The sequence below is a fragment of the Tachypleus tridentatus genome, chromosome 6 (genome assembly GCF_004210375.1).
Source record: "Tachypleus tridentatus isolate NWPU-2018 chromosome 6, ASM421037v1, whole genome shotgun sequence".
Lineage (NCBI taxonomy): Eukaryota > Metazoa > Arthropoda > Merostomata > Xiphosura > Limulidae > Tachypleus > Tachypleus tridentatus.
This window is the reverse complement of record NC_134830.1, coordinates 102244410-102454094: the sequence shown is the minus strand read 5'-3', so window position 1 is coordinate 102454094 and position 209685 is coordinate 102244410. Positions and strand designations below refer to the sequence as shown.

The following is a 209685-nucleotide window of genomic DNA, read 5'->3' as shown; positions in this document are numbered from 1 at the left end:
GCTGCATGTTTCACACCTAAGGTGTTTGTGATTGGATACAATATGCAAAACTATATAAAAATGGCAAATACACAAAATAAAAAAAACAAAGAAACAGTTTAACTTTCCTAACAACTTGTTGTTAAGAAGCTCATCAAAATATATTAATTTTCATGATTAAACTTCATGAAAGAATGTTACTAATAAAAAGAAAACGTAAACTTTACTTATCAAAGTTGGAGCTTGAGAAAAAGAAACCTAACTGAGAGAACGTAGCATTGTATATAAAAATTATATAATGCCATCCGTCTCAGGATTTATGCACTAATTACATCACTGTTGGTCATTCTCATTGAAAAATGATGGAGGTTATGTCCTTAAGGGGTCACCCAATAGAAAAAACTTGTCTACCTTCATATACTATTTAAAATTTTACAGAAATCTTTTACAAGAGAAAACGCAAGAAACATCTTGAACAAATAATCCACAACAAAACATAAATAGACAGAATAAATTTATTTACTTCCTTGAATGATACGAGGGCTGTTCAAAAAATACGCGGACTGACGTCATAAAACAAAATGTACTTTATTTAGAAGTTACGGGTCTGGGACCCATTCAAAGTACTCTCTTCCCCAACGCACACACTTATCCCAACAGTGTTTTCACTTGTTGAAACAGTCCTGGTACGCTTCTTTTGTAATGTCCTCCAGATCCTTCGTCGCATTTGCCTTAATCTCGGGAATCGTCTCAAATCTTCTTCCTTTCAAGGGTCTTTTGAGTTTGGGGAACAAGAAAATATCTCAAGGAGCAAGGTTAGGTGAGTAGGGGGGTGGGGAAGAACAGTGATCGAGTGTTTGGCTAAAAACTCACGAGTTCTGAGGCACAAATTTCGCAGCAACGCGGTGCATCTTCAACTTTTCGGTCAAAATCTCGTAACAAGATCCAACTGATATCCCACACTCTTCATCAAGCTCCCTGACAGTCAGACGTCGATTTGCCCGCACCAGGGTGTTGATTTTGTCGACGTGTGGGTCGTCAGTTGACGTGGAAGAACGTCCAGGACGCTCATCATCTTCAATGGACTGTCGACCATCCTTAAAACGTTCATGCCACTTAAAACATGCCTTACGCTTCATAGCAACATCACCGTAAGCCGTGTTAAGCATAGCAAAAGTTTCAGTCGCAGAGTTTCCAAGTTTAACACAAAATTTCACAGTGAGTCGTTGTTCCTTCAGGTCATTTATTCTGAAATCCGCCAAACGAAAAAATCGCACTTCACTTAAAACCGCGTAGCTAATACACAAATGAAGATATCTGCAATCGGGAAATGGCGTCGTAATCAGCTGATCTGTGCGAACCTAGCGACACCAAGCGGATTCCCTGGAACCAACTGGAGCCGCGCAATTCAAACAGTCCGCGTATTTTTTGAACAGCCCTCGTATTCTATATTAATTTCAGGATGTGCTAAAAACACGTAGGTCCAGAAAGTCTTGATAAAACTAAAATAGAAACCCTCATAACCCTAGCGCTTTCGAAAGGTGGACCTTTCTTTTTCAGGGGCAATCTGGAAATGCCCAGTATAATTGAATAAGTGATATATAATGACTTAGTTTAGTAACGTCATAGAGGTCATCGGACTTTCCGGGAAGTGTTCTATGTTGTGTTGTAAGTGTCTCATTTCCGGTGCTATATAACCGATGGCGATAATGTATATGAAAAGGTGTTGGTGGTATTTTAACTTTCGAGTGGATAAAATATGCGTGTGGTTTTAAGAACTATGCTTAGGTGTTCAAGTAAAAAGTAAAGATAGCACCTGGAGATTGATTGAGAAAGATGTGTTATATAAATGAGTTAAAAAACAAGAAAACAAGAATTATTTCATGAAAAAGGAAGTGAAGAATAAAGTTATTTTTCTGACAGAGATGAAACTAATAGCCGGAGATCACTGATTCCTGGATCTAGATTAATTCAGAAAGGCAGAACAGTATTTAACTTGGCAATCCAATATGTCTCTTTTATTTCTCTGTCTGCTTTAGTTTTGAATTCTGTTTCAATACCAGTGAGAGTAACATCGTTAATGGAATGATCGTATTGGTCATTGGTGTTGAGCGACAGGGAGATCTTTTTCTGTGTTCATAGAGGATTTTTGATTGTTAAAATATTATCTGAGAGTTGTTTATGTATGTCCTATATACTGGTGATTGCATGTTTTACACTGTATAAAATGAATGGTGTTTTTCATTTCACAAGTGATTTCTTTAGATATTTTAAATTTTCGCGTTTTATATTAAATTATATTCATCTAGATACAGATGAGAAGTTTGAAGGTTGGACGAATGTGTATAAAACATACGCAAACCACAGTTTCCCCCATTTACTTTCAGACTGTTTCTAGGTTTAGAATTAAAAAAAAACAATTAAATGAATCTATGTAATGGTAAAAATCATGGTAATTTACTTTCTCTACTGTAAAAGAATTGCACAGTGGCACATGCAAGTAAAATTATTAATACAACTTTAAGATATAATGAAACATGGAAACTCGAAAGCAAGTTGGAACACAAAATCAATTACAGTTAGCAACTTAATAAGTTCATAACATATAAGAAAATGCACCTTTTAACGTCATTTTAAAATGCAAAATGAAATAAACTCTGTCAGACTTTCAAGGTTATATAAATAAAGTAATAAATACGCAAAACAAGAAGACATAGTAAAACTAAATACAAGGAAATAAACCGCTCTGATCTGAACAAAATATTAAACCTTCATTAACATGAATTTAAAGTGTAAAATGAAACATGATGTCCTCACATAATAAAAAATATGAACAAAATAAACCTTTTAACAAATATAATGGTTAAATGCAAAATAAAATGAAGAAAACGAGTCGTATTGAAATACAAAACGAACCTTTTACATACAATTGAAGATACAAGCTAATCCTTTTAAGGGATTAAGTTTCAGAACAAAATTTAATCTAAAATACAAAACGCCATAGCAACACATAAAAAAGAAAGGGAAACCTTCCTTTATAAGCACTGGCAAAAGTCTTTCCATGTACAATTATTGCATCCAAGTAGATACGTACTACATTCCTGGGTAGTTCAGACAAACCCAGACTTTGTTAATCGTTGAAAAGTAGAGAAAGCATTACATAATCGAAATGGTAACACGACTAGTTACCTTGAATCATTTTCTGCAGGAAAATGTATCTTCTGTCTACCTGCTTTGTAAACTTCAACTTTTCAATCTCCGTTCTTAAAATTCAATATTGAAAAACCATTGTGATCTTGATATAGCATTCAAAGTAGATTTAATCGTGGACAATGGGTAAGCATTCTTCTTTATAATTTCATTCACCTTCTGATAGTCAATGCATAACCTTATGAATCCATCTGTCTTCTTCACAACTACAATAAGTGATGCTCTAGAATTAGTACTTGGCTATATAGCTCCATGTTCCTCCATGGCTTCTATCTCTTTGAAAGTCTCAGCCTGTTTTGTAACTGAAAGTCTCTTAGCTGGCTAATGTACTGGGATTACGTTCTCAGTATCAATCTTGTGATATGTTCTACTCATTTGGGCTAAGCCATGAATTATTTATTGGAAAAGGTGACTTGATATTCAATGAGTGAGTTATGTCACAATTGACACAAATCAACTGTCAAACTTCCATAGCTCTAGTCATGCAACTCTTAGTGAAGTTCTAAGTTAACTTTTCGTAAGGATTTGACATCAGATATCTCACACACTACCTCAAAGATAATTAATTTTGACATTGTTTGATGTCGAAATATATGCTATACAGCATCGCATCTTGCAATTTCTCATCCAGAATTGACTCAAATCTTATGGTTTCTTCTATTTATGGCCCTTATGATGACATCATTATTCTTTAGGTCTACGAGAAATCTGGTAACCGTTAATTCATCTGGTGCTGCTGAAGCGTTTTGTTCAATTGAAACCTAGTCATTAGTTGTGAATTTATTTTTAACATGATATAGCATCAATATTTCATGTCTCAGTGGTTCAATGAATGTTGTCCTAGTTGTCATAGGAAGTCAAATATCAGATATAGTAATTACTATACAGTGCACAATATTTCCTAGTCATAGACTGTGAAGCTATTAGAAGCAATCCTTACTTCACATTGAAGTGAGTTACCAATTAGCAAAATTCCTTGATTTTCTTTTTGCTGGAACAGTAAGTCCAATTTCTTTCCTTTCTTCACATCTGAAGCCAGTTTACCACCTTGTTGCCAAATCAGGCTGAACTACTGTAGCTAGAAAACATACTGTAAGGCTTCAATAAATGTGTAGATTTGTGGACTGTTTTTTCAAGCAATAAAGTTCTTATTTCCTTTGGGATATGTGGGGGTATTCTTAGATTAACTTCTCCCCTTAAATTCTAACCAATTCCAATTTCCAAATGTCTGGTTGGCTTTTTATTGTTTCTTTAACTTCTTTGAGTTTGAAGACTCATTCTTAGGGCATTGTGTTCTTAGTGTGTTAGTAGCATCTGCTTCCTCAATGCCTTGGCTGTAACTGTCATGTTTATCACGTCTATAAAATTTTCTCCCTTTGACAGAAATTCACATTCCCTACAAACTTTTCTTTGTAGCTCTTGGCAATGTGTTCTTTCAAGTTGCATTTGAAACACTTATTATCTTGTGATTTATTCCTTCCATTCTGCTAAATATTTGTTTTAATTCTCCTCTAAATGGTAGGTTTCTTTCTTTCAGCTATTTCCTTAAAATCCTGCCATGTAAGTTTAATTTTCAACATCGATTTTTCATGGTCTTCTTTGAATTTTCTTCCTTGCTCTTTTCTTTTAGTTTGTGATTATGAACTTTTTGATCATCGTTAAAATTTCTGTCTTATTACTTAAGAGTTCTTATTTTGTTTAATAAGTTAACCACTTCAAATAATGCTTGAATCTTACCTCTTGACCCTGTGTTTATAATATTCAACAGTGAAATTTTTGTTTTAAGTATATCCAAAGTTATGTTTTATTTTTCCAAGGTAACACATTATATAGTTCTTTTAAAACTATGTATTAAAAATAATTCAAAGTCCAATCCATACAGTAATAATAAATTACTTTATTTCATTCTTTAAAGTTTCTACATCCCTGAACAATTCTATAGTGTCATCAGTTTTGGTATAGGTTTACAAATGATCTTAACTGACATAAAACATGTCATATTATTTCTGCAAAATAATCAAGGTAGATAATACACTGATTGTTCCACTTTTTATTTTAAACTCACTCTACACTATATATGCACTACTTTTGAATATGCTCGAAAACTTTACATCATATCCTTAAAACTTTCTAATAGGTGTTCTAAGCCTATCATACGTAATTAAAATCCATATCTTGCTCTAGATGATATTTAATATATAAATATAGCTTTAAACAAATCTGATTTACTATATTTTTTCCTTTTTTGGTATCTGTTTCTTTCACAACACAGTTAATACGTTCAACAACTCTTTTCTAACGTTGGCAACACACAATCAAGTAGATTGTACCTTCTCTAAAGTATCTTTTATACACACCTGCGGAGTGGATGGGAGATTAAGGAAGAAACAAAGTGTTAACCTTTAAAGAGGTCTTGGTGGTACCAACTGTAGCAATTTGTAATGAATACATCTTAGTCCATGGATTTTACCGAACTGATACGTACCTATCAAGAAGGTCTTCCTTTTTAACGTTTATTTAATTTAATAATGGACCAAATATTAGTTTACTTTAGTCGTTCTTTTGACTTCTTAATCACATAATTTCGCAAAAACTATGTCCATAAATTTGAAAATAAAATGACCATGCTCATCATCAGGCCAGTCTTGACGTTTATAGTTCCTAAACCACCTTCAGTGTAAGACCTTCTTAAACCAGTTGCCCCCCGCTAGTACAGCGGTATGTCTTCGGATTTACAACCCTAAAATCAGGGGTTCGAGTCCTCTCGGTGGGCTGAGCAGATAGCCCTTTGTGGCTTTACTATACGAAAAACACACACACTTAAACCAGTTATAAAGAGGAATAATATTAATTATTCGGTTTTTCTTTCGTAGCACGTGGAACAGGTTTATTTAAAACAGTAGTTGTTTGTTTTGGTTTGTTTTGAATTTCGCGCAAAGCTACACGAGGGCTATCTGCGCTAGCCATTCCTAATTTAGCAGTGTAAGACTAGAGGGAAGACAGCTAGTCATCACCACACACCGCCACCTCTTGGGCAACTCTTTTACCAACGAATAGTAGATTGACCGTAACATTATAACGCCTCTGCGGCTGAAAAAGCGAGTATGGTGTGACGAGGATTCGAGCCCGCGACCCTCGGATTTACGAACAATATTTGTATTCTGGTCGAGTGCACATGTCTTTATAATGAATAATATTGAAGTAAACTATACAAAATGATTCTGAAGCTAAAAAAAATTATCTATTCTATCGCATGTGATCTTTATAGAACCAATGTTCAAGAACAGGGTAGTTCAAATAATTATTGTACCCATCATTTACATTTAAATCAAAAGGAAGTGTCAGATTTTTTATCACGTATGTATCCTTTCTCACGATTTCTTGTTCTTTTCCAGCACCACCATTTCATTTTTAGAATTGGAATCTTTCAGACGTATCATCATTTTAAACAAAAACAAAAAATTAAAGTTATAAATCTAAAAATGCTGCTTAATGTTTATGTCTCTGCGGAAAAACATGCTGTTTTTTTTATTCCAAATATTTTTCAGTCGATTACCATTCTTTTATTTTTAAGACAGACTAGAAACGTCGTAAGGTTATATTGTGATCCAATACCCTCTGAAAGCCTTCATATTTACCAACGTTAAGATGAAACTTTGCATAAATTTAAATTTTAACGCTCCCAATACATTGACATGCAAAAAAGTTGGGGCCCGGCATGACCAGGTGGGTTAAGGCGTTCGACTCGTAATCTGAGGGTCGTGGGTTCGAATTCCCGTCGCACCAAACATGCTCGTCCGTTCAACCATATAGGCGTTATAAAGTTACGGTCAATCCTACTATTCGTTGGTAAAAGAGTAGCCCAAGAGTCGGTAGTGGGTGGCGATGACTAGTTACCTTCCCTCTAGTCTTACACTGCCAAATTAGGGACGGCTAGCGTTGATAGCACTTTTGTAGCTTTGCGCGAAATTCAAAAAACATACAGTATGTTGACCATAAGTATTATCAATAGCATCTCTTATTTTAAAACTACTGCACTAGCGACACAGAGTAAAGTTTTGAAATTGAAATACTTTTAGACTAATTTATCGTGAATATAGAACATATTTAGTATGCTATTAAATTTCACAGCAGCCACTGGCATCGCATAAAAACGCAGTATAAATCCATGATAGCAATATCAATAACTTCCTAACATTCCAGGTATTAATTTCCAAATTTCTGCCACGGTATAAAGAGTATAACAGCAACTGATCAGCTGGGCTCAGCGTATGAATACTGTTGAACCGATGCACGAAGGTGAAGAAAACAAACCTTACGACATATGTAAATTACCTTATCATTCACATAAGAAGATCTACTCCGGAAAAGGTTCGGGTGACTTCGGTATGTAATTATAGCGAGGCAGAAATAAATTGTCTAATAGAAAATGCCTTTTTGGTCATGTGATAATTTGAAACCAATGACATTTATGTTTGTAGAACCAGCCCTTTTCGTTCGGGTTTCTTCGTAAGCGTAGCTGGAAAGCGTAGTAAAAGTTTTTATCAACAGACGCCATATTGGATGTTTTAAAGTTAGAAATTTTAAGGCATGTACTTGAGTTTTTTACACATGTTCAGCATTCTCACGTGTAGTTATTCCAATATATTTAGAAGATGGTAATCTGTAAAACCGATTTAGGTCAATAGCGGTCACTTTATACCATGTGGTTTTCATCAAAAAGGATCTAATGTTGTTACAACTGAACTAAGGATTGTTGTCCGGTGTGTTACCGCGAAGTTTTGATGGAGGGGTCGTATTAAGATTAAGATGCCGTAGAGCGAGAACAAGATGACATATTGTGTGAATTCTCAGCGCGAAGATGAAAGTAATTGTGTGTTACTTTGCGGTTTTGTTTATCGAAATTGGGTAAGACAGGACACTTTGAAAAACTTTAAAGTAAAGTCTTGATATCTAATAGATATTTATGCTTCTTAGGGCATAGGGCTGCGTCAAACAACATGGCTGACCATCTTGTAGACGGACCTCCGAGTAAACGGCAGAAACTTACCGAGTCGACGCTGTCAACTCCAGATTCTGCAGGCAAGTCTTACACGTTAGGCTTAAAGATTTGTAATCTAAACTCATTGATTGAGATTCAATTTAACTTAAACTACATCTAATGGTAACTTGTGGTATTTAGGGTCATAGAACTGATCCATGTGGTACTGAAATGTAAATCTAAAGATGAAGTTACTCGAAATTCACAGATTGAATCTTTAACTAATTACATTAATTGTTATATAATTTATAAGTGTTGATGCACTCTACTTTCTGACACTAGTACGTTAGGCCTGTCTAAACTTTACTATGGCCTTTTATTTGTAAGCTTCAGTGATGTGATAACTTGTTATAACCTTCAATAAGAATGCTAACTGTTTAGATATGAGCATCGCTGCTTTAAAATAAAATACTTTAACTGTAAACAGCATGGTTGGTACAAAAATATTTTTCTTGATAATATTAACACGAGATCGCAAGTTACCACATAGGAAGAATATGTGCTTCATTAAAAAAAACAAAAAACTAAAGGATATTGATACATTTTATCGACAAGTAATTAGTTTCCTGGCACTAACAGTTATTTGCTAGGCTGAATGTCATGCAAATTGTCAGCAAATAATAAGGTAGTGTACGAATCCTCAAAATAAAATTAAGTAGGGAAAAAATTACTACTTTTTTACAACATTCACTTCTAAGTATATTAGCATTTGTTATCAAACTCATGCTTTTATATGTAAAAACAATGCCACACTTTTTGTATTACTGAGCTTAATGTTTAAATATACATATATATAATATCATACATTTGTGGCAACATTTTTTAAATGTATAACTGTGACGGAGGGGGCAATGACTACTGTAAATTCATTTTTAAATGTATAGAGTAATGCACATTTCAGTTTTCTATATCTTTGAAGTTAACTTGTGTTTAAAATATTTATATTTCTCTGGTCTTTTAGCAAAAGTTGATAAGCATGTACATATGATGCAAAAGGTAAGAATGTTTGCAAGGTCTAACATATTATAAATAGTGGTAATTATGGAACTAATAAATAGTGACATAAAGGAGAAAAATGGAAATATGAAGAGATGCACACATATGAAGAAATTGCATGTAAGAGTCAGTTGCATTTAGTTTGAGGATAAGGAATAGAGTTATGACTTAGGTTTTTTAGTGATAGATGGGACTATGATAACTGAGATACTATTATAAATGTGGTAATTTATCCAAAAAAATCTAAAAATGTGTAATAAAATTAGAATACAAAGAAACTTAAAATACCCATTACAGTTGAAAATTTAATCAGTGGTGAAGGTAAAATATAGCATAAATAACAATATGCAGTGATGTTGGCCAATCATTAAGATCTTACATTTTGATCAAGGTATTGACATACTTGTGAATAATTATTAGAAAGAGGGCACAGATTACAGTTAACAAACTGTAGTATTATTGACTGCTTCACTGACTTTAGCATTTAGTATTGTCTAAACTAAATCAAGGCACATGATTGTATGTCGTACAGCCAAAACAACCTGCTGTAAGACACTGTCATTAACAGAAGTGATGGTTTATTGATTTTTTTCATCTCTATCTACCACTATATACTTTTATTAGCTGTGCTTTATTGGACCCTTACTTCACATACAAATTTTAAAGCAATCCATTAAGAAATACCTGAGATATCTCCAATTTTAATTTTCTTTTTTTTTCCACATTAAAAGTGTAGAAACTTTATCAAAAACGTATTTGTGTATTTTTTAAAACTTTGTTGCACTGATAGATCTGCTTAATTTATGGTTATGAGTCTCATTTGATCTAAACAACAAGCCACTTGTGCAAAGTTATTTAAAAAAAAGTGCTTAAATTTGACAATTTTTGCACGACTATACAAAAAGTCACATCAGCTGTTGGTCTAACATTTTGTAATGCAGCTTAAACCTAAGATTAAAAGTGGATCATTTTTAGGGATATAAATTAAGGAGGGTGGATATAGAGCAGCAAACTATATATAGTGCAGATACACAAGTATTCAATAGGCCTAACAACCTAGATTAGCAGTTTCTAGCTAAAGTTTTTAAAATAATTATACAAATGGATGGTTATTAACAATTATTGATTGCCAACTTTTGAGCACAAATTAAAAAAATTTTATGAAATTGTCCTGGTTAAAAAGTGTTTAGCATCATGTAAAGCTTAGGCATTTAACATAAACAGTGATACTTAATACAGCTATGCTTATTGCATGGAGGGGATCAAAAGAAACTGTTAATCCATATTCGAAGGCATTACTGTACTGAAAGTAACCTACACTATTTTAGAGAAGAAAAGCCAACATAATATACTTTGAAGAATGGTTAGTTCTGTAAAGCAGATTTTTTTTCAAATAATAAGGTTTTATCTTAAAGTTAATTTGGGTTACTTTTGTACTACTGTGGTTTGTTGGTGTGTATCAGTAAGAAGTCTTTATCTAATAAGAAAAAAAAAACATTATATGTAAAAAAAAAATAGAGGGGGAATCATTTGTTAGTTAGCTAGGCTGTGTATGTTGTGTTACCCACCACTATGCTAGAAGTTGAACAAAAAATGTGGTTTGGTAACTGATGAAGGAATATTTGATGTAAAATTCTTATTAATACTAAAAATGTATCTACTAATGTGACCACCAATTTTTATTTCATTCCTTTAATTCTTTTTATGGTTGCACATTTTTTCCCATAACTAAGGTGTTTTTGACAAGATATGTTATAGTTAATTACAGTTTAAATTGTTCTTAGGTTTTGCTGTTATGTTTCAGTTAGTTAGGTAGTAACATCTTTGCAAATGGGCTCAGTATAATATACTCAAGTTCATCTACACATTTGCATGTTAAGTATTTGATATATCTTCACAAAATTTAGCAGACTTTTGGTAAAGATTACCATTTTTTTGTACGCAAAAAATCAGATTTTTTTTAATTAAATATTTTTGTCATAGAATTGTGAATATATCAAGACTGTTTCATTATTAGTCTTAGTGTAGGACGATTCTATGTTATGATACAAAAAAGTATTCCTTGTTTAAAAATCTCAATTGTGTAATCTCAAAAACCTTCTAAATCACTTTCAAATGTTTGTTGTTAGTAAGACTATATTGTATTTTATAAACCCTAACTATGTGTGTGGTCTATCACTTGACCAACCTCATAACCTTCATAAAAGAATTTATGCTTTTCTTCTCTTTTTCTTTTTTGTTGCTGGACATACGTTGCTAAGCCTTTAAATATTTCACACATGTAGGACATCAAAAAAATCTTTTAGGTTTTTTATATACAGTTGAATAATCATAACTGTATAGATGTCATAGAATTCCATTATAATTTATTAAAGTTAGTAACCAGGATATATTTAGGTTTAAAAACCTCCTAAATAGATTTCAGATGTTTGTTTTCAGTAAGATTTTATATATTATGTTATATTCTAGATCCTAACTATATGGGCTTTGTCACTTGACCAACCTCATAACCATCATAAAAAAAAAAAAAAAAGTAAATAAACATAAATTATGCTTTTTCCATGCTAGAATGACTACATATTATAACACAAAAATACAAATGTTTAGTCTTGAGTAATTTACATGGCATAATGCTGTATGTTTATTATAACATTGACCTTCCAGCCGTGCTTAGATAAAATTAAATAACTTGCATTGAACATGGTGCATGTGCAATCATGTTACATATCCAGTAAGATAAAACTGACCTTTATTTTTTCCTCCCTATCTTGGCTGTGTTCAGGTGGACTAGTATTGTGTAATATAGTCAAATTTCAGTTATTAAAAATGTATATAGATTATTGCTATATAGAAATAAATTATTAACTTATTTTTTTCAAATATAGAACAATAAATAAAAAAGCAAACAATTATCTCTTCTAGCTATGACCTATGAAATTGGTTGTGAAGACTTTTAAAATTTTGCACATGGAGGGTATGAAAAAAAATTGTTTTTTAGGTTTTACACACACACATAACAAATGAATAACCAAAAATCATAAATAACCACACAATCATAAAATTTTACTATAATTTATTAAGCTTGGTAACTAAGATGTATTTATATTTAAAAAAATATGAAACTTGGAACAGACTAAAGAAAATCTACCCTCTTGAAATCTTGGTTTGAAAGAACATGGTACCCTTTACACAGATTAAAATGGCTGAAAAAAACATTCTTAGGATATTCTAAGTTGTTGATTGGTTATTCACATCATATGGAACTGTGATTCAGTACGTAAACCATATTTCAGTAAAATAAAAAGGTATGAGGATCTTGTTTTATATTTTAGATTGTAAATATTAGTAATATGAGTTCTTAATTTGCATGAAACTATAGACTTAGTATTTTCAAATTGCAAAAATTTAATGTTAAACAGTGCTGCATTCAACATACCATGTAACTCTCTAAAATCTGGGTTTAAGTGTGATCTTTTAATATTTACTTTTAAATTAAGAATTTAACTCATATTAAAGTTTGAATTGTATACTCCAAATATATTGACATAAATTTCTCATATAATAGTTCCATAAAATTTTAAATGCAAATCAATAAACATGATGAACATGGTTTCTGATCCATGACCCATTGTGAAAAGGTTAAAATGCAAAAATATTTTTCAATAAGCATTGTACTTTGCATTCATTTTCAAGGATTATGATATTACAAGGTGAACGAAAATTTTGTTTGAGGAATGCATGCCCTCCAAATACACTGTAAAATGTATCATGATGAGTAATAAGTGGTAAAGGACAAGAAAAAAATCAGAACTTAACTATATGTTAAAAGCAAATGACTTTAAATTATGAATTAAAAAAAAGGAAAACATGTTTCCTAATTTCATTTATTTCATTGTAATATATGTTGATAGTTGCTTGAGTTAGTGAAATGGTAGAGAAAATGAGTAACATATCAATATTTACCTTTAAAACTTTGACATTTAGTTATGAGGTTCTAGAAATTGTGTAAGTGAAATATGAAAACTACAAGGTAAGAAAAGTATTTTTATACTTAAGTTTGCCTTGTAATTGAACTATTCACAATTTTAATGCAGATAAATGCTGTACATGAATAACCTTTTCATTAGAAAGATATAATTAAAACAGTTTTATTCTTTATGTACAAGATGCTTATAGGCTGTAACAAAATTTTACCAGTTTTTAGAGTAACACCCAGAATTAGTGTATTTTTGTTGCATAAATGTTAGTCTAGTTAAGTGGATGGTAATCACCTCTGCTCCTGCTGAAAGGGCTAACCTTCTTCATGATTTGATTTGAGGTAGTTTTAACAAACCCTTTTTTTTGCCATATTTTAAATTATTTGCCAAAATTTATTCTCATGTTAATATGAATTACAATGAACATTCACTAAATGATTTTGCAAATGCTGTTTGTGTTGATCTCTGTTGTATTTAATCTGAAGAATGTGTTGTAAACACTGGAGAAAATCATTCTTAATTTTTACTGTATTTTCAATGAAATAATATATTGCATTTAAATCCAGATACACAACATTTATTTGTTGAGGTTTATTTGGTGCAAAAAAAAAAACAACAATCATAAAAAAACACATACACAAGAGAGAGAGAGAGGTTACCAAAAAGTGTAATAATAAAAAAGTTGGCTCTTTTGAGCTCATTCCTAAAAAGCCTGACATAGAAGGGTTAATTATACTGATAGTTATTTGTAGTAAAGAGCCTAGAAATAGTAGGATTTTTTAAGATTTCTTTTTACAAATAAAAGCCACTTCATTCTCAACTTTATACTATGGGAGGAGGGGGTGATCATTGCTAAAACTTAGGAGCTTCACTCTGCTTGGGGTATTGCTTTTGACTCAGATGAGTAGAGTAGGTAGCCCTCTTGATCTCTGTTTTGATACGTTGAAATTACAAATATATGAAGTTTTCTATTCTTATTTACAACCACCCCTCGGTGTGGATTCCTGTACGTGGTGAGGGGACTTCCCAGGGAAGGTTCTGTTCTATCTGGTGACCTTCTCTGGGATGTAAACATCCACCCACGTGTTTGCCGTGCGTGCCGACCCGTGAAGGGGAGGAGAGGATCCTGGTGGTTGAGGGGTCCAACCCTAACACACCACTTTGGCCTCGAATTCCTGTAGACAGGCGGCCTTTGGGTGGCCCTCCTTGGGTCAATCGGCTGGTCCACTTGGGCTAGAGTCAACCAAGTACCAGTGTTGGAAGTTCTCAACAGGTGTTGTGGACATTGTGCCTGATGCTGGTGTTTGGGTATAGTGCTCACGAAACCCTGGCGTTGCTGCATTGCCCTTGCATGACATTGTAGTGCGTCCCCTCGTAGGGCTCCATGGTGGGTGGGGTCAGTGGGTACCGAAATTTTTCCTTTTTCCTATGGATCCTCTAAAAAATTTAAATAAAATTGTAAAAAAACAGTCAATGGGTAAGCGACCATGTCTTGAATACTCAGAACAGCAATCTTCAACATCGGCAACACACGTACCTCGTTTTCTTATATTACATTCTCTTTCGGAAAAACCTTTAGGGCAAATGCCCCATTTTTTTATTCAAAAGGGACTAGAGGTACTTGCTGGCTCTCCAAAGTCAGTAAAGAAACTTCGATCTGGTGACATATTGGTTGAAACATCCACATCCCAACACAGTTAACTCCTCTTGAATTCAAAGGCAATTGGGGATATACCTATTGAGGTTACACGATGCTACCTTGAATTATTGTTGAAAGGGATTTGAAGAACATTCCCGAGTCAGAGATTCTCGCTGGTCTCTCCACTCAAGGAGTTTTTGCAGTGAGGCGATCTCCACTCAAAGATGGAGTTACACTGCCAACAAATACCCTCGTTTTAACATTTACTTCACCACGTGCACCTGCCACCATCAAGGCAGGTTATCTCATTTGCAGGGTTCGGCCATACATACCAAACCCTCTTCGATGTTTCCAATGTCAGAGATTCGGCCACTCAAAGACATCTCGTCGTGGTTCCCTGACATGGGCTCGTTGTGGAGGCAAGGACCACGATGCCTATGACTGTGACATGAACCCACATTGCGTAAACTGCAATGGTTCTCACCCCTCTTACTTTCATTCTTGCCCAAAATGGTTGGAGGAAAAAGAGGTGCAGCGTTTGAAAACGACACATAACATTAGTTATCTTGAGGCTCGGACATATGCTGCTGCACTTCATTCCACAACTACAGTGGGAGTGCAAACAGATCTCTCTGTGCCTCCAAGAGAATTGTTTTCAAAACAAATGAAAAGCCTTTTGACCTCCGTGGTTAAAAAGGTTGATGAATTGACTCTACACCCATCTCTGTTCCTCCCATACCTTCCAACAAACCTCAAGATCCACGTCCTTCAGTTTCAAATACAGGCATTTCTTCTGATACATCTTTTTCTCCCACCACAAGAGACAAAACAATTATTTGTTCGCGTCCTCAGTCACTGGATTCCCCTTCCAATAACAAAAACCTGCCCACCCGACCCAGAGCAGGATCCATGGAGGTTGATAGACCTCCTCCGACTAAAGACAGTAAAGAAAAAAGGACGTGGTCGTAAACCGAAGGGTTCTCCAGCCACTTCACCTACCCGTTCTTAAAAATGGCCACCTTGATACAATGGAACTGTCGAGGTTTACGTTCTAATCTGAATGATATCAAAATGCTGATTGCTTCCTACCATCCTGTTTGTCCTTCTTTACAAGAAACATTTCTCAAAACTGCTGATACTGTCTCCATTCGGCAGTTTTCTCTGTACAGAAATGACAGGTTGTGTGATGGTCGAGTACATGGAGGGGTGGCACTGTTGGTTGATCAACACGTGCCCACCCTGTCCTTGTCACTCAACACACCCTTGGAGGATGTAGCCATCCGTGTTTCCTCGGGTCATACTATCACTGTTTGTTCTCTGTACCTGTCCCCTGGAGAGACATATGATCAATCAGATCTTGATGCTCTCGTTGAACAATTGCCATCTCCATTTCTAATCCTAGGGGATTTTAATGGACATAATCCCCTCTGGGAAAGTGTTATTATTGATGGGAGGGGCGGATGCTCTCTGATAACAATCTTTCTCTTTTCAATACTGGTTCTTCCACTTACTTTTATGCACCTAGTCAGTCTTTTATCACTATTGATCTCTTAGTTTGCTCCCCTTCATTATTCTTCCATTTTTCATGGAGGGTTGACAATAATCTAGGCAGTGATCATTTTCCGATCCTTTTGAGAGAGACTGGCCGTGGTCGATGCCACCCTACCCGCGTGCCCTGGTGGAAGCTGGATCAGGCAGACCGGTCCACTTTCACTGCTCTCGCAGAACTTGATCCTGCCATCGTAAATCAGCCATCAATAGACGACTGTGTAGCAGCGATAACTGACTGTATTACACATGCAGCTGCTCAGTGTATTCCTAAAACCTCAACACGTTTTCCACGATATCCTCGTCCGTGGTGGAATCCTGCTTGCCACTTAGCACGGAAGGCTCAAAAGCGGGCCTGGGATACTTTTCGTAGATATCCCACACTTTCAAACTGGGTTGCTTTCCAACGGGCCCGTGCACAGGCTAGGTGGGTAAGACGTCAAAGCCAGAAGGAATCTTGGATTAAGTTCACAACCAGCATATCTTCTACCACCAGTTCCAAGATCATATGGGACAGGATTCAAAAGGTTAATGGGCACTACAATTCTGTTTCCCTCTCGATCCCACTCTCTGATGGTCAGGAGGTGACTGATGTTCGGAACATCGCTAACACTCTAGGTGAAAGCTTTTGCCGGGTATCTAGCACTTCTGCTTGTTCCTCCACCTTCCTGGCCATCAAGACTCGGGCAGAGAGATCACCTCTTTCCTTTCGAACTGACTGTTTCTTTGACTATAATTGTCCCTTTACCCTGGTGGAACTAAAAATGGCCCTTCATTGGTCTGCCAGTACGTCTGTTGGACCTGATGATATTCATTATGACATGCTGCACCATCTATCTCCTGCTTCTCTTGATGTCCTTCTGATTGTTTTAAACCGGATCTGGCAGGAGAATGTTTTTCCTGAAGCCTGGCGCCAGGCTATTATTTTACCTTTCTCTAAGCCAGGGAAAGATCCCAAGATTCCTTCAAACTACCGTCCAATTGCTTTGATGAGCTGACTCTGTAAGACATTAGAAAGGATGGTTAATGCTCATCTTGTTTGGTTCCTTGAATCAAACAACCTTCTCTCGCCCACCCAGTGTGGGTTCCGTCGACAGCATTCCACCACAGACCACCTAATTCATCTTGAAACATCTATCAGAGAAGCCTTTCTCAACTGCCAACATCTTGTATCAATATTCTTTGACATAGAGAAGGCTTACGACACAACATGGAGGTATGGCGTTTTGCGAGACCTCCATACATATGGGTTACGTGGCCATTTACCCATGTTTATTAAAATTTTTTTAATGGACAGGAGATTCCAAGTTTGTGTGGGTTCGACACTTTCCCGTTCTTTTGTACAGGAACTTGGAGTCCCTCAAGGCTGTGTATTGAGTGTTACACTCTTCAGTATAAAGATAAATGCCATCACTGAACAACTCCCTCTCACTGTTGCGAATGGGGTGTATGTCGACGACTTTCACATCTCATGTCAGTCGTCAAACATGAGATATATTGAGTGGCAACTACACACCGCCCTCAATTGTGTACGGAAGTGGACTCTGGCGAACAGCTTTAATTTCTCTCTCTCCAAAACTGTATGCATGCACTTTTGCCGTCGACGGGGTATTCACCCTGATCCTGAACTTCATATCGGTGAAGTTTTGCTGCCAGTGGTCCCGGAGACCAAGTTCTTGGGGCTTATCTTTGATCGTAAACTGGCCTTTATACCACACTTAAAGCAGCTTCGGGTCAAATGCACAAGAGCACTGAACATCCTCCGTGTTCTCTCTTCTACCAGTTGGGGGGCAGATCGCTGTTCAATGTTAAAGGTATATTGTGCTCTTATTAGATCGAAACTCGATTATGGATCAATGGTCTATAGCTCTGCCAGACCCTCGGCCTTAAAGATGCTGGACCCCATTCATCACCAAGGACTTCGACTCTGCACTGGGACTTTCCGTACCTCTCCAGTTCAAAGTATATACATTGAATCTCATGAACCTTCTCTACATCTTCGCCGTTTGCAACTATCTTTACAATATACTTCGAAACTTCATTCCTTACCAAAGCATCCCACCTGGAAATGTGTTTTCCTTCCTCGGTGGGCAGTACTTTTTCAGAACAGATGATCTGTCATTGCTCCGTTTGGCCTTTGCATTCGGGCACAATTAGATGAATTGGGTCTATCCTTGGATAACATCGCAGATTCCACAGGGTGGCCCATCCCACCATGGCTTATTACAGCTCCCAAATGTGACCTTTCTTTCAGTCACCTAAAAAAGGCAGATACTCCAGATTGGAAGTACCGTCTTTTATTCAATGAATATCTTTCAAACAATCATTCAGTTCCCATTTATACAGATGGTTCCAAATCAGGTAATTCAGTGGGCTCTGCTATGGTTTGCTATGGGTCAGTAGTTGCGTCCAGAATCCCTTCTACAGCTTCTGTGTTCACTGCTGAACTGTATGCCATATTTCTTGGCCTGGATCATATTGCAGCTGAGCAGTACTCCAACTGCACTATTTATACTGATTCGCTTAGTTCTATACTTGCCTTGGAATCGCTACACGTTAGCTCACGTCCTATTCTCGCTGATCTTTGAAACCGACTGGCCCATTTCTCAATAGCAGCTACTTCAATCCAGTTTTTCTGGATACCAGGCCATGTTGGTATTCGTGGGAACAAGCTTGCAGACATGGCAGCTAAATATGTCTGCTTCAGCACCATCACTCCTATGCCTATTCCATACATGGACTATGGTGTTGTCTTCAAGGCTTGGCTCCATGCCAGCTGTAGGAAGTTGTTCTCACTAGGCTACGCATTGGTCACAGTTTTTTTAACTCATCATTTTCTTTTATCTGGAACTGATGCACCAATGTGTAGTTTGTGTAACACTCAAATCACTATCAGCCACGTTTTACTTTCTTGCCATCGTTACAATTCTCGACGACGGCAATATTTTAAACATATTTTTTCCCAGGGTCAGTCTGTAACATTAGACAGAGTTATTGGTGATGGTGACTCTGTCCACCTTGATAATGTTTTTAATTTTTTAATGGCCATTAATCTTTTTAATCTCATTTAAGTGTTGCATATTTGTTCATTACACCTTTTTTAATTGTGGTTCCTTTTTTACAGTTTTAATCTCTCTCCTTCAATTTGACATTGGACAATGGCCATAACATTAAATAACTTGACACCAGGACTGGAAAGGCCAACTTCAGGTGACTAACGCTACTGTTTGAACTACTCGTTAGTCATCCTGGCGAGTTGTTGTTATACTTTTGCTGCATATCATTTCACACTTTTACTACTTAACTTTTTAGTACTGGCCATATTGACTCATAACCAGGACTGGAAAGACCAACTTCAGGTGACTGACGGTGGTTTTTATACTTACCTGTTAGTCTTCCTGGCAGGTTATGATCATTACCATTCTGCTACAGGTAGTCCTTTACAACTTTGTTGACTGGATGTCAACATTGGTTTTTATGCCATTTTCTGTTTTAATTGCCGTTTTGCTTTTATCTTCAATTACTTTTACAAATTTTACTCCATTTACTTGACTTTATCTTTTTACTGGACATTTGGCTACTCATTGTTACAATTTTGCTATGTATCTTTTAAAACTTCTATTCTTTTACATTTTGATACTGGTTGCTATGACACAGAACCCGGAACCAGGACTGGAAAGACCAACTTCAGGTGACTGACGGTGGTTCTTGAACTTACCTGTTAGTCTTCCTGGCGGGTTATGACCATTACCTTTTTGCTAGAGTAAATACCTTACAACTTCTTATACTCTGCCTTCTATCTTAACATTGTAGACAAGGTGTCAACATTGGTTTTATACTTTTTTGTTTTACCTTCATTTCCATTTATGTCTATTACTACATTTATTTATTTATTTTTTACATTTTTACCGAATGTCTGGCGCAGATTGCCTTGCTGCTTTGTGCCATAAAACACTAAATCAATCAATCAATAAACTTAAAACCATATTAATGGAGAGAAGCTTTGGAAACTGGAAGTAAACAAATTGAGGGTAGTTAGGATAATAAATGAGATTGTGTAAAGAAAATCTAAGCTATTAGTAATACTATAAAATTATGAGTATTAGGAAGAAAATGGATGGATTTGGGACTTTGATTGAAATGAAAGACTGATATAATATGAATTACTGAAATGTGGTTAAATGTGGAATTAAAAACAAACTTGAAATTCAAGGTTATGTGTTATTCAACAGAGATGTTGTGATCCACTTTTTAAAAAATAAATGAGTCAGGGATCTTTATGTGATTAATGAACTTGCACTGGTTTAAATTGAAAAGAAAAGAATTGTAGTCTTATAAGAACCTAATGCTTTATGGGGAGCAATAGGAGTTTTGATGACTGAATGTTCTGTTTGGTAGACAGTATAGGGTACCTAAATAGTCTTGTGAGAACAATGAGGTTAGGGTTGTTATAAGAATAGAAATTCTTGTTCAGTAATTATGGAATACTTTAATTTTAGATACTAATTTGGATTGTATGTAGTCAAGTAGTGAGGGATAGAAATGTTTGAAAAGATTTTGGATGCTTCACCAAATAAAGCCAACCAGAGGACATACTACTGAAAATGTATTATTATTAATCACCTGATGTATGAGGAACTGGCTGCAAGAGTTGAAGTGGGATTACATTAAGTGAAGATTGTTGATCATTGCATAATACAACGGCTGTGAACATGGGATGGAGCAGTGAACAAACATAGGTTACTTTACACTTAAGCTTTGAGAGGGCATAAGGTAGTGCTGACTCTTAAAACTAGGCAAATTTACGTGCTTGGGAAACAGTAAACCCTTTCTTGGATAGCAGACAATATATAGTTTTTGTTAAGAATTCTCATAGTTACCAAAAATTAAATTTACCCTAATGTGACACATTTTTTCTGAGCATGTCATCATCCCTATTTTATCCACCACCCTTTGAGAAAGTATGAAATTAAACATAAATTACTTTTTGTAAAATAGTCAACTTTGTTTGGTTACAGAGCTATTTAATAAGAAATCGTATTCCTTCTGCCACATCTTCTCTTTCATAATTCATTAATAATTCACTCTTACATTTAATTATATGTTGCCTGTAACCAGTAGAAACTGAAGGTTTTAATTTATCAAATGACATATTGTTTAAAGTTATGTTCCGAATGACTAAATGTCAATTTTACTATTGAGTATCAACAACATTCCCATGAGAAAGTTAATGGTTAGCTTGGATGCATTTGTAATGACTGTTGTTACAGAGTTAAGAAGTCAGAAAATCTTTGAGAGGTAAAGGAATTTGTCTACTTTTGTTACATGTTATTAGTCTATATTGTTTAGAGCATTATTTAACTAAATAAAATTTATTAATTGCAATACTATGCATAGTATAAAAAAATTAGGATTACCTCTCTTCACAACAAGGAGCAAGAAAAACATTTGATAAGTATTTTATTTCTTGTTTTTCATATTTATTCTTTATGTATAGTTATAAAAGCAATTAAAATGTAAAAATAAGGGTGTATTTAAGTTAATTAAGATTATATTAAGTAAAATGAATAATAAAAATGCTTCACGAGCCACATGCAAGCTGCATGTGCTAGCTCATATGTAATGTGAATTGTAATTCAGTAGCATAATGTGAAGTGCATGTTTCCCAAATGATTTACAACTTATGAGGGCAATAAAACAGTAAAATTTAATTATAAATAGAAGTATACTGTTATGAATTTAGATAATTAGGATAAATAAATGTGGTTTTATATTGCAATATGAAGTCATTATAGAAAGAAAAAAATGTAATTTATATTTATTTTGATTTTTTCTTGTGGTTACAAGGCCAGTCAGATTTATCATTCTTATGTTATGTTAAAGAAAATGACATGAACTATCAAGGTTTACTGAAAAAAAATTGTTTTAAGTGCATTTAGATCTTGGGGCTATACAAAGGAAGTTTGAAATTTTTGAGAGAAGGAAAAGTATTTTTAATTTTAATATGAAAATTACTTTGCATACAAACTATTCAAAACAAATACTCTATATATATGGACATATTTCATTTCATTAGAAATACTTAAAGAATTGTAATATTGAATGATATACTGCCAAATATTTTGAATATATACATAATATATTGAGAGTTAGAAGTATTAAATCTACAAAGACTTTAAACGAGTACAAAGAGGTCATGTAATTGGTCATTTAGACCAACCTCATATTGAAAGAATTAACATTTTTCTTATATTGGAGATATATTTCTGGTAGATATTTACCTATTTCTTTATAAAGTGCCCTCTTGATCTTCTTTTTGTCTCTGAGCATAAGTAAAAAAAACATTTTTGTGGCCAGTGCACCAGTCTGTATATCTTATCAATTGAGCATAATTTTTAAATATGTACATATGGGACTAATTGTTACCAGTAGTATTGTGACACATGTATTGGCATAGCTAGCTTCCTCTGGTAGGGCTCTAAACTGGAGTACTTCTAACTATAAAAACTATTAAAGATGTTGATACTTTGGGAGTTAACACCATGTTGTAGAGGTTAGTCCAAATGGTATGGCACTGAACTAGAGCTCTTGACATATAGTTGTTGTTTATGTTGATACTTTGGGGATTAATGACAAATTGTAAAGTATGAGGAGGAAAATTGGATTCTAATATCAAAAGTGTAGAAAATGTATCTGAAAGTCCAGCCCTATAAAGAGGAAAGAAACAAATGCATCAGCAATGTAACAATGCAAAAAATATTAAGTGCTATACTAATGAAAATTAGGATTATAAGGCACATATTTAATAGTGATGATAAAACATTTATTCAGATAAAACAGTAAATTAGATTTTACTGGTAAGAATGATACGTAAAGTACAAACTAAATGTACCTGGATTACAAAGTACTTATTAATATTGAACTGATAAAGTATACAAATTTACTTAGTCTATAAAGTATATAATAATAATGATCATGTAAACAAACTAAAATTACATATTAAACAAAGTAATGATCAACATCTAACTTAAATTTAAATTAACATAAGAATGCATAAATCTTTAACTTACCAAAGTCTGACATTAAAAACAAAAAACACTAAGGATAAAACCACACAAAGGGCATCTGAGACCCATCTACCACAGGTATTGCAACCAAGTGCCAAGTGTAGAAGTTGAAAACTTACCACTGATCTGTTGGGATATCTGGAAACAATAAGGAGAATGGAGTTTCCTCCACCATAAACCTCCACAAAAGCCAACGACATGGAAGCAGGAAAAAGAAAAACCAACAAAATTAATTTCATGTTGAATATCCAGAAAAATTGAACACGCATTGACCTGAGTAACCAACTGTAAAAAAGGGGTGTGGAAGGTGAAATCTTTTAGAGTTGTAGAGTGAGACAGACCAAGATATGAAAGTGCCTAAAAAAAAGTCCAAATTGTCTTCACTTTGGTAGTATTCTTCCTCAACAACATTGTCACATTGAAAAGGAGAATAAAGCTCTGGTCAGACATAGGTATCTATGCCTCTGCAAATTAAGGTCTGTATCTCCTTTACAGATAAAATCAAACCCGATTCCTGCAAAGTTGTACCAGTAGAATTCTCGATTGTAATTGAATCTACTGTAGTTGATACATTGAATCATGAATTTATGTAAAGTTTTCGTAGACTATGGTAATAAGACTATGGTGTTGAAAAACAGTAAAAGAAAACTGATGAGAACAGAATTGAAATGGTAAATAAGCACAATCATAAATGTTAGCTAGATGTGCTGAAACATAAACAAAACTGTGACAAGATAATAAGGGTTGAGTGGGAATAGTAGAGGGAGCTAGCTGTGCTAGTACATGTGGCACAATACTTTTGGTGGATGGTAGTCACATGATATGTATACATTTAGAAATGGCAAGAAATTAATGGATATATAGACTGGTGCAATTCCTACAAGGCAGAAAGAAGATCAAGGTAGCTTTGTGTGAAACAATGTAAGACCTTATTGGAACTAAGCCTTCAATGATTGAATGGCACTACCAGTTAAAACCACAGAAGAAGGAATGTTTAACAAATTACTTAAATTTGCTGTCGATATTAAGATCTCGAGTGTTTGTGGCTTTAAAGGAGAATCCTGCTGGATTACAAAAGTTCTTTGATAATTTTGTGAGTTGGATAAATAAATAACAGGTGGATTTTAATTATAATAAATGCATATGGACTATTACAATTTGAATTATAAGTATAATTTTGATGGGAATAATCATAACAGTGTTAAGAAAGAAAGGGTTCTTTGTGTAGTGGATGATCAATCACTTAATTCATCCAAGGTGTATGTTGTTACTAGTGTTATGGTAGATATTATTTTTGGTTGCCACTACAGAAGTGTCAAATTCAAGTCTGAAAAGGTTTAATTTCATTTCATAGGTTACTGGTTAGGCTACATTTGAAGGATTGTGTTCAGTCTTGAGCTCCTTGACTTAGGGTATGAAATTGTTGGAAAATGTTCAGAGGAGGGCTACTAGAATGATGCCTGAGAAAGAGGGGTTAAGCCTCTGAAATCGATTTTCCTTGAAAAAAGAAGAGTTAGAGGGTATTTGAATGAGATGTTTAATGAAGTTGATAGTGTTGATGCATCATTTGTTTTTCATATTTAATGATGAGAGTAGTAGAACTAGGAGACACAAATATTGGTATTATAGGAGTCATCTTTAGCTGAGATGGTTTTATGTTAGAACAGGGTGATTGTTGTTTGAAATGGATTGCATTTGATTGTTGTGACCTGCACTTTAACCCACCCAAAACGAAAGGGCTAATAAACTTCAGTTATAACAATGTCTTGTAGCTAACATTCAAATTTAAGTGATGAAAATACAACTTACAACAACATGCTTTCAACATACCAGTTAAAATTTGTTACTTTGATATACAAGTCAAAACTGAATTTGATTTTAAGGCAGACTGAAGCAGTCATTGTTGAGTTGTAAGTATTATTATTTTGCTATGTAAGTAATGAAAGTTTAATCTCAACATTAGAGTACTTAAAACTGAATTTTAATACATGATTTCAAAGAAATAAATTCTTTCTAACAATTTTTAGAGGAAAAGTTGTGTGAGATTATAATATCAGAATTATAGAAAAATACTTTGAGTTTCAACTGTGTATTTTCAAATATTACAGATTACAATATCGTTAAACTTTGGGATATTGAAAATGAACTTCCAGAAGAGTTGAAGTCTGAAATAAGCTCTCAGCATTTGCAGACTATTTCTTTATCTGGTCAGAGTATGCAGAATGGTGCAGTGGACTCGTCACGTAGTCAAGTTGAAAGTGGTGAAGGAAACAGTATTGTTGCTCAACAGCATCGACAGCTTTCACAACTCTTGCAGATTAAAGCCAACCAATCTCAGAATACCATAACTAATCTTCAGAGTCATGGTGGCATACCTGCCAACCAGACCATTCCAAATCCTGGTGTGTCTTTACGTAATGTTAATATGAACAGTTTGAAAAGTACTCGTACAGGTAATCTTTCTTTAATTTCTAATGTAACTGCCAGTAAAATGGGAACAAATGTTTCTAGTACCCCTCACAGTATAATTGAAAGTAGTGACAGTATGACAAGCAAAGCTACTAGTTTGGTAAATAGTAGTCTAAACAGTGCATCAAATGCTGTTGGAACTGTTAATTTGGTTGGAAGTGTATCCTTAGGTGAAACAACATCATTAGTTTCACAGGGCAAGTTACTTACCACTGTAACTTCTACCAGCTCTACTGTCAATTTGCCTCTGGAAGCACAACAGACATCTCAGTCAGGATTTCCACAGCCTCAACAGTTGGCTATGGGTACTACCAGCATCATTAATGGCCCACATGTCTCGTTAAATAGCCCAGGTACTGCAAGAATTTCAAGAAATGTTGCTTCTCCTAATGTAGTACAAACAGCAAGTCATTGTAACATTTTGACAAATATTGGTCATCAGCACTCAGCTCAGCAGAATCCTTTATGCCATACTCGTGGAAATGCATCTCATATAACTACAGTGATGAAGGTAATAAGCATAGTATCTGCTTTGTAATGGTCAAAAGTTCTACTTTGAATAATGAACTGTAATTTAATTCAAAAGAGCTTCATTTTTATTAGATTTGAAGATGCTCAGAAGTTTTGTAAAGTCTTGATTCTAATGTTTATAAGCATTTGTTACAAATTTTAGTATGTAAGGTAGTACTTCTGTGTTGTTTGGAAGTATCAAATTAAGTTTTTTTTTTCTGGGTTTTGCCTCATTGTTTTGGGAATAATCTCGTATGAATTGCTTGTAAAGTATTTAAATAAAAACTAAATTATGGTAATGGTAAAATAAGTTTTTCCAATTAGTACCACAGGTCTACAGCCCTGTATCCAAAATTCAAAACACTCTGAAAAACTCCGATTTTTTTTTTGTTGTTGTTGTTGTGGAGCATGGAGTGTCAGTATAACAGCTGATCCAACTCCACACCCACTTGACTCACGTCATTCAGGTGTGAAGTGGTCACGTGGTCCAGCTGCCGAGCAGTCTGACAGGCACATCAGTTGTGTCTCAGTGCTCCTACTGGTGACATGTGTCTACTGTTTGCTGATATTGTTTCTTGCTTTTTGTTTTGTGACTTTGTGTTTAATTTCACTGTAAAAAAGATTATGGAGTGCTGCCCTGGACCCTACTGGGATGATGCATTTGTTTAAAAGCCAAAAAAATTCAGAATTCCAAAACACAATTGGCCTCAGTGGTTTTGGAAAAGGGATTGTGGACCTGTATATTCAGATTAAATTTAAAGGAAAGTTTTATTTCAATTTTATTAAATGGAAATGTAAAGTGATGTGGAGTCTTATGCTTATTATATTAGTAATTATTTCAAGTGCAAATGCATTATTAAGTATATGTATCTGTGCACGTGTGTGTGTATATATATTCAATGGTCTCCCATTTTTTGGATTTAATTATGGGTCTAAATATTCTGTCAGATTTTGCCTTGCTCAGAAATTCACTGATTATTACAAATTTGTAATATGTAAATTAAATTATATGAATCTTGCCAAATATTACAAATAGAAGCAAAATAATGATAATGGCAGCAGCTTTGTTTCAGAAATTTAACATACTAGCAAATGCTACAGAAAATAACTGTGTTGAACTTGTGAAACTTTACACAGTACTTATTAACTGTCCTAAGTATGGTGTTTGAATTTCACCTGTAAAGGATCAATACAAAAAGAATTACACCATAATTTTGTAAATCTCTGATTTAGGATTTACACACAACTTTAACTTTAGCACAAACATTTTGCCTTGCAGCCAGCATGCAATTAAAGCAAAAACTAATTTGTCAGTCTTAAACAAAGCACATAAGAGAAAGGAATTTTAAATGTTGAAAATGCTTTTAAGCATTTATAATAGTAGTATTTTCATTTTTTAAAAATAAAGTGGTGCTTTTGCCATAATAGAAACTACATTCTAGTTTATGGTATGTAAATGTAAAATGGAATCACATATTAAAATAATTTGGATTGCAAAGTTGGATGTGACGTTGAACAGCTTTGTCCTTCTAATGGTAAAATCTAGACTGTTATTACTATTGTATACTGCAGACTAGCATAATTTTGATACAAATCTTGGTTTAGTACAAAATGTTATTTCAGACTATTGTACTTAACCCTGAGCAGAATAATTAGCTGGTACTTAGGAACTACTGCTGAAAAGTTTTATACATACACAGACCTGTGAGAAGTGCTTTTGCTATCCTCGTCTATTGTAGTCATCATTAAGTTATAATCTTCAACCAGACATAATCTCTATGTAATACTGCTTTTAAGCACTTTGTATGAATCAAAAATATTTAGACATGTTTTTTTCTGTACCTTTATCAAAGGTTCTCTTGCATTGCAATAATATTTTAAATCGAATATTAATTCAAAGTTTCTGATAATTATTGTTATCTTATATTAACTTTTATATTTACATAACCAAACTGCAAGATGTAATATAAGTATTCAAGAGAACTGTTGTCTTGTTTCATTGACATGATAGGCATACTGTCCCTTATTGTTTCTCTTGGGATAGGATTCAGACAAAATCTGATAATCTTGGTTTTATCAGTGATCAAAGCAACTAAATGAGCAAACATTTTAGAAGTGTGATATAGTTTCATTAAAAGAAAACTTGGACGTTGTCAGTTCCTTAACCATAGCTATGACTGAGCAGAATCTGATGATGTTTCTCTGTTTTGTAATAAAAAAAACACACAAAAGAAATAGTAATAATTTTAATAATTGAGTTTCATAGGTTTTATTGAATATTAGTTATTGTATCCATGTTTGTGAAGCTTCCCAATATCATACATTGTTGTAAAGGGCATAATAAAAGTAGGTGGGCCTAATATTTCTTTTGACCTAAGTAAAATGAAGGAATTTGTGCCATATACATTTCTGTTGTGGACTGAATTCAGGTCTTCCTTAAGGCCCAAAAAGCCCTTGGGTTCTGAATTAAATTTTATGCATTCTTCTGCTTTTTGTTCAAGTAATTTTATAATTTTGATACATTTTTATTGTGAAAGATTGAAAATTTTGTGGTGGTCCTATCTTCTCTCCCTACTTCTTATGGCACTGTTGTAACATTCATGAAAGGAATTGTGTATTTTGCTTCTGTGAAGATAGATTTAATGGGTACATCTAAAATCTATGATTTTTTTTTTGTTCTCTTGTCTGATTTTCTTTGTGGGCTCAATTGAATCATCTGAGTTTGTGACTCCAAACAGACTGTTATAGTTTCCATACTGTAATATCTAGTATGTTTGTGCATGTTCAAGCTTTTGGTAATCTTTAAGAGTCATTTGTAGAAGAAAAGTAGAATATTTAATGAAATATTTTCACTAAAACCTGCTTCGTGAATATATTGGAGTCAAAGCATTGACTATTCTTATTGCAAAGTGATTTATATGTTAAGAATAAAATGAAAGAAAAAATAATTTGTGTAGTCTCTAAAATTTTCTGAATAAATTGAAACTTTTTTCAGTAAAACTTTTTATTCTATCTGTTATTCTCTCTATCCTAACTGTCCAAGGTTGATCAATTTTACCATTACCACCTAAAAAATCTAAATTACCCTTTTTTTTTTAGAATGACTACATATTGTAACATGAAACTGAATTTTTTATCCTAAATAGCTTTAAACTTATTCTTGAATCTTATTGATAAATTTTAACTGATTTACATAAAATTTGTAAATCAAATCATGTCAAGCATGGAGCACTTACTGCTTTGTTGAATGATATAACATGCAGGTTGCTCATAATGTGTACCTTGTGAAAATGTTTTATTGTTATTTTACCTCGCGTAACCTTATGTAACCTTATCTAGCCTAAAAACTTCTAATTTTTATATTTTAATTGCATTTATAACAATAAATGAAGAGTGCATTTAAAAAACAGTAGTGATCTGGGCTTTTTCTTGTATTTGCTGTTGACTGTTAATGGCACTTGAACCCTGTTGTTTTTGTCTTGTTTTTTTATATTAACAGTACTAATGCATTAAATAAGTTTTATTAAATTTATTAATTATGCATGAAAAATCACAGTATAATCACATGCAAAATGCAGACAACATCCCATTACCATTGCAGTTTTTCTGGCTTTCTAAGTGTGCAACAGGAGCTATTTAAAATTTAACTAATCTTGTGCATGCATCTCCAGTTGGATTAAAGTTTGAACTACAAGTGAAACTGATGATTCTCTGTACAAAAAACAGTGTTATATAATGTCATTTGATATATCAAAGCATTGGTTATAAATACATAATATTGGAGAGAACTATTGGCAATTTCTTAAAGAAAGGAAGTGATGAGTGGGCATGGCAAGAGGGTTCTGATATTTTAGTTTATGACTCTTTAATCAAATAGCAAATTCTTTGTCTACGAGATGACAACATTATGATGAATAATTTAAGTTAAATTTCATACTTATTGAGGAGTTGATAAATAGATGAGGAGAGGGGGATGCCTAAAGAGAAAATGTCATTCTCATGCTAGCAGGAATTCAGGATTTGTTTTTAAATATTGCCTTATAAAATTAAACCTTAAAGCTTGTGTACTATTAAAATTTCAATTATTAGGAATGGTTTTATGCCAAACTGTAATATATTATCATAAGAAAATAGTTTAAATTTTAAAACCTCCTGAGATGCTCATAATAATGAGAAACCCACTTGAAGTGAAAATGTATCTTGATGGCTGGTATGGATATAAACACTTTTACTAATAAAATAGAGAATAATGTTCTGGCCATCTTAGGTCATCTACAGGTCAAAACATTGTTCTCTGCTTTATTAGTAAAAATGTTAATACCCATACCAGCCATTCTGAGATACAAGTATTAATTGCAACATTCTAGCCATCTTTCACTCTTCTGTAACCTGTGGTTGGATCCTCTTTTTGTCATAGAACTCCAGTCATTAGAACTTAATCTTCAGAATAGGGATATTCTTTTTAATTTGTCTCTGTTGCTTCAGTCTTCTTATCTTAATCTTTTCTCGCTTATTGTTTTAGCAACTAATCCTTCATACCAATTTTTTACGAGGCTACTTTCACAACCTTGAAAGCTTTACTGCAGAATGTCACATCTATCTGTTCTCATGTTTGCTGGATTTCTTCAGCAGGTGCCAAGTTAATTTGGTTTATTTGTTTTTGGGAATGATTTGGTTGCAATGTTCTTTTTGAAGTTAGACTTCCTCAGACTTATCTTGAGGAGCCAACATTGGCACCACTCCTTTTGAGCAGAAGTTTTGTGGGGAATTCCTTATCTTCTAGAAACTTGTTCTGAAGCATCTTGTCAGTATTTGTCTCTGTTCATGCTGGTGTTCATTTTATCCAAGTCCAAGGGAACACAGTTATTCCTATCCAACTCCTCATCTAGTGGTACCTTTCTGGCATTCTTTTCTAACATGCCAACTATTAATGGGCTCAGAGATGAATCATTTCTTGGCTCAACCATTTGCCCAGGTTCTGTAGGAGCTCAGCTTTTCTTTACTCTGTATACTTTTGGACTTTCTTTAAAGAAAACCTTGGATCGTACAGGAACTTTCTTTCTTTTGTATGGTTCAAACTCTGTCTACTTTCATTGTGGTCCTAAGAGCTGTTGTATGAAACTTGTACTTGTCGTGTTTGCAATTTCATTATTATATGGATTAATTTTTTTCATCTTGCCCTATACTGTCCTCTCTTTTCTTTTCAGTAACTGCTTGTTTGACTGAACAAGCTCTCCAACTCACTATTGACCCATACTCACAATATAATACATTTAGTGCTCATTATCAACTCATTTGCTGAGTTGGGTAATCATTGTCCTTATTATCAGTAATACATAGAACCTTTGGTTTCCCAGTCTGTCCTATCTCTTTTTACCTCTTACATGAGAAGTTCTAATCTCATTAAAACCCCTTTTTCCTTCAGACCAGTTATTTGAGTTTCTTTCAGTGAACTTGGATAGATCATTGGAACACCTCCAAAAATCCATTTACTTTGTATTCCTCTTCCTCAGTTGCTTTACCTTTCACCAGTGTAATGGCTCACTCAACTTTGGATGACCTTAGTCGTCTATGCTCCTCCACTTCATCAGATTTACATATGATCTTGAACACCTGTTTGCATGATGTGTGATTCTTGACACCTTTACCATCTCTAAAATGTGGTGTTAAGATGAACATTCTCTGCACTTCGTCTTTAAGGTGTTGCAAGTTTGCAGGCCTTCTACCATATTTTTTTATATGTCTCTGGACATCTTGTATGATTCTTTCAGGAAACTCCATACCATTTCCTTCATCAATTGACAGAAAGTGGCCTTGTTGGCCTGATGTATCCCAAAGCTTTAAATGTAGTTGTAGAATAATTTTATCCCTCAAACTGAATCCATTCCACATAGAGGTTATTATAACCTTTTAGTCATTAGTCTCAGATTGTGCTGCTGTAATAATGAATGGTATGATATGAGTTGGGATTAATTCTTGCTCTTTCTGTTTACCTGTCTTTGTTAAATTTTCTCCTAGGTATACTGTCCAACTTACAGTTTATAGTCTTTGATTGTGAGGTAGCTTATAATATTTCTATGATTACTTGGCAATGAGGAAGTGATATGTAATGTACATTTACAAATTTATGAGTTTTTTTGAAGAAAAGAAGTAAAATAATTGGTAAGTATAAAATATAATGATACTGACAATAGAAATGGATTTCTTATCACAGCACTGGGTACAAATAATGTATTTTTACACAGAGAAGCTACACTTCAGATTTTGTATCTTGCATTTTCACCTTTACAGTTGACAGTGGCAAATACAGTTAATACATGGTTGATTGCCTAGACAAATTTTGATCATTCTTAGAGACTTGTAGATCATGAATTTAAGTGCTACCTTTGCATTGGTGTAATTCCATTGCTATGAGACTGAGAGGATGTACCATTCAGTTGGAAGTGGGGCTGGAAGAGTATTATAGACTTCTCCAAACTGATAAGTGAACCATTTTTGATAGTTTTTGACCAGCTGAATTAATTTTGAGTTGTTTTTATGACTCATCTTGGAATGTTTCTTCCCAGAACCTACATATTTATTTTATTTTGTAAGGCTTGATATTTGATATTGAACTATCCACACTTGTATTGTCTGCTGATTTCTGAGGCACACAATGCAGTTGAACAGTTTTTACATTCTGTTAACCTTTGCAACATTTAAGCAAAAAAAAAAAAAAAGGAAGTTTTTGTGGCAGAACCTTCCCAGAAACCCACTTGTATTGCACATTGCTTGAGATACTCAGTCTCTCGCAGTGTGAGGGACACACTCCTTGGTTTTCCTTTTCTGTTACTATAGTTGTTGTTTTTTTTATTCATTTTTTGTATCTGTCCCTCAACCTTCATTGTGATATGAGATTGTAGTTAATTTTTATGTGTGAGACAAATAGTGCAATCCTAAATTAACATCTGTCATACTTAAAAATTTATATCAAATAGATTCTCTTCTCAGAGTACAAAGTCATTTTCATGTTGAGATTAAAAATACTTTATCTTAGAAGTCTCAAATTTTATTTGCATGACTTCTAAAACCTCTTAAATACATTTCAAATATTTGTTTACAGTAAAACTTGATATTTTATGTTATTTTCTTTACCAAATGTTTGTACCTAACTAAGTAGAATGACTTCAAATTGTAACTTGAAAATACATTTATTTATCCTAAGTAGCTTTAAACTTGTAACATTATACATCTATTTATAATTGAATTTTATTGCTTGCTTGGTCTTTGATTGCATTTTGAATGATGTCTAACAACTGTTTGCACCATTGTCAGTTGTAAATCTCTTGGGTAACATGATGCTCACTTTATGCTGTCATATTACATTACCAAAGAGCTACATTATTTGGTAGATGAAAACCATGTTTTCTCTTGGTTTTAAGTAATATTTAATTAAACAAAAAAAGAGAACTATTTCTCTTTTTCAGAACAACAAATTCTGAAAGAGAGGATGTGACAGTATGGGTCTGATTTTCTATTAGATAGCTCTATAATCAAACAGAAGTAAAGGCTATAAATTTGTTGTTTTTTTTGTCTGACCAATGATGATTTTGTAGTGAATAATTTGTTTAATTTCATACTCTTTCAAGGGGTAGTGAATAAAAATGAGGAAAGAAGGTGCTTAGAGAAAGTGTGTCACACAAGAGGAAATTCAGGATTTTTAAAATATTGCTTCATAAAATTAAAAACTTAAAACCTGGATACTGTTAACACTCCTACGAAAAGTGGGGCCTAATAGGCCCCAGAGCAACTTGAAAGGTTATTAATATTAGGCTAATAATTTTGTATTTAAATGAAATTGCCATTTAAATCCATTAATGAATGGATTAACGAGATTCCCACTGTCCCTATCTACTATCTAGCGAAACCACAGCCAGGGGAACAGGCTTGGAGAAATCAGGACTAGAAATGTCTTTTCGTAGGAGTGTTAAAACATGAATGATCAGTTTTATGCTGTACTGATTGGTGTAACATAAAGAAACAATAGTTTAATTTTGAATGTAGGTCACTAAAAACCTTGAGACAGGCACAGTAAGGAATGTCCATGCAGAAAGAGCTAAATACGAACAAATTAGAAACTTATTATGTTAGATTAGGTAAAATAATCAAAAATAATAATTCTTCATGCATTACTTAATTCAGTATAGTAAGTGGAGCTGCTTATTTGCCTAGTGATTTACAATAAAGGTAGGTAAAAAGAACACAAGTATACTTTTATGAGCCTTTCACTATTTGGGATAAGCAGCTGTATAGGTTCCATTTACTGTCTGCAGTCATTCTAGGGGGGAAAAGTAATTTAGATTTATTTTGAATTTTTCTGCATTAGATACAAGGTTGGTAAAACTAACCAAGACAGTATAGAGCAATAGAATTTTGTAACTCCATGTATTTGTGTAAAAGTTTTTGTTTTTTTTTAAACTACTGAGTTACAAAATTGGGTACTTTTGTGTACCATAAGTCTTGTCAAGTTTACTAAAAGCTTGCCAGGGTTTGTGAAGATAAACATACTACATCAAAAGTTATTGTAACTGATTAGGGTTATATTTGGGTGTAATTTGTCAATCCTCTATGGAAAGTTAACATTCGTATTAAATAAAAGTGTGATACTTTGAACAGCTTTTCCATTTAAGAACTTTTCTTTTAAGTGTTCAGGCTTGTAGGAAATATGAAGATCAATTTCTCATTGTATTGTGTTTTGCTAGGTTGGCCAGCCACAGCTACAAGCAGTAGTGTCTGGAAATATAACTGGTTCTCAAGCTTCACCCCAGGAATCTACTACAAATACTCTTTCTAATACTACAACCACAACTGGAAATGTTGGTCCTCAGGGTGCAACAGGAACAAATACTACTGATCCAGAAAAGCGAAAACTGATACAGCAGCAGTTAGTTTTACTTCTTCATGCTCATAAGTGTCAGAGGCGTGAAAGTCAAGCTAATGGTGAAGTACATCAGTGTTCTCTTCCTCACTGTCGAACCATGAAGAATGTGTTGAATCACATGACTACTTGTCAAGCTGGGAAAACTTGCCCTGTTCCCCACTGTGCATCATCTCGACAGATTATTTCTCATTGGAAGAACTGTACTAGAAATGATTGTCCTGTGTGTTTACCATTGAAGCAAGCTTCAGACAGAAAGCAACAACAAGCTGGTGAGTGTGTTAACCTAAAAATAAATAGAAATAGATCCACTAGAACTAGTAATAAGTTCGGTGTTATAAAGCATAAAAACTGTTATTTGAGAACTTAAAATTATACAGATAAGTAATTTTTTTTCCATTACTAATGTGGTTTTTAGCTCAGTAGTACATGTATCACAGAAATTGAAGTCATTGAATTGAAATTTTCAACCTGAATGAGTTGTGAGTAATTAGTGTTTATTAAATAATCACTGATCTAGACTTATGCTAGTGATTAAAACTGTTAACACTAATGATTGTTAATTGTGCGAGACAACTATATTTTGTTAATTCATCTCCAAGGTGACAATTTATTGGGCTATCTTCCTTAAATATGCAAGACTTTTTAAAATCAAAGCATGGTTTACGTCAATTTTGCAACAAATGTCAGTCTCTGTGTAACATAGATAAAAACAAACAAACAGCTGTTTCTATGAAATTTTGCTTGGAATGGTTAGTAACATGAATGCCTCTGTCAATTTTAGTTAATTCTCTCAACACAAACTCATTAATTTAATGAACCACATGACCTCTTGGTACTTGCTTAAAGTCTTGATAGATTTGATGCTTCTAAATTTCAATATAGTATGTATATCCTCACAACATTTGGCAGTCTCTCATATGCAAAAGAACATATATTTTAATTATTTTTAATAAACTAAAGATTTTTTCCTCTGAATATATTGAGTATTTATTTTGAGTATTCCATGTGCAAAGTAACTTTCTTGTTAAGATTAAAAAGTCTTTCAAAAGTGGGTTTCAAATAATTCTTAAAACTCAGTTTTTGTATTGAAGTGTGTAAACTTAGTTTGACTTGAGTCATTGTGCTTTCTTTCACGTGAAACATGTCTATGTTGTGTTGTCTATTGAATGTGTATTAAACTTTGATTTTGTCTATAAATATACAAAACAAATGTGGAAATATATTTGTGTTATGTTTTTATTTATTAAGAAAAAAAGAAAGGTATCTATAAAAACTGTAATTACTCCACACTGTTTATTTTTTTATTTTTCTTCAAAAATATACTAATTTTTATTAGGTTTCTTTTCAGAAAGGCTTTCTTTTGCCTGTGTTAAACATGATCATGTTTAAGTAATGAATTCAAGGTACAGTGTCAGCTTGTAGCAAAGCACTCTACAAACAATAGCTAGTTTCCATGTAATTTTTAAGGATGTTAAATCACCACAAATCGTACAATGTAGATGTTTCAGGAAATGAAATAATGTTTTTACTTCTGTTGCAGTGCCTAAAAGAAACAGTTTTAGATAAATACACTGAGTACTATGTAAGTATAAAGTGTTGAGATGTTTTTATGTTCTTTATCTCTGGTTTTAATGAGCAAACTGAACTTTACAATATGGATATTCTCTAATTTCCCTTTAAGAAAAGTAAGAAACTCATTCAAATTTGATACTGTTATCAGGTTGATATGGTGATACTGTTTTATATATAAATTCATCGTAGATATATTAAATGAATTTCAGCTGGTACTACTGTTCAACCAAATCAACCAAACCTTGGTCCAGCACCTGCTGATATGCAACGTGCATATGCTGCTTTGGGATTACCTTACAATGACAGTGGACATACTAATTTTGGTCAAGGAGTACGGTTACCTCTTCGTAAGTTACATGCCATCGTTCAGTATAATAATAATTTTTTTAATTGTTGTGCTATTTGAAAAATTTACACTTGAAACAATCATAACAATCTAGAAACCTCATTACTAATAAAAATGAAAAAATAAAAAGAGACCATCAAGAATAATCATTTCCATTTTCTGCTGTAGTGCCAGCTGTAAGCTGCACAACATGTCATGTGAGGATGTAGGTTCAAGTGCTGTGCTTACAAACACTTAACAGCAAGTGTATGGTGATTTTCATGATAAGATTGAAGATACATTTTTTACTACAATTTTCAAATTTCATTTGTATAAAATCTTGAACCTCTAAAATGCATATAAGAATCTTTTTTTCCAGTAAAACTTCATATTTTATCCATTATTTTCTGTGTCATAACACTACACAGACTTTTACATTTGATGCCTGCAAAATTTTTCTCTTCAATTTATTAATGGCTAGTCTGCTTCTGTTACAAGCTATACAGGAGCATTCTAAACCAATTTCATTTGTTACAGAAGCATATTTCTCTATCAGAAACCGTTTTTCGTTATTTTATTATTCCTTCTAAAAGTACCTAGATGTCCTCAGTGCAAATTAAATCTGGTCTTATGTTGTCTAGCTTCTCCATTTCAACTTTTGAAAATTCATTCATTCTTTAGAAATTTTTACCACTAGTGTTTCTCACACTTTTTTTAGGAAAGTTCTGAACATATATCTTGTTATAGTCTTCCTACCAAAGACTTGGGCTGCGAGAGATGTTTGAAGCTGTTTTTCTCTGCTGTTGTGTTACCCAATCTGTCTGTCAACATTTGTAGTTTACACCTTACAATGATTTTACACTGCTTCTTCCACATTAATAATTTTGTTTATGTAGGTTGTCTGTCTTATTTATCAAGATGTTCGTAACTACCTTAAGGATACACCTTATTACCTTTGTAATTTTTTGATGTATTTGGCCTTTATAACCTTCAGTTGACATTTTACAGGCTATCATGGTGATAATCTATATATATATTCTATGTTTTAGTGCTATTTTACCTTCACTGCATTTCTGTATTTTCAGAATTCCAGTTTCTGCCAATGGTTATCTTCAGGCTTGGTGGAATCCATCTCTTGTAGTTTCTGTATTTTCTTTCAAACAGCCATTATTACCATTTCCAGAGTGTCTGGGACTGTAAATATTTTTGACTTCAAGACAAACAATTTAAAACCAGACAGATACAATAATTAAATAGAGACTTTTTATACTTGTATATCAGTTCATCCTGTCTAAACTCTTGCATGTTATTTAATCTGTCTACCTTAGGCAACTCAAGTTTTTCAGTAGTGTTTGTAAATATAAGTATCTGATGTTGAGAAATTATTTGGTTCTGTGTGTGTGTGTGTGTGTGTGTATATATATATATATATATATATATATATATATTTGACCTCACCAAGAAAACAACACAAAAATATAATAAAAACATGGTGTCTTTTTCTGTGTATTGCAGTTTCTGAATTTTCCAGCCACAAATTTCACATACCACTTATCCCTATTCATATGTCTTAAACAAAATCTTAATTTTGATATTTTTTATGCTGGAGTTCATGAAAAGGTGTCCTTTAGAGTATGCCATTTATCTGGCTGCTCATGTCATTGTTTATGCCACCACATGTCCCGGATTGGATTCCATAGGCTAAGTACACCAGTACTACGTACAAAACTCATCACTTTACCTGAATTAAAAAACACAATGGGTGAAGAGGTACCCTACTGAAAAGAATCTCTTCTTTCCGGTTGTTTTTTTAGACGCAATCTTTTTATGAGACTGGTCTGCTTCATCTGCTCCACTCATTCACTTGCAAATTCAGTTCTGCAAGTTTATATTGTGGTTATGGAATGTGGTTGTTCTCTGCTTGGCTACATATTTCTTGTTGTTTAATTATTATTTGTCTTTTATGTATACTTCATTTTTTCATTTGTACCTTCCTCCTTTACATTATGGATATTCTAGCTTTCATTGTTTCAAGAGGTAAGCTACTTGATTTGAATTTTATATTTTTAAATTAAAATAGGTATTTACCTCTGAAATATCCTCCCTTTTTTTTTCTGTACAACTGAAATTTGACCAGGACTGCAACTTTCAGTAAAATAAATTGAAAACAGTGTATGTAAAATCCTTTAACACCACTTCAATAAATCATGTTGGAAAATGGAGAATTAATAATGTTTTCTAAAGGACTTGTGTTGTCTATATTGTGAGTTCAAACTAAAAAAAAAAAAAGGCTTTCTGTATTTCAGAGTTATTACATATTTGTGATTACATTTTATAATAAAAGTGTAAAATTCTGTTTTGTTTTTTTGTTGAACAACTGCAAGTTTTAGGAGTCATAAGAAACTATGGGATATAAAATACTGTCTGTATAAATAAGGTTTTTTGGTTTATGATTGTGCTGAATAATAAATATAGGGTATCCCAAAATTATCTTTACTGTTTTGAATGTAAATGAAACAACAGTTACAAAATGCAGTTTGTAACATCTTGTAGCCCAGCTTAAAAGACTTGTATTGACATCTCAGTAGACTTTCAATTTTACACACGTTATGTTAAAACTTTTCTTGCACAGTCTTCATTTTATGTTTTTCAGTTCAACTTACTGGAGTGCCACCTCAAAGAAAGAAAATAGTGTATGTGAAACTTCTGTGCATTTAGCTACAAGATATACTAACTGAATTTTGTATGCATATTTTTTTCATTTAATCTAATTTCAAAATAGGAATAATAATTGTTAACAAAAAAAATTAATAAATTTAGAAGCTTGAACATTTTTATCAGTATCCTCTTTTGAGATAATTAGATATCATGTTAATTAATTCACACTTATTTCAATAGCCTATTATGATTTATTGTATACCAGTACTCATTTATTTCATAGATTTTTATCATATATGCTGAAATAATTTAGTTTATAATATATATAATAAGAATTTAGTGTTTTGATATTCACTGACATATTTGATGATTAATTTATTCTTCTTTCAGCAAGGAATGATTTGCAAAGTTTTGGAGCTTTAGCACCAAATCAACAACAACATGGACAGTCTCAGGAGAATCAGCTTAGGACTGCTACACCAGGTTCAGCCACCCAGGGACCTCAGACTTTCATGGCAACTGATGGTTCTCAACTAAATGTTGCAGGCAATAATGTCTTGTCAAGTGGGATAGTGTCCTCTACTAGTACACTTTCAGGAGATGTAGTCAGTCAAATATCAACTGTTGTACAAGCTGCTATGCCACATCCTTCTTCTGGACCAAAAAATTGGCACCAATCTGTAACTCCAAATTTAAGACATCATTTGGTCCAGAAAATGTAAGTGTGAAATAAAGCTACAGTAAGTTTTATGTGCAATTTGTTTTCAAGATCATAATATTTGTATTTCACACTTTATATATTTTCTTGATGGTTATGTGTGAAGTTACTTTAGGTATAAAACTAATAAACACTATCTTGATTTAAGCTAAGTTAGGGCTGTTTGCAGAGTGTTAAGCACAAGTTAAATAATTTATTTAAATTTCTTAAAAATATCTATTGTTTATTTATTTAACATGCATAATAGAACTTTTTCAGACTCGGCAATGTTTACTCTGTTTATAATTTAGTAATACCACAAGTAAGAAAGCTGCTTTTAGTGGAGGAAGATATTTTGTATTTTCAAGATTTCATCAAATTTGTTTTCTGACAACAAATACGTAAAACAATAATTATTAAAGTTTACATCAGTCCCCAATCACTAATTTTTGTTTCTGTAAAGTAATCAGTTTATAAGTATTGTTTATTGGACAAAAGAGATATTGGTAAAATAGGATATGTTGGTTGTGTGTAAACATTTAAAAATCAGTTTTAATTCACTGGGCAAGAACATTAATGGCAAAGAACAAACATTTTGTTGGGCCTAATCAATTTAACAGTAACACCATCAACATTTAATTTGGTTGGTAGAAGTAATAAGATTTATTGTTACCCTTGTGCACTTGTAATCAAGCATAATTATTATAATATAAGTCTTTTGTAACAATCTTGAATGTGCAGTTGTTTTACAGTGTTTATTAGTTAGTTATTTGAAGAAGAATGGGAATTTTATGTCTTTTCTAAATTTTATCTCAATCTCAATCATTAATGTTTAAAGCTAACATGTATTGTTTTTATAACAAATACTGTATAGTACTTTATTACAAGCTTTGACTTCTCCCAAACACAACTGAGTAGATCAAAATATTTTGAGCCCAGTTTATTTTCATATTTTTACAACACTGTGTAATAATTATCGTTTACCTAATTTTTGTTATTTAGGCAAAGTATGTTGGAATGTCTTTTTTTTTCTGTCAGTGAGAATGTTATAGTACCTTGAAGTGAAACACCAATCTTTTGTTCTGTTACTTTACCCAGCATCTTCTACACAGTTGCTTTTATTGAAAAAGTTGAAAAAACATGAATAATAATTTTACATTATATGTATGTTTTGTGGAGAACAGTATCCCACATTTTTAAGAGTGAAATTTTGTTTGTATAAGATAATTATATAAGCTATGAATGATATTTTATTTGTTAAAGTATTTTTTATACAATGTGATTTATTAATTGTTATAAATTAATTTTAAATGAGTAACTTTGCAAGTTCCAGAGAAAGCATTAAATAAATGTGAGGTTATCAGAAAAACTATCTATATATTCTCTCTTTTTGGGTACAAATCATGGATGATATATTTTTTTGTTTTAACTTTACTCTCAGTAAACAGAATGATAAAGTTAATTCCAATTAGTGAAGTAGAGGTATAGTTGAGTAAGCTGTTCAGTAGAATAAAAATGTTTTTAATACTAGTTATGAATAAAACAAAGACTGTGTAAACTAACTGTTGTTTTATTGGGAATGTGCACAGTATCAGTTAGGATCGGTAATCAGTACGACATCTCTTCAAAAAAGATATGCATTCTCTGATTTTATTCCATTTTTCAATGAGTATAATCTGCATTTAGAATAAACATAATGACAAAGGTTTATGATCAGTGGAATTGAGGTTTGGTGATTTTGTTGGTTAAGGAAAGTATCTGAATATTGTCATAATTTTTAAGCATATTTTTCTGTAATACAAGCACAGTAAATTATCTTGAAGGAACTATCTTCAAGATACAGATGCAGCATTATGGAGTTGACATAAGACAGCAGTATTTAAGTATACTTTGAAGAAATCAAAGGAACAAGTGCATTCCAAGAACATTAACCACTCCAGTATTTCACTTCTAACAGGCTTCATTCTCATGACAATACAATGTGTGTCTGATATATGTTTTGTTTTACACATTCAATGTCAGTACAGAAAAATCCAACTTATAAGATGACAAAGTATTTTTGTGTCATTCTTCTTCCATAACTTGTACTCTAACTACTACTGAAGGTATGGCATTTATAGATGAGCAGTATTTAGATAGTGTGCAGTTTTGTATTACTCTTTGCATGGAATTAATCGGTTGAAAAATAGTTTGTATGCTGCACTTCATAAACTTTTTACATTGTTGTTTCTTGCACTGTTATTGGCAGTCTCACCTAGGAGTAAATGTATTCTATCTTGCAAATGTTGATAGACCAATGATATATATTTCTTTTTTTCATCCAGTAAGAAAAATGGTCATTTTTGTTAAACTGGCATTTCATGTTTACAATAGTGTCATCACTCAAGTAAAGCATTTTTGTAGCCTTCTTTCTCATTTGATTACAGAACCATAAATCAGAAAAGCAAACTCCTGTTGAAACATCTACCTGTCACATCCCTTTTCAGAAATTCCCAGTAGTTCTTACTGAGGTTCAATACCACATTATTTATAAACAATAGAAAGATGATGTTTTGTTCTATCAAACACTGTATTGTTTTCTGTACAGAAAATTTGTGTCCAGTTCAATCTTTATTCCTACAGGAAACACATTAGCGAACTTAGATGAAATATTTAATGGTTCTTGTTGCATAGTTAGAAAGTGGAGAATATTGTGATGATTGTAGGACATTGATTGCTTTTTGAATGTTATTAATCTATATTCTTGGGTGAATTATTTAATCAAATAAATTATTTGGTGCATTAGTACAATTTGTATAAAAACAGAAAGATTAAGTTTCATAAACAGTCGAAAGAAAAAAAACAACAAGAACCAGGTAAATAATGTATTTCTTGTTTTTCATGTGTATTATTTATTATAAGAGTAACTAAAATGTAAAAGTTAAACATGTTTTAAATAAGATTAGGTAAAGTAATGAATAATAATGTTTTATGAAATATGGTTGGTAGTGCCTTGTGAGTAGCCTCTGTGTTACAGTGCTACTTCACAAGTTGGAAATCATTTGGCAAATATGTAACTCACATTACTCTGTCCGAATTATGTAAGTTATATACAGTTCATAGAGCAGTAAAAAAAAAGTAAAAACAGATATATAATCTTATTAGTTTGAATGTGTTCAGGATAAATAAATGTAGTTGCATATCATAAGATGAGGTCATCCTAGAAAGGAAAAAAGGTAATTAAGAATTATTTTTATGTTATGAGGTCGTCAACTTGACCAACATCATATAGAGTTGTGGTAGAGAAAATAACAGAAACATTTTTATTGAATAAATCTTTGAAATATATTTAGGAGGTTTTAAAAATTATATTAATGATATTCATACTTTTTGGTTGAAGAAAAGTAGATTTAATCTTAACATAACAATCACTTTGCACTTGGAGTAGTTAACACTTTGACCCCATTTATTCACAGGGAAATTTTTAGTAAAAATACTTAAGAAATTCTTATTTTATGTCTACAAATGACTCTTAATGCTTTCTTGCACAATTTTCTGGAGATACACAACATATAAGAAGGCATAGTGTGGAAACTTCAAATGTCATCTTGAGGTCAATTTTTAAGTCAAATCAATCAACCTTATTGTAAGAGAGTTAACTGAACATGGCTATATTTTTAGTCTTTTTTGCTCTTTTCCTATTTGTAAAAATATTAATAAATACACACTAGTGTCCTGTATAGATGCTACACTTCAGTCAGTGACCAGTGTAGCAAATGCCCTGACTTAACAATGCTGTGGACTGTAGTCAAAAAAAGTTGGAGCTATGTTGTGTAACTAATGGACTTGATTAATATTTTTTTGTATGTGTGTGACCCATACTCATTCAATGAATTGTTGGTTACTAAGACTGCTATGAACAGTTATTCAATTATTATTTGGTATTTTAATAGCAAGACATTAACTGATCCATGCTTGTCAGACATCAAAACTGTAAAGAAACCACAATGTTTAGAATCTAAAGTTACATAGAAAGATCTTTCATTTAATCAAGTCTGTTAAAGAGAAGTGCTTATTAACCATGTTTTATATTATTCCATATATATATATAAAACATTTTTTGTTAGTGACATGCATGTTAAACCTGACATTAAAAGTTCACAATCTGTAAGCTTGAATGGTCATGTTATTCTTCCTTACAACTAATGTCATATTGTAATAGCTATAACTGTAGGTGTTTAAACTCTGTACTGATAATGTAGCAATGATATTTTGTAATTAACTGTGGAATGGAGTTAACAAACTTCAGTATAAAGATAAACATTAAAAAATTATCAGGTCTGCAATCTGTGCAAACCTATAAACTAATGTATGGAAATGTAAAGTTGCATGTGTAATTAGAAAATCCTTTGTTTGCAGTTGGATAAATGATTTTATAACAAAATTATTTTGATATAGGAATAATATTAAAACAAAAGCTGCAATTTAAACTTTTTACACATTAAGCCCCTCTGTGTGGATTCCTGTGCATGGTGAGGGGACCTCCCAGGAAAGGTTCTGTTCTTTTAATTTACCTCCACTGGGATCTAAACATCTACCCACGTGTTTGTCATGCATGGTGATCCGTGAAGGGGAGGAGATGATCCTGGTGGTTGAGGAGTCCAATCCTAACACACCATTTTGGCCTTGAATTCCTGTAGATGTGGTCCATATGAGCTTAGAGTCAACCAAGTGCCAGTGTTGGATGTTCTCAGCAGGTGTTGTGGACATTGTGTCTGATGCTGGTGTTTGGATATAGTGCTCATGAAACCCTGGCGTTGCTGAAGTGTCCTTGTTTGACGTTGTAGTGTGTCCCTTCGTAGGGATCCTTGGTGGGTGGGGTCAGTGGGCACTGAAATATTCCTTTTTTATTATGGAGACTCCAAATAAAGACTTAAATAAAATAGCAAAAAACAGTTTATAGGTAAACGACCACATCTTGAAGAGTCTGAGCAGCAATCTTCAACATCTGTAACACCTTTACCTCATTTTCTTACATTACATTCTCTTTCAGACAAACCTTTAGGGCAAATGTCTCCCTTTTTTATTCAGAAGGGACTGGAGGGACTTGCTGGCTCTACAGAGTCAGTAAAGAAGCTTCAGTTTGGTGACATTGGTGGAAACATCCACATCTCAACACAGTGAACTCCTCTTGCATTCAAATGCAATTGGGGATATACCTATTGAGATTACACCTCATGCTACTTTGAAATCATCACTAGGAGTTATTGTTGAGAGGGATATGAACAACATTTTTAAGTCAGAGATTCTTGCTGGTTTCTCCACCCAAGGAGTTTCTGCAATGAGGCGTATCTCTACTCGCAAAGATAGAATTACGATGCTGACCAGTATCCTCCTTCTGACATTTTCATCATCACATCCACCTGCCACCATCAAGGCAGGTTATCTTAATTGCAGGGTACGACTGTACATTCCAAACCCTTTCCGATTTTTCCAGTATTAGAGGTTTGGTCACTCAAAGATGTCATGGTTCCCTGACATGTGTTCTTTGTGTTGGCAAGGACCTTGATGCCTATGAGTGTGAAAAGAAACCCTCATTGTACCAATTGCAATGGCTCTCACCTATCGTACTATCGTTCTTGCCCTAAATGTTTGGAATAAAAAGAGGTGCAGCATTTGAAAAGGATTCATAACATTACTTATCCTGAGGTTCAAAAGTTGTTGTCCACCACTTCATCTCAGACGTATGCTGCTGCACTTTGTTCCACAATTACACTGGTAGTGCAGACAGATCTTTCTGTGCCTCCACAAGAATCATTCACAAAACAAATGAAACTTTTATTTACCTCCATGGTTCAAAAAGTTGATGAATCAACTTCAACACCCATCTCTGTCCCTTACATAAATTCCAACAAACCCCAAGATCCACATTCTTTGGTTCTGGGTACAGGCATTTCCTCGGATACATCTTCTTCTCCCTCCCCAAGATGCAAAACAATCATTTGTCCATGTCCTCAGTCATTGGAATCCCCTTCTCACAGCAAAGACTTGCCCATTTGATCCAGGGCAGGATCTGTGGAGGTCAATAGACTTCCCTCGAATAAGGACAGTTAGGAAAGAAGAAACATGGTCGTAAACAGAAGGTTTCTCCACCTAATTCGCCTACATGTAAATAAAAATGGCCACCTTGATACAATGGAACTGTTAAAGTTTAAATTCTAATCTGGATGATGTTGAGGTTTACGTTCTAATCTGGATGACATCACAACACAGATTGCTGTGTGCCTTTCTTTACACAGGAAACATTTCTAAAACTTGCCAATACAGTCACCTTTCGGCAGTTTTCTTTGTACAGAAATGACTGTGTGATAGACGAGTGCATGGAGGGGTGGCACTGTTGGTTGATCAGCATGTGCCAACCTTGTCTTTGCCACTCAACACACCCTTGGAGGCCATAGCCATCCATATTTCCTTGGGTCATACCATCACTGTTTGTTCTCCCTACCTGTCACCTGGAGAGACATATGATCAATCAGACCTGGATGCTCTCGTTGAACAGTTGCCATCTCTCTTTCTAATCCTGGGGGACTTTAATGGACATCATCCCCTCTGGGGAAGTGCTGTTATTGATAGGAGGGGTCACTCTGTAGAGCGTATGCTCTCTGATCACAACCTTTCTCTTTTCAATACTGGTTCTTCCACTTATTTTCATGCACCTAGTCAGTCCTTTACTGCTATTGATCTCTCGGTTTGCTCCCCTTCATTATTCTCCCATTTTTCATGGAGAATTGACAGTAATCCATGAGGCAGTGACATTTTCCTATAATTTTGAGAGAGACTGGCCATAATCAATGTCACACGACCTGCATGTCCCAGTGGAAGTTGGATCAGGCAAGCTGGCCCTCTTTCACTGCTCTCGCAGAACTTGATCCTGCCATCGTCCGTAAGCCATCAATAGATGACTGTGTGGCAGCAATAACTGACTATTATACAAGCAGCTGCTCATTGTATTCCTAAAACCTTGACATGTTTTCCACTATATCCTGTCCATGGTGGAATCCTGCCTGCCACATGGCACATAAGGCTCAAAAACGGGCCTGGAATACTTTCCATAGGTATCTCGCACTCTTGAACCCCATCACTTTCCAGTGGACCTGCGCACGTGCTCGGTGGGAAAGACGTCAAAGCCAGAAGGACTCTTGGATTAAGTTCACAACCAGCATATCTTCTACCACCAGTTCCAAAGTCATGTGGGACAAGATTCAAAAGGTCACTTGATAATATAATTCTGTACCCCACTCGATATTGCTCTCTGATGGCCGGGACGTAGCTGATACCCAGAGCATTACAGATACTCTAGGTGAAAGCTTTTGCTGGGTATCTATCACTTCTGCTTCTTCTTCCACCTTCTTAGCCATCAAGACTCGGGGCAGAGCGATGACCTCTTTCCTTTAGAGCTGATTGTCTTTTACACTGGTAAAACTCGAAATGGCCCTTCATCAATCTGGCAGTACATTGGTTGGACTTGATGATGTTCACTATGACATGCTGCACCATCTATCTCCTGCTTCTCTTGGTATTCTTCTGATTGTTTTAAACTGAATCTGGCAGGAGAATGTTTTTCCTGATGTGTGGCTCCAGGCTATTGTCCTACCTTTATGCAAGCCAGAGAAGGATCCCAAGATTCCTTCAAACTACCATCCAACTGATTTGACAAGCTGTCTTTGTAAGACCTTAGAGAGGATGGTTAATGCTCATCTTGTTTGGTTCCTTGAATCAAACAACCTCCTCTTGCCCACCCAGCGTGGTTTCAGAAGACAGTGCTCCACCATGGACCACCTAATTCGACTTGAAACGTTAATCAGAGAAGGCTGATGATACAACATGGAGGTATGGCATTTTGCAAGACCTTCATATATATGGGTTATGTTGTCATATGCCCATTTTTATTAACAAATTTTTAATGGACAGGAGATTCCAAGTTCGTGTGGATTCGAAACTTTCCTGTAATTTTCTACAGGAACTTGGAGTCCTTCATGGCTGTGTTTTGAGTGTCACAATTTTCAGTATAAAAATTAATGTCATCCCTGAACAACTCTCTCTCACTCTTGCACTGAAGTGGACCATAGTAAACGGCTTTAATTTCTCTCCCTCTAAAACCGTTTGCATGTACTTTTGCTGCCAGCGGGGTATTCACCCTGATCTTGAACTTCGTATTGGTGATGTTGTTCTGCCTGTGGTCTCTGAGACTAAGTTCTTGGGGCTTATCTTTGACTGTAAACTAACTTTTATAACACACATCAAGCATCTACAGGTCAACTGTACAAGAGCACTAAACATCCTCCATGCCCTCTCTTCCACCACTTGGGAGCCGATGAATGTTCTATGCTAAAGATATATTGTGCCCTTATTTGATTGAAACTCCACTATGGATTACTGGTCTATGGCTCAGCCTTAAAGATGCTGGACCCCATTCATCATCGAGAACTTTGGGTTTGCAATGAGCCTTTCCCCACTTCCCCAGTTCAGAGCTTATACATAGTCTCATGAACCTTCTTTGCACCTCTGCCATTTGCAACTGTTTTTACTCTATACTTCAAAACTTTGTTCCTTAGTGGGCCATACATTTTCAAAACAGATGGTTTGCCATTGCTCCTTTTGGCCTTCACATCCAGACACAGTTGGATGAATTGGGTCTGTCCTTGGATAACATTGCTGTATCCCACCATAGCTTCTTACAGTCCCCAGTTGTAACTTATCTTTAAGTCATCTAAGAAAAGCAGACACTCCTGATTGGAAATACTGTCTGCTGTTTGCTGAACATCTTTCAAACCATCCTTCCATTCCTATTTATACAGATGGTTCAAAATCAGGTGACTCTGTGAGTTCTGCCATGGTTTGTTGTGGTTCGGTGGTTGTGCACAGAATCTCCTCTGCAGCTTCTGTGTTTACTGCTGTACTGTACACTATTTCTTTTGCCCTGCATCACGTAGAAGCTAAGCAATACTTAAACTGCACTATTTATACTGACTTGCTTAGGTCTCTACTGGCCCTGGAATCACTTCACCTGGTTCACATCCTGTTTTTGCCGATATTCAAAACCGACTGGCCATTTCTCTTTAACATCTACTTCTATCCAGTTTTTCTGGATGCTGGGCCACTTTGGTATTTGCAGGAATGAGCTTGCCAACACCAAAGCTAAATTTATCTGCTCTATCACTATCACCACTGTGCTTGTTTTGTACATGGACCATGGTTCTGTATTCAAGGCTCGCCTTTGTGCCAGCTGGCAGTTAACTTGGAGTGAGCAATGCAAAAATAAAGCTTTTCCAAATAAAACTTTATATTACACTTTGGCTGTCTTGCTTCCATAAGGATTGGGAAGAGGAAGTTCTTCTAACTAGACTATGCATTGGTCATAGTGTTTTACATCAACATTTTCTTTTAAATGGAACTGATGCACCAATGTGTAGTCTGTGTAATACTCAGATCATAATAAGCCACATTTTACTTTCTTGCTGTCGTTACGACTCTCAATGGCAGCATCATTTTAAGCATGTTCTGTTCCAAGGTTTGTCCATAACATTAGACAGTGTTATTGTTGATGATGATACTGTCCACCTTTGGCTATTCATTGGTGAAAGAGTAGCCCAAGAGTTGGTGGTGAGTGGTGATGACTAGCTGCCTTCCCTCTAGTCTTACACTGGGAAATTAGGGACGGCTAGCTCAAATAGCCCTCGAGTAGCTTTGCGCGAAATTCAAAAAACAAAACAAACAAACAATTTTTTTTTCTTCACATAATTTTGTTTTTCCAAAATATAGTTGTAAAAGAGGCAAAACTTTAAAATTACTTATCTTTATTAATATATATATATATATATATAAAATGATTTTTTGTTAACTTGTATTTTTAATCACTTGGTAAGAGTAATTAATTTTCATGAGGAATGAAAATTTTAAATGTATTGAAAATAAATTTGATAGCTTGTTTTGTTTTTTTGACAGAGTACAAGCAATATTTCCAACTCCTGATCCTTCAGCTCTACAAGATAAGAGGATGATTAATCTAGTCGCCTATGCTAGAACTGTAGAAGGTGTAATGTATGAAAAAGCAAATAGTCGAGTAAGTTTCTTTGCAGGTTTAGTCTAAGTTATTTTCAATGTGTTTATTGTATAAGGTATATATAGTAGGAAAAAGTAAACTGAAAAATGGTAAATTTGCTGCTGAAGTGAATTGCTTTTTTGTTAATTAATATTTTTACAAATTGGAAGCAGTTAGTGGTTTTTTTCTAGTCTAAATTTATTTTTCCACTTAGTGAGTAATATTTACTTAACATAGATCTGTTTGCCTGCAAGTTGTTTTGGAAAACAAGATTAAAGTTTTATACCAGTTTTATCAAAACTTGTGACCCTGCTTTGTTATTTTCCAAATAAAAAGGAATCTTACTGAATTCAAAGTGAATTGAAGTAATTTTAGTGTAGTAAGTATATATTATTTTTTCTAAGCAGTAATTTTAATTTTATCAGTCTAATTATATTCAGTCTTATTCACTGTAACGTTTAAAGGAACTGAATTACTATTTTAAGTTGTTTTTTGTTATTATTACACACCAGTTACTCTTCAGTAAACTGTTCAGGCCTTGTCAGTGATGTCGAGAAAATCCACTTGTAAAGAAATATATGTAAGAACTGACACACAATTTAAAACAGAAATCCACCAAAAAATCACCCATACTGGACAATACATTCCTTGGGACTCAGCACAATGAAACAAAACAAAAACTCAACATACTAAGAAACCAAATAAACACAACCATAAAACTATGCTCACCAAATAAAATTAACGATGAATTTGACAAAATAAAGCAATACTTTATCAACATCAATAAGTTTCCTCCACAAACCATAGAAAACATTATACGCACACACCTAGACATAAAGCAAAATCAACCAGCAAAAGTAAATGTATCTCACAAATCAAAAATCACAAAACCATATACTGCTGCATACAATATATTCCCAACAGCAGCAGAAAAATAACCAAAACTAGTAGCAAAACCTAGTAACAAAATATGACATTCCAGTTAATACCAAATTTATTCAAAAACCAGGCACAAAACTGAGGTCTGTACTATGTAAAAACTACACTGGCAAACATCACACCAACATTATTTATATAATACAGTGTGATAACTGCCACGACTTCTATATTGGAGAAACAAGTAGAAAAATGGAAACCAGATTTAAAGAACATAAAAAGTCACCTTCACATGTTTTCGAACACTGTAAGTCAAATAAACACAACATAACCATAGAAAACACTCAAATACTAAATAAAGAAACAAATGCAAAATTAAAGAAGTCTTACTTGTACAACAACTCAAGCCCAAAATAAACCAATACAAAGGAACACCTTTATATCTATATTAAAATATAATATAATAAATAATAATAAAAAAATAAATAAACAAATGATATAAAATTGTATATTCAACATCTAAGCCCACCCTTTACATTCCGACACTCATTATACAACCCCTTTCAAACATGTGGTCAGCTTCCGGTCAGTTACCTCTCTCTTTCTTTGTGAACCTGACGATGACCGAAGAAGGTCGAAACGTTGTTCACTCTATGTAAAAAAATTTTCTCAACCCAAACGAGCCATTTTTACATATATTGTTTAGGCCTTGGTATTTTAATTTGACATTCTCGTGAAAGTACTTTCATATAAAATCAGGTTTATCACTTATCATTTATTAATTTGGACTTCTTAAGAGAAATCCCTTTACAATGCTTACAAAGGTAAGAATATTAGCTTTTATGTATTTTGTTAAAGCAACCAGTTTTTGTTTGTCACATTTTCCCTGCTTCTAAGAATAGGCAGTCACTATATATATTAATGGCTATGGTTGACAGAAATCTTTATGCAAAGTGAAATATTAATGGAGAAGTGTCTTTCTAATCTTTAACACACACACAAACAAACAAAAAGGCTTAGATTGTTGGTTTTCATGTGGTATAGATCAGTAGTAATTAATTCAAGTTCTAAATTGATGATAGTGACAAATTGTGTCTTTCACTGTCTATTTGATTGCAAAATTAGTAGTATTAATTTCTGTTCTCAACATAGCTGTGCTGCTTTTTTAAAAAGTATGGTTTCAGTATGATACATTACTTCCTGTCACATATATAAATATTCTCTTTCAGTGCTACCCCCTATGTGCAAAGGTTTTTCATCTGTCACAAGCCTTGAACTCCTATGAATTCTACAGTCAGTGGTTCAACTGCATCTTACATGTAACTCATCAGACAATAACCCTCCACCAGTAGGAATGTGACTCCTATTGAATTCTGCCAAACTATTACTTATTAGATAGTCATCTAATGCAGGCTTTAGCTGAGGTTTCCTCAGCTGATGAATTTTTGGTTTTGATTTCTTGGTAGAATGACTGTTGTGTGAGTTGACCTTTTTCTTCCTGTATTCCTGAACTTCCTTATGAATATGTGGAACTTGTTCATGTTGAAGAGGATTTTGACAACCTTTTTCTTCCATCTAACTATGCTGTGCCTTTCCAGTACACTCATTTGGAATCTGTTAGGCTCTCTCAGATGTGTTTTATCAGTTTCCCCGATTTATTATTAACCTGTTCATTCCTTATTACATGACAACTTTCCCTCAGATTATTTTGATTCCCACCTTCTTCTGACATCAGGTTTCATGCTGAGCATTTTGTTTGTCAATTGAGAGTGGGTGCTGGGATGCCTCACCTTTTGTGGTCTCAGATGATTTTACCTTGGATAATCAAACTTTTCTTAATTTTCAGAAGTTGGAGTCATTTTAGCTTGTATGGCAGGGGATGATCCTGAAAATACTATCTATTTACTGCATGCAATTTTCCTTCCTTTGTCTCACCCTTACTGCTCTTCTCAGAACGAGTTTTCATCTGTTTCCTTTCCTTATCCTTTTTTTTTCTTCTTCTAGTATCCTTTGCATTACTTTGGAATCCTACTTCCAGTCAGCATCTTCCTGAGGCACTGCAGATTCTTTTGTCACAGAGAGCTGTTTAGTCTGTCAGCCAACCTTCTCCAGGGTTTTATTCCAGTCTTTTTTGTAGTCTCTAGAAAACTGTGGACTGGTATCCTGTGATTGATGTGTCCCACCTCAGTCACTTGTTGGTTATTCCTTGTTTTACCAGAGTCTCTTCTCGAGCTGCAGTGGACTTTTTCTCCAAGACTGTAGATGAGCCAGGTAGATATTTTGAATGCTCATCTTTGTATTGCTATTTCTCATCAGTCATGATAATGTCTTTGGTTTATGCACCGCAGGGTTATGTATCAATTTTGCAGCTTACCCATTAGGCTTGCTTCAGCTTCATATGTCTTTTGTTGGGGGTCAAAGGCTTTACCTAATCTCTGCATGACCAAAGGTTGTTTACATAACAATATAGAAGACTGGTTCCTGTTAGCTCGTTCTGAACTGGAATGTTTATGTCTCACTTATCTCCTTCTGACAGAAGCAGCTCTGGTGGGCTGGATTATCAACTTGGAAAAGTCTTTCGTGTTGCCTACCAAATATCTTATCCAGTTGGGTATATTTTTCAATACTCACCTCAACTGGACTCATCCTTATCCATTTCAACTCTGTTCAGTGGAGCTTTCAGATCTCTACCCCATTCATGCTCAGAAGGTTCTATTGTTTTGGGAGATGTAGGCTGCAGAAGCTTATCTCCTTATGTTTGGCACATGTGTAGTTCTCTTTCAGTCTCTGCATGGCTTATAGAAACTTGCTTGCTCCCACTACCCTTCCTCTTTCTTAAACTGTTTACATTGATGGTTGAACAAGACTCATGTTTATCAAACAGATGGTAACACTGTCTGTGCTGGTATGGCTCGGATTAGTAATTGCAAAGTTATTTTAAATATCCCCTCTGTAGGTCATCAAGGCTTTACAATAATATATATTGTTTCCTTTTATAACAATATCTATGTAGTGACTGATTCATAAGTTCTATGAATGTTTGTAAATATCACAGCAAAAAGTTGTCAGATATACTGCTTTTTCTACTGTGTTGGATTTGTATCTCTTCACAGATGCTTCTGTTCATGGTTGAGGAGCATGGGTTGATTAGCAGGAGGTGTCCAAGCAATGGTCTCCAGTCTTACCAAATTACAATCTTGGAACTTCTGACAGTACAGTGTACTTTGGATCACTTTCTTCCACTGTAGGGAATCAATTTGTCATGATTCATTCAGACACAATGGTGGTTTAGCTTATCAATCCACAAGGGGTACCTGATCCCTTTGTGGTTCATCTCATTCTCTAGACCCATAATCTGGGGATATGTCTCCTTGCATACCATTTTTGAGTTGTTTTCAACCTTCAAGCTAGTCCTGCACTGACTGTTCCTCTCATCCCATCTATTCTGTATCAACCTTGCTTACTGGTCTTACATTCTGCTCTTCCTACCCTTCGTCTTCACACCTGGCATTTGTCAGGTTCCTGGCAAGGAGATCATGTCACTTTCTTTCTAGCATGATCCATTTATCCTTTCTGCATAGAGGTTTATCAATGTAAATGAAATATTCTCCACTTGGGGTTTTTCCCATGCTTGGCCCACTGTTCCTCTTATTATTTATTTCCTCTTCTGGTTCTTAGGCTCTGGGACTTTATTTTTTACATAGTTGATTATCAGTCAGCCTTATCCTACACTTCCACTTTTCTCGCTACTTCCTCTACCCTCTCTTTTTTTGTTGTATTCTTTCTGGATTCATAAACCTCATTGGGCTATCTTTCCAGATTGAATGTCAGTGTTGTTCTTCACTGCCTTGCTCTACCTGTGTTTGAACCAGTATATTCATCTTTGTTGTTTCATTTATCCAGTAAGACTTATTGACTTATTGTCAGTTTAATGTATTTCCCATTGAGGTTTCATTTACTTTATACCATTTATCCAGATTGTTCTTTCCTTCTGTGACCCATAAGTGCTCTTTGTTGCTACATTGCTTGAATGCCTTTCTTCCATTGATCCCCTCTCTGACTTTTCATCCCCTGGCAACTTTTCTTTGTTTGTGATTTCAACCTCCAGTTGAGATCTGCTTTTGATTCAGTTGACATATTCATTCTTGTCTCTTTCTTCCGTTAATTCATTTCATTGCAACAGATCTGGCTCCTTGTCTTTTCCCTGGTGTCTCACCTGTGTTGTCCTTTGGAAGAAATATGTCAATTGGAAGTGTGGAGTTCATTTTATATTTTTCATCTCTCACTATCCTTATCAGGGGGAAGTTTCTTCCACCTGTAACTATCCTTCAAACTTCAGTGCAGCTGTGAGTGGATAAGTTATCCTTTTTAAATACACATATATTGTGTTTTCTTTTAGTGATATGTCCCTTTTTCATCATGAATCATGCTCTGTGGCTGTTGTTGCCTGTCTAGATATGCTTTATATGTCTCAACTCTTTGCTATATGACCAAGATGAAATAATACAAAAGAATCAAGTATACCCATGTACAATAATGCACACTGTTAAAATGATGTGTTTCACAAGATCATTTTGCATTATATTTGCCTTATTAGTATGCCTATTCCAGACCATACTAGCTAATAGACTTGCAAGAGTAAAAAAGGACAAGATATCTGCCCATCTATTTTATTTCTTCAGTAGAATGAATCAAAGGTGGTCTGCTTTTCAATATAGTTTTTATTGTCACCTGTTGCATTGTCTTTGATGTTTACATTCCCCCAGATTCTCCACTGCAATCTATTCCCCCTTGTCATTCTAGTGAAGTTTGGAATTTCTTGCCATTTTCCAGTTATGAGCTGCTGGGGTAGTGGATCATGGAGGTATCTTCCTAAATTTGATCACATCAGTTCACTAATAAATATCTAATGTTCTGTTTTTAATTTTTTTTAGAAAAACTTAATATTTTATCTATTATATCCTATAACTCTGTACACTGTACAAAAGTGTAATACAGTATAAAAAAATTTTCAGTTCAGGTTTTCCCACAATATACCTAGTGTATGAGGATGGTGGTTTTGCAGCATCTATTTCAATAGTCAGATTTCATATAAATCTGTTGGTGGCTTGGCCAGTATGTCTTTCTGTAGAACAGCATGAATACCCAATGTATTCTCCAGTTGTTTGAGGTATGCAGGGTATGTAAAAGTATGACTGGAAACTTCATTTTGGAGAATCCATAACCTGTAAGCCAGGTTTCCATACAAATCCAGTATTTCTTTGTGGTACAAAGAGTTCAGAACATTTGTCTGTTAGCAAGCAGAGTTTACTTTAACCTTTGTTTTCACTCTCCTGCTCCTTAACTGACCCTTGTTATAGTATCTAACAGTGAACATATCCCTGTTTTGAAAATTCTTATTCTGGACATCTCTTCATGACCCTAGTTTATCATTTTGTATTGGAAAGGGCTGTTATGTACCCTTCAAAGAAGAGGTGAAAATTTTTAGCAATATCATACTACTACATATGAAATACCAAATAGTATCAAAATGTAGTTTTGATGCATGTCATTCCATGACTAATTTTCATGGCTGTGGTTGTCACATGACTTGTTAATTTGGCTATTTAAAATCATTTTATTATAACATACTCAACCCTTTAGACATAAATAGAATTCTGTTTCCTATTCTCCATTACCTTCAGTATAAATCTTTTCTTCATTATATAATCAAATCACATGAGAGAGTTTTTTTACTTTGTTATCCTTATCATATTACTTTATTATTTCTGGTAGGATAATTGTTATCATAGTTTTGCAGAATAATTGAAAGTAAACAGAAAGAAAGATGTAGTGTTTTTATGTAAGGCAAACTCTTTGTAACTATTAAGGAAGCTGCAGGAGGATAGGGAAAGGAAAGTGCAACTGCTGTAAAACTATTTTTAATAAATTTGATTATTTACACTTCTCTGTGTGTGAGTGTGGAATGCCCCCACTGTTTTAAGTCTACTTTCAAATAATTTCCAGAAACCTAAATAATTACCCAAACATTTGACCATATTAACTAAATAAACTAAGATTGTGGCAAGAATAATATCCATGGACCATATTTCATGATGAGGAACCCACTTTAAGACATAAAGTTTCATGATAACTTGAAGAGGTAATGAAAAAAAAAATTTCTACAGACCTAACATAGGAAAAAATGTACAGTATATTTCAACAAATAATTTATCACTATGTAATGTTTCATTCCAATATATGCCATCTGACTAAAACTTTATTTTCTAAGAGATTGTCAACTTGACTAAGACTATATCCAAAATTTAAAATACAGACTAAATTAACAGTGGTAGCAAAAGGGATATTTGGGTTATTTACTGTCGTAACAAATATAGTTCTCATCCTTCTATCAGCAATACTTTCATTTTTTTTGGCTTGAAATTACTTGCATTTTCCTTCAACAAATAAATACAGTAAAGTAACAATAACTGAGATAACTTCTGAAACTGTTACCACATAAAATTAAAATAATGTTATTTGTGCTAGCAACTCCTAAGCAATCCCCCTTATGGTACTTTAAGTTACTTGTGAAAATTGATGATTGGATTTGTAGTAATGTTTTCTGACCAAAACATACTGGCTTTTCTATATATTTAGAAGATATTATATAAGGAACCATCTTTTGTATGGTTGTTTTTTGATTTGTTTTTTTCTAACTTGCCTCATTAAAAAGATACATGTGCACACATATGCATGAAAAAAAAAAAGTAATAATATCTTGGTGCACACCCTCTGGGTCCAGTTAGTATAGATTCAAAATTTCAGGTTTCTAGGTTCCTTCTTCTTGGAGCTATGGCAGTCACACACAGACAACCTTTTTATTATTATAGATATTTCCCATAATTTTTTATAGTTTTGTTTTTATCGAGCCATTTTAATTTTGTTCCCTGCAGGTAATCAGCATATGATGTTTGACCAAAACACCTCACAAGATCAGCTGTTTCCATATTCATTTGCGCATTTTGTTTTTCACGTGCATGCTTACATGTCAAATTTTAATTAGAAATTAACCATTTTAAACTCTGGTTAAACAATTTTCTCAGAATTATTTTGTTTTGTTTCTCAACATTTATTCACTTAAATTTGCAAAGAAAAATATCAAATGTTAAAACATTTCATTCCAACTTGAAGACTGTAAACAACACTTTTAAAATATTTCTGCTTATTCAAAGCATAGATTTTATCATTTTTCATGAATAATTTAATAAAGCCATGTTTCTCGTCTTTCCTTATCTTTCTGAATTTATTTTGTAACTGGTCTTTGTTCATCACATGTTAGGTTATAATAAGGACAGCAGAATTCAGTGTGAAGTTTTAACAAATGTGGAAACAAGTCACAGACCTGGAAATTTTTTGAACTTTCATTAGGTTTTATTTTTGTACCATAAAATGTTCTTTTGTGTTGAATTATAAATGTGTAACAATTAACATCAGTTTTCTTCTACAACTAAACAACAGATAAACCTTATTACATTTAGAGAGTATGGTACTGATAGCATAATATTGTAGTAGTTCATGAGCGACTCTAATACTTTAAAAAAAATTATTGTTTAGTTTATCATATTCAAATAATACCTATAAATAAATTTAGTTTATGGAGATATAAAATTATTTTGATCAAGATTATTATTGACAAAGATGTATGACTATTTTCAGATGATGTATTGAAGATTATCGACTTGTAGTTAGAAGTAGCGAATACTACATTTGTCAAAATAAAGTTTAAAAACAAATATTAATTAAAATCAATGAAATTGAAAATTGGTTAAATATATAAAATGGAATTTTCTCACCAACAGTAAAAAATTAATTGAAATTATAAGTTGAAGTTAAGTATTTCTAATGTTTTTTTTTCAATAAAATGTTCCACAATGAAGTCTTAAATTTCCTTAAATCAAATGTGATATAAAATTCAGTCATATTGTACACTGCTATATTTTTAAGCTGAAACTTTATACTATTCTGTATCTCGGAACATCTTGTATGGGTATTAACATTTTTACTGATAAGGAGAGAACAACATTTTGACCTTCCTAGGTCATTTTCAGGGTAAGAAAGAGAGAGTGTTTTAATGTGGCCATTAACAGGCACATGACTTGGGGATGAGAGTATAAACAGGTACCAGATTGTAGGGGGTGTTGCAGGTGGCTGTTAGGCTATTAATTAGTATATGTATGAAGGTGTTCCTTTATATTGGCTTAATTTTGGTTTTAGTTGCTGTATAAATAGGGCTTCTTTGATTTTGCGTTTGTTTATATTTGTTTCCCTTCCTAATATTTGGATGTTTTCTATGGTTATGTTGTGTTTATTTGATTTGCAGTGTTCAAAAATGTGTGAAGGTGTTTTTTTGTGTTCTTTGAATCTAGTTTCAGTTTTTCTGCTTGTTTTTCTAATATGGAAGTCATGAAAGTTGTTGAATTATATTTTATAAGTTATGCTGGTGTTGTGTTTGTCAGTGTAGTTTTTACATGGTATGGACTTTAGTTTTGTACCTGGTTTTTGAAAAAATTTAGTGTTTACTGGAATGTTGTGTTTTGTTAAGTGTTTTTTTTAAATGTTGGTTATTTTGTCACTGATATCGGGAACATAATGGTATACAGCAGTATAAGGTTTTGTAGTTTGTTGTATATTGGGATTTACTGTTGTTTGTTTGTTGTTGGTTTAGGTGTGTGCATATAATTTTTTTTTTCCATGGTTTTTTGAGGCGTTCCTAAGACGTGTCTGGCAACAGTCACATTTAAACTCTCTCTTTTTTCTTAACCTGAAGGTGACCTAGGAAGGTCAAATCATTGTTCTCTCTTTATCAGTAAAAGTGTTAATACTCACACCAGCTATTCTGAGATACATTTTTATTTCAAGTGGGTTTCTTGTCATCGAGAATTTATACTATTTTAATAAGTTTGTGCTAAGTTGCATGCAAAATGAGAGATGTCATTACTAGAGTAATTAGTTAATGATATTGTAATATATAAAAAGATTTCATGAAGTGTAAATAAATTTAGAGATACTGGATTATTGTCCTTTATATAATACTTTTCATATCTTTTAAGATCTGAAGTTATTCTCTTTTGGAGTCTCAAAACATTGTCATGGTATATTTTTAATAGATTTTGTTTTTTACCAAGATATTTTGATTGAATATTGTTGGCATTTTCTATTGTGGAGTCCTTCCTTCCAACAAAAGAGTTTAAATACATTGAGTGATGAATGACAGTCTTTTAAACATTCTATAACAGCTCTTTATCTTTTGAATGAGCTTGAAATTTTGTGTTTGAAAAAGCACTAAGATCATAACATTTTCATGAGACCCATTGTTGAATTTGACACCAGTACTAGAAAATTGATTTCATAGCCACCTAGCCACCAACACTTGACCAACTATTTGAAATAGGGTTTCAAAAGCAAAAAAGTACTCTTTATACTGGTTATTTATATATAAATTTTTTTGAAGGAAAAGCTATAAAACTTCAGATGTAATAATTTAGATTTATTGTTCAAGGGGGAATTATAATTAGTTATTCCTATAAGAACTTGAAATACTTATGCATGATTTTAAAAATTTTAAGCACTTAAGGCAATGGATCCTTTAGTTACAGTCAAAACAAGAATAAATTGCACAAGTTTTATTGTCACTGAGAGCTGAGGAGGGTTTGTTAGTGCTCATTATTTGTTTAATAGCAGTGGCATTTCAAAATTACCAAAAAGATGTTCATGTTGTAAAAAAAGAAATATATTTATTTTCATTCAAAGCATTTTATTCTACTATGCTACTGGATTAGTGTCAGGTAAGTGTTGCAATGTTAAGTGGCTTTGTGTCACCTAAGTAAGGTGGAAAAGTTTTAAGAAAACTTTTCACAGCTAATCATTGTTATTTTTTGGTAGGAAATCAGTTCTTATTTTTGACACTACCTGAAGCAGCTATTCTATTTTGAACTAAACCAAATCACAAAAAAATATAGCCTTCAAACTTAAAATAAGTATGTATATGTGGAGAATTGCTTTAGCAGAGCAAATTAAAGTTGCTGAACTGTTTAGAAAATACATTGGTTACAAGGGCGTTGACAGTAAAACAATGTTTGATGTTTATGTAAAGTGTATAAAAAACTATGTTAAATATCTTTTCAATTTTGGAAAAAACATTTTTGAATTTTATTACAGTATGTGTATTTCTGTTATACTATGAGTCTTTTGAGTGCTGTGTTTCAGTATTTGCACATCTTTAAAATTATATGAGATATTACTCCATAAGTGTTAATTTTGACAAATTTTAATGATTAAATATGTTTCCTTCATCTGGAAAAGTTTCAAGTTTACAGACATCTAAGAGATGTTAAAATCATCTTTATTATTGTTTGATGTCAAATACAGAAAGTTTCTTCAAGTAAAATATAACATAATATTACAGTGTTGATAACTGTTTCAAGCAGTCAAAATATCTTTGTAACTTAATTAAAGTTTGAGAGAGAAAAGTTGTATCTATTTTCATTGAGTTTATGTTCTTACATGAAAAGTGTTTATCAGTTAGACTGTACAGTGGTGGAATGTTTTATTAACCTTAATACATAGACACTTAGTTGTTTATGAATTAATAAAAAGAAGTTGCTTAGAAGTTAATAGTTTTTACTGCATGTACATCTATGATAGATAGAACAGCTAGATATCTGAGACATATACATTTGGTTCTTTAAAATGGAAATGTTTTAAAACTTTCATTAATTGGTCTAGTAAATTCATGAAGTGTGTAAGCAGTGGACATTATTTCATTATTGTTTTATAGTATTTATTTATCAAAGTGGTTACTGCCATGTTCAAAAAGATAGTTTGGGTTATTGGTCACTTATGGCAACATGAGTAACATACAATTTTTGTCAGAAATACATTGAAATATTTAATTTGAATCCTCATTTTGTTTGCTTTTTCAACATAGAGTAGTCAACTTTTGAAAACTAAACTTGTATTTTGAAAAGTGGGAGTATGTTTAATTAAATAAGATGGTAAACATCTAGTTATGTTTTGTGCAGTAATTATAGCTGAACCTGTAGAATAATCATACAGATGAAATATGAATACATTTGCCTTTTTTGACAATGAAATGAAGATTAGGGCAACATTTTAAACATTAGAGTAGATTTTATATATTATACCAGTCTTAGACTACTTGTTTGATGGAAAGTCTTTATACATGTGTGTGTATGTGTGATTGTGGTACAGACAGTCATTGTACTGGGTGCTTTTTTCTTGAAAAATTTACCATTAGTCAGAATTTGCTCTTATATTTAAATAAGTGTGTTATAATTATAACTTCAACTAGAATAGTTGCTAAAATTTTTATTAAAAACTAATAAATTAGTAATGTAATAACAAGTCTCAATTAAGAGTGACAGATATACAATAAAAATCTGTGACCAGCTTGCCTTCTGTCATCTGTTGAATATTCTTGTTATTTAGATGTGGTTTTAACTCGTATAATAAAATTTTATTGGATTCTGTTTTGTGGAATGAACAAAAGTTTTTATCTCTTGTTAATTTTGAGAAATCACATCTTGGTAGATATTTAATCACTTTCTTATTGACTACAGTTAGTGTCTTTCCTTTTATGTAATGATGCACAAACTATAAATTTGCTTTACAGTGTTTCATGACACTTAATTGAAAGATTTTATATATTTCATGTGTGTAAAGAGTACAGTGATCTGGAAAGCTATTGTGAACTAATGGGTATAATTTATCTTTTTACTCCACATCTAAAAATATTGTATCTGTAAAATAAGTGCTAGTTTTTCTTTTTATAGAAGGTAAATCAATTAGATTGTTACATAGCTCATAAGACTACATCAGAGATGCGATTAGCTTCAGTACAAGACAGTTTTGGGACATCTTTTTTGAGCAGAGTTAGGAAGTTGATTTTTTTTCTCGGTTATTAAATTTGGTGTGTTTATAAATGCACTTGTGTGAAATAGTTTGATTGATTTTTAAATCAAAAGACACAAAACACTTTTAATTTTATTAAAATAATGTTCTCTAACATAAATAAGGATGAAAAAACACCAAATGACACATCATGACTTTAACATAACTTGAGTAAAACTTCATTATTTTCGAGTTATTTGGTTTAACTTTTAAGCTGACCTATAAAGTCTGTGATATTCTGATACAGGATAAACACAGATGCAGTATACTCTCTACAGATACTTCCATATAGGTTACTAAACACTTCTGATTGTATTATTAAACATGTCAACATGTATGTATTTCTCCTCCCTAGGAAGAATATTATCATCTTTTAGCAGAAAAAATTTATAAAATTCAAAAAGAATTAGAAGAAAAAAGACAAAAAAGAAAAGAACAGCAACAACAAGACCCAATACGACAGACACAACAAATTTCGAGTAACATTGGAACTTTATCTGTTACTTCACTTAGGGCATCATCACCTGGTAAGTATGGAACAATTCAGTTTTTATGTCTGTTGACTTGCATTTTGTAGTTATACCTTTCAATTGTAGAAAACTTAAATGATGCTAACACTTTTTGTTTGTGTAACTTATTGTATTATCATTCTTTTGGATTAGAATTTGATTAGCCCTGTTAAATTAAGATATGATTGGTAAGACAATTTTGGGGTTAAAGATTCCAAATTAAAACTGAACTCCAGTGTACTGCTTATCTGTATGAAAATTCTTTTTTGCAACTTTGGCATTGTCAAAGGTGAGAATAAAATGTAGTTTATGAAGAATAAACCAGCCGTAGTGGCATAAAACTTTGTAAATGGTACAGTTACTTTTTCTGCCAAAACATGTAGGGTTTTTAATTGTATAATTTGCTTTTAACTTGTACAGTAAATTTTTCTGCATTTTTAAACATTGAATGTTCATACTTATTTTGTGAAATCTGTGCACAAGAATGGTCTTGGAATATATTTAAATGACATTTCTAGATTATCAAAACAATTACTTATTCAAACTACTTTTTTGTCAGTTGTATTGAAAGATTGATAGTAAGCCAGTAGCTCTTATTAGTCATTTAAACTTTGCAAGTACAAACTTAGATATTTATTGATCCTCCCCTCTTCAAAAACAAGCCATTTTAAGAAAATAAAGTATAAATGTCAGTGATGGTCTTCCAATTATAACATTTGTGATTCTTAAGTGTTTATGCTTGAATTTATTTTTGTGTAAGTATTAATGCTACAGTTAGTTCTAAAATTTACCACTGTGCTTCAATTATAACTTGTGGTATCAATAGAACAATATGCAATTAAACCACTTTCTTTTAATAGTATACTAATAATATAGCATAAAAACATGCATAATAATCTTTATTGTAGTCATATATAAATTTTAAGTTTTCACTTTTACGAGGCAATGTTTGAAAAATCTAGAATTTCTCCTTAGTTTGAGGATTGTGATATTTGCTCTCTTGGCATCCACTTTTCTCATTTATTTACCACCATATAAACTACTTATTATAATATTGTAACTGTGTAGGCAAAGTATAATTTTCATAATCTTTAATCTTATTAGGTTACTCGACTATGATATAAGCATCCAAACCCCTCTTTCTATGCCCACTTGTCACATCTTTTCTTTCAGAAATTGATGCACAATACTATGTTATTTGTAAGCAATAGAAAGCCAAGGTTTTCATTTGTCGGATGATGTGTTCTATTATGCTATTTTCTGCACATAGAGTTGTCAGTTTCACATTCAGTTCAAGTTTGATTTTCATGGTAAACATTTCAGTAAGTTTAAGTGAAGTTTTAATGGCTCTTGTTTCATAGTTAAAATGCCAGAAAAATTATAATAGTTATGGAGCATTGTCTATTTTTGCATGTTGTTTATTTCTGTTTTGTTGTGCATTATTTAATTAAATAAGCAAATATTTAGTGCATTGCATTGCTGCTATCAGTGTAAAAAAATTGGTGTTAAATGTTGACATTTGAGAGCAAAAAAAAAATAACATAAGTACTTTTTCTTGTTTTTCACGTATTTTATTTATTTATTATCAAAATAAAAGTAACCAAAATGTAAGAGTAGGAAATTTTTATGTCAGTTAAGGTTAGATTGGTTGAATCGAATAAAAGCAATATAATAACATTTTTCACAAAATATGCTTGTGAGCAGCTCATGTATAATGTATTGTAATTTGATAGTGTAATGTGAGCTGCCCATTTGTCAAATGATTTATAACTGATAATGGCAGGAAGAGTAGTTAGATGGGATTCAAAGGGCAGTAAAACAATAAAATTTCAGTATAATAAAGTGTTATGAGTTAATATTCATTTAGGATAAACGGATATAGTTTCATTTATGATTTGAAGCCATTTTAGAAAGAGAAAATAGAGTAGTTTAGATTTTTCTCAATTTTTAATTTGTTTTCTTTTTATGAGGTCAGTTAAACTAACAAACTTTGTATGAAGTTAGGGTAGAGAAAATAACTGGTGAAATACAATGTTTTGCCAAAAAAAATTGGAATTTATTTAGAAGGTCGTAGGGATTATAGAAATAAAACTCAAGATTTTTGAGAAAATCACTTAGCACACAGACTATTATATAGAAAAATGTATGATAATGCACACATTTGTTGTGAAATACTTAAGAATAAATCTTGTGTACAGAAGACTTGTAATGTTTATTTGATGCTTGTCATTTTGTGAAGGTATACAAAGTATAACAAATTTCTGTATCAACATTGTAATTAATGCAAAATATTTATGAAATTGATGCTAGTAGTTTCATAGTGACGAAATTAAATTTGTTGTTTTATAGCTTCACTTACACCATCTCAGGATACATTTATCACAGTGAAACAATATGCAAATGATGAAGTTACCAACATGCATGGCTGATTGTTATAATTATGCCTTGGGATTTTCATATGTTGTGACAAATATTTTTTTCTCTTAAGTTATCTTTTCTAATCCAATAAGTTCTGTATTTTTACACTTTAATTGCTCTCATAAGAATAAACAAAAATTTTCATAAAATAAGCAGTTTATTACTTGCCTTTTAGACACTTGTCTTTTTGCCAGCAAGAAGTTGAAGAACTTTAAATCTGCTCTTTTATTAAAATATTGATTATCTATAGAATCCAAATACACGACTTAGAATGCAAATTATTATAAAAGACACAAAACAGAATGTTTTAAAACTTTATTATTTAAGTGGGTTTCTAGGCTATAATTCAGTTTTAAAAAATTTTTTTAGCTGGTTATAATGAACACCATATTAGCAAACAATGAAACTGAAACCAAATATTTCCAGAGAATGGGTTTGATTTTCTTGTGTATATCTCAGTGAAGGAAAAGGCTTGGAGACTATTTTGTGACTTAGGAGCATGTATGGTATAAGTGTCATTTGTGCTAAACTCAAGATCCTTTAGACATTACATAGATGATAAAATTGTTCATTTAAATTTTGAATGGAATCATGTCAAAAGTTGTGACATGCACTTTGAGCCATTCGTGTGCATAGGTTAACTTTTGGTTAGAATTAATTTTTTTTTAAATGTCTTATATCAAGGTGAAATATCATTGAATGGTTTCATTATAATTTGGTACCTATGATGAGTAGGTTTCATGAAATCTTTTAGATTGTGTAGTTATCATTAATAGTGCTTTTGGTCATAATATTGGAAAAGAACTGCGGAATCTTTTTACTGTATAAGATATTTTAGCTTTAAACTCGTATAGGTTCTTATAAGAACACGTAAAATACTTATTCTTTAATAGTAAGTACACGGAGAAAACAGTATACCACTGAATGCAGGACTTCAATTGTAGGTCTCTAACTTATCCATCTACATTTGTTAGTATCTTATATACTTGTATATGTTTCTGTTCTTCTATGATTAAAGGTATATTTTTGTAGGGTCTTTTTCTTGTAACTTGTGTAGTATCCTTGTCATTAAAGGATACAGTGTGTTTGAATAATTAAATACACACAAAAATTATAATAAAACACATTTGAGAAAATTAAAAAGTGATTAATAATAGCAAGTACTTCATCTAACTTTCATGTTTGTCATGGACAATATTTGGTCCTATTATTATTATTCTAAAATTGACTCATTTTTTACATAATTCTTATTTGTATTTTAAAAAAAATATATAAACATTTTGAAAATCTGCTATCTTGAATGAAACATAGATTAAACTTACTATATTTTACAAGGAATTATGGTTGTTTTTGTATGCATGGAATAGTTTTAACACGAATTTTAAAATTAACAAGCAACTTAAAAAACAATGGAGTGATTACAGTATGGATTTTAATATTGTCCTCACTGAAACTGCAGGTTCCAGTACAATTATAGTATCACAACCTCACAGATCTGTCATGGGCCTGCAAAATTCACAGCAGAGAATGCCTCCTCCAAATGTTACTATTCCAGGACCTAGAAGTGAGTTTTTTCCAAGCTCTGCAGGGGTGCATATAAACCAGAATCAAGGAAACTTAAACATTTCTAGTTCAGGACTTTCTGCTATTACATCAGTAGGTGTTCATCTTTCTAAGCTTAACAGCAATGTAGCAAGCACGATAACAACAGTGAGTGCTTCTCCATTTGATCTTGTGATGACAACTTCCACTACTATTTCTACTGCCCCTGTAAGCTCTCAGTATGTGTTATCCAGTGTTGGACCTCATCAAGGGCACTCTCAGTTTGCAGAAAAGATTAAATCAAGACAAGTTACAGTAAGTAGATCATGATTTTATGTGATGTGCGACAGAACTTTATATTTTTATAGAAATAAAAGAAATAGGCTTTGTATTTTTGTTTATTAATGAAAATGTTGAAATTAATTCTAGGTATTCTTCTAGGAAGGTAACATTTCATTGTCTAAGACTAATGTGAATTTGTATCGGTGATAAAAATAAATTACCTGTTAATCCATATGGTGTTAACATAATTTATAGCTTTACTAGGATAATGTTAGTGTTAACACTCCATCTGTGTTCTGTGAATCAGGCTTATCTACTACCTCATTTGTCTTTGCCAGAACTTAGCATATAAAACTAATCATAGGCCTTCATCATCTAGATTTTACAGCTAATTGTTTAAACTTCATCAAGATCAATTCTGTCTTTCTTTTTTCATGAGAAAATAAGAGACATTTATCTATCCCCTTAAGAGAACCCTTCCATTTTGAAAAACCCCTCGGTGTTGATTCCTGTATGTGGTGAGGGGACCTCCCAGGGAAGGTTCTATTCTTTCTGGTTACCTCCTCTGGGATCTAAACATTTACCCACATGTTTGCCGTGTGTGGTGACCCGTGAAGGGGAGGAGAGGATCCTGGTGGTTGAGGGGTCCAACCCTAACACACCACTTTGGCCTTGCATTCCTGTAGACGGGCAGCCTTTGGGTGTTCCCCCTTGGGTCAGTCGGTTGGTCCACTTGGGTTAGTCAACCAAGTACCAGTGTTGGAAGTTCTCAATGGGTGTTGTGGACATTGTGTTTGATGCTGGTGTTTGGGTATAGTGCTCACAAAACCCTGGCATTGCTGCATTGTCCTTGCTTGACATTGTAGTGCGTCCCCTTGTAGGGCTCCATGGTGGTTGGGGGTCAGTGGGTACCGAAATTTTTCTTTTTTCCTATGGATCCTTCTTCAAAAAATTCAACTAAAATAGTGAAAAAACAGTCAATAGGTAAGTGACCACGTCTTGAAGACTCTGAGCAGCAATCTTCGACATCTGTAACACACATACCTCATTTTCTTATATTACATTCTCTTTCAGAAAAACCTTTAGGGCAATTATTCCCCTTTTTATTCAGAAGGGACTAGAGGGTCTTGCTGGCTCTCCAAAGTCAGTAAAGAAGCTTTGATCTGGAGACATATTAGTTGAAACATCCACAACCCACCACAGTGAACTCCTTGAATTCAACGGCAATTGGGGATATACCTATTGAGGTTACCCCTCATGCTACCTTGAATTCATCACGAGGAGTTATTGTTGAGAGGGGATTTGAAGAATGTCCCCGAGTCAGAGATTCTAGCTGGTCTCTCCACTCAAGGAGTTTCTGCAGTGAGGCGCATCTCCACTCGCAAAGATGGAGTTACACTGCCAACAGATACCCTTGTTTTGACATTTACATCATCACATGCACCTGCCACCATCAAGGCAGGTTATCTAATTTACAGGGTATAGCCATACATTCCAAACCCTCTCCGATGTTTCCAGTGTCAGAGGTTCGGCCACTCAAAGACATCATGTCGTGGTTCCCTAACATGTGCTCGTTGTGGTTGCAAGGACCACAATGACTATGAATGTGACATGGACCCACATTGCGTCAACTGCAACGGTTCTCACCCTTCCTACTATTGTTCTTGCCCAAAATGGTTGGAGGAAAAAGAGGTGCAGCATTTGAAAACAACTCATAACATGAGTTATCCTGAGGCTTGGAAATTGCTGCCCGCCACTCCATCTTGGACATATGCTGCTGCACTTTGTTCCACAACTACAGTGGGAGTGCAGACAGATCTCTCTGTGCCTCCAAGAGAATCATTTTCAAAACAAATGACAAGCCTTTTGACCTTCATGGTTAAAAAGGTTGATGAATCGACTTCCACACCCATCTCTGTTCCTCCCATACATTCCAACAAACCTCAAAATCCACATCCTTCAGTTTCAAATACAGGCATTTTTTTCTGATACATCTTTTTTTCCCACCTCAAGAGGCAAAACAATCATTCGTTTGTGTCCTCAGTCACTGGAATCACCCTTCCAATAACAAAGATCTGCCCAATCAACCCAGGGCAGGATCCATGGAGGTTGATAGACCTCCTCCGAATAAGGACAGTAAGGAAAAAAGACATGGTCGTACACAGAAGGGTTCTCCAGCCACATCGCCTACCCGTCATTAAAAATGGCCACCTTGATACAATGGAACTGTCAAGGTTTATGTTCTAATCTGGATGATATCAAAACACTGATTGCTTGCTACCATCCCGTGTGTCTTTCCTTACAAGAAACATTTCTAAAACCTGCTGATACTGTCACCATTCGGCAGTTTTCTCTACAGAAAGGACAGGCTGTGTGATGGACGAGTACATGGAGGGGTGGCACCATTGGTTGATCAGCATGTGCCCACCCTTTGTCACTCAACACACCCTTGGAGGTCGTAGCCATCCATGTTTCCTTGGGTCATACCATCACTGTTTGTTCTCTCTTCCTGTCCCCTGGAGAGACATATGATCAATCAGACCTTGATGCTCTCGTTGAACAGTTGCCGTCTCCCTTTCTAATCCTGGGGGACTTTAATGGACATCATCCCCTCTGGGGAAGTGCTGTTATTGATGGGAGGGGTTGCTCTGTAGAGCATATGCTCTCTGATCACAACCTTTCTCTTTTCAGTACTGGTTCTTCCCCTTATTTTCACGCACCTAGTCAGTCCTTTATCTCTATTGATCTCTCGGTTTGCTCCCCTTCATTATTCTCCCATTTTCATGGAGTATTGACAATAATCCACTAGGCAGTGATCATCTTCCTATACTTTTGAAGGAGACTGGCCGTGGTCGATGCCACCCTACCCGCATGCCCAGGTGGAAGCTGGATCAGGCAGACTGGTCTACTTTCACTGCTCTAACAGAACTTAATCCTGCCATCAATAGATGACTGCGGGGCAGCAGTAACTGAGTGTATTATACAAGCAGGTGCTCAGTGTATTCCTGAAACCTCAACACGTTTTCCATGATATCCTCATCCATGGTGGTATCCTGCCTTCCCCATGGCATGAAAGGCTCAAAAACGGGCCTGGGATACTTTCCGTAGATATCCCACACTTTCAAACTGCATCGCTTTCCAACAGGTTGATAAGACGTCAAAGCCAGAATGAATCTTGGATTAAGTTCACAACTAGCATATCTTCTACCACCAGTTCAAAGGTCATATGGAACAGGTTTCGACAGGTCAGTGGGCACTACAATTCTGTCCCCGACTCGATCTTACTCTCTGATGGCCAAGAGGTAGCTGATGTCCGGAGCATCACTGATACTCTAGGTGAAAGCTTTTGCCGGGTATCTAGCACTTCTGCTTGTTCCTCCACCTTCTTGGCCATCAAGACTCAGGCAGAGCTTTCACCCCTTTTTTTATTTCAAACTGATTATCCCTTTGACAATAATCATCCCTTTACACTGGTGGAACTGAAAATGGCCCTTTATCGGTCTGGCAGTACATCTGTTGAACCTGATGATATACACTATGACATGCTGCGCTATCTCTCTCCTGCTTCTGTTGTTATTCTTCTAATTGTTTTTAACCAGATGTGGCAGGAGAATGTTTTTCCTAATGCCTGGTGCCAGGCTATTATCTTACCTTTCTCTAAGTCTGGGAAAGATCCCAAGATTCCTTCAAACTACTGTCCAATTGCTTTGACTAACTGTCTCAGTAAGACCTTAGAGAGGATGGCTAATGCTCATCTTGTTTGGTTCCTCGAATCAAACAACCTCCTCCTGCCCACCCAGTGTGGGTTCCGAAGACAGCACTCCACCATGTACCACCTAATTCGACTTGAAACGTCAATCAAAAAGCCTTTCTCAAATGACAACATCTTGTATCAATATTGTTTGACATTGAGAAAGCTTATGACACAACATGGAGGTGTGGCATTTTGCGAGACCTCCATATATATGGGTTACGATGCCATCTACCAATGTTTATTGAAAATTTTTTAATGGACAGGAGATTCCAAGTTCATGTGGGTTCGTCACTTTCCCGTTCTTTTGTACAGGAACTTGGGGTCCCTCAGGGCTGTGTTATGAGTGTCACACTTTTCAGTATAAAGATTAATGCCATCACTGAACAACTCCCTCTCACTGTTGCAAGCAGGCTCTATGTCGATGACTTTCACATCTCGTGTCAGTCGTCGAACATGAGATATATATTGATTGGCAACTACAAACTGCCCTCAATCATGTACTGAAGTGGACCATGGTGAATGGCTTTAATTTCTCTCTCTCTAAAACTATTTGCATGCACTTTTGCCGCCAACGGGGTATTCACCCTGATCCTGAACTCCATATCGATGTAGTTTCGCTGCCAGTGGTCCCTGAGACCAAGTTCTTGGGGCTTATCTTTGACCGTAAGCTGATTTTTATACCTCACTTAAAGCAGCTACGGGTCAAATGCACAAGAGCACTGAACATCCTCCGTGTCATCTCTACCACCAGTTGGGGAGCAGATCAATGTTCTTTGTTGAAGATATATCATGCTCTTATTCGCTCGAAACTTGACTATGGATTGATGGTCTATGGTTCTGCCAGACCCTCAGCCTTAAAGATGCTGGACCCCATTCATCATCAAGGACTTCGACTCTGAACTGGGGCTTTCCGCATCTCTCCATTTCAGAGCTTATACGTAGAATTTCATGAATCTTCTCTGCATCTTCACCGTTTGCAACTATCTTTACTATATTCTTCGAAACTTCGTTCCTTATCAAAGCATCCCACCTGCGGATGTGTTTTCCTTCCTCAGTGGGCTATACTTATTCAGAACAAACAATCTGCCATTGCTCCTTTTTGCCTTCGTGTCCAGGTGCAATTGGATGAATTGGGTCTGTCCATGAATAACATTGCAGAATCCACTGGTCAGCCCATCCAGCCATGGCTAATTACAGTCTCCAAATGTGACCTTTCTTTAAGTCATTTGAGAAAGGCAGATACTCCCGATTGGAAGCACCGTCTTTTATTTACTGAACACCTTTCGATCAATCTTTCCATTCCAATTTATAAGGATGGTTCCAAATCAAGTAACTCTGTGGACTCTGCCATGATTTGTTGCGGTTCAGTGGTTGCGTGCAGAATCTTCTCCACAGCTTCTGTGTTCACTGCTGAACTGTACACCATTTATCTTGCCCTGGATCATATTGAAGCTAAGCAGTACTCCAACTGCACTATTTATACTGACTCACTTAGTTCTCTACTGGCCCTAGAATTGCTTCATGTTGGGTCACACTCTGTTTTTGCTGATATTCAAAACCAACTGGCCCATTTCTTATTAACATCTACTTCTATACAGTTTTTCTGGATACTAGACCACGTTGGTATTCACAGGAACGAGCTTGCAGACACAGCAGCTAAATCTATCTGCTCTGGCACTATCACCACTGTGCCTATTCCATACATGGACTATGGTCGTGTATTCAAGGCTCGGCTCCGTGCCAGCTGGCAGTCAACTTGGAGTGAGCAACGCAACAACAAGCTTTTCCAAATAAAATCCTATATTAGACTTTGGTCGTCTAGCTTCCGTAAGGTTCGGAAGAAGGAAGTTGTTCTAACTAGACTATGCATTGGTCACAGTTTTTTAACTCATCGTTTTCTTTTACCTGGAACTGATGCACCAGTGTGTAGTTTCTGTAACACTCAAATCACTGTAAGCCACATTTTACTTTCTTTCCATTGTTACAACTTTCAATGACGGCACTATTTTAAACATGTTCTGTCCCAAGGTTTGTCTATAACATTAGACATTGTTATTAGTGATGGTGACACTGTCCACCTTGATAAAGTTTTTAATTTTTTAATGGCCATTAATCTTTTTAATGTCATTTAAGTGTTTGATATTTATTCATTACACCTTTTTAATTGTAGTTCCCTTTTAAGAGTCTCAATCTCTCTAGTTCAATTTGAAATTGGAAAATGGCCATGACATTAAATAACTTGATACCAGGACTGGAAAGACCAACTTCAGGTGACTAACGCTGCTGTTTCAACTACCCGTTAGTTGTCCTGGCGAGCTATTATTACAATTTTGCTCCATGTCTTTTAACACTTTTATTACTTTACTTTTTGATACTGGCCATAATGACACATGACCTGGAACCAGGACTGGAAAGGCCAACTTCAGGTCACTGACGGTGGTTCTTGTACTTACCTGTTAGTCTTCCTGGGGGTTATGTTCATTACCATTATGCTACAGAAAGTCATTTACTCTGCTTTCTCTCTTAACATTGTAGTCTAGGTGTCAACATCAGTTTTATGCTTTTTCTGTTTTTTAGTGCTGTTTTGTTTTACCTTCATTTCCTTTTATGACTTTTACTACATTTACTTTATTTTTACCTTTTTACTGGACGTTTAGCGCAGATAGCCTAGCTGCTTTGTGCTATAAAACACTAAATCAACCAACCAACCATTTTGAAAAATCATCTTATTAGCCTTCCTCCGATACTTTTACAATCAGCTGTTACTTTTCTTAGATAAAATGACCACAATTTTACACAGTATTTCAAGTAAGGCATAACTAGTGCTTCATATAGAGATAAGTGCTTCTTTTTCCCTTATAATTAATGTTTGTGTGTATTTATATGTATGTATATATATGGTGTAAAGTTTTAGCAGCTTTGCTGTTAGCAATAGAACATTGTTTGATATTCTAACTCTGTTAAGTTCTGGCACATTGAAACTTTATGTTTTATAATTTCCAAAAATTACATCCAAAGCTCAAATAAACAGTTTACTAGTAATTGTGTCAATAAATTAATATCAGAATGTATCTTATAATTAATATTTCTATATTATATAAGTATTAATTAGTTTTCAAAGAAGATGAAACAAATTCTCAGTTTCTATAGTGAAATGTGAGTGCTTTCAGTTTTACCCTTTTAATTTGTATAATTTCAATAATACATCATATTTGCTGTCTGTCATGTAAACACAGTCTGCATATAATTTCTTGGTTCAGTGCATAATTTCATCATTCTAACTGTTCTCTGTTCAGTGAGATATCAATAAATTTACCCAACCCATAGTAGAAACCCTGCCCATTTATCTTTTTTTTTCAAGGTAGTTTTCAAAAACCACATCATTATTTGTTGTGCATGTTTATAACCAATAAACAGAGCTTATTCTGAAATCTACGCTTCCCATAGTCCTTATGAAATTGATAGTAATAGATGTTCAACTAGAAGTCTTGATTATGTAATGTGGTTGTAAGCAAAATTAAAGCTTGTTGCATTCAAGGATTTTTTCTAAACTTACTAATATTACTTACAAAGTTAAATTGTAGTTGTTTTATATTTTCTTTTTTAGTGAATTATTTATTACTTGATTTCAGATGCATACTTGAAAGGTAAATAATTATTTTTTGTGAGGAAAAGTTTAACAATTTTAAACTTGTTAGGTAGTGAATACAAGACTTCAGGCATACAGCAGGTGAGCATTTGTGAATCTGCCAAGTGTCTCCCCACCATGATATTCTGCTTTTCAGAGATGAATAAACTGTATGTAAAAATGTAAAAAGTTGAAATTGTGAATAACATCACCTTGAGGTGTGGAAACAAATTATTTACCAAAAGAAGAAAAAAGAAAAATTTATTTCATTTCACATTGATAATTCAGCAACAATTTGTACTAGGAAGGAAAAAGTAACAAATACATATTTACTTATAGAACCAAAACAAAGTAAAAATATAAGTAATCTTGTAGATAAAAAATTGCTCTTTCAAATAGCACTTCCAACTCATTCTTTGAGAGACAGGATGGCAAGAAGAGGTTGTCAAGTGGGCTTAAAATTCTTGTATATGTTTTAAGTAAGACAAGATTTGAGGTTCTAAATGTATACTGTGGTTATGTCAATATCTGTGGCATATGTTTCTAATTACATGAAATATCAGGGAATCATATGAATGTAGAAAGGAAATTAGAATGAGCAACTTGGTGAACAGTTACAGTTCAGTTATAATGCAACTATAAAAGATCAGAAAATGTAGACTTTGACCTTACAGTTCGCATAGGGTTGATAGCATTTGTCTTTTTCCCATCTGCATCATTGTGATTTTCTTGGTACCTTATGAAAAAACATTTGTAAACATTTTAAATACACCAAATCATACTCTTCCCATCATCCAGATAATATATGAAATTTTCAGAAAAGTTAGCAGATTAGCACTGCAAGATTTTCCTGTAGTGGGTACATGTTAGCTACCTTTTATGATAAACTTCACTGGATGATTTTGTAATTTTTTTTTTATCAGACTCTCAGAATTTTTCTCACTGTTGAAGTAAAATTGTCTGGCTTAAAATATTCAGGGTGGTTTTTATCACTTACTTTAAAAATTGGGTAACATTAGCAACTCTTCAGTTCTCAGGTACCTGGTAACTGTCTTTTATTATCTGCTGTGCAGTAGTCTGAAATACAGTGTAGTTTCAGTTTTTAATTACCCTTTAGAATGAGATTGATCAGTTAGAATTGTAAACAAAAGCTGAAATATTTGTGAGGTTGGAAAATGTGGAATTTTGTGTGAATAGTTCAGTTTTTTTTGGTTTTTTTCTTTCAGAAACAATATAGCTGTTCTTGTTTGCTTTTCAGTCACTGGCTGTTCATACTTGTTAATGCTTTCTTTAGCTAAGTGTATAATTATCAATGTAATGCAGAATTTTTTCATACATATATTTATTTTGAAGATTATGATAAGATTTTTTGTGCAAACATTGATACCTTGTTATTATGAAACATAGAAATAATTAAAAAAAAACAACTGTTTTGAAGTTATGGCCCTGGAAAAATTCAGATGTTTCAGTGAAATACCCTTTGTCTTTTTATCCATGGTGTCTGTCCAAGCATTTGTCTCTCTCTCATTTACATTAACCACTTCCTTCATTGATTGCTTTTGAAAAGCTGCATACATGGGCAGGTAAAAATCAACATTTACTTTTGAAATGATGGGTAAACAGACATAAATAGCGTTGATGACAAACATTATTTCACAAGCAGGATATTCTACACTAATTTTTTAAAAATTAACAACACTTGCTATTATTTTTGAAAATTTGACATAATGTAAAGAATAAAAATGTAAATTTACCATATGTTATTGTTGAGTAGCTCTTAGAATGACTAAAAGTTTTAACAATTACTTTTCACAGTGAACATTATAAGTTGTTTGGAGTTATGGTTTGAAGTGCAACTGAGAGTGCAACACAATTAGCCTTTTTTAAAGTCCATGAAATAATATAAATTTATAGATTACTTAAACTTCTTCTAGCACAGTATTTTATTTTATATACTGTCCTGGATTTTCTTTTTTTAAAATCTGTATGCACCCTGCTTATTGATTTGTTTGAAAAAATGTTAATTTCAAGTATAGCAAACCCAAGTTCCTGTGTCAACAACTCAAACTTGTGTAACTGCCTCTTCAATTAGTAGACTCAACTTTCCTGTACATATTTCAACTAATGCAAAAACAGCTCGTTTGAGTTGAGAAAATATTTTACATAGAAGAGCGAACAACGTTTCGACCTTCTATGTAAAATATTTTCTCAACCCAAACGAGCCGTTTTTGCATATAAATTTCTCAACAAGTGGGTTTCTCGACATCACTGAAAAATAAACATTCTTAGCTTGTATGTGAAATTTTTCCCTTTCCCTATTCTTTCACCCACATTTTAATTTTGCAACTAAATCTCATAAAAAAAAATTAATAATAATAAAACACAATGTAAAAAGTTGATTAGTATTGATTTGGATTTGCACATCCAGAAATGCAGAATTTTAAGGCAGGAACTGTTAAGTGGAATTTGGTGTAATAATGATGATTTAAAAAAAAAATTATTGCATATTTTGAAAACACACAGAAAATAAACTTTCAAAAGGCCAGAAAGAAAAATTAACAGAAAATTAAATGTTAATAACATTTCTTTCTGTAGTAGCTTATCATTATCCTATCATTACTGTGTATTTGTGTAGAAATTTTTTAAACAGGATCTGGTGTTTTACTTGTTTTTTCACTAGAATGCTTTTTTTTTTTTTTATTACGCTTAGGTTTGTGTTTTCCAGAATAGTTGTAACAAAAGTCTGTGGCTTAATCTACTGACGGTTACTATTCACAGTTAAGAAGGGTGGTTACAAAAAACACTTTCTACTGTTTGGTTAATAAAACAAAAAATGTAAAAGGAGATTGCAGTGTGAAACATGAGAAAATGTATTTTAGTAATTTTTACATTCTACAATAAATTATTTTTAAATGAAGAATACTTATTTTTGGAGCCTGAAGGTTAATAATTTGCATCTCTATAGCCTTTAATGTTCTTAATACTTGCTCAGTAATTTTGACCAATCCTTTAAATTGCCAGGTAAACATGAAAGTAGCCATATTATAGCTTTTAATGTGATGTGGTACATCTTTATGAAATTTCCTAAGCTTTTAGTAAATATAGTAAGTCTTTTGTGTACAAAAATACATTTTATTTTTTTATTTTTTTCCATAAAGTGAATATATGAAGTTAGTGTTAACTGGTCCAATCACAAAGTGTTATGATTAGTTTTTGGTTTTTTTTCATCTTGCATATTTCATATTTTCTAGTTATAGCCTCTTAAAACTTTTTAAAAATGTTTCTTCAGCAAAACTCTTTTGCATCTTTTATTTTCTCTATGATAAATACAGGTATTTCATCAGTTTAATTGACCTTGTAACTACAACAAAAAATACTACATAAATCTGTATAGATAGTACACTTGCTATTTTCTGTCCAGAACTTTTCTTGCAAAATTTTCAATTAAATGCTAAAACTCTCATATCATTATAAAGGTCATTGTCTGAGGAGTCTCAATTTAGGATCACCATACCTATTTTTTGCTTAGTCAAACATTTTCTGCAAAAAGTATGATATATGATAGCACAATGTTGTTGTTATCATGTGATGACTAATTTCAATTTCAGCTCTAGTTTTTTTTATTTGCAAAGTATTTCATATACATTAATTAACTATATATGTAATTTCCTAAAAAGAATGAATATTACACTAAATAGAGTTTCTGTGGGCATTCTTGACTTGTTTAGGGCAAAAATACATGTACAATTTATTCAAAATTATATTTTTATCAGTTTGTGAACATGCATTCAGACATTTCTACATATTCAGCTCAGTTTGTTTTCATTACAACTTAATATACACTTTATTTTGCAATAATTTAATTTCAGTTCATTTCATAGACTGCTATAACACCTTTTAGCTACTGTTTTTTTTCTATGGGCTTTGTTTCAGTTTTATGAGTTCCATTGTTTCATCTCATAACACCATGTCATACACTGAACGCTCATAACTCTTTCATACTTTGTACACTATTATAAATAGCATTATTGTTTACTTTGTCTAATTTTATTAATAAAATTGTGATTTATTGTTTTACTGCATTCAGTTTTTCTCAAATAAACCAGGATTTATCACTCTAACACAACGATTACAAGGACATGTAACTGAAAGAGTTTGTGAAAAATAATAGAATAAGAAAAATTCAAGCAAACGGCATGAAAATTACTGCAAATGTTTTGTGGGTTGTAGCTAGTTACAATTATTTATCCTACACAACTTAAGGTTTATAACAATTTACCTCAGTTTCTATATAATTGTTTTATAGTTATTTGAACCATTTTAACAATTAATCTTGTGGTACAAACTATAAATTACATGTTAAACACATAGCTTAAGTTACATGAGTTAGTTGTGGGGATATCTGTGCAGAAATATTTTGTATTATCTAACATCTAATGTAAGTATCTAATTTTTTACATTTAAGTTACTTTCATAACAAATTAAAAAATACCTAAAAAACAAAAAAATTATATATGTGCTTTTCTTCTGTTGTTTTTTTTAATTACTTTTAATTTTTGTAATGATGGCAGTAGTATGTTAAATAATTTTCATTGATTTAAAATATATGCTCAAGATGAAATAGAAACTTGTGCCAAGCAGGCAATGTTCTAAAACTATTGTAATTTAACTGACTTTCTAACCAAAGCACAAGTACCTTAAAATATTTCCACTGTGTATTTGATCTGAACTTGATGATGATAACTTTCAAGGTAGCATTATACATTATTTGGTAAATTGAAATGTCATGGGGAATTGTTGGCACTTTGTGGAAAAAAAAAAGTTTTTCATGGATGGGTTTGAAAAGTGGGTTTATTAACTCAGTTTATGCTTCCATAAACAAAGAATGTTGAAACCTGTAACAATTTGACTTTAGGACAGAAAGAAGACTGTCACTTTATCAGGCATGGGATAAATGACCACATAGCAGATGACAGAAAAGTGTCCATATCTATAGTATCAATAAGACTGAACAAGAATAGAATATTAGGTTCTTTAGAATTTACAAAACCTTTACTTTGATCTCCAAATATTGTCAATGGACTTAAATTTGATAAAAAGCACAAAAACTGGACTGTTGATGTTTGGTAAAAGGTATTATGTGTGGAATATTTGGGTCAAAATGTAGGTTGTATGTCTAGCAGGGTGAAAATACTTCCATGTATTGCACCTACCATGAAGCACTGTGGAGGTAAAGTGATGGTTTTGGAGTGTTTTTTTTCTGCTGAGGTAAGAGAAAATAGTTGCAAAATCCAGGGAATTATGGACCTGTACAAGTACAATTAGATAATAATCCTTCATGGTATACCCAGTGGTTTGCAAATTATTAGTGACCTCAAACAGTTATCAAACCTATGCAGAAATTACTCAGCTAAGAAAGAAGATGCTGAAGGCATTAATGTGATAGTGATCCTTGTAGAGCTACTATCATAACCACTTTGAGCAGATCCAAGATTTACTAGATCAAAAACTTTACAAATCAAAAGTAACCTCTAAAGGAAGTGCATTGGGGACATTCCATCTAATTGTACTGTAGCTAATCCCACTAATTACTGTTGGTGTTTTGTGTGTATTTTATGTAGAAAGTGATTTTTTTTTGTTCAGGTGTTTAGTATTGTAAAAGGCAAAAATATAAAATTATTGTATATTATAAAGTATTTGTGTGAACTCTACTAACAATGAAGAAAAATAGTGAGTTGGTGATTTTTGATTTTGTTATTCTAACATACAATATTATATTGAAGTTTGTTTTGTTCAAGTATTGAATTAAATCTTCTAATTTTATTTATTTGTTTATTATTTTTAGGTACCAGTTATGCATTTAACACAACTGCAACCTTCTGGAAGTCCAGTGGCTGGTAAGCCTCAAAATTTACCTTCACAGATATCACCTCATCCTATACCCCATTCTGTTCCTCTTCCTCATTCATCAACACCTCAACCTGAGTCGCAGCAAACAATAATACAGCAACCCCCTAGAGCAGCATCAGTACCAGGAACTACAGGAAATTCTCTTCAGACTCCTTGTACTTCTCATAATATGTTTGAAGATCAGTTACAGAGGATATCGTCAAACCATCACCAGAATCTTCAGATCTCAGAAAAGGCATTATCTAATTTGACCAAAATTGACTCTCAACCATCAAACTTAGACAGTACTTCTGAGGAAGTTCTGTTTTCATCTGGACAAAAAGATACATTGAAAAGTATTGGTGGTGTTACTGTGCAAGTTCCTACTTCTTCAGTTACTTTAACATCTACATTTGTTTCTACTGTTACTACCGTTACACCATCAGCTACTGTATCAGAAACACCTGCTTGGGATCTTAATAAAGTTATAGACAGTACAGGTATCGGTAAAATTGCAGATAATACAGTTATTAAAACGGAAATGGAATCTACAGATATAAAACCTGAAGAAAAAATTGAAATAAAAAAAGAAATACCAGATGAAAATATTACAAAAGGTTGTAATTCTTTCAGTACATGTGTGAAGGAAGAATTAACATCAGGAAAACATGATTCTTTAGTTTCCCAATCCAGTTCAACTTCAGAATCAACTTGTGATACTGATGTAAAAAGTGAATTAGTGGAAGCAGGTTCTCATCCACTACCAAAGCCAAAACCAAATAAAAAAAGTAAGTACATTAAAAAACAGTTTTCTTTTAATCACTTTATTTTTAACTAGGTTTTTCATTTGTCTTTGTAAACCTTGAGGAAAAATAGTACATAAAAAAGCAAAAATTCATTAAAAAAATTGAATGAGTGAGTATTATATTTTCAACTGTTGCCAGAATGAAATAATTGTAAAACTTCTTTTGATTTTTGTGTGTATTTAAGCATTTAATGCTTAAAAGAGAAAACAATTTAGAAGCGTATTGCAGTAATACTTTAAAGCAGGGGAATAAAAGAAAAATTTCAAAAGCCTTGGAGAAAGAAATGGGCATAAGAATTTAAATTGTACAGTTAGTACTATAAGTTAGCAGCAAAAATTCAGGAATTTAACATGTATCTCTAAGTATGACCAGTTCAATACTGTAGGTGTTTAACACATCTTGAATATGTAACTTAGAACTGCTTCATAAGTACACCCAATGAAGTGGAAAATCTTGTTCATTTACAAGTAGCATTGACACTACATAAATTTGAACTAGCAATTTTGTATTACTTAAAACATACCAGTAATTTTTTTTTTCCACTTGATACATTTTATACATTAGGTTACTTTTAATGTAGTGGTACATTTTTTGACATTTTCCAAGTAATTGTTTCTTAACCACCATTTGTAGAAATAATTCTTCCATGACCAGGTTTAATTTTTAGATACACAGTAAAACCAAAGGTCATCTAATATTTGCATATCTTTAATAAAAGTTCCCCTCTTTTAAAACATAAACAATGAGTGTAATATAAACATTACAAGAGATACATTTCATTGTTAATTTTGTTGTTAACTTACAAATGAAGTGTGGAAGTGTTGTTGTGTAATATAGGTATGTTGGTTCATTCATCTGTGCTTTTGTATTGGAAAACATGACAGAACAAGAAATATATTTAGTGCTTAACTTGGTGATTTATTTCTCTCTCTGTAAAACAGACATTTAACCTAAGGTTACTTCAAACTGCATATTAAGAGTAGAATGTGGTCCTAGCTGATGCAGTTTAGATGTGCCAATACCCTAGAAACATAAGAATAATCTTTGCTGTATTGATAGTCAATAAAAGTCTTCTGCCAGGTGTTTTATGTAATTTGGCCTTCAGAACTACCACTTATCTTTACATGTACCCATGGCAATGGTCTGTAGGGGGAATGCAGGTACCTCTGTGTCACTGAAAGTTAAAAGACTAAAATTTTATGTTCCCATTAATTTATTATTTGAACCATCATATATTTTTCTAGTGGTGAGTAAGAAAAATGACTTAATTTGTTTTACAATGCATTTACATGTATTTTTAGTTTTTAAACCTGATGAATTACGACAAGCATTAATGCCTACGTTGGAAAAGCTATACAGACAGGATCCAGAGTCACTTCCTTTCAGACAACCAGTAGATCCTCAGCTTCTACAAATACCTGTGAGTGTGGTATTTGATATTATATTTACACACGCACACACTCATATTTGTTGCATGTCTGAAAATAGATAACTTTTGTATCAAATATATATATTGTTGCATGTTATCACTACAAAAAAAAATTCAGGTTTCTTCAGTAGGATTTGTAGTCTTGATGATACTTCAGAACTTTTATTAATTTTTTCTAATGCAGAAACTAATAATTAGGATTATTTAGAAGAGGTGAATTAAGATATAACTTGTAATATCTTATATTTTGTATGTTTCTGGTTATCATTTTCAACTGCTTTCTGTCTTTTATTACCTCACCTCCATCAGAATGAGCACATGTTGATAGGTGCTAAAAATTTGTCTTTGATACAAGTGATTTTTACAAACTTATAATAATAATGATTGAATCCGTAAAACCAAAATAGATTTGTTGGCAAATTGAAGAATCTGTAAAACAGTGCACTTCAATATGTTACAACCAGTTCTATAACCCTCTTGCTAAAGGCAAACTTTTTTGAATATATCACAAGGCTTTTTTTGAATTACATTTAAAAAGTTAACTTTTATTTTAAGTCAACAAGCAAAAAAAAATAAGGCCCTGGTGAGTACTGTGTTTCATGTTTTTCATGTGTATTCTTTATTTATCATTATAATGATAACTAAAATGTAAAAGTTAGAAACTTTTAAGTTAAATTGGATAAAGAATATTAGTGTTAATTTTTCATGATGTGTGCTCGTGGGCAACTCTCAAGTTGCCTGTGCATTACCTAATTTGATGGGGTGACATGAGTTACACGTTTCACAAAATATTTATGATGTGTGAAATGGGAATATTAGTTATACAAGGTTCTGAGTGCAGTGAAACAGAATTTAAGTAGAAACAAATGTATGCTGTTCCAAGTTTAATTCTGTTTAGAATAAACAAATATAATTTCATGTTACAATGTTAGAAAGAAAAATAAAGGGTAATTTAGATATATTTGAAATATTACTTGGTGGTTACAACATTAGTTAAATTTCTCAACAGTGTATTGAACTAAGGTAGAGAAAATATAACATTTTAGTGAAAAAGTTTAGAATGTGTTTAGGAAATTCTAAAGGAGGGTTAAGCTTTAGGTTCAGTCAATGGAGTCTGTAATGAGAGAGTTAAATTGCATATAGTGTATTCAATTACAGTATAAACTTAAGTAACAGACATATGTACACACACTTATTTAGGATACTTATAATGTACATTGAATTATGTAATTTAGAAGATACTTGTATACTCAAAGAAAGTAAAGTATTTGTATTATAATGTGTTCATACAAAACAAGACATTAAAAAAATGAGTTATCATTCATGAAATATATAGCAGTTGAAAGGCAATTTAACCCAAATATTGTAGATAGAGCAGTTAATGAATTTCGTAATAGGGAAATAATAGATCAAGGTATCATTTTGAAACCAAGTAATGATAAAATTGAAAAGGAATGTTTAGAGTTTCTATTTATTCTATGTTTAACTACTGGTTAATTTAAAATTTTAAAAAACAACAAATGTTTTGCTCTATATTTAAACTTATAAATAATAAAATTTTATGCAGTAGGAAAGATGATGTACAGTTAATGGATAAATATGGAATTTATAAAATTGAATGCAAATGGGGAAGTATCTACATTGGGAAAACAAAATGTACTTCAAAATACTCTATAGTCAAGCATAAGCTGTATAAAAAATGAAAGAAAAAAATGGAAAACTTTGATACAGCAGAACATGCAAGTAAAACCTACAGTTAACGTATTGTTTGAAAAACAGTTGTATTGACTAAACCTTAAGGTGTTGCAGCAACTAATACTCGTGAATTACCGGAACTAATGAAATTTATAAATAATAGTAAATTACTAAATGGAAATGAAGGTCCAGCAGATATCTAAGAATGTGGTGAGTTGTTATGATATTTATGCACAAATATAAAATGTGTAATTCATCACTTGTGACTTCATTCCTGAAGATGAAGCATTTAGAATCATTGTTTGGAAATGATTTTGTGTACTGATTTTAACATTGTTTATATATTATTTTATAATTATTGCCTTTTTTGCCAAATTTCACTTGTTAAACTTATCTTATTTTACAAACAAATGATAGGATAATGTTCTTAACTTTTTTGGCTGAACTTGATTGGCCAAAAAGTGTTACTGTTATTACTTTTGCTAATTTTTTAGTTTTTTATATCTGTATATATTTTTAAAGCTGTAATAACTTGTTTAGTTTAATTTTATTGCCTCTAGAATTCAGTCAGTTAGTACTTGTATAATTTTGTACACCTTTTTCATAAGAATGTGATTTTTTTGAGAAATAAAAAATTATTTTTGTCAGAATATCTGTGACATGCAATACATTGATAAATAAAATGTATGTGATTTTTGGTATTCTAGTAATCATTGTCAACTGCGCAAAGCAACAGTGAAACCATTTGTAATTATTTTTGGAGTGACTTATATTCCAACTTACCTAGGCCATAGAGTCAGTGAATCAAATTCTGATAATGTTTGAAGCATTTCACAAGAATCTGAAAACGTTTTTTTTTCTTTTAAATTTCATTGCAGTATAAAATTACGTACATTCCTCTTAATTCTTTCATTCCCCCAAGGTTTTACATTTACAACTTTCAAGCTTAAATTTGTTTTTTGTTTTTTTTTCTAAGCAGAAGATGAAAAACTAAATTAAAATATAATTATAATCATTACCTGTTTCCTTATTTCCAATTTTAGGACTACTTTGATATAGTAAAAAAGCCCATGGATTTGTCTAGTATAAAAAGAAAACTTGACACTGGACAGTATCAAGATCCTTGGCAATATGTAGAAGATGTGTGGTTGATGTTTGATAATGCATGGCTGTACAATAGAAAAACTTCTCGAGTCTATCGATATTGTACTAAGGTAAGTGTTTGTTTTAGTTTTTATACCCAGGCTATGACTGAAAAAAGTATCAAAACATTTAATAAATTTTAGGATACCTAAATTCAAAGCATTAGTTATGTTATGTGTGTAGTGGACTGTGTTAAATTTTGTATATTATGCAAATGCATTTTTATATACACAAAGATAGGCATACACGTGCGTACACGCACGCCGCACACACACACACACACACACACACACTCCAGGAGTCAAATTTCATACTCGAAATCTTGTGACCTAATTGGCAGTATCCTAGGATATTGCAATTTTAATTTTTGTAAGTCTACCTACTTATATATTAATGTTCTTGTGCAAATGAATTTAATACTTTCAACATATCATGCTATAAAATATGAATATGCAATGATGAGAAGTTAAACTTTTTCCTCACAAAATTGATGGAATCCTCAGAGCCATTCTATAATCTGCTATGCTGCAGCTAAAAGATTTTTTCCTAAGACTTGAAAATATTTGAAAAAATCATGCTTCTGGTATGAAAGCCTTAATAATATTGCAATGTTTTACATTTTAAGTGTGATAAAAGTGTGAAATGCAAGATAAATTTGGAAGTAGAGCTCAAGACTGGGTCAGTTCAAATGACAACAGAAAGCATTGTTTGTAAACAAAAATTAATAATCATGCAGGAAAATTCTGTAAATGTCCAGAAATCTCTGAAGCAACAAATATTTTTAATTCTCAATATCATGTTCATAAATTCATGGTGCAGTGTTTTCTGTTATTCATATTTGAATATGAATCACATGTAAAATTAATAACTCAAGTGAAAAAAATCATTTGCATTTACAAAAAATAGGTAGTCATTATGTAAGAAAAGTATTCAAGTACACCTGCTCATTTATAAATGTTAATAGCCAAAAATGTTTGAAAAATTTCATTTGTGTAGTGATTAGTTTTAGATAATGTTTTTTATTTATAATCAACAGGTGTCTAGGTAATTGTGCTCTACTTGTCACTCTGTGGTAATTTCATAAGTCACTTTATCTTTATAAGGTAACTAAAATGTGTGTGCATGTGTTTACACCACATATTTTGCAACAGTGTATTAACAGTGCATTTAAAAGCAGCATCAGTTGAGAATTACAGCTCATAACAGTTGTTTATAACTAATATTGATCCCAAGTTTTACTCTAAAAATAGCTATATATTCAGAACCTTATAAATAAATTTATGTTGTTTAATTTAATTTGGTTCTTCTGTTATAATTTTCATATGTAGCTGTGTTGACAACCTACAATTAATCTCTGTCTTGTTATTTACTGTACTATGGTAGGTCTAGTAGTGTTGCCACGATTTCCCTTAATCAAATATTTCATGACCAAACTACAGAATAATGGCAAAGCATCCTGAAAGTTTCATTGTGAGTTGCTCTGAAACCATGTAGACTGAACTATGGTTAAAATGAAACTGTGTAGTGGTGTTCTCTGGACTCATTTTGCTGATGAAGTTTTCATTCTTTCATAGTACTGTGGAAAAATCTCAGAACAAGAGAATATTTTCTCATTCTTTCCATTTTATGAAGTTAATTTTTCTATGCCAAAAAAGAATATAAATTTCAACACTAAGGTAATGCTTCACTGACCCCTCTTGACAATTGAATGAACCATGTTGAAAATACTTCTTTAGAATTCCCATATACATTTACCAAGGGTATGCCATAAGGGTTTTGTCTGAATGAACATGCTTGTACAAATTAGTGTTTAAAATAACCGTCATGGTAGTCCATGCAGTGCTTTAAGTATATAGAAGAAAAAACAAACTAGCATATGATATTGGTGTATGTTAGAAAAAATCAGTTTAACAGAACTCCACAACTGTGGGTGTGTATGAGATATTTGGAGTAAAATCCCAAAGAACACTTTAATTAAACATGTTGCAACAATGCCTGAAAGACTGTCTGCAGTTATTAAATTAAAAGGGAGGGACACACAAATTATTAACTGTTTTCTGAACTCAGAGTTTCCACTGAGTTTCTGTTGTATTAAATATGAAAGATGATAAAATGTTGATGTTTCATGTTTGATTTACCTTCCATTGTTCTTTGGGAGTAGCCTGAAAGACTGTCTGCAGTTATTAAATCAAAAGGGAGGGACACACAAATTATTAACTGTTTTCTGAACTCAGGGTTTCCACTGAGTTTCTGTTGTATTAAATATGAAAGATGATAAAATGTTGATGTTTCATGTGTGATTTACCTTCCATTGTTCTTTGGGAGTAGCCTGAAATCTAATTTTTGTCTTTGTCCTAAAACTTTTGCACAGCACTGTATGTCAGTGTTAAAGATGAAAAAAAAAAAGTTAAAATAAGAAAAGCTGATGGTTGATAAAAACTACAAAATATATTCTGTAAAGGGTAAGTAATTTTCAATGTAAAAATTGGAAGAAACAGTAAAAGGTGTTACAAAATGCATACATATATATATCTATCATACACTTTTATTAGTATATATCTGGTATAGCTATTAAATATTCTCTTTATATTTTATCACTTAGTAACCTAGTATACAGCAAAATGGCTAATTCCAGGCATCAGCTCAATTTATTATATTTTTCTTCTGAAGAATAAACAGGAAGTCAAATGTCAATAATTAGTATACTTGAGACTGTTGTTGTTACATCTCACTTTCTATTGCCAGTGTTTTCATGAAATGGAACCATTGTTTCACTGACAAAACTATTTGTGAATACTGTAGCTTTGTCCATGACATTAGGGCTTTAATGATCTTTTGGAGGCTCTACAAATATTTTCTTTAAGTTATTCGCACAAAATCCATTATTTAACAAACAGAAACTGACCATTTTTAACACATTTAACCTTTTCAAACAGTTTTCTCTCCATATATTAAACTTTGTGGTATATATTAATTTTAAATACAATCTGACTTCAATTTAAGAACTTCCAGATTGTAAATATAAAGTGGAAGTTGTGTAGGATTCATTACATTATAGAGTTTTATTCAAGTGAAGTGTGTTTGCCTGTTAATTGTATAGAATTGAAATATCATTAAGTTATCAATTTTATTTTTGCATTATTATACTATGTAGAGAAATTTTAAATTATAAAATTTTATATACATTTTTCTTTGTATCTTTGAATGAAAACGGGATTCTGGTATCGTTAACTACAGTTTAATAAAATGTATTTTGAAACAGCTAGCAGAGGTGTTTGAACAAGAGATAGATCCGGTTATGCAGTCACTTGGATATTGTTGTGGTAGGAAATTTGTTTTTCAGCCACAAGTGCTTTGTTGCTATGGAAAACAACTTTGTACAATACCAAGAGATGCAAAGTATTGGAGCTTTCAGAACAGGTTAGAAATTTTGACATTATTTTAAAGTGTTTTTTTTTTAACTGTGCACAGTCATTACCATCAATTATTTATATATTTTTTATTGATAAATCACTTTAATTATGTATTTGTAAACAATATAAAAAAAGATTTCAAAAAAGTTCTGCCAAAAATGAAAGCTTGAAATGAAATCATTTTAAAAAATTTTATGCTTATGAAGAATAAATGTAAATTAATAGAAAAAGTACTAGACTATTCACTCATATAAAAATACTGGTTTTCAAGTAATGTTTGAGATAAATCTGATTTGTTCCTTTTATATTTAACAAAATGTGACATTAAGTAATGACAAAATACTATATTAGTAGCTTTATACTTATTGACAATCAGTGCAGTTTTATCCATAAAAGTTTATTTTGTACTCTTGAAAACTTAGATTGTTATGACAATGATATATACATGTGTATTTTTGTGCATGTAACAAAAATTCTCTGGTAATTTTAAGTGTTTAAGTCCAGACATTCTAAAAATAAAAAAAAGGAAAGGGGTGAAGATATTAAAAGTTTAGAAACTATTCATGTTAACAAAAACACTAATATTTATTTTGTTAGCATGTAATGTGTGTGTTTATTGTAATTAATTTTGGTTATAAAGAACAGGAATGTGTTTGATTTAAATTAGGAATTGTATGTGTAATAGTACTATAATTCAGTTTACTTGTAAATTGTAAAACAGGTTAATATGCTGTTTTATTAGTTTAAATATAGCTTATAGTTATAGGTTATAAATCAAACTAATACACTGTATTATTAACATTACATATACATCAAAGTAAAGAATAGTTATTGTCATTTCTAATAGTTATACTTTCTGTATGATTACTGTGAAGACAAAGTAGTGGTAAAAAAACTACTGTAATTTATTCTTACACATAAGGCTTTACACTAACAGTGTCAACAACAGGCTACTAATATTTGGTATTGGGTATTTACACTGTATTATTAACATTACATATACATCAAAGTAAAGAATAGTTATTGTCATTTCTAATAGTTATACTTTCTGTATGATTACTGTGAAGACAAAGTAGTGGTAAAAAAACTACTGTAATTTATTCTTACACATAAGGCTTTACACTAACAGTGTCAACAACAGGCTACTAATATTTGGTATTGGGTATTTATATCCAGGCTATAAGTATAAATGCAATGGTTAAGACTACTGTAGGAATTAAGGTTCATAGTTTGTTAGGTGTAATGAGTGGGTTTTATTTGGGAAATCAAAACTGGTATGTACTTTTAAGAAATGTAATACTTGTAGTGAAGATGTGCAATTTGTATGTCAAGTTTGTAGGCTGGAGGCTAATCTAATTAAAATAGAAACAGTAAATAATGAGAAATGTAGACATTGGGAAATGGCAACAGGATTTTAAGATGAGCTTAAGCTTTTATATGCAAGGAATAAAGAAACTAACAGTGACTTTCAGAAAATTGGAAAGATTACTATTAGGACTAAAAGTGGTGAATTTAGTTATATTGAGTCTATTCTTTTAAGCAACAAGTTTCAGCTGTTGGCTTCTACAGTCAAAGAACTATTGGAAGAAAGGATAGCAAAAGCAACAGAGAAGAATGTGCATGATAAAATTAAGGAAGGAGGTCATAGTTATGGGTGATTACTTGATAAGGCATGCATTGATGTGTGTCACTAATTAGATGACGAGGCATTTGGCTACCTTAAGAGAATCAAAGTTGTGGGACAAATAGGGAAAAAATAATTAGAATATGTTACCCAGGGGCAGGGGTTAAGGATATAACTAACAGAGCAAATTGTACAATTTGCTATCTAGCGAAACCACAGCCAAGGGAACGGGCTTACAGAAGTACATAAAGCTCTTTGATGTAGGAAGGGATAGCTCAGAAGATCTGTTGTTTTATGTTTACTTACTCTGCATTCTGTTTTGACATATTTACTTACTGTACATTCTCTCATCTTATGTAAGGAGTTTGTAAAGGCATTTAAAGAAAAAAGCCATAATTTAAGGTTGTCTGGAATACTGTTCAGAATTAGCTGTGGGGGGTGTAGTTATAAGTAGGTTCCTAGGGCTAAATTCTAAGCTTAAGTTGGTATTTAAGGATAAACTGATTGACTGGTTGGACCTGTGATATCAGTTAAGTTAAAGAAGGAAACGTTTTTGGAATGGATGGTTTACATTTAAATGGGATTGGGGCTGATTTGTTTATTAGGGCTATCAACTCTGTTGTAAGGGAAGTTTTAAACTAGGTCTGGACAGTGACAAGGACCTGTATAAACTAAATGTGAAAAGAATAAGAGGCAGAAAAAGTTTAGCATTGGAAATGAGTATAGAAGTATTCTTTGATAGATTGTTTAGGCAGAGTATTCATGATGAAACTTCATGGAATGGATGGCAACTGCTTGTTGTGGAGACACAAGTGTAGAGGACAACATTTCAAAAGTCTTCTGCCTTTCGTCTTCAAGTCAATGTGTTTGTAGGTGCTGACGGTCTTTTATAGTGTCCTGATGGATTGTGGAGAGCATGCTGTGATTGGTTGGATTATCACTGTTTCTGATTGGAGGAGAGATTTCCTGTATATTCAACCAATGGCAGCCACAGGTTACTCACCTCTAATCTGGAATCTTTGTTAAGTGAAGGTTTAACAGTGTTAATATAAAATGATTCTTCGATCTTTCTTGTCTTCCTTAAAAAGAGCCGTTCAAGTCAATCTCAAATTAATGTTTAGTAATTGTCATCCGTCAGATTATTCTGACCATGGGCTCTGGCCTGTCTTAGTTCTCTTAGGCCACTCTTGTCCAGGTCTCCCTTCTCTCACATCACTTTCGTATCCCCTACCTCACTTCTTCACCTTAAGGAAATTAAAACAAAATAAAGACAATTTTCCATGAAAAGTTCAGTAATCTTTCATGTGAGGGATGAAGAGGAACCACAATGTTCCTGACCACCCCAATTGGAGAGAGAGTTCTTCAGACTAAACTAAACCCCTGCCAAGTTCATTTGCATTTTCTTGTCTTCCAGAATTTGTCTGTGTCAATGATTCTAGTTTTCTCCCAGTTTATTTAGTGTCCAGTTGATGTGGCGTGCTCTGCAATGGCTGAATTTTGTGTTTTCATGAGTCTTGTACTATTTTTATTTTCTTTTATTCTTGTTGCAAGTTTTCTTCCCATTTATCTAATGTATGTATTGTTGCAGGAATACGGAATTTCATAGATGACATTTTTGAGATTCTTTTTGGTAGGTTGCTGTTGTTTTTTACCAGAATGGACCTTAAGGTATTGTAGGATTTCCTCCAGACTTTTATGTTGAATTTTTTTGGCTATGCATTTGAGTTTTTCTTCCTGTTTCTCCAATGTATGTATCATTGCAGGAACATGGAATTTCACAGATGACATTTTTGAAATTCTCTTTGGTCAGTCACTGTTTGTTTTTTAATTTGAGTTTTTCACTGGACACAGAATAAACTGGGAGAAAACTAGAATCATCGACACACAAATTCTGGAAGACAAGAAAAATCAAAGAATAATTTTATATTAACACTATTAAACTTTCACTTAACAGTGATTCCAGATTAGAGGTGAGTAACCTGTGGCTGCCATTGGTTGAATATACAAGAAATCTCTCCTCCAATCAAAGTATAGAAGTAGTTATAAGGGTAGGCTTAATAATTACTGTTATTATGCTAGAAGAATGAAAAATAAAATAGATGACTTTAGAGCATTGGTAGGAAAGGAGGATTTTGTTGTAGTGGGAATAACTGAAGCATGGTTAAATGTAAACAGTTTTGATGACAGAAATGTCTTTAAAATGCATGGTTATGGATTATTTAATAGGGACAGAGTGGTAAAGCGAGAGGGGAATGGCTTTGTATGTAAAATGTCTAACATCTTGTTGAAGTTGAGGATATCAAAAATATCAGCAAGGAGATTAAATCCAGTTGGGTTTCAGATAGTGGTTATCAAGGGGGAAAAGCTGTTTAACAGGAAATTCTTAAAGACCACAAGACAAAACTGATGAAATTAATAAGAAACTTCACACTAGGGTTAAGATTTCAGTTGTTAATGAAATCATGATTATGGGCAGCTTTAATTTCAGGCATATAAACTGAGAAATGCTAAAATCAAACCATAAGGGAGAAAAGATGTTTTGGAAACTGTTCAGTATGGCTTTCTCAATCAATCAGTCAAGAAATGTACAAGAAAGAATGCTATTTTTTGGCTTATTGTTAACTTCAAATACAGAAATGATTAAGAGGGTGGAAATTAGTAAACATCTGGGTACAAATAATCATTGCTGTATTAAGTTCACTGTTTTGCTGCATGTGGAGATAAGGAATAATGATATTTTGATTACAAATTCCAAAACAGTAAATTTTGAAAGGAAGTAACAAAAAAGTATGGGCAGATGAGTCATTTGGAAACACTGGTGAGATGTAGAAAACATTTTGTAGATAAATTTTTAAATATTTAAGGATAATGCATTTATTATAGAAAAAAAGGGTAGCTGCACGTAAAAAATCAGGGTATCTCACAAAGAGTATGAGATAAAATTAAAGAAATGCATCATAAATTTAAGAAATGTAAATTGACTGGTACAGTAGGAGACTTGGTTCATCAAAAGCTTTTGTGAAACAAGAAATTAGGACATAAAAAGGATGCATGAGAAAAGGTTAGCAGAAAATGTAAAAAATAACAGTGAGGCATTCATTAAATACATTAAGGATGAACAAAATGGGGATAGGACTCTTGAGGCATTAATAAACAAAGACTCGTATCTGATGATTATGAGATGACTGTGTTATTAAATTCCATTTCTCTTCAGTTTTTTACTAATGTAGATTTAAGCAGTATTCCACATTTGAACAGTTGATAGATGGAAACAAGATCAGACAGAATGACTGCATTAAGTCTGAGCTTGTTAAGAAAACAATAGGAAATCTTTAAGAGTGATAAGGCTCTTCAACCAAATAATATTTCCACACGGGTTTTGAAGGAGGTTAAAGGTTGGATATGTTATCCACTTGCTACTGTTTTTTGTAAGTTCTTGAATAGTAAGCAGGCACAGGGTTCCCACAAGTCCTGAAAAACCCAAAAAATTGTGGAATTTGAAAAGGGTATTTTTAAGTCATGGAAAGTTAATAAATTTTAGGTTTTAACAAAAAAGTTAATAAATAACTTTTATTAGGGCATGGTATTCCCCTATCACATCTGTCCAATCAGAATTCATCATATTTTAATTTAGTTAGTTTTGAATTAAAATGAGGCAATTATCTGCAAAGTGTGGGGTTTTCATAAGCTGACCAATGAGCACTAAGCTTATATAGGACAGTTTGGTTTCATAGTTGCATTTACCACTTTGTCAGATTTGTGTTGCCAAGCACTGTTCAAAATGTATGGAAATGGCTAAAATACACAGAAATAACTTTACACTTAAGGAACTCCTGGTATCATATGATGATTTTGATCCTGTTTTTGAATTATTTTTACATCATGCAAGGGAAGTGCAATATCAGGAGAACTGGAAAGAGAATAAACTCTATAGTATGTAGCTTGAGTCAATGCCTACAAATATACATATAGCACATTGTAGAGTATGTAAAAAAGACTTTCAACCTGGAGAACATGGGTGACCCTCTCTCTTTAAATTGCACATGGATGGGGAAAGCATTAAAACAACATGAAGCATATGAACAGCAATCTACACATTAGTTCATTCTTAAGTCAGGGCAAACCAAGTATCAGTACAAGTAATTGTGAACTTGCGTAACATAACTGAGAACATTTCATCTACAGATGTACATAGAGCCAAAATTATTTGGGCTGTAAAATGCGTGGCATTCCACTTTAGATATAATAGTTGTAATAACATTTCTGAAACATTCAAACGAATGTTTCCTGACAGCTCAAAAATTAATATGGTGAAGACAAATATGTTTACCTTGCAGGCTTTGGACTTAGTCTGTTTGGTTACACATTGAAACAAGTGAATAAAATTGTACTCATGTTGAGTGAATCGTACAAAAGCAGCTTGCATAGGAAGCGAGTGGATATTTATGTTAGATTCTAGGAACAGCGTATCAAGAAATTGATGAAACAATTTATTAAAGATGACATTTTACATACTGCCAGTTCAAGTGTTATAAAACTCCTGTAAATAGATGTGCAAGACTCTAGTAATCATGTAAACTATGAGAAGATTGATCTTGGATTTAAAACTCAGTCTATATTACAAAACATATAGGATGTTTCAGACTCATCAGTCATGCAGTTCCATATGAAATGTAAGGAATGTTTATACATTATTGTAAAGCATTTAATTGAGAAAACACCAATCATCTTTATATTTGCTCAATATTTAGCCTTTTTCAACTCTAACAAAATTGTTCATAAGCCAGATATTTGCAAACATCACTTCAAAATTCTGTTGGAGAAGCTGATTAAATTACAGCATCTAGGGACAAGCAAAATTCCCAAGGAAAAATACTGTGACTTTACAGACAGTGTAAAAATCTTACCTATTTCTGACCATTGTTATTTTAGAGATTATGATCCACTGAAGAATGGATTTGTTCTTACATAATTATGTCAGAGTTCAATAGTTTGAGAAGTTTTTAAACTTCTACGAAATTTATCTCATGGACAAGCCAATGTGGAGTGGGGTTTCACATAAATAAAGAAATTTTAGTTGAAAACATGTAAGAGGTTCCTCTAGTTGCTGAGAGGAGAGTGATAGAGCATATTGATTATATTAGTGATATGTAACACCAGCTCTTTTAGAAAATGCAGAAGCAGCCAGACAGAATATAGCTTCTAGAAGATAAGAAAGTTCAAGTACTACATTTGGCTCAAAAACAGAGTCATCGAGGATCAAATAAGTGAAACTAAAGTTAAAATGTAGAAACTACAATGCTGAACAAAAGTCTGTAATGGCTAAATCCAATCAGAAAATTAAATCATTAATTGTGGAATCTAATGCACCAAGACAGGCAACTATTGAAAAAGTAAGATGAATTATATAATCTGGGTATTGCAATCCAAATATTAGGAGAAGAACTGAAAAATGTATTTGGTATGTTAAATCCAGTCTATGACAATGAACTGAGAGTGTCTTTGGGTGTAACATAACTGTTATGTTACTGTTTTGACTCTCTGAAGTTAGTAAATACAATCATCTATTTGGAGGAACAGCTGAAAACTGAAAATTGAATAAAAAATATCAAATAATACTGAATCTAGTCATTTGAGGGGAACGTTTTGAATTTTATTGTTTCCATGTTTTGAATAGTTACTATGATAAAGTCAGAAAGATATAAGTTGATGTGCTTTAACTTAGTAGGTATTGACTTATGTTGAGGTTCTAATGCTTTAATATTGGTGTTAATTTGTCTTGAAGAGTATTGACTTGAATAAATGTATATGTCACCAAGTCTGTTTTGGGTATTTTTACTATATGTGTATATTTAAGGTATATAAAAATCTTGGAATGTCATTAATAAATGGATAGATAAATCATTAAATATGGTAAAATAAAATCACGGAACCTAGTCCACTTGTGTGCAGGAACCTTGAGGTATCAGAGAATTGGAAGTCAGCTAATGTCATTCTTGTTTTCAAGTAAGGTGATAAATATCATCCCAGTAATTACAGGCCTGTTACTTTGATGGCAGTTGAGGGAAAAGTTTTGGAAAATGTTAAACAACTCTGAAAAGCATTTTTTATCAGAAAGTTTAAAATTTTGTTGGATAGTCAACATAGTTTCATTAATAGAAAATCTTGCTTTATAAATCTTGTTGGATAGTCAACATAGTTTCATTAATAGAAAATCTTGCTTTATAAATCTTGAGACATACTTTAAAAATATTACTGCATATGTAAATGAGATAAGGGTGTAGATTTGGTGTATTTATGTTTTTCAGATGGCATTTGACAAAGTGCCACATAAAAGGCTTGTAATGAAACTTATCTCTCTAGGTGTGGGAGATAAGTTAACTAATTGGATAGAAGAGTGGTTTGATGGAAGAAAGCAGAGGGCTGTTAAAAATGGAGTTTGGTTAAATTGGATTAACTTTTTAAACATAGGGTTGGTCTGTATGACTGACCACTTGACCCCTTTCTATTCGTTTAAAGTCTTTGTGGATTTAATATTTCTAAATTTCAATATACTGTGTATATCTTTAGAAAATTTGGCAGTATTTTACTTAAAATATTTTTTTTATGTTAAAAACTAAAAAAAATTAGTGAAGTATTTCTTATAAAATAAAGATTTGTCCATAAATATATTGAGTATTTGTTTTGAATAGTCCACGTGCAAAGTGCTTTTCATATTAAAATTAAAAATACTTTTCCTTATCTCAAAAATCTTGCAGTTTCTCTGTGTAGTCCCCAAGATCTGTGAAATATATTTCAAACATTTTTTTTCAGTAAAGTTTGATTATTTATATGGTAATTTCTCTAACCTAACTCAAAACTTGTAACCACCAAAAGAAATTAAAATAGATCTAAATTACCTTTTTTTTTCTGTAATGACATATAATATAATATGATAGTTTACATCTATTTATAATTCAGTTTTGTTGTTTTATTACCCTTTGAACTGCAATTAACTACTGTACATTGGTTTGTAAGTTGTAAATCACTTGAAGAACAAACAGCTTACTTTATCGAATTACATTACTCATGAGCTACTACATCTAGTATGAGCAGCTTGCATGCATGCCTCGTGAAACATTTTTATTTTAATTTATTTTACTTAATCTAATCTTAACTAACCTAAAAATATCCTTATTTTAGTTGCTTTTATAATTATATATAAAGAATAAACGTAAAAAACAGTATTCTTGCTTTTGGTTGTCAAAGAGAGTTAACCCTAATTTTTTCATACTGCTCATAGAATTGCAGTTAATAATTTTATTTAATTAAATAATGCTCCAAACAATATAAACTAATAACATGTAAAAAGTACATAAATTTCTTTATCTCAAACATTTTATGTCTTTTTAATTCTGTGGCATCTGTCATTACAAATTTATCCTATCTGGTCATTAACGTTCTCACAGGGACAGTGTTGGGACTCTGGGTGAAATTGAAATTTAATTGTTTAGATCACAACATTATGCAATACATCATTTGGAATATTTAAATCTTGAGTTTCTATTGGTTATAGTTAATATATAATTAAACATAAGAGTAAACTATTAATGAATTATGAAAGAGGATGTAACAGGTGGGTGTGGCAGGAGGGGTTCTGGTTTTTTGTTTGATAGCTCTAACCAAACAAAGTTGAAGACTAATAAATTTCCACATTTTCATTTGCATAAGGTCTGAATAAAATAACATATGAATCAAGATTGACATGTATTTATTCCAAAGTTATACCAAAATGTTTAGAAGTGAGTAATTTTTCGAGATTTGTGACTGTAATGTAAATCACTTTCGTGTATCAGCCCTCAAATATGGTCTTGGCATTCAACTTTGTTAGTCTAAGATCTCTGATCAAGTCATTGAGGTCTCTTTGGTTGGGGTAGTATGGGTTTCTTTCACCATCTTCACCTCTGAAATTGTAATCTGGATCTTCAGTTTCTACCTCCTCTTCTGATCTGCTGCTCTCTTGTGAGGATGGCTGCTTTCTCTCTAATGGAGTGGGTATAGGGAGCTCAGGGCAGTGTGGCACTGAAGCAGTGGATGATGGAAGGTCTGGATACATGATAGCAGATGCATTTTTGCCAGCCCGATGTTTGGAAGGGTCCACCATGCAGAAGTTGCAATTGCTTGAGTGGTCAATGGGTTCATGCAAAATTCCTGGAATAGCAAACTTCATGGCTCTCTTTTCCACTTGGTACCATCCTGCAAAAGAGCAAAATAAAATTATTTTTAAGAATAAATTTATTTCATCTACAACAATTTCATGCAAAATAATTTGATATTTTTTCTACACCATTAGAAATAAAAAAAAAAGATATTTAAATTTTAAAAGTTGTAAAATTTGTATAATATAAAATCTTACTATTTGTGCAAGCAAAAATTGTCTGTCTTATCTTCTAGAGTTTTATTACAGTGTTCGCAGGTAAAATGAGGTGCTCAGGGTTTGTCTTGATCCCTGACAGGTATGCTGAAATGTTCCTTGTAGGCTTCATATATTTTAGCAGATACTGTCGCAAAATACTTTTCCACTCTTGTCTTGATAAAATTGGCCACATACAGAGCAGAATGCATCAGGAGAATGCTTGCAGCTTCTTGCTGCCATCTCTGATAAAATCAGATAGGTCTGTGTGTTCACATAGGTACCTGGAACTAAACTTAAGTGGTGAGCCCCTGTATTTATATGGAAAGTTCTAGAAAATTTTCGTAAGTTCTTCAACATCGTAGAAAGTTCTTGAAAATTCTTGTAAGTTCGAGAAAATTCTCTATCAGCTACTCAACACTGAATCTACCTGGAATGTTCTGGAAAATGGGTAAATTTGAAAATTTCGTTACCCAGGTCACAAAAGCAAAGTTTGAATAGAAAAATAGGTGTTTTCCATTTACTTTAGGAATAAGCAATTGGGAAATAACACTTTCTGCCCAGGAATAAGAAAAAGTAAAAATTTTGTTACATAGTGTAGTTGATCAGTCTTAAAGCCATCCAAGTAGGGTGCTGTTGCTAGTGGTAGGGCAGACAGGATTTGGGGTTATTTCAACAGTAATATTGAATACAAGTCTAAGTAGATTATAATTTTTTTTGTACAGGTCACTGATTAGGTTACATTTTGAATATTGTATTTAATCTTGGACATATTCTCTTAGGGAAGGACATTGAATTGAGTTCAGAGTATGGTTACTAGAATTGTGCCTAGGATGGAGGGATTGTCATAAGGAGAGGTTCAAGTCTCTCAAGTTGATTTCTGTTCAAAAAAGAAGAGTTAGAGGGGATATGTTTGAGGTGTTCAGGATTAGAATGGGAGTTGATTGTGTTGATGCATCATCTTTTTTATACCTAATATTAAAAATAGTGGAGCTAGAGGACACAAATTTTTGTAGGGTAGGAGTCATCTTTACCTTAGATAGTGATTGGCCTTTGGAATGAGTTATTTTGGATGTTGTGAACAGTATATTTTAGTGAGTTTATAAGAAAGCTTCATAAGTATATGAATAATAAAAACTGGCTTTAAGATGTTTTATTTTTAAAATTCATTTATTAAATATTTTAATTTAATTAGTTTAGGGGATGGGATAGCTGAGATAGACCAAATAGGTCCCACATTGCTCAAAACATTGCTGTGTTGGTGTCATTGAAGGTGACAGTTGAACAAAAATAGAGATGTGTTCAAACATATAGAAAAGAAAAGTATTTAACACGTTATTGTTATAACTTTTTATAAACATCACATTGTATGTCTGTCTTCAGATACACAATTGTGTGTTTGTATGTGTGGGTATACATACAGTTATGGCAAATACATGATGAATTTATTAAGTGCACATAACAAAAATACTTTGTACAGTGTACTAACCATTAGTGTGAGTGTTCCTAGAGGAAAGACGTGAAGAATTAGGATCTGTTTGTAATTAAAAGTTATCAAATATTATCATTTTTAGATAGATTCCTGTCCCCACTAGCTGAGATGCAACCCCAAATTTTTTAATTGATCCTTTACCATGTTTTACTGTTAATGTTTCATATTGTCAGTTGCTGTGAAACAAGCTGTTATTGATTGTTGCCAAACAGTGAATTTGGATTAATCTGTAAAGAGTATAAATATTTTCTTTTGCTTATTCCACTGTTTTTGGTTCATTGGCAAATTTAAACATTAGTTTGGTTAACTTTTCTCAGCATTGGTTTTTGAGCACCTACATGAGCATTAAGACTACTTCTTTCCAATTTGTATTTTACTGTTCTTTGAGGTAACATAGATACCTCTATTTACAACAAGGGCATTGACAAGATCTGTACTCAACCATTGTGTATCTCATAAAGAATGTCCTGAGATACATAACATCATGTTTGGAAAGTTTTGATTTTGTGCCTCACCATTTCTGCTTTTTATGCTGTCAGGTTCAAATTTGTATCAGTTTTTTACCCTTACCAATCAGAATTATCAACAAATGACTTATCTTGGTGCAGTTTATTTTCACAAGATAAAGGAGTGGAATTTCTCTAGTATTTGCCTTCTTTGTTGTATTACTTCTATAATTCTTTCCAGTGCTGTTTGTTATATATGTGCTTAAATGAAAGAATAACAAATGCGTGTACTTGTTTGGTACAATGTACCATCTTCACAAAAACAGTAAAAAGATGCAATTTAATATATTGTATATTGAAAGATTAATTTTGTTGTAAAATTCCATAGTGTATTCATAATAAATAATTAATAATCTGATAATTCTAAAAATGAAAAGGTGATGCAAACTATTGAGGAAACTTATTTTTTAGAATATTTAAACTAAAATTTGGGATCTTCAAGCTGGTCAAAGTTATATATTTGTAAAAATGTTGCACTACATGTAACAATAAAAAGAGATAACTTAGTCATTAATTTTTGGAAGGAAATAATACTCTGAAAGGAATGAATTACTTGAATGTTTGTTTCTTTAATTTTAAATTCTTTTTTCAAGATTAATTGTGATTTTAGTTTGCCCAGCATGTATTAAATATTTGTTTTCTTCTGAAAAAAAAATGAAACTTTCTATGCCTTGTTAATATGTTATCATTTTTGTCGCCATGTTTTTTAATAGTTTGTGTATGCTAGAAATTTTGCTTGTTTTTATGCTTTTACTTTGCTATATAGTTATTACTTAAAAACAAAAAACCCAGTAATTAATAAATTGCTTTTCCATATTCTTCCCTACTTGATATGCTCTGTGTTTGACATCCTTCCCTGCTTGTTTTGAACCATCTTCTCAAATTTGCTGGGCTGTGTGTGGGGTTTGCTTCTGAACAACCAATGAATTTCTTTTGGAGTAGCTCAAAGCAATTTGGCCTTCTTTCTGACAGATATACCTATTGCCAGCGATGTTTTTCAGAAATACAGGGTGACACTGTCACTCTTGGAGATGATCCCACAGCACCACAAACGTGAGTGTTTTAGTACATTTAATTCTGTTCACTCAAGTCATAGTACTTTAACATAGAATATTTGAAATGAGAACAATACCGGTTTTTGAAGAATAGGATATAATCATGAAAATAGAATGTTAGTTTCAAAATATATCATACTTAAAAAGGAATAACAATTACCTTTTAAACCTTTTTGAAGTAGTTTTCATGATTGTTTGCTAATTGCTTATCTCAAATTCTTGCATTATTTTAAAATAAAGTCATTATGATTTATTCTTCTTTGGTTTGAATACAATCTTGAGTAAAAGTAAAAAAAAAAAAGAAAGTAACAGTGTGTCAAAAACACTAAACTTGCTGTATCTAGTGCCAGTGATACAAGCTAGCTGTAATATGATAGACATATTAGTGTTTTAGGTGCTGTGTATGTGAACAGTTGCATGAACAATAACTGGTTTGGTGTGAAGTAGATTAACTTGGTGAATTGTAATTTTATGCAAGTCAGAATTAAGTTTAATTTTTAGAAGGATAAATCATTTATTTATTTGAAAACAAAATGTTATTATTGGTGTTGGTGTTCATATATTTATTTTACTTAATTAGTTTTTTACCTGTTATTCAAAGTAACTGGTGAACTATTAAGCTAGATTTTGTTTTATCCCAGAGTGAGTCAAGTGGCTACAGTGTCACCAAGAGAAAATTACATTGGTAATTATAAGAACTTCTGAATGAAAGGAAAAAAGAATCTAGCGATATGTCAGTAACAATATCTGTGATATATCCATTGCTAAAAAACTCAGCAGGCTGGCTAGGGCACAGCAGATGTAGTAGTGATTGAAATGCTATTCATACAATCATTATTATACACTAGTTGTAATGAAACTTTATCATTTCTTCTCTGTTAAGAACTTTATAGCTTTTTTTTTAACTACATTTATTACACTCTGATAGCTTGCAGTGTGGCACAGCTTTCTTAAAAACCTATTTGTCATTAATTAGTAAACAAAGTATAAACAAGTTTATATACTTATTTAGTGTTGAAATACTCATATACTCTCAAAATTTCACAAAAGCTGACCTGATTTTTTAAACTTGTTTTTTGTGATTTCTGAAGTTGTCAAAACTCTGGTATTTTTCACATTGAATAATGACTTTTAAGCTGTTTGTATATGTTTTGATCAAAGGAAATAACTTTGAGGAAACAGTAAAGAAGATATTTCTCTTTACATGTTTGATATTGACCAAAGTACTAAACTGTGACAGTTTACCTATTACACTGCACAACAATTTTTTTGAAAAGTTTTGCTTCCTGAAAAGTTTTTGCTGATTGTGGCAGGTACTTGGTGGGTATGCACAAATATAGTTTTGGTTTTGCTTCATCATGTAGGAACTCTGAGAAATAGACAGATAGCTGTTTACTGGCAATAACGTATTTAATTGCATTTATATTTCTAATACGCTATTAAGTTCAACATAATTAAAAGTGTTTTGCTCCTGATTTTCGTTTGTATTCAATGTCTGATGCATCACGTTGCAGTGTCTAACAGTAGTCAGCAAGCATTGACGGATTCCAGTTGCCCTGATATCATTTTTCCATTCTATCAATGTCCTGGTGAAACTGAAGATTTTGATGAAACGGTACATGATGGGCAAATTTGGATGTGATTTTCATGATCAGCAGCCAAAAATCTATAAGGAACACCCAACAGTGTTCAAGAAGTAAAAACTTTGTTGTGCAGTGTAGTTTTTATATTTATAAGTATATTTTAAAGTTGCTTGGGCAAAAGTAGTAAAATGAGTTATACTCATGCAGCATATTATCAGTGATATATGGATGGTATTTTAAGTTAAATTTATTTAACAGCTGTATGTTTTTACAATATTTCATCACAAAAGAACAGTATATAAATATTGAAACATTTACTGATGAATACAAAGAACTAGAAACATAGTACATTAACTTGTAAAACAATTTTTCAGAATGATACGAAAAGATCAATTTGTTGAAATGAAGAATGACCACCTGGAATTAGAACCGTGAGTTGTGGTCTCATTTAGATGGTGTTCTATAAATTTCTGGAAAAAAATGTTATTTTAAGTTAATTTTGGACATATTTTAATAATACTAATATATTAACAGGATCTATTCTGTGCATTTTGTTTTCTGTGCAACTACTGTACTTGGTATATTAAAAGGATGAGTTGAATTATGAGTTATATCTAATGATATTAATGAATAATGTAAATGATTAAAAGAGGTGTTTTCTATCAGTATAAATGTAAATGGTTATTAAAATGTCATTGAAAGTTTTAGGTTTTTTAAACTTATTAACATCTTTCATGTGTTGGAAGTACCACAAAAACAAGTTAATATTTTGCAAGCTCATTATTTTTTAGCAGTTCTTATGTGAGCTTATGCTAAAAACTTTCATGGTTTATGTTTGCTGAAATGATTTTGTTCAATAAAACATAAACACTTTTGTCTCATTTAATCTTTATAAGAAAAAATAAAGGTTAATCAACTGCTATCTAGGTAGTTTTTGAGATTTCAGATAAGACACTTGACATATCTAAGCTCTTAAAGTAAGAAATATATTTTTATTTTGATGTTAGGTTACTTGTCAAAGTGACCCAGACATTTTTCCAGTGTATTTTAAAATTATAATTAAGTAAAGCTATAGAGCTAAGATTATGCTATCAAAATAAACAGAAGGCTTAATATTTATATGTAAATTACATGCAGAAACTAACAGTATTAAAATATGAACACTTGATAAGTACATATCTCGGCAGATATGTTATATTTTAAAATATATCCTTGTGTATAAGATTTTTTTTTTAATAGATTTGTTGAATGTATTGAGTGTGGAAGAAAACTCCATCAGATTTGTGTATTGCATTTAGAAAGTATTTGGCCTGAGGGGTAAGTAAATGTTTATTATGCATTATATTCAGATAGGAGAAAAAGTTATTATCCAGTGATCCACTTGTATTTACTGAAAATACATGCCTTACATATATCTTTCAATGGATAAAAAGTACTTTAATCATACTGCTAATTTTCAAATACCTTTTCGAGGTTTTTGAATCAACAAATTTTTATTCCATAACATTTTTCATTTTGTTTTGTTTTTTCTCAGGGAAACCATTTATCATATTAACTTTTATTCTGCAACAATACCTTTCAATTTTTCATATTACTTGCCAGTTTCTGTTGCAAAAATAAAATGTTTCTGAGAGACATACACTCTTGTTTTCATAGGTTGCTATGATTCAGAAAAATATTCTTTTTAATATTAATATTTTGATGCTTAGTTTTCATTTGTATGCATTTTGAACTCTAGTTTTAAAAGAGAAGAATGGTAAATATTGTAAAATTCTCCACAAATCTATGTATTCCAAGCTAAAGACATTTATAAAAAATAACAAGTAAAGCATTTAACAATTTAAACAGCATCTAACATAGAAAAGTGTAAACTGTGACTTGATGGGAAGTTGTGAGCAGCGTACATTTTCAGGTGCAGTTCATGCAAATTTGCTGCACTTTCATGTGCACGTAATTTAGATGTTGTGATAGATAGTAACCAGTATCTCACTTTGTGCAGATTTACAATCAGTTTCTTATTTGACAGTTCTTTAAAATAAACCAATGCCATTCAGTGGTAGTGACTAGAATACAAGAGTTTGTGGGTCTTTCCAAAATGTTAAAAGAGAAAAAGATCCTTAAACTATGCATAAGTGCAGCTAAGCCACATAATATTGCAATCAGATGAAATGCTTCAAAATTATTTTAAAATTAGTCAGATGAGCAGCAGTACTACTAATTATTATGACTGATGTTTCTCACCTGAGAAGTGTGGTCATATGATTGAATAAAATTCTTTACTAACATGATTATTCCCTGTACTTGCTTTCATTCTTTGAATACATTGCTTCATTTGTTGAAAACAGTGGGTAAATTATTATTTTTACAGCAAGAATAAATCTTTATTTATGATACCAGTACAGATCTCTTTAGATTAACAAACAAAAACTGCTGATTTCTATAGCACTAACTTCAAAGTCTTGTAAATTTTAATGTCATTAACACACTCAATGAAAACAGCCCATTGGGGTTGATAATATTATCTGAATATTGATAGAATAGAGAGCTGAATTTGTTGGAAAAACAGAAATTATAGCAATATTTTTCACTGGCATGTTTTTGGAGCTTCTAATTTGCAGTAGAATTAGTTAGAACTTTGCTGTAATGTGTGTACTATAAAAGTTATGTTTAGTCGTCGTTTTAAGTTGTGTACACAAATGTGTATTGGATAAGTGCTCTTCATATTGATTTTATTAGTATAGTGTGGTGTTTTTGTAAAAGTAGATGAGTATACATTTGTTACATTTTAACTTGTGTTTAGAGCTAAAGTAGCTAATGGATTTTTTTACACTTACACTTGTTCATCTATGGTTGACCTTTTTTTGAGATTTTAAAACAAAATATTTTTTTAAAGCTTTACCTGTGATAACTGTTTAAAAGCCAAAGGGAAGAAGAGGAAAGAAAATAAATTTTCTGCAAAAAGTAAGTTATAAAATGTGTATTTTAATTAATCAACTGTGAGATGAGTAATTTTTTGAAGAAACTTTGTTTTAGTCAGCGAAGTACCATTCACATAAAGGAGTTTTGTTAATCTTACTGAATGTTGCTGTTTCCAGTAATGTCGGATTTTTATTTTTTTGAAAAAGCGGGTTTTGACAATATCTCTTTTAGACTTTGAATGTGTAACTTGCTTTGTATATTCGTGACAATTACATATTACTTTTATCATTTTCCATCATCTTTCACAAATTTATTTTGCAAAATCTTTTTGTCTGAGCAGTCAAAAATATTTTTATAAATGATTTTTGTGTTATTAACCTCATGTCAATGACAGGGTCAGAATGTGCATATTGCAACCTTTTAAAGAGTTATGTAGATTATCTAATTAAAATCTTTTCTCTTCAATATTACTCAGCACATTTCACTTCAATTTCTCTTTTCTAGAATATTCTAACACCACAAATTGTGTATTGAGGTTTACAACCATATAGAAATAAAAACTACACATAAAGATGAGAAATAATATAATATTTGGTTCTTCATCTTTCTTGAACTGCTAGGATGTCACATTTGTAAAACCCACTGAAGAAGTTTGTCCTCTATTTTCATATACTTCAAATTAATTATATATGTCATGTTTCTCTGCCCGTTGGACATGTTTATAATCATTAGAGAGTTCATATTTTATAATACACAGGTACCTGAAGACCATTGGTTTATATTTGACATTCAAAGACAGTAATTTGCCAGAAAAGATTATGTATGTTAAGTAAAGTCATTGTTCTAAGCAGTAATGGAATTGTCCTAACCTATTTATATCTTAGTTAGATAGTTAGGTAAATGAATGTAGTTGGACATTTTATACTAGTGCCTAATATATATTTTTTGTGTTTTAAGATGCATATTTGAAAACTGCTTAATTAATTTTTGGATATCCAAAATAGCGAGAAAAAGGTAGGGTTTTTGGACCAAGGAATACAATTGAAAAAAAAAGGCTCAACTTACATGTAACTGCTAAATTTAATTTTGTTATTTATATTTTTTTAACAAAAGTAACTAAATTGTAAAAATTAGGAACTTGTTAAGTTGTATAACAAAAATAAAATAACTGAGAATTTTATGAGCATAGGAACTTGGTCTTGTAGGTTTAAATTGTGTGTAACTTGATTGGTTTATTAACTTTATTTGTGGAGGAGAAACAGACAAACTCTCACTATGAGGTATTGCTTTTCAGGGAGCAATAAACAACTTTCATGATAGAAAGTCTGACAGTAAAATACAAAGAAAGCAGATGTGATGTTAGAAAAACACGTAGGTTCAAAAAGTATTGACTGAAGTGAATAAAAACTATAACCTGAGTGCTTTTAAAAGTTGGACTTTTCAGAATCAGTCAGGTTATAGGGTTTTCATTCATTTGCAAGAAATCAGGTGTGTAAAGGTCAACAATGATATTGTTAAGATAATTAAAGATACAGTGACAATTAAGGCATTTAAAGAAGAAATAAAAAATGGTACTTGTTTTATTGGATTTTTCATTTCACTATACATTGTCAAATTCACTACAGTTTGTGCCAGAGTATAGAAAAATCATTAAATGTAACATTTTACTAAAACAAGTGTATTTTTCATATTCATTTAAGAGGTTATATTAAAACAGATTCATAATGTTCACTAAAAGGTTGCCAAACTATATTTAGTAAATTGAGAACTGATGTATAATTACACTTTCAAAATGGGTCAAATTGATCCACTTTGTATGGAAAGATGTAATTACTATTGAGGTATTTACTTTTTTACTCTTTATGGATATTTTTTGTCTCAAAACATATTCATATAAAAAATTTACACTGAATTCAGGTAATTCCTTTGTTATATTAGGATGCTCTGTTGAAGGTTAGATATGAATTTTCAAAAACTAGCAGGGTAACTTTAATCCACCTTTCATGTTATTACAAGTTTCATTTTGTTACAAGCATTCACATTTTTGTTTGGCATGGAGTTTAATTTAAATACAGTTAGAATTTTTTATGGAATAAATGGTGTTACATATATTAGGTAACTTGTGTGCACGTTTGTTTCTGTTTTTAATTCTAAACATGAAAATGTATTTAAAATTTTACAAAACCTGTAACAAGCTGAAAATGGTATTAATATCATTCTTTCTTAGGATTTTTCTCAAAGATTTTCACAAGACTACTAAAATAAGATAATTTTTTGTTACACAGTGATTGTCCTTAGATTTCGTTTGTTAAAACTAGTAAGATTCTTATCACATTATGTAAAAGAAAATATATATTTCAGTGTGAAAACAAATTTATGCTAATCCTAGAAAACCAAAGCTCAATTTTTTTCTATTTGACAAGAAAACTGTAAAGAACTTTAATTTCAAATGTTTCAGAATTTGTTTTCTAATTCCATCATCATGTGAATACTTAAAATATAAGGAACTGCTTTATAAATGTAGAAATGTCATAAAATTTTATACAAGGTAGTGTATAAGTTTTACAAGATCGCAGACATACTTTTGTTCCATTTTCAGTTCTATGTATCCAGTAAGTGCTAGTTTTAATCGAATAGGATTCCTGTTTGTGACAGTAGGCAAATGACTTAATGGTGTTACATATTGTTAGGCTGTTATCAACTTTTGTCTTAGTAATTTTTAACAAACACAGTTAACTAAGTAAGTTGTTCAGCAGTAATTTTTTTCTGAACATGTGAGGAATAATGAGTATTATTAACATGCTGTTTGAACTACACTATTATTATGGAATAATCACAGATACTAATTTTAATTAATTTATTTTCATGATATTATTAGGTTTCATTATAATTTTATATAAATTTTAAAATGAGACACTAATTGGTGTAACCAGTGAGTCAACAGTAATTGAGTTAATTATATGACTCTGGTTACTGATACACTATACGCTTACATTTACACTAATGTATCACTTACTTAGCCTTTGGGTTTTTTACTGTTCATGAATAGCTTTGTCACCAAATTAACAATGATAATTTTTATGATTCTTAATCAATTTTATTTTGTAGGATTTCCACAAACTAAACTAGGAAGTTACATAGAAAACAGAGTTAATCATTTCATTAAAAAGAAAGAATTTGGTGCTGGAGAAGTGACTGTTAGAGTTGTTGCAAGTGGAGACAAGATTGTTGAAGTGAAACCTGGAATGAGAAGTCGGTATGTATTTTTTGGTTTCTTTCTTACTCTTATTTTGAAACTTAGTTTCGAGTTCCTTTCACATCTTTATGTTATTTACATATTGTATTATTATTTTTAATATCACTGCATCCTGATGATAATTTTTGCACCATGGGTATTTATTCCTTTTACTCTTTATATTTCAGATGATGAAGTTATAAGTTGTTCTACATGTATTATTCTGTTTGAATTCCATGATGTTTTTATTTTAACCCTGCATGCTTTATTTTCTTCTCAGTAGCTTTAAATTAAAAATTTCATTTTTATAGATATATTTTAGTGATGCTTGAAATAAAGAGAAGTAGTGTAAAACTTGGAAGAAAAGGTAATTGATGACATTACCATTATTTGGTCAATTGGTCACTTAAAAACCTTTTCATTTTACTTGCATGCTAATTCTGTGCAAAGTAAAATTTGATACAAGAAAACCTTGTAATACCTTGTAGGATATTAAAAACCATTAGGTGAAATTTATGTTGCACAAGTTATATTTGATAAAATGTCTTCTAAAATCACATAAGTATTAAATTAACTTGTTTATGTGTAAACACAGGAACGATAAAATAAACTTTGCTGAAAAGAATATAACTCATAAGTTCTTAAATTGATAGATCTGTCATCTTGCATCAAAAAATATCTCATCAAAAACATGGTAAAAATGTTTCTATTTATTCTGTATTATTGACTTTTTACTAGATTTTCTTTAAATTTACTCTTTATTCTTTCACAAATCTTTAAGGTAACTTGCATCTTAATAAAGTTGATTACACTCCTCCTGAAATCTTTATATTATATGAATTTAATTTCAAAAGGAAAAACCTAAATAAATATTCAGTCTGCACCTTTCCAAGTCACATGAAACTGTGTGAGGTGTAGATGTGTCTTCTCATTTATCGATTTTTTTTTCTTCCCTAATAAGTGCTTCAGATTTTTCAACCAATTAAAAATACATACTGTAGATATTGATAAGCTAGATTATAAAATTTTAACATTTTGTCCTATTTATATATATCACTGTAATTCTTTAATACACTTAGGCATGTTTGTCCTACCTCTTTTTGAGAAATGTATGTGTTCTTCTCTGACATTGGTATTGGACATAGGAAGAGTATATTCTGAACTGTTTAAATCAGATGGTTTCCTGTTTTTGTTTTAGCATTCAGAACTGATAGTTGCAGGAAAAGCTTGAAACTTTTGTTGAATAAAGCTGTTGTTCTGGCCAATAGTTAGTTTTTTGAAACCTATATAGGGATTACTTAGAAAACCAAATGAACTATAGAAATTTTTGACAAGCTTAGCATTAACTCCATTGTTAAACTGTTACTTTATGGATATCGTTTGTATAATCTTAGACCTTGTTGGCGTTTAGAATTTATATTAATTTACCAAATAGTGGTTGTTCATTCAAGTGATTGTAATTTACATGTTTCTATTAGTGTGGCAGACCAAATGTGTGACCACCTTCATCTTCGTTATATCATCCTGTTTGAAACAAATCCTTTAGATTTGGATATTGACTCTTAAAGAGAAACCTTCCCTCTGAAATATAAGGATTTCAGATGTTACTTTTTTGTCATATCTTGATCTTATGCATTTTTAATAAAGTATTTTTATGAAAGAATTGTCTACGAATGTACAAAGTCATTGCTGAGTCAGTATGAGTGAAGGTGATTTTCATGCTAATAATAAGTATACTTCTTTTCATCTTATTGTTTTTATGTTTCATTTGCATAACTTCTAGAACCTCCTTCATAAATATCAAAAGTTTTTTTTTCAGTAAAACTTTATAATTTGTATCTTGCATGTCTACTCTAGCACTTAATTGCAGTGAAATCATCAATGTGTAGTGAAATGAAAAGTCAGTAGTATCTTTTTTTTTCCTAGAATGACTGCAGGTTGTAAAAGACAAGTAAAATATTTATGGTATCAGCCTCGGTTTCTAACCTTTTTACATGTGCTTTATTTTAACTTTATACTTTTATTACTGTGCTTTTGACACACCCTTATTATTCTAGAATCATGTGTGTGGAGATCTTTGTTTTTATAGTCACCTTTTAACCCTGCTCCAAGATCCTTGACTGTCTTGGTTTTGCTCTCATTGGTCATACTTGTTACATTTGTCATCTCTCTCTCCTTTTTCACTTTACTGATAATTATTGCAGGAAATTGTCAGTTTCTTCTTTATTTGATCTTGTCCCAGTCTGCTTCTCACCACAGTGAGGAAGATAGAACAGTACAGTGTATATAATGTGATATCTTTCTATACTTTTAAATTTAAGAGGTACATTCTTCTGTCTTTCATTTCAACTTAAATTTAAATTGTTTTCTTTAATCATTTTAATACTGTTAATTCTTCATTTGCTATTTTGAATTTACGACCACAGCATGGAAACTTCATAACTGAAAAACTGTGTGTATGTAGTGTATTGGCAGGTTGCAAACATTTTCTTTAAATAAAACATCAGGAGTAGTGTCAAATTTCATAATTAAGTCTTTGCATTGTTTAACTCCATGTATATTTATCAGTGTTTTTATTATTTTAATGCTTTGTTGCTATCCTTTTATAATGTCAAAGCACGTGGTCTGAATTAGTGATGCCAAAACAATAAAATGTTTACTTCAAAAGTTATAGACAAGAGTGTACCAATTCTCAAGCTAACATTTCATACTGAGGTAAAATTAATCATGTTCTAAGTAGTGAGTACAAAGTTGTGTACTATGTTCCTTGCTGGTAAAAAGGCAACAAAAAATTAAATCTTAAATATGATTCCTAGATAGTGATTTGCATTATTTTTCCTTCATCTTTTGACATTTTTATAAACTTTTTCTCAATTTCTTTTATGTTAAATTTATTGTTGCTTTATTATCTTGCATCTTCCACCAGTTGTGCTTCTCTCCAAGTACTTGTGTTGGTGTTCTTGTATTTAACATATAAGCTGCACATCTTTAATCTTGATATTTTCTAATATTCACCTCTCTTTCATCAATATCTACATTTAAAATTTAATATTACTTTTTGCTCATCTTATTTTATTTTGTCCTAGCTTTGCACAAAATTCAAAAAGTCCAAACTCTCAAATCATTTATTGTATTTTAATTCATGTTGTATTTTGATTCTCTTCATAATCCATTTCTTTTTTCAAATACTGTTTCTTGATCCACAAGTCTTAACATTTGAACCATAACTTTCACATTAATTTTCCTTGTCCTTTGCATACTGGATTCAGTACTCTTAAATTCACCTACCTAGTTGAATTTTGTATGCAGTAAAAGAAGTTGGATAAAAGATGTTCAGAAGTGTGCCTCTGGCACATTTTGCCTTATCAACTCCTGAATATGTGTTTGGACAGAGATGATCTGAAACTAAAGAGACAGGGTTGCTTGGTAATGCCAGGAAGTATGTGATCGTGAAAACTTTATATCTTCCAAATGCTTGCTGTTAAGTCGCATTGTTGTTTTCACTAAAATACACTGAATACACTACATAAGCAGGCTTTTGCTAGTTTTTAATTTCTTAACATTTAGTTTAAGATAGAAATCTGTAAAAACTCGTGTTATAACTTCATTTAGGGATTGTTACAAAATTTTTATGTAGTTACTCATTTTAGTAGCATTGGGAACGTATATCCTCTCATTACTTGTAAATGAAACTCCATATTATCTGGTATCTAAAATATTAAGGAGTGTCTCCATGATAGTGTTTATAGATCTTGCAATATGTGTTAACTGTATAATTTCATGTAATTACAGATTTGTGGAGACTGGACAGATGGCCGAACAGTTTCCGTACAGAGGAAAAGCTCTATTTGCTTTTGAAGAGATTGATGGAACAGATGTTTGTTTCTTTGGAATGCATGTACAAGAGTATGGCTCAGAGTGTCCCATGCCAAATACCAGGTGAACTTTTTTATATATGAATACCAATGGTTTTATACATTGAATCAAATATATGATGTGTAGAATCTTCAGTGAAATGTACAAAAAAATCACCCTAATATAAAAATAAAAGTTTACATATTTCCTAGTTCCAAGGAATAAAATCTCTAGTTGCGAAATGATTAATTTTGACATTCAGACTTTGCCTGATTTTATATATCATGATTTTAGTAATATGCATGTCTTCTTACTTTGTAACAACTCAATTAATAAAGAACTTGGAACATGGGCAAACTTTTGTATTCTAGTTTGGATAACATTTAAATTTATGTATAAGTGTTTTCTGAAAAACAGCATTTTATATTAGGAAATTTTAGGGATTATGCAAATGAAACTTGAAAGTATTCAGATGAAGAAAAGTGTTTTTAATCTTAATATGAAATTCGCTTTTTAATTGGAGCAGTGAACACTGACACCATATAGAAAAACAAACTTTTAGTAAAAATGCATAATTCAAAATTATTTTTTTTGCTTATGAAAGACTAAGGTTTACTGAAAGCTTGACCAATTTCATAAAGATACAGTAAGTACTTTCAGGGTGATATTATGTATACCACCATGGGTACAAGATTCTGTAAAATATAGGTGCCCATCCTGATATGGATAAAACTGTTTGTACATTTTTTCATTGAATACTAATGGCTTATGTCTGATACTTGAGTATAATAGCTAATCTGCAGTAGCCTTTGGTTTTGCTCCACTTATGATCAACCCTTTACTGTACAGTAAACTATATCATACTAAAAGCATGTAAAACACCTGGCATGTTTACAAAGCATTTTAACAGTGTCAGTACTTATTCAGTGCATATTCATTATCCAAGACTTTTATATTTTGTTCATTTACAGGCGTGTTTATATAGCTTACCTTGACAGTGTTCATTTCTTCAAGCCCAAGCAGTACAGAACAGCTGTGTATCATGAAATACTTCTTGGATATTTGGAGTATGTCAAACAGTTGGGGTGAGTGATGAACAGCATTGAAATATATTTTTTTTACATAATTCAGTTTATATTAGTGAAACTATAGCATCGTTGTAATTCGAAAAGTTAGATTCTGGTTCCTTTTTACTTGTTTAGGTAAAAGTGAAGCAAATTTATAAATACTCTTTTCCAAGCCTGTCTTTTAGATTTTTTTGTAGTCAATGTACGATCTTACTTTGCTTGCTGTCAGTACTTTATTTAATATTTACTACTGTTTTTGTTTTTTTTAACATAATGGGTTTCATAGTTTATTCTGTTGAATAATATTATAATTATTCATTAAATTATTGCAATTATTACATATATATAGCACTTGTATCATTTTTAATTGTTAACATTCTTGCTTAAAATTTTAATTGTAATTAATCTTCACATCTTTTCATTTGTAAAAAAAACTTACTTTAGTGAAAAAGTATCATCAGTAAGAAGTGAAGTACTTGCTTAAAACTTCCTGTAGCTTTTTAAGAAATATTTTTCTCCACATCCACTAGGTGAGAGTTTCTGTAGTTGTACATATTTTTGAATGTTGTGTCCTAATAACAGTTTTAGTTTCACCCCAAGTGTTGCATTTTATAACAAGTTTTATTATTGTCACATATATTTTTTGTTACCAGCTGTTATGTCTTTGAAACTATCGTCGAGATCAAGATATATTTGTTTCAGTTGAAAAACTTCAGTTTATTAAATTTATTTACTTGGACATCAAAATATGATAAACTTTTCAGAAGTTTGTCTTTAATATGCACTGTCATAACTTTCTTTCTCTCAGTGGCTTAACTTGCTCTTTTTGTTTGTTTCTTGTACGTAGTTAGTGTCACCAAAAAACTTTTAAAAATGAAACTAAATATTTTTCATAATTTAGAATTTGACTGGTTGAAATAAAGTGCAATGTGACATAAATTACAGTAGGTTCAAGGATCTTTGTCATTGCACTCAAATTTCAACCTGTGGTAGTAAATTAATTTCATTGCACATTTTTTCTGTTAAAAATTGTTTCTGATGAACCTGTTATTCAATTTGTTTTTGAAATTTAGTTCCTACTGTTGCTACATTCGTACTGTATTTTTACCATAACCATTAAGTATTTTATGCATCTAAAAACTACTCCACTTTTTTCCCACTATGTTTCTACTTTGAAATGCATGCAGTTTATTAGTGCAGTATTTGTGAGCATTAGCTAATTACATTAAGTCTCCTAAAACTGATCCAGAATGTTTTTATGTAATCTTCTTGACAGAATAAAAGTATTTCAGTAAAATTGTTTTCACTGTTAAAGGCATCCCAGTGGCTCATAAGTATGCTTCTGGACATACAGTTTTAAAATCTGGGATTTGATACCTGCTGGGTACACCACGGGTAGCTTGTGTAGCATTGTACTGTTAAAGCTTGAACTTTTGTAATAAGTTTTATGGTATATAACATCAAAAATTGATTATTTGTTTTAAAAGGCAAGTATAGTGAGAAATTACAAATAGTCTGGTTGTATTTTCAAATGGTTAAATTAATTGTTATTAGATTTCATACCATGACCAATGTAAAATTGCGTATGCAATTGTGAGTAAAGTCTTGCCAAGTAACATACTATATTGTTTCAGTCTGATTGTAACATAAAAGTTCTTACCTAAAATGTTACTTATATGGGTTTTGTATTGTATAGACATGAAACCTGAGCCATTGTAGGATAACATATTTAATACATCACAACAAAATTGATGATACTGTATCTTAGAACAGCTGGTATGGGTATTAACACTTATTGATAAGCAGAGAACAACATTTCGACTCTCGTCCATAAGACGTGCCCAGCAATGGTCAGTTTCAAACTCTCCTTGTTAACCTGAAGATGACCTAGGAGTTTTATAACAAGTGAATAAAGTGATGTTATTCACTTCCCTTCATATCTGGACTTGAAAGGTGTAATGAAGTATAAAAGTTCTTATGTTATTAAGATATTGTGAATTAAGCAGACCCATTTCAAATTGTCAAAATTCTAAAGATGAGTCATAGGTGACTACACACATTATACCATTTTTGTAATGAATGTAATAAGTACTTCATTGAACTATATATACTCTACAAGTTCACCCTTGCACCGTTCAAATTAGGGTTACAACAGTACTTTTCCTACGCAGCATAATTGTACATACCTTGCCAACATCACTTTACAAATATGTATTTTACTTAATAAATCACGCCCTACATTATTAACTAGCAGTTATGAAGCATTACCAGCACCATTATCTAATATGATACATCATATGTTATATGATTCATTCATTTTTATATCATATAGTAACTGAAAGCAAACTTTAGTATAAACTGCTGTTTAATTAGTTCCTACACACAAATATACTACCTGTATTTTTTCAACACTGAGGTATTATGTATTCACTGTATACATAATATTAATGCTATTTACTAATACTTCAAGCATTCTCCCTTTTTTTTATCAGTAAAATACTCCCAAGTTCAGGTTAAAATTACAGCAGTAATAAAATTATCTTCTTTACTGTAATAACAAATGACAAGAAGGAATTAGCAAATATAATGAAGTTAGAGTAATGAATGCTGTTATAATCCAAGAAACCAAAAATAAAGTGTTTGAAATGTATCACACTTATACTTATTTCTTTTCTCATAAACTGTAAAGCTGTAGTAGTTTTTTCTGCAGCTGGTGAAACTTCCCTGTGATGTCTATCATCAGGAATGTGCTTGGGATTGACTATATCAGTCTCAAAGTAAGAGTCCTCCAGTGGTAGGCAGAGCACAGACAGCCCACTGTTTAGCTTTGTGCTTAATTACAAACAACCTAAAAGTAAATAGTTCCTTAAATGTGGAACATGTTCAGCGTTATAGAAAACATCAATGCAGAAACTTCCTGTATATTGATTGAAAGGTGTGCAAAATGTTTTAGGTATGGTTTGAAGCATACAGTGCCACATTTTGATATTAAGTAACAGTCCTTCACTTGTCATTCTGACCAGCATTTCTACACCACCACTTCTGTCTTTTCATGGTGTTGTTGTTGCTTGTTAGGACGCTTACAGCTTCTCCTCATTGATAACTATATCTGCAATCATAGCATCTGTGATATGGAAAATACGTTGAGTTATAACAAGGTTATTAAGTGTATTTTTTTACGTTGGCAAAAATATTGTTTTATAGCCTCTTTGTGAAAGGTTAAGTCCTGGGCCACTTATAAGTCTTTGTTAGTTTCTGTGGTGTTTTTTTATGATGTATAGCCTAAAGTGGTGACTTCTACAGTTTGGCAAAATGAAGTGTCAAAATAATTGTGTAAATGAGTATCATTCAAGTTGAAACAGACTGAATGCAATAAATTGAACTTTCTGATCCACAATAACAAAATGTATTTCCACCATTAAAAGAAAATTGAGGTATATCAGCAATACTCCTCTGTTTCAGAAAGAGTTATAGAATAATGTGTGAAAAGTTGAATATTGTTTTATCCATAAAGTTTCAACTTTAGAAAAAAGGATGTATTTTATTTAGTATTCATAGTACTTAAATAAATATTTTGCTTTTGCTTTTTTCTTTCCAGTTGTATCCGAGAGTAACATAATTAGCAAACGTGATTTTTTTTATGAAATGTAAGAATATCAAAGCATAGCTTTTATAAGTATTGTAAATACAATTTTATTATGATAGCAAAAAGTTACTGGTAATTTTTTTATTATTGTTAAATGTAGGATTTTTGTGATATCATATAAATTTTAAAATAACAGTAAATTACCCCTTTTGCAAAAATTTCTTCTGTAGTGTCAATAATAATAATTAAATCTTTAAAGTACTTCTAGTTTCTGACATTTTATTGAATCTTTTCTTCTTATTAGCTCTTCATGCTTTAGTGCCAAGCTAAACGTGATAGTATCTTAATTTTTCTGTGCTTAAAATACTTCTAGTATATGAATGTAATTAATGAGAGTATCCCAATAGTTGATGGTGGGTGATAATAACTAGCTGTCTTCCCTCAAGTTTATCACTGCTAAATTAAGGGTGGCTAGTACAGATAGCCCTTGTGCAGCTCTGCACAAATTTCAAACCAAATATAATTGATATTGTAAATACATGCTAACTTGGATTTTAACTTTCGATTTATTATTTTTTAACACAGGTTTTTAAGGTACAAATAAGTTTTTCAAACATTTATGCTTTTTAAAAAGCTTAATAACAATCTTTTAAGGAACATGAATGTTGTTCAAAGCAAGTAATCTCTAAAAATATTAAATATTTTACTTGAATGTACATGATTATTTTGTGCATGTTTAGATACACAATGGCCCATATCTGGGCTTGTCCACCTAGTGAAGGAGATGATTATATATTCCACTGTCATCCAGCTGAACAAAAAATTCCAAAACCAAAAAGATTACAAGACTGGTATAAAAAGATGTTGGATAAAGGTATAATTGAAAGGATAGTTCTTGACTACAAGGTAGGAAAACCACAATGATTTCTTGAATTTATGTTTCTATTAGTTTTATTATATTGATTTTGATAAACTAACCCTTTCTTAACAGGAGTTCTTTAAACGTTTTTCTGTGCAAATTACTTTGTTACATTCTAAACTTAATTAAATTTTTAATATCAATGTATGTGAAAGGATTTAATATTATTCATCTCATGATTTTAAGTTTTATTTTGTGGCCTTCAATTATTACAAATTAAATCATTAAAAACTACATAAAACTTTGGATGTACTGTCACATAACCAACAAGCCATGAAAAATATATACTCTGGCAGTTGTAACTTCAATAATATGGTAACAGAGTAGAGGTGTGTCTACCCACTGAGATACTTATGTAATATTTTGTTTCTTTCAAAATACTCTGAATAAATACAGTTAGAACAAGTAACAACATTTTTTCAACCCCTGATAGTTACCATGACCACCTTTTAACACATTTGTTTGAGCTTTATATTATGTTGACATTATGTTTATAAAAATTACAAATAGCCCATTTTACAATAAACTGTTTATTTTGAAATTTGTGCCAAGTCATGGTTGGTTACAGACTACATCAAACTTGATGTAGTATTGTTGGCTGTGTGGTTAATTATGACATTTATGGTTGCTTTTTACATAAATATGTTATAGTTAAGAGATGTATATATATAATTCTATTTAGGTCTTACTTTAGCCTTTTAGTTAATTATGTATTAATTATGTTTTAAAATGCATGGTTAAAATGTTTGAATATTTTTTTAATGTATATCATACATTACTTCCATCCTTAAAGTTGAGGATATTACATGCTGAATGAAATTTTTGCCAAGGGATTGTGCATGTTTCCCAGAGAAACTGTAATGTACTTTGAGGGCACTGCTGACTTGTGAAAAGATGAGTATTAAGTTCTAAAAGACAAGAAAGAAAATCAAACAATAATAATTAACTGTATGTGAAAAAGAAGAGATTAAATTATGTATTTAACAAGTGGAAAATTTTAAAGATGGTCTGCGAAATAATTAAAAGGTATTTTATTTGTTTCCTGATGTTAATATTGTTGCATTATACATTAATGTCGATAGCTTGAGTTAATGAAATGGTAGAGAAAATGAAAAATAAAGTATAAAATTTACCTTTTGATATACTTTTAGGAAAACTATAAGATGAAGAAAAGTCTTTTTATACTTAAAATGAAAATCACTTTGCACTTGATTTGTTAATAGTTTGACTGTATGTAACTGCAATAGAAATATAACACGTAGTAAAAACACTTGATTATAATCATGGCATTTGTGTTGTACAAGATATTTATAGTCTTTAGCAAAACTTAACCCAGTGTTTGAGAGGATACATAAATGAGTTACTACATGCGTGAACCTACTGTGAAAGAGTTAATAGTGTTATGAATATGAAAATTTTGAATATCTTGTTTTGTAAGAAGAGAAAGGGAACATTAAAAGATTAGTATTTGTGAGATAAAGCTATGAACATTTAGTAGGTCTGACTTCACTCAAATTCAAATCTTTGTACATCATTTTACCATATATTAAAGACCAGTAAGTTTGTGTTATGTTGGCCTGACATGGCCAGGTAGGTTAAGGCATTCGACTCCTAATATGAGGGTCGCGGGTTTGAATCCCCATCGCACCAAGCATGCTTTCCCTTTCAGCCATGGGGGCATTATAATGTGACAGTCAATCCCACTATTCATTGTTTAAAAAAGTAGCCCAAATAGTTGGCAGTGGGTGGTGATGACTAGCTGCCTTCCCTCTAGTCTTACACTGCTAAATTAGGGATGGCTAGCACAGATAGCCCTTGTAGCTTTGCACAAAATTCAAAACAAATAAACCATTTGTATAATATTAGATTGTAATATTTTAATGCATTGGTAAGGTGCACGATATTTTTGTGGTTTTCTATTGATGTGAAAAGTCAAATAATATTTTGCAATTGTTTTAAATGTAAAAAGGAAAATAAATTTGTATGTACTTTTTTTTCAAACATTAAACTGTATAAACTATGAATTGTATTTTATTAAAAATGTTTATCAGTGCTTTCTCTAAAGTTTAAAATTTTAATAAACTTTGGCAGATTCTACTAAAATAAAAATTTCTAAGAAATTAAACTTTCAAATAATGTGTCTTTGTAGAATCAGTTTTGTTTTTATAACTTGCATTGCAATTGTTTTATGTCAGTGTTTCATGGAAAGCATTAAGGTGTTTTTATTCCAGTTTACTAAATTAATTAACAGAGGTAAAGTGAAAGCTATGTGGTTGGATTACATTGTTAAGCTGCTTATTGTTTTAAAATCATGTTAGAGAAAAGATTAACCCTGCAAGAAATATTGTGTAGCTTATGTATAAACAAAAACAAAGAAATTGAAACTTTGATATACATAAACATACAGCAGCTAACATTAAACAAATTATGAAATTATTTTGTATTTCAGTGAATATATTTTATTTAAAAAAAACGAGTGAATACAATTCTGTTTTTCTTTCTTTCTCTCACTCTTTTTTTTTTTACAGTTAAAAACTTCCATTTAGAATTTATGGTGTGTGTAATACAGCTTTATACAGTTTGATTTAAATGTGTATTTAGAACTAATACATGGTTATTGTTATTTAAAATAGACAATTTTTATGATCTTCTTATACTTAAGAAATAAATTTGTACACTATAGTCTGCAACATTCTTAATAGTCAGGTACATATTTTATCAAAGGAAATTAGCTTATATGGTTTAAATGTATTTTTTAATGTATGAAGTTACTTGATGATTAATTATTGTAAGTATTTGATATAATTATGCAATTGTGTGGCAGTAGACACCTGTTTTTCAAAATTGAAACTTTGAGTTTTATAATGATGCAACCTCTTTGAAGTATGGTCATTTCCTTGTTAATGAAAAATTAATAACTATTTTTTTTAATTGTCGATATTGCTTGCCTAAACTGTATATTAATTAAAATAATTGTTAATATTGATTTATTTAACTTCCTAGGATATTTTAAAGCAAGCAACAGAAGACAACTTAAGTAGTGCAGAAGAGCTTCCTTACTTTGAGGGAGATTTTTGGCCTAATGTGATAGAAGAAAGCATTAAGGAACTAGATCAAGAAGAAGAGGAAAAACGCAAAGCTGCAGAAGCCTCAGCTGCAGCAGCTGCTGCTGCATCTGAAGGCACTATTGAGACTGAAACAGAAGGAGACCCAACTAGCCAGGTGTGTTGCATGTTTTCAAGTTTTGAAATTATGTACAAGATAAAAGGCTGTTGACAGGTGTAATACCATTTTTGAACTTAAATTTTGTTATATCTGAAAGACAAATTTTAGACACCTACATGATAACTATGGAACCTTTTAGTATGTAATATGATAAAAACTATTAGATAACATTACTGTTTACTGTGCCATTACACATGATTCATTTAATTGGTTGACCTGTAAACTGGTTTTCATAAATTCAGTCAAGGTTTAATGTCATCACACTCTAGGTTGCTTTGAAGGAAATGGTAATTGCAAGAAAAAGTGGTAATTCCAGGTTCAGGCTATATTTTCAGTTTTTCAGCTTTGGAACTTAAACTATATAAAGCAAGGCATGCACATAGTTGAATTTTCAAGTATTTGAGCTAACATTAAACCTCAAACAAATGCAAAGTAACCAGATTTTCAGCTTTACTTCATTGGCAGGTTGTATCTATGCAGGTGAGGAAAATTCACAATTTCTATCATATTAGTAATAATTACAGCAGCGAGCTAAAATCATTAATTGGGATTAGTAGTTTCATTTGTTTTGAATTATTTCATTCAACACAAATTTCAATAAGATTTACATCAAAAGAAAATTTAAAATTTCATTATGTCGGTTATAATTTTCTTTTGGAGATAATTTGAGAGGATAGATTATGTACAATTTTCAAAATTTGATTATGTAATTTTCCTTGTAATAACATTAATCATCAGGTAGAGCAACTGAATTAGAACTTTGTGTTCCCTCCTTCTAAAACAAGAAGTATTAATTTCCATTTAAATGAGTAATGTGTATTTCTAACATTTATTTACTGTATGGCCATATTAAATTATTACATTAATCTGCATCTAGCTTTAAGTATTAAGAGGAAGTTTTGTATTGAAACTAATTAAGAAGAAGGTCTTTAATTTCAATGGTTGTTATGTTGCTATAATTTATAATAGCTAATGAATGTATCAGTAAAATGTAGGATTTTTAGCATTTTAAATTATAAATGTCAAAAGGTATGTTTAAAATAAATGTTTGTTTGTTTTTTGATATTTTTGTTATTTCAGGGCAAAAAAAAAGGTCAGAAGAGTAACAGAAACAAGAAAGCCAGCAAAAGCAAAAATAATCAGAGAAAAAACACAAAGAAATCTAACGTTCCTAATATTGGCAATGATTTAACTGCTAAAATTTACTCCACAATGGAGAAGCACAAAGAGGTAATCTATGATTAGCACCAGTGTTAACAGTTTTTGTGCTCTTGAAATGTATTGTAAATTCTATAAACCCAAATTAGGATGTGATACAAAAAGAAAATACAATCACAGGAAAAATATTATAATTTGTATTACATGGACAAAAAACTTGAGTGGAATAAATTCATATTTCAGTGAGTAAGTTTCAGAAATACTTCTCATCAAATACGTACCAGTAAGCTATATGTTGAGTAACTATTCAGCCATTAGAGCTAGCATTTGATCCATAAATTTGGTGGTTTTACATGGCATGGTCCCCAATATGAGTTACACAAAAACAAAGAGTACTCTCAGTATTTCAATTAACCCTGGTGTGTTTATGGTTGGTTGTCAGTGCTTCTTTAACACCAACTAAATATGTTCAATGGAAAGTTTTGAAGACTGAGGAATAAACTATATATCTGTTTAAAAAGTAGAGAAATCTTCTTTAACAAAGAGACATCAGATACGTTCAGTTAGCTCTCTCAACAGAGGCTTCGTTGAATAGACCAACCATGTGACCCCATTGTACTCATTTAAAGTTGATATAGTTTTAATACTAGTAACTTTTAATATAATATGTATATCTTTACAAATTTTGACACACTTTCAATAAACATTATGATCTTTCACATACAAAAAAAATCAGAATTTTTTTATTAAGTATTTTTAATAAACAAAACAAAGATTTGTCCTTGAATATATTCAAGTCTTTCCTTCTTGACTAGTCTGAGTGCAAAATGATCTTTTATGTTGAGGCTAAATTTACTTTTCTTTATCTCTAAAATCTCAAATTTTATTTGTGTAATTTCTAAAGCTTTCTAAGTACATTTCAAATGTTTATTTTCAGTAAAACCTTATATTTGAGCTGTTATTTTATCTACCCTAACCCTGTACAAGGTTGATAAATTTTGTTACATTTTAATTACTTTATAATAATAAAGAATACATATGAAAAACTTCTTGCTGCCAATTGTAAATAACTTTTAATCTTACTTTTTTATATACTAATGATAGTAGTGCACTAAATAATTTTGATCTAATTAACTCTCAGTACAGGCTTGGTCTATGCAACCTCATTGTACTTGTTTAAAGTTGTTTTAGATTTAATAATTCTAACTTTCAACATAGTGTGTGTATATATATATATATCCACAAAATTTGGTAGTTTTTCATTTAATATCATAAGTCTTTAACATACAAAAATCATTTTTAGTGAAGTACTGTAATAAAATAAATTTGTTCATGAATATATTGAGTATTTGTTTTTAATATTCCATATGCATGCAAACTAGTTTTTATGTTAAAATTAAAAGTACTTTTTCTTATCTCAAAATCTCAAATTTTCTTTGTGTAATCCTTAAAATATCAAAATGTATTTCACATGTTTTTTTCAGTAAAGCTTTATATTTATCTGTTATTTTTCTCTACCCAAATTAGAATCAGCCAATTTGACCAACCTCTTAACCACAAAAGAAATAAAAATAAAGCTAAAATATGCTTTTCTTCTTTCTAGAATGACTTTGAATTGTAATATGAAACTACATTTGTTTATCCTAAGTGTCTCTAAGTATGTAACAGTATGCATTTGTTTATAATTAAATTTTATTGTTTTATTTTTACTTTTGAACCATGTCTAACTACTGTTCATGCCATTATAAGTTGTAAATCACTTGGGGCATTAGCAGCCCACTTTACATTATCAAATTACATTGCCCATGAGCTACTATAAGCAGCTCATCTGTGTGCATCATGAAACATTTTTATTATATTATTATTAATTTACTTAATCTTAAATAACCTAAAAATATCACTATTTTTATATATTTAGTTACTCTTATAAGTATACATAAATAATAAACATGAAAACTATTCTTGCTCAAGGTTGTCAAAGAGAGTTAACTCTTAATATTTTATACTACTCATATTGTTGCACATAATTTTTATTTAATTAAATAATACACCAAATAGTGTACACTAATGACATGTGAATAAGTAGGCAAATTCCCTCACTTCTGAAAATTATTGTGGCTTTCTAACTCTGCAACACGAGTCATTACAAATTCATACAAGCTAGTCTTTAACTTTCCCACAGAAATGATGTTCCTGCTCTGAGTGAAATTGACATTTAACTACTCAAAACATAATGTTTTACAGTACGTCATTTGATAGATGAAAATTGTGAGTTTCTATTAGTTATAGGTAATATATAATTAAACTATTTTATAGAGAATAATTTCATTTAATTTTGTACTTTTTCAAGGGGTGATGGAAAAAATAGGAATGGTGAGAAAATGTGTCACACTATAGGAAATTCAGGATTTTTTTAAATATTGCCTTGTAGAATTAAGAACTTTAAACTTGTATACTATTATAATATTGTTTACTAACTACAAATTTATGCCATAGTAATTGATAATAACACAAAATGTAGTTTAATTTTGAATGGAAGTTTCCAAATATTTTGTTTCAAACACAGTAAAGGATGCCCATATAGATAGGATTAAAGTGGTAAAGTAGGAGATATTAAAATATTTTGATTAATAACTGAATGTCATTAATTTCTCAGTAGTCTTGTTGGTTGCCCTTACTGGTCTTATGGAACAATTGTATAAAGTATATGACCCTTTAATTAATCCCAACCTTTTTTGATGATCAGATTGAAAACTTATTGTAGAGCAGTGTTAATATATTTTTTTTTATTATTTAAACTCTCATGATTTAAAAACAAAACATCTTGCTGGGAATTCATTGTTGTGCTCTTTTTTTCATAGATGCCAGCATTTGGCTTTTATGATGTTGGGAATGAATTTTAAAAATGGTTGCTGTTGTTTATAGCTCTAAAACACATTAAACCTTCAGAACCTGTGAGAGTGTGGTATTCTTTTAGTTTATGATGCAAGAAGTTGTGAACTTTTGTACTACAGAAAGTTTTATTGTTATATATAAGATGTCAGTTCCATTGGTAGTAAAGGTATGGATTTTGGAGCTGTCAAGTCTGGTTTAAGTCCATGGTTTCTCACAAATACTTTTTATGTTTTAAACTATGAGTGTGTTATAATAGTGCCAGTCAACCCCTCAGCAGGAAGCTTCTGATATGGTCTTACCTCATATCATACAAAACTGTCTCAATCTTTTCTCACCTAAGCATTGCTAAAACATTTTAATGCTCAGCACACTAGTCTATGTACTCCACAAATTTTGTGCCACTTTTGAACATGTATATATTATGAAGGTATTTCTCTCTGATGTTTCTGCTCGATCACCACTTTCAGAGTTGGCACAGCATAATTTAAGATGTGATTTTTTACATGTTTATATGATTGTCCTTCATTGACATTTTAAATTATTTTCAACAGTTTTTTTTACTGTTTGAATTCCATCTTTTCATTATTTTTATTTTATTTTATGTTACCAAATTACAAGAGAATTAAAAATGAATTCACATTTCATTCTATTGATTACAGAAGTTCTTGTTACAGTTGATAATGCTACTTCAGTATTGGGTTCACTTTATCTGCAGAGAAAGTACAGGCTTAATTAACAAGGAGCTAGCTTCATGTTTTCAATCAGCAATTTCTTCTTTTCAACCTAATAAATTTTTTGATGATAAATACAATCAAAGAAAAGACAATTTGGATTCATTTTTTCTGGTACCTTATAAGAAGCAGCTCTCACCTTTCACTCCTTTTTTGTAACTAGTTAATCAGGAATGTTTCTTCTATCACCTGCAGTGCCTCTCCATCCTCACTGGTTGAAATTCTTTCTTCTGAATTTTTGTTTTTTCCCCTTGTCATAATGGTTCATGCACAACAATTTTGTAACCAAATACAATAAGGTGTTGTGTCCCACTCCCATTATCTGAAAATCACCATGCTTTAGCATACCATTACACTTCTGATTCATGTTTAGATTCTCAACATCTCTAACCTCTCCTTTGTATTTGAAATTTGAGACTAATATTTATTTCAATCAGGCATAATTCTGAACAGTTTGCATTTTCTCTCCTCTATTTTAAGATTCTTATCTTCCCTCCATTTATTACTGAAGGCCTTTTGTCACTAATCAACCACCTTTCTGCAAGTTTCACAAAATTTTGTTTTCTCCTGTTGTTTCCCTTCTGTTACATTTTTTTTTGTGTCCTTCCTTCTCCATGTTCCTCTGAATTACCTGATTGGGATCTTAATGTGATCATTTATTCCTCCTAAATCTTTGTTGACCTGATCCATATACCATCTTTACCTCAAGACTTGTATCCTTCTCTCCTCGTTTGTATTGTAGACATTGTTGATCAGATATTTATTCCATTAATGTTAATAGAATCCTATACCATTGCTCTTATTTCATCCTATGTCGAGACCTAATCTTTTGCTTCCTGTGTAGGTGGTATGGTTTTCACGCTCATTTCTTTACCTTCTGTCTCCTCCCACCCATTCTTATCCAGATTGGCTTCTTTGTCTGGTTTGTTCTTTACATTGTTATGTAGTGCATGCTTCCTCCTTTCAGGATTCATTTCTGTCTTTATATTTCTTGGAATCTTCTGTTACTCATGGTCTGTCTCCTGTCACTCTTGTTGGTTGAGTTTGTCAGCCTCTTAGGCTGGCTTGTTTGGATTTATCTATAGATGGTTTTCATATTCACAGCATTTCTTCTCTTCAATTTCATCATGTCACCATGTATTTGGCTGCTTGTCTTCACTATCCATTGGAGGAAATTGTTCAGGCTGGAATGTGGGCTAGTCTCAATACCTTTGTAGCTTATTATCTGTACAATCTGACTGTAGTCTATCAAATGTATATTGCCTCCCTCCCATGGTGATTCTATACAGGATCCTCTTTGACTGCTGTTGATAGGATACCACTATGTGGTGAGTGTTTCTTAGTCAAGTGTGCTCCAACTCAAACTCGCATTATGTGTCAGTAGGACTATAGCACTCACTGTTGAAATGGAGTGTTCTGCATGACCAAGATTGACATGCCTAGAGGTATATACATTTATGTCTCAGTATCCATGAGTTTCACTTGGTGGTGGATCATCATTCAAGGATTTTCATAAGTAAAGCAGAAGGGGAATTTTGCCCATCCTTGCTTACCCTTTAATTACATAAATTGTGGACAGTCTGCTTTTCAAAATAGGGAATCATGAATACCCATTGCACTTTTTCCAGTGTGACATTCTTCTAGACTCTCCACTTTTTTTCTAGATGAAGCACATGAGTCCTTACCAGTTCCTAGTTGCTGGGCTGGTGTACCAAGGAGGCATTTTCCCAAGTGTGAAATAGAAATTTATCTTACAATACAACCATATTTATCCATTCAGTGAAAAGAGAGAAAATCTGAGTTTTCTTTTTGCCCTTTCTCCTGGATGCTTATTCCAGCCTATATGGGATCCTCATGATATTGAGTTCAGGATGACACCTTCATGTTCCTCCTCTTATTAATTCTGGTTGCAAGAGGTTTTCTTCTCTGTTCCTACAGTTGAAATGGGGGGGGGTTTGTGTCTGCCTCATAATGCCAGCAACATTCACTGTTCCTTCTGTTGAGAAAATGCTCTACATCCTCATAATTTGAGGTTCAGGATGCATTTTCTCTGCTTTTACAGTTGGGTGATTTAAAATTTCTGCTCTTAATTCTGGTAACAGGTATTACCCTGTTCTTACATTTGAATTAGGACATTGACACAACTCTGTAATGCTGGGTTCAGTTTGTTCTCCTTCTTATTCCTACATGGAGGCCACCCTTCTGGTTAATTCTGGTTGCAAGAGGTTTCTTTCCCTGCATGTATAGTGGAGTGATTTATGATTTATGCTGTCAATGCCAGTTGCAGGTATTGCCCTGTTCTTACAGATGAGTTAAGGAATCAGGACATCCTTGTAGTGCTTAAGTTGGTTTGTTGTACTTCTTGTTCCTCCAATATTTTTTAATGTTTGTCCACTTTGGGCCAGATGCTGTCTTCCTCTACGTAATTGCAGTTGCTTGACATAGTTTCTCTGTTTATTTATGGCTGGGAATGATGCATATGTATCACACAGTCCATGTGACCTGGCCACAGTGTTTATGTTGCCCTAATTTGTTTTTTTTGTTTTTTTGTCCATTGCTGAGGCTAGTTATTTTTCTTTCTTTTTTTTCCATTCTACAAAATAAAAACTCAAAGCAGACTTGATACTCACATGAGGATGAATGGCAAATTAAGTGACAATTCACCAAAATATGGAAAATACAATAGCCAGGTGACTAGCTGCTTTTGATGCATTGGTGGATGATTTCAATTTGCTTCACTTTTTCATATTATTACACCTCTCAGAATGTTCTGAGCTTGTGTAAATTTTTTTTTCTGCCTGGGACAAAAGCATTCCTATTCCTGGAAGTAATGCAGGGTCCTGCATGTGTTCTTCAGTTTTATCTCTGAACACACCTGTTATTTCCAGGCATTTGCTTTTCCTAAGGTTTTAGTGTTAGGCGCCTACAATGGCTCCTTCTCTGTTACAATATAAGATCCTAGCTTTGTATTAGAAGAAGTAAGACTATATCAGAAGTTAACATTTTCCTACACTGAAAATAATGCTTATGAGCAGAAAGAAGATCAGGACATCTTTGTGTAAGTAGAATTACATATCTGTGGAAAACACATTTTCAATTTAAGAAAGAGTTAACTTCTTACTGGTTACCAATCCTCTGATCATTAGCTTAGAATTAGGGATTATGTCAAGTAGTTTAGTAGCTTTAACATGAGTGGAAGTATATTTATGTATGTATTTTACAGTTTCAACAGATCAGGGTTTAGTTATATAGTTAGTTTTGTATGTTTAGTCTGTAATAGTAAGCTGTTTATTTTTAACTTTAATAGTAACTGGTAATTTTGGTAATAATTTTGGTAACTTACACTACTCTTTGTACACTTTAGTTGACTAAAACTATGTTTTAGTCGATACATTATGTAAAAATACATTAGCTTCTAACACATAATTGAAATCATGATTGTGAATGAGTGTATTTAGTTATAAATAACATTTTCCAGTAAACTTGGTTCTCTGGTCATGTGCATTTGTTAGTGAATACTTGTGAATCCAAACTGTAGCTCTCATCATTAATATACGTGTGTGTGTATATATATATATATATATATATATTTTATTTTATTTTTTTTAAATCCTTTAAACAGATGTTTTTTGTGATACGTCTTCACTCAGTACAGGCAGCTGCTAATCTACCTCCAACCCAGGACCTAGATCCTCTTATAAACTGTGATTTGATGGATGGTAGAGATACCTTTCTCACAATAGCTAGAGAAAAGCATTATGAATTTTCTTCTCTTCGTCGCTGCAAATTTTCAACCATGGCAATGATGTATGAACTTCATAATCAAGGGCAGGATCGTTTTGTATATACATGTAATAACTGTAAGACACACGTTGAGACACGATACCACTGTACAGTTTGTGATGTAAGTAATATGTGTGCTTCTTTTTTTTATTCCATTATGCAAATACTTAACACTCATTGGCTATTTGGGTATTATTTTACTAAAACAATTCATTTATTAAAATATATACATGAGAATACATGGCATTCGTAGTGTTGTTAAATATTGATGAGGAGAAACCCACTTGAAATAAAAATACATCTCAGAACAGTTGGTATGAGTATCAACACTTTTACTGATAAAGCACAGAACAACATTTCGACCGTCCATAGATCGTCTTCAGGTTAATACAGTGTTGTTAAATGTTATGCAGTGATGTATCTCCCTATGAAGTAACCTTATTTTAAGTAAATGTACACATCAGCTAAATTGATCAGATGCTGAGTTTATTTTATCTATCAAATATAAGTATTTTTGTAAACAATTTGCATACGTGCGTAAAAACGATGCAGTTACACACCTGACTGGAATTCTATAGAATGTGTGTACTTTATGGTCAAGTCAGTGTACAATGTTTTCAGTGTAACTTGTGTTTAGTTAATACTTTCATCATGGGCTTATTTCCTTGTGACTGACCTCAAAACCATTTTGTGCTTGTTATAGTTCTCATGCTGTAACTTTTACATTTGTAAAGCAAGTAATAATCTTTTTCTAATTACAGCCTTTGTACTTGTTTGCTGTTTGTCATAGGTTGCTAAGCCATATAAAATATCATACGTGGAAGATATGAAAAAAAGTGTTTTTTAGGTTTTTTTATATATTCAGTTGAATAACCAAAAATCCATAAATTACTATATCAGTATCATAAATTCCACTTTAATTTATTAAACTTAGTAACTTAAGTTCTGTTTATGTCTGAAAAACGAAACTTTGGATGGATAGAAGGAAGATTCACAAGAATAAAGTGTTTTATTGGAAGAATGAGATGATGATGTAATGCTTGAAATGGCTGAGAAAGCCACTAGGGGAAATTTTGAGCTTTCAGTTGGTTAATCATGTGCCATAGAAAGAAGTATGTATATAAGGGAGCATTTTCAAAAATGGAAAAAGGGAAGCAGGGCAACTGTGTTTGATTCAATACTTAGAAAATAGAAAAGATAGAAGGTTCTTATTTTACATTTTAGCTTCTCACCATCAGTAATCTGATTTCCTTATTAGTAATAAACTATATGCTTTGTATATTGACATCACAGACATCTAATTTGATTCACTGCTGCATTCAACATAACACATGATGCACAAAAATAGATGTTTAGGTGGTGATGGTGTTTTAATATTTACTTTTAAACTAAGAAATTAAATAATGTGTAATACCAATATATGTATTATGATCTACAGTTTGATACCAAACGTATTGACATAAATTTATAAAATAGTAAGTAGTTCAGTAGAATTTTGAATTTGAGTCAACAAATATGATGACATGGCCTTTGACCCATGACCTGTATAAAGAGGGTTAAGTCACATTTCAAGAATTTGGTTGAGCATATGTAATTGCTATCCTTGTATTTTACAAGGCTGCATTATTCCTTGTTGTTGTATACTACAACTATTATGAAAAGTGCACATCATTAGCTGTGGTAATTACATTTTAAAAACTCCTAAATTTATTTTAGTAGTGTATTAGTGCATTAACAAAAAGGTAGTTATTACAGGATATGAAGAATTTCAGTATTTGGGATGTTCAACCTATTTTCGTTGCACGTGAAGTTTTATTTAATTTTTGGCAAAATTTACTAATGAGATTTACCTTTTTTAAAAAAACAATTTTCCAATTAAATGTTTCATGCAATTTCATACTTATGGGTGAAATGTCCTGATGGCAGTGATATAAATTAATAGTAACATTATGTTAGTAATTATAATTAATTAATTGTCTTCTCTCTTTTTAAGGATTTTGACTTGTGTGTTACCTGCTTTGATAAAGATGGTCATCCTCATAAAATGGAAAAACTTGGACTTGATTTGGATGATGGCTCAACCCCAACTGATCAGAAACAGACTACACCTCAGGAATCAAGAAGATTATCTATTCAAAGGTGTAATCAATCACTGGTTCATGCTTGCCAGTGCAGAGATGCTAACTGTCGGTTACCTAGTTGTCAGAAGATGAAACGAGTTGTCCAGCATGCTAAAATGTGCAAGAGAAAGACAAATGGTGGCTGTCCCATATGCAAGCAACTCATTGCTTTATGCTGTTATCATGCAAAGCATTGCCAGGTAATGTTGTTTTTAATGGTTATGAGCTATGCAAAAATATAAACTGTTTCATTTTAGCCAAAAATATTCATTAGAGACTGACCTTTTCTATGAAGAAAAATAGATGAGAGCACTGAAAATAGAATATTTAAAGTGGCTTATTTTCAAATCCTTGAAAGTGCAAATTATTTTATCAGAAGTAAAATAAATAAACTAGTATTGCTATAAAATAATTCCAAAATGTAGGTTATATTTTTGAGAAATAATTTAACTTCCTAATATTCTCATTTTTAATTTAAAGTAATATGCTGGCTGTTGTTGAAAGATTTTATATTGTGAAATATCAGCTATGCTTGAATAATATGACATACCATAACAGTTTTAGTAAGTGTATTATGTTGTGACTTGTACCTTAACTGGGTGAAGCAATCAAAAGTACTAATTCTAGCTGGAAAACTAGACAACCATAAATACACTTTCACAATGAAAGAGTAGAGCAATGTGTGTATGATATAAATTAATGCCTCTGTCTTTAATACTAAACAGTGTTTAAAGATACATTATCAGATATTTTTTAATCACTGACATCACACTTAACAGGTTACAGTATAGTTTTTTTGTTATAGAAAGTTCTTAGTATACAAAATTGTAATTTAGAAGATAAAATCACAGGATAGGAAAGATGTTAAAAGTGTCTGACTTGCAAATATAAAGTTCCAGTGTTGACAGTTGAAACAATAATATCAAGCCTAAGGTTACATAATCTTTATAAATTTCAATTAATTAATATTCCTTGTATATATAGGTCCAAGTTTTCATTATATAAATCTTACAGTACAAAAAACTTGGTCTACAATAAAACCTACAAAGCTTGGTTAGAAGCTTTTTTTTTTAAAGCAAATTTAAATTTAACTTGCTTATGTTTCTAATATGTGGAGCTGTTTGCGTTAATTTACTTTAAGCTTCAGTGATTGAGTGGTTTTAAAAAAATTAATGTTAAATCAGTATATTTCTCATAGCTGATATTAAGTGCAATCAGTGAGTTTACCTCAGTTTTTAATTTTTTTTACAGAAAATTGAAAGTAAACTAAAATTTGATATCAAACATTTAATACGTTATTTTATATAGTTTGTAGCTTTGATTCACTATACTGATCAAGAAAGGATTAAACAAAACATTTTGGCCAGATGTTTTAATGTTGAATTTATTGATTGCTAAGTATGTAGCAAGTTTTGTTGATAGAGTTTACCCATATTTATTTATGTGGATAATAGTCTTTACCTGTGTTTATTTTCTGCTGCTTAGGAAGCCAAGTGTCCTGTACCATTTTGCTTAAACATCAAGCACAAACTTCGACAGCAGCAACTTCAACAGAGGGTACAACAAGCTCAAATACTACGAAGACGTATTGCCAGTATGGCAACCATGCAGAACCGAGGGATGCCAAGTCAACTTCCTCAGCCTAGTCCAGGAGGGCTCACTACACCAAACCAGACATCTCCAGTTTCTCAGCCACGCTCTTCTCCGCACCATTCACACCCTGGGATTGGTGTGAAACCCACTACCTCTGGTCCACCAGTTGGTGCACTTCAAGCCGTCCAGGCAGTCCAAGCAGCGGCTGCCAGACAACAGGCGCCTCATATTGTTGCTGCAGGAGGCTATGGAAAAGTCAATCCTGTGGTTAACACTGCAACTTGTGGCCCAGGGTTATTACTTTCCAGTCAAGTTCAACAACCAATCCAGAAACCTGTTGGGCAGATGGTGTCTTCCATTGGAAATAGAGTTACCAATATGGGAGCTATAAAACATTGGGATGGAAGCAGTCATAATCAGCAAGGACCTGTTTCATTTCAGTCGCAACAACCTCCTCAGCCAGAACAGCTTGGTCTTCATCAGACTGGTCAGATGCTGGTTCCTGGCTCTGGAGTCTCCACTACTGTAGGCTCTTCTCAAAGTGCTGGTGGCCAAAGTTCGGGAATTCAAAGGCCTTCTCAGTTACCCCAAGGTTTACCTCAGTTGTTACAGATGTTGAAATCTCCAACTTCTCCTCAGCAGCAACAACAGGTTTTGCAAATTTTAAAAACCAATCCACAGTTGATGGCTTATTTTATCAAACAGAGAACTGCCCAACAACAAGCTCAGAAACAGCAGCATCAACAACAGATGATGGTTACCAGCCAGGGAAGCATTGTGGGTACTCCCCAACAAGTACCACCAGAACAGCTGACACAACAGCAGCAACAACAACAGTGGTTTCAGAAACAGCAAGTACTAGCAATGCAGAGAAAACAGCAACAACATGGTCAGTTTTCACAACCCCAGCCTGCTTTGTATGCCCAGTGTCAACGCCCATCCCATCCAATAAATTTCAATACACATCAACAGAACTTTCAACCTGATAATGCAGGACAGTTTACACAGTATCAGCAGCAGCAGCAAATAATAATGCAACCTCAACAAGTTCAGCAGTTGAAACAGCATATGACTTCACCAAATCATCCCCCTTTAAGTCCACAGCAAGGACTAATGGGACATCCTCAACCATCACAGCAGTTATTGCAAACTGGACGATCACCTCCAACCACTACTACTCAGCTAGTACAGACTGTAAGATCCCCTCAGTCAGCTGCTTCCCCACGAGGTCAACCTACAGCACAAACTCATCCTATTCCTTCTCCACGGCAACAGCTAGTACATTCTCCACATTATCCAGCCCAAACACTTTCCCCTCATCCTGGTCTCTCTCTGGCTAGTGGCACACCTGGACGTGATCATATGACATCTAACACTGACATGATGCTTACCCAACTCTCAAAACCTGTTTCAACCCACACAACTTTAACTGGACAACTACAAATTCCTGCAAGTCAAGATCCAGGGCTCTCAAGGGATGAATCTGACATAACTCAGTTGACACCACAGGAGCAACTTAGTAATTATGCAGATAAATTGTAGTTATTTTGCCCTGAAAGGTATTACGTGTGATGATATTAAAACTTAGGCATAAAGTTGGTAGAACAAAAACTGTTTTGGCAGTTTTAGTGTTTTATTATTGTATTTTTTTTACCTGATGTGTTGAACTGCCATGTAGGACAATGATGTAGCATGTAATTTTTTTTTCTACAGAAATTAGCCTTATATACCCATACTGTGTTAATAATAGTCTTTTGTATAGTTTCAACATGAGTTTAATATAACATTATTACTATTTCATTGAAAATAAGCTTTCCAAGTAATTTGTTCTGTTTTTAACTTTATGGTAGTAGCTCTCATCTTCACATGAAGCTACTCAAGTATTAGCAGATAATTTTCAGTTGTCTAATGCTTTGATAATCCTAATTATGCCTTGTTTTAATAAAACAGAAATTCTCACCTTAACATGTTAGATATATTGCATTGAAGCACACAACTTTGTGTTTTGTTTTTTGAACACAGTAAGAGTAGAAGAAGAAATTAATAAATTTTTAGAACAAGATAAGTAAGATGAATTTTCTTGAGGGTGTTAGACATAGTTTTTCTATTAATTTTTTTTCTACATGGCAATATAGTAACATTCCAAGAGTTAAGAAAAGCAGCATTTTACTCTCATTTGGAAGTAATTATTGAACTATTGAACGTGTTGCTACAGAAAGAACATATTCATCTTGTTGGTACAAAGCTAAGCTGCCTTTTTTTCATGTAAGTTCTTGTGCTTAAAAATAAAAGAAAGCATTGCATGATGAGAAGTTCTAAATGGTCCAAAGAACCTCACCCTTCTCAATGACATGAACAGAAAATACTGCCCTCTGGTGGATACCTACCTACCAGTACAGATTAGTGCTATATGAGGTCTTTATGGTGAAGGTGAAGTGTAAATTGAGCAGACTTGGCATAAGATTTTTCTGGTGAGCATAAATTTTATATTGTGTTTGTTTTTCAAATGCAGTTTATTATTTGTGACTCTGCATATGTATTTATGTGTCTGTAAATTGATTCTTCTAGGTTTAAAAGTGATCTAAAACAGTATTGTATATAATGTACACATTTTAAGTGTCCCAGTTTAAATAAAACTAGAATGGCTATAAACCTGAATAAGTATTGTCAAGTTGATTATCTTTTTCTTTAGATGTTTCAGTCAAATGATCCCACTTGTATATAAATTAGTTGTAAAGACGTTAAATATCCGAGTCTTAAAATAAGAAGTTTTTATTATTGTACCTTACACTGTAAAACCTGTCTAAGGCGTAATCGCACGGGACCAAGTAAAGTTTCCGACTTAAGCAAGTTTTCTACCTTAGACAAAGTGAACGTGCATATTTCCTTATTATATGTAATTTTTAAGCGGAACGTTATACTTGCTTGACTCCAGGGAAGTAAGACGTTTATGAATAAAGTTATTGTACTGTTTATGCTTAGAATAACAGCCAAAAAAGACATTCAAAATATACACAAGTACACAAAATCTCAATCAAATTTATTTTGAAGAAAGTGTCCAATTTTGACTGTTTTGTTTTTATAATGGGTTTTCTCATACAATTAAAAGAGAACGCCAATTCTACGACCTTTTCATGAAGTTTATTTTCCCCCTTCATTTTTGCATACAATTTGATAGCGTTAATATAACTTAACACTTGCGATGACATAGGAATTTCTATTTCCTCACTATTTTTTTACATTTTGTTTATCTTCTGAATCTCTCACACTGTTACCATATTGTGATTCTGTTATAAATTTTAAATCAATTTTATCAGTTTCTGTTAAAACATTCTTGTCAACGTTCACAAAACTTTCCGCGTTCATAGAATCATCTGCATCAATCTTCCCAATCAGTTAGGATTTCACTAGAATCGTCATAACATACAACTTTTCCACAATCTCCGCCATTATTAAGAATAAATCCAGTTTTGAAAGCACTTTATTACGCATTCATCTTATGTGCATTTAAATGAACGACTTAAAAACGCAATTGCATCTAACACGTCAATTTTCATGGTCATTTCAGATGCTCTCTTACAGTCGTCCATGTTTGCAATAATATGCTGAAGCATCAATTTTCTGTATTTAAGTTTTCCAACTCTATATAATTCCATTATCTAGTGGCTGTAGAACTGATGTACATGGAAGTAAAAAGTCTAAACAAGCATTTGAAAGTTGCATTTTTGGGTGACAAGTTGCTTTATCTAGAAAAGGTAGAATATTGCTATTTTCTTGCTTTATTCTTTTGTTTAATTTGTTCAAAAATTCCTCGAATATAGCACTTGTCATCTATGCTATCCATTTCACAGGAAGTTGATTCTTCCTTAAATTTTTGAAACAGCGTAGATTTTCACTTTTACCTATTACTTATCGTAAATTGTCCTTGAATTTTAAAATTAGGGAAGATAGGAATTTATTTTTTCGTGAGAATTATTTAAAGAGTAGAATTTTGCACTTAAAAGACAAATATATTTCTACCAATCATGAATGTAATTTAACTGCAAAAATAATGACAACAGAAGAAAGAACAAAACATATTTAACCAATACTTAATATAACAAAATATCCGAAAATTTAAAGAAATTATTAGTTAAATAAGAAATTAACATTTAACCAAAAACATTTTTCTGCCTTACTCAGGTTCTAATCCCACTTCTTGATAGATGCGGTAGGTGGAAGATAGTTTTCCGTCCGCGTTACGCATGTTCCTCCATATAGAGGGCCTTTTATAAAGAGAAATTTTAAGATGATGATGCAAAATTTTGATAGTTCTGGATTGTACAGGTTTCCGTCCTATGAAGTTTCCGGCTTAGGTTTTACTGTAGTTTTATATTCGTTTATTTAAAACGTGCTTTATTTTCTTTTTTTCAGTGGAAATGTAGGTCTTCCAGTTTTTGAAATTTAACGTTAATTGTTTACTGCAAGTATTAAGTATTGATTGAAAATAACAAGTATAAGGAGATTTAAACGTTCATTAAAGCTTGTAGACTTTAATTGTTAAACATGGAATATAGTAAAACAAATACAGTAACTGTAGAACTTAAGTGATTGAAAGAGCTATTATTTTATTTTTTTATACTATTCAAAAGACCCTCCAGTGACACAGCGGTATGTCTGCGGACACACTACTAAAAACCGGGTTTGAGTACTCATGGTGGGCAAAGCATAGATAGACCACGGTTGCTTAGTGCTTAATTCTTAACAAACATGTGCTGTTCAAAAGATATATTAATAGCTTAATTGTAATAATATCACATGGTGTACGCATGTAGATTAAACCTGGATATTATATATATCCGTTGACCATTCCTGCAAATGATTATGGCATGAAAGTGTGACTAAATAGCAGCTCATGTTTTAAAAATTTTAAGGATAACCACTGATTTGTAAATTATTTTGTGATTAGTACTGAAACAATGCATGTTCAATTATGGGAAATAGGGTTTATTATCACTTAATTCCTCGTAATTAAAAACAGAAGATTGTAGGAAAATTTCTTTTCCTTTATGAGTTATAACATTTTAATAATTTGTACAAAACTGTTTTCTTCTGGATTTATTAACGGTAATGTTCTCCTTCAAACACATTTGCAGAGTAAAACGACTAGATTCAGTGAAAATGTGCGTCATCGTGTTCTTTTGCAACAATGGTACGCAATTTGTTTGGTTGATGACCTAATTTTAAAAAAAGAAGTTTTCAGGACCATGAACGTATGGAATTGTCTATTTCCAAGCTGTAAGCTTTTTATCAACGTTATATTTTCCTTATGCTTTGAAAACAATCGTTCAACATTAGTATTAGCTTGACAAGAATAGAAATTTGACAGTAGCTACTTTGTTGTTATATTAATAGAAGCAGGTCAGTATCTTTCTAAAATGAAAAGGAAATAATGTTATAGAACAAATACACATCCTACATCAGAGAAGGGTGAACCTATTTATATTCTTCGTTCGGTGTGTATTGTCAATTCACAGAGCTATTCTGATCTTTTGTGGCGAACTGCCCCTCGGTGTGAATCCCTGTACGTTGTGAGGGGAACTCCCAGGGAAGGTTCTGTTCTTTCAGTTTACCTCCTCAGGGATCTGAACATTCATCCACATGTTTGCCGTGAATGGGAGAAGAGGATCCTGGTGATTGAGGGGTCCAACCCTAACACAACACTTTGACCTTGAATTCCTGTAGATGGGCAGCCTTAGGATGTCACCCCTAGAGTGAATCGGCTGATCCACTTGGGCTAGGGTTAACCAAGTACCAATGTTGGATGTTCTCAACAGGTGTTATGGACATTGTATCTGATGCTGGTGTTTGGGCATTATGCTCACCCTGGCGTTGCTGCAGTGTACTTGTTTGGCATTGTAGTGCGTCCTCTCGTACGGCTCCATAGTGGGTGGGGTCAGTGGGCGCCAAAACATTCTTTTTTTATTATAGATCCCTCAAATAAAAACTTAAATAAAATAATGAAAAACAGTATGTAAGTAAACGACCACGTCTTGAAGATTCTGAGCAGCAATCTTCAACATCTGTAACGCCTGTACCTCATTTTCTTATATTACATTCTCTTTCAGACAAACCTTTAGGGCAAGTGTCTTCCTTTTTATTCAGAAGGGACTTACTGGTTCTCCAAAATTAGTCGGGAAGCTTCGCTCTGGTGATATATTGGTGGAAACATCCACATCTAAACACAGTGGACTCCTCTTACATTCAAAAGCAATTGGGGATATACTTATTGAGGTTACACCTCATGCTACTTTGAATTCGTCACGAGGAATTACTGTTGAGAGGATTTGAAGAACAACCCCGAGTCGGAGATTCTTGCTGGTTTCTCCACCCAAGGAGTTTCTTCAGTGAGTCGTATCTCCACTCGCAAATATGAAATCATGATGCCGACCAATGTCCTCATTTTAACATTTACATCATCGCGTCCACCTGCCACCATCAAGGCAGGTTATTTTAAATGCAAGGTTCAGTCACTTGAAGACACCATGTCGTGGTTCCTTGATTTGCTTTCATTGCAGTGGCAAGGACCACGATGCCAGTGAGCGTGAAACAGACCCATATTGCGTTAATTGCAATGGCTTTCACCCATCGTACTTTCGTTCTTGTCCTAAGTGGTTGAAAGAAAAAAGAGGTGCAGCGTTTGAAGACGATTCAAAACATTACTTACTTTAAGGCTCGAAAATTACTGTCCAACACTTCATCTTGGACGTATGCTGCTGCAGTTCGTTTCACTATTACAGTGGGAGTGCAGACAGCTTCTCAGTGTATTCTTAAAACCTTGACACGTTTTCCACATTATTCTCGTCCGTGGTGGAATCCTGTCTGTCACATGGCACGGAATGCTCAAAAACGGCCTGGTATACTTTTCGTAGGTACCCCACACTCTCACACTGCATTGCTTTTCACCAGGCCCGTGCACATGCTCGGTGAGTAAAAGCCAGAAGGAATCTTGAATTAAGTTCACAATCAGCATATCTTCTACCACCAGTTCCAAAGTTTTCTGGGACAAGATTCGAAAAGTCAATGGGCAATATAATTCTGTCTCCCTCTCGATCTTGCTCTCTGATGGCCAGGAAGTAGCTAATACCTGGAGTATCGCCGATACTCTAGGTGAAAGCTTTTGCCGTGTATCTAGCACTTCTGCTTCATCCTCCACATTCTTAGCCACTAAGACTCGGACAAAGCGATCACCTCCTTCCTTTCGAGCTAATTATCTCTATGATTATAATTGCCCCTTTACTCTGGTGGAACTCAAACTGGTCGTTCATCAGTCTGGCAATAAATCGGTCGGACTTGATGATGTACGTTACGAGATGTTGTGCAATCTATCTCCTGCTTCTTTTGCTATTCTTACTGTTTTTTAACCGGAGCTGGCAGGATAATATTTTTCCTGATGCGTGGCTCCAGGCTATTGTCCTACCTTTATCTAAGCCTGAGAAGGATCCCAAGATTCCTTGAAACAGCAGTCCAATTGCTTTGACGAGCTGTCTTTGTGAGACCTTAGAGGGGATGGTTAATGCTCGTCTTGTTTGTTTTATCGAATCAAACAACCTCATCTCGCCCACCCAGTGTGGGTTTCGACGACAGCACTCCACCATGCACCACCTGATTCGACTTGAAACGTCAATCAAAAAGCCTTTCTCAAACGACACCTTGTATCGATATTCTTTGACATTGAGAAGGCTTCTGATACTACATGGAGGTATGGGATTTTGCGAGACCTCCATATATATGGGTTACGTGGTCATTTGCTCATTTTTATTAAAAACAAAATTAATGGACAGAATATTCCAAGTTCATGTTTTTTTCTTCTTTTTTTTCTACAGGAACTTGGAGTCCCTCAGGGCTGTGTTTTAATTGTCACACTTTTCAGTGTAAAGATTAATCCCATCACTGTTGCAAACGGGCTCTATGTTGATAACTTTCACATCTCATATAAGTCGTCGAGCATGAAATGTATTGAGCAGCAGCTACAGTCTTATCTTTGACCGTAAGCTGACCTTTATACTACACATCAAGCAGCTACGAGTCAAATGTACAAGAGTACTGAACATCCTCTGTGTCCTCTCTTCCATCACTTTGGGAACCGATCAATGTTCTATGCTAAAGGTATATCGTGCTCTTATTCGTTCAAAATTAGATTATGGGTCACTGGTCTATAGATCTGTCAGTTTTTTAAAGGCCATTAATCTTTATAATGCTACTTAACTTTTTAATATATAAATTAGACCTTTATTAAATGTGATTCCCTTTTAAGAATTAAAAGAATTAAATACAACTAGTTCGATTTCAAATTAGAAAATGGCAGTAACGTCAAATAACTCAAAACCGGGACTGGAAAGGTCAACTTCAGGTGATGCTTGAACTTACCCGTTAATCATCCCGGCAAGTTATAATAATTAAAATTTTGTTGAAGAAAGTCTCTTAAAACTTGTATTACATCATCTTCTGAAAACGGCCGTGGCGTCAAATAACTTGAAACCAGATTGGAAAGGTCAACTTCAGGTGAATAACGGTGGTTTGTTTGTTTGTTTTTTAATTTTGCGCAAAGCTACACGAATTCTATCTGCGCTAGTCGTCCCTAATTTAGGGATGTAAGACCAGAGGGAAGGCAGCTAGTCATCACCACCAACTCTTGGGCTACTTTTATCAACGAATAGTAAGATGACCGTAACATTATAACGCCCCCATGGCTGAAATGGCGAGCGTGTTTGGTGCGACGGGGATTCGAACCCACGACCCTCAAATTACGAGTCGAACGTCTTAACCCACCTGGCTATGTTGGGCCTTCTAACGCTAATGTTTGAACTTACCCATTAGTTATCTCGGCGAGTTGTGATAATTAAAATTAAGTCCTTTACAACTTGTATTGCTGTAGTTTCTCTTTTACTGCTGTAAACCTGATATAAAAAACTGGATTTAACGCTATTTATGTGTTCAATTCAAAAATTAAACTGTTTTGTTCTACCTTGATTCCTTTTTACGAATTTTAATTTTTCACCGGATGTTTGACGCAGATAGCGTTGTTACTTTGTGCCGTAAAACGCCTAACCAAACCAATCGTGGCGAACTGTGAAACGTACAGGTTTCGTGACCCTCCAAAGTAAAGTAAAAAAGAATATTAGTACTATAAACATTTACAGTAAATTATAAAAACTGTTATAATTATCATAGAGTATTATTCTGAAAACATAAAAAAAACGTGCATGTATTAATTTTATCGTTCAAAATAGTTTGAGTTTAGAATAGTAATCAACTAAATTCTTATTGAACAAGATAAGTTACACATGCGTAGCATCCGGGGGAATTCTACTGTTTGCAAGAGCACATTCAACAGGCAAGATTTTCATGTAAAGAAATTTCTAAGTATCTGCTCACACTACAATTTTCGGAAAGTATTTATTTCTTTAAAATACCTTTGTCCCTCTTAATTTTAACTAACGATGATTTTGATAATTGCTCTGCCCTATTTATAAAATACAATTTATAGCAAGACTATCTCCTTAAGTGATACTGTATTTGGCAATAATACTTGACACTGGGGCAAGAGCGGCCCAGCGGCTGACATTTCGTGTTTCGCGTCCTGTTACCGCTATAAAAAAATACGATTCGCAATTTGAAGCTGTAGGTATGTAATAAAAATTAGGTCAAAAGTGTAATATTCAGTGGGTGATGTTGAATAAATTGCTTTCCCTCTAGTCTTTTCAAAATTAGAGAAAGCAAGCATTGTGCGAAATTGTACAAAACAAATATTAATGCTACATTTAATAATAAGTAAAAAGAAACCTCTTTAAATGAAATAAAAGGCAGTAACCGAAAGGAAGTGTTTGTAAATATTTAATTAAAGACAGTTAGTAAGGGCTTTTGTTACATATAATTGTGATGTCTACATACGAGATTATAGATTTTCCTCTTAATTTTATTTATTATTATAATTGAATTTTTTTAAAAGAAGGTAGTCGCGAATACAGTTCAACTGAGATTAAAATACCTAGAAGTTTTTGGTTTTTTTAATAATCACAGCCATTTAAAGATTATAGGAAAAAGTTAAAATGTGATAACATCTGTACTGAAATGATTAGCTAGACATTTTTTAGTTGTTGTGGAACAGTTGCGAAATTTTAAGAGAGATAAATTATGATGGGAAGGAAGGAAGAATTTTTGTTTGTTTTGGAATTTCGCACAAAGCTACTCGAGGGCTATCTGTGCTAGCCGTCCCTAATTTAGCAGTGTAAGACTAGAGGGAAAGCAGCTAGTCATCACCACCCACCGCCAACTCTTGGGCTACTCTTTTACCAACGAATAGTGGGATTGACCGTCACATTATACGCCCCCACGGCTGGGAGGGCGAGCATGTTTAGCGCGACGCAGGCGCGAACCCGCGACCCTCGGATTACGAGTCGCACGCCTTACGCGCTTGGCCATGCCGGGCCTGGCAGGAAGGAAGAAAAGCGCTCTGCGGATTAAACCTTCTAACAGTGAATATTAGTCTAAAGTAGTGGTTCTTAACCTGGAGGGTTGTTTGAAGTTTCTCGGGGTCACGCAAGGTTTGGGAATTATTGGAGAAATCGCGAAGCAGTTTGTAGTTTTTGTGGCAAGTGCCTGTAACTGCTCACCAATGAGAAACACGCTGAAGTGTGACAGTTGAACCGCGTCGATATGCTTGTTACGCAACCACCTTCCCCCCGCTAGTACAGCGGTTTGTCTCCGGATTTACAACGCTAAAATCAAAGGTTCGATTCCCCTCGGTGGGCTGAGCAGATAGCCCGATGTGGCTTTGCAATAAAAAAGAACAAAAAACACGCAACCACCTGTCTAATGTTGAATAAAAATTTCCATATATTACAACGTTTTGAATTGCATAAATTTTTAACTATATAATATTAATACATCGAACTTAAAATTTAAATATCAAAGTTTCCATCATATTTAGTATATTTTCTCATTATATACATCAACCTTCACACTGAATGAATAAGTAGGTTTTGTATGATGTTCAGTAATTCATGGATTTTGTATTTGTTTAGCACTTGTAGCATTTCTCAAGGTCATTTATTTGTAACATTTTCAATAAATTAGGATCTTTATATAGTTTTGTTTTATTCTACCTTTACGCAAAATTCAGCATTACAAAAATTATTTTAGGGGTCACAGTAATACTCAGGGGGTAAGATGATGAAAAAGGTTAAGAACCACTGGTCTAGAGCAAAGTAAAACACAAATATTGTTATTATAGAACTTTTGATGCCTTTCTATAACGTACGGTTATTCAACCTCTATGGTTAAAATATGTATGCTTTCCCAAAATATTTATGTTACTCATAACTTGTTCTGTTTTGTTTTTTTTCTAAAGCAAAAATCAAGTGGGCTATTCATATTTATGTCCATCGTGTTAATAATTTTTTTCTTTTTTTTTGAGATTCGATTCTTCACTGCGATTAGTTTTGGACAAAAAAACGACAAGCAACCAATTAAGGCCCGGCATGACCAAGGGGTTAAAGCGTTCGACTCGTACTTTGAGGATCGCGGGTTCGAATTCCCGTCGCACCAAACATGCTCGCCCTTTCAGCCGTGGGGGCGTTATAATGTGACCTTTCAATCCCAATATTCGTTAGTAAAAGAGTAGCCCAAGAGTTGCTGGTGGGTGGTGATGACAAGCTGCTTTCCTGCTTACACTACTAAATTAGGGACGGCTATCGCAGATAGTCCTGATGTAACTTTGCGCGAAATTCACAACAAACAAAACAAACAATTATTTTTGTTTTCTCTGAAATAAATACAAAAGATTTATTACGTAACAAGAACTGAGAGAGCTGGTATGCCACAAAAAATGAATAATTTCCTGATGCAATAATTTTGGTTCTCATTATGAAATCGTACTGTTCTGAGGAATTTGAGACTTGTAGCCAGTCTTAAACAAAAGTTTCAGTCGACATTTTTCGTCTTAGCCTGGTTGTTTTTTTTAATAGAAGTTTTATAAAAAATCAAAACTATATTTTTAGTAGAAAAGTATCAATTCCTAAACTTTCGATTAAAAATGAAAGTTTATCTCTGAACGCAGGTGGTTGATTTGCATATTTACACTTCATTGCACTTTGAATTTGATATTTCAATGAAAATATTGTTACGAAATTGTAATGATACGTATGTTTTTACTTGAAACTTATGTTTGCTGATTCAATAATACATATGCAACAAATGCTCCTGTTCTTTGATTAGACATTTTGTATTAGTGTGAGTTGTATGAAATTAACAATTGCGTGCTCTTTGAAAAAGCAAACATTAAAATGTAATTAGAGTTACAAGTTTTCAGAAAATTAAGAATAAAAGATGATTTGGTCAACAATTGAAAGCAAATTAAATCAATCATATTAAAATTAAGGAAATTGTGTGCAATTTTCAATATAGTTCAAATCATAAACTAGTGTTGATTTCTATGAAATGCAAGATTTAGATGTAATCATAATTAATGAAACTCGGTTAGTTTTGAAGAACCTTGACAATAGGAGATGTTTGAAAGTCCATGTTTTAAGTAATTTGAATAGTTATAGATTTGAAAGAGAGGTAGAATGAGTCATTTATATAAAAGGGATGAACGAAAACCTTGTTGGGACTTGAAAACTGTAGTCAGGATATCGAATTTTAAGTGTTACAATCATGGGTAGAAAGTTTTAAATGAGCATTTCTTATTGGTTACCTGTTTAGACAGATGAGATCAACGAGAAATTGTGTGATGATATATAGTAATTAGAAAAAACTAATATTAGATACACTGATTTGGAATAAAATAGTGAAGAAGAGAATTTTCTTAAAGTGATTGAGTAAAATAGTGAGAAAGCAAAGGACAAACCATGGGGATTCCACTGTAGATTTACTTATAAACATTAGTGAGGATATGGTTGTGAGAGTTTGAAAAACATTTATGAAAGGGTGATGTGTGATGTTTTGCTACATCTTAAGATAAGAATAAGTGACATTGCTATTTTCAGAAAGAGGATTTTGAGGTCAAAAGAAGATTTATCATTAAATAATTGGGATAATTGGATAAAAGGTGATGAGGGACAGATTTTAGATATTTTTAAAAATAAATTGCTTTTAATTCAAAATAGGTTGTAATAATTCAAAAATAAAGTGTCAAACCTAATTGGTTTACTAGAAACATAAAGGAGAAAATCAGGGATAAATATCATAATTTTAAAAACTTTATGCCGACAGACAGATTAGTAGATTTACAGAATTATAGTAAGGTTGGAGATTTGGTTAAAGGAGCAGTTACGAAATACATAAGAAATATCTGGTGGACAATATTAAAATTAACAGCAAGGACTTTTTAATCGTATTGAAGGTAAGCAAAATGGAGATTTAGCCCTTAAAACTTAGAGCAAGAAATTTTGTTGAATACTATATTTTTTGTGTTGTTTTTTTACTGTTTAGCAATATTTATGGCCCTCAGGATTGTATGTAAAATATTGGAATTGACTTAAGTAATGTAACTATTAATACTTTAGCGGTAAGTACAAAGGCCGAGAGATTAAACACAGTTTTCCCAGAGGTATGAAGGAGGTTAAAAAGTCGGAACGGGATATCCTTTTCGTTTTTTGTATCCAACTTGTCAGTGGAAAGCACTAAACGATACTATCTGGAAAGCAAACATAAGTGAACATAAAATAGGACATAATTTAAAGTTCATAAAAGACGACTTAAATGTTGTATAAAATATGTCCATTAGCGGAAATACATATTTAAAAATTGGAATTATGAACTGTAATACCTGTATCGCATCATAGGAATCAGCACAAAACTAGTCGAGATTACGTTCCTCATAAACAAGTTTAAGTGTTCAGAAGCTTTTGTTTTATTTTTTTAAAAAATCATAACACAATTAATAACAAATATGTCAACATATTTAATGGCAACATGATATAAAAGTACATAAAAATTTGAACTCTAACCATGTCAGTTACATCTTTTAGATCATTAACCATTACCATTCTATACAATAAATACCAGTCTTTGTCCAGAACGCTACCACTGTGGGTATTGTTTAAATTGAGTCAGTGGTTTGTCTTAAGCGGAAGTCTCGCTTACAAATCCCAGTAGAGTGGGGATTCTGTACGTTTTGTAGTTATTATATTATTATTGCAAGATATTACAATATTAGGAAAAAATATAACTTTACAGTTTACATTAGGGATTCAAATTATTTTTAACCTGATAACAGTGACTATTGCATCATACTATTAGTTGGACATCTCGAGTTCGAATCCCACTTGAATGAGAATCTTAAGCTAATTTAATTTTTATTTGTATTTCTTTGTATATTTATTATTATATTTACTACAAGCTCTTTCCATATTTGCAAAAATATGGATATAATTTCAGATTAAAAAAGGAATAATATAATTTTACTTTACATGATAAACATGATTGGCTTCACTTGTCAAAAACAACTTAATATTTTTTCAACAGTTTTCATAATGTTAGGTGATACATTTAAGTTCAATAAATCATTTTAACATACATATACAATATTTTAAGTTCAAGAAGTCATTTTAAAATAGACATTCAATATGACTACGTGATATTGTATCTTTGTTTTTAAGGCAACAGATGGCAATACAACACGTCCCTTTACATATATAACAATTGTTTTCACCTTAGGTAACAATTTTGTTGTTGTTTGTTTGTTTTTAACATTTAGTCAAATATTTACAAGCATTTTGAAACAAATAATATATTCTTGTATTTGCTCATTATCATAAAATTAATTGTCTTTATCACCACAATTAATAAATCACAGATTCAGATATTTGACCATATAGAAATATTTCGTTAAGAGCCAGTTCTTTTACATGCTTCAATCTATAGGATTTTTTATCAAGAAGCATTAGACATAAAATAACAATACGCATCAGTAAATCTTCTAATCAGTGACCGTTTACAGAAGATGACCAAATTTTTAAAAAACTTGGTTTCGTGAAATACTAGAAAAGTGATTTATAAACATACATTGCTACTATGATTAATTTTTAGAAAGCATTTACTTGGATTTTATTTTCAGAATAAAAATTAATCAGCATTTTTCGTAATATGACGAGCATTCGACTAATCTTACATGATAAAAGCTATACCATATTCAAAATGCTTTCTCTAACGGTAATGTTCGACCAAAATTCATATTGGTTCAGTAGTTTGTTTCAAGTTGAAGCCTTGATATCAAATTCTAAACACGTAGGGATTTTCTATAACTGTTTGTAGTTATTAACTCATTATGCTTAGAACAAGATGTTGCAACGTTAGTAAAATCCACAAAAACATGATAGTTTGTACATTATGATAGATTTGAATATTTTTGTGAACTTTCGATTACAAATATTGATGGAAGTTACGGTGAACGAAGTGTTCGACTATCACCTCGAAGTTTCGCATTCAGGAGGCAGGATTGTATGTAGCTAATACTATCTGCCCTTATGCTTAATCTCAAAACAAACAAAAGTTTGAAAATTTAAACAAAACGTTTACAAGCATTTACAATGAAAACTAATACCTTCATAAATTTGCTCTTCATTAAAAAATTTATTGTCTTTGCTATCATAACTACTTAATTGCAGGACCAGATTTTTGATGATGTAGGAATATTTCTTCAGCAATTAGTTTTTCACATGGTTTGTTTAGCATATAACTCTTTATCAATAAAAACATTTGAACATGAAAACATAAATAAATGAAAATTATATTTAAGTACAAGTAGATGACCAAATATACATAGAAAAATGTTTTAATAAAATTCTAGAAAAACAAAGACATATTTTCCATACACATAATTATGTGTATAATTAATTTTCCATAAAACATGTATTTAGATTAAATTTTATAAGAAAATATTAATCAGCATTTATCATGATGTGATGGGTATTTGGCTAATTCGAAAAGAATATATTTAGACATATTTATGTAACCCTTGCATACGTAAAAAGATGAAGTACTGAGAAAAAAATTAATTTTGATATATACAGACATATCTTATATACATGTCATACTCTTGAACAAATAAAAACGTCGCTACTTCTTGAAGATTCCGTTGAAACAGTTAATAGCTGGATACTATTTACAGAAGGTGCTGTTTCTCTGTTCCTTTTAGACTCAAAGTTGTTTTGTCTGCTTTTATTCTCATTAACAATGTTACTTTCTATCTGTTTATTTACTGTGTTCAGAACTGTTGATGATGGTCGATTACAGAAAGGTATATTGCTTTGGGGGACTCTCGACGATTTGTAGTGAGGCATAGCGTACCTTAATTTTTCCCAAAACCATTTTTCTCCCCATACAAGATAAGTTTTCGTTGACAACAGAAACTGAAGGTCTTTGTCAAGGGTATCTTTTGGAGGTAAATCCCCTTTGACCACAACAATTAAACGATGGACTTTGTCTTTCAACATTTGGTAATACGCAGTATGAAATTCTATCCGAAACCACACGCTCTCTAAAAAGTCTTTGGATATAACTAGAATTGTTTTTTTGCTGCTCTGAACCGAATTAACTATATTCCAGCTGATAGCATTTCCGACCAACCAATCACGGTCGTGAATGCAGAGCTTAAAATGTGGTTCCTTGTTTTCCAGTTCTTTCAAAATGCTAAAAGAAACGTCTCTGTCTGAACTGCCGTATGAAATGAAAGCATCAAATATCTTGTCTTCGTCTAATTCTTTTTCAGTAAAGAAACATTTAAAAATACCATATAAATGAATATACATATAAGCAATAAACGTCCGCTTATTGCGATAATAAAACACAGACGCCACAAACAAGAGCACAGCAAAAATCAAACTTATTACAGAAATACTTATTAACTTAATTTTCTGTGGCCAGTTATTGTGTGGACACAGAACAGTATCTGGTATTTGTACGAGTAATTCGTTATGTAGTGTTCCATCAAGTTCCAAGGGTTTTGAGCAATAAATATCTTCTATATCTGTGACTTTGTGCAAATTTTCAGTCAGCCATAGCTTGAACTCTAAAGCATGGCAATTACATTTCCAAGGATTTTTTCCAAGACGTAGATTTAAATTTTGTAAATCTTCAACTTGTTTAATTATATCATTAGAAACTTCAGTTAAGTAATTTCCCCTCAAAGATATCACTTCTAGCTTTGGAGGTAAATACCAGTTATCAATGGAGGAGATATGATTTTCATCTAAATATATTTTGGTGAGATTTCTATACATTTGAAATGACGTAGCATTAAGAGATTTAATATTATTTTTCTCAAAGTGTAAAACGGTAGCTTTCTCCGGAAGTAACAATGGTAGATAATGCTGGTGTAATCCACTACAGTTTACAACTAGTGTCTCATCAGAAGCTCGAAAATAACAATGACACAAATCTGGGCAATCATTTTCTACAACACAGGTGAATGATTCCCTTGGAACACTGATAATAGTCTTGCCGGCCAAACGAGAAGGGCCGTTACACACTAAATCCTTTGTGCTGTAAAACTTTGCAGTAGTGTCAGTATTACGAAAGGACTGTTTTAAATAGTCAGAAAATTCCAGCAAGTTACAATCACATTGGAGTGGATTATCCATTAGGTAGAAAATATGACTTTCATCCAGAATATCTCTTGAAAGGTTTGACGCAGAGATAGCATTAGAAGAAAGTCTATATTCATTTACTTCATTCATTTTTACTGTTTCGATCTGATTATTTTGCAGAATAATGTTAGTATTGTGAGAGTATACGATTGGAACTGTGAAATTCGTAATCTGGTTGTTTTGTAGATATAAATCTCTTAAATTCACGGCCATCAACCAATTTATATCAGGTAATTCTTTGAGTTTGTTATGTGTCAAATCAATCTTTTTTAGCTTTGTTGGGTTATCATAAGTTAACGATGTTATCTGATTTTTTCGAAGAATTAAGGTTTCTAGTCTAGGAAAATTTTCAAAAAGTGTATTACTCACTTCTTTTAGAAGGTTTGATTCGAGGTCAAGTTCCTTCAGATTAATAAGATTTACAAATGTGTCTGGTGTTAAACTCTCGATTTTGTTATGGCTTAAAATAAGTGTTTGAAGCTTGGTTTGTTTATCAAATATTCCTAGAGGTAAAGATGTGAGATTATTATATCCGATATTCAAATAACGTAACTTTAAGTTATGTTGAAATAATTCAACAGGAAGAGAGGACAGCCTATTACTTTTCATATTTATCTCAAACAAATCTGGTGCTCTTGAAAACAGCGAACTGGAAACATTTATTAAATTGCAATGACTAATGTAGAAGTGTTTTAGCTTTGACAATCCAGCCAAAAGGTCACCAGGAAGACTTTTAATAGTTGGATTTGAATTAAGGTTCAATTTCTCAAGAGCTAGATTATTTCTGAAGAGTTTATTTGATACATTGATAAGTTTGTTTCCGGATAAGCTTAAATCTTTAAGTGTTGGTAGATCTGAGAATACGTCTTCTGGTAAGTGTATTAGCTCATTCCCACGTAAATTTAAAATTCTCAGGGCTTTAAGACCGCTAAACAGATCCCTTGTGAGAATACTTAACTTGTTTCCATACAGAAACAAGTGTTTTAGTTTCAAAAGATTTTTGAAAATTCCTTCTGGAAGCTCAAGTAATTGGTTAGACCCAAGTTCCAATATTTCCAAATTTGTTAACGATTGAAAAATATTTTCTGGTATTGTCTCTAAATTATTTTCGGAAAGATACAATGATGTAATATTGAGAATATTTTGAAAACTTTCTTTTGGCAGAATAGAAATATTATTTTTTGATAGATCCATAACTTTTAACGACGTTAGTCCTTCTAATAGAGAAACATTCCACTGCGAAATGGATTTCCGGCTTTCAAATGTTAACTCTCTTACTGTCAATCCAGACAAAATATCACTGAATCGCAAGTTTGGTAAAGGGCATTCAGTAAATATTATACTATCAATTTCTGACACGTCAAGTTCTGTGAACATACTTTGCTTGTAGGAAATATTCTTGTGACATTCAACTTGGAGAAAGTCATGAAATTTATATGTAATTACGTATGCAGTCTGTACAATTTTGTGATTTTCTGAATCATCCTCCAGAGTACAATACAAATGTTTCTTGTGGACTCTGCTAGAACAATGCACTGTTTTACAGATGGGGTCGTAGTTCTTCAAACACTTGAATCCACCAGAGAGAGGGAGTAACAAAAGGAAAATGAATAGAGTACAATGTTCAAACCTTAGAAAGGTCTTCTGTCTGGTACACATTATAGCAAAACAGTGTTCTAATGTCAGCACCTGTAAAATTAAAAAGGTATGATAAATAGTTGTGGTATTACAATGTGAAATAATACAAATATAAACAAATGGAAACGAATAAAGTATAAATTGTGACCAGTAGTTCAATTTATAAATGGAATTTGAATCGAATAATAACTGTTATGATAAAGTTGTCTATATTCAAAATTAAATTTTCTTACTTATCACGTATTTGATGTAGCCTTCTAGAAATGCACATTGGGAAAACAATCCAATTTTAGTAACACTTTTCTTATTATAAAATATCAGTTATTATTAGTTACAATGACTTCTCAACCAAAGTAAGCTAATGTAGAGATCAAACTAAAAAGCAAGTTATAGATTAATGAACATAAAACCGACTAGAAATTCATGCTGTCACAAATCAGTAGATTAGAAAAAGTAATTGCACTGAATACACTGAATCATCATTTGGGTACTCTCCTTATTATTGATATTTTCTGCAGATATATTAATAATACCTTACATTTCTTATGGGATGAGCAACGTGACGAGCAATGATTATAACTAATTGTACTTTTCTTCATGCTTTAATATTAGGCCTTTAATATTTGTTATCTAGTCCATCAAGAATTTTTAAAAAACTGGAAGACTGTATAATGATAGTATTTCAACCACACTATGTTCATCATGTTGATTGCCCCAGTCCCCCATTCTTCGGAATTACAACGCTGAAATCAGGGGTTCGATTACCCTAGGTGAACACAGCAGATAGCCCAATGTGGCTTTACTATGAGAAAACACACACACACTCATTGCCGCGACATTGTTTTGCTTAATCCAGAGCACATCAGAACGGGTAATTAGTTATATCTTATAATTTTCGGCCAGTTTAATAGATTTAAATTAATTTTAAATTCATATGCAAGTCAGCAATGTAAAATAATCTTCATAAATATATTAATAATAATAATAATAACAATGTTGAATCATGAATTAATGAAAATAAACTGAATCATTATAAACAATGATAATAATGAATCCAACTTTAAGAAAGTGATTTTTAAACTTCCTGTGTGCATGTTTAAAAGTTACGTAAACTATATTATTCAAGTTTCCCAAATTAAAGTACAATATTACGGTAGTCTATTTATTTATCTTATGAGTGTTGAAACAGAAATACCTTTTATTTTAATTTCCAAAGTGCAACAATCACTCAAACTAAAATTATGAAATCCAAATATCAATTTTACAACTGTTTACACACTCATACTGACAATGTTTCTCGGCACGACATCTGTTTGTAGTGAGATAACAACGTATAACAAGATAAAGTCAATCAATAAATGTTGAACTGTAAATATGGTAAGACAAGTAATAAAATTACACACCTCTTCTATAAGAATGGGGTCAAGAAAAGTCCCCACAATAATATAAAACGATACTATTGTCAAAATACCAAACAATGAGACTTACGGTAGTAATAGCATTTGAGTTAAGTGTTTTTAGCTTGGTCTTTAAATTGTAGATTTTCAATGACCAAATTTTGCTTAATTTGGTAAATTCAGCTGCAATATTATGCAAAGGTATGCAAATTAATTCACATTTTGTTCCTTTGCCTTCTAAATTAATGCTTGAATTGAATGATGCTGAGACTGTCATTAGATTTTTACTTCACAACTGATTATTAGTCGCATCATTTATGCAATAATGGACAACAGAATTTATATCTTCAAGTGTCTTGTTAAGCCCTGCAGTGCCTGCCTAACATCCAACTACACAGTATAAGACAGTAGTGATGCCAAACAGGACAGGTGAAAGTATCTGAGTTTGGTTTAATTATGCATGCTACCTTGATATAAGGACTTGATGATGTTATTTGTGTCTATTGACAGACTATAACGTTTCTAGATTTCCGGAGTAGCTCGTAGTGAATACTGTCCAGTGTTTTCGTAAAATCTATAAAGTTTATAAGCAGTGGATTCTCTCTTTTTGAAATTTTTTTCTTATTTTAGCTTAACTTCAGTTGCCTTCTTTATTATGTTTAAATTAACAGTTCAGAAGAGTTGGAAATAAAGAAATTATAATATAGTTTAAATTAATAAATTGTTTAATGCTTTCTGTAGCACTGAGCAAAAATTTGGCGAGGTATCATCTTTTTATATTTAATATTTTACATAATATCTATGTGTAACGTTATTTTCAAGGACTAGTGAATGAAATTGTAAATACTTCCAATGTAATGTTTAATCACCAATGCTTATTTTCTGTATAAAGAAAATTTCACACAATGTTTCAAATTATTTTGGCATATAATTCATATTCCGCCAGTTTTATTCTACTGTATGTACAAGTTATCCTAGTATAATTTATTTATAGCTTAATATGTAAAAAATTGAAATGTGTGTTTCTCCGAGTATCAAAAGAAATAGTACACTTAAACAATATGCAAAAATAGTATAAGCGTTTAAATCCTATCAACGAGCATGCTTGTCTTTTCAGCTGCGGGGCATTATAATAGTATATTCAGTTCTCAATACTCGTTAGTAAAAAGTCCCACTAAGTGGAAGTGGGTGGGTTGACTAGCTCCACTAGTCTGCAAAGTTTTCTAGTGAAACAGAGACATGTCTATAGACTTACAATGCTACAGCAGGGGGTTTGATTATCTGGTTATGACACAGGAGATAACTCGTGTTTTTTGGGTTTTTTTCCTAAAATAGAAAACAAATCAACTGAAAAAAATATACTTGTTGATGTTATTTATTGGCTTAAAACTGTACAAAAGCGGCTGAATTGATACTTTGAAACTTTGGCGTACATTATTGTTTGCAAATAGCTATTAATTATCTACAAATACAGTTATAACTTTTACTATAAATATCTGGGATAAGTACGTATAAGCGAGCGACACTTATCAGTGTGTTTATGTTTTCTAATTTTAAACGTAATTATATTCCTTTTTGTTTATCAAAAACTAAAAATCGTAAATTGTCTTTTCATATTCCTAACAAAATTTTCCTACCTCTTTCACTAGTAATATTTATAAAGTTCTCATTACATTATATTTTCATGCCAGGATATCCTGGTCTTATAAAGTAACGTGATTTGTTGTACAGAAACATTGTCATGTATCTTAAATGTGCTATGGAGGTTTACTTTTATTGTTATTATTTTTATTAAACTAAAGCTCAACGGAGTGACGGGAATGGGATTCCCTCCACCAAACAGGTACTTACATTTTATTACACAACTTGTTTATGAGTCATTGTTATCATTATACAGGTTTGTCAGTCTTTGGAGCTGTGGAACAGTGGTTAGCGCGACTAAAACAACAAACGGTGAAGACTAATTATTTGATCAGACAAAAGCAGCCTCAAAATTAACATTTGATGCTGTTGATTATTCGCCTTCTCCGTAGTCTACGAGAGGAAATTTACGGAGACTTTATCGTAGATAGCCTTTTACGTAGTCTTGCGCGAAAAGTTTGAGGCAAATACAAACACACACACAAAATTATAGTAGTACTGTATTTTTCTCTCATAAATAAACTCGTAACGAGTTTTCGTACAGAAAAGAATGACAGTAACTGTAGCTATAGAATCGCCCAAAACAACTTGTATGAATTTTTTTTTTACTTAAAGACACATAGTTAGGCTGTCAGAGACGTGGTTTTCAGTTATTAAGCAATTGCTACCCTAGTAAATACAACATCTACGTAATATATTATCATTCACCTGTTTGAACACCTTGTAAAGCAGAGAATAAATAAGAATGAATGTTTTTATTTTCAGGAGTATTTACAGCTGTTTCCGCCGAGTTACAAATTTCATGGTATTTGTGATATTCTTTTGATCACACAAAAGTAGTAAGTAATGCATAGACAAAAAGTTAATGGTAAAGCCTGTCTTAATTTCTCCTGACAAATATTAATAAATGAAATACATATAGATATTTTATTTTTCACAATCAATTGATACAAAAAGTTATAATGCAAAAAGACTCAATATGTTTCTTGTTTCCTCTCCATTTTAGAGACCGTTAAAATCATTTTCACCTGTCTGTACATTCTATTATTACACCTAAATCTCGTGCGATATGTTTGGGAAATAACTGCTTGCTCAAAGGAATGTACATTGCTGTTTTCAGTTATTAACTAGTAGATATTTTACTAAAATATTGGGTATTGTATTATATAGACTTTGATTATATTGTTTCCTTTAACTTACCACATTTAAATTATAGAAGAATGATAATAACGAACTCTATGTTTAACCTTATATGAAGAATTATAAGTTCTTAAACACATGTAAATTTTGTGCTGATATTATGTGTTAAGAAATTTAAAGTGTATTTTTGTAGCTTTTTTTGAATTTGTTCGAATTAAGTACAAAGCAACACAATGAGCTATCTGTGCTTTGCCCACCACGAATATTGAAACCTGGATTTCAGTGTTTAAGACCGCAGACATGTTACTAAGGATCAGCTTTCTTTAAAATCATATGTCGGGATTTGTTTGCACAAAAATACTTGAGGGTTATCCGAGAGAGACGTTCCTAATTTTCAAGTGATAAACTAGATGGAAGGCAGCTAGTCAACATAATCCACTTTCAACTCGTGGGCTATTATTATTTTTCAATAAATACTGGAATATACCAGAACATAATAACACTTCAGTCCGAAGAGATGAACGTTTTTCGGCGATGGGTTTCGATCCTGCGATAAGCAGATTGTGAGTCAAGCATCCTAACAAAAAGTTCATGCCAGGTCCTCGTACGGGAATTATCCATATGTTTACTTCTGAATAAAGACAAATTTCTCCATTATGACATATTTATTCGTAACTTTAGAACAAAGAGGCCGATCTTTCAATTGGTTTATGGCAAACTCTTACAGTATATATGTTAACTCTATTACAATAAAATCAGTGTTCTGAACTTTGGTGCTGGACGACAAGCATAAAACCAACTATAGTTATAATAAAATGTTGTACATTTATTGGCTCAAATTAGCACGTTAACTTTAATTTGTAATTGAATATAGGTTGAGAAACATTAAAAGTTTACATTTTAAAAGTTAAATAGTATGTGCCCATTATGAAAAAGTAGAAGAGAAATAAGTTATAAACAAATATGTATATCGGAGATACAAATGTAGTAGTTGTTAGCAAATATGTATTTATTGACGGTATTGAGGAGTCATAGTTGTCAATAGATATCCGAGTATATGCTATAGCATGGAATAGCTATGAAAGATGTTTATTAACTGAGGATATACATTTGATATGTGTTTGTCTATTGATGCATAGACTGTGGTTATGAAATTGTCTGTTTATTGATAGCATAAATCAGAATTCATTAAACGTCCTCTAGGGGAAGTTATTGTATTAGCCCGCATAACATATAATTCTATAGTACTATAATACAGTCTACACCTTCGTATCTTACAACACCATCTTGTCATTTTATTATCATGTGATATGGCCTTCAGTTAGTAACACTGGTCATCGCTTATCGTGAATAAAGTCCATTCACCGTCTGTCCTATTTAACCATAAGTACATAAGTGCGACATCGTTTTAAAGTGTTGTTTCTCAACCCATGAGTTGCGACCCAAAATTCGGTCGTCAGAATGTGTGAAAGTGTTACAACCATACATGTACATTGAAAATAGATAATAATTTATTTATTAGTCAAATTATTATTAGCACATAATTAGGAGACTAGATGTTTGTTGAACTAAAGCTATTAACTGGGCTGCGGGTGGCCATTAATATTTACAAATAAGCTCTGAGGCAAAAAGGTCAAGAAGGACGGAAAAGGTTGGTTCCTGATCAGTGAACTGTGCCAGCTCTAAAGGCACCTCTTATGACGTCCATGTTTATGGTACTAGTAGTCTGTTTATTAGAAGTGTCACACATGAAGTTACTTATTTTAATGTACGATACCTGAAAATAATATCAAAACAATTATATTTGCTCAAGATAAGAAAGGTTTCAATAACTGCTTATATAAGTGTTAAGTGATTCGAAATCATTATTACATTTAGTGGATAAATCTCGGCGGCTAGATTTTACAAAGAAATACAACTGCATATGCAAGTTTTCAGTTGTACTCAAATAATTTTCAGGCAATGGCCAATCATAGCTCTTAAAGCAAGATGTTGCTGTTTGGTTTACATTCAGTTGAGGACGTATCTTATGTATCCACAGATTTTTTTCAATGCTAAATATTTTCTTACTGCCCTCACTTTCAAAGATGCTGAAGTTGTGATCTTAATGTCACAGTATTGTAAACAGTAACGAAGAATGACCGTCTTGGGAAGTGTAGTCCGAAATTCAAAAACATTAATAGTCACTTATTTGGATCAGAACTACTTCAAATTTAATAACCAACTATATAAACAGAACGACGGATTAGTTATGGTTCCTCCTTTGTCTTTTGAAGAAATTGTTTAGTGATGAAAGTAACACAAAACATATTAAATTTTAGTACAGATATGTTGATTATGTGTTTGTCTCCAGACAGGATCCAAACTTTAACTTGATAATTTTGTAAATCTTCTAAGTTTACAAAACAAGTTTATTAAATTCACTATGGAATTTAAAAACAGACATGCGGCATTATCTGGTCACGTGATGAGGATAAAGGGGATAGAATACTTGGTAGCAACTAAAAAAGTTTGTAGAGAAAGAAGTAGAGGTAGACAGAGAAAAAAAGATCTTGGACAGAAGGTGACTGATGTAACCACCAGTGCCTAGGACCAGGAAAGGAAAAAAAGAGACGTGATCGCCTACGTCACAAAGCACTGCACTTGATGATGGTTATTATCCATACTCTTCATTCTAATTTTTATATTAATATTATTTCGTAATTTTATTATCTTGTGAAATTAAGATAAGAAAAAACGCTTACTGTTTTGCCAAATTGAATTATGAATCACGATTGCGTATTTACAACAGCTGGCTGAATAAGTGCTCGAACTGTGATGAAAAAAGTGTACATTATTATGGTATTTTCGTATACAATCATGTGAAAAAGTTAAAACACCCTATGAAAGCCTGTGTATTTTTGTACCATATTTGAATATATAGATATTTAATCTCAATTTTAACAATACTGAATGATTAGAGAAATATAACTAAACAATTAAAACTGAAGAAAAGACTTTAAGATCTTTTGTAAATGTAATTCTATAAAAATGCATATTCTAACTAAGGAAAAGGTTAGGACACCCCACATTTATTCCCACTTAAAATGGTTCAACTCACACACAGGTGTATCACACCAGGTGCACATGATTAGAAGATCGTTACTCAGCATTTTGAATAAGGCTTGTTCTATTTAAACCTTAGACATTTAGTTTGGTGTGCTCTTGACTGTTGAAGTGAGAGTGAGCACCATGGTGAAAGCAAAAAAAGCTGTCTGAGGCCTTCAGAAAGAAAATTGTGGAAGCTTATGAGTCTGGTAAGGGATTTAAAAAGATCCCAAAGGATTTTGAAATCAGCCATCCCACTGTCCGGAAAATAGTCAACAAATGGAGGGCTTTCAAAACAACTGTCAACATGCCCAGGTATGGTCGCCCATGCAAGTTCTCCCCGAGAGCAGACCGCCAGATGCTAAAAAAGGTCTCCAAACACTCTAACTCTGGCTACTGTTGATGTGAAAGTGCATGCCTCTACAATCAGAAAGAGACTGCACAAGTTTAACTTGCATGGGATGTGTGCAAGGAGGAAACCTTTGCTATCTAAGAGAAATATCAAAGCCAGACTGAAGTTTGCCAGAGAGAATGTAGACAAAGACCAGGACTTCTGGAATAATGTTCTTTGGACAGATGATTCCAAAATTAAATTATTTGGACACCAGAACAGAAGACATGTTTGGCGTAAACGAAATACAGCATTCCAGGAAAAGGACCTCATACCAGCTGTGAAGCATGGAGGTGAAAGTGTCATGGCTTGGGGCTGCTTTGCTGCAGCAGGATCTGGACAGCTCACAATCATAGAATCCACCATGAATTCTACTGTGTATCAGAGGGTGCTTGAAAATCATGTGAGACCATCTGTACGAAAATTAAAGCTGAAGCGGAACTGGATCCTGCAACACGACAATGACCCAAAACATACCAATAAATCCACCAAAGACTGGCTAAAAACTAAGAAATGGAGAGTCCTGGAATGGCCGAGTCAAAGCCCAGATCTTAATCCTATTGAGATGCTCTGGGGTGACTTGAAATGGGCTGTACATGCAAAAAAACCCTCAAACATCTCACTGCTGAAAGAATTCTGCATTGAGGAGTGGGCCAAGCTTTCTTCAGACCGATGTCAGAGACTGGTAGATGGGTACAAGAAGCGTCTCACTGCAGATATTTCAGCCAACGAAATTGGCTATTTGGGGGTAGGGTGTCCTAACGTTTTCGTCAGTTAGAATATGTATTTTTATAGAATTACATTTACAGAAGATCTTGAAAAGTCTTTTCTTCAGTTTTAATTGTTTAGTTATATTCCTCTAATCTCTCAGTATTGTTGAAATTGAGATTAAATATCTTTGTGTCAAAAATGTTACAAAAATACACAGGCTTTCATAGGGTGTCCTAACTTTTTCACATGACTGTATATGCATATATAAATGTTCAGCAATTTTCATTACCTCATTAATCAGTCACTAATTAAATTCAAATGAAGATTTGGTAGTAGTCTTGCATAACACAAAAACGAATATCAAACTGAAAATCAGCTTTATCAACAATTAACTGATATTACATTTGGCACAGGTAGAATTAACACGACTGTAAGTATTCCCCATGTATATCATATATATATATATATTAACAATAGAAACAATGCTCCCTTTGATTCACCTCAGTTCTGTCACTTAATTAAATAATTTTGCCAATCGCTTTTCAAATAATAGTGCCATAAACTTTAATCATCTAACACTGGTGTAGCATGGATTTTAGAGTTAACTTTAAATCAATTTCTTTTTTCTTTGCATATCTGCTTTTATAAAAAATATAATAAATGTAAATAAAAAAGTCCTATGTAATTAATACTGTCAGGACTACTTGTTGGCTGTGTCTTGTTTCAATTAATAAAAATTTCAAATAATTAAGTTCATAAAAAACTGCAAAAACACATCATAAATATAAGGTGAAAATTTAAATAAACGTATTGCAAATCGTTTCCGTTTAAACTATTAATAAAAACAAAAACGTTCCAGTCGGCGTTGTCGTCTTTCACATGTCAATGAAAAACATATTACTTTAAGCCTAATCACCAAACATACTCATTCTTTCAGCCATGGAAGCGTTATAGTTTGACGATCAATCCCATTGGTCATTGGTAAAAGAGTACCCTAAGAGTTGGCTGTCGGTGGTAATGACTAATTGCCATCTCTCTAGTCTTACACTGCCAAATTAGGGACGGCTAGCGCAGATAGACCTCGTGTAGCTTTGCGCGAAATTAAAAAAAAAAAAGATCAAAACATATAATGATGTCAATGTGGACATTATTATTTATTTTTTACCGAAATAGTTTATCTAGATCATATCGGTATAAAATGTAATAATACATGTAGAAACATGAGAGTGACTCCAGCCAAGTTTGAAGATATGTTAATGATATCGTGGCTCTTTGAACTTCTGGCCAAATCTAGATTACTACTAACTCTATTGCAAAATGTTGTAACAATACTGTTCTTATGCTTCATTTCGTTTGTATCGTGTCAGAAACATGGGGTTTGACAAAAAAAAAATAGTGTATATTATTCTACCTGAAACAAGCATGAGAAATAGACAAAGTTTACCCCAATTTTACGCGCTTGATTTACCTAGTTTTACAGAAGATCTTTACAGGGCTTACCATATTCTATGATTTGGCTGTTTTTGTATAAACAAAATATGAACATATTATTCCATAGGTTTAAATATTTGATGTACAACTAAAAGTGGAGCAATGACCGAGGTAAGTTCCTGTCTAACTGGTTTGTACGTAAACGTGTTTGACACACTTTACAAATAAAAGCAAGATTTTCTTATTTGCCTGCTGGTAAAGCTGGCCTCTCTAATTTTAAACTGATGAACTAGGGAGAAAGCAGATAGTAAACACTACCCGCTGTCAACTCTTAGGTAACCCTTTACAAGCGAATAGTGAAATTGACAGCCACTTATAATGCTCCCATAGGTAAAATAACAAACATCTGTGGCCACTGATTTCTAGATTGCTAGTCGAATAAAAGAAACTAAAATGAACAGGAATTTTACAATATAACATGCTAAATGTCTGTTTAAATCCATAGGATGGCGAAAATTTCAACAGGTCGTTTAGTAATCAGGCTATACGAATAAGTATAAAGATAACCTTATCAATGTAGACCATAATGTAAATATCCAGCACTATGTGAATTGCATGCAGGTCTTATTATCACGTCTAAGTATTCCCAGTTAGTTAATTATTTGAATCATGCAATCAGCTGTAGCCATTGCAGCAATTCGTAATATTTTAACTGTTATGTATCTATAATAGCAATTAGCCATTCTTACGCATGTAATAACTAATTTTTATGTATCAAAATCAAATTGCAATTGTACATGGTGTTACCAGATTTTCAGACTGAAAACATGCAACATTTGTTTCTCTGTACAGAATGAGATTGTAATAGTTCTGAAACAATTTGAATTACAAATATAATAACTTACTTTTTACCTTTTGCTAAGCAATCTGATGTCTTTCGTATTGTATTTTAAAAACAGATATAAACGAAATTTGTTAAAATATTTTTTTAAAATGCACTTAAATTGTCTTGAGCCTATCCAAAAGAAATATGTTCCTTTTTCTTTTTCACAGCTGAGTTGTTTTTATAGCTCGTTTTCTATAGCTGCCCAATGACAGGTCAGATTTAAAACAGCAACAATAAAGGTGGAAAGTGACACTACATCACGTGACCTGACTTTGTAAGGTATTTTCAAAGCAAAATTTGAAGGAAACGTGTATAAGGACGAAACCTACGTATCAATTTCACATTGAGGTGCAGAGAAACCAGGAAAATTTAATATTTTGTTACTGTTTCTGATTGCGGGGGAGGGGGGCTAGTAAATGAAATGATCTCATTTTTATTAGATAGTGTGGTAACTCTAAAAATGTTCAAGATGCTGATATTTCTCGTTATCTCACAAAATAAGCACAACATGACCATAGAAAACACCAACATACTAAGTAGAAAAACAAATAAACACAAAATCAAAGAAATCCTATCTATACAAGAACTCAAACCGAAACTGAACCAACATAAAAGAACGCCTTTATGCCTATATGAATTAATAACCTTACATCTAAGTGCAACGCCCTCTACAATCTCGTCGTTGTTCTTACTGTCGTCCGTAAGACACGTGCCTAGCAAACTCTCTTTATTTACCTGAAGATAACTTAAGAAGGTGGAAACGTTGTTCTGCACTTTATTTTAATTAAGGTTATAATACCCATTCCAGCCCTCTTTAGAATACATAAATACATGATTAGATAGAATAGAATTGGATAGAATAAAATCTTCAGATTCTCGTCGGGTTGTAAGTGTACGTTTTGCCAAACATTTCATAACATAATTACATAAAAATAATAAAACTACTTGCGTTTAAATAATCTTACAACCGAGGAAAAAAAAGCACTTATGCTTTTGGCATGATACTACACCATAAATACGTGTCAAAATCTATTTCACGAATGAGCAAACTATCTTAAAAGTAACAAAATTGATTTGCAATATGTATTTTGGTAAATAATTCATATTAATCGTTTAAAGAGTGTAAAAAGAACTCAATTGAAACAGGTGCACATAAACTTATAGAAAGTTAACATTTGTTGCTAACTTTGAGATAAAACACGATAATCAAGGATGAACATTACTACTTACTCTTTTAACTGCAAGAATACTGCAAAATAGCTAGAGCGACGAAGGCCATGTTCTAAGTGGTATGAGTTGGGGAAATACAGCCTGGGTATTTATACACAGCTTCCGGAAAATCCATTTATCTTGGGTAATAATTGGGGTCTGAAAACGTCGAAAAAACGATCGGAAAACTTGTTTTATAAATTTGAATATATCCTGGTGTATATTTATTTCCTTTTCAAATGTCATTGGAATAGTTTACTTGTTGGTAATGGCTAGCTAAGCACTCTTCTAGCACTGCTTTTGCTTGTTTGTTTGTTTTTGAATTTCGCACAAAGCTACTCGAGGGCTATCTGTGCTAGCCGTCCCTAATTTAACAGTGTAAGACTAGAGGGAAGGCAGTTAGTCATCACCACCCACCGCCAACTCTTGGACGACTCTTTTACCAACGAATAGTGGGATTGACCGGCACATTATAACGCCCCCACGGCTGAAAGGGCGAGTATGTTTGGCGCGACGGGGATGCGAACTCGCGACCCTCAGATTACGAGTCGCACGCCTTAACACGCTTGGCCATGCCGGGCCCGCACTGCTTTGCATTCAGGGTTTTGCCTCTATTCTGTACTTCGTAATAAATGTATAAGCAGTTTTGTTAAACGCACAAAACTATCTAGTATAACATGCAATTAAATTGTTCAGTGTCTGCCAGTGTTGGAATTTCAAGAGTTTCAATTTAAACAGATACTACAGAACAAGATAATTCAATAATATTGTCAACAAAAAAGTCCCCGAACGATCTTCCACAATGGGTATCAACTTAGTTTTTGTGTTTTATCCATGAGATGGAAAAAAGTTGGCATGTTTTCAACGTATAGATTTCACTACACATTACTACTTGCTTGTACAACAGAAGTATTTTAGTATTTTGCAGATATATATTTATTTATTTTACATGCAATTTTTGAGTGTAGGTAGTTTTTTGTTCTATTTTTGAATTTCGCACAAAGATACTCAAGAGCTATATGCGCTAGCCGTCCCTAATTTAGCAGTGTAAGACAAGAGGGAGGACAGCTAGTCATCACCACCCACCGCCAACAATTGGGCTACTCTTTTACGAACGAATAGTGGGATTGATCGTAAAATTATAACGCCCCCACAGCTGAAAGGGCGAACCCGCGCCCCTCAGATTAGGAGTCGCACGCCTTAACCCACCTGGCCATGTCGGGCATAATGTTTAGGTAGTTACAATCAGGTTTACCGCATGTCACAAGGTCGTAAACATGTACTCGCACACATCTACGTAGGTAAAAGCACATGCCCAAACAGTTAAGCTAGCACGTACACATTTGTTTCTAAAAGGACCTTCTAAAAAGTAGAATATTCAAAGAGATCAAACAAAAACTTATACAAACTGGCTTTGGGTGATTGAGAATTGTACAAAATTTTAATATTTAAAGCCGAAGGCTTTGCTTGAATAAATTATGCTAATGTATATAAAATATTTATGTTTATAATACACACACAAACAGTTATAATACGTACCAAAGGTCATGTGTGAAACTCTACGTCTGTTTTACTGTCCACATTATATACCAGCAATGCATAATTTGCGGTATCCATGGCAGGATTAACTTAGATCGGGTCCCAAGCTTTTAATTTTGTGCTTCTCTCCAATCTATATTCACTTTTTTTTTTATCTTTACTGACTTTGCCTCTTCTTGTCCAGTTTGAAACACTGGTCCGATTTCACGTTGGAACTTTTTACGTTGTACAAAAACATGTTCTTCTGATGTTCACAAAACGACTGAAATGTTATTATTATTTTTCATCTGGAACACTCCTTTATCGAAGATGATTTACCATGTTCAAGATTCAAATTGTAAAGCTTCATGTATACAACATCACAGTGTGATAAGCCGTGCCCCCTCTCCACACACGCAAATAGTTGAAACAATGTAATAGCATCGAAAATTAGGTACAAATACAAAGAAACCAATATTTCAATAATCTTTAACCAAAACGGTTATTTTGATTGGTAAACTTGCAATGAAAACATGTACCTTCATAAGCTGAGTTTCAAGTAAACAGATTAACTAAACACCAACACACAGGACACACTCACTGAAAACGCACTGCCTACTAACAAGAACTTGGTACGGATCGTTTGTATGCACAAATTAAAAATAGTTCTACGCTACCTGAAAAGAGTGTTGCAGCTGTTTACCTACTTATTTTGTATGTGCTATCTAGCCGCAGTTTTTGTTTTGGTGAGCGTTGTTTGTAGTTTCGCTTATCCTATTGCATGATCCACTGCGCTAAATAGATTAGAATTTTTTGAAATAACTGAGTTAGGAGTTTTCATACTCAGCTGGTGTTGTAAAATAAAAGCAATCAGGGAGAGAAACTAATATAAATGAGATATTCCTCTATAACTCCCATTCAAATTACATTTCGATTTGTCGCATACAAAATACACACAATCAACTGTAGCAGGCACGTTAGAGACAACAGCAAAATTATTTGTTTTTCCATCATGACGCAATCAACCTGGATAACCATCAGCTCAGCAATCTCGGAGTCGTGAAAACTAATTAATTAGATAAATATGAAAAGAGAAAAAAGCAATTTGAATGTTTCGTAAATTCCTACAATACAACATAGGTTATGTATATGCAAGTCATCCCCAGTTTTGAACTGTTAGAGTAAGGAAACACTCAGTCACCATTACCCACCGCCAACTCTTGGCCTACATTAATTGAAAAGAGAGGTTTGAATATCACTCTTATAATGTACTCATGGTTGCAAAGTAAATGGCAGATTTTTCAGTAAAAAAAAAGTGAGACATAAAACTTAAAATAAGTTGAGCTGAAAATAAAAAATTAAACGTAAGGTAAAACCAAACGGACTGAGACCCATAGAATAAACAAACTGTAACATAAAGCCTAATAAAATAAAATCAAAAAATAACCGTGACAAAAGTAACTTAATGCAAACAAATTGAAAGTAAATAGACCAAACTCGTGTACATATACAAATATCCTCAATGCACCTTTAAAGAAACGACAGAAGACAATTATCTTAATTGTCTCTCAGCAAAGGTTTATCGAAGAAATTATTTAACTCCCTAAACACCCCTCTTAGTGTTTGGTACTTCCTATTGCATATGATGGTTTATCTGGGCCAGCTATTCATTACTTCTGTTCGTGGCTCTCACCTCTCAGTTCAGTTCATTCTTTCAGAGAACCCATGTAACTGTTCTAATGGTAATCATGGCTAGAACTTGCTTTATTGGTTGGTAATCATTAATGATATGGATTTGTGATTGAGATGGATTTGACTCACCAATCAATTTACAGTATATCTTGATTATAAAGATGCCAAAAGTTGTGAAAGATGTCTCGCAGGTGTTGATTAATGTTTCTTTAATTCGTATTGTTCTCTGGCACACGTTAAATAATGCAATGATGCCAATATCATTTCTTGCTATTAGTATAAATACTAGCTGACAATTGCATTGGCTCTGAGTTAGCAGACGAGACTGACGCAATGGTTAAGAACTTCAGTGTTCGTGACAACTAGTACAATGACCAACTGAGATCTAACCTACCTGTGATAAGTTTGGCTAAGTTCCTTCTGTTGGTATGGCAGGTATTCTTTCACTAACTCATTGGTGTGGAACTCCAGCGATTTACTAAAAGTAATATTTTTTTTACTAAGATTCTAACCCTCACGGTTTGACAATAAGTATTTTATCAAATAAGCAATTATTCAGGATTCAACATATCTGATCACGATGTTTAAAACTAAATACCAAATTTCCAAATATTCTGGCTTTGTAAATCAAAATTTTACCCTGAAGATGTTTCTAGCATTAGTGAATACTCAATACACAGAGATACCAGGGTATAGTGCACATACAGTTACGTTAACCATATCATTATCCGTTCACAATTCATCTTCTATGTTAGTAGTTTCCTCTGAATGTGACGTTCAAATCATACTGATATAAATTGTTTTATTTTTTTCTAAATTTTGTTCAAAACTACAAGAGGGTTATTTGCACTAACTGTCGCTATTTTAGAGGGAAAGCACCTAGTCATCATCACTCACCGCAAATATTAAAGTTACACTTTTACCAGCGAATAGCGGAATTGATCGTCACGTTCTAACACACCTATGGCTGAAAGAGCGAGCATGTTTGGTGTGACGAAGATTTGAATCTGCGACCATCAGATTACGATTCGATTACCATTGATTGTGTATAATAAGTATTAAAATAATGATAAAAAGATCAGTGTTTTTATCATTTCTCTTCTTTATTTTCAGAGAGCTGAGATTAACTAATGTTGTGTTCTTGTTTTATCGAGATAAAAATAAAGGTAGTTTGTTTTACAATATGATATTGATAAATATATAACATGATCTCACCATTGTAAATAGTAATTATCACTTTTGAACATATAAAAACCAAAGAGTTTGTTTTTTGCCTAAAATACCTTATAAATGGACAAAAACCATTAGTTTTCACACATAAATATATAAACTACTGTTTCACTAAATGGACATTTCACTTCTTTTTAACAACTGTAAAGTAACAAAAGTCAGTAATATGCTTGGTATAACACAAATTTAGTGGTGCCTGATAAAAATGTTTTAAAAGTACAAAAATTAATCATGTTATTTAACAATAATAAGATAAAGAGTTCAGCCATATAGAGATGTGATATCAATATAAGAGCCAAGTTGGATAAAAGGGCAAACCCTGTATAGATGTTATGCAACAATACATGTGTTAAAGAAGAAGAAAAAATCCGCAATCAAAACTTGTTTTAGTAAACCTAAATTACTGCTCACAAAGAACTCAGCACGGCCATGTGGGTTAAGGCGTTAGACTCGTAATCCGAATGTCGCGGGTTCGAATCCTCGTTGCACCAAACATGCTCGCCCTTTCAGCCGTGGGAGCGTTATAATGGTACGGTCAATCCCACTATTCGTTCATAAAAGAGTAGCTCAATTGTTGGCGGTGGGTGGTGACGACTAGCTGTCTTCCCTCTACTCTTACACTGCTAAATTAGGGACGGCTAGCACAGATAGCCCTCGAGTAGCTTTGTGCGAAATTAAAAAAAACAAACAAACAAACCATATATTTCCGACATCAGCAGGACAATAACCGACATTTGGTAAAACCTAGTAACAAAATATGACATCCCAGTTAATACCAAATTTATTCAAAAACCAGGCAGAAAACTAAGGTCTATACTATGTAAAAACTACACTGACAAACACCACATTCAACGTTTTGTTATTGCAACTTTATCAGAGTAATTCGTAATTTTTTTTTTTTTTTTTGTATTTCTGTTATGTTCAGAAAACCTTGGGGTTCCTTTTGACAACCGATACGGTCTATGAAAAGTATTTACTTAAGGAGTTGAATATCACAGGAAAAAAAAATTCTTCAACTATGATGAAAAATGATGAAACTTTGAAGGAATGAGAAAAATAGTTCATCGAAAGTATGAAACAATATGTCAATATATACTTTCATATTTTATACTTTTCTAATATGTGCTACCTTTACTTTTTTTCGTAAAGCATTATTTTCTTTAAATTTGCTATCACATCTGCTTTATCTTTTCACAGTCTTCATTTATACCATTTACTCTCTACATTTGTTTTCAACTATATTAACTACCCAATCTTTCCATACAAATCAATTTTCCAATTTTTTAGATAAGAATATTAATTATTATTTTAATTTGATATCCTTCTAGAACTCTTTTAGGAACAATAACATATATAAAACTTATCTATATAAATAAGCCATTTTATATATATATTGTACTCTGTTTTACACTTCACTGATGCACAAACATTACCTGCAATGTTTTCTAGTGTTAGATGTAACAGTTTTTAGCAGTTCTTGTAAGAAAAATCTCTGCCATTGTGATTAAGGATTGTTAATCCGTAAGCATTATTACATAATACCTAAGAATAACAACTGTAACTTACGTTCTTTTCATAAACAGTATGTCGGGTTAATAAAGTAGTTTAAATATGTATGAAATTAGAGTTTACAGGAATGCATGGTTATTTTATTTTTGCTGACACAGGGAAACCTGCCGACGTAAATAACACTTACCTATATTGTGTACATAACGGTGGTAACTTTTTATTTTGTGTGAGTGATCAACACATCTTTAACAGATGGGGTATCCTAAGCTTCTGGAGCATAGAATTGTTTCCTGCACCAGTAGATGTATTAAGAAGAAATTTCTGCTATGTTTGCCTTGTTTAAAGAATTTGACTTTACTTATTTCAAAGAAGAAATGACTATTCTAAAGTGTTTAAAAGTTTTAATTTACATTACGCTGAACTATCGCTGTTTGTAATTAAGATGCATAACAAGTTTTTGTTATTCTATATATAGCTAATACAGAGAAATTCTATATATATGTATTTAATATTCAGCATATTCGACAAATAAAATTCTCGTTTGTTTACTGTTCTACTTCTATGATTCCCGTTACATTTATATAGCCTAAAAAGGGAAGCTAAACCATATCAAAGAACTGTAAGTCCTAAAAGTTGATAAATTTTTACCCTTTTTTAATTTATCCATTTTTAGGGCTCACATTTGCTACAATTACTCCCTTTGAGTTTGAATGTTTAACATATAAAATAAAACATTATTTACAAATGAAATACTTTACTTTAGTCTTCTAGAATTCACATTAGATAATTTTTTTATGCCTGAAAAAAAAAGATAAAAATTTATGCCTATTTGAGGTTAATTTTTGCTTTTGGGTGATTGTGGACTCAAGAAGGAGAAATCCTGTATCGGGTAGGATAGATGTTTATCGTATCGAAGTAGTTTTCTCAACAAGTTAAGTATTGCCCCATGTGCATGGAGCGTGGTAGACCTTGAGTAGACCGGTGTTTCCTGTCTTAGTTACAGTGTTTCTACTTCAACAATTGATGCAATACAAAAAAAAAAGCTGAAAAACATATGTATTGCACATTTTTGCAAGAATACAACCACCTTTTTTGTTGTTAAACATAAAGCTACACAATAGACTAACAACGTTATACACACCACACGGATCAAACCTTGATTTTGAGCACCTTAAGCCCCGAAGCTTACCTAAGAGGCTCAATAAATATCTATATATCATGAGTGTGAAACAAACTGCCTTTGATGCAGCACGAAAACATGCGATATAACATGAATTAAATCTTCATATACTATGATAAGGATCATGCTTGTGTATCATGTAATATGGTCTTGAACTAGTAACATGAGTTCCTGCTTGTTTATGAGAGAATTCTAGTCAATGCTTGTTTTGCAAATGTGTGTTGCAACGAGGAAAGCCTGGGATGCCCTGGTGGTTAGAGCCCTTGATTCATAATCTATAGGTCGAAGACTGGTAACCCTGCCAACGAACATGCTCTTCCTTGCAGCCATGGGGACATTGTCATGTTCGGTCAGTCCTACTGTTCATTGGTAAACAAGTTGTCCTATAGTTGGAATGGGTGATGTTGACTAACTGCCTTCCCTTCAGTATAACCCAATTTCCTGCTAGGACAGCGGTAAGTGTACGAATTTACAACGATAAGATCAGGGGTTTAGTTCCCCTCGGTGGACACAACAGATAGCCCACTGTGGCTTTACTATAAGGAAAACACACAAACAAACCAGTATAACCCTCGAGTAGCTTTGCGTGAAATGTAAACTAAACCAGATTGAAGAAGGGAGAACTTGAACCATCACTCCTTCATGGATCTGATCTCCGAGAAGTAAATATTTTGACAGTCGTAATATATACAGATTCATTTATATATAGCTATCTTAAAATTTCTCAGGAAACAGCAGGGAATCATTAGATGGGATTATTAAATTGTAAGGCGTAAAATCAATATGATTTATTGCATCATCAATATTGAAAGAGATAATAAACTGTGGTGACAAAATGTTGTCTATTATTCTTTGATAAGGAGAGAGAAAAGTCATTACTGGTGGTTTATACATTATGAAGTATCAATGGGTTTAGTTGAAGTGATAACTGCCGAAGTGCTTATTTAATCAATATTCAAATAACCTGAATTATTCTGTAGCTTGATTCGTTGTTGATATTGTAAATAAGTTTGTACTTCTAAAATGAACTAACACAATTATATTTTTTTATAAAATGCCAAGATGAATTTCACATTGGAACAGAATATCATTTAGCATCAGCAGATTTCTCAGTAATATTAATATTAATATAATAAATCGTATTATATCATATTCTTAAATAAACTTGTTAAAGCCATAAAAATTATGACTGAGAGTTACTGCTTGAATTTCACTAAATCAAATAAAATATCCCCCCCACTGGCAAAATAAAGCGGGTTTCGATGCTCGTGGTGTGCCGAGTACAGATAATTCATTGTGCAGATTTGTTTTTAATTCTAAATAAAAAACAATAAAATAGTAAGTCTCATAAATTAATAACATTTTATTATTTATTGATAAATGCTGAATTTTGAAATAAATTATTAATTTAAACCAATTTACATATTGATTGTTTAAAATCGTTATCTTTGCATTACTTACATGATAAAATAATTTTTAAATTAACCATAAAAAATCTATATGAATAACAGTTACAGAGGGTTTATTATGGGAATCAGCGAGATACATGGCAACACAGCCGCTTTAAAATCACGTTGGAATAGCATGTATTGCAACTACATTTTGACTTCACAATGTTTGTCGTTTAATAGGTAGTGTGTTGCCATTGCACATTGGTCGCGTTTCGGAAGGACAAAATATTCATACATCCAGATTATAAAGATATGTTTAGATCAAGTATTTGGAATTTCCGAGGTGAGTATATACCTTTTACTTAACGACATTGGAAGACAAAATAATATGGGTCATCTTGGGTCACAAAGATCATCCATTATGAGATCTGTCATAAGTCGTACCCCAGCCGTAATAGGAAATATATGGCATCTTGTAACAGATGAAACTCCATGTACTGAGAAATCAGTGTCAAAAGTCATCTACTTCTCTATGTAACAATGCATAACAAAATCTAAAAGAATGTCCATTTGGAAAGCGACACAAGTTACCTCTACAGAAGTTGCTTCTATGACCTATCAACGTAACAGTTGCATACATCAAGCAACTGGAAAATGAAATAAATATTCGTTCTATTTCATTCGAAAACATACCGGTCAAGTCACTGCATACAACACCTACATTTCTGAGTAACTAGCCTGTTGAAACGGGCTCTGGAAAATTGTCATCCCGTATACTAATGAATGATTGAAAGCCATAAGAGAAAACTGGCGTGCCTTGAACATGCGAACTTTATTATGAAACCTTTTTCAATGACACTCCCATGCAGGTCTGTTGTCAGGATGCATAGTCGTCAGATAAAACATGACCGGACGTGACGACATGGACTGTAATGATGTGAAGAAATTGTTACAACATTTTAATATAGCGTACTAATTCTCTGTATAATTGCTGTAAATATGGGATTTCTTCTATAATCATCCAATAAGAGTCTACCATGACTATTCTGTTATATTCCTGCTGAATATTGTTTTATGTCTGCGTCAGGTAGTACAATAATATCCTTAATTGAAGACTTCTGTTAATTAGTGTTTCTTCTGAGAAAAAAACATAAACAAGAGAATTAATATTTTCATGAGCTCTGTATAAGTTGAGCATGGCAAATGCATCACGTGAGAATACTAAAATAATTATATATATATGTATATAGATTCAGATACGTTGATATCGGTCGCCCGGTGGAACAGCGTTAAGACTATAAACCTACAACGCTAAACTCTGGGGTTTGATTACCCACAACTCTGGTGGAGCTCAATTATCCACAGTGGACAAAGCAGGTAAAGCAATGTGGCTTTAGTCGAAAACGAGCAAACCAAATATTGATGTAGAAAATCAAATGCTTAATTCTAAGATCATAAAAAAGCTGCGTTTGATGGATGATTGTCTTCTTCGTTAACATTGAAACTGGAGAGAAATTATTTTTTGAGGCAGAAAAAATAATACCTTGGTGGTTCAGAGTAAGATTTATATTACATCTTCAGTTGGTTTTCCTTATAGTTTACACATGATTACAATTTGCTAATGAAACCTTAAATATGAAAAGGATTAAATAACCTCTGCCACGTGGTATGTTTCTCAACGGATTTTATCATATGATAAGGTCACTGGTATACTCTAAGGAGGATTTGAAAATAAGTAAGATTTTGTTTATACTCTGATGATTTAAGGACTCGTTTCCAATAATGTAAGTCTTCCTCCAGTAATAGACTACTGTATAGATAAAAGAATAATAATTTCATAACTTATTATATGATATCAATATTACATGCCCATTTTTTACAAGAGTTCTTGCCACACGTATAGGCTTAAATAACATAATGAAAAGTTACATTTACTTTTAATCCAATACAGTTGTCAGTAATATAAGTGATTCTGTTCGTAAGAGATAATATCAAGGTTACTAAACATTTGATAATATTTAGGTTTTAAAATATTATATATGCTTGTTTTAGGACTACTTATACGATTTTGTGATCAAATTACATTATTAAAACGTAAACCAGAATACTGTGTTTTAGGTTATTTGTTCAAACCACTCAAGGGCTATCTGCATTAAACTTTTCTAACTTTGAACTGATAAAATAGAAGAAAGACAATTGTAGAAGACAAACGGGTTACTCTTGTCGGGGCCCGGCATGGCCAAGCGTGTTAAGGCATGCGACTCGTAATCTGAGGGTCGCGGGTTCACATCCCCGTCGCGCCAAATATGCTCGCCCTCCCAGCCGTGGGGGCGTTATAATGTGACGGTCAATCCCACTATTCGTTCGTAAAAGAGTAGCCCAATTGTTGGCGGTGGGTGGTGATGACTAGCTGTCTTCCCTCTAGTCTTACACTGCTAAATTAGGGACGGCTAGTACAGATAGCCCTCGAGTAGCTTTGTGCGAAATTCAAAAACAAACAAAATACTCTTGTTGGGCTGAGTAGTGAGACTGTAACGTTCAGTGTTGAGTATGCGTATGTTTATATATATGTATATATTTCTTTTTTCGACGAAAACTGGACCTTCATATTCACACTCTGGAAATTTAACGTTACACTGGAATACACTCAGCGTTAAACCGAAAACAGTCAACAATATATTTTGAAACAAGTTATGAAAAACTGATGGTGCGGTACGTTTGAATCCTAAGTATTTTAATATTTGGCCGGAAGACAAGATGTACAACTACATATTCATCCGTTTCGGAAAACCTGTTCAGTCACTTTTTCCATAAATTGAAGAAATCCAAAACTTTAAGAGCTGGCTGAACTCACACACGTTATCAGTTGTTGTTTATTACCTACTTACTGTCTTATTTTAAATTTTACCTTTATCGTTAAGGTCTGAAAGGGTTTTATATAAAACAAGTTCGGATTTTTTTTATCATTTATACTACTTTAAGTTAACTGTTTCAAATACTTGCAAAATATACCTTGAAGTTAAAATAAGTTTTGTTTTTGTTCAAGGTAAAGTTTAGGCTGCTTCAAATACAAACAGTATTTAATTATATTGTGTTGGATATATATATTAGTGAATAAATGTTTTTATTCTTATTGTTCAAGTTAAAAGTTCTCATCTTATATATCTAAAACATATAAGAGATAGTAATGGAGGGGTAGCTAACTTTTTATTTGCTTATATCTGTTTCTGAAGATATAGATTTTTGCAGAAAGGGAGGGGTTAAAAAAAATTTTAGTTACGTCGATATTGGACGTATCTAAATAAATTGTATTGTTTGTCAGCATTTATGTATTATTAACATGTAGAAGCGTAGTGGCAGTTGAATAAACACATTAAAATAATTTGAACCCGGGTTAATGAATTTATTTACTTTTTAATCGTACATGTTTTGAAATGTCATGATTGCTTATACAACAAACACTAGCAGGACAAACCCTTCAAACATTAATATATATTGTTGTAAACTATGTATAATTACTTACTCAATTCTTATGTTTTATGTTTGCCAGTTAAATATTTTAAAGAATACACACTACAATATCTCTCTCTTTTTTTTAATGCTCCTACATTTGGCGTTAGTTTTCGCAGTGAGAGCTGTGAAGCAATAGCAATGAGATTCAGGTAATATTTTTATAGGGTACATAATGAAGCCAACTTTCGTATTCCAGGAACCTTGTAACTTTCGACCAGAAAGGTGAAATGATTTGATTATATTGGGGAACTTCCCGCACGTGAACATAATATTTACCGTCTATTGGACACACGTTCTTACTGTAAACAAAGAGCTTAGGAACTTGATTTTGTATTTCACGAGTCATTTGAAAATCGTTGCACCGCCGCTGAAAAATAAAATGCCAATGACATGGACAAACCCAAAATGGTGCAATGAAGAGTCAGTTCTATGATTGTGCTTGTATAACAGAAAAAGCCGCAAAACATGAAAGTATATTGTGCTACAATTCAAACTTGTGCCCTTCATCAGGCTTAAAATAACATAAAGCGAGAATAAACTGTGAATTGTATACAATTGAAACAAACAGAAGAAACGAAAATAATGCGAGGAGTATATACCATAACGAGGTATTTCAAACAAAACAAAAAATTAAGTGTAATAAAACAATTTATAATACAAAGAAGAGAACAAAACAAAATTATAAAGTGTTAACATTAGTGGGAAAGATGATGGACTTAATATTTATGAACAAATTTTCTTCTCTATTAGTGAGGCTTGATTATGTAATGCACAGCATTGAAAGTAAAAAAAAAAAAAAAAAAAAGATTCCAATTACATTTACAACCAATCAAATAATCTTATTTCATGTAACACTAGCTCTCTCTCTGGTTATTTTTATGTAAATAGTTTAATATAAATGTAACGGTACTCTTAAAATTTTATTCGTTAGTTTTTAATTCTTGCAAAGTTTTTCTTTTGTTTAAGTTTTAGTTTGATGCAATAATTTTGCATATTTGAACTTTTTTATGTTTTGATTTTCAATTCTATGTTCATTTATATTTGATTATTTAGTTTACGTATTTCATGATTCGAGTTGCTATTTTCTAACCTGTTTCTCTTCTATAGAAACTTTCGCAGTATCTACATTCTACGTTTTATACTGTGCGATTATTATATTCTTCATTATTATATAGCTTTGAATATTGGTTCTACAAGAGAAATGAGGAAATTTAGTTTTTGGATGCAAATTTTACGCATCTCACTCTAATCAGTAGGTTAGTTCGATTCTAATAGCAACTGTACAAGATATTAACTATTTTCCTTAAATATATTTTTCTTACTTGTGGCAGTAGATTTTACATTAAGCTATATTTTTACTCGTTCATAACGTTAGCAGCTTATACAGTTACTTAAATTTAGCATCCAGGTGGTTTAGTGATAAAAATCACAATTCGATATCAACGGTAGACACGTCACAGATATCCAGTCTATTTTGTGCTTAAGACAAGCGAACAGAATCTAAATCTAATCATTAAGTACTCATCAAGTCTTCCATGGAAACTTTAACAGATTAGCATCCGAAATATAGGCTAAAAACATTTTAGTAAGTAGTAATTGATAAATGTAAACATAATAACAATAGAAATAATACTAACAAATTAATAATTAGATTAAATAATTTGTATAGGCTATTAACCACGACAAGTATTGATATTTGATGGTCAAAACTTTATTGAGCACACTTTTTGCTTTAGTGTATTTGTAGAGTTACATTAACAATTCGTGGGACCTTTAGCATAAATAGTGTTGCACCTCTCTCAGAAGTGGCAGTAAAGGAATGCTTGCTTGGACTAAACTACCCCAAAATATACGTTAGCCTCTATGTCCAACAAACCATGTTTACTGTTCCTTTCATAAATTACATAGTAAAAGATATTTTTGCTTAGCCTAATTCTGCCTTCTCAACAGGAAAATGTTAGCGTCGCTCCCTTTTAGGACTTTACAGCGCCATGTCTTACTGCACTTCTCAAATAAAGGCTATAATGCTTTGCTATAGTAAGAATGTTATAGAACAGAACTGTAAACTGTATTGTGTTCGTTGTTACTCCTTATTTTCTCATCATTATTATAATAAAATACTTGGGGTCAGGATAATGTATGCCCATATGTTAAACTGTCCCCAAACTAAGATCTGTAGTAAATATTTTGTTTTTTTTACTGAAAGATATCAGTGGTTATAAACACTAAATTGTCACTATGAAACAATGTAATAGCATCAAAAATTAGGTACAAATACAAAGAAACCAATATTTCAATAATCTTTAACCAAAACGGTCATTTTGATTGGTAAACTTGCAATGAAAACATGTACCTTCATAAGCTGAGTTTCAAGTAAACAGATTAACTAAACACCAACACTACTAAGATCTATAGTAAATATTTTGTTTTTTTACTGAAAGATATCAGTGGTTATAAACACTAAATTGTCACTAATTATTAGCTCTATCAAGATTGCGATTAATACCTAATAAATATAGGAATGTTGAATGACAGAGAAAAAAAAGAGTATATATGCGTATGAGTTAAAATAAACACATTTTTTCATATACATCTGTATTTATTTCTTTAAGAAAGAGAAAACTGCAAATCCTACCTTGTCTATAAATACATAGCAGTGTTCTTCATTACGTTATGAAATGTCATGATTGGTATAAAATTCTCTGGAAGTATTTTTGGGTCTTCTGCTAGTACAGCGGTAAGGATACAGATTTACAATGCTAAAATCAAGGATTCCATTCCCTTCGGCAGACTCAGCAAATTGTACGATGTGACTTTGTTATAAGAAAAATCAAACACAGAATTTTTTTGTTAAGTGAAAAGTTTTTAACTGATAATAATGAGGAGAAATTATCTCTAAATATAATATAAAGAAGTAAACCAGTGATAGATATAATGAATACGCTGGAATGGATGCTGTTATCAAAAAACAAGAAGAGGCACTTGCCGTCTATCAAAGAATACAGAATAAACAATTATCAATGTACGTTGGTCTTCGGGTGAATAAGCGGTAAGTTCAGGACGCTAAAATCCGGGTTTCGATTCCTCGATGTGGACAGAACGCAAACAGCAGAATGTGCTCAAAGAAACGCCACCTTTCACAATTAATGCCATCTATTAACGCTTTTAAAAAACATTCAATTTTTTACGCTTTTTTAATTTTCATGTTTTAAAACCATTTATATTTTTTAATCCATAACTTTTATAGTCAGTTTCTTAAGATTTCTTTAGATATGCTTTTAATTCATTAAGTCTTTAAGACATTTCTGGCTTATTTTTAGTGCTTAAAGTAATATAATTTTGACTGAATCTTTTACTACGTTTAAAAATACTGATAAAATTCCAACCTTTTTTACAGATGGATCTGTTGTGGACTTATAAGGTCTTAACGCTATGATTTTATTGTCTTTGTTCTAGTCTATGACCAAAAATTTCTAACCTACGTTTTTTTTCGTTTTGCTATCATGAACCTTAATTTCAGTTAGTAACCAGAAAAGTGGAAAACATGGATCCATAACTAACTTAAATTTTGTTTAAATTTTAAAATGCAGTAGTACATATTACGGTTATAGGACAACTACACCTCAAATAAATATCACTCACAGCCATATCTTATATAAATACAACTGTCTAAAATAGGAAAAATAACACATATTTCTTATATTTCATAGAAAAACAAATTATCAAAAACTGTTAAACCCTCTCGCTCCGGATATCCTTTACTCCACATGCCACGAAATTTTAGTAACATACATTCAAATTTTAATTAAATTACTATTTCCTTATAAAACCTTGTTATTTCTCCCACTTAAGCATGTACTTACATTATATAACTTTGAATAATTTAGCATTTTTATTTTATTACAATCAACAAAATATACCACGAAACTTGTGGTATTTTCTTCTATTTAGCAGTTTAGACAATTCATTCTTCTACGGAGTACAAGAATATGTTTTTTTTTTTTTTGTATTTCAATTACTTATATTAATGTAATAAGATTTGTTGCGTGTATGGGAGGGGGGTGCAATTTTCCTGCATTATGATTAATATTTATATTAGTATATAGGCACTTAAAGAAGAGCCCCTAAGTGACAAAGCTGTATGCTTGTGGACTTGTACTACTAGAAACCGGGTTTCGATATCCATGGTGGGCAGAGCACGGATATCTCTTTGTGTACCTTTGTTTTTGATAATATGCACAAACTTACCCTTGTTTCTTGCTTTTGATATATTGAAATTTGTTTGTTTACGTTATGCAAAAATTATTCAGTATATAACATTACAATAACGTTAAATTGATAGTATTTTTTTTCAGTTATTTTGTTATAGTTGTAGCGTCGCAATTCCGCCGACATTTTCTGCTGTGCCACGTGGGAGCCGCTCTAAACGGTGTCTTTTTCAACTGTATTGAATTAATATGATAAAAAGGGAATTATGACAATCAACGTAATCCATTTTCAAATTCCTAATTAAGACTTGATCCTGACTGTTTGTTTGTTACTTAGTGTTCGATTAAGATAAACCTGACGAGTTTGTCGTCTATCTGAACAGCTAAGTGATCTCCGTTTTAGCTATACTAGTATCTCTTATTAAAGTTCAACTGAACTAACTGTATTCAGTTGTGATCATCGCATAAGATCAGAAGATGTGCAAAGGAAAAAAAATCAGATTCTGTAGCGAAAATCAATTAACAGAAAGAAGAGTTTTGAAATGTTTTCGAAAATAAGAATGGTAAATATTACAAAAATTATCCAGTCTTTTAGTTAGTTAATTATTTTTATTAAGCTTAGAATCAAACATGTGCAGTTTTCAAATAATTATCCAGCTTTTAAAGAAACATCACTTTAGACAAAATATTTTTGTTACACAATACTATTGGTCGGTCCCTTATAGAATGTGTCAAAAAATATCAGTTCAGATAATTTTTATTTGCCATAGGTCGTAGATGTAATATTATTACTCTTAAATATGAATAAAACACTTTTCTGAATAAAACTTGAATTATTACGAAAAATTTAATAACTGTTGTATTCTTCAGAGATAATTGGAAAGGCTCTTTTTTTTCATACTTTAAAAACAAATTTGATTACTATCAAAAAAGAACTACATTATAATGTTTACAAGTGTACACCTTTCTTGTAATCTTTTTTTTTTTCGAATCTTTTATCCCACTAAAAAGATATATCGATCTCTTGTGGTTACCGTTCTCTTATACGTGTCACTACATGCACTTGCGATTCTGCACAAACAGGCGACAAGAAGCGCAGAAACGTCAGGACCTAGAAGACGACGTTCGCAATGCAGATACACGTTCCTTTATCCCGTGATAATACCCGGAAGGTCAAGCCATGTGAAGTAGGAAATCAAACAATGACATAAAAAAACACTTTAAGGTGCAGTTACATTTGTGGGTATGTGGTATTTCCCGTGCTAAAGGATTTTCCAGCATAGTAGTCACATAGGCAGGTTACTTAAAGGATAGTTAAATAAAGAAGTAAGAAGTGTATTCATATGTCTATTCTGCTATCAGGATCGCCTAAAAGAATGGTCAACTCCGATACACATTCACTTATTTAAACAAATAACAGCACGATACAGTAACAAAACAAGTAGTTCAGTAGCACGCATCAAAAATGCTATTCAAAAGCAGCAATCAATTTGATGTGTCCCCCTTACGCAAACGAGAGTAAAACTTCCCAATTTTTAACATAAACTAAAATAAAGCAAAGGCAATACTATCTGTGACACACACACCCAAAATTAAGCGTAAACCAATACGAATTCTAAGTTTCAACAATGGTATAAAATCACAGTCCAAATAAATAATTAAACATATCAGAGTTTTAAGTTAATGTAAATTGTTCTGCAACGATCCTCGAGTTAAAGTATGATAAAACGTTAAAGGCTAGCATCGAAATAAAATACGAACAAGGGATCAGTCTTACAAGAGAAGGCTATACTCGATAGACATGATAATCAAAGGCTTAAATTAATAAGAAATTTATCTGATCCGCTGTCTCCTCAACTCCGCAAAACTTTTCTTACAGGGGAAACCCAACTTTATAAACTAAATTAAATCAAAGCCAGTCTTACGCACGAAACACACTCACATCTAAATCTGTTATCTCTGGAAGTTGAACTTCAGGACTTAACTACCTATATCCCATTTGTCGATAGGAGAGATAGCTTTATATTTCTGGATATCATGAACTATTTGCCTTTCAATAAATTCGGCTAATTATTAATTAGTAAATCAGCATAACAGTTCCGAATAGTTTTATCAAAACAAAAAACAAACATAAGTTTTTTGGTTTGAAATGTTTTTGCTTATATGTGTGTGTTTTTTTTTTATAGCAAAGCCACACCGGACTATCTACTGTTTTTGTTTCTGTCACTTGTTACATCTGTTTTGAATGTTCAAAATTATTCTTCATCCAAACAATAATTTCACTCATCGATGGTATCAATTTTTACACGTCTACGTACATGTCATACAAGATTAACACGTTATTGAGAAGGGAAAAGGACATCACTTTAATTTTAATATGGATTATTCTTTTAAAAAACAAACAAAAATACTTTAATGTGTTTCAATGCATCGGGAAGTAGTTTCACAGGTTATCTAATTTATGAATTTTTTGTCTAAAGAACCTTCTCTAAGCAAATTTTTCTTACTAGGTTTATGGGTCAACTCATCAATTGATTGAGTGGGTAGTAACTACACCAAATTAACAAAGTATTATAATATTTATATTGAAATATTCAAGAGTTTTAGTTGATCCCTCTAAATATTCTGAACTGTTGTGCCTTCGAGAAGGAAGTTTAAAAAAATACAACAAGTGAACGTTGGAAAATAAGTCAAATGGTTTATCAAAATATACAATGTATTAAAGATATACAAGCAGATAAATAAATGTTGGTTCGGTTTCTGTTTAAAAACAACAACAACAACAACAAACTGCCTTCCTAATTTGCTGACGTACGATATTTTAGATTCCGTGTAGAAAGCAATGGTATTGCTGATGGTTTAGTTTAAAATGTACATTAAAGTTTTCTAACGTGTTCTCACGGAAAAAAAATAATTATTTTTGGTAAAGAAAGAATAATAACAGTGTCTTACGTAAGAGCAATACTATGGCAGCTCTTTTTCATAAATATTAAATGGATCAGGTAAGACACCTGCGGAATACTAGCTTATTTTGGTGTTATATCTCAAAACTCAAGTCAGAATTCTCATTATTAGTTTCTGGTGGTGCATAAAACTCTTGTGAGTAAAACTTTTATATTTTTAAAGAGTTGGCAAACTCAATAGGCATAATTATGTGTTATTAAGTGTAGTTTTTGTTTATTTTATAAACAACTTGTTACATGCTGAGACAATTGCCGAGGTAAGTTAGTCTGTAAGTTGAATTTAAGAGAATTATAATACACGATACACGTTGTCGTTATGATAAAGATTCATAACAGAGATTGCACAAATCCCTAAAGAACATTCAGAGAAAACAGTGCTTAAAGCTAGATACCATACCAAGTAATAGTTTGATCATAGTTGAGTTTTAAAAAACCAGCAAACAATATATAAGACAAGTAAACAATTGAAAATTAAAAAAACTGCAAGTAGAGATCGTAAAAGTAAGACAAGACAGGAAGCACTGTAGACATTATTTACTCAAACTACAAACCCATATTTTTACTCCATTAAATGTAATTTTAAATAGTGTCATGAATCTAAAGTAATAAAGTAAATAATGTCTACAACATTTCCTGCTTTTTCTCTGTTTGCATGGTTTTTAAATTTCCAATTTTTATTTATGTTGTTTCAGTTAACCATGTGTTTTCGTCTGAATCTGTGGAAGACTTGACGATATTTGAATACACACATTATTAGGAAATATATTGAGACATCACATCAAACTTGAAATGAGTCCTCTCAATTTGTAATTTTTCTCCAACACAAACTTATGTCTTCTCTCTAAGTAGCCTCGAGGTAAAGAGCTGATTGACCTTCAAAGTGGAATGGTTATCGCGTGCCAAATGGGGGTAGTGTGGATATGAGTCTTCAAACTCTTAAACTAGCTCTCGTATCTTAATGATCCACATTACTCGGCCCCGAAAAACTTATTTTTAACTTGAATGACCTTGAACTGGCTGAAAAACGTAAAACTATTTAAAACAAACAGAGATTATATACCTTCTCCTCGTCGCTACTTTTTGAGATTGCATGTATTTGTATTGGATATCGTAAACTTCGAAAACTCGGAAAATCCTTTTCGGAGCTGAAAAATGATCAACGATCTAAATTTTTTTGTAGTGAAATGAGGAGTCTCATCCTTAATGTGCCCATGAAATTCTGTACAAAGCAGATTACACTTTACAGAGTTATTAACTCCAAACCGCGAAAATACCCTCTCCTCATTATAAAAAATGCTTCAAAGTTATCCAGAAAGTGAATCTGTGTTACATTTGGTGAGGAGTTACCCATAATGACTTCCCATCTTTTGTAAAATGCTCATGTACGTCAGCTATTTAATTTTTGAGATACATGTTTAAAACGCAAAAAGACACACACGGCCCCGATTGCAATACCCTTGTTTCCTTTCTGGAAGAAAATGTAACAAGGGCTTGAATATTTGCGTACCACCAACTAATTAAAATCACATGACTAATGATCTTGATTTGTAGCTTTTTATAGACATTTGAATCGTCTTTTTATATTCAAAGTAAATGACAATTCAGACTATGAAAAATTTCCAACACATTAGAACAGAATAACTAATATATACGTATTAACCCTTCATCTTTGCAAACACGTAATCAGTTAAACCATTTTTCTAGGTTGGCAGTAGCGTAGCATATTTCAGTATTTTCCAATATTTGCGTCAGTGAATCTCGGATCTCTTAGACCACTATCTTCACGGTATCATGAGCACTAAAGTGTGGCAATTGTACAGTACTTCCTCCTGTACTTCTGTTTCAGTACAGCGGTATGTCTCCGGATTTACAACGCTAAAATCAGGGGTTCGATTCCCCTCGGTGGGCTGAGCAGATAGCCCTTTGTGGCTTTGCTATAAGAAAAAAAACACACAAACACTTCTGTTTCATCATAGTATTATCAAAAGTTATGTGCTTCCAGAGTATACTTGCTGTGTGATGGTGATGCTCCTTCCTCATGGTTGTATGACAAGTAACACCCAAGCTAAATCCAAATTTTAATTGTTCTTCTCACTAGTTTTCTCTTGCTATATTTATATCATTTCATCACAAGAATTTTCACAATTTTTTGTTATAGTTCTAATTTCATTCTTGTTTGATTACAGTGAGTTATCGTATGTTTCTATAAATTTTTATAAGTTTTATGGTATCAGACATGTACTGTCGACGTTCCAGTAAGTAATTTTGCGTTTATATGATTACTAATAGACACGTACGTTTTACATCTTAAGTTATGCCCATGGTGGGCATAATTCATCGTGTAGCTTTGTAGTTAATTCTAAACAAACTAACAAATAATCGATTGCGCCTGTTTATATTTTTTTGCATAAGTAAAATATATAAGCCATGAACTGTTCCGTTTATTCGAAAACGGCTGAAAATTTCAATTGCTTTTAGATCAAATTCAGAATTCATGACCACTATGTTCAATAATTTCTAATTGTGTTTATTTTATTCCAATGGCTGGAATGAAATACAAAACCAAACCATTGACTATATAATATTATAAAATACTGTTTAAAATATATTTTAATTAATGTTAATCCAAAACTAATAATAGTTTTAGGCGTTCATTTTATCACTCAAAGCAGTTAATATTATAATACTTAGCCCTTTACTCGTTAGTTTATTCTACAAATCTACGAGATTATAGCTCAATACGATTAATAGACATGTATATCTACGAAGTAGGTTTAGAAAAGAAACTTCATTATTCTCCTAAAATATATTTTATCGACGATATCACAAAACTACTACATATTTCTAACCGTTAGTAAGTTATTTATACGATTTTATATAAAAAAAAAACATTACTAGATTTGTTTGCATAAACTATACAAAGATTACCTAAGCTGTGCCTAATACGAGAATCGATGCGTTTTTTAGAGGTGTTAATCTTCAAACTTACCTCTGTGTCCGGTGTGGCCAACTAGTTAGGGCGCTCGACTTATAAACTGATGGTCGCGGATTCTAATTCCCGTCACACCAAACATGCTTGCCTTTTTAGCCGTTGAGGCGTTATAATATGATGGTCAACCTAATATTCGATGTTAAAAAATAGCCCAAGAGTTGGCGGTGATGACTACTTTTTACTCTTACGCTGTTAAATTAGGGACAGCTAGCGCAGATAGCTCTCACGTAGCTTTGCGCAAAATTCAAAAACAAACAATCAAACTTACTTCTGAGCCACTGGGAGAAAATTGTTGCACACACAATAAAATTCAGTAAGTTCTGCGCCATAGAAGAAACTCGTAAAAGCTACAATGGGTGTTATGATTGTACTTGCATTTCTGTAATGTTTCAATGTTGCTTTCTTTAATGTTATAGTTCAATGTTCGAGAACACAAGTGAATTATATTGTAGTCTGTGCAAATGAGGTACTCATGTTATATATTTTGCAACAGTTTTTTTGTTTTTCAAAAAAAAATTAATAAAAATTACAAAAACTACCACAACTTTATGCAAAACCAATAGTTCACCTGGAATTCATTTTACGAACATTATACATACATTGTTTAATTAGAAAAAAATCACAGCTTTGAGGGTTCCTAAAATAAAATTTATCATGTTGTATGCCTCTAATTGCAAGGTTTTAGCACCGCTAGAAATCGGGTTTTGATACCCGTGGTAGACAGAGCACAGATAGTACATTGTGTAGTTTTGTGCTTAATTCCAAACAAATGAAGTAAAGATTTAAAACAATGCCAGCAAAATAAATAAGATTATAAATTATAAACTTATCATTTACGTTAATTTCTGGATTTTCTAATAGTATAAATATATGTATATCACAATATTTATGTTAACATCTACAAAAATGAGAGCATAGGGTACACCACACTAGAAATTTTTGTCTTAGGTGATTGTTCGGTAAATACATATTTGAATATTTGCTATTATTTATCATTCAACTTTAAATATTAAACAATATTTATGTTTGATCACATTTTCAACAACTTACCAAAAGTAAGCTAGCAAGGCAAACTCGATTTTATAATAAGCCTTTTCATAATATTGTGTCTCGATTAAACTGAGAGCTAATCTTATGCTATTAGGTTGTGAACAATATGTTTAATTTCACAGTACATCGATTTTTAATTTGCTGTTGGAAGATACTGAATTTCACTTAATAAAATGCCCAATAATGTTAGAGAAACTAATTTCTTGAAAAAAGTTAAAACAGTTTTTATTTCACTTTATTAATATTTTAACAAACTTTTTGTATTGAGGTTATACAACAACAAAAAATTAAGATACATATATTAAACAGATGTCCATTTTTGAAATAACTATTCACTTATAGCTTATTATTTTTGAGGGTTTTAAAAATTCACTGAACGTGCACAGTCTACTCTCAACTCCATGATGATACATAAAATCCATTTTTAACTGATCGTTTCGTATTTGGTTTACTGTCGTAGACAGCATTTTTTGTCATCACATTCCATTATTCTCGTATGTTGTAGACTGAATTTACTTTTTCTTTGCTTTTCGTATCTTCTTTTAACACAGACGGGGAAACTCTGTAAAAATTTCTGATTTGTATGTTATTACCGAGGATCTTTTTAACTACTATGAAAAATAACAAAAGAAAGAGAAGAATACACACAACTGACACAGTTATTAGCATGATACGGTGGTTCAGCTCAGTTTTTGGACACATTACCTCGTCCGGAATATTTAAGATCATTGCCTTTTGACTCCCATTGTTTTTCATCAAGTCGTAACAAAAAATATCCTGGGGATCAGCTACTATTTTATAAGAAACACTTAACCAGGATTTGAATTCGAGAATGGAACAATCACATCGCCAATGGTTTTTCCCAAGTTGAAGTCTGAGGCTGCCTCGATTTTGTCTTATTAACCATACCAAAGCTTGCGGTAGAGTTTCTAGCCGGTTTCCTCTTAACGAAAGGAAGTAAAGATTTAGTGGAAGCACCCATTCTGTGTTTGCTGATAAGAGATTATAGTCAAGATAAAGTTCCTTTAAATTTGCAATATAAGAAGAGTTTATGCTGAATTTTTTAAAGGAAGATATGCTGTTATTTTGAAGGTATAAGACATTTGTGTTGCTTGGTAATACGTCTGGTATTGCATCTAAATTTCTATTACTGCAGTCTACTTTGACAGTTTTGTCATATCCTCGAAAGTGACACGCACACGGTTCAGGACAGTTAAGATATATTGGACAATTTAATTCATTTCGTGCTACGTCCAGAAGTTTCTTACCAGCCAACGATAAAGGTCCAGCACACATTAATAAATTCGCATTAGGAAAAATTGCGTTTTGTTTGACAGATGATCTGACTGTCAAATAATCGAAAAACTCTAAAAGATTACAATCACACTGAATAGGATTTGCACTAAGAAAGAATGAAGGTGTGTCAGGGTATCTTGGAAGGTGTTTTATAGATGTGTCTGTAAGGGTATATTTTACAATATTATCATATATCTTAAGATTGGTCAATTTTACTTGAGTTATTTTATTAAAACGCAGAAGCACACGTGTAAACATAGAATATAGAACTGGTATGGAGATATTTGTTATTTGGTTATATTGAAGATTCAGAATATCTAGTTTCAAAAACATCTTCCAATCAAGATCTGGGAACATTGATATTTTATTGTAAGAAAAATCGAGAAGTTTTAAATTCCATAGATTACCTAAAGCGGCATTCCAGTCAATCGAACTAATATGATTATGGCTTAGATCAAGACGCTCTAGATCCTGAAGATTTGTAAAAACATCTTTGTTTATCCCGGTTAACTTATTGTAGGATATTTTGAGAATTTTTAAACGTATTAAGTTGTTAAATGTTCTTAAAGGTAGTTGCTTCAATTTATTATTTTCTAGGTTTAATTCTTCTAATGCAATCTGGTTTTCAAAAATTATTGGTGATAAGCTATCTAATCTGTTAGAGCTTAGATCCAATTCTTTCAAGTTGTTATTAGCAAGAAACAGTGTTTCTGGGAGTAAAGTAAGCTTACTGTTGCTGATTTTAAGATGCTGTAATGAAGAAGCATTTGAGAAAAAAAGTAAAGGAATATTAGATAGATTGCAATTGTCTAAAAGCAAACTTTGAAGGTTTTCCAAGCCATTTAAAAGCCTTTCTGGGAGGTGGGAAAGATTTCGATTTGAAGCCAAATCTAAATTTTTTAAACGGGGAACGTTTTGGAAAACAGCCTCTGGAAGTGTTTTTAGGCGGTTTCCGGAAAGACGTAAACTTTCTAAATTAAAAAGATTACTAAAAAGATCAACTGGAACTTCAGAGAGCTTGTTTCCTGAGATATCCAAAACATATAAGTGTTCTAAGCTACGAAAAATGCCAACGGGTAACTGTACTATTTCGTTTCCCAAGAGATTAAGATAACGCAAGGAAGTAAGTTTGTTAAACAAATTTTCTGGGACTTTCTTTATAATATTGCTGCTGATATCCAAAGTTGTGAGATTATACAAAGAGTTAAACACATTTTCTGGCATGATTTGAAGATTATTACCTGAAAGTTGGAGTTCGAGTAGCGTTGCCAGGTTTGAGAACATATCAAGTGGAAGAATGGAAAATCCATTTCTTACTAGACTCAAACTTTTCAATTCATTTAGGCTTTCAAAAATCCGTGGTTTAATTACTGAGTATTTGCTTCGACTCTCAAACTTCAGCCGTAATATTCGCATTCCCTGAAGGAGTTCTTTAAATGTTATGTTTGGTAAAGGACAGTTGATGAAATGGAAGTTAACAATTTCTGTGATGTTGTAACTGTTAAACATTCCTCTTTTGAAAGGAACAAAATCGTTGCATTCGAGTCTTACTCTTCTATTAACAGCATAATCAATCACATATGAGTTCTCCAATGTCCTGGAATTCATACATATCAACTTGGAGCCAGCAAAGAAACCTATCCGTTTGTTATCACAAATACATATTTCATCCTGACGATGATGGTGATTATGACAATTGTAACCCCAGATCCTAGAAACATGAGTCAACAGAAAAAACAGATAATACTTCATAATGACAATCTTGTTTGGGTTATTTGCTTCAGGATCTATTAGTGCTTCACTCGGGCACTGAGGTCTGAAATAGATATAAAAGTATGTTATTACAAATTTCCTCGTAATCAATTCTGTCAATGTTTTACGAGTGAATGAAAAAATATTGAAAGATGATTTTTATTTACTGTAACCTGGAAACTTCTTATTGCCATAGAGTTAAAACCACGTCAGCATAATACAAAAATATAAAATATCTTAAGTTCTGTAAAACATTTTACTTATAAAATAAAAAAATTCAATTTAAATGTTACAAACTTTCCTATTGCTTCGCAAATAATTTTCTTTACAGAAGTGCTTGTGAAAATTTGTGGACCGGTATGGCCAGGTGGTTAAGGCACTCGACTCGTAGTATGAAGGTCGCGGGTTCGAATACACATCACACCAAATATGCTCACCCTTTTAGCCGTGGGAGCGTTGTAATGTGACGGTCAATCCCACTATTCGTTGGTGAAAGAGTAGCCCAAGAGTTGGCAGTAGGTGGTGATGACTAATTGCCGTCTCTCTAGTTTTACACTGCTGAATTAGGGACGGCTAGCGTAGGTAGTCCTCGTGTAGCTTTGCGCGAGATTCAAAACAAGCAAACAAGCGAAAGTTTGACATAACAACCAAATGGCTTGCTTCCCAGTGCCACGATGGTATGTATGTCTGCAGACTTATACTGCTAAAAACCGGGTTTCGATACGCGTGATGAGCAGAGTACAGATAATCCTTTGTGTAGTTTTGTGCACAAAAAACAAAACCAAATTGCCATATCAAAATTTAACACATTAAGGTTTTGTACTCACAGAGAAGCCTCAGTGAAAATACAATTTTTGTTAGAAAAGGTAGAAAATATTGTTAGAAGCAAAAACAAAAATCATAAATATCATTGTGATAAGTCAGAAATTTACTAACCTTATGCTCTAAATGATGTTTGGATAAATTTGTCACAAGTAACTCTGAAGAGTGTTTCTTCATTGCCCCCCGCTAGTACAGCGGTATGTCTCCGGATTTACAACGCTGAAATCAGGGATTCGATTCCCCTCGGTGGGCTGAGCAGATAGCCCGATGTGGCTTTGCTATATGAAAAACACACACACTATTTTTGGGCCTGGCATGGCCTAGCGCGTTAAGGCGTGCGCTTCGTAATCTGAGGGTCGCGGGTTCGCGCCCGAGTCGCGCCAAACATGCTCGCCCTCCCAGCCGTGGGGGCGTTATAATGTGACGGTCAATCCCACTATTCGTTGGTAAAAGAGTAGCCCAAGAGTTGGCGGTGGGTGGTGATGACTAGCTGCCTTCCCTCTAGTCTTACACTGCTAAATTAGGGACGAATAGTACAGATAGCCCTCGAGTAGCTTTGTGCGAAATTCCAAAACAAACAAACAGTTTCTTCATTACTTTATAATCAGTAAAAGAAACATTGTAATAAGACAATATATGATTGCAAGATATATTTTGTTAATTATTTTCATAAATGATAGATAAAACAACCCAATGAGTTATTAATTTCACACTGTGATTAAAGTTGCTTATTTCTGCTGCCGATTTTATGATTTTGACAGTTTCATATCAGTGCCCTCTAGTAGCTTAGTGTCAAGCTAGACTGCAGCGCTTCCCAAACTAGTAACTCTGTGACTAGGACAGGCAGAGATTAACTTTATGCTGTGTACCAAAGAGCAAATAAATCAAATTTGAAATTTTAAAAATGTATTAAATTGCTAGATAAGTTAAATTGCTAAATAAAAATGTATTAATGATCGCAAATATTTCGCTGCATACCTGAGACCTTTCCGTGGCACATGTGTCACGGCACAGCTTTTGAACACTGTGATAGACAGTTTATATAATAAAAATCAGGGTTTGATACTCGTAGTAGGCACAGTACCTACAGCCCCTCATGCAACTTTGCACTTAGACACAAACTTTAAATCAACATGAAACAGAGAATACAAAAGAATAATGTGTCAGCTACTTAGGGAGTGTTAATTAGTTCAAACATTTTATTAACCAGCACATTAATTATTTCACTTCTAGTTCTGCCATCATAACTTGCATGCCAAATAAACGATTTCTCATTCAACATATGTGTTGATCAGCTTGCATTCTAACAATAGATAATTACAAAGCCCTAAAAGAAGTACTTACGATATCACTACATTTAAAACAAAATAAAATATAGTCATTGTTTCTCATTTGACATGCATGTTGACCAGCTTGCATTGTAACAATGGATAATTACGAAGTTCTGAAAGAAGTGCTTACGATACCATTGTGTTTTAGATATAATAGTATGTGATAATTATAGACAATCTCAATACTTTTAAGCTCTTAAAAGTTTTGAAAAGATACTTTATATATATTATTTTATGAAGATTGTGATGAGAAAAAAATATAATAGGAGTCATTTTCAACAGTTACTCAATAAACAAATAGTTACGTAAAAAATTTGTCGTTAAACTTTTATAAATTCCGCATTTTTATTGTGGACAACAATTATTTTTCCTTTGCTAAAATAATAAAATAATTATTGTAGATTATATTTAAATGCAGAATCCTTTGCGTATGGAAATTGAAAATAGTAGATATAATTGTTTGTAAGATTTTTAATTTTTCTCGTATTCGTAGGTTCAGAAACTATTATTCATGCATATACAGAAGTGGATAAAGCATACACATTTCTATTTATTTGTAGTTATTCAAATAATGCAATTGTACAGATTATCAGTACCACTCGTTCAACTACATCTCACATTTTTTTAACTGACGTGAAAACAAATAATAGAGTCTACATTGAAAATAATACAATATGATATTGTTTACTGCCTTTCTTCAAAAAAATTGGCGATTAGAACACTGCTTTTTAGCATATACACGTATTTAACTAGATAGTCTTTAACGTAATAAGAGTAATAAAAATAAGCAAATAGTAGATCTTACTTATTTTTAATATATATCAGTCATCCCAAAAGTAATGTCCGAAAATTTAATACAGAAAGTGAATCATCATTTCTGTCATTGTAGAAGGTTTTAATGACTAAAATGTGTAGTAGGACGTGTAAAGAAATGTTCAGAGAAATAAAAGAAACTAACCCAATTCCATTTTATCAGATCATTAATCAAATAAACTCTTATGAAGATAGATGTGTCAGAGGAGCACATTGGACATATAATGCTTTATGAGTTTAAAAAAGGCAATAGTACAGCAGAAACTACACGAAACATTCAAGGTGTTTATGGTGTGGAGTCTCTTAATAAAAGAAGATGTCAAAGATGGTTTCGGAATTTCAGGTTAGGTGACTGCAGCTTAAGTGATGCGCTACGTTCAGTTCGTCCTGTTGTGTTTAATGATGACTTGCTGCTGGCCACATTTGATGAAGATTGTGCTGTAACAGTTGAAAAACTAGCACAGAAACTTAATTTAACCCATTCAACAGCTTACCATCATCTGGAACAGCTTGGAAATGTGTCAGAACTTGGAAAATGATTTGACAGAAAACAACCTTAGAACAAGAGTGGATATTTGCACTTCTCTGCACCTTAGTGACTCACCTTTTTTGGACAGGTTAGTAACTGGAGATGAAAAATGGATATGTTAAGCGCCACAGACAATGACTCAGTGCAGGTAAACTGGCTAAAGCACAGCCCAAAATGGACCTCCACACTAGGAAAGTCTTGTTAAGCGTTTAGTGAGATATTGTTGGTGTGATCCACTTTGAGTTCCTGCCACTCAATGTAGCGATTACATCAAACTTCTATTGTTAACAGTTAGAGCGCTTGAATGTTGTACTGAAAGGCCCGCTTTGATCAATCATAAAGATGTTGTGTTACATAAGGATAATGCATGGCCTCATACAGCAAGGTTCACGTCTGCAAAAATTGAAGAGATAGTCTAACAAAAATCTCCCTATCTTTCTTATTCTCCAGACCTTGCTCCATCTGATTATAATCTATTCTGAAGTTTGCAGAACTATCTTGATAGAAAAGAGCTTGGAATACACGAAGATGTCAAAACTATCCTCTCTACATTCTTTTCCTTCAAACCCCAAGAATTTTATAGAAGTGGCATTCAGAAGCTTGCGAATCGTTGGCAGGAAGTAATTAATAACAATGGAACATACGTTATTCATTAAATAACATTAAAAGCGTTTGAAATCCTTTCTCTTTTTATAAACCTAAATCGGACATTACTTAAGGGTTATATATACGTATGTATAAGTTTTTTTTTCTTTATAATGAATATTGTTGTTTTCGAATTAAGCACAAAGCTACAGAATAGCTTATCTGTGCTTTGACCATATCGGGTATCGAAACCCGTTTTCTAGGGTGTAACTCTTCAGACATACCGCTGTGCCACTGGGGACTACAACAAATAATCCAAGAAGTCTCATAAATAATAACTAGGTTTTAGAACTATTTAATGCAGCTTTAACGAAATATTTAATGTGCATATTTTATATTTAATTTGATATTATTAGACTTATACTTCATATACCTGTGATAAAAAATACATACGTACTGAACATTATAAAAATGACGAATACCATATACTTTGCAACAAAATATTATTTGACCCCAGGTAACACGGTTTCTGAAAGCCATATCAGATACTTATAAACTGTGATTAAGCAAACATTTTCGTCTCACCTGAATAACTCAACTTGCTGAAACTTCACAATTTTCTCGATAAATATTTCAAGCGATTCCTTGACTTAATATATTACACTTTGTTTATCCTAGTAAGTTACACATAGACACGATTATGTTTGTAAAGTTCTCTATCTCTTTAACTTCGACCTTAAGTTACAGTCAACTGCTTACTAAAGTTGTTCTTTACTTTCTGCATGCATTTGGTCTGCATAAACCGTATGATTGTTTTAATAGTACATTAAGACAAGTATCAATGAACCGTTCTTTGCCCAGGTGTAATTCCCCAGTCTTTCGTTGAACAAGGAAATAATATTACGTGGCTACTCTCACTCTACGTGGAAATAGACACAACCCCAGGCGCAAACTATTGGGAAATCCGCCTGGAATAAACAGAAGGGAATCTAGTCAACTGAGCAAAGAGATTGGCAACAATATGTTTGCATTAGCAGGGTAAGGGGAAACCCAAGTTCTTCGCTTCTCAGCCAGCTTTTCCACTGATTATTTAGGACGGTTGTATGGACAGAACAGATTATACAAATAAGAACCAGAAGAAAGGAAGTTCATGTAAACAGTGTCGCAAGAGCAAAGGTCACCTTGGATTGTTACAAAAAATACCGGAATTTCCGGTCTTAAAACCAATTGCACGACGACCTTATATGGATCTAGATTCCTGATTTACGAGATAGCTGTTTCCTAGCCTGGGATGTTTGAACTTGTTATACGAAAAATATCATAGTGTTTACTGTTTTTAAATTTATATAAACAGAGCTATACGTTTATGTAACCGTATTTTATTTTCGTTGTGTCAATAAATGAATAAAAAACTCGCCAACATCAAACTGTCAGTTTTTACCTGACTAGTAGGTATGTCAAATTATCAAAACAAATCAATTTTTCACGTTTTCTTAAATGTGTTATACCATGCCTTTCCGCATTCGCGACCATAGTAATCAGAATCTGTTTTTAAAATATCAAAAGTAAAACTTCTTATCGACCATATCCCCAATTTATAAGCTCCCTTCCCCCAATGTCACAGCGATACGTCTGTGAACTTACAACGTTAGTCATCGAATTTCGACGCCCTTGGTGAGAAAAGTACAGCTATCCCGTTGTATAGCTTTGTGATTAGCTTCAAACCAAGAAACCGATTTATAACGACACCCGCTTAAATGTTTGTGCCACGCAAAACATAACATCAGTAACATTTAGTTTATAAATCTTGTTTAGCCGAGCTGCTTTGTATCATAAAACACCAAACCAACCAACCAATGGAGATCTTGCACAATGAACGATCTACTCTGTGCTTATCGTAGTGTTGTACCGCTGAGCCTCCTTGGGTAACAACATTAACAAGAAAAAAATATTACTTTATACATACATACTTTAAGCTGAGTGTTAATGAAGAACAAACAAATATTAAGTAAACAACAAATGTCTTATTCTGAGTAACACTTGTAAATAAACATTCTGACGGACTGTTTAACATAAGTGGTTAAGGTAGAAAGAAAGGCGTTTCCACAGTTTTCCGTCTTTAGCAAAGTATTTTTATGTTGTTTTTAATGCTGACTCATTAATCACAAATTCTAATGTTGTGTTTCCCCCATATTAACAGGAGCCGGGCGTGAACTAATTGTTATAGTTTCGGTATGTGGATCCATAGATGGCGTCAAGTTGTCAAGAAAATTACACTTCGGATTTCACAATTATAATTATAGGTTCTTAAAGACTGAACGACTTTCTTTCGTTCCACACGAGGCTTAAAAACTCAGTTTCGGATACTAATCATTTTTTGTGTTTTTCCATCTCAGCCCTGGGCAAAGGGCAGGTAGAATATTCGACGCCCGCTTTGTGTAAGTGTTTTATCGGAAGTACTCCCTTTTCCACCGCAGCAAAGAACTTGGATTTATCAATCCCAGCCGTGGTACTGAACTCATTGATCCCAGAATCCCTGTGATCACGGGAAGTTTGTGAAATATTTTGTCGAATGTCTGTCGTCTTGCTTCTTTTCTTCTGTCAACGTCACGTCACCGACCTAGATTTATTTTATTTTCTTCTACACTTCTCTGTTTTAATCACTGTTCAAAATATCAACAGACTAAAGACAACTTATTTTTCTCTGCATCACCTCGACTTGCCTAAACATCGCCTTTGTCTTTACTTTATCCCACCTACCGTCCTCAAATTTAGTTGTTGATTTTTGTTTTGAATTTCGAGCAAAGCTACTCGAGGACTATCTGCGCTAGCCGTCCCTAATTTAGCAGTGTAAGACTAGAGGGAAGACAGCTTGTCATCACCACCCACTGCCAACTCTTGTGCTACTCTTTTACCAACGAATAGTGAGATTGACCGTCACATTATAACGCCCCCACGGCTGAAAGGGCAAGCATGTTTGGTGCAATCGGGATTCGAACCCGCGAATATCAAATTACGAGTCGAACGCCTTAACCCACCTGGCCATGCCGAGGCTCATAAACATTCATTCTGTACCTGAATTAATAACTAAATTAGAATAAACAAAAACAAAACAAAATATTAGAAAGAAAGTCTTTATTCTGTAAGATCAGTATTTAGAACCTGTATCTGATCAAGCTCAAGTCAAAATGTTCTTACCCAACATCATCTAGTTAACCTTTGACCCTCATTATTGGAAGATAATCTATTCCGAGGTACATCATTCTTCTGACAAGTCTATATCAAAGGTAGCATATTCTTGGGATCACTGGGAAGGAGCAGCAGAATAACATGATTCTCGCCTTAAAATGAGTTTCAGAGAAGAAATCTGAATTATCTTAATCTCTGTTGATTTTAAGCCAAAGAAACAGACTGGACACAAGATAAATATAGTCACTGTAACTATTTCAAAACAAAATCACAGTTACAGATAAGTATAAAGATTAACGGCTGAAAGGGCAAGCATGTTTGGTGTGACGGGGATTCGAACCCGCGACCCTCGGATTACAATTCGAACGCCGTAACACGCTTGGCCATGCCGGGCCAAGAAAAATAAGTGTCTCGATAAGCGGGCCTGGTATAGAACAATAAATCCAAGTATGAATACTGGGATTTACAAATTCAATGTCTTTTTTTACACTTCTTTAAAAATTTCATATTATACACTTTGTTTTCGTATAGCAAGCCGCTTTGAGCTGTCTGCTGAGTCCAGCGAGGGGAATCGAATCCCTGATTTTAGCAATGTAAATCCGGTGACTCTCAATCATCTTTTAAAACTTTAGAAGTTATATGAAACAGTTTACTGTCTATACATTTGAATGAAATTTAATGAACATTACCAGAAACTTGTGAACCAGAGGAATTTCACACTAATGTGCGAATTTATTACTTTCACCTTTCTACTTACTTCCGCTAGATTTCCATCATGCGCAGATGACACCACTGTCGACGTCTCGTTGCAGTTAAACGTAACTTGCAAATTTAGCCAAGTTTCCGGAATGTTATAATCACGAAATCATTACGTTAAATGTTATCTATTCTTATATGTAACATACATGGTAGTTAGGAGACTACCTTACTACAAATGTACAGTTTTAGAACTATCCTTATTAATTGTGATAATTTAATTGCACGTTGGGACTTACATTATTTAATTCCCCCAACTTTTCATCAAGATAATGTATACATTTTTGATAAAAGAGTAACGAATCGTTTACAATGAAATAAAATTTACTCCCATTTCATATATATTTCCACAATAATATACTGTATAAAAAACACAAAATCACTACTTGTTTAAAGTGAATTTCAAGTGTATAGATACTGACTTGTACATGTATTGGCAAAGTTTCAAGTTCTTTAATGAAATATTTTGGAAAAATAGGGAGACCGGATATGCTGTTCCGTCATGGAAATTTCACAATGCCAGTTTTTTTCACCCTGTTTTTCACAATTAGTTCACAGTGAACACCAGGATGCTCAAACGATTTTATTGTATAGTGCATTACCCCTGGGAGCATTGCAAATAGCAAATGGGGCGTTAATTATAGTACTTTTCGCGGTTTTGGATTCTATTTTTCACATATGATTTATTGATTCCAATGCCAATAAATATAGGCGTTGCTTTTGTTTTCTTTTTAAATCAAACTTACGTTAATAAAATTATATTATGTTGGATTATCATTGCTGTCACACAAAGTACACTTTATATAAATACCGGGGGGCAATATTTAGGGACAATAAGGAATATATATATATGTACAAAGATCACGAACTTGAAATAAAAATATATCTCAGAACGACTGGTATGGGTATTACCATTTTACAGATACTTCGCAAAATCTTGCAATTTTTAAATTTGCTATTCCAGTTGTGTTAGTTATATATATATTAAGTTTACACACTTTACACTTATCAGTATCCTTGTTCGCTTATGACTAATTAGGATACGTATCTTTAAAGGAGGCGTATCTTTGTTCAGAACTAAACTTTATTTCTCAATAAATTAAGGTTTAGCAGAATATTGTTTTTTGCGATAAAAAAACTACTGCTTTCCCCCAAAATTCCAACATCGTGCAAACGTGTAAAGATAATCCATAACTATCTTTTTAGGAAAATGTATAAAAATTCTTATCAACTGATAACTACCAAGAAGATTCCGGAGTGTACTACTGAGAACTCCAACAAAGATATGAAAAGAAACACAACTGAGTAAATCTTTATTCACAATAAGTGTAGTTAGGTATATTTACCAAATTGATCGGCCTACAGTTATCCGTCGACTTCCTTAGGCTGCTAGAGTAAAGACGGAGCTTTGTTAAACACGTCCGCACATGACAAGGACAACAAGGAATATAACCTACTTTACTTTCAATTACGTTGATGTCGGGATTTCGTATTGCAAAATCATGTACGAGATCGACTATTTTAAAACATTACCTAATCCACTGCAGTTTGTGCAAATATGTGTAAAAAGTGTAGAAGGACACGGTGCTAAAGTGTTGCAATCGTTGGTTGTCATTGTGCAAGTAAAACTGTTAGCCCTTGTTTAGGATCTTTAGACGCCTGGACGAAATTGCGATAATTACTAAAGGCGTCTAAAAATCCTAAAGATGCACAAACATTTAAAACATGCATATATATCTGAATATTTCTGAATAAAATTATATTTCATATAAAGATGAAATTATTAGTTATTTTATTTAAACAATAGAAACACAGCACTTAAAATTAATGTTCTGTTCGCATAAGAATATTTAATATACATAAGTTTTAAAGTCTGAAGCATAATAATTTGTCACTATTTCGTACTAACTCATTACCTGGCAAACTCAGATTTAAAATAAATAAAGTTATACATTTCACAATACAGTCACTGAAAAGAAAATCGAAAACCAAGTTCGTGAAAAGTTTTTACAATCGTTAAACAACTATGAAACAACAACTATTTCAACAATTCAGTTTTCTGTTGATTTAATATACATAAACAATGATAAGTTACGGGAGACAATGTCATAAGATCTATTTAAGTGTCAATGTAGAATGTATCAGGAATGCTTTTAGGTGGACATTAAGGAAGAAACTTATCTGTAGGGGTATCTACTTTCTTTTTTAAACTATTTAGTTTATATAGTTCTCAGAAACAACATAAACATGTCTATTGACATAATTTATTTTTTTTTTAAATTGAACTATATATGTAATCCTTAAAATTTGCCAAAGATTTAGTAATTCATACTATTATAGAAAAAGTAACTATTTAGAAGGACCAAATATTTTACTATAATATAATCAAAATTATTGATAAAATGACTCATTTATCATAATAAAATTATTAGTAATGCAAATTGTACTTAATGCTAAGCATTAGGCTAACATATAGAAGGATTTATTGGTGTTTTGATGATTAATCATCACACTACTAAAATAGCTTTTTAGGAGGACATCTACTGTTTTATCTAAATGATATTACTCGTTCTTTTATAACATTTGGCATCGACTGTAATTTGTAATTCCCAAATAATTACACTTCTGTTAGAGTAGAGGATTATCACATAAGCGTTATTTATTTCACGTGAAATGTTATTGCTTATGGTTAGCCCCAAATATGACTAACTGCATGCCACAACAAATACGCAGACGTAAACTGAAGGAGCCATAGGTGAACTATGAAGGTAAAAAGGTGACTAAATTTGATTCTTTACAATCAACATATTTTATGTTGTACTGAATTCATTGACACAGTGTAAAGAGACGCTAAATGTAATAAGTGAATGCACTTCTTTTATTTCTATACATCGATTCAAGTTTTGAATCTTTTCGTTCTAAAGACGACTTAATATACGGACTTTGCTCTAAACTAGTTTGAATTAAGTTGTATACATAGTTGTACACTAACTCTAATCCACATTGAATAATTACAAAATGTAGTATTGTTTATTATGTTCAGACAGGCAATTTTGGTCTTATAATTTGATCAACAACAATGGTGCTTTTACAGTTTTTGTTAAAGTCATTATGATCATTTCTTACTATGAAGTACTATTATCTGTCATACAGAAATAACAGCAGGTAGTCAGACAGAGGCTTGCAAAAATATATATCATAAGGCATTTTATCTTCTCATTATATGCATTTCAATGGTAACATAAAATGTGTACCATAGTTTTGTTAAATAAATTACTTACTTTTTATAATTAAATCTAATTTTTATTACAACTTTGTAAACTCAACCACATTTTTTATAATATGAAGAAAGAACTTTAGTTACTAATTTTATCGCAAACATATTTTCTAAATGTTTCTTGCTTTTGTTCAGGAAGTATGAATTTAACCATAATGTGTGCTTTCTTATAGCAAAGCCACATCATACTATCTGCTGAGTCCACCGAGGAGAATCAAACCGCTGATTCTAGCGTTGTATATCCGTAGACTTACCGCTGTACCAACAAGAAACTTAACCACAGTAATAATTTGTTAATCCAAAATGGGAGTTTATGCAATATAAAGTAGATCGATAGAAACCATACAAAAAAGGGTTATTTATTTTGAACTGACAGACTTCTCTAAACGTAATCAGGTTTGTCTTAGTGAACATTATATTATCAGTATTCAAAACTGCTGAGCTGTTATATGTTTTGTGGTTTCTTTTAAGGTATGTAGTTAAGTGAATGAATTTATCTCTCAGGATTTTTCAGCTGTCAGTGTTTCTATCAACAATTTTTAAAAATCTTAATCGTAATTACACTTCATGGATTTTCCAAGCGTAGCTGTTACGCAATTACACAATAAATCCCTTATTCCTAGAAATCTGAAAAGCAGAAACATATCTGTTAGAGGAATTCTTAAACTTTCCCAGCAGTTGTTTATGATAACAATTCCCCACAAAGAAAGAGAAAAATGAACCCAAAAGTCAAAGAAAAAGAATTAAAGATTTAAAAAAGGCGCGTGATACATTGTAATTAAAGTTTCGATAAAACTATGTTCTTTGTGACATTCGTTATTTTTGAATAACAGCAAAAAAAGACATTATCAAAAAATCTGTTATTTAATACATTATCACAACTAAAATGATAAGGAGTGTACCTAATTTTCTTAATAGCATATTGACAAACAATTCTGCACACGAAAACTCTTTGCAATCTCACAAAAAACAGAAACAAGTTCAGTCACGTTCCACATATCCGTCGATTGCGAAATTCAAAACAAATTAACGAACGCATACTAGATAACGTCTAGTATTATACTTGCTACATACTCCAGCTTGTATTGTATTGTGTAAGTTAAACGCAAGTGATATGCAACTATATTTTTAATTTTTATGTCATGAGTGCATATCTAATGTTTCGCGGTGTCTTAAGGGCTCGTGAGGCGAAAAAGTCGGTTTAGATACCCGAGGTGAGTACGACACCAACAGCTTATTTGTATAGCTTTGTGCTTAATAACAAAAAAGTTTTTTAAGGTTGTAATTTGACTAGTTTCTCGCAAGTGTCCTTTGTGTACATGTGATAGATGACGTTTCATAACACTCCATCACAGTTAAAAGACTGAAGTCATACGCTTAATCTGTTAAAAACAGAAATACAAATTTCTATATAACTTCACTTACGTTTGATTTCGATACGATGATTTTAAATACTATTTAATGTTAAAACTGATGATTATGTGAAGGAAAAAAATAATAATCAAAGAGAAATGACTCCAATCGAAAGGACATTAATACCTAAGATTGCCATTAACTGTTTTAGTTTGTTAACTTAGTGTTGCCAAACGAAATATGCTTCACAGCTGTCATTTGTCTTATAGATTTCTTACGTTTTATGCCTTAATGTTCTTTCATTAGGTTCATTCTGCTTAAACCTATAAAAGAAGAACATTAAAAAGACGTTAACCATTACCTTTTTTTGCTTTTTGAATTTGGCGCAAAGCTACACGCGGACTTTCTAGCTGTCCCTAATTTAGCAGTGTAAGAGTAGAGGGTTTGTTTTTTTTGGTTTTTGGAATTTCGCACAAAGCTACTCGAGGGCTATCTGTGCTAGCCGTCCCTAATTTTTCAGTGTAAGGCTAGAGGGAAGACAGCTAGTCATCACCACCCACCGCCAACTCTTGGGCTACTCTTTTATCAACGAAAGTGGGATTGACCGTAACATTATAACGCCCCCACGGCTGAAAGGGTGAGCATGTTTAGCGCGACGCGGCGCGAACCCGCGACCCTCGGATTACGAGTCGCACGCCTTACGCGCTTGGCCATGCCAGGCCCTAAGAGTAGAGGGAAGGTAGCTAGTTACTACCATTCACTGCCAACTCTTGGGCTACTATTTTACCAACGAATATATAGTGTGATTGACCATCATATTATAACGCTCCCACAACTGAAAAGCGAGCGTATTTGGTGTGATGGGAATTCGAACGCGCGAGCTGTAGATTACGAGTCAAATGTCTTAACCACCGGGCCATGTCAGGCTAACAATTATGTTTCTGTACTGAAGTTAAGTTAATAAAGAATGGTGCTTTGAGACAAATAAGTCTATTGCTTTTCTTAACAGACACTTTAATAATAATTCGTTCGGAAACTAATATGAACAATGATTGGTACTAAAAATGACCCTCATTAATAATCACAGAGAAAAACAACTCATACACAAGACAGAAAACGCTATACGTATTTTGTCTTAATGACAAACAGATAAATTGTTCTATATCTGAAACTAAATACTTTTCCTATCACTGAATTTTGTGATTTTTACTTTCATAATATATGATCGTTCTGTGATATCTTAAAAAAAAACGCCCTAACTCTATCATAGCTAGAAAAGACTCAAATTTTTCTCACACCCAAGTACCGCCTAAAGCAAATTTATTTTTGCTTTAACACATTCAGGTTACTGCATTTGTGTTTGTTATTCAAATGTTTGTCTTTATTCAACACCAATAAACTTTATTTTATAAGTGATTCAATGTGTTGTTGTGGTGCTTCTTTTTTAGATTAACCCTAAGTATTTGAATAAAGCCTAAATAACATTCTACATATACAGGGTGGCCTGTAAGTCCCTACCTATCCATATTTTATTATGTTATATTCAATTACGCATGTATTATAAATTTGATTCTTTTTTTCAGAGAAATATGGCAGACGTAAGCCCATTTACACTTGAAGAGCGTATTGTGACAAATACGTGGGTACACGAGCGCAAGAATACTGGTGACACCCTGAATAAAATAACTGGCAAATTTAGAAAAAGATTCAATAAGGATCCACCAACACGAAAAACGATGTCAAATTGGGAGAGCAAATTGTTTGAAACTGGCAATATTAAGGGTGCACCTCGTTCAGGAAGACCAATTAAACGTAGAAAGTCATGTGCTGGTGTGAAAGAGTCAGTTATTAACTCACCATTAAAGCCGACAAGGAAAAGATCAGCTGAACTTGGTATCCCGCGAGCAACCATGCAGACCTTTATGAAAAAGGACATGGAAGTTAAAGCATGGCGACCCACATTTATGAATGAACTAAGTGATGCTGATAGAGAAAATAGGAAACTGACGTGTGATTAGTTACTGCGAATCTTCAATACGATCCCTTCTCGAGGAAAGGTGATGTTTACGGACGAGTGCGCAATTCGAGTCGAGCACGAAATATTTACTTCTGGGCAAAGGAGCATACTCATTATTATGAAGAAATTAAATACAACACTCCGCATGTCATGATGTGGGCAGCACATAATGCGCGTCATGTTATTGGACCATACTTCCTTGATGGGCCAGTAAACCATACCTCATGTCTAAACTTGTTACAACAATCGTTTATACCGAAACTCGATGAACTTGGAATCAGATAAGAGGTTTGGTTTCAACAAAATGGAGCACCGGCTTATTATGCCCTCACTGTGCGAGATTATCTTAATGACACTTTTCCAGACAAATCGATAGGTCGTGGTTCTGTTACATCACCGGCACCCATGAAATGGCCCGCAAGAAGTCCGGACTTGACAACATGTAATAACTCTCTTTGGAGATACATAAAGGACATTGTGTCTAAACAACGTTATAATACTAATGATGAGTTGAAAGCAGCTATTACCGCGGCAATAACCCCTGCCATGTTGAGGAAAATGTCTCACAGAACATGGCATCGCATAATATTATGCAGCGAGAACGAGGGACAGCACACAGATACACTGGATACATAAGATATATGGACGGGTAGGGACTTACGGGCCACCCTGTATATTAAACCAGTCTAGCCTTACTAAGCTTACATCACAAGTTAATATTTTAAGAACTTTAACTTAAACATCTTACATAATGGAGAGAACTAAATCTTTTTAGAAGAGGATTAGAGGCCCTTTCTCCTCCCCTTTTATTAGCGATATTTTTTGCGCCAACAATGCCAAGTGTAGAGCGCACGTATACCATATTCGATTTTATTCATCTTCAGGACCTTTAGCAGCCCACCCTATAAGTGAAACTATTTTAAGCAAGATTGGACTAAAGGTATGAGACGTTCGACATGGTCAAATACATCAATCGAAAGTGTTTCGCCTGCTGAGTCCAAACTGCAGTTATATCTCAAGTCGATTGAGATATGACGTGGCTATGAGCTGGAAGTTTGTGCTTGAAAACACAAAGTCTGAGTTATTCTATGAGTTGCTATGTAGCGGCTAAAAAACAGTAAACGTGCATATACACTTGTGAAATGCAATAAAAATCTTCAGCTAATAGTATTAATACAAATATAGTATTCATTTCTTATATGTTTGATGGGTTTTTTCTGCCCTTTTATATTACAAATAAACACACCAAAATTCAGTTCTAAATATCCAACAGTACACCGATGGGACAACGGAAATTTACACACATAGGGCGATAAATTCTGGAATTCGATCCCCGTCGTGGAGAGAACACAGACAGACAACTACGTACCTTTGCGCTAACAAAATTCTTCCGACAACAACAGTCTAGTCCAGTTGTGCTAGTCGATAGAAATACAAAATATTAAAGTCTATACCAATTTCTCTAGACAATCGAAATAAAAATATTAAAGTCTGTCCCAAATTCTCTAGACGATAGAAACGCAAATTATAAAATGCTTGACCAGTTACTCTAGAGTCTAGACGATATAACTGTACATTATAACAGTCAGATGTTTCTAAATGGCTAATAAAGTACAGAGTGGGCCATAAGTAAGTTTGTTTGATTTTTGAAATTTGCGCAAAGTTACACGAAGTTTATCTGTGCTAGCCGTCCCTAATTTAGCAGTGTAAGACTAGAGGGAAGATAGCTTGTCATCACCACCCACTGCCAACTCTTGTGCTACTCTTTTACCAACGAATAGTGAGATTAATCGTA

At 32.7% G+C, this 209685-nt stretch overlaps 3 protein-coding genes and 1 long non-coding RNA gene across 6 annotated transcripts; 2 read left to right on the top strand and 2 right to left on the bottom strand.

The window, feature by feature from the left end:
- Positions 1-7711: 7711 nt before the first annotated feature.
- Positions 7712-138424, top strand: LOC143253206 (CREB-binding protein-like). 3 transcript variants are annotated; one of them, XM_076506669.1, is made up of 26 exons: positions 7738-7777; positions 8167-8271; positions 25566-26437; positions 35178-35625; positions 37138-37275; positions 40302-40629; positions 50593-50710; positions 63873-64044; positions 67904-68301; positions 81496-82327; positions 83647-83765; positions 86513-86683; positions 89875-90032; positions 102982-103092; positions 105052-105108; positions 105917-105994; positions 107571-107638; positions 110705-110852; positions 114624-114770; positions 115658-115771; positions 120080-120245; positions 123262-123480; positions 124564-124713; positions 131890-132171; positions 134044-134370; positions 135656-138424. In XM_076506669.1, the coding sequence occupies exons 2-26, from the start codon at positions 8190-8192 to the stop codon at positions 137303-137305; spliced, it is 7353 nt and encodes a 2450-aa protein (XP_076362784.1). In that variant the 5' UTR covers positions 7738-7777; positions 8167-8189; the 3' UTR covers positions 137306-138424. The 3 variants fall into 3 exon arrangements, with proteins under 3 accessions (XP_076362785.1, XP_076362783.1, XP_076362784.1); XM_076506670.1 differs by having other exon boundaries at positions 7712-8271; positions 103012-103092; XM_076506668.1 differs by having other exon boundaries at positions 7712-8271.
- A 13397-nt stretch (positions 138425-151821) lies between these two features.
- On the bottom strand, positions 151822-198194 carry LOC143251678 (uncharacterized). The gene is made up of 4 exons (XM_076502931.1): positions 197884-198194; positions 190658-193282; positions 187189-187273; positions 151822-155082 (listed from the first exon to the last, which is right to left on the bottom strand). Exons 2-4 carry the CDS (start codon positions 193216-193218, stop codon positions 151837-151839), a joined length of 5892 nt encoding a protein of 1963 aa, XP_076359046.1. The 5' UTR covers positions 193219-193282; positions 197884-198194; the 3' UTR covers positions 151822-151836.
- LOC143253205 (uncharacterized) lies at positions 158351-170617 on the bottom strand. The gene is made up of 3 exons (XR_013029445.1): positions 170529-170617; positions 166946-167083; positions 158351-159840 (listed from the first exon to the last, which is right to left on the bottom strand). It is a non-coding gene; the product is annotated as an uncharacterized LOC143253205 (long non-coding RNA).
- A 7401-nt stretch (positions 198195-205595) lies between the features above and the next one.
- LOC143254619 (uncharacterized) lies at positions 205596-209441 on the top strand. The gene is made up of 2 exons (XM_076509769.1): positions 205596-205734; positions 207457-209441. Exon 2 carries the CDS (start codon positions 207463-207465, stop codon positions 207889-207891), a length of 429 nt encoding a protein of 142 aa, XP_076365884.1. The 5' UTR covers positions 205596-205734; positions 207457-207462; the 3' UTR covers positions 207892-209441.
- Positions 209442-209685: the final 244 nt, after the last annotated feature.

Bases quoted from the DNA above. Each gene is read 5' to 3' on its own strand.
- LOC143253206 (XM_076506668.1), top strand. From the start codon at position 8,190: ATGGCTGACCATCTTGTAGACGGACCTCCGAGTAAACGGCAGAAACTT. The intron at 35,626-37,137 runs GTGAGTGTGTTA...AATGAATTTCAG, and splicing joins CAGAAAGCAACAACAAGCTG to CTGGTACTACTGTTCAACCA. The intron at 115,772-120,079 runs GTGAGTGATGAA...GTGCATGTTTAG, and splicing joins GAGTATGTCAAACAGTTGGG to ATACACAATGGCCCATATCT.
- LOC143251678 (XM_076502931.1), bottom strand. From the start codon at position 193,218: ATGAAGTATTATCTGTTTTTTCTGTTGACTCATGTTTCTAGGATCTGG. The intron at 187,274-190,657 runs ATGGAATGTGAT...ATCATTTTTCAG, and splicing joins GTCTACAACATACGAGAATA to CTCCGAAAAGGATTTTCCGA. The intron at 155,083-187,188 runs GTATATAATCTC...TTAATTTTACAG, and splicing joins AAAGTAGCGACGAGGAGAAG to GTGCTGACATTAGAACACTG.
- LOC143254619 (XM_076509769.1), top strand. From the start codon at position 207,463: ATGGCAGACGTAAGCCCATTTACACTTGAAGAGCGTATTGTGACAAAT.